Source organism: Drosophila ananassae, chromosome 2R (assembly GCF_017639315.1).
Source record: "Drosophila ananassae strain 14024-0371.13 chromosome 2R, ASM1763931v2, whole genome shotgun sequence".
Classification (NCBI taxonomy): domain Eukaryota; kingdom Metazoa; phylum Arthropoda; class Insecta; order Diptera; family Drosophilidae; genus Drosophila; species Drosophila ananassae.
In genome coordinates this window covers 2,872,212-3,125,379 of record NC_057928.1, presented here as the reverse complement: position 1 = coordinate 3,125,379, position 253,168 = coordinate 2,872,212, and the positions used below count along the sequence as shown (strand labels likewise).

General features: G+C 41.4%; 2 protein-coding genes and 1 long non-coding RNA gene across 5 annotated transcripts; 2 read left to right on the top strand and 1 right to left on the bottom strand.

The window, feature by feature from the left end:
• The first annotated feature begins 45,159 nt into the window (after positions 1–45,159).
• Positions 45,160–46,539, top strand: LOC123257064. The gene has a single exon (XM_044714490.1). It carries the CDS (start codon positions 45,469–45,471, stop codon positions 46,537–46,539), a length of 1,071 nt encoding a protein of 356 aa, XP_044570425.1. The 5' UTR covers positions 45,160–45,468.
• Positions 46,540–71,132: 24,593 nt separating this feature from the next.
• LOC6502732 (cytochrome P450 307a1) lies at positions 71,133–245,821 on the bottom strand. 3 transcript variants are annotated; one of them, XM_044714747.1, is made up of 3 exons: positions 243,379–245,821; positions 243,114–243,314; positions 71,133–72,569 (listed from the first exon to the last, which is right to left on the bottom strand). In XM_044714747.1, the coding sequence occupies exons 2-3, from the start codon at positions 243,301–243,303 to the stop codon at positions 71,266–71,268; spliced, it is 1,494 nt and encodes a 497-aa protein (XP_044570682.1). In that variant the 5' UTR covers positions 243,304–243,314; positions 243,379–245,821; the 3' UTR covers positions 71,133–71,265. The 3 variants fall into 3 exon arrangements, with proteins under 3 accessions (XP_044570682.1, XP_044570681.1, XP_032310545.1); XM_044714746.1 differs by lacking the exons at positions 243,114–243,314; positions 243,379–245,821 and adding exons at positions 125,750–126,121; positions 126,211–126,270; XM_032454654.2 differs by lacking the exons at positions 243,114–243,314; positions 243,379–245,821 and adding an exon at positions 125,750–126,299.
• LOC116655858 lies at positions 127,305–128,117 on the top strand. Its single transcript, XR_004310939.2, has 2 exons — positions 127,305–127,700; positions 127,756–128,117. It is a non-coding gene; the product is annotated as an uncharacterized LOC116655858 (long non-coding RNA).
• Positions 245,822–253,168: the final 7,347 nt, after the last annotated feature.

Below are 253,168 nucleotides of genomic sequence, written 5' to 3'. Positions count from 1 at the left end.
TACGACAAAATAAGGTGGATACGTTGCGGAACACCAACTGTAAGTGAAAAGGATAGCTCTCGTCCAGGTAAAATGAAAAGTAAACTGATTTATAACCCCTTAATTAGAATAAAACAATTAGATTCCGCAAAGAACTAACTGTTTTAAAAGAATACAATGATGAAAACGCCTAATACGCAAACCCAATTCAGAAGTAAAACCTCTTAAATTTTGAGAAACTCACAAAAGGGAAAATTGTTCGGCTTGAGAAACCAATTTTCCAATTTCTCCTCCTCTAGAAACTTATGGAAGCATCTGCAATGCTTCAGTGAATAGAGGTAAAAAAATACACCCAGCTTGATTGAACTAACCCAAACTGCCTAAAAACGGCCAAAGAAAGGTAGCTGTGCTTATTTTTTTTTGAAGATTAATCTTGAATTTCAAACAGTGCCACTTCCAGATATTTCCATTCTTTTAAGGGTTTGTGTATTATATTTGAATCAAATTGAACCCATAAACCTACGGTTAATTTGAGTTTTAAGTTGTTGGGAAAGCAGAAGGTGGATGATTCTTTGGCTATCGGTTTGGCGGGATCGGCTGGAATATTTGGTAAGATGTCGGTCCTGGAAAGAGAGCCTTAATTGATGGGTTTCTTTATTCCAGGACCAGCCCCGTAACTCTGGAAAGATAACCCAGGTCGGAACTGATTGGGCCTCATTATGATATGATCCTAAACGGGAAATTGGTTTTGATCATTTGGTGGAAATTACTTCTTGAAGAGGTAAAATACCGGTGACGAACCTGCATGCCAAGCCCAAAATATCTGAAATATATAGTGAAACCCGGCTTGGCTTCTAATCTGTCTATTTGTTTGAACAATTTGGTTTCCCACTTTGGTGACGAAAAAATGTTATATAGGTGTACGAGATTGCATATAAAAAATAAAATTTGTTTTTCTTGCACGTGCCGAATAAAAGTAGTTTTTATGTGGAATATTGTGCACGTAGGCGTCGTTGCAGAATACCGGGAGTGCCCGAAGTGTGATGCTTGTTGGTCATGTGCACTTCATATATTTCCATGGATCTGCTGACTGGCTCGAGTTTGACATTGAAGAGTGTTTGCATCTTTTTATTATTTTCTTTGAAGGCATTTGTTCTAGTAATATTTGGTTCTATTAACATCAGGAGTTACAGATACTTGCGATCTGGATAGCACCGCCAATATGAAAGATTTTGTAGTTTGCCAATATAAAAGGCAAGTGGGTAATTCAGCTAATAATGAAATAATTAGTCGTAAATATATTCTTAGTTTATTACTGTTGACTTGTGGGCGTTATGTGGCCACTACGGCAAACTTCGAATCACGGGAAAACTGGTCGTTATCGGAGTCAGAGTCAGAAATCATGAGATCTGTCCATGGATTGTACTGTGCACGGTCCTATGCTAAAGCATATCGTATGTTGCTGACGGGGCCCTGCTGGTGTTCCAGAATAACGGAGCAACACACAGAGGAAAGTCAACTTGAATTGAGTCATTTATATTATTTACAACTGCATTTTGTTTTGTTTTTCTGACAAATTTTACAGTTAGGAACTTGCCGAATGGATGTGATAAAGCTATATTGTGACAGCTTTTACGGTTTCTTAGGATAAATGGTCCGAATTGGAGGCGAGCAAAAAGTGTGAGGTCTGCCTCAGAATGCATTTTTTACTCCGTCTTTTCTCCATTCGATTTGTGGTAACATCCCTGGATTCAGGACGTTTGTTTCCTTTCTTCTTTAATACTCCAGTCAAATAGCTACCTCTCGACTAACACTGAGTGACTAGTAAACGCTTAATGCTCTGTCAGGTATTTGGAGTGGGTCAGGATGTCGGCGTCGTCAGCGAATGTAAATGTAGCTTGAAGCTCATTTGTGGTGGCATTCCCACAAATGTAGTAAAGTTGCAGTGTAAATTACAAAAAGTGTAGGATCCAAGTGTAGGGTACTATATAACTTCTATAGTTTAGTCCTCCGATACTTTTCATTACATCTCACCGAAATTTGTATGATATGATATGACTCAAGTTATTTAACGTAAACTCTGCAGAAGGGTTTTCATTGTATGCATGGGGCCGCCTAGCCTAGAGGAATATCGCATTGAAGTATTTTTAATTTTCAAAGGCTGTGCGTAGTTCTGTTGTTATCCGGTTAACCTGCTTGTTTGTGTCATGACTTTCGCGAAACCCAAATTAATGTTCCGGTGTTATGTTTTATGAATGGTGTTAAGCTAGATAGAAGGCGATTTTTCAAACGATTAGAGATTCATGAAAGGAGGCATTGATCGAACAGATCAATGTACGATGATGGATCAATGTACGATGATGGTCTCTTCCAGGTTCCGGAATCATTATTATGATCGATATTTGCATTTTTCATATAGTATATGTATCATTCTCTTGTTTTAAGTCCGAATGAGTTAGAGTGAGAAGCAAATAGAATTCTTTTGAAATGCCGAAAGCAGCCGAATGATTTTTGACGCGCTCTATTCATTCGTATTATTTTTGTTTAGGCACACTGATATAATGTGATAGGTGTCACTTATAGATGTCATAGATGTGGAAATCTTAACAGGATTAAGCATAAAAGACAGATTTTAGAGTTAATATAAATTAAAATAATAGATAAATTAATGAAAAAAAAAAGAAGTTAATTGGAAGTCTACTATAAGTAAGCAGGAAAGAAAAAGCGAAAGAAAAGCTAAAATGCGCTCTCTGGCGAATTCGCCCGGCTTTGCCAGGCTTAAGTTTATTATGGAATATAGATCGAATTATAACGTGAAGCCTAGTGCCCGCATTTGTTTTTTCGCGGCCACCCTTTTTCTTTTTTCCCGTGATGATTTGAGAGATAAAATTAAACATATTAAACACTTTGGTGCCCAAGGGTGGATTTATTAAATAAATATTATTTTTTATTATTGTTCAGTTACCGACCGTTTTCGCGAGCTTTATTTAATGTTCAAAATCTTGGCTTTAATAGAAAACAAGCACCTTTAGATTAATATGTATGAATACAATTTATTTAAATGATTTGGTTTATATATACGGGTATATATATATAATGATTTGGTGACTGCCTAGTGACTGGGTTGAAGACTGGATTAGAATTAAAGACGCGGGAGCGCGGCTCAACGCTTGATGCTGCGGAACGACTGAGAGATACCGCGAGAGAGCGAGACAACGATAGCGCATGACGGCAGAAGCAGGTGGCCGATTGAAAGCACGAGAGCGGGCGACACGAATAAATTATTGCCGGCCAAACTTTCCGGCGGCTGCTTGACCCGGCGCTTCATGAAGGAGATGCTCAAGAGCGGAGGACTTCCACCGGACTGCGAAGTCGCAGGGTGGTACCAGGGTAGCATCAAGGTGATAGCGTGCCAAGATGCGAAGTCTGTAGGCCTTTACAAGCGCATGATTGCGTCGCTTGGAGAGGTTTACCAGGAGTCAGTCTGGAGGCGGTGGACTGGGACAAGATCCCCAGCAAACCGAGGGCCCGCGTATGGCTGACAGAGAAGCCGGCGGACCCTGCAACTATACTGGCCATGCTAAAAATGTGTAATCTCACACTCCCTACGGCGGACTGGAAAGTCGCCAAGGTGGAGGAAGCAGTGGGACTAAGAAGGCAGATTGTCCTCACTTTAAATGAGGAGACTGCGAGGATCCTGGAGGGTGCTGGTAGCCGTATTAAGTACGGGTTCGAGCACGTAGCAGTGAGGATCTACAAGTCGGGTGCGAAGAGTAAGTCACAAGAGCTAGAATTGGGGGAACCGACCGAAGAGGTCCGCCCAGAAGGAATGTCAGATGTGGAGGAGGAAATTCTGGAAGGGTACACCTCAGAGGAGAGTGACTTATCAAAGGCTCTTTGGAGGCGTCGGTATGGAGGAGGACTCACTGCTAGGCTCCGGCATCGAGGCTGAGGTTACTGTGGTGGAGAATATAAAGGATGTAACAGGTAAAAAGCGAGCATGCATACTCGCAAAAAAGAGCCTTACCATTTTCTTGCTACCAAAATTCTGCAATGAAGATCATGTAGCCGCATCGATAGAAGGCCTAGGCGGCCATCTAAGAATATGCTCGGCATATATGGGTCATGACCACATAGGACCTCCACCGCACTTACTACTCAGGCGGCTTGTGGAAGACAGTGCTGAAGAAAATCGACCTACTAATAGGATGCGATGCCAACGCTCATCACAGTCAGTGGAGAAGCACGGACACAAATGAGTCAATCTTCGATTTTATCCTCAGCTCTAAGCTTCTAGTGGGTAACAGAGGTTCATAACCCACCTTCGTCGTCAAGAACAGGAGAGAGGTTCTTGACATTAAATTATTCTCGCACTCCCTAGCCGATGCAATCACCAGCTGGAGAGTCCTAGACAAACACTCCTTTTCAGACCACCGCTACATTGAGCGGTAAATTTTGAAAACTTCACCAAGCAAGCTGTTCGAAATCCTAGGAAGGCAAACTGGGAGCTCTATAAAAAGATACTAGATAGATCCTTAGGTGAACCACCTTTAGAGATTATCAAGACTTACGAGGGGCTCAACACCATGGTAGATAAGATTACTGCGACAAGCGCAAAAGCATACCACAGGGCCTGCCCTAAGAAAATAATGGGTAGCAGCAGATCGAAGAAGCCTCCATGGTGGACCTCGTCGTTAGCCCCCTTCAAGAAAAATGCACGTAGTGCCTTTAACCACACGCACCGTACCAACACAGACGAGGCGAGGGAGGCCTATAAAGCTGAACTCAGGCGGTATAACAAGAAATTGCGAAAGGCAAAGAGGGTTGCCTTGGCCAATTTCTGCACCAACATTCAGGAGACATCAGAGGCCGCCCGCCTAAGAAAGATTCTCTCTACTACAGCCCCCATCGTAGGTTATATTAAGAACACGGATGGGCGGTGGACAACCTCAAGCCAGGAATCCCTGGAGACCCTTATCACCGCGCACTTCCCGGGTTGCTCATCGGGAGGAACAACCCAGGTGATGCGTAGCCAGGGCTCACTCAACTACCTTCTTAGTGACAGAAATCTTAAATGGGCAATAGACAGTTTTAAACCCTTAAAATCTCCGGGCCCAGACGGTATTCTACCGGCTCAGTTATCCAGGGCCGGTATTAACCTAAGGAAATGGATCAAGAAAATCTTCAGCACAGTCTTCACTACTGGTATGGTACCAAAGGCGTGGCTGTGCACGAAGGTTGTATTCATACCTAAGGCGGGCAAACCATCCCACTGCACCCCTAACGTCTTCAGACCTATAAGTCTTTCATCCTTCCTCCTTAAGACTATGGAAAGACTCTTAAGTCTCCATCTCCTAAACATTACTAAACATTAACCCAAGTGACATCTCATGCTCTCAGCATGCTTACAAAAGGGGCCGATCAACAGAAACAGCCCTGCACGAAGTCACTAACTTTGAGGAATACGCACTTGTTGCTTTTCTAGACATAGAAGGGGCCTTCAACAACATCTAGTCGTGCTCAATAATTGATGCACTGACGGGACTTGGAATAGACGACCGATCAGTTCACCTAATACGGCAAAACCTGGTCAACAGGAGTGTCGAGGCTACTCTTGGAGGTTCGACTATTCGAAGATACGTCAAGAGGGGCACACCGCAAGGAGGTGTACTCTCACCACTACTCTGGAACGTGGCGGTTAAAAGCCTACTGCGATCCTTAGAGGGTGGCGGCTGTAAGATCATTGCGTACGCCGACGATGTTGCTATTGCCTTCGTAGGGAAATTCCCACAAACGTTATGCGACCTAATGACAGGGAAGCTCGAAGTTTTGTCGGCCTGGGCGCAAAGGAATGGGCTGGAAGTCAATCCGTCCAAGACAGAGCTCGTGCTGTTTACCAGGAAGTACAAAATACCTAACCTAAGACTTCCGAAGCTCCGAGGAGAAACACTAGTTCTTAGTGATAGTGCGAAGTACCAAGGCATCACACTAGACAGGAAACTGGACTGGAAGCTGAACACCGCAGATGGGACTAAGAAAGCGGCAATAGCACTCTATACCTCTATACGGTAGGCCTGAAATGGGGAATGTCCCCAAAGATAGTCAGATGGTTATACACAGCGATCATCAGACCAATCTAATTTTATGGAGTTGTGGTCTGGGGGCCTGCCCTGGACAACTCCTTATGTAGGGATAGGTTCAGGAAGACGCAGCGCATGGCGGAAGTCTTTATAACAGGCTGTCTACGCACTACGTCTACCGATGCCCTATATCTCATCCTTGACCTACTACCGGTAGAACTCATGGGGGTAAAGATAGCCACTCTGGCGGCAATAAGACAGCGAGAGGCTAATCTATGCAGCAAGAATAGTTTTGGTCATACCAGACTGGACCTGCATCACTTCATGCCTGAGGGAGGTACGGATTACTGCGTGCCCGTCGACCAAGCCACCACTAATTACAAAATCATCATCCCCTCGAAGGAGGAATGGGATGCCCGGACACCGGGACTGGAGGGCTCCCTTCATATTTACACAGGTTGATCAAAACACAACGGCCAGGTGGGAGGCGGTTACTTTTGTGAGCATTTGCGCCTAAAGGAGTCCTTCAGACTCATTAGGGGTAACACTTCGGTGAAACCCTTGCCCTAGCGGTAGCACAAGGAGCCCTAGCGGCTCAAGTGGAAGCGGGGGGGTCTTCTATGTCCCCCTAGCATCACCGCCCTAACCTAACCTAACCTAACCTACACATTCCAACAGCAAAAACCTCCACGCATAATTTTACCTGCTCCATAACCTTTAAGCTCCCCTGAACCAAAGTCCAGAACAAACATCACCCACAATTTCCGCGGTATACCTAAGAGAAGAAATTGATCAAATTTTACCATATATTGAATTATGTTGGCCGTGTAATGAAGATGACCGTGTAATGAGATGTATGTGTACCAACTAAAATTAAAAAATGGTATCTCGCAGTTACAATATCTTTGGAATACTCATCCAAAGTTGAAATCTCAGATTTTCTACATTAATTTTTGGTCCTTATGATTTTTCCCCAAACATTTTTCTATGGAAGACTTTTATTTTCTTATTGAAATCAGTAGATCATACCATGTTTTAATTTTGGATTTAAGAAAAAACTTGAAATTATTTTACTGAATTAATTTTATAGAAATTGTAAGTGGTTAAACAATCGTCAATTAAATTTGAGTTTTTAATCTCATATTTTCAAAATGTCATGGAGCAGGTAAAATTATGTGTGGAGGAAAAAATAGTTGGAGATTGTCGGCCTGTGTTATTTAGGTTTTTGCATCTTATCGAAAATAAATAATATTAAATATTGAAATTTGCTTCGCTTTTTTTAGAAAAAATAAATATTTTTTTTTAGAATGGAGAGTAATAAGCCGAAACTTAATTCCCCGACCCTTTATGATTTATAAAGAAGATATAAATCATATAAAGCATTCGCCGGTTAAAGGAACGTATGGAAGCTGGATCACTTCCTCTAGAAAAGACCGAGCTAGAATGCGGGCTTAGATGAGACAATTTCTAAAGCAAATCAGTTGCAAGACCAGATCGACCAATTAGACGAAATGGATGAATTTGGAGCCGAGTTGGATAAATTAACAATAAAAACCAAGGTAAGGGTTATGACCTTATGTAATGCCTTCAATTCAGCTGAAGACTCCCGTCCAGCTACTGCAATTTCTGCAGCCCCAACTCGAGCTAGACTTCCCAGTTTGGCATTACCAAAATTCAGTAAAAATTATTCGGAGTTCAACAATTTTACAAGTTTTTTCTAGACCTTGGTACACAAAGATGTGAACATTCGTGTTATTGAGATATTTAATCATTTAATTTCTTGCCTCTCTGTTGAAGCCTTAGGAACTATCAAGGCATTCCAGGTCACCGAGAGTAATTATGACAAAGGTATCAGTAGTCTAAAAAGAGTCTATGAATGTCTTATCTTGTGAACCAAAGAAGTCAATTGTTTAGCGTCCCGAAAATTCGTCGTCGTTGAGGGGTCTCATCGACACTGTGACATCGATTAATGGATCATTATTATCCATAGGATATGATACTAAAATTGCAAACTCAACTTTGAGTAGAGTAGATCCAGTGAGCAGGCAAAAATTAAAAAATATTAAATCGTAGGTACCAGCTATTGTCGCTGAAGAGACTAACAAACCACAACTTGAGAAAACTATGTTTAACAAGCAACTTAATATAAGTTCGCAAAAAGGTCACCCCGTAGCGAAGTGCAAGTCGACTAGATGTCAAATCTGTGCAAGATCGCACCATAAGCTTCTGCACCGATTTACAGTGGCTGAAAATAACTTAACGTTAGCACCACCAACAGAAAATCCTTCTCCAGCCTTAATGAATAATGACCCTTCTACTTCTCGTCTTCTTGAGAAAGGGTTTTGTTAGCGACGTCGATCGAAAACGTTCGAACAAAAAATGGCGAGCACATATTGGCCCGAGCAATACTTTACTCATGGTCACAAATGAATTGTATTATTGAAGATATTGCTCTTCAGAAGATACACACCATGGGGAAGTCGAGAAATAGTGGTAATGGATGTCCGCTGATCGTTCACTGCGATAACGCGACGAACTTCGTCGGAGTGAAACGCCACCTCACGGCACTGCGGCAGCAAATCGAGGACGAAACGAACGACTGCGACAATATGCATCGAAAAAAGGATGCGTGTTTTCGTTCATACCGCCGCGGGCTCTGCACATGGGCGAACTACGGGAGGCAGGGGTCAAAACAGCAAAGCACCTACTCTTACCAGCGGTGGGTAAGAGTAAGAGTGGGTAAGAGAGACTGACCGCCTCGTTGGAGTCAAAGCCGTCCAGAATTCGAGGCCCCGAGGCATCCTCTGTTAGGATTCAAGTGACTGCGAGGCGTTGACTCCCGGGCACTTGTTGACAGGCGAACCGCTCATCGCCCTCACCAGCCGCTCTAACAATACCGCCAGGGTCATTGAAACTCATTTCGGGACGGACGGAAGGGTCAGGGTCGCCGTTGTGAGGACTAGCTCTGGAGCTGTTTTTAAGAGAGCAGTTCACAAGCTGACGAGGCTCCCAGTTGGTTGAAGCCTTTAATGCCTTCAACGGGGCCGGTGTAGAGTTAATGTGGAAAACCATAATATTATTATTAACAATTAATAAAAAAAAAAAATTGAAGTTAATTCAATTAGCGGGAGCGGGAGCGAAAGAAAAGCTCAGTTTAACTATAGATAAGTTAGGCTTAAGAATTATAACATAAAGCCGACTGCACGCATTGGATTTTTCGTCGTTTTTTCATTGAATAATTTACGTAGCCACCCTTTTTCTTTTTTTCTCATAATAACACAGGTGTTGGCACCTAGTGCCAAAACCTACTACCCAATCAAGATGCATCCGTGTTGGCACCTAGTGCCAAGACCTACTACCCAATCAAGATGCATCAGCAGGTCACGATATACAAGCATCAGACCTACTAGCCTATTAATAATGTAACTCTAAGCATAAGCCAATACCCAACCTACTAACTCGGCACTAGTCGATGGCTCCGGAAGCAGAATCAGCGTGATCAGCGGGAAGAATGACCGACTGACCGAGGCAAGCCGAAACCAACCAGCGAAGCCGAAATGCGTGTGGAAAGCAGTACGTGAAACAACCCCTGAGTCAGCAGACTCTGAGGTGGGTGACCCTGGCATTAACCTTAGTTTAGCACGTCCAGAACGGACCACGAGTTGATCCCGCGGCATACCAGTCTACTTCGAGTGTTGCTCCCGTGAAACGGACCGCCAGTAGACCCCGCGTTACCTAACTATTCCAAGTGTTGCTCCCGTGAAACGGACCACGAGGAGACCCCGCGGCATACCAGTCTAGCTCGAGTGTTGCTCCCATGAAACGGACCGCTAGTAGGACCGGCCGATAAGGAATCAGCCGAACCACCATACCACCGGTACTTGAGGAAAACCACCCCAGGACTTCAAGCACATCAACTCCAGCCTGATCACAGCAAGCGTCTGGCCAACTCGAGCAGTCCCTTGCAGAATCCAGGTAAATTTAGTCAAGACTATTTACGGTCTTTGACTACGACTCCGGGACCTACCATTACTCCCGTGAGTTCAAGTTTGACGTAGTGGCCGCATAACGCTCTACGGACGAACATTTGGTGACCCCGACGTGATCCTTTAGGATCAACGCAATTTAACTCAACGAGAAAAAAAAAAAAAGAGAGGGGAGAGATACATTGCAACAATGGGATCAGAATCAGACCCCGTAATCCAAATGCTCATTGATGAGCAAATTAAAAGCAACATAGCCATCCAAAGGTCGCAGAGCGTAAACTCAAGGGAGGATACTTCCAAGAGAAACTCAGACACCTCACTCACTCATGGACCCAGTTTAAAAAAAATGATTCCAAGCTGCAGGAGCTAGCTGAGAATGAGTATTTCACAAAGGCCAAAGCGCTAGAAGAGCTTGTGAAAAAATATGAAGCAATATTTTCGGATGGAATCCCATCAGTGTCAGGCCCGTCACAAAGGCCCCAGAAAACAGGCGAAAATCTCGAGCCAAAGGCACAATCATCACGAGGAAACGAAGGAGAAGACCTTCGATTAACATCATTAAAACGAAGACATGAAGGACGATTAGACAATATGGAAGACTTTCTGTGCAACCGCACCGAAGGACGAGAAGTGTCCACACACGTCAGACAACACATGAAGGAGCTATGGAAGGAAATCGTCACGGGATACTATGATCTCATCAACCTGGAACCAGCCATAAAAAATGATGGACACACCGATGACAGATTTCAGGTTGTACGAGCAGAATACTTTTCGTTTTTGAGCGAAGAATCGCAATCAACTTCAGCATCAACACAAAAACTCGCGATTGCACCTCCGTTTGTAATACCACCAGTAGAAATTCCAAAGTTTGACGGAGACTACCGGCATTGGCTACGATTCTACGAAATTTTTACGGAATGCATCCACGATCAAGACTACAGTGATGCAGTAAAATTCCGTCATTTGGAGAATCATGTAATCAGGTGAAGAACAAAACCTAATCGCAACGTCGATTGGCGGACAGACCAGTTACCAGGATGCATGGCAACGAATAAAGAATCGATACCACAATGAACGGTTGTTGATTAAATCCGCGATTCAAGAGCTTTTCGGACACCCCAGAACAAATGGATCAGCGGACCAGCTGCGCAGCTTACATGATACCGTGCTCCGAACGGTCGCCACTCTCGACGCACTCAAAGTGTCAACAGACAACTGGGACCCAATCTTGATACACATCATTGAGGAAAGATTGGATCCACACACGCTGTCAGCTCTAGAACTAGCCGTCACCGATCCAACCAATCGACAATCTCTGAAGCAGATGTTAGAAAACCTTGAGCGTCAGGCAACCAGTCAAGTAACAATGCAGAAAAATACGTCGACTGCTGCACTTCGATCCAGTTCATCACGAGTGGTGTGTTCAGCCACAGCCCTGCTAACAGATAAGACCACCGTTCTGTTACCAACCGCTCAAGTGGCAATACATGGCCCAGCCGGAACCCATCAGCAATGCCGCACACTCCTAGATTCTGGATCACAGATTAACATAATCACCAGAAGGATGGCTGACACACTTGGACTACAATTGGAGCCATCAACCCTGAATATCGCTGCACTGGGAGGAACAACTACAAGATTACGAAAAAAGGCTGTGGTGACCCTATCATCATTAACCACTAACTTCGAAGATCATATAAACGTCGTTGTGCTACCGGAAATAATGCCCAATCAACCATCCCACCCTATTCAAGCGCCAAGAAATATCTCACCTCAGTTGCGCTTAGCCGATCCTGAATTTACGCAGCCCCAGAATATTGATCTGTTGTTGGGCGCCGAAATCATCTCCCAGCTTATGAGGCCACAACAGACATATTTGGGAGAAGGACAACCACTACTAAAAAATACCGCGCTTGGATGGATTGTGATGGGGCCAGTGCGACCGGAATCAGCTCCTAATAGCAAGGCAGAACAAGTCGTCGGTAATACGACGGCTTGGACACCGGAAGCAAGCGAGCCACGACAAAGTTTGATTGCATGCATCGGCAAGGAGCAAATAGTAAAATCCGGAAGAGTACATAGCATTGCGGATCAACATGAAGCTAACGAGCCACGACAAGATCAACAAAAAGAGCCGCAGACGGACCCCAATCCACAAGCCCAAGGTTGTCAACTCACAACTGAAGAGCACAGAGTGGAAGGGCCAGTAACCAAGGAAATTCAAGGAGTAGAAGTCACCTCCTATCTGGCATGGGTAACATGCATCTCCGAAAGGGAGCAAGAAGCAAGGTCAAGAGAGGACCAAGAGTCCTGTATGCGCACTGACCAACCAGAAAAAAGGTGTAGTACTTCATGGGATGCCCAAGGAGAATGGTTACGAGGGCACGCAACAAGGCGAAGGAGACAACAGGTCGGATAGAATTATCGTTGGGAGAGATCTCATCCACATGATTCAAAATTTTTATTTGTATTAACATTAGATTTTTAGTAATTAGTTTTAAGATCCACAATATTTTCTAGCGCAAGGGTACACATCGGTTCACTAAGACGGTCCAACAACAACGCACAGCCCCTATTATTGAGTACATCAATGGGGGGGGAGAATGTTGGCACCTAGTGCCAAGACCTACTACCCTACTACTACTATATACAAGCATCAGACCTAGTAGCCTATTAATAATGTAACTCTAAGCATAAGCCAATACCCAACCTACTAACTCGGCACTAGTCGATGGCTCCGGAAGCAGAATCAGCGTGATCAGCGGGAAGAATGACCGACTGACCGAGGCAAGCCGAAACCAGCCAGCGAAGCCGAAATGCGTGTGGAAAGCAGTACGTGAACAAACAACCACTGAGTCAGCAGACTCTGAGGTGGGTGACACTGGCATTAACCTTAGTTTAGCACGTCCAGAACTTTGACCTTTCTTAGATTTAATGATGTATAATTTAGTATCTTATATTAGAGTTATTCTTCTGAAATAAAGACAGTTCCGAAATCAGAGTCAATCGTCTCGTTACTCAGTGTCTGAACCACGGCACTTAAAATCAACTTACTTCGAGTGATCCTGTGTAAAACGGTTCACAAGAAGTAGACCCTGCGTCACCTCATTACATTGCGTGTTGCTCCCGTGAAACGGACCACGAGTTGATCCCGCGGCATACCAGTCTACTTCGAGTGTTGCTCCCGTGAAACGGACCGCCAGTAGACCCCGCGTTACCTAACTACTCCAAGTTTTGCACCCGTGAAACGGACCACGAGGAGACCCCGCGGCATACCAGTCTAGCTCGAGTGTTGCTCCTGTGAAACGGACCACCAGCAGACCCCGCGCTATCTAACCTACTTCGAGTGTTGCTCCCGTGAAACGGACCGCCAGTAGGACCGGCCGATAAGGAATCAGCCGAACCACCATACCACCGGTACTTGAGGAAAACCACCCCAGGACTTCAAGCACATCAACTCCAGCCTGATCACAGCAAGCGTCTGGCCAACCCGAGCAGTCCTTGCAGAATCCAGGTAAATTTAGTCAAGACTATTTACGGTCTTTGACTACGAATCCGGGACCTACCGTTACTCCCGTGAGTTCAAATTTGACGTAGTGGCCGCATAACGCTATACGGACGAACAACAGCAAAAAATATCCACGCATAATTTCACCTGATCCATAACCTGTAAGCTCCCCTGAACCAAAGTCCAGAACAAACATAGGTTCTATCACCCACAGTTTCCGCGGTACACCTAAGAGAAGAAATTTATGAAATTTTACCATATATTGAATTATGTAGGCCGTGTAATGGCGATGACCATCATAGTTTCCAGTACATATCATTTTTGAAATGTATGTGTTCCAACTAAAATTAAAAAATGGTATCTAGCAGTTACCATATCTTTGGAATACTCATTCAAAGTTTAAATCTCAGATTTTCTACATTAATTTTTAGTCTTCTATGATTTTTCCCCAAACATTTTTCTATGGAAGATTTTTATTTTCTTATTGAAATCATACCATGTTTTAATTTTGGATTTAAGGAAAAACTCGAAATAATTTTATTGAATTTAATATAGGTGCCATGACTTTTTGAAAATATGAGATTAAAAACTCCAATTTAATTGAAGAAAATATTGTTTAACCACCTATATTAGCCATATATAATAATATATAATATACCATATATAATTCAATATATGGTAAAATTTGATTAATTTCTTCTCTTAGGTGTACCGCGGAAACAGTGGGTGAAAGAACCTATGTTTGTTCTGGACTTTGGTTTAGGGGAGCCTAAAGGTTATGGAGCAGGTAAAATTATGCGTGGAGGAAAAAAAACGTTGGAAATTGTCGGCCTGTGTAAGTTGTGGGATAAAATAATCTCATTAAACACAGATCATATAAAAAAAACCTCTTGACGAGGTAAAGTACCGGTGACGAACCTGCATGCGAAACCCAAAATATCTGATATCAACTTTAGTGACGAAAATAATCTATATAAATCTAATAAAAAATATAATAATATATATATCTAATAAAAAATCTAATAAAAAAATATGCTATATAGGTGTACAAAATTGCAAATTAAAAATATTCTTGTTCGGCACGTGACTGATTTTTTTTTGTTTTTCTTGCACGTGCCGAACAAGAATATTTTTTATGTGCAATTTTGTACACCTCCCGTCCAACCGACCGAGGGACGCTGCCGCGTGACGTGCGGCTCGAATCGCGGGAATAGATCCGAGATAGTTAAGCGAAAAATAGGAGAAAGATATCACGAGGAAGAGTGTTGCACAGATAAGGCGGTTAATATAAGCGATTTAAGATTGTTAGTAGAGCAAGGTGATTAGATTTGGTAGAGACCATTGTAGTCCGAACATAATACCCTGAACGGATCGTGTTGGGCATATGTCGAACTACAATGGCTGAGGAGTAGAGGACGAAAGTTTCTAGTCCTTCTACTAGAAACGTTAAAATTTAACCGTGTTAGTAAATGCTGGCTGTCTATATTTCCATAAGCATCGTTCTACGGCTTGTTAATGATGGTAAGTTGATTAGTAAAAGTCTACTACGATAAGAGGGGAGGTAAAGATTTGCATCCCAATTAAGTCCCCTAAGAGCGAAAGTAAGGAAGTTTTTTTGTACAGATTCAATGTGATCTTGGTGTACTCCATATTGACGACTCCAGACACACGATCCATACTCAAGAATCGGACGGACCAGTGATGTATATAACGTTTTAGTTATGTACGGGTCATTAAATTCTTTTGACCATCTTTTAATAAAACCAAGCACACCCATAGCTTTATTAACCATGGTAGATACATGGTCTGTAAATTTAAGTTTCAAATCTAATAGGACACCTAGATCGTTAACCTGAGTTAATCGTTCTAAGGCCCATGTACGTTCCCATAGAGAAAGTACATAGCCTGGTGAGGACTAGATCGGTAAAAAGACATAAGTTTACATTTCGATCCATTAAGCTTTAGGTTCTTTGCTAAACAGCAATTTTGAAGATTATCCAAATCGGATTGAAGTCTAGACTGGGCGCTAATGAATTTATACTGAAGGCATAGCTTAACGTCATCAGCGTACATAAGTACAAGTGAATTAGTTAAGGCAAGGGGCAAGTCATTAATAAACAGTGTAAAAAGTAGGGGTCCAAGATGGCTTCCTTGGGGCACCCCAAATGTGGCGCGGACTAAACGCGAGGTAACATCTTTAAAGAAAACACGTTGGGTTCTCCCTGATAAGTAGCTTGAAATCCAGATAAGAAGATTATTTGGGAATCCCAAAAGACTGAGCTTATAAGAAGCGAATGGTTAACAGAGTCAAATGCTTTACTGAAGTCAGTGTAAATGACGTCTGTTTGTAAGCCATTCCGGAAGCCATCCGTGATAAAAGATGTTGGTAGTGGTGGAACGGCGCTTCATGAAGCCATTCTGGCACGGAGTTATTATTGAACTACATAGGTGTTGCAAATGTGGAGTGATAAGTTTTTCAAAAAGCTTTGGAATTTCTGACAATTTAGAGATGCCTCTATAATTAGCAGCGTCGGATTTTTTCCCTTTTTTATGCAGCGGAATAATGAAGGATTCCTTCCACATAAGGGGAAAGATCGAAGTTTCCAGCGATAGATTAAAGAGTTTAACGAGCGGTTTGCACAGTGCCTCGGTGCAGTACTTCAGAACACAGCCTGGTACTCCATCAGGGCCTGGCGAATACAAGGGCTTGACCTTAAGAAGATCCGATAACACACCACTTTGATCGAAAGATGGGCAAAATATAAGATGATTGGCTGATTGGATATTATTAGTGTAAGGCTGAGCTGAGCTGCTGCTAGGTGAATACGTAGTTTAAAAAAAACTGTGCAAAGAGATCGGCCATTGCCTGATCAGTGTTCGCATAAGAGTTCTCAAACGTAAGTAGTGGGGGAAAAGATACATGTTTACTCTTAGTGTTTACAAAGTTATAAAACTGCTTCGGATCCTGAGTAAACTGAATCCTGCAGCGGCGAATATAGCTCCTATAACATTCTGCGTTATGCACGGTGAAATTGGACCGAGCCACTAAGTATCTTGAATAGCTAACTGTACAGTCCGATAATCTATGTTTGTTTAAAAGTCTACTCATACTATTCTTTAAATTTATGAGATGCCTCGTATACCAAGGCGGATTCGTTGAAGCGGACGGATATTTCCACGGCACACAAGCGTCGAAAAATGAGTTTAAAGTGAAATACAATTTTTGTAATGCGATGTTTATTTCCTCACATGCCAGTAAATCAGACCAATCAAATTCCGAAATTAACTTATTTAATTTCATAAAGTCAGGTGTACGGAATAAACGAACTTTATAAGATTTAAGTGTAGACTTAAGGTCAATTAAGGAATTGTTTTTGATTGAAAGCTCAATATTGTGATGATATGGATCCTCAGGGTAAGAAAGGAGCAAAGTTCTGGAAGGAGTAATTCCATCAGGATTAGAAACAAAGTATAAGTCCAACTTCCGACCTAAAGAATTTCTAACGTGGTTAATTTGCCGGAGTGACATGTCACACATGCCCACAGGGAAGTCGTGGTGGGAGTTAAGCTGCAAAGACGGTGAATTTTCAACATTTGACCACATAAGTTCTAGGATATTAAAGTCACCCAGAGCTATCAGCTGGTCACCATCAGACAGACGATCGAAAACCAAACGAATAGCGGACAAATGTTGCCAGTATGTTGGCGGATCGGACGAAGGTGGTATGTAAGAACAGGTAACATACAAAGATTGATCGGACAAAGTGATTTTGATGCAAAGGAATTCAATGTCACAAAACTCTTGTGATTTTATCTCTTCAGAAGCGAGCAGAGTTATATCACATCTAAAAATGGTGTACCTACTAGGAAAAACTTCGGAGCTTAAGATCTCCGGCTTTAACCAAGTTTCTGTAAATACAATAATGTGAGATGCAAAATAAAGAACTATCAGAATACAGTTTGGGAAGTTTACTTCGTAACCCTCTAGTATTCTGATAGGTAAGTGTTAGAGAATACATTAGTTTTTTAAAACTGAGAAAGATGAGGTGGAAGGTTGGTCAGTGGCCGTAACATGTGGGAGTTTTACACCCATAGGTTTGGTTATTTATTTTTTCACCGTACTTGGCTGATGTTCTTGGACAAAAATATTCTCTGGCTAAAAGCTGGCGGAACAAATCGTCTTGAACATCTGCAAGGGCATACGTATTTTGAAAGATGACGTAAGCTTGATGTATGAACATTTGAATTTTGTAATGTCCACCACCTTTATGTTGACTTTTGTTTTGGCTTTTGATGTAAGGCGAGATATCAATCTCAGAAGGATCAGGGGCAAGCCGGGAAACAAAAATGTATTTCGATGGTGGGATCACCTGCAAGGGTTTTGGCGCCGCCGTAATTAATACTGCGGCATCAGTACGTACCGGGGGTCCGGACGGTTGATTACCCTGTTTGGTGACTGTTACTGGGGTTTGAATTATTGGGTCTGGGATCACTTAAAGCGATGCCACAGAGGACAAATCGGACAATTGCTCATTAATTCTGAGATATTCGAAAGCAGAGTTTTTCTCAGGTCCGGCCCTTGGGGTGGCCAGAGATATAAGCGGATGCTTAGTTTTCGGCTGAGTAGGCTGAAGATTATTCACCACAAGCACATCACTAAAAGAGGATTTCTCTTGAAGACTACTAAACTGTGTATCGAGCGCACAGAGTTGGTCGTTGATTTTACGTAAACCACTAATCAACTCTAGTCAAAAGTGGAGACGAGACCTACGTGAGATTGCATCCGAAACTGAGGTCGTGAACCCGGCACACTTACCGTGTAAAGCGGTTTCACAAAGCCAGCAGTGGGTGGTAGGCTGGGAAGACGAGATTGTCTTATTACAAGACTTTAACGCACAGGCCAATTTAAATTTCATAATTATTAAAAATTTAAAATATTTAATTTATTAAAAATTATTAATAATTAAATTAATTATTAATAATATTGATGAACCTTGTACCACTCTACCAAGGAAACGAAAGGGGGAGATTGAAAAGAGCAATTAGTGCGAGTTACTAAAATGCTAAGAATCTCTATTGAACGAGAATAGGAGCAATAGAGTACAAGCAACACCGTAAGAGATGAAGAAGCAGAGCAGGGCTATGTTTGGAAGAAAAATTAATAAAATTATTATTTTACCTCCAAATATATCACTGCAAACGCAAAGCGATACGGATCTATAAATTGCAAATTTTGTATTTTTTTTTATGTGAATAGAAATAAACATCGATTGTTTATGGAAAGCTAATAAGCAAATTTTATGAAAACGCAGTGCGCACAAAAAAAAACGTCCGTCCGCTTTCAGATAAAGAGAGAAAGTTGATATTTTCGTCACTAAAATTGATATTAGATATTTTGGGTTTCGCATGCAGGTTCGTCGCCGGTACTTTACCTCGTCAAGAGGCTTTTTATATGATATCAGTTGTTTGTTTGTATATATTGATCTTCAATTATTTAAAATAGAACGCATAATATATAGAATATATATATAGATGTAACCTCTGGACAGACGATTCATACAGTTAGCAATACTTTAATTGTGAGGATAAACATCAAAACTGTTTTTTTTTACTTCATAGGTTTTGACATTCAAGAAGGTGGAATAATTAAAAACCTTTCCAAAGACGTAAAGAATTTTTCGATAGCTTCAGTGGTTCTGAAGTTATACGTATTTTTAATTTACAAAGGTTTAGGAATTCGATTAGTTTAAAAATTTTAATTAAAAATTTGGCCAAAAATGTATTTAAAATCCAAAATTGTTTCGTAGTTGTGGGAAACCAAACAAATTAACAGATGAGAGGCCTGTCCTTATGAGAGTTTCACTATATAATAAATTCTAAAAAAAAAACAAGAACGGAAAGCTAATTTCGAGCGGTGCCGAATTGAATATACCCTTGCAGTTTAGCAAAAGCTTATATTATTATTATATATATCGGATCGTATATAGTTGTCCGATCCTTATGAGAATTTCACCATCAACAAAATATCTAATAAAAATATTGGAAACAGCCCCAAGCATCTTTAAAAATAGAAAGGTTGTGCCATTTCCGATGGTTCAGTTATATGGCAGGTATAGGATATAGTCGACCGATCCTTATCAAAATTTGTCAGATCGGATATTTTTCCATAGAAAGTCCCATCCTTCTAACTTATAAAAGAAAAAAAAGTTATGGCATATCCGATCAATCATATAATAAACATGTATTATATCTAAAATAAATGCGAAAAATTAAAAAAAAAGTTTTTCCAGTTTTTCTAGTTAAACAAATTGTTGAATGTAACACTTTATTTTGGGTGTGCGATATAAAATAATAAATATTAGAAAAGTATTCGCGGAGTTGGTTTGCCTTAGTTTTTTTAGCTTTTAATCCATGATTTGGACCAAAAACGGTGGTGGCTGTAATTTAAGTAAAGCACTATTTTATTTATTTTAATTATATTTTCAGTGGGGGCATATGCATATAAAGCTTTTTACTCGTAAAATTGTGCATTTGTGAGTCTTCTCATTAAGACATGAGACACTGAAACACAAAGCAGAATTACCTTAAAATTTGCCATCAACCAACAAAGTTTGAGTTTAGCCGAGTGGAGAGCGTTGTGGTTTCTATTACGGAGGGCCTGAGTTCGAGTCCGACAATGTTGTTAAAATGTTGTAAAACAATGATAGTAACAAACATCTCCAATTTTTTTTAGGATTGCCAAGAATAGTGCAATACTGCAAACAGACAACCAGTCACACTGGCTTCATTTTGAAGAAGCTGTAAAAATCGAATTTCTTGTATAACTTTTGATGAAAGAAATGTCGGACCGGGTCGGTTGAGGTACCAATTTTGCGAGTCTTCTCATTAAGACATGAGACACTGAAACACAATGCAGAATTACATCAAAAATTTCCATCAAGCAAAAAAGTTCGAGGTTAGCCGAGTGGAGAGCGTTGTGGTCCTAAATGAGCCAATGTTATTATATTTTACTTTTAAGCCCTTTTTTTATTAGCATTTTATTTTTAAATAAATAAACTTAAAGCTGAAAAGATTTACACCATATTTTCTAGGGTATTGCCCAAATATATGCAGACTCCAAAAAGCAAAGTTTCCAATCAAATACACACACATGTGTAGGTAAGAGCAAGCATCACAGGTGGCTGCACAAAATTGGTAGCTGCACTTACAGGACTATATCTTGAGTTAACGAATTTTGCCAGATACAAGCGATATATCAGAAGATGCGTCATCTCAAGAGCTATCTCCACGTGCAATATGAATATGATCAAATGAGCCAATTTTAAAAAAGAATTTTTTTTCTTCTTTATTTTCAGTGTATTTTTTTCACTATAAAGACGTTTGGTCTCAAAGAAAGTGACATAGATATTTAAAAACCCTTTTCAAAGGTATAAACTTTTTAATATCTTTCTTAAATATAAAGTTATGAATTTTTAAATTACCATCGTTTTTTAATTTTTTGACGTAAGCTCAAGGTTTTTCAAAAAGTTTAAGAACAATAGTTGCTCATATGATAGTACCAAAAATCTCCAATACTTTTCAGGATTGCCAAAAAAAAAAATATTGCAAACAGACAACCACACAAACGGACACACACTAGCTTCATTTTGAAGAAGAAGAAAAATTCAAATTTGTTGAATAACTTCTGAAAGAAATATCGGATCGGGTCGGTTGAGGTACCAATCGTCGCGTATTTAGCTTAGCTGAGAATATAAAAATTGTCTATCTGGGGACTAAAATGTCTCCACTTTAGTGATTAAAATTTTTTTTACTTTCACCCTAATTTCTCCCAAACCAAATAACTTTTGGAATATGTTTCAGCAAAAATTATTTAATTGAAACAATACCTTTCGATTGGTATATAATTCATTTAGATCGGTTGCCTACAGAAGCCTACAGAAGCGATCCGAAGTTGATATACCCTTGCAGTTAAGGTTGTGCCATTTCTGATCGTTCAGTTATATGGCGGCTATTGGATATAGTTGGCCGATCCCTATGAAATTTGGCAAATCATTTTGTCCAAAATAGAATCTGTACCAAGTCCCATCTTTCTAACTTAAAAACACCAAAGTTATGCCAATTCCGATCGTTCTATGACAGCTATAGGATATAGTCGGCTATAGGATATAGTATGAATTTTTGTACATAAGATATTTTGGTCAAATATAACATGTGTGGATAGTCCCAACTCTTTAACTTAAAAAACACCAAAGTTATGGCATTTCCGATCAATTAGTTGTATGGTAGCTATAGGATATAGTCGTCCGATCTCGGCCGTTCCGACTTATATACTAACTGCAAGGAAAAGAAGTGTGCAAAGTTTCAGCTCGATTTAAACAAAATTATACATATTTTTTTATTCTTAGTTAAATTAAGTAGAAAAATTATTTAAAAAAAAAATCAAATGAATTATGCGAAAAAATAATGAATATACCAAAACAAATAAAATTTACATGCCTACACTTTTGTACTATTTTTATTTTAGTGCCAAAAAATACACGTAAACACGTTGTATCGAACAACGCTGCTGTTAATTGAGATTATTTTATCTCATCGCGAGAAACCGAAAGACTTTAGAATGATGGCTGTAGTAATTAAATTATTGCAAAAAACGAAAAATGCGTGCACTCTGTTCAACGTTATAAATTCGAGTATATATTCATATCAACAAAAACTTAAGCCTAGCTTATCTAGTGCGGCGAAGCGGGGCGAATTCATGGGAGAGCGCAAGTGAGAGCTTTACTTCCGCTCCCGCTCCGCCCTAAACTAACTTATACTAGACTTCATAACATTCCACATAATTATCAACATTAATTATACACCGGCCCCGTTGAAGGCCTTTATTAGGCTTCAACTACTGGCAACCTCGCCAGCTTGTGGACTGCTCTCCTGAATACTGCTCCTCTACTCGTCCTGACGTCGGCGACCCTGACCCTTCCGTCCGCGCCGGCGTGAGTCTCGACGACCCTGGCGGTGATACTCTGCTGGGGCGGCTGGTTGTCCTCGGCGACCAGGACCAGATCGCCCTTCCTGGCGTCCTCCTGCTCCCGCTGCCACTTCGACCGCCCCTGTAGGCCCAAGACGTACTCCCGGGATCGCTGCCAAAACGTTTGCTTGATTGACGAGACAAGCCGCCATCGCCGCAAGCACGTTAGACCCTGCTGGTCCGGGGTCCGCGGTGCTGGTGGGGCGATGAGCGGCCCGCCTGTCAACAGGTGGCCGGGAGTCAACGCCTCGCCGTCACTTGGGTCCTGACTGAGGGCGCCCAGGAGCCTCGAGTTCAGGACGGCCTCGACTCCAACGAGGACGGTCTGCAGCTCCTCTGAGGTCAACTTCGCGCTACCCACCGCTCGAAGGAGTAGGTGCTTTGCAGACTTCACACCTGCCTCCCATAGTCCGCCCATGTGCGGAGCCCGCGGCGGTATGAATGCAAATACGCATCCTTTTCTTGATGCGTATTGCCGCAGCTCGTCCGCTTCGCTCTCGATTTGGTGCCGCAGTGCCGCGAAGTGGCGACTCGCTCCGACGAAGTTCGTCGCGTTGTCGCAGTGCACGATCTGCGGACATCCCCGGCGCCCAACGAACCTTTGGAAAGCCAAAAGAAAGGACTCAGTTGACAAATCGGAAACTACTTCTAACTGTACTACTTTAGACGCAAAACAAACAAACAGGGCAATGTAGGACTTGTATGGTGGCCTACCACGAATTTAGGGCCACAGAAATCCACGCCACATATGAAAAATGGGCGGAGAGCACGAACTCGATCTAAGGGTAAATCTCCCATGATTTGAGTCATCAGTGCTCGTGGACCCACATGAAAATTCGACTCGTGCAAGTATCGGACGTAGCTCTGAACAAATTGAGAGCGCTTCGTCAACAATTCTGGAAACTTGGCATCGTACGAAATAAGAGCATTAGCTAGTCGCCCCCCGACCCGCAACAACGAAAAGGTAAGCCCAGCCTGAGAGGTTTCATGGACAAACGGACTTAGCTTCTGTAGGCTTGGGCTAACAACAAGATTTTTTCTAACATTTTTAATTTCCTCTTGATACTCGTGCTCTTGGGCTATCTGGACAATTTTATTAAAAGCGTCTTGATATTCGACAGGTGAAGGTACATTATCAGAAGTAACTACTAATTTTTTACACTTCTTTATAAAGCGGACCATATAAACGAACACTCGCAGCAGTTTTAAGTGAGAGGAAAATCCTTCTATCACTTCCAACAAATATGAGGTAGAGAACATTGCAGTCAGTCCGACCGCACTCTTCTTTGCTTCCATCTGCAAAATCTCTGGTGACGGATCAAACCGAGGGCTCGTTGGCCACTTATCTTCCGGCTCCGTTAAAAACGATGGACCTGTGTACCAAATTGATTCTATCGTTGCCTTTACGTCTCCACCTCTTGACACAATATCTGCCGGGTTCTGTTTAGTTGGTACATGCCGCCACGTGCTATCCTCTGACCTCTTGAATCTCAGCAACTCTATTTGATTCGAACGTTGACAACGACGATGGATGGGAACGAATCCAATGAAGACAAACTTCCGAATCTGACCAATATACACTTCGTTCGATCGGTGCTTTGATAAGAGATTTTACTTTGCGACAGAGGTCCGCGAGAAGGTGAGCGGCACATAACTCAAGACGGGCGAGCGTCTTTGTCTTGAGCGGCGCTACTTTCGACTTTGCAGTCAACAATGAGACTTTACTACCTTCTGCAGATTTGCAACGGATATAAACGCAGGCTCCATAGGCTCTCATCGATGCGTCAGAGAAGGCATGAATTTCAATTGGTGACATTGGCTCATCACAAATCTCACTCATCACAAATCTCGGTATTGAGATCTCTTCTAACTGTGACAAGGCAAGCTGAATTTTGTTCCATGCGGTTTCCAAGTGCAGTGGAATGGACTCATCCCAATCTAGCTTATTAAGCCAAAGTTCCTGTAACAGGATCTTTCCTTTAATAAGGATCGGGCTTAATAAGCCAAGGGGGTCGAAAAGCTTTGACGTCACCGAAAGAATATTGCGCTTAGTCGCCCTTTGACCCATGACTGACATATCAATTTCGAATTTAAATACATCATCTTTAGTAACCCAAACGATTCCTAATGTTTTTGTCAGCTCTGAGTCCGAAAGTGTTATTGGCTTAACCGTGCTCTCGGATGCAGTAACTTCAGGCGAGTTTGAAAACCACTTGCTCAATACAAACCCAGCGTTTTGAAGAACCTGAGTTACTTCAGACTTAATTGTCTTTAGCTCCTCCACGCAACCACCCGTTAACATGTCGTCGACGTAAAAGTCAGACCCAATAACTTTAGCAGCTCGAGGGAATGTATTTTTCGCGGATTCACTCAACCTCTTCAAACACCTTATGGCCAGGAATGGGGCTGGTGCAGTGCCATAAGTAACGGTGTTGAGCTTGCACAATTTCAAGGACTCAGACGGGTCTTTTCTCCACACTATCAACTGGTATCGTCGAATTGCTTCATTTACCATCACTTGACGATACATCTTTTTTATGTCGGCTACCAGAGCGAATTTGTTAAGCCAAAATCTAAGAAGAGTTGAGTAAAGCTCTTCCTGAATTGTTGGACCCACCATCAACAACTCATTTAAACACTTCTGTGTGGATGTCTTGCAGGACGCATCGAAAACGACTCGTAGTTTGGTCGTTGTACTTTGCGGCCGCAAGACACACTGGTGGGGTATGACGTAGTGTGGAGAAGCAAGAACGTCATTGCTTGCAGGGGACATATGGCCTAGGGATTCGTATTCTTCCATAAATTCCAAATACATTTTCTTTAAATTCGGATCTCGAGATAATCTTCTCTCGAGCGACAGAAATCTGTGAATTATCTGTGAACTTGTGAATTAGTTTGACCAATTCCAAGCAAGTTAATGCACGATTCCTCCCTACGGATCTGTAAGCGTTGAGCAAGATCTTCTGTAATAAAATTCATTTGTGACCCTGAGTCAAGTAATGCTCGGGCCAAGATGTGCTCACCATTTTATGTTCGAACGCTTACGATCGACGTTGCTAACAAAACCCTTTCTACAGATGACGCATGCAAAGCATGTTATGCATGACCGAAGTTATTTTCGGTCACTGTAAATCGGTGCAGAAGTTTATGGTGCGATCTTGAACAGCCTTTGACACCTGGTCGATTTACAATTCGCTACCGTGTGACCTTTTTGCAGACAATTCAAACATAGGGAGGCTGACTTAACAAACTCAAACCTTTGCATTACAGCAAGGCAAGCGAACGGACTGCACTGGGCCAAGGTTGTTAGCGTTACAATAACTGCAAGCTGGTTTGGCGTTGGTAGAAGAACAGGCCAACGAAGTTCTATTCAGTTGCTTGCTGAACCCAGTTCTTTCTTGTTTTGGTTTGCCACTCTCTTCAGCGGACAGATGCTGGTATCTACGATTTAGTATTTTTTCGAAATCGGACCACAGCGGCAATTCCTCATAATCCAGTGACTCTTCCCATTTTTGCTTGGTCACTGGATCCACTCTACTCAAAACTAAATGGATAATCATTGAGTTTGCAATTTTAGGATCATCTCCTATGGATAATAGTGATCCATAAATTGATGACACAGTGTCGATGAGGCCCCTCAACGACGACGCAGACGGCTGGGAAATTTTCGGAAGGCTGAACATCTGAACGGAAGGCTGAACTCTTTTTAGACTAGCGACAGCTTTGTCGTAATTACTCTCGGTGACCTGGAATGCCTTTTTTATTTAATTATATTAACTACAGTCCACCCGGGGGCGCCAAAATGTTAATTGAGATTAGTTTATCTCGTCGCGAGAAACCGAAAGACTGTAGAATGATGGCTGTAGTAATTAAATTATTGCAAAAAACGAAAAATGCGTGCACTCTGTTCAACGTTATAAATTCGAGTATATATTCATATCAACAAAAACTTAAGCCTAGCTTATCTAGTGCGGCGAAGCGGGGAGAATTCATGGGAGAGCGCAAATGAGAGCTTTACTTGCGCTCCCACTCCGCCTTAAACTAACTTATACTTGACTTCATAACATTCCACTTAATTATCTACAGTAATTATACAGCTGCTGTGATAAGTACTCATTCTTAAGCGATAGTAAAGCTCGTTCCGCACCAGTCTTTACAAAAACTTGGTTGTAGCCGGTAAATAATTTTATTACATTTTGAATATATTTTTTAAATATTGCGTGCCATGGAAATATCTGTCCGGTTCAGCGAATCCGCATTGATATACAAGGCATATATTAAATTAAAAGAACAACAAGATATACTCTTAAATAAACATGAAAAATGGCTGCACAATGGCTGATCAAAATGTAACCTCGTGTCATTTTATCGATCTAGCCTGATCTATTAGCTCTAAGTTAGTGTTCTATCTAAGTAGTATCTACTTAAGTATACTTGAGTATGGATCGTATGTTAGGTCCTTAATACGAAGTACCTTGAAATTACATAGAATCTGTACAAAAAAACTTATTGATTTTCGCTCTTAGAGGACTTCATTGGAATGCAAACCTTCACATCCCTCTAACCATAGTAGAGTTTTATTAATCAACTTACCTTCATTATAAAACCGTAGAACAATGCTGGGTGTCGTTTTAATATATAATCTATGGTAATGAAGACAGCCAGCATCTACTAACACGCTTAAAATTTAAAGTTCCTAGTAGTTGGACCGGAAATTTTATTTATAACCTTAAATCTTTCTTTCTTCATTCTTATTTGAGCAACTCTTTTTCTCGTAACATTTTATTCTATCCTACTCTATCCTTCCTCGATCTCAAATTTATTTCCCTTGGTCTGTACGTATGCAGCGGGAGCCGCGCAACAAAAAAAATTATTCTTGCATATTACCCTATTTGTTTGTTTGACATTAACCTATGTGATTGATTAATTATTTCGGGGCTATGGAGATTTTTTACCATTACAAAATAATGGTCAGATGATAGATTCAGGAGCGATCTGGCGGTTATTAGTATACGTTGAATGTTTTTAGTCGCACCACAGTCGATTAGGTGAGTTTTCTGGGACCAATAAGCCAGTAGGTTGGGATATCCGGAGATACATAAAAAAAGTTTGTTTAGGCATTTATTACTGCTTGTGTAACTGTCTACCTTTGGGAGTCACAAGATGTGAGCCCCAGAGCATATCTTTATGACAGTCTCCAGCTTCTAGGTATTTGTCCCTGAAAGTGTTGAAGAAGTCTGTGAATTGCACCTCCGAGATTGTAAAGCGAGGCGGGCAGTGAACTTCTTCAAACAGTTAACGACTACCTCTCTTCGAATGCGGACGTCTGTAATCTACATGCCGGTATTTTTGCTTATTTGAACTACGACTTTAATATTTTCTTATCTTCTATGAAAACCAGAACTCTATTAACGGCACACAATATACATAGTGACCATGGCCCCTGATACTTAGGCGCCCTCTTAACATAGACAACTGAACGCACAGGGACGGGAACCAACTGATCCTAGTGAAAACCAAAGAAGATGTCTAAAACTTTTAAAAGTTCATCATCTTCACTTCATTGCGATATTATTACCAAATATAATGATACCCTCAACTTTGTTAAGGGAACTATTTATGCCTGTCACTTAATAAACATCCCCAAACCCCAAAACAAACCCAGAACGTCTATTTCTTATTTAAATTTACCAGGACATCTAACGGTGTCTCCAAGGCCAATGGAGTGATCTTGGTAACATTCAAATTTATTGAGCAAACTTGTTGTTGTACAAAGTCTAGGTTAGGAAGTGCGTAATCAACCCGATGCGGTGCAAAAACTGCCAAAAACTTGGACCTTACAATTATGTACTGAAAAAACAGTGCCATATGGGGTACCCCCAACTTACCCCTACACGGTCTTACAAATTGCACTCTCGCAGAGTGCGCAAATAATAATCCAGCTTCCTCACCCGACTGCCGGTCATACTTACAACAAAAAGAAATTATCCGAATCAAATACGGATTCGCGAAAACAAAATAATCCACAATAATCCACACCATCATATCAAGCAGTCAATCAGCAAAAAGATAACCACTGCGGCCTCAAAAGCTTCCGTCGTTCTGGCTTACACCACTCCCTATCTCCCACAATCTGTAAAGTAAACAACCCAAAAAGAATATTAACACATTGAAGAAGTAAGAGTTTTTGTAAAAGAAAAATTGCAATACAAACATAGTTCTTCTTTTTCTTAATCTGCAGTTAACCTTCTTCAATTTTTGTTACTTTTATTTGTTAACCCTCGTGATCTTTCGTAGCTCACTTCTCTATACTAACACTTGCTTTTGTTTACCTTTTACTCTCCGTACTATCGATTTTTACAGCTCTTTCCAAATGAAGGCAGTTTGTCTGTTTATCTGGTTGTCTGTTTGCACTAATTTTTTCTTGGCAATCTTAAAAAAAATGGGAGATATTTGTTACTATCATATGAGCAACTATTGTTCTACAACTTTTTGAAATACGTTAAGCTTACGTTAAAAAATTAAAAAAACTTTGTTCATAAAAAAAATTATAACTTTATAATCAAGAAAGATATTAAAACGTGGTTTACGCCGTTGAAAAGGTTTTTTTAAATATCTATTTCAGTTTCTTTAAGACCAAACGTCTTAATAGTAGACAAAAAAAAATACACTCATCGGACGACTATATCCAATAGCTTCAATATAACTGATTGATCGAAAATGCCATAACTTTGGTGATTTTTAAGAGGGTTGGACTTTCCACACATGTTATAATTGGTCAAAATATCTTATGTCCAAAATTCACAATGATTGATGATGACTATATCCTATAGCTGTCGGAACGATCGGAATTGGCATAACTTTGGAGTTTTTTCAGTTAGAAAGATGGGACTATTTTTTGGGTTTATTTGTTTAAACAATTTGGTTTCCCACAAATACGAACCAACTTTGGATTTTTAATCGAATTTTGGGCAAATTTTTTATTAAAATTTTAAAAACCAAGCAAATTCCAAAACCTTTGTAAATTAAAAATACGTATAACTTCAGAACCCCTTCAGCTATCGGAAACCAACATAAGCTATCGGAAGACCCGTGACGAACCTGCATTCTAAACCCAAAATATCTTATACCAATTTTGGTGACGAAAATATGATAGCATATAGGTGTACAAAATTTCATATAAAAAATATTCCTATTCGGCATTCTTATTATGCAAAAAAACTCGCTTAACATGAAAAAAACTGCTATTGCGTTTATGGAGGCCAAAATAGATTCTGGTCTCCTGATTTTCGGCTGTTGCCTAGTCAACCACATCAAGGATATATAACCACCATACCGCAGGGTATTTGCAGAGTAATAGTTGCCTTTTCGACTATCCCGATCGAGTTTGTACTAGCAGGGTCAGGACTTTCCGCAAGCACGTATAAAACGTATAAAAGTTCTGACTAAATGTACCTGGATTCTGCAAGGGACAGATCGGGTTGTCCAGGCGATTGCTGTGATCAGGCTGAAGTTGATGTGAGATACTTGAGGTCCTGGATTGGTTCTTCTCAAGTTCAGATGGTAAGGGGTTTCGGATGATTCCGTATCGGCCGGTCCTTCTTGTGGTCTGTTTCACGGGAGCAACACTTGAAGTAGGTTGGGTAACGAGGGTTCTACTTGTGGTCCGTGTCACGGGAGCAACACTCGAAGTAGGTTGGGTAACGCGGGTTCTACTTGTGGTCCGTGTCACGGGAGCAACACTTGAAGTAGGTTGGGTAACGCGGGTCCTACTTGTGGTCCGTTTGACGGGAGCAACACTCGAAGTAGGTTAGATAACGAAAGTAGGTTGTGCTCGAAGTAGGTTGTGGTCCGTTTACACAGGAGCCACTAGAAGTAGGTTCGATGTCGAAAGTTCTAGTTGTGGTCCGTTTTCACAGGAGCCACTCGAAGTAGGTACGATGACAAAAGTTCTACTTGTGGTCCGTTTACACAGGAGCCTCTCGAAGTAGGTTCGATGACGAAAGTTCTACTTGTGGTCCGTTTACACAGGAACCACTCGAAGTAGGTTCGATGACGAAAGTTCTACTTGTGGTCCGTTTACACAGGAACCACTCGAAGTAGGTTCGATGACGAAAGTTCTACTTGTGGTCCGTTTACACAGGAACCACTCGAAGTAGGTTATTAAGAGAGTCCTATTTGTGGTCCATTTTACACAGGAGCAACACTCCAAGTAGGTTTGTTTTAAGTGCCGTACCTTCTTATATAAGATGCTACAATATACATATACTAAGTTTAGGGAAGGTCAATGTTATGGACGTGTTTCCCAATGTTAATGCCAATGTCACCCACCCCTAAGTCCATAAAAATTTCCATCAAGCAAAAAAGTTCGAGGTTAGCCGAGTGGAGAGCGTTGTGGTCCTAAATGAGCCAATGTTATTATATTTTACTTTTAAGCCCTTTTTTATTAGCATTTTATTTTTAAATAAATAAACTTAAAGCTGAAAAGATTTACACCATATCTTCTAGGGTATTGCCCAAATATATGCAGACTCCAAAAAGCAAAGTTTCCAATCAAATACACACACATGTGTAGGTAAGAGCAAGCATCACAGGTGGCTGCACAAAATTGGTAGCTGCACTTACAGGACTATATCTTGAGTTAACGAATTTTGCCAGATACAAGCGATATATCAGAAGTTGCGTCATCTCAAGAGCTATCTCCACGTGCAATATGAATATGATCAAATGAGCCAATTTTAAAAAAGAATTTTTTTCTTCTTTATTTTCAGTGTATTTTTTTCACTATAAAGACGTTTGGTCTCAAAGAAAGTGACATAGATATTTAAAAACCCTTTTCAAAGGTATAAACTTTTTAATATCTTTCTTAAATATCAAGTTATGAATTTTTAAATTACCATCGTTTTTTAATTTTTTGACGTAAGCTCAAGGTTTTTCAAAAAGTTTAAGAACAATAGTTGCTCATATGATAGTACCAAAAATCTCCAATACTTTTCAGGATTGCCAAAAAAAAAAATATTGCAAACAGACAACCACACAAACGGACACACACTAGCTTCATTTTGAAGAAGAAGAAAAATTCAAATTTGTTGAATAACTTCTGAAAGAAATATCGGATCGGGTCGGTTGAGGTACCAATCGTCGCGTATTTAGCTTAGCTGAGAATATAAAAATTGTCTATCTGGGGACTAAAATGTCTCCACTTAGTGATTAATTTAATTATAGTGATTTTTACTTTCACCCTAATTTCTCCCAAACCAAATAACTTTTGGAATATGTTTCAGCAAAAATTATTTAATTGAAACAATACCTTTCGATTGGTATATAATTCATTTAGATCGGTTGCCTACAGAAGCCTACAGAAGCGATCCGAAGTTGATATACCCTTGCAGTTAAGGTTGTGCCATTTCTGATCGTTCAGTTATATGGCGGCTATTGGATATAGTTGGCCGATCCCTATGAAATTTGGCAAATCATTTTGTCCAAAATAGAATCTGTACCAAGTCCCATCTTTCTAACTTAAAAACACCAAAGTTATGCCAATTCCGATCGTTCTATGACAGCTATAGGATATAGTCGGCTATAGGATATAGTATGAATTTTTGTACATAAGATATTTTGGTCAAATATAACATGTGTGGATAGTCCCAACTCTTTAACTTAAAAAACACCAAAGTTATGGCATTTCCGATCAATTAGTTGTATGGTAGCTATAGGATATAGTCGTCCGATCTCGGCCGTTCCGACTTATATACTAACTGCAAGGAAAAGAAGTGTGCAAAGTTTCAGCTCGATTTAAACAAAATTATACATATTTTTTTATTCTTAGTTAAATTAAGTAGAAAAATTATTTAAAAAAAAAATCAAATGAATTATGCGAAAAAATAATGAATATACCAAAACAAATAAAATTTACATGCCTACACTTTTGTACTATTTTTATTTTAGTGCCAAAAAATACACGTAAACACGTTGTATCGAACAACGCTGCTGTTAATTGAGATTATTTTATCTCATCGCGAGAAACCGAAAGACTTTAGAATGATGGCTGTAGTAATTAAATTATTGCAAAAAACGAAAAATGCGTGCACTCTGTTCAACGTTATAAATTCGAGTATATATTCATATCAACAAAAACTTAAGCCTAGCTTATCTAGTGCGGCGAAGCGGGGCGAATTCATGGGAGAGCGCAAGTGAGAGCTTTACTTCCGCTCCCGCTCCGCCCTAAACTAACTTATACTAGACTTCATAACATTCCACATAATTATCAACATTAATTATACACCGGCCCCGTTGAAGGCCTTTATTAGGCTTCAACTACTGGCAACCTCGCCAGCTTGTGGACTGCTCTCCTGAATACTGCTCCTCTACTCGTCCTGACGTCGGCGACCCTGACCCTTCCGTCCGCGCCGGCGTGAGTCTCGACGACCCTGGCGGTGATACTCTGCTGGGGCGGCTGGTTGTCCTCGGCGACCAGGACCAGATCGCCCTTCCTGGCGTCCTCCTGCTCCCGCTGCCACTTCGACCGCCCCTGTAGGCCCAAGACGTACTCCCGGGATCGCTGCCAAAACGTTTGCTTGATTGACGAGACAAGCCGCCATCGCCGCAAGCACGTTAGACCCTGCTGGTCCGGGGTCCGCGGTGCTGGTGGGGCGATGAGCGGCCCGCCTGTCAACAGGTGGCCGGGAGTCAACGCCTCGCCGTCACTTGCAGACTTCACACCTGCCTCCCATAGTCCGCCCATGTGCGGAGCCCGCGGCGGTATGAATACAAATACGCATCCTTTTCTTGATGCGTATTGCCGCAGCTCGTCCGCTTCGCTCTCGATTTGGTGCCGCAGTGCCGCGAAGTGGCGACTCGCTCCGACGAAGTTCGTCGCGTTGTCGCAGTGCACGATCTGCGGACATCCCCGGCGCCCAACGAACCTTTGGAAAGCCAAAAGAAAGGACTCAGTTCGGAAACTACTTCTAACTGTACTGCTTTAGACGCAAAACAAACAAACAGGGCAATGTAGGACTTGTATGGTGGCCTACCACGAATTTAGGGCCACAGAAATCCACGCCACATATGAAAAATGGGCGGAGAGCACGAACTCGATCTAAGGGTAAATCTCCCATGATTTGAGTCATCAGTGCTCGGGGACCCACATGAAAATTCGACTCGTGCAAGTATCGGATGTAGCTCTGAACAAATTGAGAGCGCTTCGTCAACAATTCTGGAAACTTGGCATCGTACGAAATAAGAGCATTAGCTAGTCGCCCCCCGACCCGCAACAACGAAAAGGTAAGCCCAGCCTGAGAGGTTTCATGGACAAACGGAATTAGCTTCTGTAGGCTTGGGCTAACAACAAGATTTTTTCTAACATTTTTAATTTCCTCTTGATACTCGTGCTCTTGGACTATCTGGACAATTTTATTAAAAGCGTCTTGATATTCGACAGGTGAAGGTACATTATCAGAAGTAACTACTAATTTTTTACACTTCTTTATAAAGCGGACCATATAAACGAACACTCGCAGCAGTTTTAAGTGAGAGGAAAATCCTTCTATCACTTCCAACAAATATGAGGTAGAGAACATTGCAGTCAGTCCGACCGCACTCTTCTTTGCTTCCATCTGCAAAATCTCTGGTGACGGATCAAACCGAGGGCTCGTTGGCCACTTATCTTCCGGCTCCATTAAAAACGATGGACCTGTGTACCAAATTGATTCTATCATTGCCTTTACGTCTCCACCTCTTGACACAATATCTGCCGGGTTCTGTTTAGTTGGTACATGCCGCCACGTGCTATCCTCTGACCTCTTGAATCTCAGCAACTCTATTTGATTCGAACGTTGACAACGACGATGGATGGGAACGAATCCAATGAAGACAAACTTCCGAATCTGACCAATATACACTTCGTTCGATCGGTGCTTTGATAAGAGATTTTACTTTGCGACAGAGGTCCGCGAGAAGGTGAGCGGCACATAACTCAAGACGGGCGAGCGTCTTTGTCTTGAGCGGCGCTACTTTCGACTTTGCAGTCAACAATGAGACTTTACTACCTTCTGCAGATTTGCAACGGATATAAACGCAGGCTCCATAGGCTCTCATCGATGCGTCAGAGAAGGCATGAATTTCAATTGGTGACATTGGCTCATCACAAATCTCACTCATCACAAATCTCGGTATTGAGATCTCTTCTAACTGTGACAAGGCAAGCTGAATTTTGTTCCATGCGGTTTCCAAGTGCAGTGGAATGGACTCATCCCAATCTAGCTTATTAAGCCAAAGTTCCTGTAACAGGATCTTTCCTTTAATAAGGATCGGGCTTAATAAGCCAAGGGGGTCGAAAAGCTTTGACGTCACCGAAAGAATATTGCGCTTAGTCGCCCTTTGACCCATGACTGACATATCAATTTCGAATTTAAATACATCATCTTTAGTAACCCAAACGATTCCTAATGTTTTTGTCAGCTCTGAGTTCGAAAGTGTTATTGGCTTAACCGTGCTCTCGGATGCAGTAACTTCAGGCGAGTTTGAAAACCACTTGCTCAATACAAACCCAGCGTTTTGAAGAACCTGAGTTACTTCAGACTTAATTGTCTTTAGCTCCTCCACGCAACCACCCGTTAACATGTCGTCGACGTAAAAGTCAGACCCAATAACTTTAGCAGCTCGAGGGAATGTATTTTTCGCGGATTCACTCAACCTCTTCAAACACCTTATGGCCAGGAATGGGGCTGGTGCAGTGCCATAAGTAACGGTGTTGAGCTTGCACAATTTCAAGGACTCAGACGGGTCTTTTCTCCACACTATCAACTGGTATCGTCGAATTGCTTCATTTACCATCACTTGACGATACATCTTTTTTATGTCGGCTACCAGAGCGAATTTGTTAAGCCAAAATCTAAGAAGAGTTGAGTAAAGCTCTTCCTGAATTGTTGGACCCACCATCAACAACTCATTTAAACACTTCTGTGTGGATGTCTTGCAGGACGCATCGAAAACGACTCGTAGTTTGGTCGTTGTACTTTGCGGCCGCAAGACACACTGGTGGGGTATGACGTAGTGTGGAGAAGCAAGAACGTCATTGCTTGCAGGGGACATATGGCCTAGGGATTCGTATTCTTCCATAAATTCCAAATACATTTTCTTTAAATTCGGATCTCGAGATAATCTTCTCTCGAGCGACAGAAATCTGTGAATTATCTGTGAACTTGTGAATTAGTTTGACCAATTCCAAGCAAGTTAATGCACGATTCCTCCCTACGGATCTGTAAGCGTTGAGCAAGATCTTCTGTAATAAAATTCATTTGTGACCCTGAGTCAAGTAATGCTCGGGCCAAGATGTGCTCACCATTTTATGTTCGAACGCTTACGATCGACGTTGCTAACAAAACCCTTTCTACAGATGACGCATGCAAAGCATGTGAAGTAGAAGGGCCATCATTCGTTAACTCTGGAGGAGGATTTTGTGTGGGTGGTGGTAATGCTAAGTTATTTTCGGTCACTGTAAATCGGTGCAGAAGTTTATGGTGCGATCTTGAACAGCCTTTGACACCTGGTCGATTTACAATTCGCTACCGTGTGACCTTTTTGCAGACAATTCAAACATAGGGAGGCTGACTTAACAAACTCAAACCTTTGCATTACAGTAAGGCAAGCGAACGGACTGCACTGGGCCAAGGTTGTTAGCGTTACAATAACTGCAAGCTGGTTTGGCGTTGGTAGAAGAACAGGCCAACGAAGTTCTATTCAGTTGCTTGCTGAACCCAGTTCTTTCTTGTTTTGGTTTGCCACTCTCTTCAGCGGACAGATGCTGGTATCTACGATTTAGTATTTTTTCGAAATCGGACCACAGCGGCAATTCCTCATAATCCAGTGACTCTTCCTATTTTTGCTTGGTCACTGGATCCACTCTACTCAAAACTAAATGGATAATCATTGAGTTTGCAATTTTAGTATCATCTCCTATGGATAATAGTGATCCATAAATTGATGACACAGTGTCGATGAGGCCCCTCAACGACGACGCAGACGGCTGGGAAATTTTCGGAAGGCTGAACATCTGAACGGAAGTCTGAACTCTTTTTAGACTAGCGACAGCTTTGTCGTAATTACTCTCGGTGACCTGGAATGCCTTGACAGTTCCTAAGGCTTCACCAGAGAGGCAAGAAATTAAATGATTAAATTTCTTGATAACTGGAATGCTAACATCTTTGTCAACTAATGTCTCGAAAAGACCTATGAAATTTTTGAAATCCGAATAATTTCTACTGAATTTTGGCAATGCCAAACTGGGAAGTCGAGCTCGAGTTGGGACTGCAGAAATTGCAGTAGCTGGATGGGATTCTTCAGCTGAATTCCTTGCCGTGGTAGTTATTCCTAATTCTTCCAACTCGGCTCCGAAATCATCCAATCATCCGAACCTGAAGCCTGCATTCTAGCTCGGTTTTGTTTAAAGGAAGTGATCCATCTTCCAAACGTTCCTTCAACCGGCGAATGCTTTGAACTTTGACATTTAATCTTCTTTTTAAGTCAATAAGAGTCGTGGAATTATGTTTTTGTTTAGTAAAAAAAAAAAAAAAATTTGTTTTTTCAATACAAAAACGGAAACAATGCAAATTTAAGATTTAATAATTTATTTAAATTTTTTGTTAAAGGAATTTTATTAATTTATTTAAATTTTTTATTAATTTTAAAATGTTAATATTAAAAATTTATTAAAAATAAATAAATTGTAGAAATTTATTTAAAATTTTATTGAATTTAATTCAACAACAAGAAAATGCGAAAACAAAAATAATTAATTAATCTTATTTAAATATAATAAATAATTTATTAAATTTAACAAAAAAAAATACAAATTGATTAATTAATTGATAACGAATTATTGATAGTCGAGGCACAGAGTATCCAAAAAAATAGTTGGTCGCCAATGACACCGAAACCAATATGCACGACCAAATTGTAGGGGAGCGCGTCACTTGACAGACAGTTAAACTATAGGCGCCAAAAAGTGCATATACATACATACAGCAGCGGATAACGGTGGGAAACGAAAACGAGAACATTATCGCTGCATATATATGTATGTATACCAAATATATATGCACCTTTATTTTATCTGTAATAAATAAAATAATTTTTGGCTGCACTTTAGTATTTATTTGGAAGGATTGTAAATTCGTGAACGAGGGGTAGGGGCGACAGTGAATGCTAATAATATATAAATATATTTTGTGTTTTATTTTGTCCACAGGCAGTACATTTAGGTTAGCACATATATTTATAATTAAATTTTTAGAACTTTTATATATGTTGTTATTTATTTTTGCTCTACTATTTTTTCTAGGTGCGTATGCGCCTAGAACTGAAAGGAGGGTGCAATATTCCAGCACAAGACAGATTTTAATTTGTTTTATCTCAACTTTCAATTTTTTGCACAAATACCTGGGGTTCTGCATTCGGATCCTTTAAACCTGCGGCCACTTTCCTTTGACAATCAATGTAGGTGCAGGGCATGGGGACGACAAATCCTTCCAGTAGCAGCTCGTTGATTGGAGAAGTTTGTTTCGCGACGCGGAGAATTGTTTAATTTTTATTTTTGAATTTACCACTTATTTTTGAATATATGTTATATATTGTTTATATATGTATATTGTGTCACTGTCACTTTTTTTGTTGCTTTTTTACAGTCATACATATACAGTAATTATATTAACTACAGTCCACCCGGGGGCGCCAAAATGTTAATTGGGATTATTTTATCTCGTCGCGAGAAACCGAAAGACTGTAGAATGATGGCTGTAGTAATTAAATTATTGCAAAAAACGAAAAATGCGTGCACTCTGTTCAACGTTATAAATTCGAGTATATATTCATATCAACAAAAACTTAAGCCTAGCTTATCTAGTGCGGCGAAGCGGGGAGAATTCATGGGAGAGCGCAAATGAGAGCTTTACTTGCGCTCCCACTCCGCCTTAAACTAACTTATACTTGACTTCATAACATTCCACTTAATTATCTACAGTAATCTACAGCTGCTGTGATAAGTACTCATTCTTAAGCGATAGTAAAGCTCGTTCCGCACCAGTCTTTACAAAAACTTGGTTGTAGCCGGTAAATAATTTTATTACACTTTGAATATATTTTTTAAATATTGCGTGCCATGGAAATATCTGTCCGGTTCAGCGAATCCGCATTGATATACAAGGCATATATTAAATTAAAAGAACAACAAGATATACTCTTAAATAAACATGAAAAATGGCTGCACAATGGCTGATCAAAATGTAACCTCGTGTCATTTTATCGATCTAGCCTGATCTATTAGCTCTAAGTTAGTGTTCTATCTAAGTAGTATCTACTTAAGTATACTTGAGTATGGATCGTATGTTAGGTCCTTAATACGAAGTACCTTGAAATTACATAGAATCTGTACAAAAAAACTTATTGATTTTCGCTCTTAGAGGACTTCATTGGAATGCAAACCTTCACATCCCTCTAACCATAGTAGAGTTTTATTAATCAACTTACCTTCATTATAAAACCGTAGAACAATGCTGGGTGTCGTTTTAATATATAATCTTATTAATGGTAATGAAGACAGCCAGCATCTACTAACACGCTTAAAATTTAAAGTTCCTAGTAGTTGGACCGGAAATTTTATTTATAACCTTAAATCTTTCTTTCTTCATTCTTATTTGAGCAACTCTTTTTCTCGTAACATTTTATTCTATCCTACTCTATCCTTCCTCGATCTCAAATTTATTTCCCTTGGTCTGTACGTATGCAGCGGGAGCCGCGCAACAAAAAAAATTATTCTTGCATATTACCCTATTTGTTTGTTTGACATTAACCTATGTGATTGATTAATTATTTCGGGGCTATGGAGATTTTTTACCATTACATAATAATGGTCAGATGATAGATTCAGGAGCGATCTGGCGGTTATTAGTATACGTTGAATGTTTTTAGTCGCACCACAGTCGATTAGGTGAGTTTTCTGGGACCAATAAGCCAGTAGGTTGGGATATCCGGAGATACATAAAAAAAGTTTGTTTAGGCATTTATTACTGCTTGTGTAACTGTCTACCTTTGGGAGTCACAAGATGTGAGCCCCAGAGCATATCTTTATGACAGTCTCCAGCTTCTAGGTATTTGTCCCTGAAAGTGTTGAAGAAGTCTGTGAATTGCACCTCCGAGATTGTAAAGCGAGGCGGGCAGTGAACTTCTTCAAACAGTTAACGACTACCTCTCTTCGAATGCGGACGTCTGTAATCTACATGCCGGTATTTTTGCTTATTTGAACTACGACTTTAATATTTTCTTATCTCCTATGAAAACCAGAACTCTATTAACGGTGTCCCCAAGGCCAATGGAGTGATCTTGGTAACATTCAAATTTATTGAGCAAACTTGCTGTTGTACAAAGTCTAGGTTAGGAAGTGCGTAATCAACCCGATGCGGTGCAAAAACTGCCAAAAACTTGGACCTTACAATTATGTACTGAAAAAACAGTGCCATATGGGGTACCCCCAACTTACCCCTACACGGTCTTACAAATTGCACTCTCGCAGAGTGCGCAAATAATAATCCAGCTTCCTCACCCGACTGCCGGTCATACTTACAACAAAAATAAATTATCCGAATCAAATACGGATTCGCGAAAACAAAATAATCCACAATAATCCACACCATCATATCAAGCAGTCAATCAGCAAAAAGATAACCACTGCGGCCTCAAAAGCTTCCGTCGTTCTGGCTTACACCACTCCCTATCTCCCACAATCTGTAAAGTAAACAACCCAAAAAGAATATTAACACATTGAAGAAGTAAGAGTTTTTGTAAAAGAAAAATTGCAATACAAACATAGTTCTTCTTTTTCTTAATCTGCAGTTAACCTTCTTCAATTTTTGTTACTTTTATTTGTTAACCCTCGTGATCTTTCGTAGCTCACTTCTCTATACTAACACTTGCTTTTGTTTACCTTTTACTCTCCGTACTATCGATTTTTACAGCTCTTTCCAAATGAAGGCAGTTTGTCTGTTTATCTGGTTGTCTGTTTGCACTAATTTTTTCTTGGCAATCTTAAAAAAAATGGGAGATATTTGTTACTATCATATGAGCAACTATTGTTCTACAACTTTTTGAAATACCTTAAGCTTACGTTAAAAAATTAAAAAAACTTTGTTCATAAAAAAAATTATAACTTTATAATCAAGAAAGATATTAAAACGTGGTTTACGCAGTTGAAAAGGTTTTTTTAAATATCTATTTCAGTTTCTTTAAGACCAAACGTCTTAATAGTAGACAAAAAAAAATACACTCATCGGACGACTATATCCAATAGCTTCCATATAACTGATTGATCGAAAATGCCATAACTTTGGTGATTTTTAAGAGGGTTGGACTTTCCACACATGTTATAATTGGTCAAAATATCTTATGTCCAAAATTCATAATGATTGATGATGACTATATCCTATAGCTGTCGGAACGATCGGAATTGGCATAACTTTGGAGTTTTTTCAGTTAGAAAGATGGGACTATTTTTTGGGTTTATTTGTTTAAACAATTTGGTTTCCCACAAATACGAACCAACTTTGGATTTTTAATCGAATTTTGGGCAAATTTTTTATTAAAATTGTAAAAACCAAGCAAATTCCAAAACCTTTGTAAATTAAAAATACGTATAACTTCAGAACCCCTTCAGCTATCGGAAACCAACATAAGCTATCGGAAGACCCGTGACGAACCTGCATTCTAAACCCAAAATATCTTATACCAATTTTGGTGACGAAAATATGATAGCATATAGGTGTACAAAATTTCATATAAAAAATATTCCTATTCGGCATTCTTATTATGCAAAAAAACTCGCTTAACATGAAAAAAACTGCTATTGCGTTTATGGAGGCCAAAATAGATTCTGGTCTCCTGATTTTCGGCTGTTGCCTAGTCAACCACATCAAGGATATACAACCACCATACCGCAGGGTATTTGCAGAGTAATAGTTGCCTTTTCGACTATCCCGATCGAGTTTGTACTAGCAGGGTCAGGACTTTCCGCAAGCACGTATAAAACGTATAAAAGTTCTGACTAAATGTACCTGGATTCTGCAAGGGACAGATCGGGTTGTCCAGGCGATTGCTGTGATCAGGCTGAAGTTGATGTGAGATACTTGAAGTCCTGGATTGGTTCTTCTCAAGTTCAGATGGTAAGGGGTTTCGGATGATTCCGTATCGGCCGGTCCTTCTTGTGGTCTGTTTCACGGGAGCAACACTTGAAGTAGGTTGGGTAACGAGGGTTCTACTTGTGGTCCGTTTCACGGGGGTAACACTCGAAGTAGGTTGGGTAACGCGGGTTCTACTTGTGGTCCGTGTCACGGGAGCAACACTCGAAGTAGGTTGGGTAACGCGGGTTCTACTTGTGGTCCGTGTCACGGGAGCAACACTCGAAGTAGGTTGGGTAACGCGGGTCCTACTTGTGGTCCGTTTGACGGGAGCAACACTCGAAGTAGGTTAGATAACGAAAGTAGGTTGTGCTCGAAGTAAGTTGTGGTCCGTTTACACAGGAGCCACTCGAAGTAGGTACGATGACAAAAGTTCTACTTGTGGTCCGTTTACACAGGAGCCACTCGAAGTAGGTTCGATGACGAAAGTTCTACTTGTGGTCCGTTTACACAGGAACCACTCGAAGTAGGTTCGATGACGAAAGTTCTACTTGTGGTCCGTTTACACAGGAGCCACTCGAAGTAGGTTCGATGACGAAAGTTCTACTTGTGGTCCGTTTACACAGGAACCACTCGAAGTAGGTTCGATGACGAAAGTTCTACTTGTGGTCCGTTTACACAGGAACCACTCGAAGTAGGTTCGATGACGAAAGTTCTACTTGTGGTCCGTTTACACAGGAACCACTCGAAGTAGGTTAGTTTAAGAGAGTCCTATTTGTGGTCCATTTTACACAGGAGCAACACTCCAAGTAGGTTTGTTTTAAGTGCCGTACTTTCTTATATAAGACGCTACAATATACATATACTAAGTTTAGGGAAGGTCAATGTTATGGACGTGTTTCCCAATGTTAATGCCAATGTCACCCACCCCTAAGTCTGCTGACTCAGATTGCTTGATCATGCATTTCGGGTTAGCTAGCTGGCTTAGCTTGCTTCGGTCAGTCGGTCATTCTTCCCGCTGATACTGCTGATTTCTGCTTCTGGCGCCGTCTACTTGTGCTGGGTTGTTAGGTTGGATATTGTTTCATGCTTATTGCTAATTATTACTAGGTGTGCCAAAAGGTTAGTGGGTCTGATCATTGCTTATTGCGACATGCTGATGAATATTGATTAGATCAGATTACTAGGTGTGACTATAGGTTAATAGGTCGTGGTACTAGGTGCCAACACTAATATAAATACCAGCCTACGTATCTCTTCCAAACAGCACACACCGAAAAACTTTCATGCATTGGTACTGGAGGTTTAATCCTACGTGAACAAAGTGACATCAGCAGACAGCAATGCAGCATCTTTGTCGACTCCGAATCGGGCACACCCAAGGTAAGCACGAGCATCTCTTGAAAGGCAACATCTTGCAGTTTCTGGGGTTGGCTTAAAAAAATTCAAAGCTTTTAATATGACCCAAATGCAAATGTAAAATTACACACATTGTTAGCTTAGTTAAAATTTATATTGTTATACATGGTTGTAATAATACAATACTATTCTATAATACTATTGAGTTTAACATTTATGATAAGCTTCTTTTTGTTTAATAAATAAATAACCTACTATTAAAGTCAAGATGACGCTGTTTCATTGTTGTTATCGATGTGGCTTTCATATACTTTGTTGCAAGATTTTGGTGGTTCTTGATTCGGTCTCTTATAAAAATGAGGAGGGGTTTGTAAAGGATTTGAGATAGGTTACTGACAGTATTTCAGTTTGCATTTCACATTATTGTTCGAACAACCGGTATCAAATTTTTTTTTGTTGGGATGCGAGCATCTGGATTACGACGTTTTGATACTGCATAATATTTTACACTGTGTTTTGGGTCTGATGGGTGACTATCATGGCTGCTTCGACACTTCCTTTAGTTAGCAGGTGGTTTTTTTAACAGTTTCCCCATCTTTATTGCCAGGGGATTGATCGGAACCGTGACCTCCGCAAGCTACACAATCAAGGAATCTACTAACTTCCGTAACACGAGGGGTAATTCCGTTTTTACTTACAAAATATATTAAAAAAAATAATTCGCGTTTGAACGAATCTACATTTATGTTATCGAAGGGTAATGTAACTTTCATTCAAGATATTTCGAAATTTTTCAAGTTGTCGAAATTGTTTGTAAAATGTTTTGCTTGATATCATCATAATCTAGATATGCGTGTACTTCAGCTGAGTTCATACGTGTAACGGTTTGATTATATAACGACTGAAAAACCTATGAGGCATGGACGAGTCCAAATGGCATCCAATTGCATTTATAATGTTTTACTTTTGACGATTCGCTGACTTTAATTTGATGACAACCCTACAACCCTAGCACTTGCTTCTGCAGCGTGTTCCCTCCTGTTGTCGCTGCTTCCGTCGCTCCTTCACTCCAGGTGATGACTGTGCGTACGTCCCAACGAGCCTGGATCAAGAGTGTTCTGACTAGAGCGTGATATCCCTGATTGGTTTCGTTGTTGGATTTAAGTTCTCAAGCAGGTCACCCCTCGATTGCAGGATCACACCAGGTCGATGCTGTCAGGAAGGATAAAGCGTAAAGCAGACCGGTCTGTCTCTATGATTCGATTCCAGAATACCTGCCGTGTCCGGGAGAAAAACCAACCCAACTCGTTTTACCCGGGGCTTCAGCGGAGCCGAGGATCTCGGATCCTTTCGCACTCGCTTCTTTATAATCGCGTCTGCCGGACTCACCCAAGGGGGTGAGTCCATTAACGTTCTACGCTTCCTTCACTTCCTCCGATTCTTAGTTTATATTTTAAGTGATTCTGGCGCTCTTTCAGGATACCTACTATTTACGGTGAATAACATTCTCCGTTCCCCGTGTAACGTCCTGGTTCTGATCGGGAGCACGCACTGTCTATTGCCGGCCTAGCTCAGGGCCAGAGGGAGGGTTCTTGTGTTTCCCCAAATCAGGGTTACCAAATAAAAGAAGTCTTTGACAGTGCTAAATAAAGGGGGTGGCCAAAGTTGTGGGGGAATAGGGAATGAGAATACCAGCTTGGAGAACTCAGGTGTAATAGATCTCCTCTTTACCCGCCCTTCCTTGTTGCACCATTATCATTGGGCAACCCATGTTGCATTAGCTTGTCTCTGGAAACCCCACTGAAATATTTAGACGCGATTCATTATATCTTCATTACTTCAATATATTCAACATGGGCATTTCAGCGTTTTGTTCATTATTCCTAATATAATAACATTCTAATCCTAACTCAATATTATTAGTTCAAAGCAAAACCTTACAGCGATCAATTTAAGAATTTACGTTGTCTTGAATTTACAAAATTAAGAAATTTAATCTACTTTATGATACTTAAATGAACTGACTTTACTCCATCCTGAATATTCATATATGTCGGGAAACAGTAGAATTCAAGGACAGAGACAAGAACAGAGTTGCCGCGAAGTTCTAAATTCGGGGAATATAGAATTCATGCGAAAGGCATAGCAGCAGAGACGATGGTTATCTCTGCTGGTGAGTGAGGTCCGCTCACGAGTTACCAGAAGTTTAGAGGGATGAAAAGAGATGACGACAGAGGCTAAGCTTGAGAGAAGGCTAAGAGAGAGAGATGGTTGAGAGAAATGATCGATGAGAGAATATAAGTCAGTCGAGTGATGGTAACGAACGTGAGCGGAACTTGCTGTGCTGCCGCATCGATTTTATTAAATGACAATGGAGGAAACTACTGGCCATATAACGGGGATTACGGCTCTTACTACATCAGAAGTGGGATCTCCTCCGCCACAAGGGCAAAGTTCCACTCACTATACGTCAGCGCTGGAGGAGCAAAACAAAAACCTCATGGAAATCATAAAGGCCATGCAGGCGCCAAGAACTTCGGCGTCAGACGGGAAAACCACGCATGTGACACTGCCCAAATTTAATCCCGATGGTGCGGGAACAGATGCAACAGCATGGTGTACTACGGTCGACTTAATCTTCGCAGACAACGTACTTGAAGGCAGCGCACTGGTAATAGCACTAAGCAAAGCGCTGGAAGGCAGTGCTTCACAATGGCTGTCACAGGTATGCTTTGCTGGCATCACCTGGACCCAATTCAAGGAACTGTTCATCCAGCGATTCGTGGGAATTGAGACAACGGCTGCTGTACTGATTAATGTTTTAAATGGACATCCCAGATCTGGAGAAAGCTTTGCTGAATATGGAAGTCGCATAGTTACGCTATTACTATCCAAGTGGAAATCTACGGAGCTGGAAGAGATTGCGGTGTCAATAGCGTTAGCACACATGACGCAAATTGACAATAATTTGCTGCGTTGGGTTTTTACAACCAGCGTAACGACACGTAATGAACTACAGCGGCAGCTGCAGGCTTACGCCTTCAAGAAGCGTAAAAACGAAATTGATGAATCTTCGTCAAGTTTGGACAAGAAAAAACCACGAATGCAGTCGCAGGTAAAATGTCATAGTTGTGGAAAAATTGGCCACAAATACGCTCAATGCCGCGCTCGTATGGAGAGCTCATTCTCAACAAAAGGAAAGAACTACAGTGGAAGCAGCGTTTCTGGAGGGAAGGAGCGATCAAACATAAGATGCTACAAGTGCGGTGAGGCTGGACATATTGCTACTGTATGCCCCAGAGGTAGCACCAGTGGAAACGGCGAGTACAAGGAGAAGCGCGTGGACATATGTCAAGTTCTTCAGCCTAAGGGCTTATTCTATCAAAGGGGTGAGAGCTTTCCATTTTTTTTGACTCGGGTGCCGAGTGTTCTTTGATAAAAGAAAAATTAAGTAACAAAATAGATGGAAAAAGATTTAATAATTTAATTGTACTTCGAGGAATTGGCGACAATATTGTTAAGAGCCATTTGCAGATTTTGTCTACGATTAAAATATCACAGTTTAATTTAGAAATTTTGTTCCATGTAGTATTAGACAATTATTTGAAACATGACATCATGATTGGACAAGAAATATTCCAGCTTGGCTTTGGTGTGATTATTGAAACAGACAAACTAAATATTTACAAAACTAAGATTATTAATGCTATACATGAAGAGACATCCAATTTTGAAAATGTACTTGACACCAACATAGAATTAAGTGAAATTGATAAATGTAAACTAAAAAACATACTGAAACATTACTCCGACAATTTTATAAATGGAATCCCAACTAAACGTGTAACCACAGGAGCATTAGAGATTCGTTTGATAGATGAGAATAAAACTGTTCAAAGGCGCCCTTATCGGCTCAGTGTAGATGAAAAGATATTAGTTAGGGAAAAAATAGACCAAATGATTAAATCCAATGTGATCCGTCCAAGCAATTCGCCATTTGCAAGCCCAATGCTATTGGTCAAAAAGAAAGATGGCAGCGACAGACTGTGTATTGATTTTCGTGAGCTAAATTCAAACACAATCTCAGATAAGTACCCGTTGCCGTTGATTTCTGATCAGATAGATCGCTTGCGAGGCGGAAAATATTTTTCTACTTTAGATATGGCCAGCGGATTTTATCAAATACCAATTCATCCCGATTCCATAGAAAGAACAGCATTCGTTACCCCAGAGGGTCAGTATGAATTTCTAGTGATGCCATTTGGGCTAAAAAACGCCTCTTCTATTTTTCAACGTGCTATAGTGCGAGCCCTGGGTGACTTAGCCTATTCTTACGTAGTGGTCTACATAGACGACGTGCTGATTGTAGCAGAAACAAAGGAGGAAGCATATGAAAGGTTAAGCATTGTGCTGAGAGTTTTGTCTGAGGCAGGTTTTACATTCAACGTAAAAAAGTGCGCTTTTCTTCGCACAGGAATAGAGTACCTGGGATTTTATATTAAAGATGGTGAAATTAAACCAAATCCAAGTAAGATAGAAGCACTGACAGCTCTGTCGCCACCATCCACTGTAACTCAATTAAGGCAATTCATAGGTTTGGCATCATATTTTAGACAATTTGTCCCGCGGTTCTCGGAGCAGATGAAGCCGCTCTATGAGTTGACCTCTAAACTCAAAACGTTTGATTGGAAAGAGAAGCATGAACAGATCCGAAAAAAGATTATCAAAATACTGACGTCTGACCCCGTACTGACAATCTTTGACCCTAAGCTTCAAATTGAATTGCATACAGATGCCAGTGCCGAGGGGTATGGTGCAATGCTAATACACAAGATAGATGGGAAAAGAAGGGTAATAGAATATTTTAGCAAATGCACGACTGTGTCTGAAGCTAAATATCACTCATACGAATTAGAAACTTTAGCTGTTTACAATGCAATAAAACACTTTAGACATTATTTGCATGGCAGAAAATTTATCGTGTACACCGATTGCAACTCACTAAGAGCAACTCAGAAGAAAGCTGAGTTGACCCCAAGAGTACACCGTTGGTGGGGGTATTTACAGGCTTTTGATTTTAGTATCGAGTATCGGAAGGGTTGTCAAATGGCACATGTGGATTTCTTGTCACGCAATCCAATCCCTGAAGTGTCAACTGTCATTCGTAGAGTAGCAGAGATTCGGGTAGATCTAGCAACAATAACAAATAATTGGCTGATAGCCGAACAGCAACGAGATGATAGCATTATAAAAATCGTGAACCAACTAAATGGTGAAGATGTAGAGACCGATGTAATGAAAACATATGAAATTAGGACTGGGCTATTGTACCGCAAGATACAACGTAATGGCAAGACTCGTTGTTTGCCAGTGATTCCCAAGGCGTTTAGGTGGTCTGTCATAAACCATGTACATGAGGCTATGATGCATTTAGGGTGGCAGAAAACTTTAGATAAGGTTTATGAACAATTCTGGTTTGAGCATATGTCTAAATACGTCAAGAAATTCGTTGAAAATTGCATAACATGCAAATTGGCTAAGCCCCCTTCTGGAAAGGCACAAATGGAATTGCACCCTATTCCTAAGATTGATATACCTTGGCATACTATCCACGTGGATATAAGTGGCAAACTCAGTGGGAAAAACGACCTAAAGGAGTACATTATTGTACAGGTAGATGCATTCACGAAGTTTGTTCACTTATATCACACTCTTAATCTAGACTCAGAAAATTGCATTAAAGCTGTGAAGTCAGGCATATCTTTCTTTGGGGTACCCAGTCGAATTATAGCAGATCAGGGCAGGAGCTTTGCGAGTAACAAATTCCGAGAATTTTGTTCATCAAATAAAATTGAATTGCATTTAATAGCCACGGGAGCAAGCCGTGCCAATGGACAGGTGGAACGTGTAATGAGCACGTTAAAAGCTATGCTAACTGCGGTAGAAACTAGCGAACGTTCTTGGCAGGATGCATTACAAGATATCCAGTTATCCTTAAATTGTTCTACAAATAGAGTTACCAAATCTAGTGCTTTAGAGTTGTTGATAGGGAAAGAGGCTAGGCCTTTTGGTATGATGAAAATGAATGAAGAAGAGAATATAGTAAATAGAGAAAGTGCTAGAATAAAAGCTAAAGAAAATATGGAGAATAATGCACGATACGATAAAGAAAGATTTGACAAAAATAAAGCGAAAATTATTCTGTATAACGTAGGTGATCACGTTTTATTGAAAACTGAAGAGCGTCATCAAACAAAACTAGATCCAAAGTTCAAGGGTCCATTTCAAGTCGTAAAAGTATTAGATGGAGATCGATATGAATTAAAATCATTAGTTAATAAGCGAACATATAAATATTCACACGAGTTTCTAAGAGCGCTACCAAATAGACAGTTAATCAGCGAATTAACAGGAGAATTGCAGAATAATGATGAACCCCAAGAGGGGGTAGAGCCTGCGGTTGGCACAAGTGAATGTGCGTTTGTGTCCCAAGAGGGGATAGAGTATGAAGACGGCACGAGTGAAGGTGCGTTTGTGTCCCAAGAGGGGAATGAGTATGAGGATGACACAAGTGAATGTGCATCTGTGTCCCAAGGAGGGAAATGTTGATCACAGTATGGCAGCTGTCTCGCAGGGTCGAGCAGTGCTATGGCGGAGGTCTTGGTGACCTGGTGCATGTATTTGCGCGGCAAAGTTGAAAGAGGTTAAATGATGAATTTGAGTTATGTAAGATGAATTGATTAGAATTAAGAATGGTTTAAGTAAAGAAGAATGTAAAGAAAGTAAAGAAGAAGAAGAATGAAAAGTTTATGTTAAATGTTAGAATTGTCTATGGAAAGCGACTCTTGTAGTTTGTAGTTGTAAGAGAATGATGATGTAAAGAATCAATAAATAAATTAAATGTAAGACTTCAAATATAGAAATCAACATAACAGAGATTTTCTTGACTTGTTTGGCAATTTAAAAACTCAACACACAGGGACGTGTGATAGGTCAGGAAGGCCGTGTCGGGAAACAGTAGAATTCAAGGACAGAGACAAGAACAGAGTTGCCGCGAAGTTCTAAATTCGGGGAATATAGAATTCATGCGAAAGGCATAGCAGCAGAGACGATGGTTATCTCTGCTGGTGAGTGAGGTCCGCTCACGAGTTACCAGAAGTTTAGAGGGATGAAAAGAGATGACGACAGAGGCTAAGCTTGAGAGAAGGCTAAGAGAGAGAGATGGTTGAGAGAAATGATCGATGAGAGAATATAAGTCAGTCGAGTGATGGTAACGAACGTGAGCGGAACTTGCTGTGCTGCCGCATCGATTTTATTAAATGACAATGGAGGAAACTACTGGCCATATAACGGGGATTACGGCTCTTACTACATATACATATATCTTGTTTATATTTCACTCTAAGACATATTCTCAAAGTGTTGCGGCTATGCCGTACTTACAGCTTGTCCCTCGAGGTCAGCAGGCCTGTCGACTTCCGATGCAGCTATTTCTATATTCTAAACAAAGTCTTACAACATAATAAGGTATATATATATGTAAATATTAAGGGATGTGGTACATGATTAAATTACAAGGGCAAAATTTTGGAAAACTTATAAGTAATAGAAATTAACAATAATGATTCAAAATGCTATGCCATTTTACATTTTCTGCAGTGGCAGAGCTAGTTTGGCAAACAAAACTATGTGCTTTACAAGTTAGCGATTGTCGTTATAGATTCTTATCTTGGGGAAATAACGGATCTATGGCCGCAGCATGGTAGAGAGCAGACTCCAATCCTCGAGAGTGTTAACGTTTATGGCTCTGATTTGGCCGAGGCTCTGATTTGGCCGAGCCAATTTGAAGAATTTAAACTGCAACTCTCAATTGCACTTGAAACTGGTTTGGACTGTTTTTGGTCTAAGAGGCAATAATTCACTTGTGATTTAAATATATTTATTGGAGAGCACGTGTAATGACGTAATACCACGTGATTAGCGTAAAGTCTAGTAAAAATCGTTGGTCTTAATAAACCATCCGCGAAAGTCCAAGTGTGGTTCGAAAGTGAAGCGGGGCTTCTCTTTCATACCTAACCCAAGCCTACTTGAATATGCATCTTCCAGGGAGCTTTAACGGGTTCAATTAATTGCATGGGAATGAAAGGGATGACAAGCATGCATTTTTGGAGACCACTGGAATCTGGACAATGGGACGGGCTGCAATTTTTTTTGTCTTAAAACCTGCTCAAAAAAAAGTCACCCTCACACCCACAGGTTAGAACAAAAAATCTATTTTTCGGCTCAAAGCTGAAACAAGGGTGAACTTTACCAAATATCCTTAGCGTGAAAGGTTCCTAATTCTTTCCCAGACAAGTCTTCTAGTAAATACAGTGATTGTCCGCACTTTTTCTTTACACGGACTTTTACTCCAACTGGTGCTAGCTTAGCATTGAAATTATCTGCCGCATTGCTAAGCTTAAAGTTTCGTTTCGTCACTATCTGTCCAATTTCAAATGTCCTGTGATGGCTTCGCAGATCATAGGTACGTTTGTTGGTCTGATAGGCTTTCTGCATATGTTTTTGAATGTCGCCTCGAATATTAGAAAACTGGTCTATCCGATTAAGTGTAGTGGATCCCTCATTCATTAATCCCAATTTCTCTAACAGCTGGTAGTCTCTACCATGAGTAGTCATGTTTTGTCCAAAAACTGCTAAATATGGGGGCATTCCAATGGACTGATGTAGATTATTACGCAAGGCGCTATTAATGCTACTCAAGTACTTATCCCATTCCCTCTGATCGGACTGAATGTAAGATCTTAACGCCGCGTTAATAGATCTATTAACTCGTTCTGCCGCGTTGGACTGAGGAGCGTATGCTGCTGTGCATACGTGTTGGACTCCGTAGCGATTCAAAAATGCTGAGAAATCGTTTCCCTTAAATTGTCTACCATTGTCAGTTACAACAACCTGTGGAACTCCAAAACAATCAAAAATATCCTCTTTAAGGATTTTAACAACTATCTCAGATGTAAATTTCTTTACAGCCTTTAAGAAGGTGAATTTTGTGAAGTGATCTAGAATTATGAGTATTCCTATATGTCCTTTTCGAGATATAGTCTCTGAAAAGGTCTCTCGCTTTTAGTTTGGTGTCCCATTGGAATTTTCATTTTCTGGGTGGGGTGTTTGCACGTTTGACATACCCCACATTGGCGAATGTAGTCGCGAACATTTATAACCATTCCTGGCCATGAGAAAGTTCTGCGAATTCTCTATAAGCACTTTGCCATGCCACATTGCGAAGAGGATGGTTGATCATGAGCGGCTTTAATAACTTGTGTCCTCAATTCTCTTGGGACTACTAATTTCCAGCTCTTATCGTCTTTATCCAGATCGCCTCTAGAAAAGTTACAACGATGATACAGCAAGTTGTCAACTACCTGATAATCGGGCATGTTATTTGCAACTATTTTGTCGATAAGTTCTTTATATTCCGAAGACTGGAACGCATCGGAAGAAAGATCTATCTCGGGCCATACTTCGATGTCTACATTGGCAACGTTAACTTCTCCTTCGAAAGATCGAGAAATGGCATCGGCTACAACATTTTCACTTCCCTTTCGGTGCTCTATGGTCAACTGGTATCCTTGCAGTTTCATAGCCCATCTTTCTAGTCTACCTCTCAAGTCGTTCTTTTTCATTAACCAACTTAAACTAGCATGATCGGTGATCACCTTGAAGGGGTGTCCTTCGATGTACATCCTGAATCTATCAATGGCTAAAACTACCGCTAAACACTCTAATTCGGTTACCGAATAATTTCGTTGAGCCTTGTTAAGCTTTTTGGAAATGTAACTGATTGGTCGTTCGTATCCGTTTTCATCACATTGTGCCAATAAGCCTCCTACTCCATAGATGGATGCATCGCACTGAATAATGAAAGGTTTGTCGTAATTGGGACTAATTAATACTGGGGATGAGCATAATTTGTCTTTAATGGCTTGGAAAGAGTTTTGTGCTTCTTCATTCTATGTTAAAGTTTTTCCTTTCAATAATTCTGTGAGTGGAAAAACCGTTGTCGAATACTGTGGTATGAACCTCTGATACCAACCGGTCATGCCCAAGAATCGGCGTAATTGTTTCTGCGTTGAAGGGACAGGATAGTCTGATATTGCACGGACTTTGTCGTTGTTCGGTTGAAGAGTGCCCTCTCCTACTACATATCCTAAATATTCCACTCTAGATAAGCCGAATTGGCTTTTAACTATATTGATGGTCAACCCTGCCGTGCGTAAATGGGAAGCAACTGCGGTTAAGTGAGTCAGGTGTTCATCAAACGTAGAAGACAACACCAATAAGTCGTCTAGGTACACCATCACGTGAGACTTTAATTGATATGGTATAACCTGATCCATTAATCTGCACATCGTTTGAGGTGCATTGCACAACCCAAAAGGCATGCGCTTAAACTGATATAGCGGTCGATTTGGGACAACAAAAGCGGTTTTTGGTCGAGATTTTTCTTCCAAGGCAATTTGCCAAAACGCATCTTTTAAATCGATCTTTGACACACATCGAACTGCGGGCAGTCTACTCAATAGACCTTCTAAGTGTGGCATAGAATACGTATCCTTTGCGGTAACACTATTCAATTTTCTTGAATCCAGACAAAACCTTATCTTTCCTGGTTTTACTAATAGGACAATCGGTGAAGACCATTCCGATGGAGGTGCTTCTTCTATAATGTCTAATTCTAACATTCTGTCAATTTCACTACACAAGAGTTTCTCTTTGGCTGGCGATATAGGATAATATCGCTGCTTGATAGGACGCGTATCCTTTGTGTCGATTACGTGTTCTACCAGCTTTGTTAAACCTAATCCGTCACATTCAGATGTAGGAAATAGCTTAATGACAGTCTGTAACTTGCGGTGGTCTGTGGCTGATAAAGATAGTTTGTCGTTACTCGTTTCTATCGCTTGCACCTCGGGAAGATTGGGTTCATAGTTGATAGAAATTCCGAATTGATCCCAAAAGTCAACTCCACATATTAGGTCTAGTGAAATAGAAGGAACAATTAAAAACTCAAAATTGTTTTGAAAGTTGTTGTATACCAATGGTATTACTATTGAACCATAAATTTCTTGACGTTTCCCGTCTGCTGTACATACTCTTCCTCTTCGTTTTATATACTGCTTTGAATCTACGATTGTTTTTGCTAATTCTCCGCCTATGATGCTTTTGTTTGCCCCACTATCTAATAAAGCATAGTAAGGTTGATCAAAAATGTGAAGCTTAACAAATGGACGATTATCTTGACCATTTCGTGTAAGGCTCGAGACTTTATACATTGTGGACTTCTTCAAACTGTTCCAAAATTCGCGCATTCGCCTGGCTGAGCGTGAATTACGGTATTTCATTGAAAATAATTCAGATCTTCTTAACTCATATTCTTTAAGTCTAATGTGATACGGCTTTATAATTTTAGGATTAATTTCTACGTCTAACAGTTCTGGTTGAACTGGATTTAAAAGTAGGGTTTTATTTTCGTTTGAATCTATTTGCGGACATCCCTCTGGTGTGAATTGCGGATGTCCTGTGGACCGTTTCCCGAATGCGGATTACATTTAATACATTTTGGTCGATAGGTATCTAAAGCTCCACATCCGTAGCAAAACACACGCCGAGGTTTAAGACAATCTAAATACCTGTGACCTGGATCATCACAATTCCAGCACTTCATGGACGTTGTCTTTATTGCAAACACCTTTTGGCTGTCTCTCTCTAAGTCCGAAACTTCATCTTGTTGGTCCTCTATAGAGACGGCATTAATTGTACGTCTAAAATTATTTTGTGAATTCCCTTGCTTGTACTTATTGTTGCCAAAGAAGGCCTCATGTTTGTGACACTCTCTTCTCAACGCTGACAATGATGGGGTATCCACATGCAAAAGCTCATGATATAACTCTGGTCTTAGATTGTTTCTAACTTCTGCTACGATCTCTTCATCAGACAATGGTTCTCGTAAGGCATCAGTAATTGCAACCATGGCATCTAAGAATTCATCGAAACTCTCGTTTCGGCCCTGTTTCCGTCTACGTAAGGTATCTTTAATGTCTCTTTCTGTACGTTGATCTTTGTACCTCTCTCTTAATCTAGTGCATAAATCGAACCATGTGGTTTCCTCATTAGATCTATGACAACGCCAATAAAAATTCAATGCTGGTCCAGCAAAAAGCAAATGTCCAAATTTGTAAAGCAATACAAAATTTCCATTTAAACTTTGAGATGTTAAGCTAATTTCCATTTAAACTTTGAGATGTTAAGCAGTTAACTCTATAAATAAAGTCTTCTACCGAGATATCGCTAAGAAGCCCTGTAAATTTGATATGCCAATTCGAAATTACATTAGCAGTTTTATCTGAGAAATCTCTAACAGGTTCTCTAACAGGCGAGTTATTATTACGTCTGTTACAATGATTGGATCGTGCTCCACTGTCTAAACTTATACGAGGATGGTTTAAGGGTGCAGGAAAATCCCATTCAAGTTGCGGTTCTTCTGGGTTTTCTCGCGGAATACCGTTTAACGACAAGCTATTAAAAGCTGTACGAACTTCTTCGGACAAGGTTGCTGCCATATTTATACGAAACGACTCCATAGAACTTGCTATCAATTGTTGGATTCTTTCTTCACTAATACCATTAGCATCGGCATTAGCCTGAGGATTTGTTACATCCTGACGCGATGTAGCTCCTAGACTCGTTCGAGGGTTTACATTTGCATTCGGCCTTTGGTGAGATCGGGTATTAGGTCTGTTTCTAGGAATTGTTCCGGTAGTTGTGTTATTGTTTCCAACAGCTCTAGTTGTCCTAGAGGGGGGAACGTTCACTTCTGCATTTGTCGGATTCTGACTTTCAATCTGAGCTCGCTGACAAGCACTTCGACAGATCGGACAAGTTTCATTATTATCTAACCACGATAATATGCATTGGCGATGGAATCTGTGTTTACATGTAGTCTCCACATATTCTCCTTGAATATTGGTATCATTGCATATAGTGCAGCTTATTGTAGTATCTCTCTCACTGGACATTCTTGCTACCAAGTTTTCTAAACTGCGTCTGACTGCCATTATAAAAATCTGTATGTTTTGTTAGTAATTTATTTATTTGTTTTTCATTGTTGTTGGGGTTTTACTCCGAGACAAGCTAACTTCACTTTTCAGCTAAGGTATCTCTCATTCCTTTCATTTGGGTCTATTGAACTATTGTGGAAACTGTCAATTAAAAGAGAGTCTTGCCAAGAATGCTCAGCAAAACTAATCTCGAATTCTAATTGTTTTCCGATAATTTTAGGAATTACATTCAGTTGGTGACGAATCGATATAAATTCAGAACGAAAAATCCAAAACTGATATTGTAAAACCTAATGATATACAAGAAATAGATATATTTAATAAACGTGAGTCTTGGTTACTCGATTGGCTATCACCAAACGGTGTCATCCAAAGATCTCTTGATTTAATTTGTGAACTTTTGGCCATAAGGATTTTTGGGAACGGGTGAAATTGTGTGGGATTGTATCTACATATCGTGCTTCACGCATGGTCATCTTGTACTATATACCTTGTAACCACGTGTTCCACGTTTGCCCACGTTGGCTCCACGGTTGGCTCCAACGTCGGCTCCACGATTGGGCGCCATTTTATCTGTAACGTCCTGGTTCTGATCGGGAGCACGCACTGTCTATTGCCGGCCTAGCTCAGGGCCAGAGGGAGGGTTCTTGTGTTTCCCCAAATCAGGGTTACCAAATAAAAGAAGTCTTTGACAGTGCTAAATAAAGGGGGTGGCCAAAGTTGTGGGGGAATAGGGAATGAGAATACCAGCTTGGAGAACTCAGGTGTAATAGATCTCCTCTTTACCCGCCCTTCCTTGTTGCACCATTATCATTGGGCAACCCATGTTGCATTAGCTTGTCTCTGGAAACCCCACTGAAATATTTAGACGCGATTCATTATATCTTCATTACTTCAATATATTCAACATGGGCATTTCAGCGTTTTGTTCATTATTCCTAATATAATAACATTCTAATCCTAACTCAATATTATTAGTTCAAAGCAAAACCTTACAGCGATCAATTTAAGAATTTACGTTGTCTTGAATTTAGAAAATTAAGAAATTTAATCTACTTTATGATACTTAAATGAACTGACTTTACTCCATCCTGAATATTCATATACATATATCTTGTTTATATTTCACTCTAAGACATATTCTCAAAGTGTTGCGGCTATGCCGTACTTACAGCTTGTCCCTCGAGGTCAGCAGGCCTGTCGACTTCCGATGCAGCTATTTCTATATTCTAAACAAAGTCTTACAACATAATAAGGTATATATATATGTAAATATTAAGGGATGTGGTACATGATTAAATTACGAAGGCAAAATTTTGGAAAACTTATAAGTAATAGAAATTAACAATAATGATTCAAAATGCTATGCCATTTTACATTTTCTACAGTGGCAGAGCTAGTTTGGCAAACAAAACTATGTGCTTTACAAGTTAGCGATTGTCGTTATAGATTCTTATCTTGGGGAAATAACGGATCTATGGCCGTAGCATGGTAGAGAGCAGACTCCAATCCTCGACAGTGTTAACGTTTAGGCGGGAGAAAAGGGGGGGGGGTTGATTCCAAGCCTCATGGAAACCTCGTGTTCCTTATGTAATATCAGAGACGTGCAGGGGGGGTGAATTTTATATAACCTCCGTTACATTTTCTCCAAATCGATCCTCTGCAGCATTATTTTCTTCTATCGGCTTCTTATTTTCTTTCTTCGCTAATATACGTTTATATAAGCTCGGCCAAATACCAGGCCACCATGGCTCTGATTTGGCCGAGCCAATTTGAAGAATTTAAACTGCAACTCTCAATTGCACTTGAAACTGGTTTGGACTGTTTTTGGTCTAAGAGGCAATAATTCACTTGTGATTTAAATATATTTATTGGAGAGCACGTGTAATGACGTAATACCACGTGATTAGCGTAAAGTCTAGTAAAAATCGTTGGTCTTAATAAACCATCCGCGAAAGTCCAAGTGTGGTTCGAAAGTGAAGCGGGGCTTCTCTTTCATACCTAACCCAAGCCTACTTGAATATGCATCTTCCAGGGAGCTTTAACGGGTTCAATTAATTGCATGGGAATGAAAGGGATGACAAGCATGCATTTTTGGAGACCACTGGAATCTGGACAATGGGACGGACTGCAATTTTTTTTGTCTTAAAACCTGCTCAAAAAAAAGTCACCCTCACACCCGGCTGTTGTTAGCCGCAAATAAAAGGCGCCACTCCAAACTTTCCCCTTTTTTTCCTCCGCTTTTTTTAATACCTCTGACTAGATTCAACGACTTGTACGGCCGCTTGTCTCTCTCTCCTGGATAATCCTCGCCCTTACATTTTCATCGGTTCTGAAGTTTCCCATTGTTCACCCTCGATCGCCTTACTCAGATGTCTTGGCGTGTGAGAAGATTTAATCTCCTCACAGGTAAGTAGTAAAGAAGCAGGACTATACAATTGGAAATGTGGAGGAATTAATTTTTCAAAAACCTATACAATTTCTGAGAGCTTAGGGAATCTTTAATGACGATAAAATAGGCTAATTGTATATTAAATAACACTATAAGCGAGATTAATATTGTAATATCACCTCTTCATAAAGGAAATTGTAGTATATAGAGATTAGAATTCCTTCCTCTTCGATGAGGTCGGTCACGTCTAAAAGCGGTGTATCTATGTTGAAAAACTTCGGAGTAAAATTCTCCGGTTTTAAACTGGATTAAGTAAAATGGGAAGCATGAATATAAAAATCTGAATAAAGTTTGGGGAGTTTGCTACGTAAGCTTCTATAATTCAGATAGTAAAGAGTACGAGAATTTGTCAGATGTCGCGAGTTTGACTTTACTGGCTTAGTATTTGTTGGAACCTAGTGCCAAGACCTACTACTCTATATGCACACTTAGTAATTTGATCCATTCAATATGCATCAGCACGTTGCAATATATAAACCCACTAACCTACTAGCAATAAGCACAAAACAATATCCAACCTAATAATCCAGCACTAGTAGACGGCGCCAGAAGCAGAAATCAGCATTATCAGCGGGAAGACCGAACAAACATGAACAAAAAATCTGGGTCAGCAGACTCAGAGGTGGGTGACTCTGGCATTAACATAAGTTTTAGCACCTCCATAACATCCATAACCTTCTAATATATAGCATCTTATATAAGAATTGTTATTCTGAAATAAAGATAGTGCGAAATCAGAGTGAATCGTCTCGTTACTCAGTGTCTGAACCACGGCACTTAAAAGTAGAACCGGTTACACCGGTCTACACGGTTCACAAGTAGAACCCGCGGCATTACCAGTCTACTTCGAGTGTTGCTCCCCTGAAACAGCTCACTCACTCATGGACCCAGTTTAAAAAAATGATGCCAAGCTCCATGAGCTAGCCCTAAGTCCTGAGAATGAGTATTTCGCAAAGGCCAAGGCGCTAGAAGAGCTTGTGAAAAAATATGAAGCAATATTTTCGGATGGAATCCCATCAGTGTCTGGCCCGTCACAAAAGCCCCGGAAAACAGGCGAAAATCTCGAGCCGAAGGCACAATCATCACGAGAAGACTTTCGATTAACATCATTAAAACACCATTAAACATGAAGGTAGATTAGACGATATGGAAGACTTTTTGTGCAACCGCACCGAAGGACGGGAAGTGTCATAAAAAATAATGGACACACCGATGACAGATTTCAGGTGGTACGAGCAGAATACTTTTCGTTTCTGAGCGAAGAATCGCAATCGACTTCAGCATGAACACAAAAACACGCGATCGCACCTCCGTTTGTAATACCACCAGTAGAAATTCCAAAGTTTGACGGAGACTACCGACATTGGCTACGATTTTACGAAATTTTACGGAATGCATCCACAATCAACACTTCAGCGATGCAGTAAAATTTCGTCATTTGAAGAATCATGTAACAGGTGAAGCACAAAACCTAATCTCAACGTCAATTGGCGGACAGACCAGTTACCAGGATGCCTGGCAACGACTAAATAATTGATACCAAAATAAACGGCTGCTGATTAAATCCGCGATCCAAGAGCTTTTCGGACACCCCAGAACAAATGGATCAACAGCCCAGCTGCGCAGCTTACATGATACCGTGCTTCGAACGATCGCCACTGGCAACGCACTCAAGGTGTCAACAGACAATTGGGAGCCAATCTTGATACACATCATTGAGGAAAGATTGCACCCACACACGCTGTCATCTCTAGAACTAGCCGTCACCGATCCAACCAATCGACAATCTCTGAAGCAGATGTTAGAAAACCTTGAGCATCAGGCAACCAGTCAGGTAACAATGCAGAAAACAACTAAAAGATCACGAAAAAAGGCTGTGGTGACCCTTCATCATTAACCACTGACTTCGAAGATCAAATCAACCTCGTTGTACTACCTGAAAAAATTCCCAATCAACCATCCCACCCCTATTCAAGCCAAGAAATATTACGCAGCCCCAGAATCGGCTGCAGAATTGATCGGTTGTTGGGCGCCGAAATCATCTCCCAGCTTATAAGGCCACAACAGACATATTTGGGAGAAGGACAACCACTACTAAAAAATACCGCGCTTGGATGGATTGTGATGGGGCCAGTGCGACCGGAATCAGCTCCTAATATCAAGGCAGAACAAGTCGTCGGTAATACGACGGCTTTTGCGCGGTTCCCACTGCATACGTGCAGCACACCTTCCGTCCAACCGACCGAGGGACGCTGCGGCGTAACGTACGGCTCGAATCGAGGGAATAGATCCGAGATAGATAAGCGAGGATTAGGAGAAAGATATCACGAGGAAGAGTGTTGCACATATAAGACGGTTAATATAACCGATTTAAGATTGTTATTAGAACAAAGTGACAAGATGTGGTAGAGACCATTGTAGTCCGAACATAATACCCTAAACGGATCGAGTTGGGCATATATCAAACTACAATGGCTGAGGAGTAGAAGATGAAAGTTTCTAGTCCTTCTACTAGGAACGTTTAAATTTAAGCGTGTTAGTAAATGCTGGCTATCTATATTTCCATAAATAAGATTATAAAGAAACATGACGCCCAGCATCGTTGATTGACATCGAACAACAATTTGTTAATGATGGTAAGTTGATTAGTAAAAGTCTACTACGATAAGATGGGAGGTAACGATTTGCATCCCAATTAAGTCCCCTAAGAGCAAAAGTAAGGAAGTTTTTAGTAGATTCAATGTGATCTTTTTGTACTCTATATTGAGGACTCCAGACACACGATCCATACTCAAGAATCGGACGGACCAGTGATGTATATAACGTTTTAGTTATGTACGGGTCATTAAATTCTTTTGACCATCTTTTAATAAAACCAAGCACACCCATAGCTTTATTAACCATGGTAGATACATGGTCGGTAAATTTAAGTTTCAAATCTAATAGGACACCTAGATCGTTAACCTGAGTTAATCGTTCTAAGGCGTTCCCATAGAGAAAGTACATAGCCTGGTGAGGACTAGATCGGTAAAAAGACATGGAGTAGAAGTCACCTCCAGCATCTCCAAAAGGGAGCAAGAAGCAAGGTCAAGAGAGGACCAAGAGTCCTGTATACGCACTGACCAACCAGAAAATAGGTCTAGTACTTCATGGGATGCCCAAGGAGAATGGTTACGAGGGAATGTTGGCACCTAATGCCAAGACCTACTACCTACTACTATTGGCACTTAGTGCCAATATGCATTAGCATGTTGCAATATATAAACCCACTAACCTACTAGCAATAAGCACTAAACAATATCCAACCTAATAACCCAGCACTAGTAGACGGCGTCAGAAGCAGAAATCAGCATTATCAGCGGGAAGAATGACCGACTAACCGAAGCAAGCAAAAAACCAACTAGCTAAACCGCAATGCATGTACAAAGAGTACATGAACAAACAATCTGAATCACCAGACTCAGGGGTGAGTGACTCTGGCATTAACATTAGTTTTAGCACGTCCATAACATTGACCTTCTTATATATAGCATCTTATATAAGAAGTGTTCTTCTGAAATAAAGATAGTGCGAAATCAGAGTGAATCGTTTCCTTACTCAGTGTCTGAACCACGGCACTTAAAATCAATCTACTTCGAGTGATCCTGTGTAAAACGGTTCACAAGTAGAACCTGCGGCATACCAGTCTACTTCGAGTGTTGCTCCCCTGAAACGGACTACGAGTAGACCCCGCGTTATCTAACCTACTTCAAAAGGCTCCTGTGTAAACGGACCACAAGTAAAACCCGCGGCATACCAGTCTACTTCGAGTGTTGCTCCCGTGAAACGGACCACGAGTATACCCCGCGTCATCCAACCTACTGCAAGTGGCTCCTGTGAAACGGACCACAAGTAGGACCGGCCGATAAGGAATCAGCCGAACCACCATACCATCTGTACTTGAGGAGACCCAACCCAGGACTTTAAGTACCCCACATCAACTCCAGCCTGATCACTGCAATGACCTGGTCAGTCCCTTGCAGAATTCAGGTACATTTAGTCAGAACCTACGTTCCTTTGACTACGACCCCGAGACCTACCGTTATGCCCGCGAGTTCAAGTTCGACATAGTGGCCGCATAACGCTCTACGGACGAACAGTATTTTTTGTCTCAAATTTCCCAGAAGATGTTCTTAATATCAGCCTAGTTTCCGGCTGATCAGGCTATCCAGCGTCCTATTAAACTATAAGTTTAGTATTAGAATTTTACGCTTAAAAGATTTATTTAAAGTTGTTGAATTCAGAATCGAGCACTCAAAGTTGATCATTGATTTTACGTTTAACAACGGCAAACTGTTTAAAATCAATCATGGTCTGACGCATAAAGGATCGCATTTCATTCTGAACAGCCCGATATCTACTACAGCAATAATGGAGAATAGCACGGCAGAAAATTGAAAATTGTTGCGGCGAAGCCGCTGTAAGGAAGAAAATGAGAAGAACTTGTAACGAACTGTTTTTGCTATTGCTTATTTGCGCGGCATTTGCTGACTAGCTCACAGAGTTTGGGGTACGCTACACCGAATTTATAGATTCGACGTGATTTGCCCAAGCCCAGAAATAACACGGTATGCTTCGTTTACAACAAATCCCCTTTATTATGCTAAGTTTACAAAAAGGGTGAATCTCACCGGCCGCTTGGCTCAGCCGACCGACCGGGTTGGTGCCAATACACACGCCCTCCCAAAGCTTACGTCCAGCAGGTCGTGCCTGGTCTTGGTGCCTGGGGCCGAAACGGCTCACGGTTCCCTTCGTTTGGACTCACGGGCTCTGGTTGCGGGGCCTGTGTTGTTGCTGTTGTCTTCTTTGCTGCTCTTCTGCTTTCCTTTTCCGTTCTTTCTAAACACAGCTGGCCCATCCGACGCTGCCGTGCTGACTTGCTAGCCCCCCCCCCCCCCCCCCGCTGCCCCTCTTGCCACCTGTCTCGGTGTGTGGGAGATCTAATCTCCTCACACGTCCCTCCTTCTTCGGGAACTACAGAAGCTTCGTTGTTCCAGCTTCATGTTTGTTCTTTTTTCTGTTTTTTTTCTTGCGTGTGGATACCCTTATCCAGCTCCCCCCTTCTTCGGGTGTCGTTAGGGTCGTTCCCCTTCCATCTCTGTTTCTGCCGTTGTATGCACCTCTTTTCTATTATATATATATTTTGTGCATATTAAAGGAATATGAGTCTCTTTTTTCCCAATTGTTTTATGTATTTCTATTTTTTTCCATATTATGCATTTTTCCCATTTTTTACAATATCTTTTTCAATTTTTTTTTTTTATTTTTTTTAAATATAATATTTTTTTCATTTTTTTAATATATATTCTTTATATTTTTTTTCGATTTTTTTTTTGCATTTTTTTTTTAATATTTATTTTTTTTTCAGTGGCTTTCGTTTTGTGTTCTCTTTTTTGATTACCTCCCCATCCCCCTTTTTTCCCTTTTTTTTTTTATAATTATTTTGTAATTCTTTATTTTTATTTTTTTTTTTTTATTAAACTTTGCTTTTATTTATTGGATCTTCTCTTAATTTTGAGACTAACAATAAGTTTTCAAATCTTAACATTAACATTTAACTAACAGTAGACTAAGACTGCATTCTGGTTGCACGTTCCTCAAGACGGTCGGTGGGTGGGTAGGTCATTCCGACGAAGTCGTGATTGGTTACTCAACCTTGTTAGACCTCTCGCCAGGTGGTTAGGGTGCGACAATAGCTTGCTAAAGTACTTTTCCTTCTGTTCTGCGATCACATCTTTGACTGGAAGAATGTTTAAGTCGCGATGTATGTATTCGTTGCGAACGTACCAAGGTGCCCCGGTGATTGTTCTCAAGATCTTCGACTGAGCTCGCTGGACTATGTCAATATTGCTATTGCTGGCATTCCCCCATAACTGGGAGCCGTACATCCATATAGGTTTAAGTACCGAGTTATACAGCAGGACTTTATATTCAAGGCAAAGGGGAGACCGAGCGTTGATAAGCCAATGAAGGCTGCTGGCTTTTAGCTTTAGGTGGGTTCTTTTAGCTTCTATGTGCCGACGCCATGTGAGTCTTCTATCGAGGTGTACTCCTAGATATGTTACCTCGTTTGCTTGCGGGAGTAGGGTGTTGTTTAGCGTAAGGGGCGGGCAGTTTTGCCTATTCAAGGTGAACGTAACGTGCTTGCATTTTTGTTCGTTTACTTTAATTCGCCAGTCTGATAGCCATTTTTCAACATCCACCAGATGAAGAGCTAGCTGCGCAGTTGCTTGCATCGGGCATTTTGAGCGGCTAAGAATAGCTGTATCATCAGCAAACGTAGATGTTGTTAATCGTGTGCTTGTCGGGATGTCTGCTGTGTAGAGAACATATAATGTTGGTCCGAGTACGCTTCCTTGAGGAACTCCAGCTCCAACAGTGAATTCGTCAGATATATCAGTGTTGCACCTCACAGCAAATTTTCTGTCGTAGAGGTAAGACTCTAAAAGCTTGTGGGTATTACAAGGGAGCATTGTCTTGATTTTGTACATTAGACCTTCTAGCCAGACTCTATCAAATGCTTGAGAGACATCTAGAAATATTGCGGTACAGTACTCGCGTTTTTCGAATGCATTCCGAATTTCTGCTGTTATCCGGTTGACCTGCTCAATTGTACCGTGCTTTTCACGAAACCCAAACTGATGTGACGGGATTCCTTCCTGGATCCTTAGGTATGTGTTTATTCGAGTCAGAATGCATTTCTCAAAGAGTTTAGATAAGCATGAAAGTAGGCTTATAGGTCTATACGACGTGGGAATTGTGTGGTCTTTTCCCGGCTTTGCTATCATTATTATAATTGACTTTTTCCATCTCGCTGGAAAGTGGCCAAGTTTTGCGATGGCATTGAAGAGCTGGGTGATAGTGCAGACGGCGCAATATGGAAGCTCAATGATCATTTTGGGAGTTATGAGGTCGCAGCCTGGTGATTTTTTCGGATTTAGTTGGTTTTTGATGATATTAGCGATTTCGTTTGGGCGAAACTCGATTGGTTCATGTTGAAGCTGAGGCTCATATGGTAAAGTCGGCAGAGTAAAGGCACTAGTGGCCGGATTTGGTTGGAAGATATTTTTGAGGTGATTGGCAAACGTGCTGGCTCTGTCTGCATCGCTGCGCGCCCAGCCGCCTGTGGGATTTCTAATAGGCATCACTGTTTCTTTCGGTGAGCTTAGAGTTGGGTGAGCTCTCCATAGTGAGTGTTTTGTACTAGAAGTTGACAATTGCTCTATATAGCGGCGGTGGACATAAGCTTCTTCTTGCTGTAGGGCTTTAGTAAGTTGACGTGAGGCATGTCTAAAGCTTTGCTTAGTAGATGGCGATCTGTGGAATTGCCACTCGCGACGTGAACGCCGCTTTTCGAGGACGAGCTGTTCGATTTGTAGATTTGTCTTTTTATTGCTTTGTGTATTTATAGTTTGCGATGTTGAGGCTCGAGCTACAGAGACGAGTACAGACTCAAGTGAATTAACAAAGCTGTCTACGTTGGCTTCATCGTGGAGATGAGGACTTAGCTCAATGTGTGAGCTGATATATTTTCTGTACTTAACCCAATTGGTTTTCTGTGAGGTCAATTTTTAATGGTTGTTCCAATGTTCCTGGATGTCGCAGTAGAATAAACAGGACAGGCGAGTGATCAGATGAAAGATCCGATAGGCAATTGGCGCTTATCAGATTTTTAGGGATGTTTTTGGTAATCGCAAAGTCTATTAAATCTGGTAGTTTCCTTGGGTCTGCCGGCCAGTATGTTGGTGTGCCAGAAGAAACATAGTCGAGCTTGTTCTTGGCTTTGATAATTGCATTATAGAGCTGCTTCCCTTTTGGAGTCACGAGACGGGATCCCCAGTGTGTGTGCTTGGCATTGTAGTCTCCTGCTGCTATGAAGTGGTCTCCAAGTGTGTTGAAAAACTGCATAAACTCATCTTCAGCTATATTGAAGCGAGGGGGGCAGTATACGGCGGCTAGTGTAAGTTGGTTGCCAGTATTTAGTTGTATATTTATAGATGTGGCCTGTAGGTAGTTTTTAGCAAATTTGTTTTGATAATGGTGCTTTATGCGGCTTCTGATTAGAATTCCAGTCCCACCATGTGCTTTACCATCTGGATGATTTGTTCCGTAGAATGAATATCCTCGTAGTTGAAAATTGTATTTGTTTGTGAGGTGTGTTTCCGAAAGCAGCATTACATCGATGTGATTGTCGAGTAGGAATTGAGCTAACTCAAGTTTATGTTGCGAAACGCCGTTAGCGTTCCACGTAGATATCCGTAGGAAAGCCATTATTTGGATTGTTGTGAAACCAGCATTTGAATCAATAGATTTTGGTTTCGCATTAAATCTTGCATAGTTGTGCGCATAAACGACATAAATTCCGTCAGGCTTTGTTGTAGGCTGCATATCATAGCTTCAAAGTTGCTTTTTGGCTGCTCTGTTGGTTGATGTTGCTGAGCCGTGTTCGGTTCTTGATATGCTGATTGCAGAAATGAGCTTCCTGAGGCAGGTGTCGCCGGTCCTGATTTTAAGGCGCTTGCGTATGTCACATTTTTGTCAACGATAATGGGTCCTAGTGAGGATCTGGCTGCAGTCGAGAAGAAGACTTCAGGGTTTGATCTGGACGCCGTGAACTGTCCATTTTGGGTGCGGGCAGCTATTCCTTTCTGGTGGATGCGACTTTTCAGCTCCTTATAGACTGGGCATCCTCTATAATTAGCAGTGTGATTGCCACCGCAGTTGCCGCACTTTTTCGAGTTGCTGTCATCTTTGCTCGCTGGGCAGTGTGCGGAGTCATGAAGCTCTCCGCAAACTACACACACCGGGCGCAGTTTACAGTATGACCTTGTATGGCCATATTCCTGGCAGTTCGCACATTGTACCGGGCCATTGCGTTTGTGCGGTTCCTCAACTGTAATTCTGCGGTGCAGCAGGTACTGAAGATTGTATATTGGGTGCACTTCGTATTTCTTCAGGAGCTTGGTTTCTGGTTCAAGCTCAACCTTAAAGAGTGGCTGCGGCTTTCTATCCCTGTTAAGGATATTAAAGACTGTCTTGGCGCTAAAACCCTTCTCCTGTAGCGCCTTTTTTATCTCTGCAGGCTTTACTTCGGGCTCTATGCCCTTAAGTACGACTTGCAGGCCCTTGCTGCTTTTTAGCTGGTACGTGTAAAAGTTCTTTTTATTCTCGGTAAGATATTTTGATAATACTCTATAGTTATCTTCAGACTTCATTTGAACTTTTGTTTCTTGAATGTTGCCCTTTACAAGGGGTATTATGTGGAAGTTATCCTTACCAATAAGCTCAATAATTTTGTTGACAAGAACATTGGAACTTTTTTTGCGTATATAGATAGGCGGAGGTTTTGGCTTCCTTTTCCCAACTTCAGTGGATTCGACCGCCTCAACCTCATCGGCGTCTGCCAAGATTTTAAATCGGTTTGAGTTAATGGGCGTTTCTTTTGCTACTAGGCTAGCATTGCCACGGGTTATTTTGCGTTTGGAATTCAGGGGGCTCAGCTTCCTTTTGATTTGGATGTAGCGATCCATGCCAGTCTGCACAGCCGGCTTAATATAGTCATTGTTTTTGTTTTTGTTTTGGTTTTCGGGCAGCGCGGACGTATTACTATTTGCTCTGCTAGCTGATGACGTCGTTAAACGCGCTGTCGATACAGTTGCGGTTGTTGTTGTTGTTACTGTTGACGTTGTCAAAGAAATTGAGGTGCTAGTTACTGCACTCTTTGGCTGCAGAGACATCGATGGTATCGAGGGGGAGCAGGAACGCGCTCTCTCGCTCTCTACGTTTAAGAATTCGGTCAAGTTGGGGGTAATTGACCGAGCTTGATCGGAGCTTGCATGGTTTTCGGTTGCTTTAAAAGAGAAGTACGCGTTGTTTCTTTGTACTGAGAGCCGTCTCTCGTCTAGCTCACGTTGACGTTGTGTGCGAACGTCGTTTGAACTCATTGCAGTCGAGGTTGATTTAGTTTGAGTTTTAAGTGTTGTGTTTTATATTAATTAATTAATTAATTAATCAATATAAACATTAGCGATTTCATCGCAAAAAGCGTCTTTTCGCGTTATTGTAGATTTCTTAGAGCAGTCACTGCACTTTTATGATTTTATTGAATATTTTTTTCCCGGAGCACAATAAAAAAAACACGTCTGCATGCGACGACTGCAATCGAACTGCTATTCTTTATTATTAAAAAAAAAATTTTTTTTTTGCTGTCATTTTTTTGATGTCATCTTGATACGCAAATGCGTGAGGAGCCATGTCCGGGCCTATGACCTGGTCTAAAGCCCTTTGAAATGTTACCGAGGCCGAGTGTAATCCGAATGGCGTCACCTTCCACTGGTACAGACCTTTCCCTGGTACCGTAAAGGCCGTATACTTCCTGCTCTTTTCCTCCAGTGCCAATAGATTTGCCAATAGCCATCCTTAAGGTCCAGGCTGCTGAAAAATTTTGCCACCCTCAATTGTTCCAATATGAAGTTTATCCTTGGCATAGGGTACGCATCTTTTACTGATTTTGCGTTGATCTGCCGAAAGTCCACGCACATTCTCCACTGACCCGTCTTTTTCCTCACCATGATAATGGGTAAGCTGTAGGCGCTGTTGGACGGCTCAATGCATCCCTTCTCCAGCAGCTCTTCCACCTTTTCATTGATTTCCCCCTGTATTTTGGGGTTTTTTGGGTAATATCTTTGTTTTATTGGGATGTCGTCCTTCATCGTGATTCTTTGCTGGGTTATGTTTGAACAACCCTTCTGGCTGTCCCGCTCGCTCTCCCATTCTTCTGATGGTCCAGTTATAGCTATTGACAGCTTATCCTCCAAGCATCCTTTCCATCTTTCTCTTCTCGGGATCGTGACGCAGGCCACCAGCGCAGTTTATTGTTGTGCCGAATTCTGCGAGGAAATCCCATCCAAACACCGCGCTGGCTCCCATGCCTGGCAACAGTAACATATTCAATTCTTTTTTCTTGTTGAAAAAGCTTACAGTTGGTAGGAGTACCTTTTGAGTCTCGGTGTGGCTCCCGTTGGCCAACTTTACTAGTCTCCTTGTTGCTTTCCATTCTCCGGCGATTCCTGGGTTCTCTGCTAGTTCTTTTGAAATGAAGCTAGCCGTTGCCCCGGTGTCTATCATGGCCCTCACTTCTGCACCTTCGACCTTGATGACTGCCGCCAACTGCTGATCTTCTCCTGTTAATCCTCCAACTTATTCTGAGAGGCAGAACCTCGCGATCTGTGCCTTCCTCTCTACGGCTGAGATCGCTGCACGTTTCCCGCTCTTTGACAGCACTCTGTGCTTCTCACCCCTACTGCGCCGCACATCCTGCAGAACCAAATTCTGGGGTTCCTGCACCCACTGGCCCAATGGCCCATGCCTCCGCACCTGTTGCACGCCTGCGCTGAGTTTTCTATCTGTCCCTGTCTAGGCGTCGCTGCCCACTTCAGGTTCGGCTGCCTTTGGCTTTGGCTTGCTGCCCATCGTTGACTCGGCTGCTGTTGCCTTGGGCCTGTCCATTGCTGGCTCGGCTGCTGTTGCAGTGGCATTTGGCGTTGCCCCTCCGGCTGCCATCTCTGCCCCCACCCCTGTCCTGGAGGGCTCTGTTGCTCCGGTGGCTCCTTGTGCCGTTCTTCTTTTGGCCACCCTCTGTCTACCGTGCCTGTTAAAAACCTCTTCTTCCAAGGCCAGCTCCTCGAATTCCTCGGCCAGACCCATCACCTCCTCGAGCGATGCGCATGCGTATGGCCTCATGAATATTTTCATGCGCGGCATGCAGCTCTCCACTAGCCTTTCAATGACCTCCTTCTTGGACTTTCCTAAAGGCTTTATTAGCGTCTGAAGGTCCACCATGTATTCTTTAAACGGTTCTGCTCGTTGCTGTTTCCGCTGCCGAACCTGCTCTGCCAGTTTCTCAAAGTACCCTTTTGGCAGGAAAATGGCCTCGAAGCTCCTTCTGAACTCCTTCCATGTGGGCCACTCCTCATCGTTCATTAATAACCACCTTTGCGCTCTGCCCTGGAGTAGTTCTGGCATCGCCCGCGGGATTGTGTTTATATCCATCCCGTATGTTTTGGCAGACCATGCTACTCGGTCCACGAACTCAAGGGGATCTCCTGTTCCGTCGAATCGGAACGACCACTCTCGGACTTTTTTCGCCACTTTCGCATAGTCCACCTGTACCAGGACTGGCTTCCGCACGTGTCCGCACGGGCTCCATGCTCCTTATGCTCTTCTTTTTAGGAACTCTTTGCGAATCGCGTAAATCCAATTTTTCTTCCATATCTATCGGCGGGCTTTCTTTATTTGCCCCCCCCTGTTTGCCCCGCTTGGGCCTCCGATCCGTATTGTTATTGTGCGGGTCCATCGTCCAGATATCCCGCGATATGATCATAAACAATTATATTTTTTAACAAAATATTAAAGGAAACATATGATTACCTGTCTTCTTCTGTTTTTATTTATTCAATTTATTCAATCGTAAATCTAATAAGCCGGAAATTCACTTAATTTATTTAATCCTTTTTTCCAAAAATTAATATATTTAATGATACATTTTTATAGTTTAATTTATTTGGTTTAAGTGCTCAACTCTGGGACACAATACTATCTCAAAACATTTGGCCGGCAAGGCCACAGTTGCCTTATTGACAACAATTTTTGATAAATCTACACTTGTTACATAAAAATGTTGCATTATATTTGCTAACAAAATAAATCCAAACCCTTTCACCAAATTTTGTCCAATACATGTACGCTTACCTATGCTAAAGGGAAGGAAATGAGGCACATTGCCTCTTAACTTATATGATCTTATTTTTAAAGACTTTTTACCATTTTTTTTTGAAAAGTTGTTCTTAATTATTGTTTTATTGCCAATTCCTTTATCGCTTTCAAACTCAATACCAGAATCTGACCCATTCGAGCTTCGCCTATTTTTATATGTTTTCATAGAGTATCTTTGTTCCTCCAAAAATCGTTCGGGTTCAAATTTTTCAGGATTTAACCAGTATTTATCACTCATATTCAACGCATAATTATTTATAAATATAATAGTGCCTTTCGTCACACCAAATCCTGCAACAACTGTGTCTTCCATCGCTACATGTGGAACTATGGGGGAAGAAGAGCAGCGAAGTACTTCCAAAATAGTCGCCATTGTGTATGGCATTATATTCATATCATAAAGGCTAATCCTTCGAGATCCCTTTTTTGATATTCCATACACCTCTTTCTCTATTTTTTCACCAATCGTAGGATTTTTAGCTATATATGAAAGAGCCAACATCACCAAGTTCCCAACAGCTGAGTGCCCTCCAATAAAATCTTCTAGCATAAAAATTATAGTGTTTCGGGAAACATTCTTATCCTCTTTTAAGCTTTTCAGCAAAGCATCAATAAAGTCTTTATCCGGCTCATCCAAATCTACTCTTTTTTCCCTTTGGTTAATAATTCTATCCATAATAAATTTTCTTATTGTCGTAGACCAATGCACAATCTTCTTTGTGTGAGAACTATAAAAAGGTTTAAGCCAAGGCAAGAAATCGAGGGAATATCCCTGGTTTATTTCCCAAAATATTTCATCAAAATATTGAACTATTTTATGAAACTCTTTATCATTATAATTAAACCGAGTTGAACACATATATTGGCAAAACATGTTGGCGCTAGCTTTAAGAATTAGGTTTTTTATATCGTATTTTTTTTCAAATGATTTGATTTTCATTTGGTTTATCAAATTATTAATTTCTAAACATCCAATCTCAGACATTTTTGAAAAATACGAAGATGATTCCCGGGGGGAACAGTGTCGACGGGCTAAGTTTCTTCTCCTTTGTTGTAACTGTGACCAATCACACAGAGCCAGAGCTGAAACAAATTAAATAAATAAAATCATTAGGATTAGATCAGTTAACATTTCTGAAGCTACTGTAAATATAATAAAAAAAACAATACAGGAAAAATTTCCGTCATTTCACAAATATTGTTTTGCTAGCTAGCTAAAAGCTAGGCCAGCTTGCGACCAACAAACCGAAAACAATTATTTTCTGCTTTATTTACAAGTGGCTACAGGTGCTACTGTGTGACACCACATTCTCCCCTTGGTTGGGGCCTGTACTCCAACTTCATCTATAAGGTGAAGTTGAAAAAGCTGCTGAAATTAATGCAGCACCAATGTGAGCAGATTTCGCAGCTCCTCAAATCCAAGGACTGAGTGTCAAACACCCCGGTAAAATAAATGCTTTGCTGTTTTGATAGCCGCTTTCTAGAGTCCACCGAAATGTGGAGATCGAAAATGCCACTCGATCGGCTCAATCGGGTAAAACTCCAACAGCCGCCGTTGATGCTTATTGCTTATGAAGAGCTGGATGAGCTATAATTAATAGCTATAACAAAATTGTTTACGTTGTCAGACCGAATGGGCTCCGGATGTGGAAGGAAAAAAAGAGGATGTGGATAGATTCTTTGAAAGCTCTAGGTAGACGGCTTTTATTATTATTTATTGAAGTAACAATTATCTGTTATTTATATACACAATTTTTAAAATTAATTAATTATAATTAAGAATTAGGAAAATTATTCAAAAGAAAAACAAACAATTTAGATTTTATTACATCAAGGGATAATTCAGGGGAAAATAAATGGGACAATAGATTATAATTTTTACAAATAACACGAAAAGGATCATGGTCCACAAAATTTGATCTACAAATTGGTAACCAAAGGGGTCGGAAGGACCTGGTTGACCTATTTGGAACAGAAAATTTGATTTTTTCAAGAAAAAGATGAGAGTCAACTTGACCAAGAATGAGTTTATAAAGGAGCATGGCCCCAGCACAAGTACGACGTACCTGCAATGGTGGCAGGTCTAATAACTTTAGCCGACAACTATATGGTGGAAGAAGACCATCTGAGTCCCAGTTTAAATATTTTAAGGCAAATAAACTGCTTTTGCACTGATTCAATACTTCTTTGATGAACCATATACTGCGGACTCCAAACGCATGAACAGTATTCAAGGATCGGACGAACCAAAGAGATATACAACGTTTTAGTGGTAAAGGGATCATCAAACTCTTTTGACCAGCGCTTGATAAATGCAAGTACTCCTCTGGCTTTATTAACTGTTAGAGAAATATGTTCATTAAACGACAGCTTGTGATCGAAAAGAACTCCAAGATCATTCATTAAGGAAACACGATCTAAAAAGTGATTCCCAAGTGAGTACGAGATGACATGAGGCGTGCTACGGTTAAACGTCATAACCTTGCATTTTGAGCAGTTTAGTGAGAGGAGATTATTAGAGCACCACAAGAATACTTCGTCAAGGTCAAACTGTAGATGTCTATGAAGAAAGTGGTCAGAGTAAGAAAAACAGAGCTTCACATCATCAGCATACATAAGTGTAGTAGCATAGCTCACGACACTAGGCAAGTCGTTAACAAAGAGGATAAATAGAAGAGGTCCTAAGTGACTGCCTTGCGGAACACCAGATGTTACTTTTATAACTTGAGATGTGATGTTCTTGAACAAAACCCGCTGCGTACGATTAGATAGATATGAAGTCATCCACTTTATGATATTAGGAGGGAAACCCATAAGATAAAGTTTCTGGAGAAGGAGACGGTGATTAACAGAATCAAAAGCTTTGCTAAAATCGGTGTAAATAACATCGGTTTGCATTCGTTTGAGAAAACCCTTATGGACGATCGAAGTGAATTCTAGCAAATTGGTTGTTGTAGAACGATTTTTGACAAAACCATGCTGGGTGGAGGAAATTATACTTTTGCAATGATGTTGCAGTTGCAATGTAACCATTTTCTCCAGCAGCTTGGGAATAGCAGAAAGTTTAGCAATACCACGGTAGTTATCAATAAGTATTTTAGAACCTTTCTTATAAAGTGGAATAATAAAAGATTCATTCCATCTCTTGGGAAGGCATGAAAGGTCCAAAGATAAATTGAATAGAGTAGTAAGAGGATAGCATAGGATATCGGAGCAGTACCTAAGAATACAGCTCGGGACGTTATCAGGACCAGCAGAAAAAGAGATATCCAAGGTTGAAAGAGCATTAGAAACATCAAAATGATTAAATTTAGACAAGTAGATATTGTTTATATACGGAATATTATAAGGGTATGTAGAATTTAAATTATAAGAATCGGACGAATAAGTTGATTGAAAGAATGATGCAAAGAGATTTGCAATACCATGATCTGAAGAATCAGAAATATTTTTATAAGATAGGGAAGGAGGAAAAAGACTGGATTTACGTTTCATATTGACAAACGAATAAAAGGAGCTCGGATTATTTCGGAAGTTAGCCTTACAATTTACAATGTAACTCTTATAAAGTTGATTATTAAGAAGAATAAACTGGTTACGAATGTAAAGAAAGTTTGTCTGATGAAACAAAGATCCAGACTTAAGAAACATTTTGTAAGCTCTAGATTTCCTGTTCTTAAGACAAGAAAGGTGTTTGTTAAACCATGGCGGTTTCGTTGATGAAGACGATGAAAGTACTGGAACAAATTTGTCCAACGCGTTGTGGATTACATCATAAAAAGAATCAGTAGCAGCATCAATAGAGTTAAAAGATGAAAGATATTCCCAGTCAATTCCGGCTAAATGATTGCGAAGAGCGTTGTAATCCGTTTTTCAGAAACATTTAGAACGATACTGAGCCTCATAGTTATGAATATTAGGGACATCAATTAACACCGAAACCAATAGTGTGGGATGGTGTACATCTTCAGGAAGCGATAGTGGTGAAGACCGGTTTACAGTGACAGAGGATATTCTATTACAGAAAATAAGGTCTAGGGACCTGCTAAGTGTGTTAAGGATGGGGTTAATTTGGGAAAGAGCAATTTCAATTAGTTCATCAATGAAGTCGTTATGGCAGCTAGAATGCAAGGAATTGTCATCTTCACACGGGATCCAGGAGATTTGGGGAAGGTTGAAATCACCCATGATTAGGACAAAATCAGAGTCATTGACTAATGATAAAACGAACTTGATAGCATTAAGGTGATGAAAGTATACCGTATCATCAACCGATGGAGGTATATAAGAACAGGTCATGAAAATATGAGACGGACCAACAGTTATTTTTACTGCGATAAACTCGATTCCAAACTGATTCGGGAAAGTGATTAGTTCAGCTGAGTATTTAATGCTAACAGCAATGTGGACACCACCACCAAAAGAAGGCCTATCCAATCGAAACACAGTGTAGTTTGGAACAAAAATTTCATAATCAGAGACAGAGGAATTAAGCCAGGTTTCAGTAAGTGCAATAGCATAAAATTCAAAAGAACCACTCTTAGTAAAAAATTGGCTCAGAATACTTCGAACGTTTTGGTAGCAGCAAGAAAAAACATTATTACTCAGTTTTTTGGAGCTGAATCGGCAAAGTTGTGATTCAGAGGGTCTTTAGCTAAAAATTCGGGCCAGGCTGACGGATCAAGTGCTTTTTCAAAGTAGGATTCAGGAATTACAATTTTGAAAGAGGATATGTTACGCTTATGATTAAAATTAAACTTAAAGACCGCTAAATCATTAGGAGCTACCTTAAGATGTTTTAAGAGGTGACTCCTGACATCATCCACAGTGGCATCCGGCATGAGGCGGGATACGAATATGGCTTTACGAGGTGCAACAGCTCTCAGCGAAAGCCCAGAGGATTTTAACTCAGGCGCCACACCAGTGAGAGGCCTAGGTGACGGAGCCACAGGAACCTGGATGTTTTCCAACGATGGAGGATCCAGGACAATAGGTGGAACAAGACTCATTGACGATTCCATTGGCAGACTTGGTGAATGGATCACTTCCACAGGAACAACAGAAGGCGATGAAGTATTAGGAGTTAAGAATTTATCCGAATGAATCGCATGAGAAGCAGGAGTGCCCAATAGATTGACCGCCATCGGGTTATTGTTCGGAATTTTTCTCCTTGGAGATTCACTTACTAACTTGAGACCAAGAAAATGGGTCTCAAGTGTAAGGAATTGCTCATTAAGTGCAGAAAACTGCTTACGGACATCAAGAAAACCGTTTCTCGTCTGCTTCATGAAGGTCCGCATCTCAGACTCGATCTCTCTGCAGGCAATACAAGACCATGTCAGACCAATATTCTTAGTGATGAGATCGCTTATCCGTCCATTATGCCCACCACCAGCACATTTAATATGTGAGCAGTTGTTGCAAAGCCAGCAGGAAAGATACGAATCTCCAGTGATGGATCCTCCAAACTCGCATTTCTTAGCAGTGCAAATTAGAATCATTATTTACTGAGATTTGTCCACTGTAGTGAGAGCGAGAAGAGTTCAATGGTAGAGTTCAAAGAGTTCAGTGGTAGAGAGGCACGTTCGGATCAGGCACGTCGAAGAGAATACGTAACAAAAGAGATACGAATGTTACGAATAACCGCTTCAGAGTAACAATGATATAACGGGATTACTCGATCGGAGAATAGACTCAGGAATATATATATTATATATGAATATTCGCAGAGCACGGCAGAAATAATATTGAAGAATAATATTATTTTTAAGAAGTGTGTGGATAATGAACTATGTAAGTCAATTATCTCAGACAATGATACGCGAAAAGAGGAGTCTCGTATCGAAGATATATGTAGATATATGTAGGTAATAAGATGAGAGCAATCGCAAAAAACACGTCGGGATACGGCAAAGTCAGAGGAAAGACTTTAGTAGCAAATAAATATTTTCTGGCTTATAATAAAATGACCCGCAATGTGCTCCAGCAGCCGGAAGCATAGGATATTTTAGTACAATGCCTTCGTCACAGTTTTTCTCCCCCAATTGGTCAATATTTGGAATAACAGCTAACAGAGCGCGAGGTCTCGTGTGTAGATTCAAAAAATTCACACGCTGCACTAGTCGCAAAATTGGTTGGTTTCAAGACTTGATGTCGCTAGCTATGACACCCTTATGGCGAACTCGCTAACGTGCACATAAGCGAATATCCGCTGCAGTGCAGAATCGCACCAGTACGCTGCACCCTGGCAAAGCTGCAACAAATCGAATCGCAATCGGATTATAGAGGTAGAGAAACTCTTCAATCCAAGGGCAACTTCTCATAGCATAACTTTCGCGGAAAGATCTTTGCCTTAAGAAATAGATCTTAACAGAAGCAACAAGTCCTAACGAATCATACATCCGCGCGATTGTAGAAAAAACGATGCTCCTGGTGGGCTTTGAGGTTGACTGAAGCCCTTCAAAAGAAAATAATGAGCGATCAGTCGCAGCAACTAGAGCGAGGTCTTTGTAAAATTGCTGCTATCATCAAACTGAAAAAATCGACTCCCGATCTTCTTCAGGCAAAACAGACAGAACTTCAGAAAAGTGAAAGGACAACTCTGATGCATCGGTACATATTTCAGATATCTCCTGTAATGGCCAAACGATGGCAACGGAATCTTAGTAGGATAGACTTGGAGCAGTCAATCATAGCGTTCTTTCAGGAGGCTTAGGATATTCGCAGTCGATAGGCCAGCTGAGAGCTGGATTTACCAAATAAACAGCAGCTCATAGAAAAGACTGCTCCAATAAGTAAATCGATGCGTTGAGGATTAGCTATTGTGAGGTTGCCCGGAATATTTAAGCTTTACATATTCAAACTGAAACGAAGCTGGAGGTCCGTAATGTTGGCGGCGATGACAGCGTTAACAAGGGCCAAGGATTCGGGGCGGTGGGACCGAGTATCCATCTGACGCAAAGCCGGAGAATTCCGGACACCGCCATGCTTTCATTTGCATCTCTGGAGTTGCAGCTGACTATCCAGTCGGGACGAAATAACGTACACCTGCGATCTAAAATCCAAATTAGCACAGCATGTAACCCTAGCCCGATTTCAAACATGAATGACCGCTGCAGCAAGCAAGTCTATATCACCTCTTCGGCCTTGGGTAACTAATGCCGTAATTAGCCGTAGACGGCAAGGAGGCTATTGTATCGTCGAACAACTGGGTAACGCACACTACTGGGTGTCTGTATCACCCACCGCATAATATACAAGCAGGGGAAGGTGTTCAATGTTCTGCATCGCTGCTCCAGAATTTCCAAGTGCAATGAGGTCTTACGCATTTTGATTATCTCCCACTTATCCTAAGTAGCTCGGTCCCTTTCAAGGAGCACCTGGACAATGATGCAGCCAGCGTTCTCAATTGTCGAATTGAAGGCTGGCATATGGCCATTGAATTTATGCAAAAGCCTTCGAAGTGCTGCTAATGAGCCACTTTCCAATAGACTAAGGCCTAGAATCTAGTTCACATGAGCCTGAAATATTAACCGACGGGAGGTAAAGCTTAAAAGCTCCTACCGAGCACTGAGTGCACTGAGTTCATCACTACCATAATTGAACTATGATAAATCTAAATAAGTAATTCTGGCCCAAAAATTACATTTTTCAAATAGCGCCCGGTGAACACGATTCGTCCCACTGTGCTCTCAAACCAGTACACTTTGTTAAACATTGGTGGAATATCATGAATGTTTTTCATTGAGATTTTTCATTGACGTTCCAAAAATAAAGAGATACTTATAAGCTTATATTAATTATACTTATAAGCGTCCACATAAAATACAAAGAAAAAAACTACTACAATTTCTGGTTTGTATCCGATGAGATGATGTGCAAGAGCCCGCCTCAGATAATAGGCTGAGCGTAAGCTCGATTCCTTAAAAAGGTAAAGATAGGGCCCGCCGAAGCCGAGCGACCGAGAACGAGTCGGCTTGCGCCCAGCAATAGCAATAATAGAAACCGATAAAGTTAACTTATCATGTTGTATTAACAAATCTATGTAGTAGCTAATGTTTGACCCAAAATAACATACAACTAATAAGTCTTTTTATGTTTATAAATATAAGAAACATTCGAAACGAAAACCTTTCCAAAAAAATGTTTAATATCATTTTCTAAACCTAGCCGGCAAAGGCTAGGATCAGATTGGATCTTAAGGCTTAAGAATGAATGAGCTGCATGGGCGCTTAATGGAAGAGATGCTCAAGAGCGGAGGACGTCCAAAAAATTTGCGAAGACGCAGGGTGGTACCAGGGTAGTAGTCAGTGGGAGTCAGTAAGCCTGTATAAGCGCATGATTGCGTCTCTGGGAGAGGTTTATCCAGGAGCCATATTGGGAGCGGTAGACTGGGACAAGATCCCTGGCAAACCGAGGGCCCGCGAATAGCTGACAGAGAAGCCGGCAGACCCAACTACAATTCTGGCCATGTTGGATGGCAGACTGGATGATAGCCAAGGTGGATGAAGCAGTGGGGTTACGGCGCCCGATGGTCCTCACACTAAACGAGAAAACCGTGAAGATCCTGGAGCGTGCCGGTAATCGTATTAAATACGGCTTCGAGCTTGAGCAGTGAGGATCTACAAGTAGAATGCAAGGAGCAAGTCGGGAGGCAACTTGGAGATATACGTTCAAGAGCCAGACTTTGAGAAACCGACCGAAGAGGGGCGCCCTAAAGGAATGTCGGATGTAGAGGAGGACATTCTGGAAGGGTACACCTCGGAGGAGAGTGACTTGGCCAAAGCTCTTGGAGCCGTCGGAATGGAGGAGAAGTCACTGCTAGGCTCTCATCAATCTCCACCACAGTAATGAAGCGGCCATTACCCTCCTGTCTCCATCCACGGATCTATGGAGACAGATTTGGTTTGGGGGCGTCGGATTTCAGGTTTTGTACATTCGATGTAGCAGGTAAAAAGCGAGAATGCATTCTCAAAAAAAAAGAGCCTTATTAACTTCTTGCTACCAAATTTCAGACACGAAGACCACTTAGCCGCAGCTATAGATGGCCCAGGCGGGCCGCCAGTTAGAATATGCTTAGCGTATATGGGCCACGGCCATGTTGGACCTCCCCCACACATGCTGCTCAGGCGGATTGTGGTAGATAGCTAAAGGAGGAAGTTCAGCATTTTAATAGGATGCGATGCCAACGCTCATCACCTTCAATGGGGAAGCACTGACACAAATGGGACGGGTGAGTCAATTTTCGAGTTTATCCCCAGTTCTAAGCTCAAAGCGGTTAACAAAGGCTCAAAGCTCACCTTTATCGTCAAGAACAGGAGAGAAGTCCTTGACATTTCCTCTTTCTTGTACTCCCTGGTTAACGCAGTCACTAGCTGGAGGGTCCTACACAAACACTTCTTTTCAGACCCCCTTGTTGAGATAGAGGTGAATTTGGAAAAATACACTAAGCTAGCAGTACCCAATACTAGGAAGGCAAACTGGGAGCTCTATAAAAAGATATTAGATAGATCCTAAGGCAAGTATCAATCCGTACCACAAGGTCTGTTCCAAATAAAGAATGAGTAGCAGCTGATCAAAAAAGTCACTTTGGTGGGCCTCAGCGCTAGCGCCTTTTAAGAAAAATGCACGGAGGGCCTTTAACTTTGCCTATAGTATTAACACAGACGAGGCATGTGAGACCTACAGAGCTGAACTTAGGCGGAAATTGCGAAAGGCAAAGAGGGTTGCCTGGGCCAGTTTCTCTAATATGTCCAAGCTTCCAACCTCAAGAAGAGGCACTGAACTAGCTGAACTATAATAAGAAAAATGCACGGAGGGCCTTTAACTTTGCCTATAGTATTAACACAGACGAGGCATGTGAGACCTACAGAGCTGAACTTAGGCGGAAATTGCGAAAGGCAAAGAGGGTTGCCTGGGCCAGTTTCTCTAATATGTCCAAGCTTCCAACCTCAAGAAGAGGCACTGAACTAGCTGAACTATAATAAGAAATTGCGAAAGGCAAAGAGGGTTGCCTGGGCCAGTTTCTCTAATATGTCCAAGCTTCCAACCTCAAGAAGAGGCACAATTTTCTGAAGAACTTCTGCTCATCCCAAGAGTCCTTCGGCTCCAGGTTTGAGGTAAAATATTTAGCAAAAAGTTCTGAGATGCCTTTATCACAGTTCACTGCCAAACCTCCTTAACACATGGAAGAAAGTAGGTCTGAGGATGATTTTTTACTATTCACAAACCGCCAAAACACTTTAGGGTTGGATCTGAAGCCAGGTTCGACATCGGAAATATATTGGTTATACAGATATTGAGGAATTCAAATTTACGCATGTATTGCCGGTATATCTCACCGGCTCTTTGCACTTCGCTTATAAAATTTGTTCCTTCTATTCTATATATGATCTTCGTAGTCTAACAGAGGCATTAATATTGAACAGAGTCATTAAAATCTTAGTATAAAACTTATCAATCGAGCCATCCGAAAAAAGGGAAACCCAATCAAAACATGCAATAGCGACATTAATAAGTGAAAGGTTAGACTTATTTAAGGGATATTAATATAATAATAATATTTAAGGGTGAAGCAGAAGGCACAAAACTATAAAATTCAATATGTATCAATAATGGCTTATGGTGCATATCACACGAGCTTAATGGTACATGGCATAATTATTTACTATTTACGACACTATTAAAAAATATTAGATTATAAATTTTCGATAAATCATTAAAAAGAAAGGAAAACTACCTTCGGGCGGAGCTAACCATTACAGTTAAGTGGAAGCTTATATTATTTTAGATATATCGGGTCGAATATATGTAGTTGTCCGATCCCTATGAGAATTTCACCATCAAATCAAATTTCTAATAACAATGTTGGAAACATAAAGCATCTTTAAAATTAGCAAGTTTGTGCCATTTCCGATCGATTAGTTATATGGCAGCTATAGTATATAGTCGACCGATCCCGGCTTATATACTGCCTGCAAACAAAAGAAATATGTGGGCAAAGTTTTAACTTGATAGCTTTAAAAATGAGAGCCTAATTTGGGTAGAAACAGACAGGGATTGGTAAACATTGAGTAACATGTAGAGAGACTCCGGACCCTAGACTAAAAATAGAGCTCAGTTTAAGGTCGCCAGCTACCATCAGAGCGCTAGAGTCTTCTGTTCTAGCACAGACACTGGCGATGTTTTCTATATGCGCATGATAGATACTGAATTCTCGATTTGATGGGATATACGATGCAATGATGGTGAAAGGGCCCTGAATGCTCTGGATTGAAACAGCTAGTTGATCCAGAAGAGGGTCAACAACCGGAAGGCTCTCCAACGTAACCTGTCCAACAATGTGATGCAACGCTGAAATGCATTCTGCCAAAAGCATGGCTGCGTACGAAGGGTATTTTTATACCCAAGCCTCTCACTTCACCCCCAGGGATTATAGACTTATAAGCAAGCCTTTTGTCCTTCCTTCCTAAGACAATGGTGAGGCTGTTAAGTTTCCATCTCCACCTTACCATAAACACAAATAATATACCAGGCTTACAGAATTTCTATAGGAAGGGCCGAGCCACAGCCCTACAAACATTTTAGACATTTAAGGTGCCTTCAACAAAATCCTGCCATGGTCAATCATCGATGGACTGACAGGACTTGGAATAGACGATCGATCTGTGCACCTAATACGGCATATCCTGTTAAAAAGTGGTGTCGAGGCGACTCTTGGAGGATCGTCTATTTGAAGATACGTCAAGAGGGGCACCCCGCAAGGTGTATTCTCCCATTTACTCTGGAACGTGGCGGTTGACAACCTACTGCGATCCTTAGAGGGTGGCAGCTGCAAAATCATTGCTTACGCGGACGATGCTGCTATCGCCTTTGTAGGGAAATTACCGCAAACGCTTGGCGACCTAATGACAGAGAAGCTGTTTACTAGGAAGTACAAAATACCTAATCTGAAGCTTCCGAAGCTCCTAGGGGAATCTCTAACCTAAGTGGTAGTGCGAAGTACCTAGGCATCACACAGATAGAACACTGGTTCCAGTCCAGGTCAATACAACAGAAAGGGCAATCAAAGCGGCAATTTCGCTCTATACCTGCCGCAAGGCAGTGGCCTTAACGAGGCAGGATGGTTTCAGAGGCTGAAAAAAACTGAATTTTGCGATTTTGTTTTTCATTTCTGAGTGAATATAATTATTCAATTTTTTTACACGATACATGGCTATATTTGGAGAGTATCTAGGAATTTTTTTGTTAAGAAATAATTATTATTTATCCCGTGACGGGCAGTCGGCCGGAGTCGCTTCAAAAAATTATTATCTTGCGGTGCGTAAAGTCTGGCCTAACAGTGTTATCGAAAATAAAAAAAATGGAATTGATTTTCTTAAAATATTAGTTTCTTGTGCGGATGAACGAAACCATTTTGAAAAATATGCGATTTTGAATTTTTGGCGCGGTTGTAAAGTCGGAGGTACCATTTTTACATCAAAATCCGCCCATTATTGCCCGTAAAAATGGTAAAAAAAATTTTAAAAAAAAAATCGTTTGTTCATCCGCAAGTATTTATTGTATTAAAGATGTGTGAAAAATTATATTTAGATCCGAGCATTACTTTTTGAGTTACGTTACGCACCGACTTGAAAAAGTTGTTTTGAGAAAAGCGCGTCTAAAGTTTTAAAAGCAATTGAAAGTATATGTATATGTGTGTATATATGTGTATATATATGTGTATATGTATAGTCCAATCAACATGAAACTTTTACCGGATATTCCTGAGATTATGTTCTATTATGGAAAAAATTTCTGAAAAAAAATTTTTTTTGAAGTCTCAAACCATCCTGCCCCCTTAAATGGGGTATGTTCCTGAAGATAATCAGATGCTTAAAAACGGTGGTGTGGGTTAAACACGGCGATCATTTGACAATTCTATTTTATTGAGTTTTTGTCAGCAGGAGCAGGGCTAGTTTTTGTCATATCAGGCTGGACATGCACCATTTCATGCCAGACTTTAAGCTAAGGGAGTCGGTTTCTTTTGTGCAATGTGTCTCTATGAGCCCTTCGGACTCTCCGACCACTGCAATGTGTTCCAGGCTGAAGAAATAGCAATCAAATGAGCACCAGGATCCCATATGTATCTTTTCGGACAGTCAAGTTGCACTTAAGGCACTTGACGGCTTCTCATCCAACTTTAGGACTAAATACTCTTAAACACCATTGCACCAAAGCCACCTGACTATCCTTAAACCTTGGAAAGCCATGGTTTTCACTCCGGCGCAATAATTCATTCAAGTCTGTCACAATGCCCTCAGAAGAGCATATCCAAGAAATTGGCCAAAAAAGCGAAATCGGCCACCCTGGTGGTCTACAGAGCTAGCAATCCTCCACACGGTAAGCCCCTGTTCAATAGGGCTAATGCTGGAAAAGAGGAGACACTCGAATACAAGGTCTCTTTGACCTCCTATAAAAAGGCCATCCTATAAAAGGCAAAGCGCTCCTTATGGAACTTCTTCTGCTCGGACATCGAAAACACAGCCCCAGCTGCGAGGCTTTACAAGTGATATAAACAATACAAGTGAGGAAACCCATTTTCCAGGTTGCACCTCGAAAGCGGACGCGCTGCCAAATACAAATACCCCTCCTATAAAATTCAAACTGAATATTGAGAAAACTCTATACTTGGCAATACACAATTTTAAGCCTTATAAATCAGCCGGTCTAGACGAGATAATAGCTGCTCAAATCCAACAAACAAGAGACATTGCCACAAATTGGCTCCTAAATATTTTTAACAGATCCCATACACTAGGCAAAATGCCACAACAGTGGCACAAATCGCGAATCGTCTTCATACCCAAAGCGGGCAAGCCATCGCATACGACCCCAAAAGATTTTAGACCAATCAGTCAATCATCCTTTCTGCTAAAGACGCTAGAAAGAGTCATGGGCCTATACCTAAGATCAACGCTAAACCCCACCCAAATTTCTATCTCACAGAATGCATACCCGGTCATTTCCAAAATAAAGAAAGCCTTTTCTATGAAGGAATATGCCCTGGTAGCCTTTCTTTCAGGCAAATACACATATATATGCTCTTGGATCTTATGGGCGCAAAATTGCAAACCCTAGCCGAATGGACAAGTAGAAATGGCCTGTGAGTAAATGCTCAGAAAACAGAGTTAGTTCTTTTCAGCAGGAAATACAAGTTCCCGCCCCTGGGATGAGAAGCCAAGACTAAACAACTAAAGGCTCTCCTTCAGCGATAGCGCCAAATATCTAGGGCTACTTTTGGATAGGAAGCTAAATTGGAACTCCAACATTGAAGATAGGTCAAAAAAGGCTGCACTAGCCCTCTTCACCTACAATAATGCCATAGGAATAAAGTGGGGCAAGTCCCCCTATATGATAAGCATACTACTGTTTGGAGGACTGGTATGGTGGCCAGCCCTCAAAAAGAAGAACGTCCTCAAAAAGCTGGAAATAATCCAGCGAGCAGCAGCACTATGCGTCAGCAATGGAGCCACCTTAACAAGGGTCACTCCCCCATTTTACTAAACGACCCTCTCATTCCCAGCAGTACAGAGTACTGTACTCCCAGGGAGTACCAACAAACACCCTTCCAGACCATCATTCCAGATAGAGAGGAGGATCAAATTCCAGTCCCAGAGAACGCACTAAGCTTCTATACTGACTGCTCCAAACTAAACAATAGAGTAGGAGGAGGAAAATACTCCGAACCACTATGCATCAGAGCCTCTTTTAGACTACCCAATCACTGCAGAGTATTTCAAGCTCTACTGATAGCTATAAGGGAAGCACTAAATTCTTCTCTTCTCTTTATCTCAAAGCGGACGGATGTGTTTTTTTGTGCGCACTGCGTTGTCATAAAATTTGCTTATTAGATTTGCATAAACAATCGGTGTTTATTTCTATTCACTTAAAAAAAAATAAAAATAATAAAATATTGTAATTTATATATCCGTATCGTTTCACGTGTGTAGTGATATATTTGGAGATAAAATAATAATTTTATACATTTTTCTTCCAAACTTAGCCCTGCTCTTCTTCTTCATCTCTTACGGTGTTGCTTCTATTCTATTGCTCCTATTTCTCGCTCAATAGATTCTTATCTCTATTCTTTGCATTTTACTAACTCGCACTAACTGCTCTCTTCAAACTCCCCCTTTTGTTTCCCTGGTACAGTGGTACAAGGTTCATCAATATTATTTGTCGGGTCAGGCAGCAGCCACGGCATAAATTCAATATAAATGTAACCCATATATATAAATTATAGCTTAGCATATAATCATTTTTCTCATAGCTTTTGTTAGTCGCAAGCCGACTCTTCTCGGCCGCTCGGCTTTATTTTATTGTTGTCATTAAGTTAACGAGCTTTCGCCCGTCCTATGCTAAAAGGCGGGCCCATTTGTACTCTTTATCCCAGTGCATACGCATTCTAAATAGGAGCTTTATGTCTCCATTTTATATGCGAATAAATAAACATTTTTAAACATAATAAATAAACGTTGTGAAACAAATAATTACCTTGTTATTATTTTGGATAAAAGTCATTGAAAAATCTCCATGACCAAACATTGGTGACCCCGACCTGATTTCGTTAATATAAATTATAATTATTAATATAAATAAAACAATTCCGCGAGCATAAAACAGTGCGAACATACCCGTTTCAGTTTTGCGGTGTATTAACATACATATGTGCAGTGAACGGTTCTGAGCGCACAGTGGGTTAAATCGTGTTCGCTGCGCTCAAATATAATTAAATAAAAAAAAATAAACAAGAACTATAATTTTGGCGCCAAAATTAATTTGTGCGTGGTTTTACCTAAATTGAGCGTATTTCAATTATAGTGGCGATGAACTCCAGCGGCGCCGTCACAGGAGAACCCACTCCATCTCGGAGCGCGATTTTAAAATGCATGGCAAAGGGTATCCTCCAGGATTTGAAGAGGATCCAAGGCACCCTGCAGCCAATATCAAAGGTGGAGGATGCTATGCTCCATGTGCGTCACGGCCAGTTGGTCGCCATGTACGAGGATTTTAAGGACATCCACGGGGAGCTTGAAGAGTTAGACATTGCTGAGATAAGCAGCGACTTGCGATGGACAGTGTCTGAGCTTGTAGCTACGATGCATGCCGAAATCGAGCACAAGACATCCTTGCGCTCTGCTCGAATTGCTGCCCATTCCACCCTTGCCAGCGGAGTTTCCAGTGTCCAGGTGGAACCAGCGCTCAGTCGGAGTTTTCAAGCCTTGCCTCCTCTTCCTCTTCCTACTTTCAGCGGAGGATATTCAGAGTGGGCTGAGTTTCATTCGGTCTCTTCGACGATCGTAGGCTGCAATCCTTATATAAGTAAGGTGAAAAAGTTTCAGAGGTTGCGATTTTGTCTTCAGGACTCCGCTTTAGAGGCAGTCCGTTCCTTGGAAATCTCCGATGAGAATTATGATGTCGCAGTGCAGCTTTTGGAGAATCGATTTAATAACCGTCGGTTGATATTTCAGGCTCATGTGAACGAGATTTTGGGCCTCAATCTATTGGAAGGTGACTCAGTGGCAGCGCTTCAAGGGCTGTCCGATAAGTTCAATGCCCATATGCGAGCCTTAAAAAATTTGGGGACGACAGTTCAGATCGCCGGCTGCATCATTGTCCAGGTACTTTTTCAAAGGTTGGATCCAGCTACTCAGGCCAAATGGGAGGAAGGTCAAAATGCCTCGAACTCGGATCTTATCCCTACTTGGGAGTCGATGGCAGAGTTTTTGCAACAGCGTTGCAGAACTTTGGAGGCTATGGATGTGGCCTTGGACGCGCCGGGCACTCCGGTGGGAAGACAGTACTCCTGTGGGAAGACAGAGCAGTCGCAAATAACAGTAGAGCATCCTTTATTATTACTAATTCACCTGCCTCTGCTCTGCTTGTATACTATGCGGTGGGTGGTCCCATGTAGTCTATGCATGCCCATGATTTTTGTCATTGCCCCTGAGAGCCGCCTTGGCGAGGCTAGGCGACTAGGTCTATGGCGGAAATGTCTCCAAACTGGCCATTACCTGCGTGAGTGCCTCGCTGATAATTGTCGCCGTTGTGGGAGGAGGCATCACAGTCTGTTGCATTTTTTGGAGTTACAGTCTTCCAGCAGCCAGCCTTCTGCTGTGCCGTCTACATCAGCCGCAGCCGAGTGCGCCGAGCCAATAGGCGCTTCACCATCCACGGCTAATGCACTAGTTGCCCAGGGTCGCAGCGGTGAGACAGCCTTACTGGCCCCAGCGAACATTCTCATTCGGAGACGTTCTGGGGTTTTTGTTCCATGCCGGGCTCTTTTGGATTCTGGATCGCAGGTGCACGTGATTACGTCCCGACTGGTTAGTCAGCTGCAGCTTCGCAGACGCAAATCGTACGTGACAGTGTCTGGCATCGGCGACACTGGCTTCGCGACAGACGGATTCTCTGTTGATGTGCTCCTACGATCCTATTGCTCTGAATATTCGGGTCTCGTCAGCCTCGTCGGCCCTGTAATCGCCACAAACATCACGGACCTTCAGCCTAGTTTTAGCTTGGATGTCTCCAGTTGGAATATTCCGTCAAACCTCTCTTTGGCTGATCCCCAGTTCTTTCGACCGCAGTGGATCGATTTACTTATCGGAGCCAGTCTATTCTATGATCTGCTGTGTGTGGGTAAAATCCAGCTCACAGCTGGCCTACCGGTGCTGCAGAAAACCCGGCTTGGATGGGTTGTGTGTGGCGCTGGTTCACATCTGGAGAGAAAGTTGTTCGTAGCCACAGCCCGCAAGGACGTTGTGAAGAGCTCAAGCCAGCTGGATGAGCGCTTAGAGTGTCTGATCCGTAATTTTTGGGAAATCGAAGACTGCTCCGAGCCCATTGTGAAGTGGACAAAAGAGGAATTGGATTGCGAGACGCATTTCGTGCAGAATTCTGCTCGCCTCGAACAGGCGCCTACTCGGTGAAGCTGCCGTTGAAGGTCAGCTCTGAGTTGCTAGGTGAGTCGTACTCACGAGCCGTACGGCGATTTCTCTCCCTCGAAAGGAAGCTTTGCCGTCAGCTTTAATTAAAGAATCAGTATGCTGCGTTCATAAAGGACTATTTAGATTTGGGGCATATGTCTCCAGTACCGCCTAGTCCACGACCTGCCAGACAGTATTTCCTGCCGTTTTGAAGGAGGACAGCTCAACAACCAAGCTCAGGGTTGTTTTTGATGGTTCAGCTGCCACTACGTCTGGGTATTCCTTGAATGACGTTTTGATGTCTGGTCCAGTTATCCAACCAAAGCTACTGCACATTCTTCTAAGGTTTCGTTGCCATCGAGTGGCCATTACAGGAGATATTTGCAAAATGTACCGATGCGTTAGAGTTTTCCCCGAGGACAGCTATCTGCAGTGCATTCTTTGGCGGAATTCCACCCAGGATGAGTTGCAGGTTTTTAAACTGGATACGGTCACTTATGGGACAAAGTCGGCCTCATATTTATCAATTCGAGCAATGCATCAGTTGGCACAGGATGAGCAGTCTATGTTTCCAAAGGGTTCCGAAATTCTGCCGTGAGAAGTTGTCCTGGGATGAAAGTCTACCTCAAGCTCTTCACTCCGATTGGGACATAATTTGCTCCAGCTTTCCCATGGCGCAGCGTGCTGAATTCCCTAGATGGTCACTATCATCACAGTCTGAAGTGGAGATTCATGGATTTTGTGACGCCAGCATCGAGGCTTATGGGGTGTCGTATCCAAGGGTACCAGGTCAGAAAGTCATTTACTCTGCTCAAAGTCCCGAGTCGCTCCTCTAAAAACAATTACGGTACCGAAACTAGAGTTATCTGGAGCAGAGTTTCTAGCTCGGCTTATGTCGGAAGTAGCTCAGTTGAAGGTCTACGATGGGAGGTATTTCTGCTGGTGCGATTCTGCTGTGGCGCTGTACTGGATTCGGGAGGAGCTCGCTCGTTTTAATGTTTTCGTCGCCAATCGAGTTTCAACAATCCAGGAATTGACCAGAACGATGGAATGGCGTTATGTTCCTACGTCTTTGAACCCGGCAGACATCCTCTCGCGTGGTGCTCTTCCCAAGGAGTTAGTTACTGACAACCTGTGGTCTCATGGTCCTGCGTTTCTTCTTGGACTTCAAGACCAGTGGCCAGCAGCGGTGCTATCTGAAAAACCCACTCTGGAGCTAAGGGCAAGGGTTCTGCTAATCAAATCTCCGTACGTTGACGTGACAGCTGGTTCCAAGTACGCCAACTCTTTTCCAGCACTGCAGCGCGTGTTCGCTTATGTGCACAAGTCCTCACAGCGAGTCCGTCACAAGGGTGTCACTGCCAGCGACATTAAGGCTGAAACCCACCTACTATTGCGTTTGGTGCAGAGTGTGTATTTTTGGGATGACATAAAGGCGCTTCAGAATGGAAAGGAAATTTCGTCAGCCGGTATACTTGCCACATCCTCTCCCTTTTTAGATAAGTTTGGCCTGTTGTGTGTGGACGGTCGTTTAAGAAATTCTACATTGGATTTTGATAGTCGCCATCCAATTATATTGCCTAGAAGCCATCCAGTTACTCGGACTATAATTGTTGATTTCCATGAGCGTAATCTACACACGGGGCCTCGTGCTGTGCTGGCTATTATTCGATCCCAATACTGGCCGATCGGGGGGAGGAATACGGTGACGAAGGCATTGCACAAGTGTATCCGATGCTTCCGCACCAAACCTCGGTTGCTGGAGCACATTATGGCTGATCTCCCTGAGCAAAGAGTCAGCGGTTGCCAGGTTTTCGGAGTGACTGGTGTGGATTTTTGCGGCCCATTTTACTTTAAGCCAGAAGTTCGCAATAAAGCTCCCGTAAAATGTTACGTGAGTGTTTTCATTTGCTTTGCTACTAAAGCCGTGCACTTAGAGCTTGTAAAGGATCTATCCACATCTGCGTTTTTACATGCTTTAAAACGGCACTCGCCGAAAGCCTCAGCACATTTGGTGTGACAATGCGACCAATTTTGTTGGAGCTAAAAACGAGCTAAAGGAGCTGCTCCAACTCTTCATAAGCGATGAGCATCAACGAGCACTTCTGGAGTTTTGCGCGATTGAGTTTGCGCGAGATCGAGTGGCATTTTATTCCTCCTCGATCTCCGCATTTTGGTGGACTCTGGGAAGCGGCTGTCAAAACCGCAAAGCATCATGTTCACCGGGCTGTTGGATTATCAGTTCTTGGATTTGACGAGCTGCGAACTCTGCTTTGTCACATTGGTGCTGTCATAAACTCACGGCCTTTATTGTCTCTTTCAGAGGATCCTGCAGACCTTGATGTTCTAACGCCATCCCACTTTTTAACTGGTGGTCCGTCAGTCAGTTTTATCGAGCCTGATGTCACAAAGCTGAATTTCAACCGTATGGAATTTTAACTTTCCAGCAGCAGTCTTTCTGGGCCCGATGGAAGGAGGAGTATTTAAGCCTTCTTCAGCAGCGCTCAAAATGGCGAGCGTCCGGCCCTGCCTTGGCGATTAACGATGTGGTGCTAGTCAAGGACGAGAACCTACCCCCCATGAAGCGGTGTGCCGGGTTCACGGCCTCAGTTTCGGATGCAATCTCGCGTAGGTCTGGTCTCCACTTTTGCTGTGACGGTTGTCGTGCTGTTCAGGACGAAATGAGATCGTTCATGAGGCAGACTAAAAGCGGATTCAAGGAGTTGATTAGTGGTTTTCGAAAAATCAATGACCAACTCTGTGCGCTTGAGACACAGTTTAGTAGTCTTCAACTACTAAACGAGTCTCCAAAGCGTAAAAAATCATCTTTTAGTGATGTGCTTGTGGCGAATAATCTTCAGCCTGCTCAGCCGACAACTATGCAGCCGCTTATATGTCTGGCCACCCCAAGGGCCGGACCTGAGAAAAATTCGGCTTCCGAATATATCAGGATTAATGAGCAATTGTCCGATGTGTCCTCTGTGGCATCGCTTCAAGTGATCCCAGACCCAATAATTCATACCCCTGTAACAGTCACCAAACAGGGCAATCAACCGTCCGGACCCCCGGTACGTACTGATGCCGCTGTACTAGTTGCGGCGGCACCAAAACCCTTGCAGGTGATCCCACCATCGTAACATATTTTTGTTTCCCGGCTTGCCTCTGATACTTCTGAGATTGATATCTCGGCTTACATCAAAGCCAAAACAAAAGTCGACATAAAGGTGGTGGACATTACAAAATTTAAATATTCATACACCAGGCACACGTCATCTTTCAAAATACGTGTGCCCTTGCAAATGTTCAAGACGATTTGTTCCACCAGCTTTTGACCAGAGAATATTTTCATCAAAGAACATCAGCCAAATACGGTGAAAAAAAAAATAAACAAACCTGTGGGTGTAAAACTCCCACATGTAACGGCCACTGACCAACCTTCCACTTCATCTTCCTCTGTTTTAAAAAACTAATGTCTTCTCTAACACTTACCTATCAGAATACAAGAGGGTTACGTAGTAAACTTCCCAAACTGTATTCTGATAGTTCTTTCTTTGCATCTCACATTATTGTATTTACAGAAACTTGGTTAGCTCCGAAGTTTTTCCTAGTAGGTACACCACTTTAAGATGTGATAGAACTCTGGGAAGAGGAGGAGGAGTGTTAATCTTTGTAGACTCCAAACTCGGTTCTGAAGAGGTAAAATTACAAGAGCTTGGTGACATTGAATTCCTTTGCATCAAAATCACTTTGTCCGATCAATCTTTGTATGTTACCTGTTCTTACATACCACCTTCGTCCGAACCGCCAAAATACTGGCAACATTTGTCCGCTATTCGTTTGGTTTTCGATCGTCTGTCTGATGGTGACCAGCTGATAGCTATGGGTGACTTTAATATCCCAGAACTTATGGGGTCAAATGTTGAAAATTCACCGTCTTTACAGCTTAACTCCCACCACGACTTCCCTGTGGGCATGTTTGACATGTCACTCCGGCAAATTAATCACGTTAGAAATTCTTTAGGTCGGCTGATCCTGATGGAATTACTCTTTCCAGAACTTTGCCCCTTTCTGACCCTGAGGATCCATATCATCCCACTCTTGGGCTTTCAATTGAATACAACTCCTTAATTGACCTTAAGTCTACACTTAAATCTCATAAAGTTCGTTTCTTTCGTAAGGCTGACTTTATGAAATTAAATAAGTTAATTTCGGAATTTGATTGGTCTGATTTACTGGCATGCTATGATATAAACTTAGCATTACAAAAATTTTATTTCACTGTAAACTCATTTTTCGACGTTTGTGTGCCATGGAAATATCCGTCTGCTTCAACGAATCCGCCTTGGTATACAAGGCATCTTAACAACTTAAAGAATAGTATGAGTAGACTTTTGAATAAACATAGATTAGATCTGGCTGTACAGTTAGTTATTTTAGATTCTTAGTAGCCCGGTCCAATTTCACCGTGCATAACGCAGAATGTTATAGGAGTTATATTCGCCGCTACAGGATTCAGTTTACTCAGAATCCGAAGCAGTTTTATAACTTTGTAAACACTAAGCGTAAACATGTATCTTTTCCCCCACTGCTTACGTTTGAGAACTCTTATGCGAACACCGATCAGGCAATGGCCGATCTCTTTGCACAGTTTTTTCTCTCTTGCACAGAAACCTTCATTATTCCGCTGCATAAAAAAGGGAAAAACGCTGCGAATTATAGAGGCATCTCTAAATTGTCAGCAATTCCAAAGCTTTTTGAAAAACTTATTACTCCACATTTGCAACACCTATGTAGTTCAATAATAACTCCGTGCCAGCATGGCTTCATGAAGCGCCGCTCCACCACTACCAACTTATTGGAGCTAACATCTTTTATCACGGCAAATAACATAAAGCTTAATGGATCGAAATGTAAACTCATGTCTTTTTACCGATCTAGTCCTCACCAGGCTATGTACTTTCTCTATGGGAACGCCTTAGAACGATTAACTCAGGTTAACGATCTAGGTGTCCTATTAGATTTGAAACTTAAATTTACCGACCATATATCTACCATGGTTAATAAAGCTATGGGTGTGCTTGGTTTTATTAAAAAATGGTCAAAAGAATTTAATGACCCGTACATAACTAAAACGTTATATACATCACTGGTCCGTCCGATTCTTGAGTATGGATCGTGTGTCTGGAGTCCTCAATATGGAGTACACCAAGATCACATTGAATCTGTACAAAAAAACTTCCTTACTTTTGCGCTTAGGGGACTTAATTGGGATGCAAATCGTTACCTCCCCTCTTATCGTAGTAGACTTTTACTAATCAACTTACCATCATTAACAAACCGTAGAACGATGCTGGGTGTCATGTTTCTATACAATCTTATTTATGGAAATATAGACAGCCAGCATTTACTAACACGCTTAAATTTTAACGTTCCTAGTAGAAGGACTAGAAACTTTCGTCCTCTACTCCTCAGCCATTGTAGTTCGACATATGCCCAACACGATCGGTTCAGGGTATTATGTTCGGACTACAATGGTCTCTACCACATCTTATCACCTTGCTCTACTAAAAATCTTAAATCGCTCATATTAACCGCCTTATCTGTGCAACACTCTTCCTTGTGATATCTTTCTCCTACTTTTCGCTTAACTATCTCGGATCTATTCCCGCGATTCGGTCGGTTGGACGGTTCCCAATCCGTTCCCAATTGCCGGCTACCCCGCCAACTCTGGCACAAAATATCAAACAAAAGAACATCACAACTACTTAGGATGGCATCAGCAGAGCTTTGAGAGTTATCACGGGTCACTGGCTGATGGAAACACAAATGAAATCACCCCGCAAAGACTCTGCGGGGCTGCAGGGACGAAGAAGAGGAAGAAACTGTCGATCATCTTCTATGCCACTGCCTAGCCCTGCAGTCTCTCACACTTCAACACCTTGGTGATAGGTTCCTCAACAACATATCGATGATGACAGAAGCAGATTCAGACAGAATAAAAAGATTCACCAAAGCCTCAGGGTGGGAAACTTCCTCTACGAATAAAGGGAAATTAGATCCGACCCACGGTATCACAAGGGACCTAATACGGTATTAGTGTGGTCTATATAAGTGTGGCGGTTGCATATATGTGTCGTCGCACACTATGCTAATGTCATCATTATAGGAATATTGCACAGTCATTAATTGCACTGTGATTGGTTGTGTGTGTGTGTGTGTGGTTCGGTGGTAAGGATAGAAAGAAGAAGGGACGACGCAGGTAGTGGCACTTGCAATTTGGTCGTCGTGTGTGCAAAACCGAAACTCGCTGTGCTATTACGATGTCGGAAAACAACGGAGCTCACTACCTAATAATTCAGAAAGACCATGGCGAATTTTGATGGAAATGCAAAATAAAAACTTGATCGAGCTTATTAAAGCTGTGCAATCGGCGACACCTGAAACAACAAATATAAAAACAATTTTGCTTCCAAAATTCAACGCAGACCTTGATGGCGCTGAAGCATCGTTTTGAGTGCATCGTTAGAAGGTAGTGCATCGCAGTGCCTTCCGCAAATATGTTATCCTGAGAACTTGGGACGATTTTAAAAAACTTTTTATACAGCGTTTGTGAAAACGTCAACAGCAGTGGCAGGAGTGCATATGGCAACGACTCTGGAGCGGAATGTTCATTAATAAAACAAAAGATAAGTAGCAAATTAGCTGGTAAAAGAATTAACAATGTAATGATGTTGAAGGGTATAGGTCGAGAAGTAAATCCCCTGGATTTAATGTTATAATATCACCAGAAAAATTCGAAATTATTAAATCAAAAACTGTAAACTATTGTTCAAATGATGAGAAATTTTATGAATTAAATACTGATCTTGTGGGGGAAGATTAAGATAAATACAAGATTAGTTGGAAAAATATTCAAAATCTTTTATTAATGGAATTCCTTTGACTAGAGTTAGTTCGGGTGAAATGAAAATTAAATTAGTAGACCCAAGAAAAATTGTTCAAAGAAGACCATATCGGCTTAGCCCAGAAGAAAGAGAATTGGTACGAGACAAGATTAATGAATTATTACAATGTAAAATTATACAGTCAAGTTGCTCACCATACGCAAGTCCTATAATGTGAGTTAACAAATAAGACGGCACTTATCGTTTGTATGTTGATTACCTTGAATTAAATTCTAATACAGTTGCAGATAGATATCCTTTACCCCTCATATCGGACCAGATAGCCAGACTTTATGGAGCAAAATATTTTACATGTTTAGACATGGCAAGTGGGTATTTCCAAATTCCCATGCAGAAAGAATCGGTAGAATGTACAGCATTTATCACTTCCGACGGGCAATATGATTTTTTGGCAATGCCTTTTGGTCTCAGAAACACCTTCAGTATTTCAACGCACAGTCATGCAAGCACTTGGAGACCTTGCAAATACGTTTGTTGTCGTTTATATGGATGACGTAATGGTGGCTGCTGCAACAAAAAGTGAGGCTTTGGAAAGGTTGCAAATTACTTTTGACTATCTCACGAACTTTGGATTCTCATTCAATATTAAAAAATGTTCTTACCGGAGCGTTCTTGCTCCCCCGTAATTTTGCATAATGAATTACATATTCAAGTAAAAACAAAAATAACCTGAGCCTGATTGCAGATTTACTAAGGAACTGCTGAGGGCAGAGCAAGCAGTTTTCTCCCGCTCTCCACCCGAAGCCTAAAGAAATATTTGATGCACTAACGGATCCCAATAAAATGACTCCACAAGCGGAATGGTCAAATACAATGCACAAACTGTCAAGTACCAAAAAAAAGGAAACTGTGAAGAAAACCACACTGCTAACAACCGAGAACTGTATACAAATTTAACCAGCCGTAGCAAAACCACATCCAAAGCTTTCTTCGCTAAAGCAGCAAAATCTTTATTCGGTGTTCCAAATATGGAATTTCACTAAATTCATATGGAATTTCGAATCACCCTAAAAACGGTGATGAACGACTCAAAAAAGTGATCCAACCGGAAGCCGTGCGATCTCCGCCACTCGTAGGACCAAAGTATGGAGAATTTTTACATCGACAACACAAAAAAATCAAGGAGTCGGGATCTCTCAAAAAACCCACAGCTCTGGCAATGGCGAGTGAATCTGGCCCGAAATCGAAAACGGCGCAGATGGCGGGTGAGCCCACCCATCCGACCAAGCAAGCCAGGCAGGGTCCAGGCAGGCCACGCCCTAAGACCGGGGCGGCCAACGGCAAGCCACCCACTACCGCCACCATGGCGGCATCTCCCGACGCAAGTGGCATGATGCCTCCTGCAGGTGCGGGAAAGGGCAGTGAACTCGAAGCGACTGGCAAATTTGGCCAAAATAAATATATTTACGCCGAGAAGAGAACTGCAGGGTACATTCTTTGCAGCCACGGTAGAGCCAAATCGGTGAAAATCGTCGAAGAGGGTCTCTAGAAAAACCACAGCCCAAGAGGGAAACATCCCACGACATGACGGGAGGATCAATGGCGAAGCGGCTGCGCACAAAGCCAAAACGGAGATGGCGATAAGACGCATCCATCTCTCGGTTAACGACAGGGGTAACCCCGACGGTAAAGTCCCAAGGGATAAGTTGAGCACCAAAATGCTTTGAGCTCCTGACTTGGGAACCAGGGCCCTCTAGTATCTGTAAAGACGTGGGGTGGTTCCAGGGCAGCGTCAAGGTCTATGAGGGCGCCAAGCTTGTTGCGTTGAGCTGGCCCGGAGCAAGGATCTGGATACCGCCCTCTGTAAAGGAGCCAAGCCAGATCCTTACAATTTTGCAGAGGTGTAACTCACACCTTCCCACGACGGACTGGCGTGTGGCAAAGAGTGTTGAAGAGATGGAAGGACCGACGAACCAGGCTGTTCTTATCAAAAATAGGGGGAGATGCCAAGGCACCGACCCCCAAAACGGGGCCCACTATGGGACCACCGAACGGTGTGGGGGGCAAGATCCCAGGATCGAGCTCCTCTCGCACCGGCGGCACCCCTAAGGAAGGCCCCGTTCCGACGACTGCTGGCCCCCTGCAACGGAAGGGCTCCTATAAGGATAGGAGGAGAGCGGCCTTCATCCTGATGAGGGCAGACCCAACGGCGGAATCCAATCCCGATCAGGCTGAAATAATAAGTGGGCGAGGGAGATCCTGCCTGACTTTCAGCCAGCAAGAGCGGGGGCCAGATTGGACCCAAAGAAGCTGACAGGAGTAGGCGACTCTGCCAAGGAGAGTGCACAGAGTGCGAAAAGGCAGAGGTCGACCGACGGTGGAGCGCCCCTAGCTAAGAAGAAGAAGGTGCAGACACAGCAAAGTAACAGATCCTTCGCTGAAGTTACCAAGGGCAGGACCATCATTGGGGTCGTTGATAATGGCTCCAAAAATGGCCTGATCCCCAAGGAGCTTTGGCGTAAGGTAGTGAATGAGCTGCATGGGCGCTTCATGGAGGAGATGCTCAAGAGCGGAGGACCTCCACCGGACTGCGAAGACGCAGGGTGGTACCAGGGTAGCATCAAGGTAATAGCGTGCACGATGCGAGGTCTGTAAGCCTCTACAAGCGAATGATTGCGTCGCTTGGGGAGGTTTACCCAGGAGCCAGACTGGAGGCGGTGGACTGGGACAAGATCCCCAGCAAACCGAGGGCCCGCGTATGGCTGACAGAGAAGCCGGCGGACCCTGCCACCATTCTGGCAATGCTCAAAATGTGCAATCCCACACTCCCTACGGCGGACTGGAGAGTCGCCAAGGTGGAGGAAGCAGTGGGACTGAGAAGGCAGGTCGTCCTCACTCTAAATGAGGAGACTGCGAAGATCCTGGAGGGTGCCGGTAGCCGTATCAAATACGGGTTCGAGCACGTTGCAGTGAGGATCTACAAGTCGGATGCGAAGAGTAAGCGTGGAGGCATCGACTTGGAGATGGACGCACAAGAGCTAGACTCGGGGGAACCGACCGAAGAGATCCGCCCAGAAGGAATGTCAGATGTGGAGGAGGACATTCTGGAAGGGTACACCTCAGAGGAGAGTGACCTGGCGAGGGCTCTTGGTGGCGTCGGCATGGAGGAGGACTCATTGCTGGGCTCCGACACCGAGGCGGAGGTTACTGTGGTGGGGAATCTAAAGGATGTCCCTGACATTCCTGCAGATAAACCTCCATCACAGTAAGGTGGCTTCCGCCGCCCTCCTGCTCCATCTTGCAGATAGTGGAGCTGACGTGGCCCTCATCCAAGAACCCTGGATCCACGGAGACAGGATTCTCGGTCTGGGGGCGTCGGACTTCAGGCTGTACACAGCCGATGTAACAGGTAAAAAGCGAGCATGCATACTCGCAAAGAAAAGCCTTAATACCTTCTTGCTACCAAATTTCAGCAATGAAGATCACGTAGCCGCATCGTAGAGGGCCCAGACGGCCATCTAAGAATATGCTCGGCATATATGGGTCATGACCACCTAGGACCTCCACCCCATTCGCTACTCAGGCGGCTTGTGGAAGACAGCGAAAGGAAGGATATCGACCTAATAATAGGATGCGATGCCAACGCTCATCACAATCAGTGGGGAAGCACTGACAAACACGAGAGGGGTGAGTCAATCTTCGATTTTATCCTCAGCTCTAAGCTTCTAGTGGGTAACAGAGGTTCAGAACCCACCTTCGTCGTCAAGAACAGAAGGGAGGTTCTTGATGTCACATTATTCTCGCACTCCCTGGCTGATGCAATCACCAGCTGGAGAGTCCTTGACAAACACTCATTTTCAGACCATCGCTATATTGAGATAGTAGTACATTTTGAAAACTTCACCAAGCAAGCAGTACGAAATCCTAGAAAGGCAAACTGGGAGCTCTATAAAAATATACTAGATAGATCTATCGAGACCTATGAGGGGCTCAACGCCATGGTAGATAAGCTTACTGCGACTAGTGCAAAAGCTTACCACAAGTCCTGCCCCAAGAAAAGAATAGGTAGCAACAGATCGAAGAAGCCTCCGTGGTGGACCTCGTCTTTAGCCGCCTACAAAAAAAAATGCACGTAGGGCCTTCAACCACGCGCATCGTACCAACCAGACGAGGCGTGGGAAACCTATAAAGCTGAACTTAGGCAATATAACAAAGAATTGCGCAAGGCAAAGAGGGTTGCCTGGGCCAATTTCTGCACCAACATTCAGGAGACATCAGAGGCCGCCCGCCTAAGAAAGATTCTCTCTACTACAGCCCCCATCGCAGGTTACATTAAGAACACGGAGGGGTGCTGGACAACCACAAGTCTGGAAACCCTGGAGAGCCTAATCAACGCACACTTCCCGGGTTGCTCATCGGAAGGAACAACCCAGGTGATGCGTAGCCAGGGTCACCAGGGCTCGCTCAACTACCTACTTAGTGACAGAAATCTTAAATCTTAAAATCCGGGACCGGACGGTATTCTACCGGCTCAGTTATCCAGAGCCGGTATTAACATAAGGAAATGGATTAAGAAAATCTTCAGCACAGTCTTCACTACTGGTATGATACCAAAGGCGTGGCTGTGCACGAAGGTTATATTCATACCCAAGGCGGGGAAACCATCCCACTGCACCCCCAAGGACTTCAGACCTATAAGTCTGTCTTCCTTTCTCCTTAAGACTATGGAAAGACTCTTAAGTCTCCATCTACAACTTAACATTAACCCAAATGACATCTCATGCTCTCAGCATGCTTACAAAAGGGGTCGATCAACAGAAACAGCCCTGCACGATATCACTATGATCGCCGAACGAGCGATCAACTTCAAGGAATACGCACTTGTGGCTTTTCTAGACATAGAAGGGGCCTTCAACAACATCTTACCGTGCTCAATAATCGACGCACTGACGGGACTTGGAATAGACAATCGATCAACTCACCTAATACGGCAGATCCTGGTCAACAGGAGTGTCGAGGCTACTCTTGGAGGTTCGACTATTCGAAGATACGTCAAGAGGGGTACCCCACAAGGAGGTGTACTCTCACCACTACTCTGGAACGTGGCGGTTAACAGCCTATTGCGATCCTTAGAGGGTGGCGGCTGTAAGATCATTGCGTACGCGGACGATGTTGCTATTGCCTTCGTGGGGAAATTCCCACAGACGCTATGCGACCTAATGACAGGGAAGCTCGAAGTTCTGTCGGCCTGGGCGCAAAAGAACGGGCTGGGAGTCAATCCGTCCAAGACAGAGCTCGTGCTGTTCACCAGAAAGTACAAGATACCTAACCTAAGACTTCCGAAGCTCCTAGAAGAAACACTAGTTCTTAGTGATAGTGCGAAGTACCTAGGTATCACACTAGACAGGAAACTGGACTGGAAGCTGAACACCGCTGATAGGACTAAGAAAGCGGCAATAGCACTCTATACCTGCCGCAAGGCGGTAGGCCTGAAATGGGGAATGTCCCCGAAGATGGTCAGATGGTTATATACAGCGATCATCAGACCGATTCTATTCTATGGTGTTGTTGTCTGGTGGCCCGCCCTGGACAACTCCACATGCAGGGAAAAGTTCAGGAAGACGCAGCGCATGGCGGAAGTCTGTATAACAGGCAGTCTACGCACTACGCCCAGTGATGCCCTAGACACTATACTTGACCTACTACCAGTGGAACTGATGGGGGTAAAGACAGCCACTCTGGCCGCAATAAGACTGCGGGAGGCAAATCTATGGAGCAAAAATAGTTTCGGTCATACCAGACTGGACCTACACCATTTCATGCCTGAGGGGGGTACGGATTACTGTGGGCCCGTCGGCCAACCCTCCACTAACTACAAAGTCTTAATCCCCTCGAGGGAGGAATGGGATGCCCGGATACCGGGACCGGAGGGCTCCATTCATATCTATACAGATGGATCAAAACTTAACGGCCAGGTAGGAGGCGGTTACTTTTGCGAGTATCTGAGCCTAAAGGAGTCCTTCAGACTCCCCGACCACTGCAGTGTTTTCCAGGCTGAAGTAGTAGCCATTAAGGAAGCACTGGAATCCCCAGCTCTAAGGGGCAATCGGGGTACAATATGTATCTGTCGCAGATCTCTCAACGAGATGGCTGAACAGCATGATATCTACCTCATCTGGGTTCCCGGTCACAGGGACCACGAGGGAAACTGTGCTGCAGATGAACTAGCTAGGGCAGGGACTACCAAGACTCTCCTACCGGAGAAAGAACTTGTAGGCATACCCTTGGCTACTTGCAGGCAAAAGTGCAGGGAGTTTTTCGACCTGGCAGCCAATAGGAAATGGAGTAATCTCCAGACCTGTAGAACATCACGTCTGATCTGGCCGACACGCTCTCAGAAAAGATCGGCGAGACTTATTGCTCTCACCAGACCGGAATGCAGCCTAGCGATTGGGGCAATCACTGGGCACTGGCTGAAAGGCGTACACGCGGCCAGGCTTGCAGTCCCCCACAATGATTTCTGCAGGAGCTGCAGGGATGAAGAGGAGGTAGAATCGGTATCGCACCTTTTATGCCACTGCCCGGCACTCGGACGCAGCAGACTCAAACACTTCGGGTCCGAAGAACTCTCGGACCTTAACGATCTCTCAGAGATCTCTCCACGCGGACTGCTTGCCTTCATAAAGGAAGCAGGCTGGGACCATGGGCCGCCATAGGTAGTCTGGGCATATATATGCACCCTGGTAAACAGGAAGGGGGGGGGGGGGGGAGCATCTCGGTGAAACCCTTGCTCCAGCGGCAGAACAAGGAGCCCTAGCGGCTCAAGTGGAAGCGAGGGGGTATTCTATGTCCCCCTGCATCACCGCCCTAACCTAACCTTACCTATCAAAAATAAGGAAAGCCTAGCTGCCATAGAGGCTGCTATGGCATCTAAATTTCAGCTTCAGCTCCGTAACCATAAAGGTATACAAGTCGGACTAGGGCGAGGAAGCGAAATAGCCAGCCAAATAGAAGCCACAACTCAGGAGTAACTGGCCTCTGAGTTAGAGGCCCCAGATATCGAGTACGGCTACAGCACGGATGCGTTGGTGCGCAGGATGGCTGCTAGTCGAGTCATCGATGAATACATCTCCGAAGACAATGAGGAGATCACAACGGTGGAGGCTGATCTGTCAGATGTCTTTACGGATTTGTTGGCACCTTGTGCCAAGACCTACTACCCAATCAAGATGCATCAGCAGGTCCCAACATACAATCATCAGACCTACTAGCCTATTAATAATATAACGATAAGCATAAGCCAATATCCAACCTACTAACCCGGCACTAGTCGATGGCACCGGAAGCAGATTCAGCATTATCAGCGGGAAGAATGACCGACTGACCGAAGCAAGCAAAAACCAGCCAGCAAAGCCGAAATGCGTGTGGAAAGCAGTACATGAACAAACTATCTGAGTCAGCAGATTCAGAGGTGGGTGGAACCCTGGCATTAACCTTAGTTTTAGCACGAACATAACATTGACCTTTCTTAGATTTAATGATGTATAATTTACCATCTTATATAAGATTTTTTCTTCTAAAATAAAGAGAGTTGCGAGATCAGAGTCAATAGTCTCGTTACTCAGTGTTGAAACTGCGGCACTTAAAATTGTAAAATTGTATCGGCCAGTAGGACCGGCCGATAAGGAATCAGCCGAACCACCATACCACCGGTACTTGACGAAAACCACCCCAGGACTTCAAGCACATCAACTCCAGCCCGATCACAGCAAGCGTCTGGCCAACCCGAGCAGTCCCTTGCAGAATCCAGGTAAATTTAGTCAAGACTATTTACGGTCTTTGACTACGACCCCGGGGCCTGCCGTTACTCCCGTGAGTTCAAGTTTGACGTAGTTGCCGCATAACGCTCTACGGATGAACAGGATTCATGATGTCCTTATGGAGCATGGATAGTAGGAGGTTGGGTTACTGGACTAGCGACCAAGGAGTACAAGGTATTAATAGCTAACACTAAAGGTAAAATTAGAGCTTGCATTCTAGCTAAAAAGCACCTTAGCATATTTTTGCTTAATAATTACAGCAACGAAGACAATGCCGCAGCCACCTTGGAGTCGCAAACGACTCCTATCCGGTTACTGTCGTCGTACACGGCCTATGAGAGGCCGGGCGAATTCAAACACAAACGACCGCGGTGAGTCTCTTTTTAACTTTATTCTTAAGTCAAACCTTTTCCTCTGCAATAAGGGAGATGATCCCACTTTCGTCATTTCAAATCGCAGGGAATCCATTGATCTCACGCTTGTATCGAAACATCTGTTAGACATGTAACCCTTTGGAAGGTTCTACAGAAACACTTTTTCCCCGACCACTGGTGCATAGAAACATCCCTTAATTTCAAAATTTCAGGAAGAATCGGATCGTCGGCGAGTGCAGACGTGTTTGTTTTTCTTTTTTTTTTCTATCTTCTTATCGTCAACAAGTAATTTAAATAAAAGCAGTGCAAGCTATAAACAACAACACACAGTGGGCGAAAAGACGCTTTGTGCGATGAACATAGTACATTTTGTGTAAATAAATAAGAAGAAAATCCAAAACATTAAGCTATGAGTGAATTCGACACTCATACGGTGCTCCAACGTCAGCAAGGCGACCGTCGGCTCTCTGCAACGAAGCAACACATACCACTCAATTGTGGCAAACCAAGACAACGCGACCACTAACCCAACAAAAACTACCCAACCGCGATCCATAACTCCAAGCCCGAGTAATGAACTTAATCCAATATCGCTAGGCAGGGCGCGCTGTTGCTCCCCAGCGCTCTTGTTGGACAAAACCTCATACCCCTCCCTCATGCCAACCTGCTAAGCCACGGTCACCAGTATAGTGACGTCACTAGCAACTGCAATGGCTACTTCTACAACAACTACAATAGTATCGACTTCTCGCGCAATACCATCTACTGCAACAACGAAATCTGCTGTGCAAACAAATAATGCAGCGCCTTACACCACCGCGCTCTCCTCTACACAACGTTCGGCCGTACAGACTGACCTGGATCGGTACATACAAATAAAACGTAAGCTCAGCCCGCAGAACTCTAGACTTGGTAATTCTGCCAAAATAACTCGCGGCACCTCGAAACAATCCACATCAGAGAAGCTCATAGAAGCAAACAGGTTTGCTATTTTGGCAGATAAATCCGATGGAATACCCCATGAACACATCGTAGGGGACAATAAAAAGCCCAAACCGCTGCTGATTTACATTCGACAGAAAAGATCTAATGCTCTCGTAAGCTTAATATTAAATTCTCGAATACAAAATTTTGTCGAAATATTTAAAGGACAGCAATAAAAACTTATACACCTACCAATTAAAAAGCAGTAAAGGCCAGCTAGTAGTACTTAAAGGTATTGAACCGGAAGTAACACCAGCCGAAGTATCAGGCGCACTGAAGGAAAAAGGTTTTAATGTTAAAAATGTTCCTAACATTTTGAAAAGAGAAAGAAAGCCTCAACCTCTTTTCAAGGTAGAACTTGAACCCGAAACCAAATCCAAGCCTCTAAAAAAAATGAAGTGCATCCAATTTTTACTCTCCAGTTCCTACTTCACCGCAGAATAAACGTAGAAGAGCCGCATAAGAGAAATGGGCCGGTGCAGTGTAATAGTTGTGTGACCATTGTCAGGAATATGGCCACACAAGGTCTTACTGCACGCTCCGTCCAGAATGCGTTGTTTGTGGAGAACTTCATGACTCCCACAAATGCCCAAAAAACAAAGAGGATCCCAGCAGCAAAAAGTGTGGAAACTGTGGAGGCAACCATACGGCTAACTAAATGGGCTGTCCAGTCTACAAGGAACTGAAAAGTCGTACACACCAAAGAGTGACCACACATTACACCTATGAAATCTACGCGTGATGTTTTTCCCCCTACAGACGTGAAACCTTCAGCTTATAATGAGTTCACCGACAAACCCGAAAGCTTTGCAGCTGCTCTAAAAATGGGCACTAAAAAAAAGCACCGCCCCCACCAAGGAAGAACAGTCTACGAACAAATTTGAAGCAATGAATGTAATCTTCAACAAAGTATGATGGATTTCATGTCATTCATGCAGACAACTATACAAGATCTTGTGCGAAACCAGAACGTTTTGATTGAGATGCTTGTTGCTCAAAACCAGACAAAGTAATCAATGGCTCCACTTCGTATATCACTGTGGAACGCCAACGGCGTCTCACAGCGCAAACTTGAGTTAGCTCAATTCCTTAATAACAACCATATCGATTAAATGTTACTCGCAGAAACTCATCTTACAACTAAATACAATTTCCAAATTCAAGACTACTTCTTCTACAACACGAATCACCCAGACGGGAAAGCACACGGAGGCACCGGGATTCTGATTAGAAAACGCATTAAGCACTGCTTCCACAATAGTTTCGCCACTAACTACATGCAAGCTACATCTATAGAGGTACAGATGGACCACCGTTCCCTAAAGCTTGCCGCCGTATACTGTCCTCCTCGGTTTACAATATCCGAATCCCAATTCATGGACTACTTCAACTCTCTGAGCGAACAATTTATAGCAGCAGGAGACTTTAATGCCAGGCATACGCACTGGGGATCTCGACTGGTGACTCCAAAGGGAAGGCAGTTGTACAACGCAATAATAAAACCAAGCAACAAGCTAGACTGTGTCACCTGGGATACCTACATATTGGCCAACCGATCCCAGAAAATTGCCAGACTTGATAGACTTTGCAGTCACAAAAACATTCCACGCAACCTGATAAGCGCCAACTCCTTACCAGATCTATCGTCTGACCACTCGCCTGTACTCCTCCAACTAAATCTACATCCAGTTGCAGTAGATAAACTATTCAGACTAACAACGAATAAAACAAACTGGCTCAAGTAAAAAAAATATGTAAGTTCGCACATCGAGTTGAATCCACGATTGAATGACGAAGCTGATATCAACTTATCCACAAACGCCCTTGAATCCGTCTTGGTCGCAGCAGCTCGCATGTCAACCCCACAAACGCAAGAAACCTCGTACAATCATAGATTCACGAACGTTAAAAATAGAACAGCTTGTTCAAGCAAAGCGACGCTCACGACGAGACTGGCAATCCAACAGATCACCATCTGCAAAACAAAGGTCAAAAGAAGCTACACGAAGACTCACAGCTGCACTCCGTCAAGAAGAAGAAAGGTCCCAAAAACATTTCATAGAGCAGTTATCACCAACGAGCTCCAAGTTCCCACTTTGGAGAGCACACTCATCACTCAGCGCACCAATAGAACCTGCAATACCAATTAGGACATCCTCAGCCAACTGGGAGGCAGGAAAAAGAGCCAAGAGATTTGCAGAACATCTTCAAAATGTATTTCAGCCCAACACAGCATAAAATGGGACCTCACTGCCAGCAACATCAGATATCGACACATCTACGTATGATCCAATTGTATTCAGACCACACGAGTTACTCAAAATCATAAATTAACAACTCAACTCAAAAAATTCCCCAGGATGCGACCTAATATCACCAAAAATTATTATCGAACTTCCTCTCTGCGCAGTTCGAGCTATTTGCCAACTCTTCAATGCAATAACGAGACATGGACACTTCCCAGAGAGATGGAAAAAGTCGATCATCATAATGATACCAAAACCTGGCAAAGACCGCACAATTGCTTCATCATATAGACCAATTAGTTTACTAACGTGTCTATCAAAACTCTTCGAAAAATGCCTCTTGGCACATATTACCCCACATCTCAGAACACACAACAAAATCTCGACTCATCAATTCGGTTTTCAAGAAAAACAAGGAACCATCGAGCAAGTCAACCGCATAACTTTAGAAATCAGAAATGCATTCGAACAAAGGGAGTACTACACTGCGATATTTCTGGACGTATCACAAGCTTTCGACAGAGTATGGCTACAAGGTTAAATGCACAAAATAACAGAAATTCTCCCAATCCAACACTCATAAACTTCTGAAGTCATACCGTTACAACAGGAAATTCTCAGTAAGATGTAATGCTGCTATGTCCGATGATTACATCATCAGTTCCGGAGTTCTTCAAGGCAGCGTGTTAGGACCAACACTCTACCTTATCTACACTGCGGACATCCCAACGAGCATGCAACTCACCACATCCACTTTTGCTGACGGCTCAGCGATCCTAAGCCGATCGAGATGCCCCAAGCAAGCAACGGCGCAACTTGCTAAACACCTGGTGGCAGTGGAGAAATGGCTATCCGACTGTCGAATCAAAGTTAACGAACAAAAATGCAAACAGGTACCGTTCAGGCAAGACTGCCCCCCACTTATTCTAAACAACAAAGTGGTTCCGGTAGCAAATGAAGTGACATATCTAGACGTACACCTCGATAGACTTGGCGCAGCCACATTGAAGCCAAAAGAACTCATTTAACGCTCAAAGCCAGCAACCTCCACTGGCTTATCAATAGCCGCTCGTCGTGCGCTGGGGCGCAACACAGTTCTGCAACCAATCTGGATGTACGGCCCTCAGTTGTGGGGGGAATGCCAGTAACAGCAGTGTGGATATAATGCAAAGAACACAGTCGAAAATTCTCAGAACCATCACCGGGGCACCGTGGTACGTTCGGAATGCAAACATTCACAGGGACCTTGACATACCACTCGTCAGAGAAGAGATATCACAAATCACAACAAAGTACTACAACAGGCTATCAGTACATCCAAATCATCTCGCGAGAGCCCTCACTCGAGTTTCTAGCATCTCCCGCCTATACCGCAACGACCTTCCAATCCAGCGCTAATTATTAGAACCATGTAGTCTCTTTTCAGTTAAATTAAACTGTTAGATAACGTATTATTTTATTGTTAGACTCATAAAGAGAGGATCCAATAAATAAACTCAAGCTTAAAAAAAAAATAAATAAATAAAAAATTCACAGAACCAGGGGTTTTTAAAACCTTAAAAATCCAACTGGTTTAGGTATTATCAAATCCTGTCAAACAAAAGAACAAAACCAAAAAAACGAAATAGGCCATACAGGTGGTCTACAGACAGTGGCTCAAATCGCGAATCGTCTACATGCCAAAAACGGGCAAAACATCGCCTACGACCCCAAAAGATTTCAGACCTATCTGTTTCTCATCCTTCCTGTTTAAGACGCTAGAAAGAGTCATAGGCCTATACCTAAGATTAACTATTAACTCCACCAAAATCTCAGATGCACAGCATGCTTATAAAAAGGGTAAATCCACCGAGACTACCCTCCACGAGGTCATTTCCAAAATAAGCAAAGCAATTGCACAAAAAGAATACCCCTGTTAGCCTTTCTGACATAGAAGGAGCCTTCAACAACGTTCTCCCGAACACCTTAACCAGCACCCTGAGGATTCTTGGGGTAGATGATCACCAAGTGGGACTCATTGACCAGCTGCTAACCAGAAGAGTGATATGCTCACTAGGTACATCTTCCTTAACACAGACCGCCAGTTAAGGCGCACCACAAGACGGAGTCCTCTCCCCTCTCCTAAGAAACATAGCTATTAACTCGTTCTATGCAAGATGAAAAAGGGAGGCTGTAGGACAGTGGCATACGCGGACGACGTCACGATCCACTGTTACAGGCCATTTACCCTCAGACGCTCTGTGATCTTATTAGAGCCAAATGGGCAAATGGCCTGGAAGTAAATGAGCAGAAAACAGAGATAGTTTTGTTCAGCAGGAAATACAAGCCTTCGCCCCTCGTCAGTAATAGCGCCAAACACATAAGGTTTATTCTGGATAGGAAGCTCAATTGGAACTTCAATATTGAAAAAAGGTAAAAAAAGCTGCTGTAGCCCTCTTTACCTGCAAAAAAGTCATAGGAAACAAGTGGAGCATATCCCCCTATATTGTACCCTGGATCTGTGGCCATCCATCAAAAAGAAAAGTGTCCTTAAGAAGCTGAAAAAAGGCAGCAGCACTATGTATCAGCAGTACACTATGATCCACCCCGAATGAAACCCTAAATGCCGTAAGCTGAGTTACCAAATCTATGCTGATTCCCATATCTACCAAAGGCTATGGGAAACCCAGCAATGGAGCCACCTTAACAAGGGCCACTCCACCATTCTACTAATCGACCCTCAAATTCCCAGCAATACACACACTCCCTGGGACTGCACTACCCAAAAACATCCTAACAGACCATCGTTCCTGATAGTGGGAGGATCAAATCCCAGACCCTGAGAATGCATTTAGCTTCTATACTGATGGCTCCCAACGAAACAATAAAGTAGGAGGAGGGATATACTCCGAACAACAAACATTAAAGCCTCTTTTAGACTACCCAATCTCTGCAGCGTATTTCAAGCTGAAGTGTTAGCTATAAGGGAAGCCCTAAAATACCTAAACACACTATACTCTCTATTAAGAGGAGTCCAAATATACAGGGATAGCATAGCGGCTATAAAATCGATCAGCTCGATCACCAGCAACTCCAAAACATTATCAGACTGCAGATCATTTCTTCACGAGATGGCAAACCATCCTCATCTGGGTCCCTGGTTACAGGGACAGCAGACGAATTGGACGAACGAAGCAGACGAACTGTAAAGCAGACGAATTATAACAGACCACACCACTCCATGAAGACTAGAGGTTACCGGTGTACCTATAGCCACTTACAAGCTCCAACAAAGAGAAGCCAACAAAAACGAAAAACAGCTTAGCTGGGAATCCGTTCCCAATTGCCGGCTGGCCCTCCAACTATGGCCCAAAATCGTAAACAAAAGAACATCACAACTACTTAGGATGGAACAAATCCGAACCAGCAAGCCTTTAAAAGTCATCACGGGGCACTGGCTAGTGGGAACACATGCTAGCCGAATGAATTCACTTCATTCACTATTCAATGACAATATGTTATAATTTTTACAGATAACACGAAAAGGATGGTTGAGCTATCAGCGTTTTGATAGCGGCCGAATTAAATAGAAAAGGTTCCATTTCTATTTTTAATATTTATTATGGGTCAATTTAATCCCAAAACAAATGCCGCGGCCGATTTAAAAAAATGCCGAATAACAAGTGCATAAAACTAAGAGCTTGCGCAGAAGCTCCACCAAAGCTCACAAAGTGCATGCGCTACAAAAGCGCATGCAAAACTGGGAGAATCTAAGAATATGGAACAGCTGATAACGGGCAATTAGTGGACCGCTGCGGATAGTTACATTGGCAGAACTAATTAGTAATAATTACGATATTTTATGCTGGCACAAGACACAACAAGGATCATGATCCGCAAAATTTTATCTGCAAATTGGTAACCAAGCAGATTGATTTTAATAGAACGATGCTTGACAAAACCATGCTGTGGAGAGGAAATTATGCTTTTGCAATGATGTTGCAGTTGCAATGTTACCAGTTTTCCAGCAGATTAGGAATCGCAAAAAGTTTAGCGCTTCCGTGGTGTTTTCTATTTTATAACCTTTCATATAAAGTGGAATAATAAAAAATTCATTCAATCTCTTGGGAAGGCATGAAAGGTCCAAAGAATAATTGAATAGGGTAGTAAGAGGATAGCATAGGATATCGGAGCACTACGTGAGAATATAAATCGGGACATTATCAGGACCAGCAGAAAATGAGATATCTAAGGTTAAAAGAGCATTAGAAACATTTTCGATGCCATTGTCCAACCACATATAACAATGTGGCATTCTAATGCCATCGGTGTTTTACCGGCACTTTCTGAAAATGACACTATTTCTCCTAGAAAATCAACCTTATGCTGGTGCCAGAAGTCCGTCTTTCTAATAAATAAACTTTCTATCAGGTACATCATTATTCGGGAGATCGCAGACCTACCCAGCCCATGGAACCATTAAAATATTATCAAGTGAACACTGTCACCTATGGCACAGCAACAGCCTCATACCTGACCACCCGATGCTTGAACGTGTGTTCAGAACTGGCGAAAATCTTTGATCCTCTAGGATTGTTTGGTCCAGTTGTAATGACGGCAAAGATAGAAATGCAACAATTATGGCATGCGAAGATAGACTGGGACAGGGCATTAGTCTCAGAGCTCACCCATCAATGGCATCAATGTGATGCCCAATGATCCTGGCAACAATTAAAATTTCAAGATGTGCACTCCCTGCAGACAGATCCGAGGCCATTCAACTACATGTGTTTGCATCATGTCAGATGCATCAGAAGCAGCATTTGGGGCATGGGCGTATATACGAGGCGGTAACAATACAGGCAGTATTTTCACACGATTGCTATGTTCAAAAGCACGGTCAGCACCTTAATTAAAACAAACCTTAGAGCTTTGTGCGGCGGTATTAGCAGCTTAAGACGCAATTTTTTTTTTCCTATTGCTCCGCTTGGGAGCTTAGGGCATCCACAAGGGCATTCCACCGGACCCTATTCTGCGCTGTTCTTTTTGCCAAGTCCCAGGTTATGTTATTGTCAGAGAGTTCGAGTAATGTTGTTTGGCGCCAGACGCAATAAAGTTTGAAAACCGAACTCAACATAAAACGAGAAGCAATATTTTTAAGGTCTGATTCAAAGATAATATTAAAATACATCAATGCCACTGAATCCTCTTTCCACATTTTTGTAGCGAACCGGTTGCCCAGATTTAAGAAATAGCAGATCCAGAGTTGTGGAGACATGTGGCATCAACGGATAATCCTGCAGATATCCTCTCTCGAGGGTGTGCTGCAGCACAGTTACGGGATTCAAAACTCTGGTGCACTGGACCACCGCTCTTGGCACATGTTCCCGAGTCCTAGCTAAAATATCAATCAACAGGGATAAACAGTGCAAACGAAGATCACGAAAAAAGAAATAAAATGGTCTCCAAAATGGTTATCAAATCAGAATATTGGATGGAAAAAATGAACTAACACGGCTCACTTGACACGATGCTGCAAATAATAGGAAGAATGTTGCGATTCGTATAAACGATGCACGCCAAAGAAAAATAGGACAGGACCATTTTCATCACTGGAATTGAATGAGGCGTTGGGAGTTGTAGTTTAGGAAACACAATCCCACCAATTCTTACCATCAAGCTTGCAACTCAAGAAAACTAAGAATGTCGGACTAAATGATTCGGGTTCAACAACATAGACCATGCAAAAAATTGCGGAGTGGATTACTGCGGGTCCTTTTGGAATCACTATAAAATCCGAGGTAAACGACCACATAAGGTGTATCTAGCAGTTTATTGTTGTTTTTCAACTAAAGCAGTACACCTGGAAAGTGTAACAGATTAAGCTGTCTATCTAGCAGTTTTTTGTTGTTTTTCAACAAAAGCAGTACACCTGGAAATAGTAACAGATTTGACTACCCATGCCTTCCTGCGGGCTTTAAAGAGATTTTGACGCCGTGGAGACGCCCAAAGGACCTCACGGCAATAACGCCAGGGCATTCTCTGATAGGGGAACCTATAACGGCGTCACCCGATATTCACCAATCAAGGCGTCTCATAGGGTTACTCACTCGGTGAAGCTTCTCGAACAATTACGAACCACGAGTCCCTGCGTGAGCTACAGAATCGATCAAAGTGAACAAGAACTTGTATGACTGGGCTTGGAAAAGATAGGGAACCTCATCATAATAAAGGAAACCAACATCGCGCCATTGAATTGGCCCCTCGGACGCATCATAGCAGTCTATCCCGGGAAGGACGGCAAGATCCGAATTGCAGAAATACGCACAACGTCCGGAAATATAAAGAGGGCCATCCATCGATTGGCCGTATTTTATTGATTGGAAATACGGCCAATCGACAGCAGGAAAGGAGACAATCAGTAAAAAATAGAAAAAAAAAACACTAAAAAGAAAAAAAAAGAGAGACACACCGCTACTATAACTATTAAAGAATGCGTGCCATAATAACGATACTTATTTGGGTAACACCCGGGCTGACACTGCCAACACCCCCACTACCGGAAAGGGCAGCCATTAAACCTGTTGTCATTAGCCCGATAAGCCACGTGACCGGAAACATCATAGAATGGCATATAAAGTAGTGGAGAACCAAACATCAATCCTGGATACCATCATCAATATTATGAGAAGGACTACAATCGAAACTCAAAAAAGGATGCGGGAATTATAAGCCAGCCTGTCCTGAATCAAGGTAGAAAGTCACAGAATTGGTCGTCGTGGGAAGCCACATTCGCCGAGTCCAAGATGCTGTCTTAGATGTACTAATCGGGGCACACTAAGAAAATCGAAGCCCTGCATTGGTCTTAGGGGAACAAGTGAAACAGGTTATTAAAAAAAATATAAATACACCTCCCACCAGGAAGACGAGACTTGTATCGATTGGCGACCACTCAGGTACAAAAAACCGAGAACTTGTTGATGTTCCACAATAGAATCCCGTTGGTGGAAGAAGACAAATTCACTATATATCATATGTAGCCAATACCACAAGCAACTCGAGAAGACTTGGTAAAAACAAAGGCGGGAACAAGGTTTTTGGCGATAGATGAGCAACACTTCGCGATAAGTCAGGAAAACTTGCATCAATGTATCGCGGCACTAATGGAAACAACGGACCAGCGTAGCCGCGCTGACAAAAGATAGGCGTCACAGTAGATTCGAAGTATATGATCCAGGTTCTCACGAGCAAAAGCATTTAGCTATAAAACACACATAGTTCGTTAAAGTATTGATTATGAATAGTAATTAATGTAGTATTAAGAGACATTCGGTTCTTCATCAGTAGTGCCCATCGAAGCAGCACCACTGCAGTAGAAACATTGTCATCACTATAGAAGCAAAGCAGCAATGTCAGTACTAAGAATGACCGACTGACCAGGGCAAACAAGAACTAGCGGATTCAAGAAGCTCAACAAACAAAAATATGCAAGAAAAACAAAAAAAATCAGGCACGGGCCGAATAAGAATATTTTTTAAATGAAATTTTGTACACCTATATAGCATATATTAAGTTCGGTATCATCTCGTATCATCTCGTGATAATTATACCTAACCTACGTCGTGTGTGCTGCCGTGAAACGTACCGCCAGTAGGACCAGCCGATACGTAACCATTACTGACTGTTGCTCCCGCCAGAAAGACCGTCGGTAGGAATCACCGATACGTAATCAGCCGAAACCCTTACCAACAACCACCACCACCTGTACTTGAGAACAGCTAACCAGGACTTCAAGTATCTCAACTGTTCAACCAGAACAAACCCTTGCAGAACCCAGGTAAATGTAGTCGACTTTTAATATGTTCTTTGACTACGACTCCGGGACCTCGGGATCGGGAGTTCAAATTCGACGTTGTAGCCGCATAACGCTCTAAGGACGAACATAGTTTTATGTTTATAGTTAGTATCGGGACCGCCGGAAACTGCCGACTATGAGATTCCTAATAGATGCCATGTAACTCAACGATCGAAAATGGCACAACCTCGCAATTTTTAAAGATGATTGGGGCTGTTTCCAACATTATTATATATAAATATTATTATATACATGTCGGGAAGCAATAAAATTCAAGAACAAACAGAGTTGTCGCGAAGTTCTAAGTTCGGGGAGGTAGAGAATTCATGCGAAAGGCATAGCAGCAGAGACGGTGGTAGTCTCTGCTGGTGAGTGGGATCCGTTGACGAGTTACCGAAAGTTGTGAGATGAAAAGAGATGACGATAGAGGCTCAACTTGAGAGAATGCTGAGAGAGTAGGATTGAGCATAATGATCAATGAGAGTAAATGCAGTAGTCTAGTTATGGTAACGAATGTGAGCGGAACTTGCTGTGCTGCCGCATCAATTATAAAAAGTTAAGGGACAATGAAAGAAATTACTGGTCTTACGACATCAGAAGTGGGATCTCCTCTGCCACAGGAACACAGCTCCGCTCAATATACGGCAGCGTTGGAAGAGCAAAATAAAAACCTCATGGAAATCATAAAAGCCATGCAGGCGCCAAGAGCCTCGGCGTCAGATAAGAAGACCACGCATGTGACGCTACCCAAATTTAATCCCGATGGCGCTGGAACAGATGCATCAGCATGGTACACTGCGGTCGATTTAATCTTCGCAGATAATTTACTTGATGGGAGCGCCCTAGTAATAGCACTAAGCAAAGCGCTGGAAGGCAATGCTTCGCAATGGCTGTCCCAGGTATGCTTTTCTTGCATTACCTGGGCCCAATTCAAGGAACTGTTCATCCAGCGATTCGTGGGCATTGAGACAACGGCTGCCGTTGTCTGATTAATATTTATAACGGGCATCCCAGATCTAGAGAAAGCTTTTCTGAATATGGCAGTCGCATAGTTACGCTATTACTATCCAAGTGGAAATCTACGGAGCTGGAAGATATTGCGGTGTCGCTGCCGAGGGACGCTGCCGCGTAACGTACGGCTCGAATCGCGGGAATTCCAAAAGACTGTGTTTATTTATAAGAAGCGAATGTTTAACAGAGTCAAATGCTTTACTGAAGTCAGTGTAAATGACGTCTGTTTGTAATCCATTCCGGAAACCTTCCGTGATAAAAAGATGTTAGCTCCAATAAGTTGGTCGTGGTGGAGCGGCGCTTCATGAAGCCATGCTGGCACGGAGTTATTATTGGACTTCATTGCAAATGTGGAGTGATGAGTTTTTCTAAAAGCTTTGGAATTGCTCACAATTTAGAGATACCTCTATAATTTGCAGCGTCGGATTTTTTCCCTTTTTTATATAGCGGAATAATGAAAGATTCCTTCCACATAAGGGGAAAGATCGAAGTTTCCAGCGATAGATAAAAGAGAAAAAGAACGCGCTCCCGCGTTGGTATTCTAATTCGGTATTCACCCCCCTCGCAGTCGCATCTATCCATAAACCACTTTGTATAAAGCCAAAACATTCTAAATAAATTGTATGAAATTAAACTGTGCTTGTTTTTACTAAAACCAATATTTCGAACATTAAATATAGCTCCCGAAAACGCTCAGTAACTGAACATACGTAGATTAAAAAAACTGTGCAAAGAGATCGGCCATGGCCTGATCATTGTTTGCATACGAGTTCTCAAACGTAAGCAGTGAACCTGAAACCAAATCCAAGCCTCTGAAAAAAAATGAAGTGCATCCAATTTTTACTCTCCAGTTCCTACTTCACCGCAGAATAAACATAGAAGAGCCGCATAAGAGAAATGGGCCGGTGCAGTGTAATTATTGTCAGGAATACGGTCACACAAGGACTTACTGAACGCTCAGTTCAGTAAGCGTTGTTTGTGGAGAACTCCATGACTCCCACAAATGCCCAAAAAACAAAGAGGATCCCAGCAGCAAAAAGTGTGGAAACTGTGGAGGCAACCATACGGCTAACTACAGCGGCTGTCCAGTCTACAAGGAACTGAAAAGTCGTACACACCAAAGAGTGACCACACATTACACCTATGAAATCTACGCGTGATGTTTTTCCCCCTACAGACGCGAAACCTTCAGCTTATAATGAGTTCACCGACAAACCCGAAAGCTTTGCAGCTTTTGCAGCAACCACCCCCACCAAGCCACGATCATCAGTTTCCTCTCACCAACCAGAAGAACAGTCTACGAACAAATTTGAAGCAATGATATGTAATCTTCAACAAAGTATGACGGATTTCATGTCATTCATGCAGACAACTATACAAGATCTTGTGCGAATCCAGAACGTTTTGATTGAGATGCTTGTTGCTCAAAACCAGACAAAGTAATCAATGGCTCCACTTCGTATATCACTGTGGAACGCCAACGGCATTTCACAGCGCAACCTTGAGTTAGCTCAAATCCTTAATAACAACCATATCGATGTAATGTTACTCGCAGAAACTCATCTTACCAATAAATACTATTTTCAAATTCGAGACTACTTCTTCTACAACACGAATCGCCCAGACGGGAAAGCACACGGAGGCACCGGGATTCTGATTAGAAAACGCATTAAGCACTGCTTCCACAATAGTTTCGCCACTAACTACATGCAAGCTACATCTATAGAGGTTCAGATGGACCACCGTTCCCTAAAGCTTGCCGCCGTATACTGTCCTCCTCGGTTTACAATATCCGAATCCCAATTCATGGACTACTTCAACTCTCTGAGCGAACAATTTATAGCAGCAGGAGACTGTAATGCCAAGCATACGCAATGGGGATCTCGACTAGTGACTCCAAAGGGAAGGCAGTTGTACAACGCAATAATAAAACCAAGCAACAGTGTGTAGACAGTGTGTCACCTGGGACACCTACATATTGGCCAACAGATCCCAGAAAATTGCCAGACTTGATAGACTTTGCTGTGACTTGGAGTCTACTGACATTAACACTTCTCCTCCCATTCGCAGTGTTCTATCACATCTAAAAGTAGTGTACCTACTTGGAAATACTTTTGGAGCTTTTGATCTCTGGCTTTAACCAAGTTTCTGTAAATATGTGAATTATTGGGTCTGGTGGTATCAATTAAAGCGATGTCACAAAGGTCATATCAGACAATTGCTCATTTATTTTGAGATATTCGAAAGCCGAATTTTTCTCAAGTCTGGCTCTTGTGGTGGCCAGAAATATAAGCGGCTGCATAATTGTCGGATGAGTCGGCTGATGATTATTCGCCACAAGCACATCACTAAAAGAGGATTTCTTACGCTTTGGTCATTGATTTTTCGAAAACCGCTAATCAACTTGTTGAGCTATCAGCGTTTTGATAGCGGCCGAATTAATAGACAAGGTTCAATTTTATAATTCAATTTATTGTGGGTCAATTTAACCCCAAAACAAATTCCGCGGCCGAACCAAAACAATGCCGAATTACAAAAGCCTAAAACCTAAGAGCTTGCGCAGAAGCTCCACCAAAGCTCCCAAAATGCATGCGCTACAAATACCAATAAAGCGCATGCGAAACTGGGAGACAAAACAAAGAAGAATACTTGCTGACAACAACAGCTGCAGCTAAGCATTTTATGATTATTTTAAATGCACTTTTTGGTGGCTGCTTGGCCCAACATCCTCCCCCCATTGAAGGGTGGGCCTTCAAAAACACTGTTGGAAGGGGCAAACCCAGCGCCGCCGAAACCGGCCACCGTTGTGGAGCATTTGGAACGGCCAAGCTGAAGTTCATTCGCCAGCCGAGACGAGATGAAGTGCACTTGTGAACAGGAATCCAATAAAACTCGGCAAGGCAAGAATGCTCCAGATCGACCACGAACGAGCACATTGGCTGTTGGCAGGAGCACTAGCTCAGCATTGCGATCCTGGTTCATAACAGGGTTAATTGAGCGGGATGAGTGCGCAACAGAAACGGCACCGATGAGGCGGGAGACTCGTGCGGGTGAAATCTGCCCGCGAGGGTGCAACAAAATTTGATGACGGTGATTGCTCGTCGAGCAGCGGAAAGCTGAGCATCCGCGAGCGAGATGGCCATCCTCCAGACAAACAAAACAGCGAGCCAGACGCCGCACTTCGTCGTACCGTTCCTCAAATGTCAAAGAACTAAACTTTGAACAAGAAGGAAGCTCGTGCACCGCAATACCACACAGGGCGCATAGAGCAGGACGGGCGTTAATAACCATGCACGAAGATCGGTTATTCGAAGATCTACCTCGGCCCACTTGGTTAGCTGGTGGATACGCCGCCAAAGAGAAGTCAACGCATTCAAGAGTCCGGCACCTTTGCTCCAAAAATCGTGCCATGGACTCCCAAGACGGAAGGCTGTCGTTGCTTCCGGCGAGAGTGTCTTCCCACTTGGCCTTTGTGGCAGGATCCAACTTCTGCAGGATAATCTGGATAAGCAAACATCCTTGGATCTCGACGGCTGATCCGAAACTCATAAGAGCCCGCATATGCCCATTGAACCGATCCGATAGCTCCCGCAAAGTAGCAACAGACCCTGGCTCGACCACACGAAGCTGCAGGATCTCATTAATGTGAGACTGAAATATTAAACGCCGATTACTAAAACGATTACGCAATAGGTCAAGGGCCACATAGTAGTTCGCGTCAGTAATTTCCAGAGCTCTCACCGTATCCAAGGCTGACTCGCGCAGGCATGAAATGAGCCACCGGAGCTTTTCCGTTATCATTAGGTGGGGATGGCTGTCAATCGTGGTCTTAAAAAGGGCGCAGAAATCCGGCCACTCGGCATAGCCGCCGCTGAATGTTGGCATCGGCAACGGTGGCAAGGAGGGGGCTGGCTTGTGTGGCATTGGCGATGCACTGGCACCGTCGAGAAGTGTGGAGTGGGCAGCGATTCTCATGGAGCGCTTGGCAACCTCCACCTGAATTTCCACTTCCACATCAGTCGCCAGCTGCGAAAATCTCCAATACAGATCGCTCCCGATCTCGCTAAAATTAAGCTCCTCCAACTCTTCTTGAAGCGCGGTGAACCGCTCACGCAAACGCTTCTCCACTGACTCCAGCGCCATTCGGGAAGAATCCTCAGTCCGCGCCGCAGCCTTCACCTTATGATGCAGCGCCTCCATTTCCTGGCAGGCCAGCTCTGCTCTTCTCCACAGCATCCTTTCCCGGTTTGCGGCAGCAGCTCCAATAGTCTCAGCTCCAGACTCCATGCTTCAATTAAAATGCAACTTGTACCAACAACAACAAGGGCGCTTTCTTGGCACTTTTAATGCTGATCACAATAATAACCGGGATGAAATCACGTCGAGGTCACCAACTGTTGAGCTATCAGCGTCTTCATAGCGGCCGAATTAACAGACAAGGTTCAATTTTATAATTCAATTTATTGTGGGTCAATTTAACCCCAAAACAAATTCTGCGGCCGAACCAAAACAATGCCGAATTACAAGTGCCTAAAACCTAAGAGCTTGCGCAGAAGCTCCACCAAAGCTCCCAAAGTGCATGCGCTTTAAATACCAATAAAGCGCATGCGAAACTGGGAGACAAAACAAAGAAGAATACACGCTGACACTAACAGCTGCAGCTAAGCATTTTATGATTATTTTAAATGCACTTTTTGGTGGCTGCTTGGCCCAACACAACTCTTTAAATCCAATTTTAGTCTTTCTCACGAAAGATCTCATTTTGTCCTGAACAGCACGACAACCGTCACAGCAAAAGTGGAGACCAGACCTACGTGAAATAGCATCCGAAACTGAGGCCGTGAACCCGGCACACTTAGCAAAAACACTTAGTTAAACATTTTCACAGAGCCAGCCGTAGATAACACAGGCAAGTTAAAATTCCATGATTATTAATTAATTAATTTATTAATAGTTTTTTTTTTTTATCATGAAGTAACTTGAACCACCAGGGAAACGAAAAAGGTAAAAGTTTGTTTTTATAAAAGTAAATAAATAAAAATAAACACCGGATTGTTTAAAGTTAATCAATAAATGATTTGAAAATAACGCGTTGTTATTTTCCGTTCGCTTTAAAATAAAGAGAGGAAGACGAAGAGGATGGAACCTTTCTGGCGGAATTTTTCGGTCAAAATGCGCAAAGGCGCACTTCACGTCTTTACCGTCTGGCAGATAACAGCCTTTCATTAAATACTTCATTTCTTGTATTTAATGACCTTCTTGGAAAGGGTCTAATTAGATATCTCGTCAAAGGGTAGTCTTCATCGACAACAATAATGCAAGGTGTTACAACTTAAGGGAAAATTTTTTAGAGTAGAAGAATTTGATAGATTCTTTTTATTGTAATAAAAATATTGCGAGATAATTCTGATATGTTTTTTATCAATTAATGCAATACAATTTAGAAACCCACTTTTTTTAAAAGTCATTTGACACCTTATCGTGGAATGCAAGCTCAACCTACTTCTGGAGCTGAAGCAGAGACTTAAGTGTCAAAAAAATAATTACTTTTCACTAACGAGTTCTTTAAGTAATATTGGGTGACAGTAAGGATATTGAGGGACAGTAACATTTAGTATATTTTCGATGTAATTTCACTACAAGATGACTTGACTGTGTCAACAAACAACCAGTAAAAAACGTAAGACGTTAAAAAAATACAATAGAACAAGTGAGAAAGAAAACAGGAAATTTATTTTGATGAGAATTACAACAATTAAATTACAACAAGAAGCTTTACAACAAAGAAGCTTTGTGTGGAAGACATGAGATTTCCAAATTTTTTTGAAGCTTTTTCAATATTTTCTCTCACTCCATTGAAGATGAACTCGAAAGTTTATATTTTCATGGGGGAATTCACCCAACTATTCTCGGTTCTATTTCATGAAATTTACTTTTATCTGTTAATCAAATTTGAAGAAGGCATGCCGCCTTTGATATACGGTATATTTGCAATAATTTTTTAAGTTGTTGAAAACAAAAATACTCGTGTTAAGTTAATAGTTCGGTCCAAAAGATTGTGAGACAACTCCTAGTATGTCTAGTTTAGGGCCACTGCACGGGTTACCTGTTGCGGATAGAGAATAATGCTCCATTAAGGTTAGCTGTGAATGAAGCGAAGGGTTCATTGTAGATATCTCCTCGTAAATGAATAGCCATCGGGAGAAAGGAGGTATCCACGCTTTGCGGTTTCGACAATGCGCTTGAGTTGCCGGTTCTTAAAAGTCCAAACAGCTTCACACACTCCCTACTTCCACACTATACTCGTATAGTCTATCCACTTTCCATCCCAACACACCGTCTCACCCCGTACCGGAATCAGGTGATACTTGACCTATGCCGAGAGTTAGCCTGCAAGAAGCCTGACATGAGCTCCTAATTGGATGCAACTCCAATGCACATCCATTCTTATACCAATCCAAATATCCTATCTTGCCGTAAAGCCCAATAAGTGCAAATCTACTGCCCTTTAAGCGCTCATCTTATCTGTTGGGTCTTTGGGGGGACTCATTGATCCATAACCCCCAGGACAGTCGCTGTAGCCTTATATCCAATCGTTTGTCAGGAAAATGTCCACACTCATTATGTGCCAATTGGACAAGCAATAACGGCCTGCTCACTAGCAATAACCGAGCGCGTTATATACAAAACTAGTTCTCTTTTATAGAACATACAAAATCCCACCGCATCCCTCACCAAAAATAAACAACCAGAGGCTCTTGACAAACAATAAATCTTTCCCATGAGTAAAAAAAAAAACTAGCTCAGCTGGGAATCCGTTTCAAACTGCCGGTTGGCCCAACAATTCTGGCCCAATATCTCAAAGAGAAGAATAGCCTAATTACTAAGGATGAACAGGACCCGCATCATCACGGCTATTAGAGTCATCACGGGACACTTGCCAATGGGCACTTGTCTATATCCTATAGTTGCCATAAACCAGAAAGATCGGATCCTTGGTATTTTTAAAGGTGTTTGAAGCTTTTTCCAACATTTTTATTTAGAAAATTGATTCGATGTTGAAATTCTCATTAGGTTTAACCAAATATATACGATCCTATATATACAATAAAATTCGGCTCCGCCCGAAGTAACATTTTACAGGGATCGGATCTAAATTTCCTTTATTCGTGTAGGATAGGCTTATGATCTAACAGTTCCCCAACCGTGAGGTTTTGGTGAATCTATTTATTATTATTTCATTTGTATATAAAAAACATACGCATTATTTTCAAAAGATTTTTATTTTTCAGTTTATATCGAATTTATAGTTTTTTATTTATTGTTAAAAGGTATTCACGAAGGTATTACCTAACGAAGCATAATACCTAAGGTAAGCAAGCAACGGTAACAACAAAAAAATAATTGTGAAAAAAAATCTTTAATATAAGCAAATAAACGATAGAACCTATGTGGCATAACAAGATTCTCAACCCGAACAAGAACTACCCGACCAACTGCCTGGATAATGTGACTAAGTCGGGGAAGGATTGGATACACGAGAAAACTTGATTAACTGGCACCAACTCGTTGCAGCGCAGGGAAAGGCTCTCATTCCATGATGATATCCTGCACAGCTTCTGCAATGAAATCTTCACCCTGGTAACGAGGGTGGAAGAATAACACGAGAGCCTATGGCGAACCGGGGACCTTTTTCTTCAGAAAACTGGTGCATAGAAGGAACTAATAGAACAGACGCTGGCTTTGTCTCATAAGTCACAGTGTCAAGTGTAAATACCTGCACGTGATCGTGAGTGAAATCTCGCCTGAGATTCCAATTTGTGCTTGATTGGAAGGCGAACCTAGTTGGAATCATTTTCGAGCTCTTCGTTAGTAGCTTAAAACAAACGGCTTAGTGCGGGCTTCCTATATATAATAAAGAAGATAATCTCGAAGATCTTCAATGGCATTTACAGAGTCAGCAGAAATTTGTTTCCGTCCAAAATAGGTTTCCGCGTTTTGCCAGCCAGTTCGTGTCGGGTAAAGATGGCTATCGAAGTTCAAAGAATGGTGCAGAAATCTGGCCGCTGAATATTATCATCGGCAACGGGGAGAAGGAGGGAGAAGGCTTGTTTAGCTTTGTAAAATACCGGCACCACTGGCCCCGTCGAGAAGCGCGAAGTCGGCAGCGACTCTCACTCAACCTGCATCACTTTAGTGGCCATCCAAGCATTCGCATATCTTTTCACTTTCTTTAAGATCAAATGTCTAATTCGTAAGAAAAAAAAAAATACACTGAAAAGAATTTTTTTTAAAGAAAATTTTTTTATTTTTTTTTAAATTGGCTCTAACGATACTGTTTATATTTCATGTGGAGATAGCCCTTGACATAAGGCAACTATTGACATATCGTTCATTTCTAGAAAAAGGCGCTTACTCAACATACAGTTCGATAAGTATAGCTACCGTTGGTGCTAGCTGTGAAGCTAAGGTACACTCATAGCATTACATAAACAAATTGAGTTGCCGATTTGATTTTCGTATAAACAAACGTCTTTCTGGCTCTAGCCAACCCTACTGAAACCAATTCCCTAACAACAATCAACTTCCAACCCAATATGGGAATCAGAATATAAATGTCTATAAGTCCTTGAAATTTCGACCGATTTAATTGACATTTTTTGTTCAGATATAAATTATTTATGTATCAAAACTTTTTCAAAATAATTTCCTGAACTAACGCTAAAAAAATAGGAAATTTTTGGGGGCCATAATTTGAAACAAACTTGATATGCGTGGGTATTACATTCTCTGATATCCACAGATGGATATGGATATATAATATACTAATCAAGAATATGTATACTTTATGGGGTCAGAGATGATTCCTTCCCCCTGTTACTACCCTCGCACGAATAGAAAATACCCTTATACTCTACGAATACCGCGTGACGAACCCACATACCACGCCCGAAATATCTTAACTAAATTTTTGGTGACGAAAAATTTCAATATAGATATACAATATTACATATAATAAATATATACTTCGGCACATCCAAGAAAAACTTTATAACAAAGTCACTTGCTGTATAAAACTAAAACTAAACTAAAAGTTTTTAATATTAAATTAAATTTACTTACAATTGTTTCGGTCTCCACCAAATAATTTATGGTATCGAACAAAATCCGGACGTCCACCGAGGTATTTTCCGTTTTTATTTAAAACCTCTTTGATTAAATCTATATTGTTTACCACTAAGCACCGCGTGTGACCAAGAGTTAGAGAATATATGTCACCATAACGTTTTGTTAGTGAACTGAATGCCTCGAATGGATTATTTTTAAATCTACCGAGTAAATCCAAGTTCCCCACAATCGGCCAAGGTAGTGGACCAGATGCTTGAACAAACTTTCTCATTTCTTTTTTTTTATCAAAAAAACCGATCGAAACTAATGCTTTTTGTTTGAAATTAAGAAATAGTAAGATATAGGAAATCGAACTAACTATAAAAGCTAGAGTAATTATAAAATACAAAATCGTAAAAAACATATTAACACGCAAAAGTTTAGTATTTGGTCAAAAAGAAATCAATGATCCTTACTATTGATTGATATTATATATTACTGGATGAAACTGACAATACTCGTTCTATGTCTAGCACATTCTGCCCTGCTCACATTTGAATTTTAAGCTTTTAAGATCTGTAGAATTTTATAAGTACAAACACATAAAGGAAATTGAGAATAAGTAATATTTTCAATTTACACCCATAATAAATTGAAATCTATTTATATGCGCATTCTAAGCATATAGTTAAAGTGGTTCCAAAAAACTATAAAAATGTTTTATACAAAACGGATTATACAGTAACCTACAGTACCTACAACAATACAGTTCGAATCACGTCAGGTTCTAAACTGAGTATATGCATGTTGCTACTGATATTAATTTATATCTAGTAAACGGCTTCTTTAATGGTTAAAATAAATAAACCATTTTGTTATGAATAAGATATATAATCTTAGAAAAAAAAGGTGTTACCATTTACTTTCGCGTTTATGTGTTATGAGCACTTAAACATCAAATTTTCAACATGTACTCAAATTTGCTCCCTACTGTATATGTCACTAAATAAAAAATTGTATCATTGTTTATAAGGTATTGTATTATTGATAAAGATAATTATTATCCTTATATTAGTTACAAATTATTTAGTTTGGAAGCTGTTTGGATAAAAATGATTTAATTTGAGTTCACAAAGTTGGTGCTAGAGGCGACATTGGTGTAACGAGTTTTCCCTAATCACATTTTACTCTAGAATACGAGATTGACTCCTTAACCATCCCGATCTTACATTTCATTCAAAAGTTATTCAAGAAATACGATTTTAAATGGATTGCTGTGCTATTTCCCTTTGTTTGCCGAGGACTATCATTGGTGGTGGTGCTCCTTTCTGACGTCCGGCTTCACAGCTGTCTATCTGTTTATATACTGTTGCACTACTTTGTGACAAAGCTCTCGATCAAGGATAGCGCCTCGACGTTCCTGTATTTCGGTTACACGGCCATCATGGTATTCCTTTTCTTTCTGCTAACCGGCACCATTGGCTTCTTTGTGTGCTTCTGGTTCATACGCTAGATGTACAGCGTTGTTAAAGTGGATTAATTGGATATAGAAATGCCAACAGATGTAATGGTCACCTGTGCTGCCCATTCGAGTTTCAAAAAAATTAGATTAGAATAACGTCTAATCTTAACGAAACTCTCCACTTTTATCGATAGGTGTTAGCAATTTTTTTTTGTTTTATTCATTCCTAATGTGCATACTAGGCGTTAGTACTTACCTTGACATTAGCCCTAGCAGCTTATTAGGTGCCTTCAAAAGTCTTTTTCTTTTTTGAGCTGTCAAACTAAGCAGACGCACACCTTAGTACCAGCTACACCATATCCATAAATCAAGTGGGTGAAACACGTGCAAAGTGATCACAACAAAATAAAACAAATTAAATCTGAAAAATCCCCACACATCATTGGAAAAATAAGTAAAGCAAAGACATCAGTAAAGTCGCAAACAAACCTAGCCTGGGATCAGGTAATGATTTTCAAGCTCGCCAGCCGAATTTTTATCTCAACCTTGTTTCCATAAGGCGTCTTCTATGGCCGAAAATCCACGTGAGTCCCACCCGCACCACCTGGATTCCATACCTGGATCATTACACATAGTTTTTATCAGGATGAGTAACCCTATCAAAGATAAAAAAAAAACACCCACTTAGTCTATCCCGTCTACCTTTATTCGCAAATCAATACTGATACACCGGATAGGAGAAATTTCGGATATCACCTATAAATATAAAACGATATCAAAGTATACAATAGCGAACGAGAGTCGCCTTCCAATCGTTTATTACATTTCGGTTGTTGTTCACAAACACAAAAATTAAATTACATTAAAATATTACGAACTTATATTGAACTAGAAATTAAAAAAAAAAAAAAAAAAAAAAAATTAGATGTAAAAGAAATGAATACGAAAGAAATTATAGATATAGAAAAATAATAGTAATAATTATATTCAATTACATTAAAAAAGTATGAACTTATATTGAACTAGAAATTTAAAGAAAAAAAAAAATATATATACAGTGGGGAGCAAAAGTGATTCCATGTTCAGAATATGCATGTTGAACCGCTCATAAAACGTAAACCAATGAACCAAATGAAACAAACTTTTTTTTTCTCGATTACTTATTTAATTTGTAAGAAATAGACTTAAATACTACAATAATACAAGAAAAAATGTAAGAGATAGAAAAAAAAAACAAAAACAGAAGGCATGTACTCAGTTTTGCACCTTCCAATATTCGCACCTGATTTTGCTCTCCCTGTTTTCTTATCACCAAAATATTTGCAGATTTACTGTTTTATGTCTTTTTCATGCATTAGTTGTTGTCATAATTCAAAGAGTCGCACATTTCTTATAGTTCAAAGTAAATTTTAATAAATTGAGAAATTAGTCGCCAACTTATATTTGTAAAATGAAGAAGCTATCAGCAGATACCGAAAATAGTATTGTTGCTATGACTAAAAGTGGCTTTTCGACACGCAAAATTGCTGAAAAGCTGAAAATTAGTCAGTCTGTGGTGGTCAAGGTGAAAAAAAGGCAAAATGTTGCTTCCGAAAATGTGTTGAATGGTCGCCCCCGTCTCCTAACCGACTCTGACGCTCGACTTATAATGTCCAACATGAGGAAGGATAAGCTTTTAACACCAGCAAATGCTTCTACAGAGTTAAATAAACCCGTAAGTCGATGGACAGCTAGAAGAGCACTGGCTAGAATTGGATATGTCGCCTCTGTGAAAAAAAATAAACCAGCTCTATCCGAGAAAAATGTTAAGGCTCGGTTACAATTTGCAAAGACCCACAAAAACTGGACTATAGAAGACTGGAAACGTGTTATCTGCTCGGACGAATCCAAGTTTAACCGTTTCCAGTCGGATGGGAAGCAGTACTATTGGCATAGGCCCGGTGACAAGCTTCAGAGACATCATGTAAAGCAAACCGTAAAGCATGGAGGAGGAAATGTAATGGCTTGGGGGTGCTTTACATGGTGGCACGTTGGGCCATTGCACAAAATTGATGGAATAATGCGAAAAGAGGACTATTTAAACATTTTAAAGACCCATCTTCACAATTTTCTCGACAAGTGTGCCTATCCTGAAGGAGAAATCACTTTCCAACAGAATGGGGATCCTAAGCACACCGCAAAAATTGTAAAAGAATGGTTGGCAAAACAAAATTTTAAGGTCATGGAGTGGCCAGCTCAAAGTCCCGACCTCAATCCAATTGAAAACTTATGGTCAATTGTGAAGCGACGGCTCGGGCAATATCAATCGGCCCCAAGCAACCTGGACGATCTCTGGAGACGCGTGGAGATTGAATGGAACCAAATTCCTAAAGAAATTATAGAGAACTTAGTTAATAGTATGCCAAAGCGCATTAAAAATGTAATAGACAATAAGGGTCTTTGGACTAAATATTAATTTAATATTTCCTTAAATTTTTCCATTAAAGGTGCAAAACTGAGTACATGCCTTCTGTTTTTGTTTTTTTTTTCAATCTCTTACATTTTTTCTTGTATTATTGTAGTATTTAAGTCTATTTCTTACAAATTAAATAAGTAATCGAGAAAAAAAAAGTTTGTTTCATTTGGTTCATTGGTTTACGTTTTATGAGCGGTTCAACATGCATATTCTGAACATGGAATCACTTTTGCTCCCCACTGTATATAGTGAAAAGAAATTATGAATTCTATTAAAGTACATTAAATTCTACGAACTCGAATTGAACTAAAGAAAAACAAAAATGTAAATAAGGAAAGGCATGCAAAAAGAGAAATAATGTAGTTGTAAGATATATTTAAGAAATTCAACCTCTCCACTAATCAGCCCAACCTCTACGAGACTCCAACATGAAGGCCTTCATCGAGGATCATCACATTGGGGGTGAGTGAACAAAAAAATAAAACCTAAAAAAATAACTAAATACCTAACAGAGAAAATTTTAAAAGATAACTAAATACCTAAAAGAGAAAAATTTTAAAAGATCAGAATGTGTAGGAGGTTAAAAATTCTAAGAACTGGTTTGAAAGATTTAAAAGAAAAAAACAAATGTATATGAAAAAAAGAAAACAAATTACCTATCAATCGAGCAATTATGCTATTCTGCCATGCTCATATCAATAACCACTAATAACCTCTGCCAAGCCGATAAGCTTGCAGACAGCAGGTGCTTGTTTGTTTTGCTTTCGTCATTTGTTTTTTTTGCTAGCCTAAACCTTCAAGTGCATTCGAACTCAAATAGAGCAACTTAGCAACTTAAAATTTGTTGTCAATTTTAAATCTCAAATAATGAATGAGGTCCACCTTATTATTATTATTATTATTATACTATATTATTAAGATAGGTTTTAGCCAATAATGTTAATTAACCAAAAATTCTAAGATCATACCCGAATTGAACATGAAATTACTTCTCTTTTATTATTGTAAGATCCTAAAGTTAAGCTGAAGTTTGTGAAAATATATTACTTAAAAAAAAAAAAATAGAAGTATGAGGGAGTAAGTCAGTATTTCCGTGACCTTGGAAATGTGAGTAGAAATGATAATTGGGGTCTTAACAACAATTCTCTTAAGACTAAGGTAGGGTGGGTAGTGAAACCGTGTCCGAATTCTAACATCATTGTCGGCACATTTTTTTTTCTTTTTCTCTGTTGTGATTTCTTTCCTCCTTGTTATCTTGCAATTCCTAAGCTTATCTTCTTGGGGGCAATGACCCCAAGTTTTCTGGTTTTTTTTTTTGTGCGTTCTCCACGATCAAGTGGAAATTTAGTTTCAGTAGGGACTCTTTAATGATTCTTGTAGTGATCAAATTTACTGATATTAGCAAAACCCACCCCATCTCCCGAAAGAGCTACACTTAATAAGGGTCCCGTTGCGAGTACCTAGTACATTATGCAGTAGCTGGATACAGCTAGGCAGAAGGTTACAAAGATTTGGCGCCCATACGGTGAGGCACGGTGAAAAGGATTCGTAATAGATTCAATAACCGCCGGCCCGTGGAAGAGTAGAACGGTAGAGCCGAAATAACATTTTTTTTATTTAGGATTTTGCATTAACAAGCGGAGGCTTATTAATTGCGACCAAAGGAAAGAGGTTAACTTTTCGGAACACTGGTGCAGAATACTGTTGAACATCTAATTCTGAGTACTCATCCACAGTAAATAAAATTGCTCGTTTTGCTTTCGTATGAAATTTGGTTGTTAGGATAGAATATCGAAATGGTATACCCTTCTGGAATTTGGGGAGCTTGAATAATCGAACAACCCGACCGAAGAGTAAGGTATATAATCAGGGATATTTTAAAAGACCGGAGTCAAGCAACAAATATTCATCAAGTGGGATACATATAAGAAATGAATAGAATAGGTTCTGTTATTATGTTAGTATCGGCTGGAACACAAAAACATATGCGAGAGCGTATTTTTGTCCGTTGATATAAGCGTAGAAACAAAACCTTTTTGAAGCATTCTAGTGTAACCTAAGGTAATTGAAATAGACCAAACATATTAATTAAATAGAGAAAAAAAATAAATAACCTAAAAATTTAGAGGAGGGACAGTTAACAATATGCAGAAAAAGAAAATTAACTACTCACATTTCCAACAAAGGTCAACAAACGGAAACTTTTAAGTAATCAATCTATACAAATATAAAAAAAAATATTAATTTAAAATGCCAATTCAACGTACCCCGGAACAAAGTGGTGCAGAGGCAATACCGAACGTATGCGTTATTTGCGAAAACGTCATGGAAAATACGCAGCCATGTGTAATTACTAATTGCAAGCATATTTTTCATAAATCTTGTATGGAACTGAGATTTCATCCTGACAAGGAGAATGAATGTCCATCATGTTTAGCTAAAGTATTGAAAAAGGATGTACGAGTAGTAGTAGGAAACTGTTCTCCTGGTGCGAAGCCTGGAGAAGAAAAAGAGCGACAGTTAAATCGACCAAACACTAGGTCTGTGGTTAGACAGCTCCAGCTAGAGGAGGGAAATGTAGGTACGTCACAGATTCGGTCTGAGCAGCGATTGAACTGGGCTCAAAGCAACCCAGCAAGCGAGAGTGAAAGAAGCTTAAATACTCGGCCTTTAAATTATGAAATACCAAGGAATAGTCCACAACGGGGAAGATCACAGCGAGGCAGACCTCCAAGGCAATTTCCAAGAAATAATGATAATTGGGTACGACCAAACATAGAACACCTAGTTAGAGAAACAGTAGATAGAATGCTTTCTTCATTGGTACTAAGAAACGGAGTTGAAAATTCGATGGGTCAAGATCAAAGGGACTTCGATGTACCAAGCCCTAGAGCTTTTTCCTCAGGGCATACTAGCAACAAAGTAGCAGATATTATCCAAAAATGGGGAGTTCGGTTCGAAGGGACTGCGGAAGGATTATCAGTTGACGAATTTTTATATCGAGTTAAAGTGTTAACACGAGAACATCTTAATAACGATCTTGAGGCAATGGCCAAAAATGTTCATCAGCTATTAACAGGCAAAGCTAGTTCATGGTTCTGGAGATTTCATAAACGAACAGAAACATTTACTTGGAATCAATTTTGCACAGGGCTACGTGAACAATATAAAGAGAACCGCTCAAAAACAGAATTGCGGGAACAAATTCGAGCTCGAAAACAAAAACCTGGCGAAACATTTGACACATATTACGAAGCTATTTGCAAACTAATGGATAAGCTATCTGTTGAGTTTGAGGAATCAGAATTAATTGAACTAGTTCAGGGAAATTTACTTACTGATATGAAAGATAGATTATTATTTGAAGAAATATACTCCATCGATCATTTAAGACGGCTAGTACAAAGGAGAGAACACTTTTTACAAGAAGCAGGGCGATCTCTTCGCAACGTAACGAAATCAAAAGAGGGAGGACCTTATCGGGTATATGCAGTAGAGGAGATTGAGGAAAATAAATCCGAAAACAACAGCTTAGACATCTCTGCTATACAAAGAAATCCGGCTAACATAACTTGTTGGAATTGCGGAGTAACGGGACACTTTTGGCAAGACTGTCTAGGGGATAGACGTATATTTTGTTATGGGTGCGGGAAGCCTGACATCTATAAGCCCAATTGTATTTACTGTAAAACCAGTTCGGAAAACCGGAAATCCGGGGCATCTCAAAACAATCGGATGTCCCACCAATAAATAACTCGGAGTTTACAAATTTAAATAGATACACACTTTTAAATAAGAAACTAGAAGAGCGTATCATTACAACTCAAGATAATATACCAGATGCCAAGATAGAAAATGAGGTAGATACTAAGTTTAGGCCATATGAAGAACGTTTGAAAAATTATTATGAAGTTAGAAATAAAATTTTTTCGGAAAATATAATCCCTCGAAAAAGAAATTCGATTCGGATAAAGAAATATTATAAGAACCTTTGTAAGAAACAACATAGATTAATATCTACTATATTTCAAAATAATGCGGATAACCGAAGTTATGCTAGTGTAGAATTTTTAGATTTTACAGAATGGGGGTTACTAGACACCGGAGCAAATATTAGTTGTATTGGAGCTGAGTTAGCAAACCAAGACTTTAGTGGTGTAGGTGGATATAAATCAATAGTCTCCCAGGTTAAAACGGCGGATGCTAAACCACATCAAGTTTCAGGCATATTAAAAGTAGCAATGAGATATAAAGGAGAAGAAAAGGAAGTGGAACTCTATGTTATTCCGACAATTGCACAGCGTCTTATTCTCGGAATTGATTTCTGGCGAACGTTTCAATTAGCGCCCGGAATAGTGGGATCCATTGAGCCAGCAGATAGTGGGCAGGACTTTAACACCGCCAAAGAGGATCAATATCCGTTGACTGCCATGGAACTTCAGCAATTAGAAGCAGTGAAAGAAATGTTTCCCAATTTCGAAAAACAAGGTTTGGGGCGAACGTCCTTAATTAAACATCATATAGATACGGGAAATGCGTCTTCTGTTAAACAGAGACATTATCCTATTAGTCCAGCTGTGGAGAAAGTCTTATATACTGAAATTGATCGTATGCTAGAACTTAAAGTGATTGCACCATCTAAAAGTGCATGGAGCTCACCCATTCGAATGGTTATTAAACCAAATAAAGTCCGAATTTGTCTGGACGCTCGAAAATTAAATGAGGTTACTCTGAAAGATGCATACCCACTACAAAGTATTGAGGGAATATTTTCGCGTCTTCCAAAGGCAAATATTATTAGTAAACTGGATCTAAAAGATGCCTATTGGCAAATTGAATTAACCGAGGAAGCTAAACCCTTAACAGCGTTTACAGTGCCAGGTCGAGGATTATTTCAATTCGAAGTTATGCCTTTTGGTCTGTGCAACGCACCGTCAACCATGTGTCGTCTGATGGATGATCTTATTCCACCAGATCTACGATACTGTGTTTTCGGATATTTAGATGATTTGTGTATTGTTACAGATGATTTTCAATCCCATTTAGCAGTCCTTGTACGAATTGCACAGCAATTTCGCAAAGCAAACTTAACGTTAAATGTTAGGAAAAGCCATTTTTGTGTAACAAAAGTTAACTACTTGGGTTACATAATTGGAAATGGAGGAATATCTACGGATCCGGAAAAAATATCCTGTATTCTAAATTGGCCGGCTCCTCGTAACATGAAACAATTAAGAGGTTTCTTAGGAATTTGTAATTGGTACCGTAGGTTCATTGCTAGCTTCGCGGAGTTGTCATTTCCTATGACAGAACTGTTAAAAAAAAAGTAGAAAGTTCACCTGGACGAATGAAGCGCAGGAAGCCATGGAAAAATTGAAAGTCCAACTTACTTCCGCACCCGTTTTGCAAAATGCTGACTTTACCAAGAAGTTTTTTCTTCATTGTGACGCTAGTGATTTTGGCATTGGGGCTGTGTTAGTGCAATTATCCGACGAAGGAGAAGAAAGACCGATCGCATACATGTCAAAAAAATTGTCTAAGGCTCAAAGAAATTATAGTGTAACAGAGCGGGAATGTCTAGCAGTTATTGCAGCCATCGAAAGATTTCGGGGGTATTTAGAAATGCAGCCATTTGAAGTAGTGACCGATCATTCTAGTCTAACATGGCTTATAAAACAACGAAAAAGTGCCACGGGAAGAGTCGCCCGATGGTTTGATAGAATGCAAGGATTTAAATTTACCATTTCTCATCGTAAAGGGAAAGATCATATCGTTCCAGATGCGTTGTCTCGAATGTGTGACGAGTCCATAGACAGTTTAGAGATGATAGGACCCGCAATTGACTTAGACTCACCAGCCTTTATGCAGTCAGATTACGTAGAGCTCCGATTGAAAGTAGAGCAGAATCTAAGTAAACTTCCAGATTTACGGATACACGACAAATTTGTGTATATCCGAACGGAACATGCGTCTGGTAATCCGGATCAAGAAGCCGATAGTTGGAAACTATGGGTTCCAGAACAATTACGAGCCAAGGTTATTTGGCAGGCTCATAATTGTGTGGTATCTGCACATGGAGGGATGCAAAAGACGATAGAACGCTTGCGTCGCAATCTCTTTTGGCCAGGTTTATCCAAAGAAGTTAGAGAGTACATTCGGAACTGTGATGTTTGTAAACAAACAAAAAGCCCTAATCAAACATTAAGACCGCCAATGGGAGAACAAAGTGTTTCCATACGTCCTTTTCAAAGATTATATATTGATATTCTCGGCCCATATCCCCGTAGTAAAAGAGGCTATACTGGATTATTTATAGTGCTTGACCATTTTAGTAGATATCACTGGCTATGTCCGTTAAAGAAAGCTACGACCGGAAGTATTAACAACTTTTTAGAAGATCGAATTTTTTGTGAGTTTGGAGTTCCAGAGTCTATTGTTAGTGACAACGGCTCACAATTCAAAGCAAAAGAATTTGAAGCGATGTTAACTAGGTTTGGAATTCGACACATTTGTACCGCCCTCTACTCTCCGCAAAGCAATGCAGCTGAACGAGTAAATCGCTCGATAATTACAGCTATCCGTTCGTATCTTAAGAATGATCAAACCGACTGGGATGTTAATTTAACTTGCATTTCATCCGCTTTGCGATCGGCATTGCATCAGTCTCTGGGATGTTCTCCTTACAAAGCCCTTTTTGGTTTTAATATGATTAACCACGCTGAGGATTACCGATTATTAAAGAATTTATCACTTCTAGAAGAATCCCCTACAATAGATCGGCACGAAAAGTTATTTTTGTTACGCCAAAATGTGAAAACAAATAGTCGAAAAGCCTATGAAGAGAATGCAAAACAGTACAACTTGAGGAGTAAGAATAGTTCATTCAAAGAAGGTCAAGAAGTTTTCAAACGAAATTTCCAGTTAAGTAACTTTAGTCAGAACTACAATAAAAAGTTAGGCCCGTTGTTTTCGAAATGCAGAGTGAAGAAGAAATTGGGAAACGCTTATTATTTGCTAGAAACCCTGAGTGGAAAAGAGCTAGGAACGTATCATGCCAAAGATATAAAATGCTAATTCCAGCTAATCATGTCTCCGGATTACTCGACAGATTATCTGTGGTTGTAATGGTCACCTGTGCTGCCCATTCGAGTTTCAAAAAAATTAGATTAGAATAACGTCTAATCTTAACGAAACTCTCCACTTTTATCGATAGGTGTTAGCAATTTTTTTTTGTTTTATTCATTCCTAATGTGCATACTAGGCGTTAGTACTTACCTTGACATTAGCCCTAGCAGCTTATTAGGTGCCTTCAAAAGTCTTTTTCTTTTTTGAGCTGTCAAACTAAGCAGACGCACACCTTAGTACCAGCTACACCATATCCATAAATCAAGTGGGTGAAACACGTGCAAAGTGATCACAACAAAATAAAACAAATTAAATCTGAAAAATCCCCACACATCATTGGAAAAATAAGTAAAGCAAAGACATCAGTAAAGTCGCAAACAAACCTAGCCTGGGATCAGGTAATGATTTTCAAGCTCGCCAGCCGAATTTTTATCTCAACCTTGTTTCCATAAGGCGTCTTCTATGGCCGAAAATCCACGTGAGTCCCACCCGCACCACCTGGATTCCATACCTGGATCATTACACATAGTTTTTATCAGGATGAGTAACCCTATCAAAGATAAAAAAAAAACACCCACTTAGTCTATCCCGTCTACCTTTATTCGCAAATCAATACTGATACACCGGATAGGAGAAATTTCGGATATCACCTATAAATATAAAACGATATCAAAGTATACAATAGCGAACGAGAGTCGCCTTCCAATCGTTTATTACATTTCGGTTGTTGTTCACAAACACAAAAATTAAATTACATTAAAATATTACGAACTTATATTGAACTAGAAATTAAAAAAAAAAAAAAAAAAAAAATTAGATGTAAAAGAAATGAATACGAAAGAAATTATAGATATAGAAAAATAATAGTAATAATTATATTCAATTACATTAAAATATTACGAACTTATAATGAACTAGAAATTGAAAAAAAAAAATTAGATGTAAAAGAAATGAATACGAAAGAAATTATAGATATAGAAAAATAATAGTAATAACACTGTGCGACAAAAAAAAAAAAAACGAAATACACTTGGGAAACGAGATAGTGTAGGTTGTTAATCTGGTCGAAGAGAACTCAAAAATATTTTTTTTATATTTTTGGAACCCTCCAATTTTTTTTTATTTAAAAAAAACCGTTTTTCGGGACTTTTTTGCGCTTAAAAATTCCTGAACGCGTTTTTTTCAACCGATTTCAAAATTTTCGGTGTTTTTCAATAGTTAAATGTTGTAGCTTTTGAAAAAAAATATATCTTCGATTTTGTTGAACAAAAAGGACAAAATTTTTACACCTGAAACTAAAGTTTTCGACTTTTATTCGTGTTTTTCGGATTTTGATGCCAGTTTTTCGGTACAACTTACAAAAATTCGGCCATTTTTGATACATATCAATGTTGTCTCATTCATTCTGAATAAAACGAGACAAAATTCATCAAAAAATTATGAAAATTGGTGAAGTTATAACGCTTTTCCCAAAAAAAGTCAACACAACCTAGCGGGCGCTTCGGAGGAACAATGTGTATAAAAATAAGAGTATATTGCTTTCTTCTGACAAAAAGTTTGTCATTTATGCCACATATTAATATTGTCTCAATAATACTGAATAGAACGAGACAAATTTCATTAAAAAATAATACAAATTGTTGAAGTTATAACGCTTTTCCCAAAAAAAGTCAATAAAACCATGGGAGCACTATAAGAAGAAGAGCATATTCCTGACTTATACACACAGGTACTCCAGAGCGCACGCAAGGTTGAATTGACTTTTTTTGGGAAAAGCGTTATAACTTCACCAATTTTCATTATTTTTTGATGAAATTTGTCTCGTTTTATTCAGAATGAATGAGACAACATTGATATGTGGCAAATATGACAGAATTTTAGTAAGTTTTACCGAAAAACTAGCATCAAAATCCGAAAAACACGAATAAAAGTCGAAAACTTTAGTTTCAGGTGTAAAAATTTTGTCCTTTTTGTTCAACAAAATCAAAGATATATTTTTTTTTCAAAAGCTACAACATTTAACTCTTGAAAAACACCGAAAATTTTGAAATCGGTTGAAAAAAACGCGTTCAGGAATTTTTAAGCGCAAAAAAGTCCCGAAAAAACGGTTTTTTTTAAATAAAAAAAAATTGGAGGGTTCCAAAAATATAAAAAAAATATTTTTGAGTTCTCTTCGACCAGATTAACAACCTACACTATCTCGTTTCACAAGTGTTTTTTCACTGTCGCACCGTGTAATTATATTCAATTACATTAAAAAAGTATGAACTTATATTGAACTAGAAATTTAAAGAAAAAAAAAAAAAATATATATAGTGAAAAGAAATTATGAATTCTATTAAAGTACATTAAATTCTACGAACTCGAATTGAACTAAAGAAAAACAAAAATGTAAATAAGGAAAGGCATGCAAAAAGAGAAATAATGTAGTTGTAAGATATATTTAAGAAATTCAACCTCTCCACTAATCAGCCCAACCTCTACGAGACTCCAACATGAAGGCCTTCATCGAGGATCATCACATTGGGGGTGAGTGAACAAAAAAATAAAACCTAAAAAAATAACTAAATACCTAACAGAGAAAATTTTAAAAGATAACTAAATACCTAAAAGAGAAAAATTTTAAAAGATCAGAATGTGTAGGAGGTTAAAAATTCTAAGAACTGGTTTGAAAGATTTAAAAGAAAAAAAAAAATGTATATGAAAAAAAGAAAACAAATTACCTATCAATCGAGCAATTATGCTATTCTGCCATGCTCATATCAATAACCACTAATAACCTCTGCCAAGCCGATAAGCTTGCAGACAGCAGGTGCTTGTTTGTTTTGCTTTCGTCATTTGTTTTTTTTGCTAGCCTAAACCTTCAAGTGCATTCGAACTCAAATAGAGCAACTTAGCAACTTAAAATTTGTTGTCAATTTTAAATCTCAAATAATGAATGAGGTCCACCTTATTATTATTATTATTATACTATATTATTAAGATAGGTTTTAGCCAATAATGTTAATTAACCAAAAATTCTAAGATCATACCCGAATTGAACATGAAATTACTTCTCTTTTATTATTGTAAGATCCTAAAGTTAAGCTGAAGTTTGTGAAAATATATTACTTAAAAAAAAAAAAATAGAAGTATGAGGGAGTAAGTCAGTATTTCCGTGACCTTGGAAATGTGAGTAGAAATGATAATTGGGGTCTTAACAACAATTCTCTTAAGACTAAGGTAGGGTGGGTAGTGAAACCGTGTCCGAATTCTAACATCATTGTCGGCACATTTTTTTTTCTTTTTCTCTGTTGTGATTTCTTTCCTCCTTGTTATCTTGCAATTCCTAAGCTTATCTTCTTGGGGGCAATGACCCCAAGTTTTCTGGTTTTTTTTTTTGTGCGTTCTCCACGATCAAGTGGAAATTTAGTTTCAGTAGGGACTCTTTAATGATTCTTGTAGTGATCAAATTTACTGATATTAGCAAAACCCACCCCATCTCCCGAAAGAGCTACACTTAATAAGGGTCCTGTTGCTAGTATCTAGTAAATTATGCAGTAGCTGGATTTGCCTATTATGGCAGCCCGAGAAAAACTTTGATACAGCTATGCAGGAGGTTACACAGAGATGGAATGGAGTCCATGCAAAATTGTATTTGTGTATGTGTAACAACAAATTTACACTTAAGCCTAATGTGTGTGTGATTTCTGCGCTGTGCTCCCGGCAGTGTCAGTTTTCTGTTAATTATAATTACGATTGTACGATGAACGATATGTACAATAACATATATATATATTATTTGTATCAGGCATAAAAAAACATGGAGTAACGAAGCGCGCAATAATCTTTAAGCACTATGCAAGGCCGACGAATTGGAGTTTCAAATTAAGCATCTTTTGTATATTTCACAGTTTTGTTTGTTTGTTAATCTTTAGGCGTAAAGTTTAACAATTGTCCATTTCCCGCTTTAGCACCGATTTCAAAACAAAACAAGAAAGGAAAGATAACTTCGGGCGGAGCCGAAGTTGATATACCCTTGCAGTTCAGTCGCAGTCCGCTAGGTGGCGCCACTCATCCTATATTATTAGATATATAGCGGATCGTATATAGTCTGCCGATCCTTATGAAAATTGGCAGATCAGATTGTTTTTCCCAAAATAGAATCTGTACCAAATCCCATCTTTCTAACTTAAAAAACACCAAAGTTATGCCAATTTCGATTGTTCTATGACAGCTATAGGATATAGTCGGCCGATCCTTATGAAATTTTGTACATAAGATATTTTGGTCAAACATAACATGTGTGGAAAGTCCAAACCCTCTAACTTAAAAAAGTTATGGCATTTCCGATCAATCAGTTATGGCCGTTCCGACTTTTATACTACCTGCAAGGAAAAGAAGGATGTGCGCAAAATTTCAACTCGATAGCTCTAAAACTGAGAGACTAGTTTGCGGAGAAACCAACAGACAGACGGACATGCTTATATCGACTCAGGAGGTGATCCTGATTAAGAATATATATACATATTTTATAGGGTCTGAGATGTCTTCTTCACTGCTTTGCACACTTTTGACCAAAATTATAATACCCACTGCAAGGGTATAAAAACATAACAAAAAAAATGTTCAGATAGTAATATCAAAGCCTAACAGCTGTAAATATTGGCTCGTCTTAGCTAATTTGATCAGGATTTATTTCATGTGAAATATTTTAAGTACTGTTTAAGCATTGAACACGATAAAAATTCCAAAGATAGAACGTCAAGAGATCGGACCCATGGAAATAAGTGATTAACAGCATGGTTTGAAAACGATGTCCTGCATTCTAAACAAATATTTATGTAGTGCACTTGAAGCACTTAAGAAATGGTCACATAGCATGTCAGCGTGCAGTCCGTTGATAAGTAGTTTTTCATGTATCTTTTAAGAGAAGTGTATGAAATAAAAACAGTTTTTAAACGGAACTCATTGGAGTAACACCATTATTATAAGAGGCTCCTCTTAACAAGTACTTTAGTTTAAACTATTTAAATCTAACTTGCGATTAGAGTATATACGAAATAATTTCTCAAATAAACAATTTTTTGCTATGCATGGCGGTAAATGCACAGGAACGGGCGATGCGAACAGAGACACAAAAGAAAAAGCATAATAACGTTAATAAATTGTTGCCAGATACCTATTTTTTGGCGGGTACATAAAAATGTCATGGGCTTTCAAAATTACAAAAAAATTAGGGATGTTTTGTACTAGAATTTGTGAAACTTTTCTTATACAATTTTTTAAAATTAGTTAGGTAACTTAAAAAATTAAAATTTTTAATTAAAAAACTTATAACTGTACAATTAATGCAAATACAAATACAATACAAATTTATTAATTCAGTGATGTTTTTGTACCCTTGCAGATGTATTAATTGTGGTCAAAAGTGCGCAACGTAGTGGATATTCTTGATAAGGATCACCTCCTGAGTCGATATCAGCATGTCCGTCTTTCCGTTCGTCCGTCTGTTCGTCTGTCTATCTGTCTGTTTCTACGCAAACTAGCCTCTTAGTCTCTTCTATCCTCTTTTATTGTAGGCAGTATATACTCTTTCATCCTAAGTCTCGAGCTTATAGTGTCCAATAACTAACACAAAATCAAAATTTATTAAATTCAAAAATTGAAATGCCATCACGACAAATTAAACCAACAGCATGTGCACATTCATTTAAAGAAATAAGAGCGGCCCCTCTGCCTGCAGTACCTAACATAAACAACAACAGCATGAACGAAAGTAAGCTCTCTGTCCCAGAAACAGAGCGTAGACGATCTTCCAATGCCTATTTCACATTCGTCGCAAACGAAGAGCGTGCATGATCATGCTCTCCCGCTCTCCCAGGCACAAGCAGTGCATTAACCTGGAGTGCGCAGAGCACCTCCCCAGCACTATCACCCTCTGGTCTATCAACTCCGTTATATTTGCCTACAACGTGTACATCAACCACAACAGCAATATCGGTAGCTGTCTCTCAGCCCCCCCGAGCAACAATCCAAACGGGCATTGACCGATATATCCAAGTAAAACGAAAGCTCAGTCCCCAGCCGAAAAAAATGCTAACGCTGCAAAAGCAATGAAAGTCAACAATCAAGACGAACCGATTAATTCTCTGTCTGAAAACAGATTTTCTATATTAAGCGAAGACCGTAATAATGAAGAGAATACGGAAGTTCCCAAAGCCAAGCAAAAGCCACCACCCATTTACATACGTGATCAAAACTGCAGCGATGTGGTAAACTGTCTCGCTAAGCTAATTGGAAATAACAATTTTCATATAATGCCCCTGACCAACGCCAATATACGGGAGACCAAGCTCCAAGTCTACACGAAGGAAAATCATCGCTTAGCCACGAAATACCTATACGACAACCAGAAAAAATATTACACCTACCAATTGAAGAGCAGCAAGGGCCTTTAAGTGGTCATAAAGGGTATTGAATCGTCGGTACCAACAAAAGAAATCATCGAAGCCCTTTCAAGCGCAGGTTTTAAAGTTAAGGGAGCCAAACAAAAAAACCCTTACAACAACGTTCGTTTGCCATTCACACTAACCACCAAACCACCACGGCATCTTTGACTACACCTGAAGTTTCTTTTTCTAGCGCTCTACGATGGCGAGGACTACTAAATAGTGTAGGTTCGGCACCACTGGAACCTGAAACTATAGGATATCCACCTCCGCCTACGGGTACTACTAGGGAAAGAGAAGGCCAAGAATCTGCAACCCCCGAAATAAAGGGTATCGAAGGTGTAACGGCTAGGTTTGAAAAGAAGGTATTTAGGAATACGCCATCTAGCGGGGGATAGACGAAACATTGGCTCGAGTTAAAGCAAAGAAACTTTCTCAACAGCAGGACAGCAAGAACAGGGAGCGATATAATCTGAGATCAAGGGAAGTAAGTTTTGCTAATGGCCAAGAAGTCTTTCGCCGTAATTTTAAGCAAAGTTCCTTTCAATCGGGCTACAACGCAAAATTAGGGCCAGCATTTCTGAAGGCACGCGTACGGCATACATTGGGAAATTCCTATTATGAGATTGAAGATCTGCAAGGAAAATTAGTCGGACGCTATCATGCAAAAGATTTGCGCCAGTAATAATGGCGGGATCTGCTTGGTGAGTTTACCCCCAAGTCAGATTTTGGTGGGGGGGTGTTGTAACGGATAGGTTTGAAAAGAAGGGATTTAGGAATACGCCATCTAGCGGGGGGATAGACGGCAACACTCTAGTATTGCCATATGGGGGTTACGAATCACCCATAGGTAGTCAAAATTCGTATGAAGACTATCGATAACATGACTTATCGAAAGCTGCAGAGCATATATGTATATATATATATACGTATATATGAAACGTACATTGGAAAAGTGGATTCAGGAGTCTCAGTGCAGCCCATCAGGAGCCGTCAGCAGCATCATGAATAGATAGATTAAATTAAAGGTTAAAAACAACAAAAACAAGAAGAGCACGAATTAAAAATAATATGTTAAAGTAAAGTTTTAAAAGATTAAAAATATTATATGAAAAATTTTCTCACAGTGTGTTATGTGACGAAATTATGACTAATTTTACGCTTAAAGGCAATTAAATAATTTGATAAATAATGTCATGTAAAATTGAATTGCTAAAAATTTCTTTCAGTGCGGCATAAAACGATGAAATATAAACATACATTAAAACACATGCTTTAGAATAAATAGAAAAGAATCAAAAAATGGAAGAAATACTGGAATTTTGAATACCAAGAAGTGAACTAATTTTGTAATTAAATGCTAGCTAAATTCGATTATAAGGAAAAAACTCAACTTAGTATCTGTCAAGAAGTATGTATAAGATAAAATTCTTGCAAGGTCAAGTAAAAGTAAAAGCTCACATGTAGAATATTAAGAGAAGAAATTATATTATAAGATCGCATAAATACCAACGAATAATGCAGAGAGAATTATATGAAAATTTGGAAACAGAGAATTAGCCTACATCTATCATCGTAGAAGAGAATTAGTAGATGAAGAGCTGCTAGAAATAATGTAAACGGCGAGTGCATATTGTATAAGCAAGATAACCTTAAGACTTGTTTTTGTGCTATTCCCTTATGCCTAAGTTTTCAGCTGCAACACTCATGGAAGCGCTTTCATCGGTGGATCAGCAGGTGAGCGGTTACGCTAAATAATGTTTTGGTGAGTGTTGGCACAACAACAAAACTATGTTTATATGCATCAGCTGCTCTGCAGACTCTCTTGTCTTAATACCATTTCATATTTTAGTAAAAACACAGAATGATATTCATTTAACGTAAAGTAAAGTAAAGTTTAAAATCTAAAAGTAAACTCAATCAAAGTTAAAATTCTATTTACATATAAATTTGCCTTGTTCTCTTCTGAAATTCAGTTTGAAGATTTTTCATAGATCTATTATCGTTAAAAACTATTAATTGGCTACATGTAACGAAATTTTCTGTTCAAATTTATTAAAACGAATTCTAGATCTTTCACTGATTTATAAAATTTACATTTATGAATAACAAAATACGCACACATATACACATATATCTTAAGATAGATCCTAATTTTAATTATTAATAAACCATATTTTATAATGTATGAATAATTAACCCTGTTCTCCATGCTGATCGAGAAGCCGCCGTAGAAGCCTGCAAGAATAAGGGGCCTAGCAGATATGATAGACGGAAGTATAGGCCATGGTAGGGTGGGCCAAAAACGCCCCAATGCAACCTGGGGGTGTAACATTGTTTGTTATTTTTGGTTCTTTATCTGTCTCTTAACCTTCGCTATTTTGCTGTGTTGAGCTTATCTCTTTTTTTCCGGCCAGAATGGCAAACTATTTTGCACGCATATTTCGAATATTTAGTTTAGTACTCAGTCGGGACTAGCATCTGCTCTAGGTTATCCGTTATAGGAATAATTATTATAAAATCCTAATATTTGTGGCGCCCAACGTGATGTACAGTGAGGCCACTGTACAGTGGGACTTATGAATAAGCGAGAAACACAGTTAAATATTTCACCCCTTTAACCTTCTACACTTTACAATCTAATTGAAATCTTGAGTATCCTCTCGTATAAGTAGGGAGGTAGAATCATTTTTTTAGTTAGTTGAAACTGTTCTTTAGGAATGAAGCTTTCGCTTAGGAATGAAGCTTTAATACTAGCTAAGGTGGAAAGTGGTTTACCACGGGGAAAGTAAAAGAGAAATCTGACTCCTTTTTCCTATATACTCATGCTACATGAAGCTAAGTGCGCTGAAAATGCAGAAAAGTAAACTCATGAAAGAGTATCTGATCGCGCATTGTTAGTGGATGGTAATATATGTAAGTCTACTTCCTAGGACTCGCTCTCACAGGCGGACTACAGATAGTATGCTTCAGAGACACTTACCTGGCCGATTCAGGAAAAGGCGAGATCCAAAAGGAACTACACAAAAGCTTAAACTAATGAAGGGTGGTTGGCTTGGATAACATCCAGAATTTACTGTCAAGTAGGTCGGTTGGCCACAAGCTACAATAGTTTTGTTTCTCTTTTTCATATTCCTTTTCACACACCTATCATTCCCAAGAATCTTTTAATATTCAATCTCTAAAAATTACAAAAGCAGAGCTTCAAAGGTGAGCTTTTGATCAAGCATGGAGTAAATTAATTTTATTATCTTATCTTTTCGCACTATTATATATTTTGCTAAGTTGGCATATTGAATATCGCATAAGTAACTAGTCATTATTTTGCACTCAACCTCGATGATAATTAGTAAATTGTTGAGCTATTAATGGTTTTTAATAGCGGCCAAACGAATTAAATTCCACAGTTCAATTTTCAAGGCAATTTCAATATTTTTATTTCTCGAGGGTTCAACTCTAACCCAACTTGCAGCTGTTCCAATCAATACAATAATACAAGTACCCAAGCTTAGCAATACGAACTTAGCAATACGAACGCACACAAATGCACGATTTGCTGGTGTGCAGCAGCTCTCCAAAAAAGCTCCCCAAAGCGCATGCGCTACAAATACCAGCAAAGCGCATGCGAACGGGGAGATGTAAACAAAAACCAGAACTGCCGATAACCCGCCGCTGCTACTCAGATTTATAACATATGTGACTTATTTAGCAGCTTCGCCCTTGTCTGCTTGGCTCAACATCCTCCCCCCGTTGAAGACTGAATCTTCAACCGAATCCTTGACAGGCAGCAGACACAGCCGTGACACCGCACGCTTAGTCACTCCCACCGCTGTTTTGAGAACGGCCACACGGTGCACTCCGTCACGCCCAGGAACCAGCTCCAGTATCCTGGCCAGAGGCCACTTCATTGGAGGTAGATTTTCATCCTTCACCAGGACTATGTCTCCAACAGCAATTACAGGGCCAGGGGTGCGCCATTTGGAACGCTGCTGCAACAGCGTAAGGTACTCCTCCTTCCAACGAGCCCAGAAAACCTGCTGCAGAAAGGAGACTCTCTGCCACCCATCCAGCCGATTAAAGTTTAGCGCAGTAAGGTCCGGCTCGATGAATGTTGAAGGCGGTCCGCCATTTAAAAAATGAGCCGGCGTCAGGACATCTAGATCCGCAGGATTCTCTGAAATCGACACAAGGGGCCGAGAATTAATAATTGAGGCGATGCGGCACAACAAAGTCCTTAATTCTTCAAAGCCAAGAACTGCGGGACCAACTGCACGATAAAGATGGTGCTTAGCCGTTTTCACTGCTGCTTCCCATAGACCACCAAAATGAGGAGAGCGTGGAGGAATAAATCGCCACTCGATAGACTCAGACAGGCAAAAATCGTGCAGAGAAGCCTGGTGCTCCTGGCTGAGGAATCTTTGCTTCAACTCCATAAGCTCATTCTTGGCACCCACAAAGTTGGTGGCATTATCCGACCATATCTGTCTGGGTTTACGTCGCGTACAAATAAACCGTTGGAGGGCGCTCAGAAACGAAGCGGTGGAAAGGTCCTTAACTAACTCCAAATGGATTGCCTTCGTACTGAAGCAGATGAATACGCTTACATAACATTTAATAGGGCCCTTATTCCGAGTCTCTGCCTTGTAGAAAAACGGTCCGCAAAAATCCACACCAGTGACATCAAAACATTGGAATCCTGCAACTCTCTCGGTCGGAAGATCGGCCATAACATGCTCCAGTAGACGAGGCTTTGCGCGAAAACAACGTATGCATTTGTTCACAACCCTTGAAACGGTCTTCCTCCCCCCAATGGGCCAGTATTGAGAACGGATTTTCGCCACTAGTGCCCGAGGACCAGAATGCAGGTTCTTCTCGTGAAAGTGAGTCACTATGGCCGAAGTGACGGGATGGCCTCTGGGAAGGATGATCGGATGACGTCCGTCAAAATCCAACGCAGAGTTCCGCAATCGCCCGTCAACACGAAGCAAACCATCATTATCCACAAAGGGAGCAAGCGAGGCCAGAGGGTTTGAGGGCGGAACCAATCTGCGTGACTTTAGTAAGCTTATCTCTTCCTTAAACTCGGCAAGCTGGACGGCGCGCAACAGTAGATGGGTTCCTCCTTTGAGATCCTGAACAGAAATCCCTTCGTGACGGATGCGGCGGCAAAACTTGAAGACGTAGGCGAACACTCTCTGTAGGGAGGGAAACGAGTTGGCAAACTTTGACAATGCGGCGATATCCCTGGGTGGAGCCGTAGCCAATAAAGTCCTGGCGCGAAGTTCGATGGCTGCCTTTTCGGCCACAACAGCAATGGGCCAATCATCCTTGGAACCACGAAGAAATGGAGGGCCTTGGGACCAAAGCTGGGAGTTTAATAGCTCAGTGGGAAAAGAACCTCTGGACAGTAGATCGGCTGGGTTGACGGCAGTAGGAACATAAAGCCATTTCATTGCCTTGGTGAGCTCCTGAATGGAAGAAACGCGATTAGAAACAAACACGTTAAATCGAGCAGGTTCATCTTGAATCCAGGATAGGGCAACCAAGGAGTCACACCAACAATAATAATCTCCTTTATATGTCCCAAGATCAGCAACTTCAGCCATTAGTCTTGCTAGCAACTCAGCTCCACATAACTCTAGCTTCGGTATTGTCTGAGTTTTAATGGGTGCCACTCGACTCTTTGAGCATAACAGCCGACAATCAGAACCTGACAATACATACACGCACGCTCCATACGCATCTAAACTAGCGTCGCAAAATCCGTGGACCTCCAGCCTTTCTTGACAGGGAATGACTAACCGAGGAAACTTAATTCGCTGAATTTGGTCAAAACTGGAACAGAACTGTAACCACTCGGAGAGAAGGGATTGAGGAAGGCTTTCATCCCATGACAAATTTTCTCGGCACAGCTTCTGCAACAGGATCTTTGCCCTGGTGACTACAGGACCTACCAAGCCCATTGGGTCATAAAACCGAGCGACGGAAGATAGTATAGATCTCCTGGTGGGTTTGGCGGTGGGCTGAAGAGCTTCAAAGGAAAAAAGCAGCAGGTCAGCTGAAGGATCCCATGCTAATCCAAGAGTCTTTGTGAACGGACTGCCATCGTCAAATTTCAAGTAAGACTCTCTATCACTTTCGGGCACGCCTTCCAAAACCTCTGGGATGTTGGAGCACCATTTCCTTAATTGAAACTGACCCTTGTTCAACAGGCTCGATGTCTGAGCTATTATCTCAAGCGCTTCAGTCTTCGTTGGGGCACCAGATATAAGGTCGTCCACATAAAAATCCTGGAGGACAACACGAGAGCCAACGGGAAAACCGGCACCTTCATCCTTAGTCAGCTGGTGCATTGAGCGAATAGATAAAAAAGACGCTGGCTTTGTGCCATACGTCACGGTGTCGAGCTTAAAAACCTTCACGTCATCGTGGATAGAATCTCTCCAGAGGATGCACTGCAGCAAACTATCATCCGGAAAGACCCTTACGCAGCGGTACATCTTGCAAATGTCCCCAGTCAAAGCTACAAGGTGGGACCGAAACCGAAGCAATGTATGAAAAAGCTTAGGCTGAATCACGGGGCCGGACATCAGGACATCATTGAGGGAATAGCCGGAATCCGTAGCAGCCGAACCATCGAACACAACTCTCAGCTTAGTGGTGGAACTTTCTTCCTTCAGGACGCAGTGGTGGGGAAGGAAATACTGGCACTTACCTCGCAATTCCTGCGGCACCAGAGACATGTGACCCAGATCCAAGTATTCCTTGATGAAAGACGAATATTGGGTCCTTAAATTCGGATGACGATCCAGCTTGCGCTCAAGTGAATGGAACCGCCGCAAAGCCTGTGCGTAGGATTCCCCTAACAGATCCACACTGTGCTTGATTGGCAGGCGAACGGAATAGGCACCTGATTCAAGGCGGACGTGGTGCATGACGAAGTGGGCCTCGCAATCGAGCTCCTCCTTAGTGGCCTGAACGATAGGCGCAGTGCAGGCATCCACTTCCCAGAATTGGCGGAGAAGATAATCGAGGCGATCGTCAAACGAGGTTGCTGAGTCAGCAGAAATCATCTTACATAATGCGGCCAAGCGAGGGTTTCCCGGGGTGCAACCTCCTCCAGAAACTACCCATCCAAAACGTGTCTTCTGCAACAGAGGCAGACCGTCTCCTAGCTGGATTTGCCCGACTGAGAGCAGATCAAAAAACAGGCTTGCTCCAATCAGCAGATCCACACGCTGAGCTCTGTGGAAGTCCGGGTCAGCTAGCACCACATTGGCGGGAACCTTCCAATTGGACACATCTAAGTTCAGGCCAGGTTGACGCTCTATGATGTGAGACGCCACAATTGCCTCAATGTAAACGGAATACGTGGATAGGCGAGACTTCAGGCAAACGTTAACCGATGCCCGATCCGTAATAAACTCAGCGTCTCCAAGGCCAGTCACTGCTACAGAGCATTTGGACCGATGAAGCTGAAGTTGGCTGGCCAGCCGGGATGTGATGAGATGAACTTGGGAGCCGGAGTCAAGTAGCGCTCGACAAGGAAGAAAGGCTCCTGATCTGCCACGGACGAGAATGTTGGCGGTGGGCAAGAACACTATTTCAGCGCTGCGATCCTGTGCAATAAGAGCATTAGCAGGAGGAGCCTGAGAGGTCGCAACCCCTGCTACATTGGCCGGATTCGATCCAGAAGCAGGAACGGAAGTGGCGCTGGCTAAACGCTCGCAAGGATGCAATAGCGCATGGTGTCGGCGATGGCAAGTTGGGCAGCGGGAGGATGAGCATCCGCGGGCTAAATGATCAGACTTGAGGCACACAAAGCAGAGGGCAAGACGTCGAACCTCATCGTATCGTTCCTCAACTGACAAGGCGAGAAACCTTGGGCAAGAAGGCACAGCGTGTGCCAGGTTGCCGCACAGGGCACACGAAGCAGGCGGAGCATTCAGGAGCATGCAGGATCGGTTGTTAAATGGCCTACGACGGCCCGCTTGATTCGCTGACAAATGCGGAGCTAAGGCCAAATCCACCGTCTCCAGGGTACGGCACCTTTGCTCCAGAAACCGAGCCATAGATTCCCAAGTTGGCAGGCTATCATCAGTGTTTCCTGCCAGCGAGTCTTCCCATTTGGCCTTTGTGGCAGGGTCCAGCTTTTGAAAGATGATCTGGATGAGGAGGCACCCTTGAATTTCAGCCGACGTCCCGGAACTCATAAGGGCCCGCATATGTCCATTAAATCGGTCGGATAATTCTCGAAGAGTAGCAACGGATCCTGGCTCAACCGTCCTTAACTGCAAGATCTCGTTGATGTGAGACTGGAAGATTAAGCGACGGTTGCTGAAACGGTTGCGCAAAAGGTCGAGGGCAACCTCATAGTTCGCGTCGGTAATCTCAAGCGCCCTCACAGTCTCCAGGGCTGAGTCCCGCAGGCAGGAAATGAGCCACCTGAGCTTCTCCATGTTGGTCAAGTGCGGGTGGCTGTCAATTGTTGTCCTAAATAGGGCGCAGAAATCCGGCCACTCAGCATAGCCGCCGCTAAATGTTGGCATTGGCAACGGGGGCAATGAGGGAGCAGGCCTATATGGAGCGTTTGAAATCCCAGCACCATTGGTAGCATCTAACAGCTTAGAGTGAGCAGCAACCCGCATAGAACGCTTGGCCACCTCCACCTGGATGTCAACGTGCACGTCTGTAGCCAGCTGAGAGAATCGCCAATATAAATCGCTCCCGATCTCGCTGTAATTTAGCTCCTCCAATTCCTCCTGCAGCGTGGTGAAACGGTCGCGCAGACGCTTCTCCATAGACTCGAGGGTCAGAATGGTTGAATCTTCAGTTTGCATCGCAGCCTTGACCTTCCGATGCAGTACCTCCATTTCCTGGCATGTTACCTCTGCGCGTCTCCGCAGCATCCTTTCACGGCTTGACGCAGCAGATGCAGTGGCTTCAGCTCCAGATTCCATTGAATTATTCCAATTAAGATGCCAATTAAATTAAAATGCGACAACAAAACCAACAACGGTGTTTTAGTGGCACTTTTAATGCTGATCGCGTTAATTGAACGGATGATAATCACGTCGGGGTCACCAAATGTTGAGCTATTAATGGTTTTTAATAGCGGCCAAACGAATTAAATTCCACAGTTCAATTTTCAAGGCAATTTCAATATTTTTATTTCTCGAGGGTTCAACTCTAACCCAACTTGCAGCTGTTCCAATCAATACAATAATACAAGTACCCAAGCTTAGCAATACGAACTTAGCAATACGAACGCACACAAATGCACGATTTGCTGGTGTGCAGCAGCTCTCCAAAAAAGCTCCCCAAAGCGCATGCGCTACAAATACCAGCAAAGCGCATGCGAACGGGGAGATGTAAACAAAAACCAGAACTGCCGATAACCCGCCGCTGCTACTCAGATTTATAACATATGTGACTTATTTAGCAGCTTCGCCCTTGTCTGCTTGGCTCAACAAAATATTACCTTGATTTTTGTCAGCAATTTTTTTTTTGAAAACGTAAAACCTGCGAAACAGAATACATTAAATATTAAATTACCTTAGGTGAATTTCAGAGAGCTAATAGAGTAAGCTAATCAATCTCAGGTATAGTTAGGATATATTCGGAGTAAGATGGGCATTGATCACTCTGACACCGAGGAAGCCAGTGGCTCATCAGAATTTTGTACTCTATGTAGAACTCGAACATCGTCAACTGAATTATTTAAAACCAAATGTGGACATAGTTTTCACAAAATCTGCATAAAAACTCACTTTACAAAAGAAAAGAATTGTCCGATCTGTAAAACATCCTGCCAAGGGGAACCAGTAGGAAGAACAGATAGTGTCGCACATCACACGAGGCAGAAGCAGAGGGTCGCCAGTTCACAGGTAGAGAACGTAGAGAAGAGGGCGGCGGATATGGAAAATACAAGTCGAGAACAATCAAGTGGGCAAGAAAACATAGAAAGCATGTAAAGGGTATGCAAAATGAGTTGCTAACACAGTTGACAGAAAAAATGTCTCTTTTAATTCAGTCAAATTTGGCAGCCACGACACACGAAGCATCATTGCAAGGATTGGCTAACGCCAGTCCGTCTTTCGACCAATTGCCAGGTATAGATGCAGGGCAAACAAACTAATTATGAAACCCGATGAACTCTAACTTATCACCCAGGTCGAACGTTTCTGACCTTTCACAAAGACCTGACAAGGTATCCCATATAATGAGTGGGTGGAAGTTGCGCTTTAGTGGTGCCGATGGAGGCATAAACATTGATAATTTCATTTATAGAGTTCAGGCTTTAACTCATCAGACACTTGGCGAAAGGTTCGATATCCTTTGTGGAAACGCAAGCGCCCTGTTTGAAGGGAAAGCGAACGATTTCTTTTGGCGGTACCATAAATCTGTCCAGGTCGTAAGATGGAATGATTTATGTACTACGCTTCGCCGTCAGTTCAGAGACACGAGAACTGACGTTGACATTCGAGAAATGATAAGAGATCGAAAGCAAAAAGAAAAAGAAACTTTCGACTTGTTTTAAGATGCAGTGGTCCAATTGACAGATAGTTTAGATAGTCAATTAGAGGAGAGGGAGTTAATAGAAATTCTCCGGTGCAATTTAAGACCAGAGTAGGTTCCTGTAGGTTCAATTTCGAGGCTCCGTGAAATTTGTAGAAAGCGGGGCTGTTTTCTTGAAGAGCTGAAGCGAGAGCAAGTGTACAAAAAGGGACCTCCATTCAAAAGCCACGTTTCTGAGTTCCTTGGAAGTACTCGGGGAGAAGACGAACCGGAGTTTTTCGAAAAGTTAGATGGCGCTGTAGAGGCCATATCGTTAGTCTGCTGGAATTGCAGAAAGGAAGGAAACAGATATCAAGACTGCACAGCATCTCGAAAGGTGTTCTGCTACGGGTGCGGTGCATGAAATGCATATAAACCGAGTTGTCTAAGGTGTTTAAAAAATTTCCAACAGAACACCCAAGCCGTTCGTTCTCGGACTGTTCTGAAGGCACAGGGAACGAACACGGAAAGGCCGGAGTAGAAGGGGAAGAGAGTATTCCTCATAAAAATCCCGTAGACCCAGTTGAGGCCACCTCAGAAGGATGGCATCAAAGAGTTTGTACGGTGAACAATTTTGGAAATGATAGTATTAGAAAAATTTATAAAAATGTAAGGATTAAAAGTAAATCTAGGAATACTAACAGGCTATGGAAATTTTGGAGAGTCACAAAGGATTTGAATGCGCTCCGAAATAGTTGTGTCGCCTCGCGATAGTTAGAGTCCTTGACAGGAAAGTCAAAGGACTAATGGATACAGGAGCAGCTATGAGTTGCATTGGCGGTCGATTTGCTGAAGAGATTTTAGGAAAAGGAATGCCCGTACGAAGAGTATTTAGTAATGTTTCGACTGCAGATGGCAGTAAGCAAAACATTGTCGGGCGGATAAAAACTGGAATTGAGTATAAAGGCCAAAATAGGATTATTGAATTATATGTAGTTCCTTCGTTAACGCAAGCCCTTTATTTAGGCATTGACTTTTGGAACATTTTTTATCTATTACCTCCAGATATTCAGATATCGGAGCTAAGTGCTCACAATCTGTCAGAAAAGCAGAGAAAAATTCAGCAGAGGGTAGTAGAAAAGTTTCCGTCTTTTGATGTTTCGGGATTTGGCAAAACTAGCCTGCTCTAGCACCAAATTGATGTTGGGGAAGCGAAACCCATTAAACAGAAGTTGATCGAATGCTGCAGTTAGGGATAATTGAGGAATCCGACAGCGCCTGGTCATCACCAGTAGTCCTGGTTTAAAAGCCCGGAAAGGTTAGGCTCTGTCTCGATAGCCGAAAAGTCAACGCGGTGTCTGTGAAAGAAGCATATCCGTTGCCACAAATTGATGGCATCTTCAGTCGACTGCCCAAAGCCGTTTTTATCAGCAGTTTAGATCTTAAGGACGCATTTTGCCAGGTACCATTAGATCAAGCGTCTAGGCATAAAACACCTTTCACGATCCCTGGTCGTCCACTTTACCAGTTCAAGGTGATGCCGTTCGGATTCTGCAATGCGGGCCAACCTATGTCACGATTGATGGATAAGGTTATCCAGCAGCCTTACGAAATGAGGTCTTCATCTATCTCGATGATCTCTTTATAGTCTCCGAAAGCAACTTGAGGCAGTTGCAGATTGCATCCGAAAAGCAGGTTTGACTATTAATGTCAAGAAGAGTCATTTTTGCGTGAAGCAGGTCAAATATTTGGGGCATGTGATTGGGGAAGGTGTTATACGCACAGACCCAGATAAAGTGGCGGCAATAGAAAAGTTTCCATTACCGAAAACTCTTTAGAGTTTGAGAAGCATTTTGGGTATGGCTGGCTGGTACAGAAAGTTTATTAACAATTTTGCAGCAGTTTCCGCACCTTTGAACGATTTGTTAGAAACAAAAAACAAAGTATCAGATGACGGATGAGGGAAGAATGGCATTCGAAGAATTAAAGTCTAGGTTGTAACGAACTGTTTTGCTATGTTTCGCTCGCAACAAACGCCGCGGCTAGCTCACAGAGGTTGAGGGTACGTTCCACCGAATTATTGATTCGACGTGATTGCCCGAGCCCAGAAATAACACGGTATTGCTTCTTTTCAAATAAATCCCCTTTATTGTAATTAATTTACAAGGCAATAAAGAGAATCTCACCGGCTGTCTGGCTCAGCCGACCGACCGCTCGTCCTCCCGTCGATCCCCGATCCCCGCTCCGGGTTGGTGCCAATACGCACGCCCTCCCAAAGCTTGCGCCCGGCAGGTCGTGCGGTCTTGGTGCCTGGCGCCGAAACGGCTCTCGGTTGCGGGGCCTGTGTTGCTGCTTGTCGTCTTCCGCTGCCGCTGCCTGTCCGTCGCTGCTGCTCCCTCGTCGTCGCTGCTCTCCTGTTGCCGCTGCTCCCTCGTCGTCGGTGCTATGCTGCTGACGCTGCTGTTTCTTCGTTTGGGGTGCCGTGGACTCGGAACCTTTGGCTTGCCGGGATTTGCCCTTTTGCCGTGGCCGGCACCTAATCCGTGTTAACAGACCGAGTGGCTCACCTCCCAGGCATGCGTGCCTACGCCCCGCAGGATCTATGGTAGGCCAGAGGTTTGGGCGTCGCGTCTCCTTTGACTCCAGGTGGACCGCTGTGCATACGCTCCAGCGCCTGGATCAGGATTCTCTTGACTTCCCGGGGTGTCCCTGCCTGGTTTCACTATTGGGCTTGAGTTCCCGGGTTGGCTATCCCTCGCGTTACAGGATCACACCTGGATCGAACGGTCAGGAGCAGACAAGGCGTACGCCAGGCTGATCCGTCGTTGCCGCCACTACACCAGGATACCTGTCGTGTCCGGGAATAACTCGACCCGACTCTTTTACGCTTGGGCCTCAGCTTTGCCGCGGATCCTTGATCCTTTTCCCCTGACTCCTTGCTCGATTCGATGCGCGTACCGCCGCCGGACTTACCCACAGGGGGTCCTTAAGCTATTTTCGTATATCCTTGCTCACTCGCTTTAATAGCCCGCACTGAAGACTGTCGGACTTACCCAAGGGGGGTCCTTCAGCCTGTACTCCTAACTCTTCAAGGAAGCATTCCAACTTGAATGGCAGACTTACCCACGGGGGGTCTTTCACTCACTCTCCCAGCTTCCCTAGAAGACTCGGCCTCGATTCGCTCCATTCGCATTTCTCACTGTCGTTCCCGAAGAAGGGGGGAAGTGTGAGGAGATTAGATCTCCCACACACCAAGACAGGTGGCAAGAGGGGCAACAGCGGGGGGGGGGACATGCAAGTCAGCACTGCAGCGTCGGATGGGCCAGCGCTGCTGTGTTTAGAAATACGGAAGAAGAGAAAGGTATCAAGGGAGAAATGCGTCGAGCACAGACGGCATGCGGGGGCAACGGTGGTCCTGACCCTTCGATCCAGGTGTGATCCTGTAACGCGAGGGATAGCCAACCCGGGAACTCAAACCCAATAGTGAAACCAGGCAGGGACACCCCGGGAAGTCAAGAGAATCCTGATCCAGGCGCTGGAGCGTATGCACAGCGATCCACCTGGAGTCAAAGGAGACGCGACGCCCAAACCTCTGGCCTACCATAGATCCTGCGGGGCGTAGGCACGCAGGTGTTTGGAGGCGAGTGGCGAACGCGACCGGGGGCGTGTCCTGTAGGGTAGGAAGGCCCTTCGTGCCCTGATCCGGCCGCTAAGCAGCGAGGAGCATATCCTGCCCGGCGTATGCCTGGGAGGTGAGCCACTCGGTCTGTTAACACGGATTAGGTGCCGGCCACGGCGAAAGGGCAAATCCAGGCAAGCCAAAGGTTCCGAGTCCACGGCACCCCAAACGGAGAAACAGCAACGGCAGAGGCGACGACGAGGGAGCAGCGGCTACAGGAGAGCAGCGACGACGAGGGAGCAGCGGCAGCAGCATAGCAGCGGCGACGAGGGAGCAGCGGCAACCGTAGAGCAGCGACGACGAGGGAGCAGCAGCGACGGACAGGCAGGGGCAGCGGAAGACGACAAGCAGCAACACAGGCCCCGCAACCAGAGTCCGTGAGTCCGAACAAAGGGAACCGAGAGCCGTTTCGGCGCCAGGCACCAAGACCGCACGACCTGCCGGGTGCAAGCTTTGGGAGGGCGTGCGTATTGGCACCAACCCGGAGCGGGGATCGGGGATCGACGGGAGGACGAGCGGTCGGTCGGCTGAGCCAGACAGCCGGTGAGATTCTCTTTATTGCCTTGTAAATTAATTACAATAAAGGGGATTTATTTGAAAAGAAGCAATACCGTGTTATTTCTGGGCTCCGGCAATCACGTCGAATCAATAAATTCAAATCAAATAAATAAGTTGTGCGAAGTGTGCAGAGAGCTCGGTCTCGCAGCGGATGGAACCGTGGAGATCATGAGGGCACTGGTGGCAAGGTGGGCCGACCAAAGAAAGGAGGATGAAGTGATGGTGGTCGCGCGGGGATTCGAGGAGAAGTTCGCGCAGAGGACCACGCCGAGGCAGAGAGCGGTGAGCGAATCGGAAAAGCTCATCCAAAGTCTGGCAGTGCCAGAAATGAAGAGCATGAGGAGGGCATGGAGCCACAAGCGCGGAAGCCAGTCCCGGTACAGGTGGATTATGCGAAGGTGGCGAGACAAGTCCGAGAGTGGTCGTTCCGATTCGACGGAACAGGGGATCCTCTCGAGTTCGTGGACCGAGTAGCATGGTCTGCCAAAACATACGGGATGGATATAAACACAATCCCGCGAGCGATGCCCGAACTACTCCAGGGCAGAGCGCAAAAATGGTTCCTAATGAACGACGAGGAGTGGCTCACATGGAAGGAGTTCAGAAGGAGCTTCGAGGCCTTTTTCCTGCCAAAAGGATACTTCGAGAAATTGGCAGACCAGGTAAAGCAGAGGAAGCAACAGCGAGGAGAGCCTTTCAAAGAGTACATGGTGGACCTTCAGGCGCTAATGAAGCCGTTAGGAAAGTCCACAAAGGAGGTCATCGATAGGCTCGTGGAGAACTGCATGCCACGCATGAAGATGTTCATGAGACCCTACGCATGTGCATCACTCGAGGAGGTCATGGGTCTAGCCGAAGAATTCGAAGAGCCGGCTTTGGAAGAGGAGGTCTTCAATAGACAGTCCCCAGCGGTAGACAGAAGATGGCCAAAGGAGGAGTTGCACCATAAACCACCGGAGCAACAGAGCCATCCAGGACAGGGATGGGGGCAGAGATGGCAGCCGGAGGAGCATCGCCAAATGCCACAGCAACAGCAGCCGAGCCAGCAATGGGCAGGCCCAAGGCAACAACAGCCGAACCAACAATGGGCAGCAAACCAAATCCAAATCCACGTAGAAAACCCAGCACAGGCGTGCGACAGATGCGGAGGCATGGGCCATTGGGCCAGCGGGTGCAGGAACCCCAGAATTTTGTTCTGCAGGATGTGCGGCGCAGTGGGGGTGCGAAGCACGGAATGCTGCCAGAGAGCGGGAAACGTGCAGCGATCCCAGCCATAGAGAGGAAGGCGGAGATCGCGAGGTGCTGCCTCTCAGAGATAGTTGGAGGATTAACCGGAGACGATCAGCAATTGGCGGCGGTCATCAAGGTCGGAGGAGCAGAAGTGAGGGCCATGGTGGACACCGGGGCAACGGCTAGCTTCATTTCAGAAAAGCTAGCAGAGGACCCGGGAATCGCCGGAGAACGGAAAGCGACAAGGAGACTAGTAAAGTTGGCCAACGGGAGCCACATAGAAACTCAAAGGGTACTCCTAACAACTGTAAGCTTTGGCAACAAGAAAAAGGACTTGAATATGATAGTGTTGCCAGGCATGGGAGACAGCGCGGTACTTGGATGGGATTTCCTCGCAGAATTCGGAACACCAATCAACTGCGCAGGCCACCAAGTCACGATTCCGAGAAGAGAAAGATGGAGCGGATGCCTGGAGGATAGGCTGTCCATAGCCATAGCGGGACCCTCGGAGGAATGGGAGCGCGAGCGGGACAGAAGGTTCATCGAAGAAGAACTGGCGGCGTTCAGGAATCAGAAGGGTTGTTCAAACATAACCCAGCATAAGATCACGATGAAGGACGACATCCCAATTAAACAAAGATATTACCCAAAGAACCCCAAAATACAGGGGGAAATCAATGAAAAGGTGGAAGAACTGCTGGAGAAGGGATGCATCGAACCGTCAAACAGCGCCTACAGCTCACCCATTGTCATGGTGAAGAAGAAGACGGGCCAGTGGAGGATGTGCGTAGACTTTCGGCAGATAAACGCAAAGTCAGTGAAGGATGCGTACCCGATGCCAAGAATAAACTTCATTTTGGAGCAATTGAGGGAGGCAAAATTTTTCAGCAGCCTCGACCTGAAGGACGGCTATTGGCAAATCCCACTTGAGGAAGAGAGCCGGAAATACACGGCCTTTACTGTACCAGGGAAAGGTCTGTACCAGTGGAAGGTGATGCCGTTCGGACTACACTCGGCTTCGGCAACTTTTCAAAGGGCTCTAGACCAGGTCATAGGCCCGGAGATGGCTCCCCACGCATTCGCGTACCAGGACGATATAATAGTGATCGGGCGCACGAGGGAGGAGCACATGGAAAATTTGAAGGAAGTGTTCCGAAGACTGAAGGCGGCAAACCTAAGGATAAACACAGAGAAGTACCATTTCTTCAGGGAAGAGCTGTTGTACCTAGGCCACCGGATAACGAATCACGGAATTGGGATGGATCCGGGAAAAGTCGCAGCGATCACGGAATTGGAACCCCCGACAAACGTCAAAGGGGTAGGGCAGTACATCGGGATGGCGTCATGGTATCGGCGATTCGTCCCTGATTTCTCTGGGATCGCAAGGCCTTTGAACGATCTCCTACGAAAGGGAACAAAGTGGGAGTGGACGTCGAGACAGCAAGAAGCGTTCGAAAAGTTAAAGTCACGGTTAGCAGAGGACCCGGTGCTGGCATGCCCCGACTTCACGAAGAAGTTTGTGCTGCAAACGGACGCCAGCGATTACGGCGTAGGCGCGTAGTGCTATGAGGGCGAGCGAGTGGTCGCTTGCGCCAGCCGAACGCTAATAGGCGCGGAGAAGAACTACTCGGCAACAGAGAAAGAGTGTCTAGCAATAATCTGGGCAATTCGGCAAATGAGGCCATACCTGGAGGGATACCAGTTCGACGTGATAGTGGATCACATGGCGCTGAAGTGGTTAAACAACATAGAGAGCCCACTTGGAAGGATCGCGAGATGGGTCTTCGAGCTGCAGCAATACGATTACGTAATCAGCTACAGAAAAGGCAAGCTGAACGTAGTCGCGGATGCACTTTCCCGCCAGCCGATTGTGGAGAAGCTGAAGAGTGCCACAGCAACCGAAGACGCGGAATGCGTTTGGATAAGCTCGCTGAAGAAGAAACTAAAGGAAAACCCACAGAAGTATCCGGAATACGTCGAGGAGGCAGGTTTGATCTACCGACACGCTCCACACAGAGCCGGGAGCGAAGAAGTGGCATCATGGAAATTATGTGTGCCGATGAACATGAGGCAACAGGTGCTGAAGGAGAACCACGACGCACCAACAGCGGGTCATTTAGGCGGAAGGAAGACGATTGCGAAGGTAGCAGCAAGGTACTTCTGGCCAGGGATGCAGAGGGACGTGAGGAAATACGTCAGGAAATGCGAGACATGCTTGCGCTATAAACCGAGCCAGATGCAGGCCGCGGGGAAAATGTTAACAGGTCCCAGAGGAGCCGTGGGCGACGGTATGTGCAGACTTCGTGGGACCGTTGCCGAGGTCCAAGCATGGGAACACCATGCTACTAGTGATGATCGATCGGTTCTCAAAATGGACAGAAATGGTCCCAAGGCGAAAAGCCACAACAGAGACGCTGCAGAAGGCAATTCGTGAAAGGATCGTCGCTAGGTACCTAGGTAGGGGTGCCAAAGGTAATGGTGACGGACAATGGTGTTCAATTCACCAGCCGGAGCTTCAAGAAGTTCCTCGAGGAGCTCGGAGTTCGTCACCAGTTCACCGCACCATACACGCCTCAGGAAAACCCGACGGAAAGGGCAAACCGGACGGTGAAGACGATGATCGCCCAGTTTGCAGGCAAGGACCAGAGAACATGGGACGAGCACTGGCCAGAATTGATGCTGGCGGTGAACTCGAGTGTGTCTCCGTGCTTCATCACCCAAGGCAGAGAGCCAAGGATGCCGAAAGCAATTTTCGACCAAGGGGCATTGGGGACAGGAGGAGCACAGGCCACTCCCTCAGAAAATGCGGAAAAATTACAAGAAGTGTTCGAGCTGGTGCGGAGAAACATGGAGCGCGCGGCGAAGGAGCAAGCTCGGCACTACAATCTGAGGAGGCGGGAGTGGAGCCCGAAGATCGGCGACACATTATGGGCAAAAGAGCACCTGAAGCACAAACATGAAGCTGGAACCACAAAGCTTCTGTCGTTCCCGAAGAAGGAGGGAAGTGTGAGGAGATTAGATCTCCCACACACCAAGACAGGTGGCAAGAGGGGCAACAGCGGGGGGGGGGACATGCAAGTCAGCACTGCAGCGTCGGATGGGCCAGCGCTGCTGTGTTTAGAAATACGGAAGAAGAGAAAGGTATCAAGGGAGAAATGCGTCGAGCACAGACGGCATGCGGGGGCAGCAGCGGGGGCAAGAGGAACCAGCACGGCGTCGCGCACGGAAGAGGGCGAAAGAGGAGACACCGTGGAACGTAACGGTCCCGGCCGGGCCTCCGCGGCCGCGCTCGAAGGTCATAGGAAACAGCGGGGACGACGGGGAACGAAGCGGCCGGCGACCGCGCAGCTGTGTTTACAAAATGCACAAAAACACAGAAATGCATTTGAATGTCCAGGGGGGGATCGCGGGGTATCGGGACGAAGTCCGATGACCGGCACAAAAATAATGCGGATCGGAGGCCCAAGCAGGGCAATCGGGGGAGGGACAATAAAGAAAGCCCGCCAATAGAAAGACGGCGGGATTGGTGAAAGCTAACGGAGAAAGTGAATGAGCGGAGGATTAACGGCAGGAAGTGGATTCGCAAGGATTAACGGGCGCCTCTGGCACTATATAAGGAGGGCCCCTGGAGCGAATCGAGGCCGAGTCTTCTAGGGAAGCTGGGAGAGTGAGTGAAAGACCCCCCGTGGGTAAGTCTGCCATTCAAGTTGGAAAGCTTCCTTGAAGAGTTAGGAGTACAGGCTGAAGGACCCCCCGTGGGTAAGTCCGACAGTCTTCAGTGCGGGCTATTAAAGTGAGTGAGCAAGGATATACGAAAATAGCTTAAGGACCCCCTGTGGGTAAGTCCGGCGGCGGTACGCGCATCGAATCGAGCAAGGAGTCAGGGGAAAAGGATCAAGGATCCGCGGCAAAGCTGAGGCCCAAGGGTAAAAGAGTCGGGTGGAGTTATTCCCGGACACGACAGGTATCCTGGTGTAGTGGCGGCAACGACGGATCAGCCTGGCGTACGCCTTGTCTGCTCCTGACCGTTCGATCCAGGTGTGATCCTGTAACGCGAGGGATAGCCAACCCGGGAACTCAAGCCCAATAGTGAAACCAGGCAGGGACACCCCGGGAAGTCAAGAGAATCCTGATCCAGGCGCTGGAGCGTATGCACAGCGATCCACCTGGAGTCAAAGGAGACGCGACGCCCAAACCTCTGGCCTACCATAGATCCTGCGGGACGTAGGCACGCAGGTGTTTGGAGGCGAGTGGCGAACGCGACCGGGGGCGTGTCCTGTAGGGTAGGAAGGCCCTTCGTGCCCTGATCCGGCCGCTAAGCAGCGAGGAGCATATCCTGCCCGGCGTATGCCTGGGAGGTGAGCCACTCGGTCTGTTAACACGGATTAGGTGCCGGCCACGGCGAAAGGGCAAATCCATGCAAGCCAAAGGTTCCGAGTCCACGGCACCCCAAACGGAGAAACAGCAACGGCAGAGGCGACGACGAGGGAGCAGCGGCAACAGGAGAGCAGCGACGACGAGGGAGCAGCGGCAGCAGCATAGCAGCGGCGACGAGGGAGCAGCGGCAACCGTAGAGCAGCGACGACGAGGGAGCAGCAGCGACGGACAGGCAGCGGCAGCGGAAGACGACAAGCAGCAACACAGGCCCCGCAACCAGAGTCCGTGAGTCCGAACAAAGGGAACCGAGAGCCGTTTCGGCGCCAGGCACCAAGACCGCACGACCTGCCGGGCGCAAGCTTTGGGAGGGCGTGCGTATTGGCACCAACCCGGAGCGGGGATCGGGGATCGACGGGAGGACGAGCGGTCGTTTGTTGCGAGCAAAACATAGCAAAACAGTTCGTTACAAGGTTGTGTTCAGCACCGGTTCTTAGAAGTCCGGATTTTTGCAAGCCTTTTTATAGTCACTGCGACGCAAGCAAAAGCGGAGTAGGAGGCGTTTTGGTCAAGAAGACAGACGATGGAGATGAGTACCCAATCGCTTATGTGTCTAAAAAGCTTAATAAAGCCCAGCGAAATTACTCTGTAACATGACTTTACGATCGTAACCGATCACGCATCGCTCAAGTGGTTGATGAGTCAAACGGATCTGCATTCCCGTTTAGCGAGATGGGCCCTCAAGTTACAGGCGTTTAGTTTCACGATTGAGCATCGTAAAGGGTCGCTGAATGTCGTTCCGGATTCCCTTTCGAGAGTAAATGAGGACGAGTTGGCAAGTATAGATGCCTCTCATGGGTTGTTAGTAGACACCGCCTCGGAACATTTTAAAAGTCCAAGTATACGAGTCTGATAGATAGTTTTGAAGCCAATAGTGCGAAATTTCCTGGCATAAGGTTGTGGACGGATTAGTTTATAGACGCTCAGAACATGCAACAGGTGAGCCGCTCCACGACGTATATATTTGGAAGCTGTGGGTACCCGTACAATTGGTACGTGATGTTTTGAAGAACGCGCATGATCATCCGCTTGCATCTCACGGCGGAGTTCACAAGACGCTGGAGCGAGTAAGACGCTATTATTACTGGCCCAGCTTAGTGGGAGACGTTAAGGCGTATATAGGCGGGTGTGAATCTTGTAAGACCTCTAAGGCACCCAATAGTCCCTTAAGACCTCCAAAGTCAAAACCGTTAAGAAATTGGAAGCAGCAGTCGTGATTAAGTATCTAAAATTGTGATTAAGTATCTGATTAAGTAAGCCCGTGTATTCGCCAGGCCCTGATGGAGTACCAGGCTGTGTTCTGAAGTACTGCGCCGAGGCACTGTGCAAACCGCTTGTTAAACTATTTAATCTATCGCTGGAAACTTCGATCTTTCCCCTTATGTGGAAGGAATCCTTCATTATTCCGCTGCATAAAAAAGGGAAAAAATCCGACGCTGCTAATTATAGAGGCATCTCTAAATTGTCAGCAATTCCAAAGCTTTTTGAAAAACTTATCACTCCACATTTGCAACACCTATGTAGTTCAATAATAACTCCGTGCCAGCATGGCTTCCTGAAGCGCCGCTCCACCACTACCAACTTATTGGAGCTAACATCTTTTATCACGGATGGCTTCCGGAATGGCTTACAAACAGACGTCATATACACTGACTTCAGTAAAGCATTTGACTCTGTTAACCATTCGCTTCTTATAAGTAAACTCAGTCTTTTGGAATTCCCAACTGATCTTCTTATGTGGATTTCGAGCTACTTATCAGGGAGAACCCAACGTGTTTTCTTTAAAGATGTTACCTCGCGTGTAGTCCGCGCCACTACTAAGTCACTAGCCACTATAAATTCACTAGCACCCAGTCTAGACTTCAATCCGATTTGGATAAACTTCAAAATTGGTGCTTAGCAAATAACCTAAAGCTTAATGGATCGAAATGTAAACTTATGTCTTTTTACCGATCTAGTCCTCACCAGGCTATGTACTTTCTCTATGGGAACGCCTTAGAACGATTAACTCAGGTTAACGATCTAGGTGTCCTATTAGATTTGAAACTTAAATTCACCGACCATGTATCTACCATGGTTAATAAAGCTATGGGTGTGCTTGGTTTTATTAAAAGATGGTCAAAAGAATTTAATGACCCGTACATAACTAAAACGTTATATACATCACTGGTCCGTCCGATTCTTGAGTATGGATCGTGTGTCTGGAGTCCTCAATATGGAGTACACCAAGATCACATTGAATCTGTACAAAAAAACTTCCTTTCGTTTGCTCTTAGGGGACTTAATTGGGATGCAAGTCTTTACCTCCCCTCTTATCATAGTAGACTTTTACTAATCAACTTACCAACATTAACAAATCGTAGAACGTTGCTGGGTGTCATGTTTCTATATAATCTTATTTATGGAAATATAGACAGCCAGCATTTACTAACACGTTTCAACTTTAACATTCCTAGTAGAAGGACCAGAAACTTTCGTCCTCTACTCCTCAGCCATTGTAGTTCGACATATGCCCAACACGATCCGTTCAGGGTATTATGTTCGGACTACAATGGTCTCTACCACATCTTATCACTTTGCTCTACTAACAATCTTAAATCGCTTATATTAACCGTCTTATCTATGCAACACTCTTCCTCGTAAAATCTTTCTCCTAATCCTCGCTTATCTATCTCGGATCTATTCCCGCGATTCGAGCCGTACCGCGATTCGAGTCGGTTGGAGGTGGGCTGTACGTATGCAGTGGGAACCGCGCAAAAAAAAAAAAAAAAAAAAAAACAAAAAGAAGAGTTGTTTCACCTCTGCGGGGTTCCAGAAACAGTTGTATCGGATAATGGTTCGCAGTTCAGATCAGAACAATTTCAAAAGCTTTTGAGGGAACATAGGATTACCCACAAGCTGACTGCTATCCATTCGCCTCAAGCAAATGCGTCAGAAGCCGTTAACCGATCAATAATTACGGCAATTCGATCTTATGTTGATATCAGCCAAAAAGACTGGGATGCAAATTTAAGCAGCATTTGCTGTGCTTTAAGGTCATCCACCCATTCAGCATTTGGTACTTCACCCTATTATAAGGTGTTTGGCCAGCATATGGTAACATCAGGGGGTACATATGCTTTGTTAAGGTCTCTTGAGATTTTGCAGAATAGAGGTAGCATTCCCTAGAGTAGCATTCAGTAGGGAAGACTCACTTGAATTGGCTCGAGTTAAAGCAAAGAAACTTTCTCAACAGCAGGACAGCAAGAACAGGGAGCGATATAATCTGAGATCAAGGGAAGTAAGTTTTGCTAATGGCCAAGAAGTCTTTCGCCGTAATTTTAAGCAAAGTTCCTTTCAATCGGGCTACAACGCAAAATTAGGGCCAGCATTTCTGAAGGCACGCGTACGGCATAAATTGGGAAATTCCTATTATGAGATTGAAGATCTGCAAGGAAAATTAGTCGGACGCTATCATGCAAAAGATTTGCGCCAGTAATAATGGCGGGATCTGCTGTGAGTTTACCCCATGAAGTATTACCATGAAGTATGAACTAAGATTGTAATAGCTAAATTCTATTGTGAAAAAACTCAACTTAGTATCTGTCAAGAAGTATGTATAAGATAAAATTCTTGCAAGGTCAAGTAAAACTAAAAGCTCTCATGTAGAATATTAAGAAAAGAAATTATATTATAAGATCGCGTAAATACCAATGAATAATTCCGAAAGCATTATATGAGAATTTGTAAACAGAGAATTAGCCTACATCTATAATCGTAGAAGAGAATTAGTAGATAAAGAGCTGCTAGAAATAATGTAAACGGCGAGTGCATATTGTATAAGCAAGATAACCTTAAGACTTGTTTTTGTGCTATTCCCTTATGCCTAAGTTTTCAGCTGCAACACTCATGGAAGCGCTTTCATCGGTGGATCAGCAGGTGAGCGATTACGCTAAATAATGTTTTGGTGAGTGTTGGCACAACAGTTCAGTTTGAAGATTTTTCATAGATCTATTATCGTTAAAAACTATTAATTGGCTACATGTAACGAAATTTTCTGTTCAAATTTATTAAAACGAATTCTAGATCTTTCACTGATTTATAAAATTTATAAAAAATGAATAACAAAATACGCACACATATACACATATATCTTAAGATAGATCCTAATTTTAAATATTAATAAACAATATATTTTATAATGTATGAATAATTAACCCTGTTCTCCATGCTGATCGAGAAGCCGCCGTAGAAGCCTGCAAGAATAAGGGGCCTAGCAGATATGATAGACGGAAGTATAGGCCATGGTAGGGTGGGCCAAAAACGCCCCAATTCAACCTGGGGGTGTAAGATTGTTTGTTATTTTTGGTTCTTTATCTGTCTCTTAACCTTCGCTATTTTTCTGTGTTGAGCATATCTCTCTTTTTCCGGCCAGAATGGCAAACTATTTTGCACGCATATTTCGAATATTTAGGATTCTAAGAGCACCCCAAAACTGCAGCTCATCGAACACCACTACACTTGCCGACGAGACAGAGCCGGATAACAAATGCGTGCAACGCTCAGTCGGGAATAGCATCTGCTCTAGGTTATCCGTTACAGGAATAATTATTATAAAATCCTAATATTTGTGACGCCCAACATAATAAGGCCTCACTGTACAGTGGGACTTATGAATAAGCGAGAAACACAGTTTAATATTTCACCCCTTTAACCTTCTGCACTTTACAATCTAATTGAAATCTTGAGTATCCTCTCGTATAAGTATGGAGGTAGAATCAATTTTTTAGTTAGTAGAAACTGTTCTTTAGTCAGCTCTCTATTCTTTCAGTCGCTTAGGAATGAAGCTTTAATACTAACTAAGCTGGAAAGCGGTTTACCATGGGGAAAGTAAAAGAGAAATCTGACTCCTTTTTCTTATATACTCATGCTACATGAAGCTAAGTGCGCTGGAAATGCAGAAAAGTAAACTCATGAAAGAGTATCTGACCGCGCATTGTTAGTGGATGGTGATATATGTAAGTCTGCTTCCTAGGACTCGCTCTCACAGGCGGACTACAGATAGTATGCTTCAGAGACACTTACCTGGCCGATTCAGGAAAAGGCGAGATTCAAAAGGAACTACACAAAAGCTTAAACTAATGAAGGGTGGTTGGCTTGGATAACATCCAGAATTTACTGTCAAGTAGGTCGGTTGGCCACAAGCTACAATAGTTTTGTTTCTCTTTTTCATATTCCTTTTCACACACCTATCATTCCCAAGAATCTTTTAATATTCAATCTCTAAAAATTACAAAAGCAGAGCTTCAAAGGTGAGCTTTCGATCAAGCATGGAGTAAATTAATTTTATTATCTTATCTTTTCGCACTATTATATATTTTGCTAAGTTGGCATATTGAATATCGCATAAGTAACTAGTCATTATTTTGCACTCAACCTCGATGATAATTAGTAAATATTACCTTGATTTTTGTCAAGCAATTTTTTTTTTGAAAACGTAAAACCTGCGAAACAGAATACATTAAATATTAAATTACCTTAGGTGAATTTCAGAGAGCTAATAGAGTAAGCTAATCAATCTCAGGTATAGTTAGGATATATTCGGAGTAAGATGGGCATTGAGCACTCTGACACCGAGGAAGCCAGTGGCTCATCAGAATTTTGTACTCTATGTAGAACTCGAACATCGTCAACTGAATTGTTTAAAACCAAATGTGGACATAGTTTTCACAAAATCTGCATAAAAACTCACTTTACAAAAGAAAAGAATTGTCCGATCTGTAAAACATCCTGCCAAGGGGAACCAGTAGGAAGAACAGATAGTGTCGCACATCACACGAGGCAGAAGCAGAGGGTCGCCAGTTCACAGGTTGAGAACGTAGAGAAGAGGGTGGCGGATATGGAAAATACAAGTCGAGAACAATCAAGTGGGCAAGAAAACATAGAAAGCATGTTGCGTGTTGCAGTAAAGGGTATGCAAAATGAGTTGCTAACACAGTTGACAGAAAAAATGTCTCTTTTAATTCAGTAAAATTTGGCAGCCACGACAATCGAAGCATCATTGCAAGGATTGGCTAACGCCAGTCCGTCTTTCGACCAATTGCCAGGTATAGATGCAGGGCAAACAAACGAATTACGAAACCCGATGAACTCTAACTTATCACCCAGGTCGAACGTTTCTGACCTTTCACAAAGACCTGACAAGGTATCCCATATAATGAGTGGGTGGAAGTTGCGCTTTAGTGGTGCCGATGGAGGCATAAACATTGATAATTTCATTTATAGAGTTCAGGCTTTAACTCATCAGACACTTGGCGAAAGGTTCGATATCCTTTGTGGAAACGCAAGCGCCCTGTTTGAAGGGAAAGCGAACGATTTCTTTTGGCGGTACCATAAATCTGTCCAGGTCGTAAGATGGAATGATTTATGTACTACGCTTCGCCGTCAGTTCAGAGACACGAGAACTGACGTTGACATTCGAGAAATGATAAGAGATCGAAAGCAAAAAGAAAAAGAAACTTTCGACTTGTTTTAAGATAGTGGTCCAATTGACAGATAGTTTAGATAGTCAATTAGAGGAGAGGGAGTTAATAGAAATTCTCCGGTGCAATTTAAGACCAGAGTAGGTTCCTGTAGGTTCAATTTCGAGGCTCCGTGAAATTTGTAGAAAGCGGGGCTGTTTTCTTGAAGAGCTGAAGCGAGAGCAAGTGTACAAAAAGGGACCTCCATTCAAAAGCCACGTTTCTGAGTTCCTTGGAAATACTCGGGGAGAAGACGAACCGGAGTTTTTCGAAAAGTTAGATGGCGCTGTAGAGGCCATATCGTTAGTCTGCTGGAATTGCAGAAAGGAAGGAAACAGATATCAAGACTGCACAGCATCTCGAAAGGTGTTCTGCTACGGGTGCGGTGCACAAAATGCATATAAACCGTGTTGTCTAAGGTGTTTAAAAAATTTCCAACAGAACACCCAAGCCGTTCGTTCTCGGACTGTTCTGAAGGCACAGGGAACGAACACGGAAAGGCCGGAAGAGTAGAAGGGGAAGAGAGTATTCCTCATAAAAATCCCGTAGACCCAGTTGAGGCCACCTCAGAAGGATGGCATCAAAGAGTTTGTACGGTGAACAATTTTGGAAATGATAGTATTAGAAAAATTTATAAAAATGTAAGGATTAAAAGTAAATCTAGGAATACTAACAGGCTATGGAAATTTTGGAGAGTCACAAAGGATTTGAATGCGCTCCGAAATAGTTGTGTCGACACTCGACCATATGCGATAGTTAGAGTCCTTGACAGGAAAGTCAAAGGACTAATGGATACAGGAGCAGCTATGAGTTGAATTGGCGGTCGATTTGCTAAAGAGATTTTAGGAAAAGGAATGCCCGTACGAAGAGTATTTAGTAATGTTTCGACTGCAGATGGCAGTAAGCAAAACATTGTCGGGCGGATAAAAACTGGAATTGAGTATAAAGGCCAAAATAGGATTATTGAATTATATGTAGTTCCTTCGTTAACGCAAGCCCTTTATTTAGGCATTGACTTTTGGAACATTTTTTATCTATTACCTCCAGATATTCAGATATCGGAGCTAAGTGCTCACAATCTGTCAGAAAAGCAGAGAAAAATTCAGCAGAAGGTAGTAGAAAAGTTTCCGTCTTTTGATGTTTCGGGATTTGGCAAAACTAGCCTGCTCTAGCACCAAATTGATGTTGGGGAAGCGAAACCCATTAAACAGAAGTTGATCGAATGCTGCAGTTAGGGATAATTGAGGAATCCGACAGCGCCTGGTCATCACCAGTAGTCCTGGTTTAAAAGCCCGGAAAGGTTAGGCTCTGTCTCGATAGCCGAAAAGTAAACGCGGTGTCTGTGAAGGACGCATATCCGTTGCCACAAATTGATGGCATCCTCAGTCGACTGCCCAAAGCCGTTTTTATCAGCAGTTTAGATCTTAGTTTAGAAAAAAAGGACGCATTTTGCCAGGTACCATTAGATCAAGCGTCTAGGGATAAAACACCTTTCACGATCCCTGGTCGTCCACTTTACCAGTTCAAGGTGATGCCGTTTGGATTCTGCAATGCGGGCCAACCTATGTCACGATTGATGGATAAGGTTATCCAGCAGCCTTAAGAAATGAGGTCTTCATCTATCTCGATGATCTCTTTATAGTCTCCGAAAGCTTTGAAGCGCATATGGAGATACTTGAGGCAGTTGCAGATTACATCCGAAAAGCAGGTTTGACTATTAATGTCAAGAAGAGTCATTTTTGCGTGCAGCAGGTCAAATATTTGGGGCATGTGATTGGGAAAGGTGTTATACGCACAGACCCAGATAAAGTGGCGGCAATAGAAAAGTTTCCATTACCGAAAACTCTTAAGAGTTTGAGAAGCATTTTGGGTATGGCTGGCTGGTACAGAAAGTTTATTAACAATTTCGCAGCAGTTTCCGCACCTTTGACCGATTTGTTGAAAACAAAAAACAAAGTATCAGATGACGGATGAGGGAAGAATGGCATTCGAAGAATTAAAGTCTAGGTTGTGTTCAGCACCGGTTCTTAGAAGTCCGGATTTTTGCAAAAGCGGAGTAGGAGGCGTTTTGGTCAAGAAGACAGACGATGGAGATGAGTACCCAATCGCTTATGTGTCTAAAAAGCTTAACAAAGCCCAGCGAAATTACTCTGTAACATGACTTTACGATCGTAACCGATCACGCATCGCTCAAGTGGTTGATGAGTCAAACGGATCTGCATTCCCGTTTAGCGAGATGGGCCCTCAAGTTACAGGCGTTTAGGTTCACTATTGAGCATCGTAAAGGGTCGCTGAATGTCGTTCCGGATGCCCTTTCGAGAGTAAATGAGGACGAGTTGGCAAGTATAGATGCCTCTCATGGGTTGTTAGTAGACACCGCCTCGGAACATTTTAGAAGTCCCAAGTATACGAGTCTGATAGATAGTTTTGAAGCCAATAGTGCGAAATTTCCTGTCATAAGGTTGTGGACGGATTAGTTTATAGACGCTCAGAACATGCAACAGGTGAGCCGCTCCACGACGTATATATTTGGAAGCTGTGGGTACCCCCACAAAAAATGTCTCTTTTAATTTAGTAAAATTTGGCAGCCACGACAATCGAAGCATCATTGCAAGGATTGGCTAACGCCAGTCCGTCTTTCGACCAATTGCCAGGTATAGATGCAGGGCAAACAAACGAATTACGAAACCCGATGAACTCTAACTTATCACCCAGGTCGAACGTTTCTGACCTTTCACAAAGACCTGACAAGGTATCCCATATAATGAGTGGGTGGAAGTTGCGCGTTAGTGGTGACGATGGAGGCATAAACATTGATAATTTCATTTATAGAGTTCAGGCTTTAACTCATCAGACACTTGGCGAAAGGTTCGATATCCTTTGTGGAAACGCAAGCGCCCTGTTTGAAGGGAAAGCGAACGATTTCTTTTGGCGGTACCATAAATCTGTCCAGGTCGTAAGATGGAATGATTTATGTACTACGCTTCGCCGTCAGTTCAGAGACACGAGAACTGACGTTGACATTCGAGAAATGATAAGAGATCGAAAGCAAAAAGAAAAAGAAACTTTCGACTTGTTTTAAGATGCAGTGGTCCAATTGACAGATAGTTTAGATAGTCAATTAGAGGAGAGGGAGTTAATAGAAATTCTCCGGTGCAATTTAAGACCAGAGTAGGTTCAATTTCAGAGTCCTGTAGGTTCAATTTCGAGGCTCCGTGAAATTTGTAGAAAGCGGGACTGTTTTCTTGAAGAGCTAAAGCGAGAGCAAGTGTACAAAAAGGAACCTCCATTCAAAAGCCACGTTTCTGAGTTCCTTGGAAATACTCGGGGAGAAGACGAACCGGAGTTTTTCGAAAAGTTAGATGGCGCTATAGAGGCCATATCGTTAGTCTGCTGGAATTGCAGAAAGGAAGGAAACAGATATCAAGACTGCACAGCATCTCGAAAGGTGTTCTGCTACGGGTGCGGTGCACGAAATGCATATAAACCGTGTTGTCTAAAGTGTTTAAAAAATTTCCAACAGAACACCCAAGCCGTTCGTTCTCGGACTGTTCTGAAGGCACAGGGAACGAACACGGAAAGGCCGGAAGAGTAGAAGGGGAAGAGAGTATTCCTCATAAAAATCCCGTAGACCCAGTTGAGGCCACCTCAGAAGGATGGCATCAAAGAGTTTGTACGGTGAACAACTTTGGAAATGATAGTATTAGAAAAATTTATAAAAATGTAAGGATTAAAAGTAAATCTAGGAATACTAACAGGCTATGGAAATTTTGGAGAATCACAAAGGATTTGAATGCGCTCCGAAATAGTTGTGTCGAAACTCGACCATATGCGATAGTTAGAGTCCTTGACAGGAAAGTCAAAGGTCTAATGGATACAGGAGCAGCTATGAGTTGCATTGGCGGTCGATTTGCTAAAGAGATTTTAGGAAAAGGAATGTCCGTACGAAGAGTATTTAGTAATGTTTCGACTGCAGATGGCAGTAAGCAAAACATTGTCGGGCGGATAAAAACTGGAATTGAGTATAAAGGCCAAAATAGGATTATTGAATTATATGTAGTTCCTTCGTTAACGCAAGCCCTTTATTTAGGCATTGACTTTTGGAACATTTTTTATCTATTACCTCCAGATATTCAGATATCGGAGCTAAGTGCTCACAATCTGTCAGAAAAGCAGAGAAAAATTCAGCAGAAGGTAGTAGAAAAGTTTCCGTCTTTTGATGTTCCGGGATTTGGCAAAACTAGCCTGCTCTAGCACCAAATTGATGTTGGGGAAGCGAAACCCATTAAACAGAAGTTGATCGAATGCTGCAGTTAGGGATAATTGAGGAATCCGACAGCGCCTGGTCATCACCAGTAGTCCTGGTTTAAAAGCCCGGAAAGGTTAGGCTCTGTCTCGATAGCCGAAAAGTAAACGCGGTGTCTGTGAAGGACGCATATCCGTTGCCACAAATTGATGGCATCCTCAGTCGACTGCCCAAAGCCGTTTTTATCAGCAGTTTAGATCTTAAGGACGCATTTTGCCAGATACCATTAGATCAAGCGTCTAGGGATAAAACACCTTTCACGATCCCTGGTCGTCCACTTTACCAGTTCAAGGTGATGCCGTTCGGATTCTGCAATGCGGGCCAACCTATGTCACGATTGATGGATAAGGTTATCCAGCAGCCTTACGAAATGAGGTCTTCATCATCTCGATGATCTCTTTATAGTCTCCGAAAGCTTTGAAGCGCATATGGAGATACTTGAGGCAGTTGCAGATTGCATCCGAAAAGCAGGTTTGACTATTAATATCAAGAAGAGTCATTTTTGCGTGAAGCAGGTCAAATATTTGGGGCATGTGATTGGGGAAGGTGTTATACGCACAGACCCAGATAAAGTGGCGGCAATAGAAAAGTTTCCATTACCGAAAACTCTTTAGAGTTTGAGAAGCATTTTGGGTATGGCTGGCTGGTACAGAAAGTTTATTAACAATTTTGCAGCAGTTTCCCCACCTTTGAACGATTTGTTAGAAACAAAAAACAAAGTATCAGATGACGGATGAGGGAAGAATGGCATTCTAAGAATTAAAGTATAGGTTGTGTTCAGCACCGGTTCTTAGAAGTCCGGATTTTTGCAAGACTTTTTATAGTCACTGCGACGCAAGCAAAAGCGGAGTAGGAGGCGTTTTGGTCAAAAAGACAGACGATGGAGATGAGTACCCAATCGCTTATGTGTCTAAAAAGCTTAACAAAGCCCAGCGAAATTACTCTGTAACTCTGATGTAACTCTGTAATTACTCTGATAGCAGTCAGCAGAATAGAGGAGTAGCATTCAGTAGGGAAGACTCACTTGAATTGGCTCGAGTTAAAGCAAAGAAACTTTCTCAACAGCAGGACAGCAAGAACAGGGAGCGATATAATCTGAGATCAAGGGAAGTAAGTTTTGCTAATGGCCAAGAAGTCTTTCGCCGTAATTTTAAGCAAAGTTCCTTTCAATCGGGCTACAACGCAAAATTAGGGCCAGCATTTCTGAAGGCACGCGTACGGCATACATTGGGAAATTCCTATTATGAGATTGAAGATCTGCAAGGAAAATTAGTCGGACGCTATCATGCAAAAGATTTGCGCCAGTAATAATGGCGGGATCTGCTTGGTGAGTTTACCCCCAAGTCAGATTTTGGTGGGGGGGTGTTGTAACGGATAGGTTTGAAAAGAAGGGATTTAGGAATACGCCATCTAGCGGGGGATAGACGAAACACTCTAGTATTGCCATATGGGTGTTACGAATCACCCATAGGTAGTCAAAATTCGTATGAAGACTATCGATAACATGACTTATCGAAAGCTGCACAGAATATATATATATATATTTATATACGTATATATGAAACGGATATAACCTTTCGAGCAGCCTTGATGTCCCTCGTGGATTTCTTTTCGATCTGACCCTCCATAGGAAAGGTACAGCCAGTGAAGTGTTGTTGTAACAAATAAAGTCAGCTAAGATCATAAGATCTGCTTTAAGTCTAAAGTGTGCCTAAAGTCTAAATTCTAAAAATTAAACCAGGAGGAAAATTCCCTGGCATCTTTTAAGTGTTTGAGAAAGTGTTTTTTTTAGAAGGGTATTGACTCAGGTTTTCTCATTTAGGCGGCCTACAAAAAGTTAGAGCCTGCCCCTCCAAATTGTCGGTGTTCCCAAGTCCAGCTAAGCGTTCGAACGCCGCTTTAAGCGCCGTTTCCCTAACTCAATACACTGGGAGAAGGGAAACATTGGAAAAGTGGATTCAGGAGTCTCAGTGCAGCCCATCAGGAGCCGTCAGCAGCATCATGAATAGATAGATTAAATTAAAGGTTAAAAACAACAAAAACAAGAAGAGCACGAATTAAAAATAATATGTTAAAGTAAAGTTTTAAAAGATTAAAAATATTATATGAAAAATTTTCTCACAGTGTGTTATGTGACGAAATTATGACTAATTTTACGCTTAAAGGCAATTAAATAATTTGATAAATAATGTCATGTAAAATTGAATTGCTAAAAATTTCTTTCAGTGCGGCATAAAACGATGAAATATAAACATACATTAAAACACATGCTTTAGAATAAATAGAAAAGAATCAAAAAATGGAAGAAATACTGGAATTTTGAATACCAAGAAGTGAACTAATTTTGTAATTAAATGCTAGCTAAATTCGATTATAAGGAAAAAACTCAACTTAGTATCTGTCAAGAAGTATGTATAAGATAAAATTCTTGCAAGGTCAAGTAAAAGTAAAAGCTCACATGTAGAATATTAAGAGAAGAAATTATATTATAAGATCGCATAAATACCAACGAATAATGCAGAGAGAATTATATGAAAATTTGGAAACAGAGAATTAGCCTACATCTATCATCGTAGAAGAGAATTAGTAGATGAAGAGCTGCTAGAAATAATGTAAACGGCAAGTGCATATTGTATAAGCAAGATAACCTTAAGACTTGTTTTTGTGCTATTCCCTTATGCCTAAGTTTTCAGCTGCAACACTCATGGAAGCGCTTTCATCGGTGGATCAGCAGGTGAGCGGTTACGCTAAATAATGTTTTGGTGAGTGTTGGCACAACAACAAAACTATGTTTATATGCATCAGCTGCTCTGCAGACTCTCTTGTCTTAATACCATTTCATATTTTAGTAAAAACACAGAATGATATTCATTTAACGTAAAGTAAAGTAAAGTTTAAAATCTAAAAGTAAACTCAATCAAAGTTAAAATTCTATTTACATATAAATTTGCCTTGTTCTCTTCTGAAATTCAGTTTGAAGATTAACTATTAATTGGCTACATGTAACGAAATTTTCTGTTCAAATTTATTAAAACGAATTCTAGATCTTTCACTGATTTATAAAATTTACATTTATGAATAACAAAATACGCACACATATACACATATATCTTAAGATAGATCCTAATTTTAATTATTAATAAACCATATTTTATAATGTATGAATAATTAACCCTGTTCTCCATGCTGATCGAGAAGCCGCCGTAGAAGCCTGCAAGAAAAAGGGGCCTAGCAGATATGATAGACGGAAGTATAGGCCATGGTAGGGTGGGCCGAAAACGCCCCAATTCAACCTGGGGGTGTAAGATTGTTTGTTATTTTTGGTTCTTTATCTGTCTCTTAACCTTCGCTATTTTGCTGTGTTGAGCTTATCTCTCTTTTTCCGGCCAGAATGGCAAACTATTTTGCACGCATTTTTCGAATATTTAGGATTCTAAGAGCACCCCAAAACTGCAGCTCATCGAACACCACTACACTTGCCGACGAGACAGAGCCGGATAACAAATGCGTGCAACGCTCAGTCGGGACTAGCATCTGCTCTAGGTTATCCGTTATAGGAATAATTATTATAAAATCCTAATATTTGTGGCGCCCAACGTGATGGGGCCTCACTGTACAGTGGGACTTATGAATAAGCGAGAAACACAGTTAAATATTTCACCCCTTTAACCTTCTACACTTTCCAATCTAATTGAAATCTTGAGTATCCTCTCGTATAAGTATGGAGGTAGAATCATTTTTTTAGTTAGTTGAAACTGTTTTTTAGTCAGCTCTCTATTCTTTCAGTCACTTAGGAATGAAGCTTTAATACTAACTAAGGTGGAAAGCGGTTTACCACGGGGAAAGTAAAAGAGAAATCTGACTCCTTTTTCCTATATACTCATGCTACATGAAGCTAAGTGCGCTGGAAATGCAGAAAAGTAAACTCATGAAAGAGTATCTGATCGCGCATTGTTAGTGGATGGTGATATATGTAAGTCTACTTCCTAGGACTCGCTCTCACAGGCGGACTACAGATAGTATGCTTCAGAGACACTTACCTGGCCGATTCAGGAAAAGGCGAGATTCAAAAGGAACTACACAAAAGCTTAAACTAATGAAGGGTGGTTGGCTTGGATAACATCCAGAATTTACTGTCAAGTAGGTCGGTTGGCCACAAGCTACAATAGTTTTGTTTCTCTTTTTCATATTCCTTTTCACACACCTATCATTCCCAAGAATCTTTTAATATTCAATCTCTAAAAATTACAAAAGCAGAGCTTCAAAGGTGAGCTTTCGATCAAGCATGGAGTAAATTAATTTTATTATCTTATCTTTTCGCACTATTATATATTTTGCTAAGTTGGCATATTGAATATCGCATAAGTAACTAGTCATTATTTTGCACTCAACCTCGATGATAATTAGTAAATATTACCTTGATTTTTGTCAAGCAATTTTTTTTTTGAAAACGTAAAACCTGCGAAACAGAATACATTAAATATTAAATTACCTTAGGTGAATTTCAGAGAGCTAATAGAGTAAGCTAATCAATCTCAGGTATAGTTAGGATATATTCGGAGTAAGATGGGCATTGATCACTCTGACACCGAGGAAGCCAGTGGCTCATCAGAATTTTGTACTCTATGTAGAACTCGAACATCGTCAACTGAATTGTTTAAAACCAAATGTGGACATAGTTTTCACAAAATCTGCATAAAAACTCACTTTACAAAAGAAAAGAATTGTCCGATCTGTAAAACATCCTGCCAAGGGGAACCAGTAGGAAGAACAGATAGTGTCGCACATCACACGAGGCAGAAGCAGAGGGTCGCCAGTTCACAGGTTGAGAACGTAGAGAAGAGGGTGGCGGATATGGAAAATACAAGTCGAGAACAATCAAGTGGGCAAGAAAACATAGAAAGCATGTTGCGTGTTGCAGTAAAGGGTATGCAAAATGAGTTGCTAACACAGTTGACAGAAAAAATGTCTCTTTTAATTCAGTAAAATTTGGCAGCCACGACAATCGAAGCATCATTGCAAGGATTGGCTAACGCCAGTCCGTCTTTCGACCAATTGCCAGGTATAGATGCAGGGCAAACAAACGAATTACGAAACCCGATGAACTCTAACTTATCACCCAGGTCGAACGTTTCTGACCTTTCACAAAGACCTGACAAGGTATCCCATATAATGAGTGGGTGGAAGTTGCGCTTTAGTGGTGCCGATGGAGGCATAAACATTGATAATTTCATTTATAGAGTTCAGGCTTTAACTCATCAGACACTTGGCGAAAGGTTCGATATCCTTTGTGGAAACGCAAGCGCCCTGTTTGAAGGGAAAGCGAACGATTTCTTTTGGCGGTACCATAAATCTGTCCAGGTCGTAAGATGGAATGATTTATGTACTACGCTTCGCCGTCAGTTCAGAGACACGAGAACTGACGTTGACATTCGAGAAATGATAAGAGATCGAAAGCAAAAAGAAAAAGAAACTTTCGACTTGTTTTAAGATGCAGTGGTCCAATTGACAGATAGTTTAGATAGTCAATTAGAGGAGAGGGAGTTAATAGAAATTCTCCGGTGCAATTTAAGACCAGAGTAGGTTCCTGTAGGTTCAATTTCGAGGCTCCGTGAAATTTGTAGAAAGCGGGGCTGTTTTCTTGAAGAGCTGAAGCGAGAGCAAGTGTACAAAAAGGGACCTCCATTCAAAAGCCACGTTTCTGAGTTCCTTGGAAGTACTCGGGGAGAAGACGAACCGGAGTTTTTCGAAAAGTTAGATGGCGCTGTAGAGGCCATATCGTTAGTCTGCTGGAATTGCAGAAAGGAAGGAAACAGATATCAAGACTGCACAGCATCTCGAAAGGTGTTCTGCTACGGGTGCGGTGCATGAAATGCATATAAACCGTGTTGTCTAAAGTGTTTAAAAAATTTCCAACAGAACACCCAATCCGTTCGTTCTCGGACTGTTCTGAAGGCACAGGGAACGAACACGGAAAGGCCGGAAGAGTAGAAGGGGAAGAGAATATTCCTCATAAAAATCCCGTAGACCCAGTTGAGGCCACCTCAGAAGGATGGCATCAAAGAGTTTGTACGGTGAACAATTTTGGAAATGATAGTATTAGAAAAATTTATAAAAATGTAAGGATTAAAAGTAAATCTAGGAATACTAACAGGCTATGGAAATTTTGGAGAGTCACAAAGGATTTGAATGCGCTCCGAAATAGTTGTGTCGCCTCGCGATAGTTAGAGTCCTTGACAGGAAAGTCAAAGGACTAATGGATACAGGAGCAGCTATGAGTTGCATTGGCGGTCGATTTGCTAAAGAGATTTTAGGAAAAGGAATGCCCGTACGAAGAGTATTTAGTAATGTTTCGACTGCAGATGGCAGTAAGCAAAACATTGTCGGGCGGATAAAAACTGGAATTGAGTATAGAGGCCAAAACAGGATTATTGAATTATATGTAGTTCCTTCGTTAACGCAAGCCTTTTATTTAGGCATTGACTTTTGGAACATTTTTTATCTATTACCTCCAGATATTCAGATATCGGAGCTAAGTGCTCACAATCTGTCAGAAGAGCAGAGAAAAATTCAGCAGAAGGTAGTAGAAAAGTTTCCGTCTTTTGATGTTCCGGGATTTGGCAAAACTAGCCCGCTCTAGCACCAAATTGATGTTGGGGAAGCGAAACCCATTAAACAGAAGTTGATCGAATGCTGCAGTTAGGGATAATTGAGGAATCCGACAGCGCCTGGTCATCACCAGTAGTCCTGGTTTAAAAGCCCGGAAAGGTTAGGCTCTGTCTCGATAGCCGAAAAGTAAACGCGGGGTCTGTGAAGGACGCATATCCGTTGCCACAAATTGATGGCATCCTCAGTCGACTGCCCAAAGCCGTTTTTATCAGCAGTTTAGATCTTAGTTTAGATAAAAAGGACGCATTTTGCCAGGTACCATTAGATCAAGCGTCTAGGCATAAAACACCTTTCACGATCCCTGGTCGTCCACTTTACCAGTTCAAGGTGATGCCGTTTGGATTCTGCAATGCGGGCCAACCTATGTCACGATTGATGGATAAGGTTATCCAGCAGCCTTAAGAAATGAGGTCTTCATCTATCTCGATGATCTCTTTATAGTCTCCGAAAGCTTTGAAGCGCATATGGAGATACTTGAGGCAGTTGCAGATTGCATCCGAAAAGCAGGTTTGACTATTAATGTCAAGAAGAGTCATTTTTGCGTGCAGCAGGTCAAATATTTGGGGCATGTGATTGGGAAAGGTGTTATACGCACAGACCCAGATAAAGTGGCGGCAATAGAAAAGTTTCCATTACCGAAAACTCTTAAGAGTTTGAGAAGCATTTTGGGTATGGCTGGCTGGTACAGAAAGTTTATTAACAATTTCGCAGCAGTTTCCGCACCTTTGACCGATTTGTTGAAAACAAAAAACAAAGTATCAGATGACGGATGAGGGAAGAATGGCATTCGAAGAATTAAAGTATAGGTTGTGTTCAGCACCGGTTCTTAGAAGTCCGGATTTTTGCAAAAGCGGAGTAGGAGGCGTTTTGGTCAAGAAGACAGACGATGGAGATGAGTACCCAATCGCTTATGTGTCTAAAAAGCTTAACAAAGCCCAGCGAAATTACTCTGTAACACGACTTTACGATCGTAACCGATCACGCATCGCTCAAGTGGTTGATGAGTCAAACGGATCTGCATTCCCGTTTAGCGAGATGGGCCCTCAAGTTACAGGCGTTTAGGTTCACTATTGAGCATCGTAAAGGGTCGCTGAATGTCGTTCCGGATGCCCTTTCGAGAGTAAATGAGGACGAGTTGGCAAGTATAGATGCCTCTCATGGGTTGTTAGTAGACACCGCCTCGGAACATTTTAGAAGTCCCAAGTATACGAGTCTGATAGATAGTTTTGTGGACGGATTAGTTTATAGACGCTCAGAACATGCAACAGGTGAGCCGCTCCACGACGTATATATTTGGAAGCTGTGGGTACCCGTACAACTGGTACGTGATGTTTTGAAGAACGCGCATGATCATCCGCTTGCATCTCACGGCGGAGTTCACAAGACGCTGGAGCGAGTAAGACGCTATTATTACTGGCCCAGCTTAGTGGGAGAAGTTAAGGCGTATATAGGCGGGTGTGAATCTTGTAAGACCTCTAAGGCACCCAATAGTCCCTTAAGACCTCAAATGGGTCCTCCAGAGTCTAGAAGATTCTTTCAACGGATTTATATTGATTTCCAAGGTCCATATCCTCGTTCAAGGAGTGGGAATATAGCTATCTTTATAGTCTTAGACCATTTTTCAAAGTTTGTATTTGTCAAAGCCGTTAAGAAATTGGAAGCAGCAGTCGTGATTAAGTATCTAAAAGAGTTGTTTCACCTCTGCGGGGTTCCAGAAACAGTTGTATCGGATAATGGTTCGCAGTTCAGATCAGAACAATTTCAAAAGCTTTTGAGGGAACATAGGATTACCCACAAGCTGACTGCTATCCATTCGCCACAAGCAAATGCGTCAGAACGCGTTAACCGATCAATAATTACGGCAATTCGATCTTATGTTGATATCAGCCAAAAAGACTGGGATGCAAATTTAAGCAGCATTTGCTGTGCTTTAAGGTCATCCACCCATTCAGCATTTGGTACTTCACCCTATTATATGGTGTTTGGCCAGCATATGGTAACATCAGGGGGTACATATGCTTTGTTAAGGTCTCTTGAGATTTTGCAGAATAGAGGTAGCATTCCCTAGAGTAGCATTCAGTAGGGAAGACTCACTTGAATTGGCTCGAGTTAAAGCAAAGAAACTTTCTCAACAGCAGGACAGCAAGAACAGGGAGCGATATAATCTGAGATCAAGGGAAGTAAGTTTTGCTAATGGCCAAGAAGTCTTTCGCCGTAATTTTAAGCAAAGTTCCTTTCAATCGGGCTACAACGCAAAATTAGGGCCAGCATTTCTGAACGCTCGCGTACGGCATACATTGGGAAATTCCTATTATGAGATTGAAGATCTGCAAGGAAAATTAGTCGGACGCTATCATGCAAAAGATTTGCGCCAGTAATAATGGCGGGATCTGCTTGGTGAGTTTACCCCCAAGTCAGATTTTGGTGGGGGGTGTTGTAACGAATAGGTTTGAAAAGAAGGGATTTAGGAATACGCCATCTAGCGGGGGATAGACGAAACACTCTAGTATTGCCATATGGGGGTTACGAATCACCCATAGGTAGTCGAAATTCGTATGAAGACTATCGATAACATGACTTATCGAAGCTGCAGAGCATATATGTATATATATATATACGTATATATGAAACGGATATAACCTTTCGAGCAGCCTTGATGTCCCTCGTGGATTTCTTTTCGATCTGACCCTCCATAGGAAAGGTACAGCCAGTGAAGTGTTGTTGTAACAAATAAAGTCAGCTAAGATCATAAGATCTGCTTTAAGTCTAAAGTGTGCCTAAAGTCTAAATTCTAAAAATTAAACCAGGAGGAAAATTCCCTGGCATCTTTTAAACCATCCTGTGGTTCATCTGGGTGAGTGTTTGAGAAAGTGGTTTTTTTAGAAGGGTATTGACTCAGGTTTTCACATTTAGGCGGCCTACAAAAAGTTAGAGCCTGCCCCTCCAAATTGTCGGTGTTCCCAAGTCCAGCTAGGCGTTCGAACGCCGCTTTAAGCGCCGTTTCCCTAACTCAATACACTGGGAGAAGGGAAACATTGGAAAAGTGGATTCAGGAGTCTCAGTGCAGCCCATCAGGAGCCGTCAGCAGCATCATGAATAGATAGATTAAATTAAAGGTTAAAAACAACAAAAACAAGAAGAGCACGAATTAAAATTAATATGTAAAAGTAAAGTTTTAAAAGATTAAAAATATTATATTAAAAATTTTCTCACAGTGTGTTATGTGACGAAATTATGACTAATTTTACGCTTAAAGGCAATTAAATAATTTTATAAATAATGTCATGTAAAATTGAATTGCTAAAAATTTCTCTCAGTGCGGCATAAAACGATGAAATATAAACATACATTAAAACACATGCTTTAGAATAAATAGAAAATAATCAAAAAATGGAAGAAATACTGGAATTTTGAATACCAAGAAGTGAACTAATTTTGTAATTAAATGCTAGCTAAATTCGATTATAAGGAAAAAACTCAACTTAGTATCTGTCAAGAAGTATGTATAAGATAAAATTCTTGCAAGTTCAAGTAAAAGTAAAGGCTCACATGTAGAATATTAAGAGAAGAAATTATATTATAAGATCGCATAAATACCAACGAATATTGCAGAGAGAATTATATGAAAATTTGGAAACAGAGAATTAGACTACATCTATCATCGTAGAAGAGAATTAGTAGATGAAAAGCTGCTAGAAATAATGTAAACGGCGAGTGCATATTGTATAAGCAAGATAACCTTAAGACTTGTTTTTGTGCTATTCCCTTATGCCTAAGTTTTCAGCTGCAACACTCATGGAAGCGCTTTCATCGGTGGATCAGCAGGTGAGCGGTTACGCTAAATAATGTTTTGGTGAGTGTTGGCACAACAACAAAACTATGTTTATATGCATCAGCTGCTCTGCAGACTCTCTTGTCTTAATACCATTTCATATTTTAGTAAAAACACAGAATGATATTCATTTAACGTAAAGTAAAGTAAAGTTTAAAATCTAAAAGTAAACTCAATCAAAGTTAAAATTCTATTTACATATAAATTTGCCTTGTTCTCTTCTGAAATTCAGTTTGAAGATTTTTCATAGATCTATTATCGTTAAAAACTATTAATTGGCTACATGTAACGAAATTTTCTGTTCAAATTTATTAAAACTAATTCTAGATCTTTCACTGATTTATAAAATTTACATTTATGAATAACAAAATACGCACACATATACACATATATCTTAAGATAGATCCTAATTTTAATTATTAATAAACCATATTTTATAATGTATGAATAATTAACCCTGTTCTCCATGCTGATCGAGAAGCCGCCGTAGAAGCCTGCAAGAATAAGGGGCCTAGCAGATATGATAGACGGAAGTATAGGCCATGGTAGGATGGGCCAAAAACGCCCCAATGCAACCTGGGGGTGTAAGATTGTTTGTTATTTTTGGTTCTTTATCTGTCTCTTAACCTTCGCTATTTTGCTGTGTTGAGCTTATCTTTCTTTTTCCGGCCAGAATGGCAAACTATTTTGCACGCATATTTCGAATATTTAGGATTCTAAGAGCACCCCAAAACTGCAGCTCATCGAACACCCCTACACTTGCCGACGAGACAGAGCCGGATTACAAATGCGTGCAACGCTCAGTCGGGACTAGCATCTGCTCTAGGTTATCCGTTACAAAGGAATGTTGTCCACTTTTATAAGTTTAATGGTCACAATGCAAATTAATATGCAGGAGCTCATGCGAAACAAATATCGACTAAGGGAGCTTTTAGTCAAACAAAAATCCAATTAGATGGCTTATTTGAAAATCTGTCTATGGAATGCTAACGGCATTTCAAAGCGCAAAAATGAACTTAAGACATTTCTTGATGATAATAATATCGATATTATGCTCCTCTCCGACTCATCTAACGAACAAAAGCAACTTCTATCTGACGGGCAATATATTTCATGCAACAAATCATCCAGATGGGAAGGCTTATGGAGGAACTGGGATCCTCATAAAGCAGCGCATAAAACACCATTCCCTCCAACGAGTTGCTACAAATTCCTTGCAGTCAACTTCAATGCGAATTCAGACCATGGGAGGTCATCTAAACCTAGCTGCATATACTGCCCTATACTGCTCACCACGTTTCTGCATATCTGATATGGAGTTTATGCAATTCTTTGATACAGTAGGCGATTGCTTTATAGCAGGCGGCGACTGCAATGCCAAGCACCCACACTAGGGTTCTCGCATAACCAACCCAAAGGGTAGACAACTATACAACGCTTTGATACAGCCAGGAAATAAACTCGACTTTCTATCACCGGGAAAGCCTACATACTGGCCAGCGGACCCACGGAAGAAGCCAGACCTAATTGACTTTGCGATCACTAGAAAAATTCCACGAAGCATCATTCGAGCCGAACCTTTGGATGACCTATCGTCTGACCATTCAGTTGTCCTTCTTCATATATTTCAACATGCCGAATTACAAAATAATCAAATTTATCTCACATCAAAAAGGACAAACTGGCTTAGGTACAAAAAGTACATAAGCTCTCACATAAACATAAGACCGTCAATTAACTGTAGCAAGGACATTCAAGATGCAGTCAACCACCTGGAAGACATGATGACCTCAGCAGCAAAGCTCTCGACTCCTGCGACCACAGAAAAACCTCCATACTCCGCCACAAATTCCTATATAGAAAATCTAGTCCGAGAAAAGCGGCAGCTCCGCCGTAAATGGGAGACACACAGATCCCCTTCTTCAAAGGAAAGGCTAAAAACAGCGACACGAAGGCTCACAAAGGTCCTACGGAGCAGAGAAGAACTTGCTCAAAAATCATACATTGAACAGCTTTCCCCAAAAAGTACCAGGTGCCCTCTATGGAAAGCCCATCCTAACTTAAAGCCGCCCATAGAAGCAGATATGCCCCTTCGAAAACCAGATGGATCTTGGGCGCGCAGCGATGAAGAAAAAGCAAGCGTCTTTGCTAGTCACCTTTGTACTCTCCAAATTTACTCCAAATCAAGCAGCCTCTCCTTCCATTCTTCCAGAGCTACCAATTCCAGATCCAATTTAAGCTATAGAATTTCAAAAAACTGAAATCACTAAGGTCATCAAAGAGCACCTCAAGCCAAAAAAGTCTCCAGGGTATGACCTCATTGCGCCGAAAATGATTATGGAGCTCCCTGCGTGCGCCATCAATTATATAAATATTCTATTTAACTCTATTACAAAGCTTAGCCACTTCCCCTCAACAATGGAAGAAATCCATTATAATAATGATACCGAAACCAGGGAAAGACAAAGCTTTGGCCTCTTCATATAGTCTACTTTCATGCTTATCAAAGCTTTTTGAGAAACTTATACTGCTCCGTATCACGCCTCATATGACTTCGAATAATATAATCCCGGAACATCAATTTGCTTCCGAGAAAACCATGGAACCATAGAGCAGGTGAACCATATCACATCTGAAATTCGAACCGCCTATGAACAGCGAGAATACTGTTCTGCTATATTTCTGGACATATCCCAGGCATTTGACCGAGTCTGGCTGCAAGGACTTATGTAAAAAATAAAACTATTACTCCCACAAAACTGTCATGAGCTGCTCAAAACATACCTGCTTAATCGAGTGTTCACTGTAAAACAAAAAAACTTTACAACAGAAGAGTTCGAAATTAAGGCGGGCCTACCCCAAGGAAGCGTCCTCGGCCCCACCCTATATCTTCTATATACAGCAGGTATCCCAACAGACCAGCGTCTAACTATGTCAACATTTGCCGATGATACACCCATACTAAAAGCATCTAAATGCCCGCTGGAGGCATCCAGAAGCCTCTCCTCTCACCTTGCACTAATATAAACATGGATGGCGGACTGGCGTATAAAGATAAACGGTGAAAAATCTAAACACATTACCTTTACTCTCAACAGACAAAACTGTCCCGCTCCAACTCTAAACAATACCATAGTCCCCTCTATGAATGAGGTCACATATCTCGGCGTCCACCTGGACAGGCGTCTTACATGGAAAAAACATATTGAAGCAAAATGGGACCAATTATACCATAAATCCAGAGGACTGCACTGGCTTATCAACCCTCGTTCCCCACTTCGACTGGAATATAAAGTACTACTCTACAATTCAGTCATAAAGCCTATCTGGAAGTATGGCTCCGAACTTTGGGGCAATGCAAGCAGTAGCAATATAGACGTTATCCAAAGGGCACAGTCTAAAGTGCTCAGAACCATCACAGGAGCTCCATGGTATATTCGCAATGAAGATATCCATAAAGACCTAGGTATACCTCTTGTCAAAGTCGAAATTTCTCAACTCCAGGAAAAATACAAAAGGAAACTCTCCACGCACCAAAATCCTCTAGCCAGATTGGTAAACCAAGTTAGTCAACAATCCCGATTAAGAAGAAATGACCTTCCAGCCCGTTGACATCGGAGGCCCCATAGTATAGATGTTTACAAATTCCGATCGTTCTATGACAGCTATAGGATATAGTCGGCCGATCTTTATGAAATTTTGTAGATAAGATATTTTAGCCAAATATAACATGTGTGGAAAGTCCCAACCCGCCAACTTAAAAACACCACAGTTATGGCATTTCCGATCAATCAGTTATATGGCAGCTATAGGATATAGTCACCGGATCCCCACCGTTCCGATTTATAAACTGCCTGCAAACAAAAGAAGGATGTGTGCAAAGTTTCAACTCGATAGCTTTAAAGCTGAGAGACTAGCTTGCGTAAAAACAGACAGACGGGCATGCTAATATCGACTCAGGGAGTGATCCTGATGAAGAATATATGTACATACTTTATAGGAATATTTATAGGGAAGAATATACATACTTTATATTTTTATACCTTAACTGCGTTGCACACTTTTGAACAAAATTATAATACCCTCTGCAAGGGTATAAAAATGAAATATTGTAGCATCTTAACATTCATAACTTGTGGCCTCATTTCGTAGTGCAACACGCTGTAAAAATTGAAATGTGCGAATGAGTGCCCGGCCGATGTGAGAGAAAAAACGAGAATTCTATTTTTAAAATTTTACATCTTTGGAGCGTTGAAATGTTAAAACGCTAACATTGACCAAAGTCTCACAGTTTAAGAGCAAAGAGATTTGGGTTAATCTCTCGTCTACTATCCATACTCCTTAATTTCATGAGCTTCATGACATCGGCCTTGATTTAAAATATATTTCCCAATCCAAAACTGAGTCAGGAACAGCGAAGTGGTAGATTTTATTTGTAATTTGTCGAATTTTCCAGTTACTCCAGTTACAAAAGTTCCTCTCTTTATCTTAAAGCGGACGGACGTGTTTTTTTTTGTGCGCACTACGTTTTTGTAAAACTTGCAATAAGCTTTCTATAAACAATCGGTGTTTATTTCTTTACTGATATAAAAACAAATTGCAATTTTTTAGATCCGTATCGCTTCGCGTGTGCAGTGATATATTTGGAGGTAAAATAATTATTTATTTAATTTACTTTCCAAACATAGCCCTGCTCTGCTTCTTCATCTCCTACGGTGTTGTTGCTATTCTTTTGCTTCTACTCTCGCTCAATAGAGATTCTTATCTCTATTTCTTTAAATCTTACTAACTTGCACTAACTGCTCTCTTTAATCTCCCCTTCTCTTTTCCTTGGTACAGTGGTTCAAGGTTCCTCATTAATAAAATCAAATAATATTTTTAAATTAATTATTAATTTTTTTAATAATTTTTAATAAATTAATTATTTAATTTTTAATAATTTTGAATAAATTAATTATTTAATTTTAAATAAATTTTAATAAATTAATTATTTAAATTTTTAATAATTATGGATTTTAAATTGGTCTGTCCATTAAAGTCTTGCAATAAGACAATCTCGTCTTCCCAGCCTACCATCCATTGCTGGCTCTGTGAAAACGTTTTACACGCTAAGTGTGCCGGGTTCACGGCCTCAGTTTCGGATGCAATCTCGCGTAGGTCTGGTCTCCACTTTTGCTGTGATGGTTGTCGTGCTGTTCAGGACGAAATGAGGACGTTCATGAGGCAGACTAAAAGCGGTTTCAAGGAGTTGATTAGTGGTTTTCGAAAAATCAATGACCAACTCTGTGCGCTTGATACTCAGTTTAGTAGCCTTCAACTACTAAATGAGTCTCCAAAGCGTAAGAAATCCGCTTTTAGTGATGTTCTCGGGTCGAATAATCTTCAGCCTGCTCAGCCGACAACTATGCAGCCGCTTATATCTCTGGCCACCCCAAGGGCCGGACCTGAGAAAAATTCGGCTTCCGAATGTCTCGGAATCAATGAGCAATTGTCCGATATGTCCTCTGTGGCATCGCTTCAAGTGATCCCAGACCCAATAATTGAAACTCCTGTAACAGTCACCAAACAGGGTAATAAACCGTCCGGACCCCCGGTAAGCACTGATGCCGCAGTATTAGTTACGGCGGCACCAAAACCCTTGCAGGTGATCCCACCATCGAAACACATTTTTGTTTCCCGGCTTGCCCCTGATACTTCGGAGATTGATATCTCGGCTTACATCAAAGCCAAAGAAAAAGCCGACATAAAGGTGGTGGATATTACAAAATTCAAATATTCTTACACCAGGCACACGTCATCTTTCAAAATACGTGTGCCCTTGCAGATGTTCAAGACGATCTGTTCCGCCAGCTTAAGGCCAGAGAACATTTTCGTCCAAGAACATCAACCAAGTACGGTGAAAAAAAAGATAACCAAACCTGTGCGTGTAAAACTCCCACATGTTAAGGCCACTGATCAACCTTCCACCTCATCTTCCTCAATCTCAAAAAACTAATGTCTTCATTAACACTTACCTATCAGAATACAAGAGGGTTACGTAGTAAACTTCCCAAACTGTATTCTGATAGTTCTTTTTTTGCATCCCACATTATAGTATTTACAGAAACTTGGTTAAAGCCGGAGATCTTAAGCTCCGAAGTTTTTCCTAGTAGGTACACCACTTTTAGATGTGATAGAACTTTGCGAAGGGGAGGAGGAGTGCTAATTTCTGTAGACTCCAAATTCGCTTCTGAAGAGGTAAAATCACAAGAGTTTGGTAACATTGAATTTCTTTGCATCAAAATCACTTTGTCCGATCAATCTTTGTATGTTACCTGTTCGTACATACCACCTTCGTCCGAACCGCCAACATACTGGCAACATTTGTCCGCTATTCGTTTGGTTTTCGATCGTCTGTCTGATGGTGACCAGCTGATAGCTCTGGGTGACTTTAATATCCCAGAACTTATGTGGTCAAATGTTGATAATTCACCGTCTTTACAGCTTAACTCCCACCATGACTTCCCTGAGGGCATGTTCGACATGTCACTCGGGCAAATTAACCACGTTAGAAATTCTTTAGGTCGGCTGTTGGACTTATGTTTCGTTTCTGATCCTGATGGAATTACTCTTTCCAGAACTTTGCCCCTTTCTAACCCTGAGGATCCATATCATCCCACTCTTGAGGTTTCAATCGAAAATAATTACTTTTTTGACCTTAAGTCTACAGTTAAAACTCAGAAAGTTCGTTTCTTTCGTAAGGCTGACTTTACGAAATTAAATAAGTTAATTTTGGAATTTTATTGGTCTGATTTACTTGCATGCGAGGATATAAACATCGCATTAAAAAAATTTTATTACACTTTGAACATATTTTTCGACGCTTGCGTGCCGTGGAAATATCCGTCCGCTTCAACGAATCCGCCTTGGTATACAAGGCACCTTATAAATTTAAAGAATAATATGAGTAGACTTTTAAACAAAATAGATTATCTGGCTGTACAGTTAGTTATTCAAGATACTTAGTAGCTCGGTCCAATTTCACCGTGCATAACGCAGAATGTTATAGGAGTTATATTCGCCGCTGCAGGATTCAGTTTACTCAGGATCCGAAGCAGTTTTATAACTTTGTAAACACTAAGCGTAAACATGTATCTTTTCCCCCACTGCTTACGTTTCAGAACTCTTATGCAAACATCGATCAGGCAATGGCCGATCTCTTTGCACAGTTTTTTTAAACTACCTATTCACCTTGCAGCAGTTTAGCTCAGCCTTACACTTATAATATCCAATCAGCCAACCTTATATTTTGCCCATCTTTCGATCAAAGTGGTGTGTTATCGGATCTTCTTAAGGTTAAGCCCGTGTATTCGCCAGGCCCTGATGTAGTACCAGGCTGTGTTCTGAAGTACTGCGCCGAGGCACTGTGCAAACCGCTTGTTAAACTCTTTAATCTATTGCTGGAAACTTCGATCTTTCCCCTTATGTGGAAGGAATCCTTCATTATTCCGCTGCATAAAAAAGGGAAAAAATCTGACACTGCTAATTATAGAGGCATCTCTAAATTGTCAGCAATTCCAAAGCTTTTTGAAAAACTAATCACTCCACATTTGCAACACCTATGTAGTTCAATAATAACTCCGTGCCAGAATGGCTTCATGAAGCGCCGCTCCACCACTACCAACTTATTGGAGCTAACATCTTTTATCACGGATGGCTTCCGGAATGGCTTACAAACAGACGTCATATACACTGACTTCAGTAAAGCATTTGACTCTGTTAACCATTCGCTTCTTATAAGTAAACTCAGTCTTTTGGGATTCCCAACTGATCTTCTTATGTGGATTTCGAGCTACTTATCAGGGAGAACCCAACGTGTTTTCTTTAAAGATGTTACCTTGCGTTTAGTCCGCGCTACATCGGGGGTGCCCCAAGGAAGCCATCTTGGACCCCTACTTTTTACTCTGTTTATTAACGACTTGCCCCTTGCCTTAACTAATTCACTTGTACTTATGTACGCTGATGACATTAAGCTATGCCTTCAGTATAAATTCACTAGCGCCCAGTCTAGACTTCAATCCGATTTGGATAAACTTCAAAATTGGTGCTTAGCAAATAACCTAAAGCTTAATGGATCGAAATGTAAACTTATGTCTTTTTACCGATCTAGTCCTCACCAGGCTGTGTACTTTTTCTATGGGAACGCCTTAGAACGATTAACTCAGGTTAACGATCTAGGTGTCCTATTAGATTTGAAACTTAAATTTACCGACCATGTATCTACCATGGTTAATAAAGCTATGGATGTGCTTGGTTTTATTAAAAGATGGTCAAAAGAATTTAATGACCCGTACATAACTAAAACGTTATATACATCATTGGTCCGTCCGATTCTTGAGTATGGATCGTGTGTCTGGAGTCCTCAATATGGAGTACACCAAGATCACATTGAATCTGTACAAAAAAACTTCCTTACTTTTGCGCTTAGGGGGATTATTGGGATGCAAATCTTTACCTCCCCTCTTATCATAGTAGACTTTTACTAATCAACTTACCATCATTAACAAATCGTAGAACGATGCTGGGTGTCATGTTTTTATATAATCTTATTTATGGAAATATAGACAGCCAGCATTTACTAACACGCTTAAATTTTAACATTCCTAGTAGAAGGACCAGAAACTTTCGTCCTCTGCTCCTTAGCCATTGTAGTTCGACATATGCCCAACACGATCCGTTCAGGGTATTATGTTCGGACTACAATGGTCTCTACCACATCTTGTCACTTTTCCCTACTAACAATCTTAAATCGCTTATATTAACCGCCTTATCTGTGCAACACTTTTCCTCGTAATATCTTTCTCCTAATCCTCGCTTATCTATCTCGGATCTATTCCCGCGATTCAAGAAGTACGTCACGCTGCAACGTCCCTCGGTCGGTTGGACGGGAGGTGGGCTGTACGTATGCAGTGGGAACCGCGCGCAAAAAAAAAACACAAAGAAAACGCGGATATGCTAATTGTCATGGAAAAAAAAAAGAAAAATTTGCTTACCGGCTACGATTTGAACTGGCAAAAATAAGTTATTAAACCAGTATCTTTATACTCTTTGCACAATAATTGACTTCATGAAAGCAGTGAACAGTGAAAGCGATTTTCATTATGCTTTTTCTTATTCGGCAGAAGCTGCAATCGTCAATTTAAATTTTGAAAGCCAAAACAAATTTACGCAGTCGCGCGTGCAGTGACTTTCTTACATGCAAAGGCACACCGATACAAGAATTCTAATAATAGAATCGTATGCATGTATGCTCCCCTCTCAATAACAAGCTGAAGGGAAAAATTTATTGCGTTTTGGGCCCAGATGTCCCATCTGTGTATTATAATAATCTTTGGTTAAAAAGATGGTCAGATGCGATTCATTTCTATTCTACAAAGATTGTTTGATTTATGTTCTTCTTTTAATAAAACTACTAAATAATTCCGAAAATACGGGTGAAAGTTTACCTTATATATTTATGGTTTTTGCATCATTATCAAATAAATTAATTTAGAGGAATAACGATCTACGTATTTAATAAGAAAACAAGGAAGGATAGAAATAGTCGAGTTTCCCGACTTTATGATAGACGTAACTCATCTTTTTCACAAAAACTTTAATAACCTCTCAAAGTATAAATTCTTAAACAAATATTTTTGTTGCATCCCATCAGTACTGAAATTCCTATCACCGCCTTTTCCGGCCGTTATGTCAAATTACGTTCGAAAAACAAAAACAATTCAATAAGGTTTGCCCTTCGTACGTCAATATAAGGTAGGCGAAGTAATTCTTCCGACCCTCTGCTGCTGCTAGAGTTCGAAAATACGCATATTCGATATTAGTTATTAATCACTAATATTTTTTTTCATTCAAAATGTTTTGCGCGGAAAACTTTACAAAACTTTACATGGTTTAATGATTAAGGTATCTGCATGTTAATCGTGAGGTCGTAGGTTTGATTCCAAGCAGAAAAATCTTTATTATGAGTTGATTTTTGTTTACTGTAATTTTTTTTTAATATCTCAGTCTCAAAATAAACATTTAATATTCAATATTTTTATTTATATTTAAAAATTATTTATATTTTATTATATATTTTATTTTTTAAATGGGGATTCTTAATAATTGAGATAGTTTAAACATGCAAATTTGTAGAGCTATATTTTAGTCTGTCACAAAATACGCGCGATTCCTTGATAGCTTAGAGGCTTTCATAAAAAAGCACTAAGTATCGAATTCCAGGGTGACTAATTATTAAATATAGTTTGCAATATTAATAATGTAATGTTACTTAACATATTAATTTAGTTTACAACATAAATTAACACCAACAGGAAATTTAAGGAATATATTAAAAACAATGATTACACAGGCCAACAGCAAAAAATCTCCACGCATAATTTCTCCTGCTCTATAACCTTTAAGCTCCCCTGAACCAAAGTCCAGAACAAACAAAGGTTCTATCACCCACAGTTTCCGCGGGACACCTAAGAGAAGAAATTCAACTAAAAGAGGAGGTGGTTCATCTAGGCGTCATTTTTGATAACAAATTAAAATTTTCCAGCCATTTAAATTTTATAATGCCTAGGGCGTATGCCATGCGGGGTTTTTGGAAGAGCCTATAGATCGAGCATTATCTTACTTTGATTCGTTACCGCCGACATAAGTGGGGTTCAGAAAAACATGCTTTAAGCGGCTTACTGGTTACGCATTTTTTAAGAAGTATGTAAGTTAGATTGTATAGTAGTCATCTAAGAATAAGTTCATTGGCAAAAAAATAAATAAATGCCAGTAGTAAAAACTGTTCTGAAGTCCACTGCCCATCCGGAGTTTTTATATAGCCTACATTGGGGGCTGTATTTGAGAGGATCTTAATTATGCGAGAGGCCTCTGATGTCTCCTGGATGTAAGTGCTAAAAACTAACGCCCCCAAACCAAGAATCCTGTCTCCATGGATTCGTGGATGAGAGCCACGTCAGCTCCACTCTCAGCGATGTGGAACAGGAGGGCAACGGCCGCTTCCTTACTGTGGTGGAAATTGATTGATTTGACATCCTTTAGAAGCCTGCCAGTGACTTCTCCTCCATTCCGACGGCTCCAAGAGTCACTCTTCTCCGTGGTGTACCTTTCCTTCAGCGCGCCCCTCTTCGGTCGGTTTCTCCAAGTCTGGCCAGGATCTTCACTGTTTCCTCGTTTAGTTTGACGACCATCGGGCGCCGTAACCCCACTTCTTCTTCCAACTTGGCGATCATCCAGTCCGCCGTGGGGAGTGTGGGGTTGCACATCCTCAACATGGCCAGAATAGTAGTTGGGTCTGCCAGCTTCTCTGTCAGCTATTTGCGGGCCCTCGGTTTCCCGGGAATCTTATCCCAGTCTTCCGCCCCTAATGATGCTCCTGGGTAAACCTCTCCCAGAGACGTTTATACAGGTTTACTGACCTCGCATCTTGGCACGCTATCACCTTGACACTACCCTGGTACCACCCTGCGTCTTCGCAATCTGGTGGACGTCCTCCGCTCTTGAGCATCTGTTCCATTAGCGCATGTAGCTCATTTAGCATCTTCCGTCAAAGCTCTTTGGGGTTCATTCCATCCTTGGAGCCCATCGTTACTTCGGCAAAAAATATATTTGCCTTCTGTGTCTGCACCTTTTTTTCTTCGCTAGGGACGCTCCACCTTCAGTCGACCAATGCCTTTTCGAACTCTGAATGATCTCCTTGGCAGAGGCGCATACTCCGACATACATCGGCTTCTCGGGATCCAATCTAATACCCGCCTTTGCCGGTTGAAAATCAGGCGAGGTTTCTTACGCCCATTTTTTTATCTCGGCTAGGTCCGTGTTGGATTCCGCCGATAGGTCCCCCCTCATTAGAATAAAGGCCGCTCTCTTCCGATCTTTATGGGAGCCCATCCGGTCTCTTGGGGGCTTTCCTTACGGACACCGCCGAATCAGGAGGAGATCCTGGGATATTCTTCCCCTCACCGTTCGGTGGTCCCATATTGGGCCATCAAACGTCTACCCGGTCGGTCGGTATTCGCCACAAGCACATCTCTAACAGCGGATTTCTTAGGATTTTGAAACTCATTTAGCAGCTGATGACTATTAAACTGTGAATCAAGCGCACAGAGTTGGTCATTAATTTTGTGAAAACCGATAACCAACTTTTTAAATCATCTTTTAGTCTCTCGCATGAAGGATCTCATTTTGTCCTGATCAGTGCGACAACCGTTATAGCAAAAGTGGAGACCGTACCTACGTGAAATGGCATCCGATACCGAGGCCCCGCGTTTACAGCCTCAGCAAACTTAGTGTGTTCAACGTTCTCATAAAGCCAGCAGTGGATGGTACGCTGGGATGCAGATATTATTACAAGTCTTAATTGCCCAGACAAGTTTATATTCCATAAATTTTTATCATTTATAATAAATTTTTTTGTATCTCAATATTTAAGTACCTTGGCTCACTGTACCTTGGAAACGAAAACGGCAGATTAAGGTGAGCGATTATTGTGGGTTAGTGCAACTGTGGAAAATAAGAAGAAGGAAAGCTATCTTCGGGTAGAGCCGTAGTTGATCCAATCCTTATAAGAATTTTACCATCAAATCAATTTTCTAATAAAAATGTTGAAAACAGTCCCAAGCAGCTTTAAAAATAGCAGGTTGTGCCATTTCCGATTGTTCAGTTAGATGGCAGCTAATCCCTGTGAAATGTAGATAAGATATGTTGGCCAAAAATAAAAAACCCAGAGTTATGGGATCTCCGATCAATCAAGGTGATCCTTATCAAGAATATACTCTATATATGGGTAATTCTCCCGAAAGGTCAACCGCGACAAAAAAATTCAAAGTCAATAAAAGAATGTTTTTTTCACACATTTTTATAGGGAACATATTAAATTTAACTAATTTAATAATATTTAACATTTACTTATAACACATTTCGAAATATTTTAATCCAAAGTCTCAAATGTGCGAAAGTTTAGTTTTTAGCATTTCAGCGGCACGATTTGTTTTAAATAATTTTCGTAAAGAGAGTTAAACTGCATTGATAGTCCTATTTGTAATATCGGCTAATAACCAAAGATTACAACAAAATTGTAAAAGAAATGATGCGATTTCTAATTACTAAGAATTTCTTATCAGATTATCAGTTTATTTCATTGTCGCGTGCGACATTGAAAAAGAACATTTGTTATCAGTGCGTCGAAGAAATTTGTCGAATGACCATCAAAACTTGGGTCAAAACATAAAATTGGATATTTAAGTATAAAAAAAAATTTTTGTGAAACATAAGTAGTGCATTCGGTTATAAACGTTTTTTAAGTTTGTCGCGTGCGACATGGTAAAAAATTTTTTTATTTAAAAAAATTAAAAAAAAAAAATTTTTTTATTTAAAAAATTTTTTTATTATACCCTTGCAGAGGGTATTATAATTTTGGTCAAAAGTGTGCAACGCAGTGAAGGAGACATCTCCGACCCTATAAAGTATATATATTCTTGATCAGGATCACCTCCCGAGTCGATATAAGCATGTCCGTCTGTCCGTCTGTCCGTCCGTCCGTCTGTCCGTCTGTCTGTCGGTTTCTACGCAAACTAGTCTCTCAGTTTTCGAGTTATCGAGTTGAAACTTTGCACACATCCTTATTTTCCTTGCAGGTAGTACATAAGTCGGAACGGCCGGGATCGGTCGACTATATCCTATTGCTGCCATATAACTGATTGATCGGAAATGCCATAACTTTAGTGTTTTTTAAGTTAGAGGGTTGGGACTTTCTACACATGTTATATTTGACCAAAATATCTTAGAGCTATATTTTAGTCTGTCACAAAATACGCGCGATTCCTTGATAGCTTAGAGGCTTTCATAAAAAAGCACTAAGTATCGAATTCCAGGGTGACTAATTATTAAATATAGTTTGCAATATTAATAATGTAATGTTACTTAACATATTAATTTAGTTTACAACATAAATTAACACCAACAGGAAATTTAAGGAATATATTAAAAACAATGATTACACAGGCCAACAGCAAAAAATCTCCACGCATAATTTCTCCTGCTCTATAACCTTTAAGCTCCCCTGAACCAAAGTCCAGAACAAACAAAGGTTCTATCACCCACAGTTTCCGCGGGACACCTAAGAGAAGAAATTCAACTAAAAGAGGAGGTGGTTCATCTAGGCGTCATTTTTGATAACAAATTAAAATTTTCCAGCCATTTAAATTTTATAATGCCTAGGGCGTATGCCATGCGGGGTTTTTGGAAGAGCCTATAGATCGAGCATTATCTTACTTTGATTCGTTACCGCCGACATAAGTGGGGTTCAGAAAAACATGCTTTAAGCGGCTTACTGGTTACGCATTTTTTAAGAAGTATGTAAGTTAGATTGTATAGTAGTCATCTAAGAATAAGTTCATTGGCAAAAAAATAAATAAATGCCAGTAGTAAAAACTGTTCTGAAGTCCACTGCCCATCCGGAGTTTTTATATAGCCTACATTGGGGGCTGTATTTGAGAGGATCTTAATTATGCGAGAGGCCTCTGATGTCTCCTGGATGTAAGTGCTAAAAACTAACGCCCCCAAACCAAGAATCCTGTCTCCATGGATTCGTGGATGAGAGCCACGTCAGCTCCACTCTCAGCGATGTGGAACAGGAGGGCAACGGCCGCTTCCTTACTGTGGTGGAAATTGATTGATTTGACATCCTTTAGAAGCCTGCCAGTGACTTCTCCTCCATTCCGACGGCTCCAAGTCACTCTTCTCCGTGGTGTACCTTTCCTTCAGCGCGCCCCTCTTCGGTCGGTTTCTCCAAGTCTGGCCAGGATCTTCACTGTTTCCTCGTTTAGTTTGACGACCATCGGGCGCCGTAACCCCACTTCTTCTTCCAACTTGGCGATCATCCAGTCCGCCGTGGGGAGTGTGGGGTTGCACATCCTCAACATGGCCAGAATAGTAGTTGGGTCTGCCAGCTTCTCTGTCAGCTATTTGCGGGCCCTCGGTTTCCCGGGAATCTTATCCCAGTCTTCCGCCCCTAATGATGCTCCTGGGTAAACCTCTCCCAGAGACGTTTATACAGGTTTACTGACCTCGCATCTTGGCACGCTATCACCTTGACACTACCCTGGTACCACCCTGCGTCTTCGCAATCTGGTGGACGTCCTCCGCTCTTGAGCATCTGTTCCATTAGCGCATGTAGCTCATTCAGCATCTTCCGTCAAAGCTCTTTGGGGTTCATTCCATCCTTGGAGCCCATCGTTACTTCGGCAAAAAATATATTTGCCTTCTGTGTCTGCACCTTTTTTTCTTCGCTAGGGACGCTCCACCTTCAGTCGACCAATGCCTTTTCGAACTCTGAATGATCTCCTTGGCAGAGGCGCATACTCCGACATACATCGGCTTCTCGGGATCCAATCTAATACCCGCCTTTGCCGGTTGAAAATCAGGCGAGGTTTCTTACGCCCATTTTTTTATCTCGGCTAGGTCCGTGTTGGATTCCGCCGATAGGTCCCCCCTCATTAGAATAAAGGCCGCTCTCTTCCGATCTTTATGGGAGCCCATCCGGTCTCTTGGGGGCTTTCCTTACGGAAACCGCCGAATCAGGAGGAGATCCTGGGATATTCTTCCCCTCACCGTTCGGTGGTCCCATATTGGGCCATCAAACGTCTACCCGGTCGGTCGGTATTCGCCACAAGCACATCTCTAACAGCGGATTTCTTAGGATTTTGAAACTCATTTAGCAGCTGATGACTTTTAAACTGTGAATCAAGCGCACAGAGTTGGTCATTAATTTTGTGAAAACCGATAACCAACTTTTTAAATCATCTTTTAGTCTCTCGCATGAAGGATCTCATTTTGTCCTGATCAGTGCGACAACCGTTATAGCAAAAGTGGAGACCGTACCTACGTGAAATGGCATCCGATACCGAGGCCCCGCGTTTACAGCCTCAGCAAACTTAGTGTGTTCAACGTTCTCATAAAGCCAGCAGTGGATGGTACGCTGGGATGCAGATATTATTACAAGTCTTAATTGCCCAGACAAGTTTATATTCCATAAATTTTTATCATTTATAATAAATTTTTTTGTATCTCAATATTTAAGTACCTTGGCTCACTGTACCTTGGAAACGAAAACGGCAGATTAAGGTGAGCGATTATTGTGGGTTAGTGCAACTGTGGAAAATAAGAAGAAGGAAAGCTATCTTCGGGTAGAGCCGTAGTTGATCCAATCCTTATAAGAATTTTACCATCAAATCAATTTTCTAATAAAAATGTTGAAAACAGTCCCAAGCAGCTTTAAAAATAGCAGGTTGTGCCATTTCCGATTGTTCAGTTAGATGGCAGCTAATCCCTGTGAAATGTAGATAAGATATGTTGGCCAAAAATAAAAAACCCAGAGTTATGGGATCTCCGATCAATCAAGGTGATCCTTATCAAGAATATACTCTATATATGGGTAATTCTCCCGAAAGGTCAACCGCGACAAAAAAATTCAAAGTCAATAAAAGAATGTTTTTTTCACACATTTTTATAGGGAACATATTAAATTTAACTAATTTAATAATATTTAACATTTACTTATAACACATTTCGAAATATTTTAATCCAAAGTCTCAAATGTGCGAAAGTTTAGTTTTTAGCATTTCAGCGGCACGATTTGTTTTAAATAATTTTCGTAAAGAGAGTTAAACTGCATTGATAGTCCTATTTGTAATATCGGCTAATAACCAAAGATTACAACAAAATTGTAAAAGAAATGATGCGATTTCTAATTACTAAGAATTTCTTATCAGATTATCAGTTTATTTCATTGTCGCGTGCGACATTGAAAAAGAACATTTGTTATCAGTGCGTCGAAGAAATTTGTCGAATGACCATCAAAACTTGGGTCAAAACATAAAATTGGATATTTAAGTATAAAAAAAAAATTTTGTGAAACATAAGTAGTGCATTCGGTTATAAACGTTTTTTAAGTTTGTCGCGTGCGACATGGTAAAAAATTTTTTTATTTAAAAAATTTTTTTATTATACCCTTGCAGAGGGTATTATAATTTTGGTCAAAAGTGTGCAACGCAGTGAAGGAGACATCTCCGACCCTATAAAGTATATATATTCTTGATCAGGATCACCTCCCGAGTCGATATAAGCATGTCCGTCTGTCCGTCTGTCCGTCTGTCCGTCCGTCCGTCTGTCCGTCTGTCTGTCGGTTTCTACGCAAACTAGTCTCTCAGTTTTCGAGTTATCGAGTTGAAACTTTGCACACATCCTTATTTTCCTTGCAGGTAGTACATAAGTCGGAACGGCCGGGATCGGTCGACTATATCCTATTGCTGCCATATAACTGATTGATCGGAAATGCCATAACTTTAGTGTTTTTTAAGTTAGAGAGTTGGGACTTTCTACACATGTTATATTTGACCAAAATATCTTATGTACAAAATTTCATAAGGATCGGCCGACTATATCCTATAGCTGCCATATAACTGATTGATCAGAACTCGCTATAACTTCGTTGTTTTTGAAGTTAGAAGGATGGGAGTTTCAATGGATTCCTCTTTTGGCAAAATAATTCGATATGCCAAATTTCATAAGGATCGGCCAACTATATACGATCCGCTATGTATCTAATAATATAAGATGCGTGGCGCCACCTAGCGGACTGCGCTTCAACTGCAAGGGTATATAAACTTCGGCTCCGGCCGAAGCTTTCCTTACTTGTTTTTTTTTTATTTTTTGTTTGCTTTTTATTAATGCAGATGAATGAAAAAAATAATAATAAAGTCAGCTGCAAGCGTTGGAGACAAAATTTTAAAAATAATGACACCAATTAAAAAAATATTATATTATTATATTACATATAGTTATATTATTTTCCTCCTTGTTTGTTAAGTTTGAAACCTAAATTAATTTTTGTTAGCTCTAAATTAATTCTTATTAAACTTAGAATCTCCAAATTCACGTTTTATTATTTTAAAAGTACAAAAGCAACTAAAAAAATATAAGGGAAGAAACTGTCGCGTGCGACAGTGAATAAAATTGAATTTAAAAAAAAAACTACCAAATAATTTTAAGTAAAACAAAAAGAATTACTAAGATCAAATAATAAATAACGTTTTTAAATTGATTGCAGACAAATTTTCCATCAGGTTTCGCTAAAATCAGCTTTGAAATGGTTTTTGAAAAAGTAACTTCTGTTTTTTGTCGCGTGAGACATCCCTAGTTTTTTTTGAATATTCTAAAAACAAAAAGTCTTCCAAAATTAATATAATATTTGCACCAATTATACAACTTATCAAGACCTATTAGATTCACTTTTGTCAAAATAAAAAACAAGCTTAGCACATTGTTTTTTTCCAGTTGGAATGCGTACGAATGTCGCGTTCGACATTAGAGAATTACCCATATATATACTTTATAGGGTCGGTGATGTGTTCTTCACTGCGTTGCACACTTTTGACCAAAATTATGCCAGGGTATAAAAATCTCTATTGAGCGACAATAGAGCAACACAGAAAAAGATTAAGAAGCAGAGCCTGGCAATGCTTGGAAAAAATAATAAATAAATATAAAAATAATACATTTATTATTTTATTATATATTTGCAAATAAAAAACTGCACACGCGAAACGATACGGATATTTGAATAATATACAAATTTGTATGTAAATATAAATAAGCACCGGATTTTTATTGTTATCTAATAAAAGAATTAAAAAACCGCAGTGTGCACAAAAAAAAACGTTCTTTCGCTTTAAGCAAAGGGAGGAAGTAAGCTCGAAGTATAGGATTTAAGAATTTAAAATTTTGGTCAAAAGTGTTAAACGCAATAAATGAATTTAATCCCTATAAAGTATCTATCTGTCTGTCTGTTTAAATGTAAATTAGTCTCTCAGTTTAAAGCCTAACTTTGCGTACATCGGAGGGCTGGATTGCTCGACTATTTTTTAGAATTGATTGCATTTTTTTCAAGTTGGGAGGTTGGGCCTTCTATTTATAGCTAACTGGACAGATTCTATACCGACAGCCCAATGGACAGATCGAGGGAAGGAGCGATATATGGAAGTGATGACGTGGCCATCTACTTTGCTAGGTGTTCTGACCCAGCCAAAGCCCCTAAAGACGTTTATGCTGAATCTGCATATAAAACATTAGGACGATCTAATAATCTCCCAAGATTTATACTGATTTATATGCTACTCATTAACAGTGGTAACCATTCTCTCCTTAGAAGAATGACCGTCTTCGATCATCTGGAACTTGTCAACGACTTGTTGGATTTCCTGCGCATCTCGTCCCCTCCTCAGGATCAGAAAGAAAAGGATGGAACAGCTTATGAAGATGCTGGCTGCTACGCCGACCGCGAACCAGATTTAAGTAGTTCCAGAAGATTTCACTTCCTCCTTAAGACCTGGGATTACCTCCAAGTTTTGGTTGTTAATGGGGTGCATGGGGTTGTGGCCGCTGATGTTAAGTAACGGATATGCTGCCATGCCCGGAGTTTTTCTGAAAGCTCCGCGATGATTTGAGTATTTTGTACCATTGATGAAAGTCACCCAATCGAACGTAACAAGATGCGAGCCATTGATAGCTATTTCGGGGCCATTATCAGTGATGACTTTGGCTGGTTACTCGTTGATTAATTTTACTCCGTCGTCTATCTGTGGGGTGATCAATCAATACAGACTTCAAATCGTTGCGATTAAAAATAGCTGGGTTTAAAAAGTTGGTTATAGCTAATGTGCCTGTAAGCATTAAATTATTGAATTTATTATTGAATCTCGACGGCGTCGGCGGCATCCTGCTACTTCTTTAAGTGCAGTGCCTAGAAATTCTAGGCTTCTGGCAATCCTATGGTGTATCTTCAATACGGACAATAAGCTTCTTTATTGGTCGGTTTCGACGATCAAATTGGACAATCTAGTAGTTTCTTCTATCATTATCATATATCATATCAACGAATTGCTTGTCGCAGCAAGTTTCTCTATTCAGTGCAACAAATGTAACTCTACCCGTTAACAATAGCATACGTTATCAATATAATTCCCGCGATCCTATAAGAAAGCTAAAGTTAAAATCTACTGTTTGTAAAGTAGAATATCTATGTTAAAGTTTTTGGTATTTATGATAAAAAACTTGAAAGCGGCTTTATCTAAGGTCGTTCTGACGGACCAACACCCCTCTAATAAGGACAGATGTTCCAGTCAGTTTGTTCAGGCCAGGTTAGGAACCTGAATAATTTTTTTACGTATAATTCGCAATTCTACCTTGCGAGCACTATGAGAGTAAGAGCATATTCCTTTCTTATACACTCTGTTACTCCGGAGCGCTTGCAAGGTTGAATTGATTTTTTTTGGGAAAAGCGTTATAACTTCAACAATTTTTATTATTTTTTAATAAAATATGCCTCCTTTTATTCGGTATTAACGAGACAATATTGATATGTGGCATGAATGACAGAATTTTTGTAAGTTGTATCGAAAAACTGGCGTCAAAATCCGAAAAACACGACTAAAAGGCATACAATTTCAGTTTCTTGTGTAAAAATGCTGTCCTTTTTTGAACTCACAGTATGCGACAAGCATTATGTTTTTGCGGTCAATACGTCGCATTCGAAATCGTGGGCATAACGGGAGGTCCCGGAGTCGTAGTCAAAAAACATATAAAAGTTCTGACTAAATTTACCTGGATTCTGCAAGGGACTGCTCGGGTTCACCAGGCGCTTGCTGTGATCAGGCTGGAGTTGATGTGGGATACTTGAAGTCCTGGGTTCTCCTCAAGTACAGATGGCACGGGGTTTCGGCTGATTCCGTATCGGCCTATCCTACTTGCGGTCCGTTTCACGGGAGCAACACTCGAAGTATGTCGGATAACACGGTTTCTACTTGTGGTCCGTTTCACGGGAGCAACACTCGAAGTAGGTTTTTTACCGCGGGTTCTACATGTGGTCCGTTTCACGGGAGCAACACTCGAAGTAGATTATATATTGAAGCTCTACTTGTGGTCCGTTTACACAGGAGGCACTCGAAGTAGGTTTGATGATGAAAGTTCTACTTATGGTCCGTTTACACTGGAGCCACGCGAAGTAGATAGCTTTAAGAGAGTCCTACTTGTGGTCCGTTTTACACAGGATCACTCGAAGTAGGTTGGTTTTAAGTGCCGTACCTTGACACTGAGTAACGAACCGATCTACTCTGTATTCGCAACTATCTTTATTTCAGAAGAACAATTCTTATATAAGATAAATTATATATAACTAAGTCTAGGGAAGGTCAATGTTATGTTATGGTTATGGTCGTGTTAATGCCAATGTTAATGCCAATGTTAATGCCAGTATCACCCACCTCTGAGTCTTTTGACTCAAATTGCTTGTTCATGCATTGCTTGTACATGCATTTTAGCTTAGCTAGCTGGCTTTGCTTGCTTCGGTCAGTCGGTCATTCTTCCCGCTGATACTGCTAATTTCTGGGTCTTGGCACTAGGAGCCAACAGGGGCTCCTCAGCGTCTATAAGAATTTCAATAGTTCTCCCCGCCAGCCTTCGCTCAATGAAGGGCCTCTAAAAAATTGACAATTTCGTTGTCGTTAAATGTGTCACTGTCGTCATCAATTGCATTCAGTGCGTCTTCAGCTGCGGTCTCTTGAGTAATCTTGAGCTTCTTCCGCATTGACGGCTTGCGCAATATTATTGACTCGCTGACGCCTTTGGCCAGTCATTCTCTCCAAAGAGTTAGGTCTTTTTGGTGTCGCGTGCCCGCGAACACACTTCGTTCTATGCCAGTTCTGCTGGCAGGTCTTTGGGCTGTGCTTGAAACTCAACGGCCTTGAGGGATTTTCGGCCCTTACCTCTATATTGAGCAGCGAGACTCTTCAGCGAAATCGTCATGAGAATTTTTTTCGTCTCGAGGGATCAATTTCTGCTCGACCTCATCATAGTACTGCATTAGAGTTTTGTCACCCGGGCGGACTGACTCAAATCCCTGCCGCAAGGCGCAGGGATAGGAACAGTCTTCTCTAACCAAATTGGCTTTGAAATTAAGTGTTGTACGCGTTTTGTAGAAGCGCGCGGTAATTTAATAATAAAGACGCCTTGGTAACGCGATACTGCCTGGATAAGGTTCGAATAATTTGTACTGATATCGCAGGATCGCCATGTAGGTGTCCAACATGGGGCCGGTCTCAATTCAGTAGACAGATTGTTGATCAATTAGTTTGATGATTCTTTATTATAGATTCTATTTGGAGCAGCCGTTGTTGCCACTCCGAGCTCATAGGAGTTTCTCGTCTTTACAATTTTCTTAGGAGTTAAGGTAGTCTAAGCCTCGTAGCTGCGCTGCCAAAAGCGGCAGCGGAGAGACGGCTATGTATTCTTAAGTATACAACTATACTCGCTTAGGCGGAGGTATATGGACATGCATAAGGTCCGCTCGTGTTACATTTATGCGGACATATGCATTTTTCGGGGTACAGCAACGGACCAACGGGCGATTTATATTTCGGCCACTTAGGTTTATGACCGAGACCTTGAATAATGTAAACACTGCGACTCTTGGTACAATGGGTGGTCGATATATATATATAAAATATTATGTGTGCATATTACATCTCCCTCCATTTGAAAAATAACGTAATATAATGGGGTTATTTTCTAATATATTTTTCTAATATTTTACAAAATTTAAGAAATTATATTATTTATAGGAATAAGATAAAAAAAAATTTTTTTTTGTCTACTATTTTTTGTGTTTTTTTTTTATCCTAGATATGCTTATTTTATGTATGTTTATTTTTCTCTTTTTTTTCATTTGGTTATTTTTCCCTTTTTTTTTTGTGGTGTTTTTCCGCGGTACACCTAAGAGTAGAAATTGATCAAATTTTACCATATATTGAATTATGTAGGCCGTGTAATGGCAATGACCATCATTGTTTCTAGTACATATCATTTTTAAAATGTATGTGTACCAACTAAAATTAAAAATTGGTATGTAGCAGTTACCATATCTTTGGAATACTCATCCAAAGTTAAAATCTCCGATTTTCAACATTAGTTTTTGGTCTTCTATGCTTTTTCCCCAAACATTTTCCTATGAAAGATTTTTATTTTTCTTATTAAAATCAGTAGATCATACTATATTTCTATTTTGGATTTAGGGGAAAACTAGAAATAAGTCTATTGAATTTATTATGTGAGGAACATCGTACCCTCATCGATAAATGTATCTACCTGGCGGTTATTGTTCAGGTATCTGCACAAAGCGTGCCCACCTCTTAGTAGCCTGGGCATGCAGCTATCTTCTTCCAGCTCCATTAGTTTCTTCTCTGGGCAGACCGTTGTGTTACCGATGCACAAGCAATTCCCAGAAACGGCGTATATCTCCTGGTTGTCCATGGCTACTAAATCGACGTCCAGTGCGACCTGCCTTCCGTTGGGTATTGACGGATGCAGACGCATTAATGGATACTCCCTGTTCGTGTCCTTAGGCATGGCCAAAATGTAGAGGAGAAGAGTTCCATTGGTCAAAATGGCGGGAGACGGGCGGGAGAATTCTTGTGCTTCGACCACATTCTGATATGGCAGGTTTTTTATTTCCGTCAGAATCGATTTCACTTCTCCATGGTCCAGAAGGTTCGAGTTGACCACTCCAGCCTTCGCAAGTTGGCATGCCCTTGCTATTTCACTGATCTGGCTTGTCAAGATCTGGGCTTGGTACAGCAAGGCCGTGGTGGTATGGGCGTCCCCGTCTATTGTGTTTCAGTACTGCATTGTACGATTTCGTTGAGGCGTTGGATGGACTCGTGAGTTGTATCGAAGAGCCGATCGGTAATGCTGACCTGTTGATCATTGTTCCTTTTCACATCTTTCTGGAACTTGAGGATGGCATTTCAGTCGGAAGAGTCAGGGGACTCCGCGTCCCATTTCCAGGCTGACCCCAGCCAATCATAGAGCCTCCGCAGCTGTGTGTTCAGCATGAGAGCGATGTTTTCGGTGCCATCCTTCAGATAGTGTTGGGTCAAGGTACTGATCCTTGGATCTGCGATGCTTAGTGCTTCTTCTTCAATCCTATCGATGAGGTGCTGCATACTGGTCGATGACGTGAGCAAGCTTGAAGAATCCGTCGATACGCCCGACGACTCCTTATTGTAGGGGAACCACGGGTGCCACATACTTGTAGATCTGTGCGGATCCTGTTGCATGGATCAGGACCATGCTGATGGTAGAGCAGGAGCGTTAGGAATTAAAATTATAGTTCTAGGTCAATTTGGATATTTTGGCTTAAACTGTTTTTATAAGAATTCTTACATACTATATGTATAAAATTTATGGGAAGTGAGCTCTATTAATTTGGGGTCAACGGTGTTTTGGGTATTACGCTTTATTAGTGTTACATGGGTTTTAGACTTAATTTTATACTTTTTTAGTTTTTTTTGTGTTCTTAAGGGTGTTAGGTGAATGTAAAGCTAGGTGTACATAGTTATTACATAGGGTTTTTTGTATGTTTGTGGGTGGGTGTGGGTGTCAGTATATAATGTTAGGCGTACATAGTTTACTACTTTACTCAAACCAAGCCTTGTGAAACATTTTTGTCCTATTTTCCGCATTTTTATTCCTGAAATCTGATTTATGAAATTCTTTCCTGACTTAGTTGTTACCGTAACCTTTCCCTCTTCCAACACTTCTTCGGCCTTAAACCTTTGCTTTTCCTTAGTCTTAATTTACTTGTTTGCGACATACACCTTGTCGCCCCTTTCATACTTCAGAGGTTCACCACGATTTTTGTTTCGGTTGAGATTGGTCAAATTCTGTTTGTGTTTAATCAACCCTCCCTTATAAAATCTGCTCTTTAAAATTGGTCAACTGTTGACAGTTAATCCTAGAAGAGCGATTGAAAAATATATGCACGGGTTTCTTATTAGTTATCGAGTGGATAGTTGTTGTATCTGTCCACGGTTATAGGTACCAGGTCAGTGCACTTGAAGTTCGAGTGCTCGCTTTTTAGGTACCTATAGATCTCCAAAAAGTCGAATGAATCTTTTGATCTGGCTGTTGACTTCACTTTTCTGAGTCGGCTAATCCCCAATGTTCTTAAATAATTCAAAACAGTGGGACATAAAATTTGGGCTCCCTGCATCTACTTCGACAGTGGCATCACCATTAACCTCCCGTAAATCTTCGTTAACCGAGTACCTCAACTTGATTTGCTGGGCAGACTCCACTGGGTTCGGTTTGGGGGTTGATATTCGAAGGTGCGGTGTATGAAGAGGCGGCAGAAGTATGGTAAAGTTTCTGTCAGAGCCAGGTGAGTTGTTCGGGCCGCGCTTGCCTTCAAAGTCACGTTTTTGGCGCGACCTATTTGATTCCATTTTAGCCGGCCTGGGTCCCTGGAATTGTTGCCCTTGGGGACTCCGTGAACTTCCAGTCGAACTATAATTGTGATTTGTGGCCCCTGAGGTACCAGCCACTGGCCGATATGGTGATGAATATCTTAGAACAGGGTTTGAGGTAACATAACGGGGTGCGCCAATAGGAAAACCGACTTACGGGACCATGGCGACCCGTGTCCCCCCTAAAGGATACATTTCGTAAATCTAGACAAAATGAGTAAGCTTCAGGCAGGCTTTTTGGACCACGGATTAGTAAAAGTTTCGAGGCGTCGCCGTTAAGTCCCCTTGCGAGTACCTCCAAGGCCTTGTCCCTATATATTTCGATTAGGGCCCTGGCCACGTCGGGATCGCGATCACCTTCTTTTAGCTTGTTTAATACCAGAGAAAAGTGACTGTTTACCTCTAGGTAAAATTCCTCCAGTGTTTTTGACCCTTAAGTCAACACGATCAATTAATTGAACTTGTGCGGAAAATAGGCTAAAAAAACGTTTCACTTACCCCCGATTATGTTGTTTGCAAGGTATTTTTCAGTATTGTATGTTCCAGTATGTTGAGATTCTGATTTAAAGAAAAAAGATATTAGTTACGTGACTGGTGGAAGGAAAAAATTTCATTTAAGCTTTTTCTTTTTTTTTTTTGGTTTTATTTTCTTAGTGGTATCTAATTTTTTTCAGGTTTTTGTCTTGGCGATCTTTATTTTCTGGGTTCCGTATTCCGTAGGTCCGTAGGTTCCGAGGTCCGTATTCTTCCGTTTTAGCGTAAGCCTACTAAGGTACGGGTTTACACACAATCCACTAGGCGGCTTTTGACAAGGCGGGAAACAAGGTTAATCGCAGTTATTACAAATTTTGACCAAATTTAACATGTGTGGAACTTAAAAAACACCAAGTTATAGCATTTCCGATCAATCAGTTATATTGTAGCTATGGTCGATGGATGTAGTCGACTGATCCCGGCCGTTTCGACTTATATACTGCCTGCCTGGTGGACGGCTTTGGTAGCAACACAAATGAAAACACTCACGTAACATTTTACAGGAGCTTTATTACAAACTTCTGGATTGTAATAAAATGGACCGCAAACATCCACGCCAGTGACCCAAAAGACCTGGTAAAATCAGACTCTTTGCTTCGGGAGATCAGACACAATATGTTTTAGCCGGAAGCATCGGATTCATTCGTGCAATGTCTTCGTCACTGTTTTCCTCCCCCAATTGGCCAGTATTGGGATCGAATAACCACTAGCATAGCTCTAGGCGCCGTGTGTAGATTCCGCTCATGGAAATCGCAAATTATAGCCAGATTGATGGCTTCTAGGAGTATAATTGGATGACAACTATCAAAGTCCAACGGCGACATTTTCAAACGACCGTCACCATGCAACTGACCAAACTTTTACAAAGGCAAATGGATGGGGCAAGAATGGATGACGAGCTCGCCCTTCCATTCTGAAGCGCCTTTATGTCATCAAAAAAATGGACATGCTGCATTAGTCGCAGTAATAGTTGCGTTTCAGACTTGATATGTCTAACAGAGACACGCCTAATGCTGAACTTGTACAGAGATTGCATGAACTCTTGTCCGCAGCTTCAGAGTGGGTCTTTCAGATGAAACCTTTCAGGTGATAAACGGATCAAAGACGGGTTCAAAAACGTAAAAATACACCGCCATTCTGATGTTCTAGCCAACTGGATTGTCGAAACCTGATGACCACGAAAACATTAAAGCGAGTGGACTCCTTCCGAATCCAGACGGCGCCCCAGCAGAATCGCACTACCACGGTGTACCCTGGTAAAGTTGCAACAAATCATCTCCCAATCAGAGTGAAGAGCTTGAGGAAGACTTTCATCCCAGAACAAATTCTCACGGTAAAAGGACCAACAAATGAAAAAAGGACGATGCGCCTGGTTGGCTTTGAGATTGACTGAAGCCCTTTAAACGAAAATAGCCAGCAATCAGTCGGAGGATCTCAAGCGAGGGCCAGATTCTTTGTAAAATAGCTGCCATCATCAAACCTTAGACACCGTTTGGAAACATAGACTGCTAATCCTTTGCCAATTGATGCATTGCTGACTAGCCAGGCGGGACATAATTACGCGCACCTGTGATCCTGAATCCAATAGAACTCTGCAAGGAACAAAGACTCCAACGCGACTCCGAACGAGAATGTTCGCCGTAGCCAGCTACGAGCTGGGGTACCTAATGTATTAGCCGTGGATGATGAAGAGGCTATTGGCTCGGTGCACTCGGCTGTTACTGCAGCAGGTTTTGATGCCTCCCCCCACAACTGCGACAATTAGCAACGAGGTATAAATAGTTGGTTTTCTTACAATTATATTTATTTATTCAATGTAACAATTAACTGTGATTTATACAATTTTTAGATCTGCAAATTGGTAACCAAAGAGGTCGGAAGGACCTAGTTGACCTGTTTGGAACAGCGGTAGTTATCTATAAGTATTTTAAAACTGTTGGGCTAAGCAGCCACCACATAGGCTAATTAGAATATCGATAATTTGTTTATCTGCAGCGGCATTTAATCTTCTCTTTTGTCTCCCAGATTCGCATGCACTTTGTTGTCATTTTGTAGCGCATGCGCTTTTGGGAGCTTTGGAAGAGCTTCTGCGCCAAAGCGGTTCTTCATCTTGTTGTATTTTGGGAGTTGTTATTGACGGGCCGCTATTTGTTTTACTGTGCGGAATTAGCTTAATAAATTGAATATAAACTATCGAATCTCGTCTTTAATTCGGTCGCTATCAAAACTCTGATCGCTCAACATTGGTGACCCCGACGTGATCGCGCCCGAAGTTCAATCAGTTTAATTTCCCGAGAAACTGAAAAAACTGCGGTACGAAAAACACAAAAATAAAAAAAAATAAAAAAACATCTCTTGGTTGTCGATTTGCATCACTCGCACTGGAGATTTGCGGGATGGAGTCTGGATGTGGAACTACTGGATCTGCTGCCGCAAGCCGGGAAAGGATGCTGCGGAGAAGAGCAGAGGTGACGTGCCAGGAGATGGAGGCGCTGCATCATAAGGTGAAGGCTGCAGCGCGGAATGAGGATGGCACCATTATGGCGCTGGAGTCAGTGGAGAAGCGTTTGCGTGAGCGGTTTACCGCGCTTCAAGAAGAGTTGGAGGAGCTTAACTTCAGCGAGATCGGGAGTGAGCTTTATTGGAAATTCTCGCAGCTGGCAACTGATGTGCAGGTGGACATTCAGGTGGAGGTTGCCAAGCGCTCCATGAGAATCGCTGCCCACTCCACACTTCTCGACGGTGCCGGTGTCTCACCCATGCCATACAAGCCAGCCCCATCCTTACCACCGTTGCCGATGCCAACATTTAGCGGCGGCTATGTTGACTGGCCGGATTTCTTTGCCCTTTTTAAGACGACGATTGACAGCCATCCTCACCTAACAAAAATGGAAAAGCTCCGGTGGCTCATTTCATGCCTGCGCGAGTCAGCCTTGGAGACAGTGAGAGCGCTGGAAATTACTGACGCGAACTACGATGTGGCTCTTGACCTTTTGCGCAATCGGTTTAGTAATCGGCGATTAATTTTCCAGTCTCACATCAACGAGATCCTGCAGCTTCGTGTGGTCGAGCCCGGATCTGTTGCTACGTTGCGGGAGCTGTCGGATCGGTTCAATGGGCATATGCGTGCTCTCATGAGTTTCGGATCAGCTGCCGAGATCCAAGGATGCTTGCTCATCCAGATTGTCCTACAGAAGTTGGATCCTGTCACAAAAGCCAAGTGGGAAGACACTCTGGCCGGAAACAACGACAGTCTTCCGTCTTGGGAGTCCATGGCACGATTCTTGGAGCAAAGGTGCCGGACTCTTGAATGCGTCGACTTTTCTTTGGCTGCGTATCATCCAGCTAACCAAGTGGGCCGAGGGAGATCTACGAATAACCGATCGTCATGCATGATTATCAACGCTCGTCCAGCTCTATGCGCCCTGTGTGGTGTTTTGGCGCACGCGCTTCCTACATGTCCCAGCTTCCTTGCCTTGCCACTTAGACAACGGTACGACGAAGTGCGACGGCTGACCCGCTGCTTTGTATGTTTGGAGGATGGTCATTTTGCACGCGGATGTTCAGCTGCCCGATGTCCAAAGTGCAATCGCCGACATCATGCTTTGTTGCACCATTGCGGGCAGCTTCCCAGCTCTAACAATTCCCCACCACTACGAGGTTTGGTTTCCGCCGCTGGTGTTGCCGTTGCTGCCCCACCTTCCCAGTCAATCAACACGATCTTGACGCAGGATCACCCTACTGAAGTGCTTCTGCCAACCGCCAATATCCTCATCCGTGGTCGATCAGGTGCCTTTCTGCCTTGCAGAGTGTTATTGGACTCTGGTTCACAAGTTCACCTTATTTCATCGCGGCTGGCAAGTCAACTTCAGCTTCCTCGCACCAAAAGCTGTGTAGCGGTCGCAGGTCTCGGCGGCACTGAGTTTGCTACGGATGGATCCTCCGTTAATGTGTGTGTGAAGTCTCGACTAACCACATATTGTGCGAACCTAGAGGCGGTTATAGTGTCTCATATTGCGGACTGTCAGCCCAGCCTTAAAATTGATATTTCGAAATGGAAGATTCCTCACGGCGTAGCGCTGGCTGATCCCAACTTCCACAGACCGCAAGATGTGGACCTGCTAATTGGAGCCAGCCTGTTCTTCAACCTATTGTCAGTTGGCCAAATCCAATTATGTCACTGCCTCCCAGTTGTCCAAAATACACTATTTGGATGGGTGGTTTCTGGACGCAATGGACTATCGCGGGATGCTGGATTGCCCTATGCAGAAGAAGAAGAGGAGAAGAATCAACGTTCCGGACCCCCTGCACTCGTTAGGAGAACTCGACTCCCGCATTGGTCTATTGGGGGGAGCAATGCATGGCCAAGGGTTTGGAAGAAATTGGTGTGCCTTTTTCGCCCTGTGAGTTCTTAATCTTCTTAATGAAACTACGCAACCTGTGGAATATCCCTTAAAAGATGTGTCTGCTGCCCTTCCAAAATTGTTATTGAAGGCACGCCCTTCAATAGGGGGGAGGATGTTGGGCTAAGCAGCCACCAGATAGGCTAATTAGAATATTGATAATTTGTTTATTTGCAGCGGCATTTAATCTTCTCTTTTGTCTCCCAGATTCGCCTGCACTTTGTTGTCATTTTGTAGCGCATGCGCTTTTGGGAGCTTTGGAAGAGCTTCTGCGCCAAAGCGGTTCTTCTTCTTGTTGTATTTTGGGAGTTGTTATTGACGGGCCGCTATTTGTTTTATTGTGCGGAATTAGCTTAATAAATTGAATATAAACTATCGAATCTCGTCTTTAATTCGGTCGCTATCAAAACTCTGATCGCTCAACAAAAACCTTTCTTATGAAGTGGAATAATAAAATATTCATTCCATCTCTTAGGAAGGCATGAAAGGTCCAGAGATAAATTGAATAGGATAGTAAGAGGGTAGCATAGGATATCGGAGCAGTGCCTGAGAATACAGCTCGGGACATTATCAGGACCAGCAGAAAATGAGATATCCAAGGTTGAAAGAGCATTAGAAACATCGAGATGATTAAATTTAGACAAGTAAATATTGTTTATATACGGAATTTTATAAGGGTGTGTAGAATTTAAATTATAAGAATCGGACGAATAAGTTGATTGAAAAAATGAAGCAAAGAGATTAGCAATACCTTGTTCTGAAGAATCAGAAATATTTTTATAAGTTAGGGAAGGGGGAAAAAGACTGTATTTACGTTTCATATTGACAAACGAATAGAAGGAGCTCGGATCATTTCGGAAATTTCCCTTACAATTTACGATGTAACGCTTATAAAGTTGATTATTAAGAATAATAAACTGGTTGCGAATGTAAAGAAAGTTTGTCTGATGAAACTAAGATCCAGACTTAAGAAACATTTTGTAAGCTCTAGATTTCCTGTTCTTAAGACGAGATAGGTGTTTATTAAACCATGGCGGTTTAGTTGATGAAGACGATGAAACTACAGGAACAAATTTGTCCAAGGCGTTGTGGATTACATCATAAAAAGAATCAGTAGCAGCATCAATAGAGTTAAAAGATGAAAGATATTCCCAGTCAAATACAGCTAAATGATTGCGAAGAGCATTATAATCCATTTTTCGGAAACATTTAGTACGATACTGAGTCCTATAGTTAGCATGTAAGTTAACACCCGGCACTCTTGCCCCCCCCTTAACTGGCGCCCAAGCAAATAAGTACAGTGAATGTGAATTATGGGTGTTATAAAAAATTTTTTTTTTTTCTTTCCAAAACAAAAAAGAACAAATTAATGAAAAAAGGTATAAAAGAGTAAAAATCTTTCTCAAAATAAAAAGAAAAGAGAAAGAAAAAGTGGATAGGAAAGTCTATAAAAGTAAAGTAATAAAATTTTTCAAAAAAAAAATAATAAAAATAATAAAATAATAAAAAAATTGAAAAATAGATAGAAAAGTGCAAAAGTAAAGTAACGTAAAGTTTTCTCAAAATAAAAAGAAAAGAAAAAGAAAAAATGGTTAGGAAAAAATATAAAAGTAAAGTAATGAAGACGTAGAGTTTTTCAAGATAAAAAAAAAGGAAAAGTAAAATAGATAGGAAAAAATATAAACAAAATAGCAAAGATTTTTCTCAAAATATAAACAAAAAAAAAATAGGAAAAATAAAGAGCAAAAGTAATATAAAAGTAAAAGTGTAAAAATATAAGAATAAAGTAGCAAAAATTTTTCTCGAAAAAACAAACAAAAAAGAAAGTAGGAAAAATAAAGATTACAACAGGAAAAGTAAAAGTATAAAAGTATGTAAGGAAAGTAATAAAATAAAATAATAATAAAGTATTAAAAAAAGGGAAAAGTAAAATAGGAAAGAGTAGAGAATGTAAGAGTGAAAATGAAATTGAAAAATTACAAAAAAGTTGCATAAAGAAACAAAGAGTAAAAGCTAAACTGTGTTGTGATAAAAATAATGAAGCAATTACCCACTGCGGCGGTTTGCTACCATGGCATATTCGCGAGTGCTAAAATATTGCTTCATATAAAAAAATAAAGAGAACCACCGCGAAGACATTCGCGAGTGGCAAGAATTATTAACAAAAAATAATATAAAAAGGGTTTTTGTTGTGTTATAAAAGAGAAACGAAATTACGCACTGCGGCGGTTTGTCACAGACATATTCGCGAGTGTTAAAATATTGCCGTTTATAAAAAAATAAAGAGAACCACCGTGAGCATATTTGCGAGTGGCAAGAAGAATAAATCAAAAATAAAAATAAAAAAATGGTGTGTGGCAACCTACTGGAAACGCTAAGAGGTGTGGAATGCACCCAAAAAAAGCTGCCCAGTGGGTTGTGTGTGCAACCGTACTTGAGTAGGCCTACGGGCTAAAACGGAACAATACGGACCACCGCGCCCAGTGCCAAAGAAATAAAAAGAACACAAAAAACCCAAAACTAAAAATATACAACACACAGAACGAAAACTAAAAGTATGCAACACAAAAGAAAAGCTAAAAGTATGCAACTGTAGCCGTCTCCATCCCATTATCTACTCCCTTTTTCGTTGAATCTGCTGCTGGCAATGTTAGAATCACGCACTGCCTAGTAGGACGATTCTTTGAGCCGATCGGCAATGACTCGATTACCACCTTCTACGTCCTCCCTGGCCTGAATTCCTTCGACGGCATCATCGGTGACGATACTCTCAAAGAAGCGAATGCCCTAATTGATCGCAAAAACGATCTCCTGCTAATATCCCCTGGTATCAAGCTACCCCTCCTGGCAAGATATTCCTCCATAGCGCCCAACCACTCCAATGCCCATGTCCTGATTGACGGCGATCATGATGATGACACCAAACAGGCGCTGGACAATCTACTTAAAGAATTTGCATCAATTTTTGAACCACTTTCGTCAGGGGAAGCGGTGAATACAACTGTTAAGGCCGAAATACGTACTAGTACTCAAGACCCCATTTTTACTCGGAGTTACCCATACCCCACGAACATGAGAGGGGAGGTTGAAAGGCAAGTGCAAGAACTCTTAGACGGAGGAATAATAAGACCATCTGTCAGCCCATATAACTCTCTGCTCTGGATTGTCCCAAAGAAACCTAAACCAAATGGTGAAAAACAGTATCGCATGGTCATCGACTTCAAGCGCCTGAATGCGGTTACGATATCCGATACTTACCCAATACCGGATATAAATTCTACTCTGGCTAGCCTTGGAAGAGCCAAATATTTCACGACGATTGACCTAATGTCAGGCTTCCATCAAATCCACATGAACGAAAATGACATTCCTACATCGGCACATCGGCAAGATCTGCTACGTCTACATCGACGATATTATTGTTTTCGGCGAAGACTATCAGAGTCATTGGAACAATTTGCGTGCGGTCTTCCAAAATCTTCGGAAGGCCAAACTCCATGTAAACTTGAAAAAAACACGTTTCCTCTCCACACAAGTTCAATTCTTAGGTTACATTCTTACGCAGGACGGCATTAAAGCAAACGCCCAGAAGGTGAAAGCAATAACCGATATGAAGCCCCCTGCTAACATGAAGGAACTGAAAAGTTTTCTTGTAATGACCTCGTATTATAGGAAATTCATTCAGGACTATGCGAAAGTTGCAAAGCCATTGACGAACTTGACAAGAGGAGAGTTCGCTAAAATTAAGGCATCGCAATCTAGGAAAGTCCCGATAGAGCTAGATGATGTGGCTTTACAAGCCTTTAATGACCTCAAGGCAATTCTTGCCTCCTCTGAAGTCCTAGCCTTCCCTCATTTTAATAAACCATTCCATCTGACCACTGATGCGTCGGACTATGCCATAGGTGCTGCTCTGTCCCAAGACGAGCAAGGCAAGGATCGACCAATAGCGTATATTTCTCGTTCACTGACTGAAACTGAAGAAAGTTACGATACCATAGAAAAAGAAATGCTCGCGATAGTATGGGCATTAGATAATCTTAGATCTTATCTCTACGGCGCAGGGTCAATCAAGGTATATTCCGATCACCAACCACTTACGTTCGCGTTGGGCAATCGCAACTTCAATGCGAAACTCAAGCGATGGAAGTCGCGAATTGAGGAATATGGCTGCACACTTTTGTACACGCCCGGTAGATCCAACGTCGTCGCAGACGCTCTTTCGCGTATTACGACGCAAGTTAACTATCTCGGGTCAACTACGTGTACTGCCTCTGAAACTGACTCTTTGGCCACCGTTCACAGTGCGCTTGAGGATGCTTCCCAATTGATACCACATGTGGAAACACCAATCAATGCGTTAAGGAATCAACTGGTTTTTGATGAAAACCAGCTTGAGTACTTATGTGAGCACCCACATGTTGGTTATGTCCGTCATTTAATTCCGCTTAACGACGAGACTATGTCCGATTTAGTAAATATACTCGGTAAATGTCTAAAACCCTCCATAATTAATGGAGTAAAGATTGCCGAGACTTACCTCCCATCCTTCCAATCTACATGCTTTGAGAATTTTAAGCTATATAAAATTCGAATAACGCAGAGATTGGTAAAGGATTTGTCCGATTCAGAGCAAATTTCTGAAACAATAGAAAGGGAACATCGCAGAGCCCACAGAGGTCCAAAGGAAGTCACCATCCAAATTCTTGAGAAATTCTACTTTCCCAGAATGACAAGTACGATTCGTGCTCAGTTGTCATCGTGCGACTGCTGCAAGCGATTTAAATACGAGCGTCATCCCAATAAACCAGAGTTGCAACCGGCCCCCATCCCAAAATACCCTTTCGAAATATTGCATATCGACGTGTTCACCTTAGAAAAACGGGTTTATCTAAGTTGTATCGACAAATTTACCAAATTCGCCAAACTCTTTCCCCTACAATCCAAGGCATCAATTCATCTCCGCGAAACACTGTTGGAGGCCCTCCATTACATTACGGTGCCTAGAATGATAGTGTCGGACAATGAAAGGGGTCTCCTCTGCCCTACGGTACTAAATTACCTCCGGACGTTGGAGATCGAATTATATTATACCCCCACTCAAAAGAGCAAGGTTAACGGCCAGGTGGAAAGATTTCATTCGACCTTCTTGGAAATTTACCGGTGTTTGAAATTCGAACATCCTAAATTCACAAGTGCACAGTTAGCGCTGATCGCTATAGACAGATACAACAACTCTGTCCATTCAGTGACAAACAAAAAGCCCGTTGACCTATTATTAAACCGCGTATCGCGCATTAATTATCAGGGTTTATCGAACTTCAAGGAAAAAACGCTTGAAGACGTTAGAGGCCTGATCGAGCGAAACCAGACTATGGCCAATATAGGACATAATAAAAATAGGACTGAACCTAGACAATATGAGTCGGGGGATAAGGTTTTCGTCGCTAATAAGCAAATTAAAACTAAAGAAAAACAACGTTTCAGACCGGAGGAGGTACAGTCACGATTAAAGTCACGATTAAAACTAGATCAGGAAAAATTTTGCATAAATCAGACTTGAGGAATTGAAGAGCGCTTTATGAACCTCTCTATTTTTTAAAATACACAATATACTCAATACACAATATATAAAATATTTTTCTATTTTAACACACACACAAAAATTAAACATACTACACAAATAATATAAGCATGAGTACACAAATATTATACACACCAATATTATAAGTATGAATAGAATATACACAAGCTTTTCTTTCCTTCTCGATGCTCCACAAGTCTCACAATCATCGGCCTCACATCAGCCGCGCGCATATTCAAGTATGACGCACCCGTCGTTCCCCTGCAACAAGGAACAGTGTGGCGGATCAACGGAGTGTTTAAGCTGGTACATGTCATCGACCTATCAAGGATGATGCAACTAGTAGACGACACCAGCCGGGACGCGGCAACCCTGATGGACCAACGTGTTAGCACAATAACGAGACACTACCTGGAGCAAGCAGCGGAGGGAATAAATAGAGTAATGAGGCCATCATCACGCAGAGCTCGGAAAATAAACTGGCTGGGTTCAGCCTGGAAATGGATTGCAGGATCACCTGACGCGGAGGACTGGAATGCGATACTCAACTCGGAAAAGATAATCATCGAAAACGGCGACCAGCAAATTCGGATCAACGATCGACTCTTCGACGCCAGCCACAAATCAATCCAACAACTGAATGATGTGGCGCCGAGAGTCAATGCGATAGATGGCGACCTTCATGCAGTTACGACGACGCTACACAAGGCAATCATCTTGGCTGACCAAGTAGCGGAAGTCACAAGGGCATGCCAACTTGCCAAAACTGGGGTGACAAATTCGAACCTCCTGGATCATGAAGAGATTGAAGCTATACTCCTGGAAGTCAACGATCTCCCGTATCAGATCGCTGTAGAAGCAGTGGAATTTTCCCGGCCAACTGTACTCTCCAATGGCACGACACTACTGTACATCTTAGCCCTGCCCAAGGTATCTAATAAGAGATACGAACTTGTACACCTTTATCCAACGGTATCAGGCGGGAAACAAATAGTGCTCGAACACCAGAAGCTTGCACTAAATGGAGGAGAGACATATGCAGTAGTGGGCAGCTGTTCCTCCATCGGTAACATCACAGTCTGCCCATAAAAGGATTTAATTGCCCTAGAAGAAAGCTCATGCATTCCACGGCTCCTGAAGGGTGGCCATGCATCCTGCTCATACCTTCGGAGCAATGAAGAAGTCGTTCAGATGGTCAAGGATGGGACATTATTCCTCTCCAATTATAATGGATCAATAACAACATCCGAAAGAGACTACCAATTGGAAGGGACGTACATTGTCCAGTTTAACAACGAAGTCATCACAAAAAACTTCACCGCCTATTCCGCAAATCACCCTATGGCCTTACCACCAGTACTGACCAACATAACAGTAAGTGGCTATCGACCTTCCCTTGGATACGTCGATGACGTCAACGCCCAAAATATACAGCTAATGTCTGGCGTTTCACGAGGCGTAACCCTTTCCTTTGTCTTGGAGGTTTCGCTTACAGTAGTGGTCTTCTCGATCTTGTTCATCATCTGGAGGAAGTTGACCTCCACCAAAGGAATACCAACCACGAGGGTTATAATCGGGGACCTGGAAAACCCAAAGAGGATGTCGACAACAGCTCACCATTCTGCCAATTGATCTGCGGGACTTTTAGAGGGGGAGGAGTTAACACCCGGCACTCTCGCCCCCCCCTTGCTCAGCACTATTCGCCCCCTACTACGACTACGCCTACGACCGATTTACAGTCACAGAGGATATCCTATTACAGAAAATAAGAATACGTCGGGATACGGCAAAGTCAGACTAAAGGAAGGGAAGGAAATTCAAAAATGATATGTACTAAAAACAATTATAGCTAACGCAATTACACGGCCTACATAATCAATATATAATCAAATTTGATTCATTTCTCTTAGGTGTACTATGGAAACTGTGGGTGATGGAACCCATGGAAGTGAATTTATGCATGGAGATGTTTTTCTGTTGGTCTGTGTTATAGCTAATGCGATTTCAAGGGTTCTTGCAGTGAGGTGATCAGTGCGTCCATGCTATTTGGTTGCCGTTGGATGTGTTAAGACGCTGTTTGTTACTATTGTTTCTGTAGTTGGCGTCCCACCTGGCCACCGAAAAAACTTAGCGAATTACTCTCCTGGTGTTGTGGCAGAGTATTATTGTCATTCCTGCATTTGGGGGATATAAGTACAGTAGGTCTTTTTGAGACCAAACTCTTTGGTATTGGTGCATTGAACCGGAGTTTTCCAATTGTTTTGTTCTTCCACAGATATTCTGCGATTTAGAAGGTATTCTAAGTAATAAATAGGTGAACTCAACTCATTTTCAATTGAATCCTTTCTGTTAATTGGTTGGAACTTTTTTACTGTTAATTTGGTTGCGATTCGGTAATTTTCCATTACGTGAAAGGAGTTTTCCGCGATGAAGCGAGTGAATGAGTTTACCAGTTGCTTACTTTTTTCCGTTGATAACTAGGAGACATCGCCTTGAATGCTTGCATCGGCATTGTCCAGAATTGAAAATTTATTTTTGTAAAGAGTGTTTTTTATCATGGCCATTTTAGAAGCATTTTCTTTTTTTTTTTGGCTGCGGGTTAAAATACGTTTTACATTTATGTATCCATAAGAGTTTGGCACACTCAATCGAATTTTCCCAGTTGACATATTGGACAAATTCAATATATGTATTGACGACAACTAAGGAAACTTACTTACGAGTGGCTATTTGTGTGTGCTTTTACTGTATAATTTTACTGCCTTTTTGCTTATGAAAACAAAAAATAATTTGCGGAGCAAATAAAATCACGACCGATCTACTTGCCTGATTCAACGACTTGATATCATTGTTGCTCAATTTCATTATTAACTTTCTGTTTACGGTCTGAAATTTTCAAGTTTTAGTTTGACTACCTCCTTCATTATTATTGCTAAAAATTCTTGTTATGATGCAGTGACACTAATATAAAAAAATTCAATGAGACAGGCCGACAGAAATGGTTCTTCATGGTTCTTAGACATTTAAAGAATATAGGTTTGTAACTGAATTCCGTCACTGGGATTGACTAGTGAAAACAAAAATCAGTGAGTTTGCGTTCCGTTTTTGCGATTTACTGAGGGCTCATTAGATTATCCTATGGGACGCTCAGATTTGGACGCGGCTCGCTGAGGCCAGGGTAAGGGGAGGTGTGCGGAATGAGAGCTGACATCTTGCTACAGATGGCTGGCCTCGGGTGTCTTTCTGGCGTGAGCATCACGCTGAGCTTAGCTTAGCTTGGGTGCAGCTCGATGAGGATATTTTAAGTACCCCGGATACGGAAACTGAGTAACAAAGCTTGTTCGGTTGCAGTTCGAGACTCTTTTTATTTCGGAGAAATTGATCTTTTATAAGATGTATAATTACACAGTGAATTGTTTATTGGGTCGTGTATATCACAAAACCATTTTTGAAATATTTCTAACACCGTCAAAATCTTGATTTATGGTTAAAAAACCGTTTTTCGGGACTTGTTTGGGCTTAAAAATTCCTGAACGCGTTTTTTTCAACCGATTTCAAAATTTTTGGTGTTTTTTAATAGTGAAATGTTGTAGCTTTTGAAAAAAAAATATATCTTCGATTTTGTTAAACAAAAAGAACAAAATTTTTACACCTGAAACTGAAGTTTTCGACTTTTGTTCGTTTTTCGGATTTTGATGCCAGTTTTTCGGTACAAATTACAAAAATTCTGTAATTTTTGCCACATATCAATGTAGTCTCATTAATTCTGAATAAAATGAGACAAATTTCATCAAAAAATAATAAAAGTTGTTGAAGTTATAACGCTTTTCCCAAAAAAAGTCAATTCAACCTTGCGTGCGCTCCGGAGTAACCATGTGTATAAGAATAAGAGTATATTGCTTTCTTCTGACAAAAATTCTGTCATTTATGATATAAAAAATAATAAAAATTGTTGAAGTTATAACGCTTTTCCCAAAAAAAGTCAATAAAACCATGCGAGCGCTATAAGAAGAAGAGCATATTCCTGACTTATACACACAGGAACTCCGGAGCGCACGCAAGGTTGAATTGACTTTTTTTGGGAAAAGCGTTATAACCAATTTTCATAATTTTTTGATGAAATTTGTCTCGTTTTATTCAGAATGAATGAGACAACATTAATATGTATCAAAAATGACAGAATTTTTGTAAGTTGTACCGAAAAACTGGCATCAAAATCCGAAAAACACGAACAAAAGTCGAAAACTTCAGTTTCAGGTGTAAAAATTTTGTTCTTTTTGTTTAACAAAATCGAAGATATATTTTTTTTTCAAAAGCTAAAACATTTCACTATTAAAAAACACCAAAAATTTTGAAATCGGTTGAAAAAAACGCGTTCAGGAATTTTTAAGCGCAAACAAGTCCCCAAAACCGGTTTTTTGACCATAAATCAAGATTTTGAGGGTGTTACAAATATTTCAAACATGGTTTTGTGATATACACGACCCAATAAACAATTCCTACTATGTCACTTCAAAAGTTCATTCACTTTTGCTTTTTTTGTAACACTGTGTTATATAAATATAATTAAATAAAAATATTCCAAGCTTTTTGGGATATTTTTTACAAGTTATTTCATTTTTTTATAATTTTTTACGATACTGAGTAATAGCAGAAAAATTATGAGCTGTATGCTTGGCCTATGGATATATGCAATCAAATATGCAAACACTTCCTCTCTTTATCTCAAAGCGGAAGGACGTGTTTTTTTGTGCGCACTGCGTTTTCATAAAATTTTTAATAAGCTTTCCATAAACAATCGGTGTTTATTTCTATTCACATAAAAAAAAAAAATAAATAAACGAATTGCAATTTTTAGATCCGTATCGCTTGGCGTGTGCAGTGATATATTTGGAGGTAAAATAATAATTTGATTTATTTTTCTTCCAAACATAGCCCTGCTCTGCTTCTTCATCTCTTACGGTGTTGCTTCTATTCTATTGCACCTATTCTCGCTCAATAGAGATATTTATCTCTATTCTTTGCATTTTGCTAGATCGCTTTTATTAAAATTATTGTTAAATTATTATGAAAATTATTGAAATTTTAATAATTTTTAATAAATTTATTATATAATTTTTAATAATTATGAAATTTAAATTGGTCTTTGCGTTGAAGTCTTGTAATAAGACAATCTCATCTTCCCAGCCTACCATGCAATCTCGCGTAGGTCTGGTCTCCACTTTTGCTGCGACGGTTGTCGTGCTGTTCAGGACGAAATCAGATCGTTCATGAGGCAGACTAAAAGCGGTTTCAAGGAGTTGATTAGGGGTTTTTGTAAAATCAATGACCAACTCCGTGAGCTCGAAACACAGTTTAGTAGTCTTCAACACTAAATGAGTCTCCAAAGCGTAAGAAATTCTCTTTTAGTGATGTGCTTGTAGCGAATAATCTTCAGCCTGCTCAGCCGACAACTATGTTGCCTGTTCTTACATACCACCTTCGTCCGAACCGCCAACATACTGGCAACATTTGTCCGCTATTCGTTTGGTTTTCGATCGTCTGTCTGATGGTAACCAGCTGATAGCTCTAGGTGACTTTAATATCCCAGAACTTATATGGTCAAATGTTGAAAATTCACCGTCTTTACAGCTTAACTCCCACCACGACTTCCCTGTGGGCATGTTTGACATGTCACTCCGGCAAATTAACCACGTTAGAAATTCTTTAGGTCGGCTGCTGGACTTATGTTTCGTTTCTGATCCTGATGGAATTACTCTTTTCAGAACTTTGCCCCTTTCTGACCCTGAGGATCCATATCATCCCTCTTGAGCTTTCAATTGAAAACAACTCCTTAATTGACCTTAAGTCTACACTTAAATCTCATAAAGTTCGTTTCTTTCGTAAGGCTGACTTTATGAAATTAAATAAGTTAATTTCGGAATTTGATTGGTCTGATTTACTGGCATGCGATGATATAAACTTAGCATTACAAAAATTTTATTTCACTGTAAACTCATTTTTTGACGTTTGTGTGCCGTGGAAATATCCGTCCGCTTCAACGAATCCGCCTTGGTATACAAGGCATCTTAACAACTTAAAGAATAGTATGAGTAGACTCTTGAATAAACATAGATTATCTGCCTGTACAGTTAGTTATTCTAGATACTTAGTAGCCCGGTCCAATTTCACCGTGCATAACGCAGAATGTTATAGGAGTTATATTCGCCGCTGCAGGATTCAGTTTACTCAGGATCCGAAGCAGTTTTATAACTTTGTAAACACTAAGCGTAAATATGTATCTTTTCCCCCACTACTTACGTTTGAGAACTCTTATGCGAACACTGATCAGGCAATGGACAATCTATTCGCACAGTTTTTTCAAACAACGCATTCACCCAGCAGCAGTTTCCCTTAGCCTTACACTTATAATATCCAATCAGCAAACCATTATTTTGCCTGCCTTTCGATCAAAGTGGTGTATTATCGGATCTTCTTAAGGTCAGGCCCTGATGGAGAACCAAGCTGTGTTCTGAAGAACTCCGCCGAGGCTCTGTGCAAACCGCTTGTTAAACTCTTTAATCTATCGCTGGAAACTTCGATCTTTCCTTTTATGTGGAAGGAATCTTTCATTATTCCGCTGCATAAAAAAAAGGAAAAAAATTTAACGCTGCAAATTATAGAGGTATCTCTAAATTATCAGCAATTTCAAAGCTGTTTGAAAAATTTAACACTCGACATTTGCAACACCTATGTAGTTAAATAATAACTCCGTGCCAGCATGGCTTCATCAAGCGCCGCTCCACCACTACCAACTTATTGGAGCTAACATCTTTTATCACGGATGGCTTCCGGAATGGCTAACAAACAGGCGTCATTTACACTGACTTTAGTAAAGCATTTGACTCTGTTAACCATTCGCTTCTTATAAGTAAACTCAGTCTTTTGGGATTCCCAACTAATCTTCTTATCTGGATTTGGAGCTACTTATCTGGGAGAACCCAACGTGTCTTCTTTAAAGATGTTACCTCGCGTTTAGTCCGCGCCACATCTGGGGTGCCCCAAGGAAGCCATCTTAGACCCTTACTTTTTACACTGTTTATTAACGACTTGCCCCTTGCCTTACCTAATTCACTTGTACTTATGCACTTAGGATGATGTTAAGCCAACCATATATCTACCAAGGTTATTAAGCTATGGGTGTGCTGTGTTTTATGCAAAGATGGTCAAAAGAATTTCATGATCCGTGTATAACTAAAACGTTATTTGCATAATTGGTTCGTCCGATTCTTGAGTATGGATCGTGTGTCTGGAGTCCTCAATATGGAGTACACCAAGATCACATTGAATCTGGACAAAAAAACTTCGTTACTTTCACTCTTAGGGGACTTAATTGGGATGCAAATCTTTACCTCCTCTCTTATCATAATAGACTTTTTTTAATAAACTTACCATCATTTACAAACCGTAGAACAAAGCTGGGTGTCATGTTTCTATATAATCTTATTTATGGAAATATAGACATCCAGCATTCACTAACACGCGTAAATTTTAACGTTCCTAGTAGAAGGACTAGAATCTTTCGTCCTCTACTCCAAAGCCATTGTAGTTCGACATATGCCCAACGCGATCCGTTGCACTGTTCCGTTGGATGACCGTTCAATCGTCAGAGAGAGTGAACGTGTTTCTGTGCTGCTCCGCCAGCAGCTAAGCAAATACCATAAAACTCAGTGAAAAAGCAAAAGGAGTGGTGTGCTCTATAAATCGCGAAAGGACGCTTTTGGACACACATAAGTCTCGAGCTTATAGTGCCCAATAACTAAGACAAAATCAAAATTTATTAAATTAAAAAATTGAAATGCCATCACGACAAATTAAACCAACAGCTTCTGCACATTCATTTAAAGAAATAAGAGCGGCCCCTCTGCCTGCAGTACCTATAAACACCCATAAACACCAACAACATGAACGAAAGTAAGCTCTCTGTCCCAGAAACAGAGCGTAGACGGTCTTCCAATGCCTAGTTCCCATTCGTCGCAAACGAAGAGCGTGCAAGATCATGCTCTCCCGCTCTCCCAGGAACAAGCAGTGCATTAACCTGGAGTGCGCAGTGCACCTCCCCAGCACTATCACCCTCTGATCTATCAACTCCGTTATACTTGCCTATAACGAGTACTACTACATCGATTACCACATCGTGTACAATAACAACAACAGCAACATCGGTAGCAACAATCGAAACGGGCATTGAGCGATATATCCAAGTAAAACGAAAACTCAGTCCCCAGCCGAAAAAAAAATGATAACGCTGCAAAAGCAATGAAAGTCAACAATCAAGTCGAACCGATTAATTCTCTGTCTGAAAACAGATTTGCTATATTAAGCGAAGACCGTAATAATGAAGAGAATACGAAAGTTCCCAAAGCCAAACAAAAGCCGTCACCCATTTACATACGTGAACAAAACTTCAGCGATATGGTAAACTGTCTCGCTAAGCTAATTGGAAATAACCATTTTCATATAATGCCACTGACCAAGGGCAATATACGGGAGACCAAGCTCCAAGTTTACACGGAGGAAAATCATCGCTTAGCCAGGAAATACCTAAACGACAACCAGAAAAACTATTACACCTACCAATTGAAGAGCAGCAAGGGCCTTCAAGTGGTCATAAAGGGTATTAAATCATCGGTACCAATAAAAGAAATCATCGAAGCCCTTTCAAGCGCAGGTTTTAAAGTTAAGGGAGCCATTAATATCATCAACAGACAAAAAGTCCCCCAGCCTATGTTCAAAGTTGAGCTGCAACCTGAAACGAGAACAACTCCTAAAAATATGATTCATCCCATATACAAACTACAGTATCTTCTGCATAGAAGAATCACGGTAAACCTCATAAGCGCAACCAATCTCTACAGTGTTCAAACTGCCAAGAATATAGACACTCAAAGTCGTACTGCACCTTGCGTGCAGTCTGTGTGGCTTGTGGCGGCCTCCATGACATTGCCTTCTGTACCTCATAAAGCAGCGCATAAAACACCATTCCCTCCAACGAGTTGCTACAAAATCCTTGCAGTCAACTTCAATACGTATTCAGACCGTGGGAGGTCATCTAAATCTAGCTGCAATATACTGCCCACCACGTTTCTGCATATCTGATATGGAGTTTATGCAATTCTTTGACTTACTGGGCGATTGCTTTATAGCAGGCAGCGTCTACAATGCCAAGCACACACACTGGGGTTCACGCCTAACCAATCCAAAGGGTAGACAACTATACAACGCTTTGATACAGCCTGGAAATAAACTAGACTTTCTATCACCGGGAAGGCCTACATACTGGCCACCGGACCCACGGAAGAAGCCAGACCTAATTGACTTTGCGATCACTAGAAAAATTCCACGAAGCATCATTCGACCCGAGGCCGTGAGCCAACGGGTACTACAGGGGGAGAAACGCATGATTTCATGTGCCGTAACTGTGTACACCGCTGGTAGTGCCACTTTACTCTCCACGCGAGGGCGGCTGGTAACAGGTCCCGGTAAGGTCATGTCTCTGCCGAGGACGCTGGCGAATCGTAGTCGGGCGGAGAGAATAACACTCCCTTCCTCAAATCACCCCAATCCAAGGTGGAACAGCATATGCCGAAGGATGCATGTCCGGGGGGTGCCCGGACGTTAATATGCGGACTCTGGGGGACCGGCCGACCCCTCAGTTTCAATCAGGCTTATCATGATAAGCGGGCTATGTCATGATGGACGAACCCCTTCCTACTCGTGGGTCCAAGTATGAATTTGAACAAAAATATAAATAAAAATAGTGAAGAACGGAACTCCCCAAGAAAGTCCGGAAATGGGATCATGGATCCGTCAATCTCCAAGGCAGATAGAGGCCAAAGAGATGCTGGGATGGCGAAGCTCCCCATTGAGGGACAACGTCCGGAAGCGAGCTGCGCCGGTGTAGGGGGAGATGCCAAGGCACCGACCCCCAAAACGGGGCCCACTATGGGACCACCGAACGGTGTGGGGGGGCTCGACCCCAAAGTCGAGTTCCTCTCGCACCGGCGGCATCCCTAAGGAAGGCCCCGGTCCGGCGACTGCTGGCCCCTTGCATCGGAAGGGCTCCTCCAAGGATAGGAGGAGAGCGGCCTTCATTCTGATGAGGGCAGACCCATCGGCGGAATCCAACACCGATCAGACTGAGATTATTAAGTGGGCGAGGGAAATCCTGCCTGACTTTCAGCCAGCAAAAGCGGGGGCCAGATTGGACCCAAAGAAGCTGACAGGAGTAGGCGACTCTGCCAAAGATAGCGCACAAAGTGCGAAGAAGCAGAGGTCGACTGACGGTGGAGCGCCCCTAGCGAAGAAGAAAAAAGATGCAGACGCAACAGAGCAACAGATCATTCGCAGAGGTTACTAAGGGTAGGACCATCATTGGGGTCGTTGACAACGGCTCCAAAGATGGCCTGATCCCCAAGGAGCTTTGGCGGAGGGTGGTGAACGAGCTGCATTGGCGCTTCACGGAGGAGATGCTCAAGAGCGAAGGACCTCCACCGGACTGCGAAGACGCAGGGTGGTACCAGGGTAGCATCAAGCTGATAGCGTGCCAAGATGCGAGGTCTGTAAGCCTCTACAAGCGCATGATTGCGTCGCTCGGAGAGGTTTACCCAGGAGTCAGTCTGGAGGCGGTGGACTGGGACAAGATCCCCAGCAAACCGAGGGCCCGCGTATGGCTGACAGAGAAGCCGGCGGACCCTGCTACCATATTGGCCACGCTCAAGTAGTGCAATCCCAGACTCCCTACGGCGGACTGAAGAGTCGCCAAGGTGGAGGAAGTAGTGAGACTTAGAAGGCAGGTCGTCCTCACTCTAAATGAGGAGACTGCGAGGATTCTGGAGGGTGCTGGTAGCCGTATTAAGTACGGGTTCGAGCACGTAGCAGTGAGGATCTGCAAGTCGGATGCGAAGAGTAAGTCAGGAGGCTTGGAGATAGACGCACAAGAGCTAGACTTGGAGGAACCGACCGAAGAGGTTCGCCCAGAAGGAATGTCAGATGTGGAGGAGGACATTCTGGAAGGGTACACCTCAGAGGTGAGTGACTTGGCAAGGGCCCTTGGAGGCCCTTTTAATAGATCCCATTGAAATATTTTAAAGTTTGTTCTAATTAAAGTAACAATTAGTAAAATTCAATAGATTCCCTAAAAAACATTTTTAAAAAAACATATACTTTTATTGATTTTTTTTGGTTGCGGCTTACTCTTGTGGAGAATTACCCATATGAAGCAGAAATTGGTCATTTTCTATTTTTTAACTTCTACTTTTTAACTAAACAAGAAAGGAAAGCTAACTTCGGGCGGAGCCGAAGTTTTTATACCCTTTCAGTTGAGTCGCAGTCCGCTAGGTGGCGCCACGCATCTTATATTATTAGATATGTATATGGCGGATCGTATATAGTTGGCCGATCCTTATGAATTTGGGCAAATTATTTTGCCAAAAGAGGAATCCATTGAAACTCCCATCCTTCTAACTTGAAAAACAACGGAGTTATAGCATTTCCGATCAATCAGTTCTATGGCAGCTATAGTATATAGTCGGCCGATCCTTATGAAATTCGACAAATCATATGATTTTCCCAAAATAGAATCTGTACCAAATCCCATCTTTCTAACTTAAAAAACACCAAAGTTATGCCAATTTCGATAGTTCTATGACAGCTATAGGATATGGTCGGCCGATCCTTATGAAATTGTAAATGAGATATTTTGGTCAAATATAACATGTGTGGAAAGTCCCAACCCTCTAACTTAAATAACACCAAAGTTATGGCATTTCCGATCAATCAGTTATATGGCAGCTATAGGATATAGTCGAGCGATCCCGGCCGTTCCGACTTATATACTGCATGCAAAGGAAAGAAGGATAGGTGCAAAGTTTCAACTCGATAGCGTTAAAACTGAGAGACTAGTTTGCGTAGAAACGGACAGACGGACATGCTCATATCGACTCAGGAGCTGATCCTGATCAAGAATATATATACTTTATAGGGTCGGAGATGTCTCCTTCACTGCGTTGCACACTTTTGACCAAAATTATAATACCCTCTGCAAGGGTATAAAAACAGTCTACTAATGTATAAGTCAGAAATATTTATTACAGAATTTAGTAATGACGGATGGATTTTTTTAAGAATTGTTACATAACATTTAAAAAATTAATTTAACTGTGATACTTAGGCGATTTTTCTAAACGATTCACAGGCGACTCGTCGGCGCATAGCCTTCGATTGTAATAAAACAAGTCTGCGACTACTATTATTTACTTAATTCTACATATGTAGGTATGTATATAAATGATACTACGATGTTGCAAGCACAAGAATTTTTCTAACGTGGCGAATAACAAAAACATATAAAGGTTAAAATCGCCAAAAAATTGTTTGCGCCTTAAACATTTGCATCAGCAGTTCGGCCCTGTCGACTGTAATTGCTTTAAAATATTTTCGGAAACAGTTTTTATTTCTTATAGGTAGCTCCATTTATCAAAAAGGTTAGACGTATTTCTCTTCGCGCTTATTCGAGTATATAAAAAGGTATATTTAGTCTTTAATAAGTTTTAAACTTAATGACAACTTTCTCTTTTCTAAATAAATGATCTATGAATTCGCAAGATATAACATAATAACAACTTCAAGGAAAATATTTTCATTTTGTCACTCATTTTTTTAACCTAATAGGAAATTTTAAAACAAATTATTTTTAAGAATTATCTGATTATAAAATTCCATTTTATTCCATATATAAAAAATTTTATGAAAAATGTTTTGTATATGTATAAAATGCTTACCATAAGACTCTTTATTTCTGATTTTAATATTTTTTGATAAAATATCAAATTTCTTCACTGCTGTATAAGCACGAATACATTTATTTTTGACGTTTATTCGTGTTATCGTAGACTTGTCTATTTTAAATTGTTATTTGTTAAAAATGTTAAAAATTATTTTAAATTTTTATTTATTAGCTTTCCATTAGCTGCTTACAGAGTTAAAGGTATTTTCATTCTTTAAAAAGGGGTCATACATTTTTTTGGACGGCTCGGAAGGTGACGAAACGCATACATTAGTGTGCGCAAGGGGGCACACTAAGGGGCACACATATAAAGTATCACTGTGGATGGAAGTCCACGAGGTGACGACCTGCCTAGGCGTGCGCGAGGAAACTCTATATATAGCCGAAGAATTAAAAATATTCTGTAGGCAACCGATCTAAATAAATTATATCAAACATATCAAAACATATTCCAAAAGTTATTTGGTTAGGGAGAAATTAGGGTGAAAGTAAAAAAAATTTTTATCACTAAAGTGGGGCTGGTGGACACATTTTAGTCCCCAGATAAAATATATATATTCGCATTCTAGAGCTAAATACGCGTCGATTGGTACCTCAATCGACCCGATCCGACATTTCATTGAGAAGTTATTCGAAAAATTTTGTCTTCTTCTTCAAAATGAAGCCAGTTTGCGTCGGTTTGTCTGTTTGCACTATTTTTATCTTAAAAATCCTGAAAAAAATTGGAAAATGTTTGTTACTATCATATGAGCAACTATTGTTCTACAACTTTTTGAAATACCTTAAGCTTACGTCAAAAAATTAAAAAAACTTTGGTTATGAAAAAATTCATAACTTTATAATTAAGAAAGATATTAAAAAGAGCTTTACATCGTTGAAATGTTTTTTTAAATATCAATTTCACTTTCTTTGAGACCAAACGTCTATATAGTACACAAAAAAAATACACTGAAAATAAACTTTTTTTTTAAGAAAAAAAAATTATTTTTCAAAATTTGGTCGACTGATCCTTTTTATATTGCACGTGGAGATAGCTTTTGAGATGACGCAACTTTTGATATATCGCTCATATCTGGCAAAATCCGTTAACTCAAGATATAGTCCTGTAAGTGCAGCTACCCATTTTGTACAGCCTTCTGTGAAGCTTGCATTTACTTATACATGTGTGTGTATTTGAATGGCAACTTTGCTCTTTGGAGTCTGCATATATTTGGTCAATACCCTAAAAAAAATGGAGTATATCTGCTCAGATTTTAGTTTATATATTTAAAAATAAAATCGAAATAAAAAAGGGCTTAAAAAGTAAAACGCAAACATTGACTCAAGTTTGACTCGAACCCAGGACCACGACGCTCTCCACTCGGCTAACCTCGAACTTTGTTGCTTGATGGCAACTTTTGATGTAATTCTACTTTGTGTTTCAGTGTCTCATGTCTTAATGAGAAGACTCAGAAGATTGGTACTTAAACCGACCCGGTCCGACATTTCTTTCAGAAGTTATTCAAGAAATTCGATTTTTACAGTTTTTTCAAAATGAAGCCGGTGGGTCTGTTTGTCTATATTTTTTTCTTTGCAATACTGAATAAAATTGGAGATTTTTGTTAATGTCATATGACTCATATGATATGAGCAATTATTGTTCTACAACTTTTTGAAAAAGCTGTAAAAATGTAATTTCTTGAATAACTTCTGAAAGAAATGTCGGACGGGTCGGTTGAGGTACCAATCTTGAGGTCCCAAAGAAAAACAACAAAAGAAAGCTAACTTCGGACGAAGCCGAAGTTGATATACCCTTGCAGTTGTGCCATTTCCGATCGTTTAGTTATATGGCGGCTATTGGATATAGTTGGCCGATCACTATGAAATTTGGCCAATAAGATTATTTTGCCCAAAATGGAATCTGTACCAAGTCCCATCTTTCTAACTTAAAAAACACCAAAGTTATGCCAATTCCGATCGTTCTATGACAGCTATAGGATATAGTCGGCCTATCCTTATGAAAGTTTGTACATAAGATATTTTCAAATATTTCAAAAATAAAATCCAAATAAAAAAGGGCTTAAAAAGTAAAACGTAAACATTGACTCAACTAGGATTAGAACTCAGGCCCTCCCGAACTTTGTTGCTTGATGGCAAATTTTGATGTAATTCTGCTTTATGTTTCAGTGTCTCATGTCTTAATGAGAAGAATGCAAAATTTTATGAGTAGAACGCTTTATATGCATATGCCCCCACTGAGCATATAATGCATATAAATAAATGCAGCCACCACCGTTTTGGGCCAAATCATGGCCCAAATTATGGCCCATTAAAAGCTAAAAAAAAACCAGGCAAACCAACTCCGCCAATACTTTTCTAATATTTATTATTTTATATCGCACACCCAAAATAAAGTGTTACATTCAACAATTTGTTTAACTAGAAAAACTGGAAAAACTTTTTTTTTAATTTTGCGCATTTATTTTAGATATAATACATGTTTATTATATGATTGATCGGATATGCCATAACTTTGTTTTTTTTTTATAAGTTAGAAGGATGGGACTAAGTACAGATTGCATTTTGGGAAATCTTATCCGATTTGCAAAATTTTATTAGGATAATTGGCTTAACTTTGTTGTTTTTGAAGCTAGAATGATGGGACTTGGTACAGATTCCAAAATAATCTTATTGGCCAAATTTCATAGTGATCGGCCAACTATATCCAATAGCCGCCATATACATAACTGAACGATCGGAAATGGCATAACTGCAAGGGTATATCAACTTCGGCTTCGTCCGAAGTTAGCTTTCTTTTCTTGTTTTTCTTTGGGACCTCAAGATTGGTACCTCAACCGACCCGTCCGACATTTCTTTCAGAAGTTATTAAAGAAATTACATTTTTACAGCTTTTTCAAAAAGTTGTAGAACAATAATTGCTCATATCATATGAGTCATAAGACATTAACAAAAATCTCCACAACTCCACAATGCACAACCTTTCTATTTTTAAAGATTAATTGGGGCAGCTTGGGGCTGTTTCCAATATTTTTATTAGAAATTTTGTTGATGGTGAAATTCTCATAAGGATCGGACAACTATATAGGATCCGATATATATAATAATAACATAAGCTTCTGCTTAACTGCAAGGGTATATCAACTTCGGCTCCGCTTGAAGTTAGCTTCCTTTTTTTATAATTTTAATCTTGCTTGGGGCTGTTTCCAATATTTTTATTAGAAATTTTGTTGATGGTGAAATTCTCATAAGGATCGGACAACTATATAGGATCCGATATATATAATAATAACATAAGCTTCTGCTTAACTGCAAGGGTATATCAACTTCGGCTCCGCTTGAAGTTAGCTTCCTTTTTTTATAATTTATTATATAGTGGAACTCTCATAAGGATAGGCCTCTCATCTGTTAATTTGTTAAAACAATTTGGTTTCCCACAACTACGAAACAATTTTGGATTTTAAATACATTTTTGGGCAAATTTTTAATTAAAATTTTTAAACTAACCAAATTCCAAAACCTTTGCAAAAATTTTTGTACATAAGATATTTTGACCAAATATAACAGGTAAGAGGGTTGCTATATATATTTCTGGCCTTATAATGAAAAAGCGAATATTTATGATTAAAAATGGTTTTTTTGTTTTTCAAAGTATTCTCCAGCAAGACTTATACACTTTTGCATACACTCAAACCAATTGTCGAAGCACTTTGTCCACTCCGATTGAGTAACCTCCAAAACATGGTTTTTGGAGCATCTTCTGGAGTCGAAAATCGTTGCCCACGTTGCCCATTTTTCTCTTGATGTGCGGGAATAAGAGGAAGTCATTGGGTGCCAAGTCAGGGCTATTTGGCGGATGACCCATCTATTCTACATTTTGGCCGGTCAAAAAGGCACTGGTTTGAGCTGATGTGTAAGAGCTCGCAGAATGATCCGTCTTCTCTTGTTCGTTTTTCGAATTTCTCCGAAGGTTTCAGGCAAACAAATTGTGGTGTACCAATAAGAATTGACCGGCCTACGTTTCTCAAGCGGGACAGTCGCCACATGACCTGTTTTACCCAAAAAACAGGCCACCATTTGCTTCGAAGTGCTTCTTCCACAAACAACTTTCGTTGGATTTGGCTCGCCTTCGAAGACCCACACGGTCGATTGCTGTTTTGTTTCGGGCTTATAAGCATAGATCCATGATTCTTCACCTGTGACGATCTTATAAACGTCGTTTGAAACGCCGCGATTATATTTTTTCAAATTTTTTTTGCACCAATCCACACGCTCCTTTTTTTGAGCGATTGTTAAATTTTGCGGGATCCAACCAGAAAAAATTTTTTTTTACTGACAAGTGTTCATGCAATATCGAATGTATGCAGGTGGAAGAAATGCCTCTATCTCACGGAACAACCAGCTTTTCACAGAGCTATAAGATGGTGCTCAATCGCCATACAAAGATTTAAGTTCATCGATGTACTCTTGTCGAGTTAATTCACGTCGAAAGCCGAGAAAAATGATTGCGCGAAAATGTTCACGAGTTAATCCCATTTCCTGCGAAATTGATATTTGCAAGTCACTGTAAACAACACCAATTATGGCCGTAAGTCAAAACGTTTCTAATTAAAACAGTACCTTTCGATTGGTATATAATTCATTTAGATCGGTGGCCTACAGAAAATTTTTAATTCTTCGGCTATATACAGAGTTTCCTCACGCACGCCAAGGTATGTAGGTCATCACCTCGTGGACTGCCGTCCATAGTGATATGTTTTTTTTTATACTATGTTTTTTTTCTTAATTTTTTATTTATTTTCCTTTCCTGTGTATATATTTTTATACCCTTGCAGAGGGTATTGTAATTTATGTCAAAAGTGTGCAACGCAGTGAAGGAGTATAATAAAGTATAAAGTATATATGTATATTCTTGATCAGGATCACCTCCTGAGTCGATATAAGCATGTCCGTCTGTCTGTTTCTATGCAAACTCGTCTCTCTGTTTTAGAGCTATCGACTGATTGATCGAAAATGCCATAACTTTGGTGTTTTGAGAGTTAGAAGTTTGGGATTTTCGACGGATTCTATTGTGCACAACCTTATCCGATCTGCCAAATTTCATATAAATCAGCCGACTATATTCTATAGCTGTTATATAACTGAATGATGGGAATTGGCATAACCCTGCTATTTTTAAAGATGACAACTTCTTTTTGTCTCAGTTTAAAATTTTTACATACCCAGTGGAAGTTTTTAACAAAAAATACCAAAGTTCACACTCATGAGAGTAATATTTATAGTCGCCGCAATAGATTTCAGTCATTCGTTATGAGAAAAGCGTTCACATCGTAAAAGTACGTTATGATTTTCCATGAGGAGCAAGAAGCTCCTTGATTTATTATGATTTAGAAGATCCTCTAAGGATTAAATGTTACCCCAATTAAACAGATTAAGACTCACGCGCACCCCCGCTATGGAAAATTTGAAGACTATATCGAACTTTTCTGGCGTGGCTACCTTTCAGAGTCTATGGTACTATAACCAAACTTCCTATTCGCGCCAAATTAATAGAGTCCACATTACCCATAACCTTTGTGATAGTTTCGGCCATATCCTCTGCATACGTGGAATCGAGTACACCGAATAATGCATTGGCTATGGATCCAACAATATTAAACGGTGATCTACGTTGCCGAAAGTGATGCATTACGTTAATTCTTTCCTTAAGCTCAGCATACAGATGTTTAAAATGGACCAGAATGGAAATGCATGCTGCTACGTTTGTCAATTCCTGATTTTTCTGTTGCAGATTTTCTACAAATTGTTGCTCACAATATACCTCTGACTGAGAACGATGTTTCTTTTGGTTGTCCAAATTATTTAGTTTCCAAAACCTTTCAATCAATGCGTCAGATTCTTCACCGACGTCGACACCACATGTGACAGACTAACATGGCTGATTGAGTTTTTGATTCTTCCTGTTACAATCCATCCAAGTCTTGTATTTTGTAGCATGTCACCATCTCTTCCGACTTTCTGCTGATTTGGAATGAGCAGCGTGTACTAGTGCTCGGAGCCGATTAGTAGATCTTGATGTTGTAATTCTTGTTAGCCACTGCACCGACAGCTGGGGAATGAAGGCTTGTGGATTTCAGGTGCAACAAGGTGTGATGCTTTTTGTCGCAATTGAAGCAATTCCTTCCCTTGCATTCCTTTGCTTTATGGTCGGTCTTGACACAATTGACACACATTTTTTGTTTCTGTACTTAAGCCTAAGACCCTGATTCTCTAGGAACTCCAGCATCGTTTATATCGGCTTTATCTCTACTGAGTTTCCAATCGTCTGCTCAAATACACCCCTATTCGTCATGTCAAACTTATCAGTAAGCAACACCACCAGAAACGCTTCCCATGTGGACACATTGATGCTTAGTCCCTTCAATGGGGCAGGGTTTCTAGGGTGGTTATATACAGCACTTGTATTGATTTGGCACAGTTATAGACTGGGCTCTGATGAAGTAGCCGATGAATAACTGTACTCGCAATGAGCCGAGAATTATCATATGATCCAACTATTATGCGCCCCGCATGTAAATAGTTGCCTCCATTTAGCTCAACGTGGCATATCAATCTCTCCGCATTTCCAGAAAGAACAGTTTTTAGGTACCACATTTTTTTTACTGCAGGCATGTTAGTAGGCAGGCATGTAATTGTTTCCATTTCATTCCATTCCCATCAAATTTCGGAATGTTTATGCGGAGCATTTGCACATCAACGCTATTTTTCGTTGGGCTAACCTTAGCCAGTGCATTCTGCACCTCTGCTTGCAGTTCTAGGTATGCCTGAGGCATATTTTTCACAATTGATCCGGAGGTCTTCAGAATACTTGATGGGTTATTCGGTCTTAGCCGTCTATGAATTTTTGCATAATTTTCAACGAATACTTCCCAAGACTCTTCGAGAATGAATAGTTTCGTTTGAAAGTATGATGCCTTCAATTTTTGATTCGGCCCATCCTTTTTATAATTCCGGTTACATTTTTAAATCTCCTTCCCAATTTCTTGTTGGGCGCTTTGATGATTTAAGGGGCCATGTTCTCCCTTTCCTTTTTTACGTTCTTCGATTCTGCCCGTTGGGAGTGTTTTATGTGCTGCGTGCTAGCTTGATGTGCTCCGACTCGCTACCGAGAGTGGTCGAAGAATCGGAACGAAGTGGTCGGAACCCTTTTTTTTATGAATTGAGGGAAGTAATTTACGATTAGAGGGGTAGCGTCACACTGATGTAAAGATCCTATTGCTATTAGCAGTAGTCTTCCTGAATTCTGCATTCCTCTCAGTTTGTGTTCGTTCGTTCCTCTCTGTTTGTGTTCGGTTGGTGATTCTGTGCTTGCAGGATCACGTTAGGGTCACCAAAATGTTCTCTATAATGATTAATAATGATAATCTATAATGATTAAGGAAAGAAAAGTGAACGTGACGTGAGCATGGAGACATAAATGAGTTCAGAACAGGTTCGTCTGAGACTGATTTCGTTCAATATTTGTAGCTAATTTGGTCCAAGAAAAATGGTTAGGTAATTAATGGAAATATAAGGAAATGTAAAAATTATAAGTTAACAATTCAAAAGTGTGGATCGTGTAACAATATTTTATCGACTGCATTTTAGCAGTTCTTGTTGCCGTGTCAGTTTGCTGTTGGTGTATTGTTTGGATCTTTATATCATCGATCTTTATATAGGCTATGACCAAATATTTTCTTTATTATGTATTTTTGTGTCTCTGTTTTTGTTGTGTATATATTTGTGCCTTCAGTGAGATTAAATATTTGATTCTTATGACTTAACACCAAGTGTATAAAGTGGCCTACGAGTTCCCTCTCGAAGTCCCTCTGACTGTTTTCGATCACTTTAAGCTTGTCGGCGATGTGCGACTTGTATTCGCCTAGACGCGCAATAAAGCATAATAGAGGTACTAATCAGATTTTGATTGATCCGCCAAGCATCAATTCTTCCCCGAGTTTTATATTAAAAAGGCCTGGGCTTATAATGTTTGATTTAGTAAATGAATATTTAGTAAACATAAAATTTTGAATCTGGGCCCTTAACATTCGCTCATTGCCTTCATAAGCTCGTTACTTATATCAGAAGGTTTATTGATTATATTCTAGATTTCCGTGTGAATGATTTTTGTTTGTCTATAATGATTAAGGAAAGCAAAGTGAACGTGACGTGAACGTGAAGACATAAATGAGTTCAGAACAGGTTCGACTGAGACTGATTTCGTTCAATATTTGTAGCTAATTTGGTCCAAGGAAAATGGTTAGGTAACTAATGGAAATATAAGGAAATGTAAAAATTATAAGTTAACAATTCAAAAGTGTGGATCGTGTAACAATATTTTATCGACTGCATTTCAGCAGTTCTTGTTGCCGTGTCAGTTTGCTGTTGGTGTATTGTTTGGATCTTTATATCAGCACTAATGCTCTATAAAATACCCCACAAAAAACTACTATCACCCTATCTTGGAGCTGTCCGAGCAATAAACGTATTCCCCACCTCTCCTACTCTCATATTATCTCCTACTAGCATATTAGGAGAATCAGGACTGCCCTACCTGATCGCTTATTGGACACTACTATGGAAATCATCCAAAAACTGTCAATTAGACCCAACACCGTTCTCTTGCAATTTTAAAAGCCAGCGAGTTCGCTGTTATAAATAAAAAGAACATTTCGTAATTTTCTCCGATAGCCTTTGGATGTATCTGCCATAAAAAACTGGCACCACAGCGATCCCACCTTACGGGAAATCAGAAAGCTCTCTTCGACATCCCAGCGACAAATCACTTTCTCTGGGCACCACGGGTGTCACCAAGGGATTCCAGGAAATAAAAGCTTCCTAAAAAGCAAACATTGTAAAACTTATTAACTATTTAGCTGAAACTAAATTCACAGTATGATAAGCCTTTAAGCAATAATATTGAGTCGAAGACAGCTAGTGCTTGTATGACTCTAATTTAAGTTTAGGTTAGGTTAGGTTGGACGTCTGGTGGTCTCCTCCTGAGGAGGGTCCTTAGACCGAATTCGGTCCCTTGTGACACCGTGGGCCGGTTCTGAAGTTCACCCCCCCGTGGGTTTTGGAAAATCTTTCTGTCCTATTAGGATCTATACCTGACATCATTAAGATGTTGTTGAGGAAACGGTCGCACAGGTGTTAAGGTCTAAGACTCTACAGGGCTGAACAATGGCTTCGAAGATGCTTGACAGTTTCTTCTTCTTCTTTTTCGATTTGTTTTTGAACAACCGCAGGTCGGAGAAAGAGTGTTTCTCTAGGACCTTCCAAAGGGTTACATGGCTAAGTATCTGTTTCGATACAAGCGTGAGAACATTGGATTCCCGGTGATTTGCAATAAAGAAAGTGAGATCATCTCCCTTATTGCAGAGGAAAAGGTTTGACCTAAAAATAAAGTTAAAAAGAGACTCACCGCGGTCGTTTGTGTTTGAGCTCGCCCATTGTGAGTGGTGAGCGTTGAAGTCACATTTTATAAGGAGGCCTAGGTTTAGCCTTTTGCTGTCCTGTACTAGCTTATCAAATAGCTTGTCGGGGGGTTCCGGCATCTCATAGGCCATGTACGACGATAGTAACCGTTTGGTACTCCAAGGTGGCTGCCGCATTGCCTTCGTTGCTGTAATTATGGAACAAAAATATGCTAAAGTGCTTTTTTGCTAGAATGCAAGCTCTAATTTTACCTTCAGTGTTAGCTATAAATAGCTTGTACTCCTTGGACGCTATTCCAGAATACCTACCTCCTGCTATTCATGATTCCTGGACTAGGGCTATATCGGCTCCATCCTCAGCCAAATGGAGCAGCAGTGCAGCTGAGGCTGCCTTACAATGGTGGCGGTTTATCTGCATAATCCCTAAGGATATCTGACAGTTCAACCACCACCATAGTGATCTCTGTCTCCTCGTCGTCGGATATGTCTTCATCGATGACCCGACTCGCAGCCATCCTGCGCAGCAGCGATGCATCCGTGCTGTAGCCGTTCTCTATATCTGAGGATTCTAATTCTGAGGCCAGTTCCTACTGAGTTGTGGTCTGTTTCGCTCCCTCGCCCGAGACCGACCTGTATACCTTTATGGTAACGAAGCTGAAGCCGAAGTCTAGCTCCCTGTGAGTAGCCTCTATGGGAGCTATAATATTCTTATTTATTTATCCGCCGTCCTGTACAGCTTTGCCAGTTTTTTGAAGAGCCTCGGCGAACTCGGACTCGGTATGTTTTTGTGTGTTCGGTGTAAAAAACACGCCAGGGACCCGTAGGCCGGTGCCATAAAACATTTCAGCTTGGCTCAGCCCGATGTCGCTTTTAACTGTTGTACGTAGGCCTAGGAGGATTAAGTGCAGGGAACTGCTCCAGTTGATAGGATCGGCGCATTTTAAGGCAGCATTTAATGGTTTGTGCCAGCGTTCGATCATTCCGTTAGCTTGTGGTTGGTACGCCGTCGTGCGCATGTGCTTAAAACCGCAAATTTTGGTGAGCTCTTGGCACAGTGTAGACTCAAATTGTCGGCCTAAATCCGTTGTGATGTGGAGAGGGATTCTGTACAGAGCGAACCAGCCCAAAATCAGGGAGTTGGCCACAGATTGTGCTGTGATGTCGACTAACGGAATTGCTGCGGGCCATCTTGAGAAGCGATCGATAAACGTGAGGCAGTATCGGTATCCGTTCGATGATGGCAGTGGGCCAACGATGTCGATGTTGATGTGTTCGAAACGGGCGTCGCTGGCGGCATACTCTCCCAGTGGCGATTTGGTGTGTCGTTGGATTTTGGCTTTTTGACACGGGATGCAAGAGCGTACGATTTTGGCCACATCCTTCGCCATGTGGGGCCAAACATAGTGTTTGCCGACCAATTTATTCATCGCCTTAACTCCTGAATGGCTCAACGAGTGCAGTGCTTGAACGGGCGTATCTGGTTATTGGCGACGTGGCAGTACAATTGCTTGTTTGAGCCTGAAAGGGAAAATTTTGTTTAGTGAGATGGTATTTTCTGGATCAGAATTGAGTAGCGATTGCAGTTCGTCGTCGTTTTCCTGTTCCAGTGCCAATTCGTCGAAGTCGATGTGTTTGATGGAAGATCAGCCACGTTGTTTTCCTCTCCTGGGTTGTGCCGGATATCGGTACTGAATTGGCTGATGAAATCCAGTAGGCGCGCGCGTCACGGTGATGCTTTCTTGATGTTTTGATTGAAAGCGTACATCAGCGGCTTGTGGTCGGTGAAAATTATGAAGTTTATGCCCTCCAATGCGAACTTGAAGTGCAAAATGGCCTGATAGATGGCAGTCTGTTCTCTATCGTAGGTTCACTTCTTTTGCGTCGGTGTGAATTTCTTGGAGAAGAAACACAGTGGTTGTGGCTGCTCGTTGACAATCTGATGTAACACGGCACCCATGGCGTCATCGGTGGTTAGTGTTAATTGCGAGTTAGGTGCCATGTAGTTCAGCGTTTGCAAGCTCGTTCTTGCAGGCGTCAAATGCGTCGGCTTCTGTAGACCAGAGTATCGGGGTTTTGTCGTTCTTTTTATTGCCTTGGATTAGCGTCTGGAGTATGTGTTGGTTATCAGCAGGACGTGGGATAAACTGCCGATAGAAGTTGATCATACCCAGAAAATTTTTCAAATCTTTAGCTATAAGCGGTTTTTTAAAGTGGCGGATGGCTTCCACTTTGGCTTCGCATGGTTTCAAGCCGTGCTGGCTGATGTCATGTCCCAGGAACGTGAGTTGTGACTTACCGAATTGTGCCGATATGTGCCTTTCGAAGGCGTTCAAGGATCGTACGGAGGTGCGTCTCAGAATGTCGTTGATATATGCGAAAACAAATTCGAGATCCTGCATTACGTTGTTTATGTGACGCTGAAAAGTTTGCGCTGCGTTGCGTAAGCCGAATGTCCTGAACAAGAATTCGAATAGCCCAAAAGGCGTGATAATTGCTGTTTTGGGAATATCTTGCGGTTCGACAGGGATCTGGTGATACGCTTTTTGCAGGTCGATTTTTGAAAATTTTTTTTTACCGAGTAGGATGCTCTTTACATCCAGTATGTACGGAATAGGGTATCGATCCGGCACTGTTACGTTGTTTAGTGTTCGGTAGTCGCCGCATGGTCGCCACTCTCCGTTTGTTTTCTTTACCAGGTGTCATGGACTGGACCAGTTGCTTTTGGAGCATTTCTTGGCGGCGTTGCCAAATTTGCTGTGGTACCAACACAAGCCTGAAGTCGTGACGCTGTTGCGATCCGTTAATGTGGATGAACTGTTCTTGCGGTAACGGATTTTGAACAGCGCGTTTATTTGTTGCTCGATTCGGTCTAGACGTTCGTCGAAAACGGTGCTGCTGGATGGCGCCGATTTGGCGTCAACGGTGCGTATATGATGAAAATCGCTGACATCCATCACTTTGTCTGCTAACTTAGCTAAGTCTGCTAGGCAGGCGTACGATGCGTACAAGATCCCTTGCACTTGTGTTGGTTGGCGCTGCAGCCACAGTGCTTTTAAGAAAGTTTCGTCAACTTTGCGGCGAGTGCGTTCAACTCGTTGAGCAGTTGTGTGGGGCGCTTGCCACCAAGGCCAGTCTCTAAAATCAACTTCTGGATTTTTTTTCTGCTCGTTTTCGCAGAAGCGTTCCAAAATGCACGACTTTAAGTTTTCGAACTTGCCTGTGCCTTGTTGGTTGACGATGGCGTCGGTGATTCGGGCCAGTACCGGTGCTTCCATTGACGCCAGGATCGTGTTAAATTTCGTGTCGTCTGCAGTTATTCCTGCCAGAAGGAATTGGGCTTCGATTTGCTACAGCCATAATTCTGGGTCTCGGTCGAAAAGGGAGGAATTTTAAGCGATACGCGGTTAATAACTGCGTCGGAACCGCCAGTAACGGTATCGAGAAAGACGTCGGCGTCGTCTTGTGTGGTGTCGTTGTTTGCCATTGTAAGCACCGGTGCTCGCGTGTATATAGTGATCACGTCGGGGTCACCAATTCAATGTTCGTTTATTTATATGTTTATATATTTATATATTTATATATTTATATATTTATATATTTATATATTTATATATTTATATATTTATATATTTATATATTTATATATTTATATATTTATATATACTGCATATATTTGTAAATAAAACATAATGTCGGGTCAAGCAGCCGCCGCAAAGTTTGGCCGGCAATAATTTATTGAATTTGTTTATCTTTTCTTTATCTTCGTCTCTATTTGCGTCGCCTGCTCTAGTGCATTCGATCGGCCACCTGCATCTGCCGTCATGCGCTATCGTTGTCTCGATCTCTCTCGGTATCTCTCGGTCGGTCCGCAGCATCAAGCGTTGAGCCGCGCTCCCGCGTCTTTTAATCTAATTCGGTCGTCAACCCTACGCAGACGCATACATATGTCATACATATTATAAATATGTATGACATATTATATATTATATATAAACCAAATCATTTAAATAAATTGTTATCATACATAGAAATCTAAAGGTCCTTGTTTTTTTAAAGCCTAGATTTGGAACATCAAATAAAGCTCCCGAAAACGCTCGGTAACTGTACATAGGTGAACCCCGAAGTGATTGTGCTTAGGAAAATAATTTTTTGAATTATTTACCATTAAAAATTTAAGCTGCGCGGCTTCAAATATATAGACATAAACAAATTAACACATTAAAAAACATAATTCGGTTTGTGATTTGTGCGCCTAATATTAACGTCTGTTGACATACATACGCTGTTTGTAGAGTGCTACAATCACATATATTACCCCGTTATATAGAAGTTGCACAGTGGGTCGTGAGCTGACAATAAATAAACGAACTAAAATAATATTTTTCTTGCAAAAATGAATCCGTTTTGAGATTGTGCCACTCCTGGAAGGAAAGAATTCCTGAGCCAAAGTGCAGTTGTCCTTTTTGAGGACCTTCAAGGATTGCTGTCCTCCTTGAAAGCAGTGGAGAAATTTCCGAAGGCGATGATAAATATGCGGCATAGCGAATTGGAAGACATCGTCGCGGATTTCAAGAGCGCACACAAGGAGCTGTCCGAGCTGGATGTTTCAGAACTCAGGAGCGATCTGCGCGTCAACTTCAACCATGCGGCAAGGGAGGCACGATTCATCCTGAACCATGAGATTATGCGGCGCTCCAGTTTATTGCTGGCGAGTTCTACGCTGATCAACGGTACTTCTGCCACCAATTTCGATGCATCGTTCGTCAGATCTTTACCACTTTAGCTTTACCACTTCCCCCTTTAGTGGAGGTTATGCGGAGTGGCTTGAATTCCGGTCACTGTTCTCGACCATGGTGGATACAAACCCATTCACATGTCGGGTTAAGAAGCTTCAGCGGTTGCGGTCTTCGTGAATCTGCCTTGGATACTGTTTGATCGTTGGAGCTCACGGACAAAAATTATGACGTCGCATCGGAGCTGTTAAACAAAAGGTTTAGTAATCGCAGGCTTATTTTTCAAGCTCATGCTTTCGGACAAATTTAATTTGCATATGCGAGCCCTGTCAAGCATGGGCACAACAAAGCAGATTGCTAGCTGCATCATTATCCAAGTGCTGTTGCAGAAAGTTGATGATGCCACGCAGTCTAAGTGGAAGGAAATTCATGATGACTCGGATTCCTTGGATTTCATTCCAACGTGGAAGTCTGTCGTCAGTTTCCTTGAGCAGAGATGCCGGAGTTTGGAGATCATGAATTTGCTGACGACATCACATGCACCAAACTTTGCGGTAGGGCCGGTTTGTGATCACAAACTGTTCCGCCTGCATGATCTGTGATGGCCATTAACTCCTGCCCAAGGTTTTTCAGCTTGTCGCCTGAGGTTCGTTAATGCGAAGTTAGGCGATTGGATTTATGTGATTAGGGCTCGCAGGTGCATTTAGTCACTTCAAGGCTGGCGGACCAGATGCAGCTGCGGAAGATAAAGTCTCCGGTGACTGTGTCCGGTATTGGTGGCGCAGGGTTCTCTACAGATGGGTTATCTGTGGAGTCTCATCGCAGTTTTGTTTCCAAGGAAAAGAAGAAGCGCATCCGCAAAGTGCTCAGCGAGAAGGAGAAATATTACAGACCGTCTTCACTTCGAGCACCGCGTGGAGAAGTTTGGCCGGGATCTGCACAGTGGTGGTTCGTGTGATAGGTCATAGATTACCGAGTGTAGATGTGAAGGGCTTTGACAGCGATATGGCTACCGAGATGCCATCGCCCAGATAAAGACGACAATGACGGCGTGTGTCGGGTGCGCTGCTAAGGACGGCGTCCGGAGCTGCTGCCCCTTCATGATGCTGTTGAGAGCTCATCTTCCAAGTATGTCAGGAGTAAGTCAAGCAGCCGCCGGAAAGTTTTACCGGCAATAATTTATTGAATTTCTAATTCGGTAGTGAACCCTATGAAGTCATATACATATGTCATATGTTTTATATATAAACCAAATCATTTAAATAAGTACTAATCATACATAGAAATCTAAAAGTCCTTGTTTTTTATTGAAGCCTTGATTTGGAACATTAAAATAAAGCTCCCGAAAATTCTCGGTAACTGAACACATAATAAGTTTACTTTATCTATAGCAATTATTGCCATTTTTGGTCGCAAAATAACTATTTCTCGGTCGCAAATAATTAAATACTATCTTAAACCAGCAAGTTTTGGATCAGCCTGTTATCTAAGCCGCCCTCTTAATTTCGCCTATCATCTCATCGCATACGCAAAATAATTTTGAGTAACTTTTGTTCTTTTTCTATTTCCATTTTGTGTTTTACCATTTGCACGCGAAAAAATATTATAACGTTCTGACTTTATTTCGGTCTTTTTATTTTGGAACGACATTGATAAATCCCAACGACCAAACTTTGGGGACCCCAAACATTTGTTGATTTCACGAACATTAAATAGAACCAGAGCGAATATATTATATGTGTTCCAGTTTGGCGCAGTGTTTAAATATATGCATGTGCATTTGATAAGCCCAATACACAGCATACAGTGCATCAGCGGCTAGATAACAAGCATTTTTTGATGCTTGTTTTATTGCGAGAGCCACAAGTGGTAGAGGTTGTGCCGGTTTACTACGTTGAATAATGCATATTTTTAAGTCTTCCTGACCGAGTTCTGCTGGCTCATTTAAAATAATATAAAAAAAATCCTCTTGACGAGACAAAATACCGGTGACGAACCTGCATGCGAAACCAAAAATATCTGCAATATATATGCAATTTGGTACACCTATATAGCATATTTTCGTCACAAAAATTGATATCAGATCAATGGTTCTGAAGTTATACGTATTTTTAATTTACAAAGGTTTTGGAATTTGGTTAGTTTAAAATTTTTAATTAAAAATTTGCCCAAAATTCTTTTTAAAATCCAAAATAGTTTCGTAATTGTGGCAAACCAAATTGTTTAAGTAAATTGACAGATGAGAGGCGTATCCTTATGAGAGTTTCTCCATGTAATAAATTATCACAAAAAAAACAGGAAAGGAAAGCTAACTTCGAGCGGAGCCTAAGTTGATATACCCTTGCAGTTAAGCAGACGCTTATATTATTATACATATCGGATCGTATATAGTTGTCCGATTCTTATGAGAATTTTACTCTCAAAACATTTCTAACAAAAATATTGGAAACAGCCCCAAGCATCTTCAAAAATAGCAAGGTTGTGCCATTTCCGATCGTTCAGTTTATGACAGGTATAGGATATAGTCGGCCGAACCTTATGAGTTTTTCCCATAAGACGTTTTGACCAACTATAACATGTGTGGAATGCTCCAACCCTCCAACTTAAAAAACACCAAAGTTATGGCATTTCCGATCAATAAGTTATAGGGCAGGTATAGGATATGGTCGTCCGATAGACAAATAAAGTAAAAGTTAAAAGATTTTACTCTATATTTTTAAGATTATTGCACACATATATGAACAAGCTCAAAACACCCAGCAGTACTGAAATTCCTGTCACCGCCTTTTCCGGCCGCTATGTCAAATTTCATTCAAAAAACAAATCAATTCAATAATGCTTGCCCTTCAAACGTCAAAACAAAGTAGGCGAAGTAATTCGGCCGACCCTCTGTTGCTGCTAGAGTTCGAAAATACGCATATTCGATATTAGTTATTAATCACAAATATTTTTTTTCATTCAAAGTGTTTTGCGCGGAAAACTTTAACCCCATGGTTCAATGATTAAGGTATCTGCATGTTAATCGTAAGGTCGTAGGTTTGATTCCAAACAGAAAAATCTTTATATTGAGTTGATTTTTGTTTACTTTTAAAATTAAAAAATAAAAAAAAAAAAGTTTTTCCAGTTTTTCTAGTTCAACAAATTGGTGAATGTAACACTTTATTTTGGGTGTGCGATATAAAATAATAAATATTAGAAAAGTATTGACAGAGTTGCTTTGTCTAGTTTTTTTGTAGCTTTTAATCCATGAGAAAAGCAGTATTTTATTTATATGCATTATGTATATGTTCAGTGGGGGCATATGCATATAAAGCTTTTTACTCGTAAAATTGTCCATTTGTGAGTCTTCTCATTAAGACATGAGACACCGAAACACAAAGCTGAATTACATCCAAATTTGCCATCAATCAACAAAGTTCGAGGTTAGCCGAGTGGAGTGCGTTGTGGTTTCTAACACGGAGGGCCTGAGTTCGAGCGCTAATTGAGCCAATGTTTGTATTTTACTATTTAAGCCCTTTTTTATTTGGATTTTATATTTAAATAAATAAACTAAAAGCTGAAAAGATATACTGCATATTTTTAAGGGTATTGCCCAAATATATGCAGACTCCAAAAAGCAAAGTTGGCAATCAAATAATGCCAAGTGTAACAGCAAGCTTTACAGGTGGCTGCACAAAATTGGTAGCTGCACTTATAGGACTATATCTTGAGTTAACGAATTTTGCCAGATATAAGCGATATATCAAAAGTTTCGTCTCAAAAGCTAACACGTGCAATATAAATAGGATCAAATGAACAAATTTTAAAAAATAATTTTTTTTCTTAAAAAAAAATTTATTTTTAGTGTATTTTTTTGTGTACTATAAAGACGTTTGGCCTCAAAGAAAGTGAAATAGATACCTTTTCAACGGTGTAAAACACCGATTTTAATATCTTTCTTAATTATAAAGTTATGCATTTTTTAATTTACAAAGTTTTTTTAATTTTTTGAAGTAAGCTTAAGGTATTTCAAAAAGTTGTAAAACAATAGTTGCTCATATGATAGTAACAAACATCTCCAATTTTTTTCAGGAGTTCCAAGAAAAAAATAGTGCAAACAGACAACCAGACAAACGGACACACAATGGCTTCATTTTGAAAAAGAAATGTCGGATCGGTTGAGGTACCAATCGAAGCGTATTTAGCATTAGAATGCGAATATATACAAATATTCTACTTGGGGATATGTGTGTGACATGTGATATTCTAAAATGTGTCCACCCCACTTTAATGATTCCAATTTTTTTTACTTTCACCCTGAATCAAAAATATCTTTTGGAATATGTTTGGTCAAAAATTATCTAATTGAAACAATACGTTTCGATTGGTGTTAAGAGGAGCCCCTTAAATAATGGTGTTACTCCAATGAGTTCTGTTTAAAAACTTTTTTTATTTCATACACTTCTCTTACAAGAAAGATACATGAAAATCTTAAATCTATTTAAAACTACCTTTTAACGGACTGCATGCTGACATGCTATGTGACCCTTTCTTAAGTGCTTCAAGTGCACCACATACATATTTGTTTAGACTGCAGGAGATAATTTTCAAACCATGCTGTTGATTACTTATTCCCATGGGTCCGATCTCTTACATTCTATGTTTGGAATTCTTATCGTGTTAAATGCTTGAACAATTGGTTTATAATTCATTTAGATCGGTTCCCTACCGAAAATTTTTAATTCGGCTGTGTAGTACACAGTGTGTACGTCGGCTATGTATAGAGTCTCCTCCGCACGCCAAGGCATGCAGGTCATCACCTCGTGGACTGCCGCCCACAGTGATTTCGTTTAAGACTGGTGTGTGATGTACATTTGGGAGAATAAGTTTCAAACCGCGGCGGAAACCGGGGGAGCTAAATCGTGCTCTTTCCGTTTTCTCGTTAATTTCTCCATGATTGAGGACCTACAGCGCTTGGAATACAAAAAAAGGTAATTATCAAAGGTTGTCCAAGCCCTCCCCCAATCGAAAATTTTCGATCTGCATCTATTTAAAATGAGTAATTTTTCACCACGTCGTAGTCATGCATTAACTCAAAATAAATCATTTTCTGACCTTTTCCTTAAGAGGTGCACTCGTCTGATGGCTGACGAAACAGTTTCAGTAACAGTAACTAAAAATAACAAATAATTTTAATAACAAACCACAATAACGAATACGGGGATCGATCACTTCAGGGTCACCAAAATTTAACGGTATCCATCTGATTTTGTTGCGGCCGAATTTATAGGAAAGGCGCAGTTCATTATTAATATTTTATAAAGGATTCA

Coding starts and splice junctions, on each gene's coding strand:
- LOC6502732 (XM_032454654.2), bottom strand. CDS start 126,158: ATGTTTTTTACGATTTTGTATTTTATAATTACTCTAGCTTTTATAGTT. Junction 72,570..125,749: donor TGGTGGAGACCGAAACAATT/GTAAGTAAATTT, acceptor AATTTGTTTCAG/CTCTGGCTCTGTGTGATTGG.
- LOC123257064 (XM_044714490.1), top strand. CDS start 45,469: ATGACAATGGAGGAAACTACTGGCCATATAACGGGGATTACGGCTCTT.